The sequence below is a fragment of the Drosophila persimilis genome, unplaced genomic scaffold, assembly GCF_003286085.1.
Source record: "Drosophila persimilis strain 14011-0111.01,24,50 unplaced genomic scaffold, DperRS2 tig00000124-arrow-pilon, whole genome shotgun sequence".
Classification (NCBI taxonomy): Eukaryota; Metazoa; Arthropoda; class Insecta; order Diptera; family Drosophilidae; genus Drosophila; species Drosophila persimilis.
The window spans coordinates 8,673,851-8,952,480 of NW_020825294.1; the positions used below are offsets into that span (position 1 = coordinate 8,673,851).

The 278,630-nt window shown below is 47.0% G+C and overlaps 28 protein-coding genes and 1 long non-coding RNA gene across 55 annotated transcripts; 13 read left to right on the forward strand and 16 right to left on the reverse strand.

Annotated features, from left to right (window-relative positions):
* Positions 1-15,000: 15,000 nt before the first annotated feature.
* On the reverse strand, positions 15,001-17,302 carry LOC6596413 (protein escargot). Its single transcript, XM_002021562.2, has one exon. The coding sequence runs from the start codon at positions 17,187-17,189 to the stop codon at positions 15,690-15,692; it is 1,500 nt and encodes a 499-aa protein (XP_002021598.1). The 5' UTR covers positions 17,190-17,302; the 3' UTR covers positions 15,001-15,689.
* A 12,103-nt stretch (positions 17,303-29,405) lies between these two features.
* LOC6596414 lies at positions 29,406-31,283 on the forward strand. Its single transcript, XM_002021563.2, has 3 exons — positions 29,406-29,521; positions 30,405-30,455; positions 30,518-31,283. Exon 3 carries the CDS (start codon positions 30,528-30,530, stop codon positions 31,203-31,205), a length of 678 nt encoding a protein of 225 aa, XP_002021599.1. The 5' UTR covers positions 29,406-29,521; positions 30,405-30,455; positions 30,518-30,527; the 3' UTR covers positions 31,206-31,283.
* Positions 31,284-49,734: 18,451 nt separating this feature from the next.
* Positions 49,735-51,548, reverse strand: LOC6596415. The gene has a single exon (XM_002021564.2). The coding sequence runs from the start codon at positions 51,441-51,443 to the stop codon at positions 50,010-50,012; it is 1,434 nt and encodes a 477-aa protein (XP_002021600.1). The 5' UTR covers positions 51,444-51,548; the 3' UTR covers positions 49,735-50,009.
* Positions 51,549-55,271: 3,723 nt separating this feature from the next.
* Positions 55,272-56,159, reverse strand: LOC6596605. Its single transcript, XM_002021565.2, has 3 exons — positions 55,952-56,159; positions 55,766-55,904; positions 55,272-55,698 (listed from the first exon to the last, which is right to left on the reverse strand). Exons 1-3 carry the CDS (start codon positions 56,114-56,116, stop codon positions 55,640-55,642), a joined length of 363 nt encoding a protein of 120 aa, XP_002021601.2. The 5' UTR covers positions 56,117-56,159; the 3' UTR covers positions 55,272-55,639.
* A 5,731-nt stretch (positions 56,160-61,890) lies between these two features.
* LOC6596606 lies at positions 61,891-62,759 on the reverse strand. Its single transcript, XM_002021566.2, has one exon. It carries the CDS (start codon positions 62,757-62,759, stop codon positions 61,914-61,916), a length of 846 nt encoding a protein of 281 aa, XP_002021602.1. The 3' UTR covers positions 61,891-61,913.
* A 10,716-nt stretch (positions 62,760-73,475) lies between these two features.
* On the forward strand, positions 73,476-74,288 carry LOC6596609 (rutC family protein UK114). Its single transcript, XM_002021569.2, has 3 exons — positions 73,476-73,580; positions 73,638-73,867; positions 74,031-74,288. Exons 1-3 carry the CDS (start codon positions 73,516-73,518, stop codon positions 74,150-74,152), a joined length of 417 nt encoding a protein of 138 aa, XP_002021605.1. The 5' UTR covers positions 73,476-73,515; the 3' UTR covers positions 74,153-74,288.
* Positions 74,289-77,716: 3,428 nt separating this feature from the next.
* On the forward strand, positions 77,717-83,057 carry LOC6596610 (cullin-3-A). Of its 3 annotated transcripts, none has more exons than XM_026987330.1 (11): positions 77,717-77,792; positions 78,532-78,792; positions 79,960-80,343; positions 80,408-81,169; positions 81,232-81,402; positions 81,477-81,647; positions 81,703-81,817; positions 81,877-82,019; positions 82,089-82,312; positions 82,397-82,535; positions 82,603-83,057. In XM_026987330.1, exons 2-11 carry the CDS (start codon positions 78,733-78,735, stop codon positions 82,753-82,755), a joined length of 2,322 nt encoding a protein of 773 aa, XP_026843131.1. In that variant the 5' UTR covers positions 77,717-77,792; positions 78,532-78,732; the 3' UTR covers positions 82,756-83,057. The 3 variants fall into 3 exon arrangements, with proteins under 3 accessions (XP_026843131.1, XP_026843132.1, XP_026843130.1); XM_026987331.1 differs by lacking the exon at positions 77,717-77,792 and adding an exon at positions 78,007-78,077; XM_026987329.1 differs by lacking the exons at positions 77,717-77,792; positions 78,532-78,792 and adding an exon at positions 79,085-79,885.
* Positions 83,058-84,866: 1,809 nt separating this feature from the next.
* Positions 84,867-92,899, forward strand: LOC6596611 (golgin subfamily A member 6-like protein 22). Of its 6 annotated transcripts, XM_026987416.1 has the most exons (13): positions 84,870-85,300; positions 85,359-85,710; positions 85,776-86,111; positions 86,251-86,409; positions 86,772-87,032; positions 87,089-87,323; positions 87,391-87,479; positions 88,063-88,173; positions 91,399-91,555; positions 91,619-91,803; positions 91,867-92,135; positions 92,198-92,492; positions 92,582-92,899. In XM_026987416.1, the coding sequence occupies exons 2-13, from the start codon at positions 85,387-85,389 to the stop codon at positions 92,765-92,767; spliced, it is 2,607 nt and encodes an 868-aa protein (XP_026843217.1). In that variant the 5' UTR covers positions 84,870-85,300; positions 85,359-85,386; the 3' UTR covers positions 92,768-92,899. The 6 variants fall into 6 exon arrangements, with proteins under 6 accessions (XP_026843218.1, XP_026843219.1, XP_026843217.1 ...); XM_026987417.1 differs by lacking the exon at positions 86,772-87,032 and having other exon boundaries at positions 84,867-85,710; XM_026987418.1 differs by lacking the exon at positions 92,582-92,899 and having other exon boundaries at positions 84,868-85,710; positions 92,179-92,263.
* LOC6596612 (protein UXT) lies at positions 92,808-93,499 on the reverse strand. The gene is made up of 2 exons (XM_002021572.2): positions 93,440-93,499; positions 92,808-93,386 (listed from the first exon to the last, which is right to left on the reverse strand). Exons 1-2 carry the CDS (start codon positions 93,481-93,483, stop codon positions 92,936-92,938), a joined length of 495 nt encoding a protein of 164 aa, XP_002021608.2. The 5' UTR covers positions 93,484-93,499; the 3' UTR covers positions 92,808-92,935.
* A 944-nt stretch (positions 93,500-94,443) lies between these two features.
* LOC6596613 lies at positions 94,444-95,124 on the forward strand. The gene is made up of 2 exons (XM_002021573.2): positions 94,444-94,458; positions 94,521-95,124. The coding sequence occupies exon 2, from the start codon at positions 94,529-94,531 to the stop codon at positions 94,850-94,852; it is 324 nt and encodes a 107-aa protein (XP_002021609.1). The 5' UTR covers positions 94,444-94,458; positions 94,521-94,528; the 3' UTR covers positions 94,853-95,124.
* Positions 95,125-103,524: 8,400 nt separating this feature from the next.
* On the forward strand, positions 103,525-143,357 carry LOC6596614 (protein spire). 4 transcript variants are annotated; one of them, XM_026987941.1, is made up of 16 exons: positions 103,525-104,925; positions 115,432-115,523; positions 128,369-128,486; positions 128,894-129,003; positions 130,289-130,409; positions 130,484-130,563; positions 133,543-133,673; positions 133,742-133,853; positions 134,097-134,229; positions 138,739-138,812; positions 138,883-139,108; positions 140,327-140,449; positions 140,768-141,309; positions 141,376-141,579; positions 141,647-141,963; positions 142,024-143,357. In XM_026987941.1, the coding sequence occupies exons 1-16, from the start codon at positions 104,274-104,276 to the stop codon at positions 142,241-142,243; spliced, it is 3,255 nt and encodes a 1,084-aa protein (XP_026843742.1). In that variant the 5' UTR covers positions 103,525-104,273; the 3' UTR covers positions 142,244-143,357. The 4 variants fall into 4 exon arrangements, with proteins under 4 accessions (XP_026843742.1, XP_026843743.1, XP_026843745.1 ...); XM_026987942.1 differs by lacking the exon at positions 140,327-140,449; XM_026987944.1 differs by lacking the exons at positions 140,327-140,449; positions 140,768-141,309; positions 141,376-141,579; positions 141,647-141,963; positions 142,024-143,357 and adding an exon at positions 139,658-140,111 and having other exon boundaries at positions 103,526-104,925.
* Positions 143,358-143,609: 252 nt separating this feature from the next.
* Positions 143,610-145,190, reverse strand: LOC6596615 (la protein homolog). Its single transcript, XM_002021575.2, has 2 exons — positions 144,151-145,190; positions 143,610-144,090 (listed from the first exon to the last, which is right to left on the reverse strand). Exons 1-2 carry the CDS (start codon positions 145,132-145,134, stop codon positions 143,899-143,901), a joined length of 1,176 nt encoding a protein of 391 aa, XP_002021611.1. The 5' UTR covers positions 145,135-145,190; the 3' UTR covers positions 143,610-143,898.
* Positions 145,191-145,427: 237 nt separating this feature from the next.
* LOC6596616 (rho guanine nucleotide exchange factor 7) lies at positions 145,428-160,795 on the forward strand. 7 transcript variants are annotated; one of them, XM_026987981.1, is made up of 9 exons: positions 145,436-145,546; positions 150,587-150,988; positions 151,062-151,262; positions 151,330-151,750; positions 151,817-152,056; positions 155,315-155,735; positions 155,802-156,029; positions 157,253-158,095; positions 159,938-160,795. In XM_026987981.1, the coding sequence occupies exons 1-9, from the start codon at positions 145,443-145,445 to the stop codon at positions 160,129-160,131; spliced, it is 3,054 nt and encodes a 1,017-aa protein (XP_026843782.1). In that variant the 5' UTR covers positions 145,436-145,442; the 3' UTR covers positions 160,132-160,795. The 7 variants fall into 7 exon arrangements, with proteins under 7 accessions (XP_026843779.1, XP_026843777.1, XP_026843784.1 ...); XM_026987982.1 differs by lacking the exon at positions 157,253-158,095 and having other exon boundaries at positions 145,440-145,546; XM_026987978.1 differs by lacking the exons at positions 155,315-155,735; positions 155,802-156,029; positions 157,253-158,095; positions 159,938-160,795 and adding exons at positions 145,610-145,768; positions 152,175-155,283 and having other exon boundaries at positions 145,428-145,546.
* Positions 160,796-162,907: 2,112 nt separating this feature from the next.
* Positions 162,908-163,797, forward strand: LOC113565543. Of its 2 annotated transcripts, none has more exons than XR_003408660.1 (3): positions 162,908-163,432; positions 163,496-163,689; positions 163,752-163,797. It is a non-coding gene; the product is annotated as an uncharacterized LOC113565543 (long non-coding RNA). The 2 variants fall into 2 exon arrangements; XR_003408661.1 differs by having other exon boundaries at positions 163,749-163,784.
* Positions 163,798-169,698: 5,901 nt separating this feature from the next.
* On the reverse strand, positions 169,699-174,858 carry LOC6596617. Its single transcript, XM_002021577.2, has 6 exons — positions 174,229-174,858; positions 171,628-171,931; positions 171,358-171,569; positions 171,043-171,298; positions 170,440-170,975; positions 169,699-170,359 (listed from the first exon to the last, which is right to left on the reverse strand). The coding sequence occupies exons 1-6, from the start codon at positions 174,476-174,478 to the stop codon at positions 170,130-170,132; spliced, it is 1,788 nt and encodes a 595-aa protein (XP_002021613.1). The 5' UTR covers positions 174,479-174,858; the 3' UTR covers positions 169,699-170,129.
* A 5,893-nt stretch (positions 174,859-180,751) lies between these two features.
* LOC6596434 (lymphokine-activated killer T-cell-originated protein kinase) lies at positions 180,752-181,927 on the reverse strand. The gene is made up of 2 exons (XM_002021579.2): positions 181,924-181,927; positions 180,752-181,863 (listed from the first exon to the last, which is right to left on the reverse strand). Exon 2 carries the CDS (start codon positions 181,861-181,863, stop codon positions 180,871-180,873), a length of 993 nt encoding a protein of 330 aa, XP_002021615.1. The 5' UTR covers positions 181,924-181,927; the 3' UTR covers positions 180,752-180,870.
* Positions 181,928-182,350: 423 nt separating this feature from the next.
* Positions 182,351-209,415, reverse strand: LOC6596435 (calmodulin-lysine N-methyltransferase). 2 transcript variants are annotated; one of them, XM_026987674.1, is made up of 2 exons: positions 209,133-209,415; positions 182,351-184,856 (listed from the first exon to the last, which is right to left on the reverse strand). In XM_026987674.1, the coding sequence occupies exon 2, from the start codon at positions 184,791-184,793 to the stop codon at positions 183,489-183,491; it is 1,305 nt and encodes a 434-aa protein (XP_026843475.1). In that variant the 5' UTR covers positions 184,794-184,856; positions 209,133-209,415; the 3' UTR covers positions 182,351-183,488. The 2 variants fall into 2 exon arrangements, with proteins under 2 accessions (XP_026843475.1, XP_026843474.1); XM_026987673.1 differs by lacking the exon at positions 209,133-209,415 and adding an exon at positions 197,591-198,047.
* A 498-nt stretch (positions 209,416-209,913) lies between these two features.
* Positions 209,914-211,404, reverse strand: LOC6596436. The gene is made up of 2 exons (XM_002021581.2): positions 210,867-211,404; positions 209,914-210,802 (listed from the first exon to the last, which is right to left on the reverse strand). The coding sequence occupies exons 1-2, from the start codon at positions 211,402-211,404 to the stop codon at positions 209,994-209,996; spliced, it is 1,347 nt and encodes a 448-aa protein (XP_002021617.1). The 3' UTR covers positions 209,914-209,993.
* Positions 211,405-213,381: 1,977 nt separating this feature from the next.
* LOC6596437 (actin-related protein 2/3 complex subunit 2) lies at positions 213,382-219,258 on the forward strand. Its single transcript, XM_026987729.1, has 8 exons — positions 213,382-213,841; positions 215,911-216,004; positions 216,072-216,171; positions 216,239-216,425; positions 216,480-216,700; positions 218,276-218,367; positions 218,427-218,536; positions 218,598-219,258. Exons 1-8 carry the CDS (start codon positions 213,768-213,770, stop codon positions 218,623-218,625), a joined length of 906 nt encoding a protein of 301 aa, XP_026843530.1. The 5' UTR covers positions 213,382-213,767; the 3' UTR covers positions 218,626-219,258.
* A 119-nt stretch (positions 219,259-219,377) lies between these two features.
* LOC6596449 (transmembrane inner ear expressed protein) lies at positions 219,378-220,554 on the reverse strand. Of its 2 annotated transcripts, XR_003408650.1 has the most exons (4): positions 220,322-220,554; positions 220,105-220,257; positions 219,655-219,779; positions 219,485-219,549 (listed from the first exon to the last, which is right to left on the reverse strand). XR_003408650.1 is itself a non-coding variant. In XM_002021583.2 (3 exons), the coding sequence occupies exons 1-3, from the start codon at positions 220,440-220,442 to the stop codon at positions 219,461-219,463; spliced, it is 363 nt and encodes a 120-aa protein (XP_002021619.1). In that variant the 5' UTR covers positions 220,443-220,554; the 3' UTR covers positions 219,378-219,460. The 2 variants fall into 2 exon arrangements, 1 of the variants encoding a protein (XP_002021619.1); XM_002021583.2 differs by lacking the exon at positions 219,655-219,779 and having other exon boundaries at positions 219,378-219,549.
* Positions 220,555-222,277: 1,723 nt separating this feature from the next.
* On the forward strand, positions 222,278-236,975 carry LOC6596450 (ras-interacting protein RIP3). Its single transcript, XM_026987523.1, is given in 5 exon segments — positions 222,278-223,156; positions 226,761-227,500; positions 234,691-234,745; positions 234,818-234,899; positions 234,977-236,975. Coding segments are annotated over 4 exon segments (2,310 nt in total). The 5' UTR covers positions 222,278-223,156; positions 226,761-227,283; the 3' UTR covers positions 236,933-236,975.
* Positions 236,976-241,622: 4,647 nt separating this feature from the next.
* On the reverse strand, positions 241,623-243,536 carry LOC6596452 (group XV phospholipase A2). Its single transcript, XM_002021586.2, has 4 exons — positions 243,036-243,536; positions 242,604-242,975; positions 242,018-242,540; positions 241,623-241,960 (listed from the first exon to the last, which is right to left on the reverse strand). Exons 1-4 carry the CDS (start codon positions 243,196-243,198, stop codon positions 241,738-241,740), a joined length of 1,281 nt encoding a protein of 426 aa, XP_002021622.1. The 5' UTR covers positions 243,199-243,536; the 3' UTR covers positions 241,623-241,737.
* Positions 243,537-244,218: 682 nt separating this feature from the next.
* Positions 244,219-246,495, forward strand: LOC6596453 (cell division cycle protein 23 homolog). The gene is made up of 3 exons (XM_002021587.2): positions 244,219-245,212; positions 245,284-245,885; positions 245,942-246,495. Exons 1-3 carry the CDS (start codon positions 244,246-244,248, stop codon positions 246,416-246,418), a joined length of 2,046 nt encoding a protein of 681 aa, XP_002021623.1. The 5' UTR covers positions 244,219-244,245; the 3' UTR covers positions 246,419-246,495.
* Positions 246,439-250,068, reverse strand: LOC6596454 (ATP-binding cassette sub-family G member 4). 7 transcript variants are annotated; one of them, XM_026987513.1, is made up of 8 exons: positions 249,904-250,066; positions 248,725-248,866; positions 248,539-248,665; positions 248,283-248,472; positions 247,839-248,223; positions 247,658-247,777; positions 247,349-247,482; positions 246,439-247,278 (listed from the first exon to the last, which is right to left on the reverse strand). In XM_026987513.1, the coding sequence occupies exons 2-8, from the start codon at positions 248,831-248,833 to the stop codon at positions 246,505-246,507; spliced, it is 1,839 nt and encodes a 612-aa protein (XP_026843314.1). In that variant the 5' UTR covers positions 248,834-248,866; positions 249,904-250,066; the 3' UTR covers positions 246,439-246,504. The 7 variants fall into 7 exon arrangements, with proteins under 7 accessions (XP_026843314.1, XP_026843312.1, XP_026843315.1 ...); XM_026987511.1 differs by having other exon boundaries at positions 249,788-250,066; XM_026987514.1 differs by having other exon boundaries at positions 247,349-247,479; positions 249,769-250,066.
* Positions 250,069-250,905: 837 nt separating this feature from the next.
* LOC6596455 (ATP-binding cassette sub-family G member 1) lies at positions 250,906-260,063 on the reverse strand. Of its 2 annotated transcripts, none has more exons than XM_002021589.2 (8): positions 259,926-260,063; positions 257,716-258,418; positions 253,618-253,735; positions 253,210-253,545; positions 252,906-253,144; positions 252,698-252,844; positions 252,118-252,633; positions 250,906-252,049 (listed from the first exon to the last, which is right to left on the reverse strand). In XM_002021589.2, exons 2-8 carry the CDS (start codon positions 258,206-258,208, stop codon positions 251,448-251,450), a joined length of 2,451 nt encoding a protein of 816 aa, XP_002021625.1. In that variant the 5' UTR covers positions 258,209-258,418; positions 259,926-260,063; the 3' UTR covers positions 250,906-251,447. The 2 variants fall into 2 exon arrangements, with proteins under 2 accessions (XP_002021625.1, XP_026843349.1); XM_026987548.1 differs by lacking the exon at positions 259,926-260,063 and adding an exon at positions 259,519-259,841.
* A 1,009-nt stretch (positions 260,064-261,072) lies between these two features.
* On the forward strand, positions 261,073-261,822 carry LOC6596456 (peptidyl-tRNA hydrolase ICT1, mitochondrial). The gene is made up of 2 exons (XM_002021590.2): positions 261,073-261,260; positions 261,317-261,822. Exons 1-2 carry the CDS (start codon positions 261,099-261,101, stop codon positions 261,764-261,766), a joined length of 612 nt encoding a protein of 203 aa, XP_002021626.1. The 5' UTR covers positions 261,073-261,098; the 3' UTR covers positions 261,767-261,822.
* On the reverse strand, positions 261,754-264,068 carry LOC6596619. The gene is made up of 4 exons (XM_002021591.2): positions 263,293-264,068; positions 263,076-263,222; positions 262,022-263,015; positions 261,754-261,957 (listed from the first exon to the last, which is right to left on the reverse strand). Exons 1-4 carry the CDS (start codon positions 263,865-263,867, stop codon positions 261,832-261,834), a joined length of 1,842 nt encoding a protein of 613 aa, XP_002021627.1. The 5' UTR covers positions 263,868-264,068; the 3' UTR covers positions 261,754-261,831.
* A 1,348-nt stretch (positions 264,069-265,416) lies between these two features.
* On the reverse strand, positions 265,417-270,804 carry LOC6596620 (long-chain fatty acid transport protein 4). The gene is made up of 6 exons (XM_002021592.2): positions 270,663-270,804; positions 270,519-270,596; positions 270,188-270,444; positions 267,233-267,862; positions 266,970-267,171; positions 265,417-266,900 (listed from the first exon to the last, which is right to left on the reverse strand). Exons 1-6 carry the CDS (start codon positions 270,663-270,665, stop codon positions 265,959-265,961), a joined length of 2,112 nt encoding a protein of 703 aa, XP_002021628.2. The 5' UTR covers positions 270,666-270,804; the 3' UTR covers positions 265,417-265,958.
* Positions 270,805-271,029: 225 nt separating this feature from the next.
* Positions 271,030-272,594, forward strand: LOC6596621 (leucine-rich repeat protein 1). Its single transcript, XM_002021593.2, has 2 exons — positions 271,030-271,661; positions 271,721-272,594. The coding sequence occupies exons 1-2, from the start codon at positions 271,089-271,091 to the stop codon at positions 272,432-272,434; spliced, it is 1,287 nt and encodes a 428-aa protein (XP_002021629.1). The 5' UTR covers positions 271,030-271,088; the 3' UTR covers positions 272,435-272,594.
* Positions 272,595-278,630: the final 6,036 nt, after the last annotated feature.

Here is a 278,630-nt window from a genome sequence, read left to right on the forward strand (position 1 = left end):
GCCAGCGATGGGCCGAAGATCGTATGCCCTCAGCAAATGGGCCGCCAGTCCGGCAAGCCATGGGGCCACAGCCAGCCAAGTATTCGGCATACCCATCCAGATTCATATTCGTTTAAAGATGCGTTTTGGCTGGAACCCAGAAACGGGGGGAGGCCCTGCAGAAATACAAATAAAACCTGAGAAATACGAAGCAGAGGGCGGCCAGTACGGAGTACGGAGTACGGAGTACGACTGGGAGATGAGTTTAAGGACGCAGACACGATCCCGAAATGCAAACATTCTTTATGCGCAATGCGCAAACAACAATAAAAATATGAAGCTACCAATGCCAGATCGGCCCCAAAGTCGTGTAAAGTCAATGTTAATGTTAATGCCGATGCCGCTGCCGCTGCCGCTGCCTATGTTGGGGACTTGGTGTGGCACTGGGGACCGTGGCGGCTTGGAGCGTGGACTGGTTACTGGTTACTGGTTACTGCCAATGTGCCCATTGTTCCAGAGCTGCGGCGTCTCGTCTCGTCTCGCATTCATGGCCACTGCCAAAGGAGTCGCTGTGTCTGTGGTCGGAGCATCGGAGCATCGCAGTATCGGAGTATCAGAGTATCGGAGTAGAGCAGGCCAGCTAGAGATTCTGAAATTATTGGCTCTGCGTGCGGAGAAAGTGCACGTTTTGCTTGTTAAAAAGCACGAATTGTAATGAAAACAACCTGTTAATCTAAATATCTCACTCGATTGTAGTTGTGGCAGCAGCAGGCACTGGCACTAGCACTGGCAACAACAACTATTATTATATATAGTCTAGTCGTGGAACTCCGTACTACTTGCGCGGCCTAAACGGCCAATAACACACAAATGGCACTGCGTCCGATCTTATTAAAATATCATAAACAGGCCACGAACCCGGGTCGCGACTCGGGACTTTGCCTATCGATGCCCCGGACTGCAGCCCCCATTTGTACCTGTCAATTTGTTGCACAAACAGTTTCACTACTCCACTGTGCAGTCGCTGAACGACTGAAACTAATTGAAAAGATAATGTGCATGGAAGAGTGCCATAAATAAGCCCGAAAGATGATCGATTTCTGAAGAGTTCTGAAGAGCAGGAGTAGCACTCGATATGTGGCATCGATAGCTGCGATAGTTCTGCGAGAGCGAAGCACAATTAGGCTCCAAAAATAGTTCCTTATGGGACCTCTAGACATCTTCCTTATTGTAGGGGAGTAGGCTGCGTCTCTGAAAAGAGTGATGGTATAGGATCCAAGATGAGCTGGTTGCAGCACTAAAACTAGCAAACAAACAGTAATGATATATGGGAATCTAGTATATACCTGGGATATACATACATATATACATTTTGAAAGCATATGGCAAACAATTGAATACGATAATTACCCTTTAGCTGGACTAGACTGAGGGACAGATGTAGCCAATGTTTAGAGGGAGAGAGAACGATATTTTGAGATATTTCTGATGGTCAGAATATTACTTCAAATTACTATACAGCGGCTGTTCTGCTGCAACCACTTAAGGACTAGAGGGCCAAACCATATCCCGGAATAAAGGTACCTATTTATGAGACTCCCAGGCGAAAACGCAGCCCTCCTAGATCCCAACCGACCGAGTGGCGATGCCGCATGACGCGGTAATCGAACCGAACGCGAGCATACAGTAGAAGTATTAGTAATTGAGTAAGAGGAAGCGTCTAATGGTGGATTTAGTATGTGGTATTAGTTTAAGGAAGTGAAATGAAGAGTGTTGCGTGATTTATTTGACTCTAACGCAATTCTAAAGGCTTGTTTTTGCGCTGGTCCCACTAGTCTCCCTCCTTAGAACGCAATTTATTGATGAGACATGATTTTATGGTCTGCAATTCGCCATCCCTCCACTCCAGCCCCAATGTCCCAATGCGGACAAAGAAACAAGAGATTCCAGACTTGAGAAATTAGCACATTTGAACTGAAGCAAAGTGAAATGATGGCTGATACACAATGCAAATGAGTGATAACAAAGCTGCAGCTAATTGTTGAATCTGGATCAGACACATTCGGACTGAGGGAATGAGTCACACCTCGACTTGCTCCACATTCAGATTGGGTCGCTTGTGTGGGGCTGTTGATTCAAATGCTACCGTAAGTCGGCCAACAGCCAGCCACCAGCCAGAGCCGTCTTCTGGGAGCCCTGGGCCCGTGCATGGAGCACCTTCGAGGGTATCCATACACGGGTATTATTGCCGTGTCATAGTGGGAAAGTGAAGTGCCTCGGTTGTCCAATTATGCCGCTCTTTGCGGTGGCATTCAAACAATATCGAAATCTCTCTAATGAAGTTGAAGATCGCCCGGGCTACTGTCGGGCGTAATTTACGGTGGAGCTATGGGGTTGTGGGACTGTGTGGGGAGGGTGATCTTTCAATTTCATTATCCAACTTGTCGGGCCACAAAAAGCTCGTTATGCTCGCTTCGAATCAACCTGTTTTCGATGCTGAACAAATTAAAGTAAATCATAGATCGCAGATCTGCCAGAGAGTTGATCTTCTCCGTAAATGATCTACAAGGAATGCCAGAATTTAGAACAGCGGCAGTTTATCATCAAAAAGTCTCTCAAGGCGCAATAGGTAATTGCCAAAGTTTTATTTTACTTTCAAAAAATATGTCAAAAGGAAATCAAATTGCAACGAACTGAATGGCCAAATTTATGGCTTGATTATTTGCTTATGATTCGTTCGGAAAGGCCGAAAAACCTCCCATTTTTCTGGCAACTTTAATTGGACTTATCATGGAGATTGGAACTGAGTCTCAGACCCGGGCTGAGGCAGAGTTTTCCCTCCAATTTCCCTCGTTTTCCTGCCCAATTGCCTCGGACTTCGAAGCTTTCTTTTATGGCCGCTTGGAATAATGATTCGAGGCCCCGGCTGTTTGAATTTATCACCCACTCGAAAAGCATTTTTCCATACGTACAATACACCCCGTGTCTCCACTGCGTCTCCACTCCGTCTCCAACTCCAACTCAAAGTGGAATAGAGTGCAGTGCAGTGCAGTGGAGCTTGGAGTGCAGTTTGGAGTCCATGTACCTGCCATGGCCAAAGCAATAATTCAATAAATCTATTGCATTGCGTTATTGGCAATATGATGATGAGGCTTGCCAGGCCTGATCTTGACTTGACTTGCATTATGCAGAGGAGAGAAGACAAGAAGAAGAACCAGAAGAACGACGGATGTGGCTTCGTCTTCGACTTGGACTGGGACTTGAACTCCAACTTGACTTTGACTTAAAGTCCATCAATTGGAGGCTCCGCTGCTCGACTGGTCGACTGCTCGACTGTCTGTGGTTTGTTTTTATTATATTTAGCGGAGAGCATAATAATTCTTTCGACTCGTTGATAACGTTCGCCCATGATACGGCGGAGTGGGAGGAGCAGATGGAGGCGGAGGCGGCTGCTGGGCTGCTGGGCTGCTGGGGAATGCAAATTTGTGGCAACATATTGGCATTGGCATTGGCATTGGCGTCGCTGAGTTGCCTTCAAGTGCATCGGGCAAAACGATGCCCACTCGACGGCACTACCCTTTTGGGCCAGGCGTAGGCCAGACAGGATCTTCCTCTGCCGCTGCCTCTACCTCTGATGAAATATTATTCATGGCTCTGGCTGGCAACTTGTTCCTCTAGTACTGTTCTGTACGGCGCAAATCTGCATATGAAAAATTATTATTGTAATCCATTTGAGAGGGAAGGCTGGCCTGGCTCTGGATCGGAGCGGCACTGGCAACGGCCTGCCACAAAATTATGCAGCATTTTGTTTTTACTGCCAACAACTGCCCACCCTGACCCGCCCCCTAGCCGAAAGAAAGGCGTCAAGAGATTTATGCTTCAAGTTTTTGAAGATTTCCGTGCCCCTGCCACCGCCCCTGCCCCTGCCACCGCCGCTGTTCTGATTCCTTCTGGGGGTCTTAGAAAATTTGTAGAACATTGCGCTCGTTGCGGTGCTTCCCATAACTCAGCATTGTCCGGCGGCCGCTCGGTGTTGAAATCATTTGTAGTGCAAATTTCGTACCTTGATATATGTGGCAAGTGTGAAAATATATTTGATCAAATAGCTCACAGAGCCCGAAGAGGGGCGGGATTTATGCGACTGGAGATGGATGTTTGGATGCTTGAATGCTTGTGGGTGGGTGGACGTGCAGAAAGGAGTCTGTGGTTGGGTCTATTGGCCAACGATTGGCAAAATATAATTGAAATCTAAGAGATACCACTTTCAACACCGTTTCACCCACTTTCATCCGCAAAGCAAACACACTTAGCCCCGAAAATCAAGCTTTTTAACCCACTGTCATGGCTCAATAAATCACAGAGCCATCAGCAGGCTAACACCTACCCAACCCAAAAGCGGGTTATATAACCGCCGTCGATCGTCGATCGTCAGCAGATCTCAGGTGAAATTTTCGAACCCCAGACAAAATCGAGCCCGCATCCTCAAGCTAATCCGGCGCCACAAACCGCAACATACTCCGCTTCGTATTCGTATTCGTATTCGCTTGGAGAAAGAGCCAAAGACAGGGAAAGAGACAGAGAAAGAGGTGCCTAGGAGGGATACACTTGAGGGTCTTCATCAGAGACACAAAACGCTGCATAAAACGACTGTGACTCCGTCTCCGACTCTGAGTTTGTAGCTAATGATGCGACACATTTGCTAATTTCTATTGAAGCCCACTTGCTGGCTGTGGCTGTGGCTCTGGGCCAGGTCAGCCGCGAAAACAGGTCTCAAGTACAAAGAGAGATGGCTGAACAACTGGGAAGAGGAGATCATCGGGCAATAGGCAATTGGCAATAGGCAATAGGCACCGCCACCCGAAGCTTTCTATTGTGCAAAATGAAATTAAACCGTGTTGGCATTAGCTCTCTACGAATTGTTAATTATTTCTGGACTTCTCGACTGGGAAAGTGTGCAAAATTCAGCCTCAGTCAGTCAGTCCATCAGTCAATCAGTCAAATGCTCCGTCATTCCATCCCAATCAATTTGTGTAGCATTTCCATTGCTTGGAGTTGGAGCTGGAGCTGGGGATGGGGCTGGAGCTGGGTCCCACTTTCTGGTGTGTCTCCATCATGGCTGGATTTATGATTTGCATAAAAAATCGTTGGCCAATTCTTTCTTTCTTCTCGATACTTTTACCTTTATTTGTTTTCGTCATTTCCTTCTCGCTTCTCGCTCTTTTATTCGTTTGTCCGACCTTTGCACTTTTCACTTACAATTCTCCATTCGCCGCGCCGTTGGCGAATCTTTTAAGGAAATAGCGCTGCGAAAAAATACCAAAATGGACATTTTGCAGACATTTCCATTTCCTTAAATGCTCAAAAGAGTGAAAACCGAATCACGCGTGCCCTCGCCTCGATTTTCAGGGAAATCGTTTGGACCATTCGAGAGAGAATGGGTTGCCACCGCAACGAAACCCAAGAGAAACTATATACCAATTGGATAGATCGAGGAACTTGACCCAACTTTAGTTATTTCGATGTAAAAGCTATGATTTCCTCAAAGATCGGGATCGTTGCTTCCTCGGAAGCCAACTTTTCATGGGTTCCATGGGTTTTATTTATCATTATGATCTATTGGACTATCCCAGAAATGGGGTATTATGGAAGTAAATACCTTAAAATGTCTGTATTCTGTCTTTCCAGGTTGGAAGCTCTCTCTAAGGATGCTCTAAAAGATACTCTTCAGGAAATCTTCATAAATGTTCGATGATAAAAAGGGCCATGCAATGTCTAGGCTTCCTCCCAGGTAACCCGATATCAAAACCCCATTAGCGATGCCTCTTTCTGGGCTCCTCCGAGTAATCGGATAGGCGAAAGTCTCCCCAGTTTTCACCCTTTCCACTGCCTCTGCCTCTGCCCATTTCACTATTAGTTTGTTATTGTTATAATTTCTTTATTATCATTATTGTGGGGAAGCCAATACCAATACCAATACCAATACCGGGCCACATTTGTAATTACCTGCATACGTGTTGTACGTGTACGTGTACGTGTACGTGTTGATATGGCCAAAGCCAACCGCAAATCCACTTGGAGCCGGTCCACTTGGTGGCGGAGAAGAGGCCCCAAACCACTTGAAATTTATGCGGCTGTTAGCTACCAGATAACGCTTTTGATTATGACAACTGGCATGGAAATTATGGCCGCTGCCTCCCAAGCGGCCTCCTCTGGGCCTGCACTGCTCCTCGAGCTTTCGAAACCCGCAGCAGCAGCTGTCGGCCTAGCGGGGGTGCTGCTCTCCACCAAAGAGATAGCCAGGCCAAAGCCAAAGCCAAAGCCATCTCCCAGCCATCGAGCCATCACACTCGGCGGCTGGCGGCTGGCGGCTGCTGCATCTTTCGAAATCAGTTTCTGTTTTCGTTGTGGATGTGCCACTGTGCCCCACTCAGCGGAATATCTCTTGAATTTGGCTCGAGCTCACTTTTCATGCTGATGGAGTGGTAGTGGCTTTTGGCTTTGGCTTTGGCTACGGACTTCACAGTTCTTTCGCTGCCTCGTGGAGGGGGCGGAGGAGGGGACCTACGAAATGCATAAACAATCGAAAACAAATTTCGAGCACAGCTTTTGGAGAACTACGAGTATATACGAGTATGAATTGTTTGAAATCTCTTCCCCCGGGTTTTGTTTATTGTTCTGGACTCAAATAAAATCTGTCAATGTGGATAGATATGGGAGGGCACAGTGGGTTTAGGTCCCTCAAAGTTGGCTAGTGCCAGAGGAACAGAAAAATGTCTACAAATAGTAGGGGGGATTCCACTAGGTTCCTGTCTTGGACTCAAAAGTCTCACTCGTATTTCCCCATCACTGCCCATCGGCCCACTGTGCCCTGGCCTGTACATACCGCACATATTTTCATAGCATTTGAATAACTGTGGGGCAAAAGCAGCACAACCCCGGCCTGGCCTCAGATGGTAAATGAGTAAAAAATTGAAGAGAAGACAAAAAGCTGAGACAATTAAGCTTAAGGAGCATTTCATTTCATTTGATTTCGATTCGAAGAAAGTTCAACGAGCCGCCGCCAAAGAGAAACCCGGGTTGCCTCTAGCCCAGGGCTGATCTACAACGATTGGAAGACGACGGCGAGGCTTCAACTGGGCCTGGAGTTGGGGCTGTGCTCTGCTGTGCTGTGCTGTGAAGGTGGGTGGAGGAGGCCGTGGCTCTGGGTCTTGTGGTTTTTGAAGGCACTTAGACCAATGGACCTTGAAGACCACAAATGTACTGCCAGCTACCACAAGTGTGTGTCTGTGTGTGTGTGTGGAGTCATGAATCATAGGAAAGCATTTGAATTGCAAAAGCCACAAGACGTATATGTATATATGAGTATTCCAGCAAATCCCAGTCCCAGTCCCATACCCATTCGCTCTATCTCTTTGACATTTACGGATCATAACAATTTGAATTTAACATACGCAAAATGAGACCATTTTTGGTAGCGCAGCTCTGGAAGCCTCCGGCAATGCCCCAGGGCATCAATTTGGACATATTTTAAGTGGCCAGAAGTGGCCAGAAAAACGATCAGAATGTGTCAAGAGCTGGGAGGCTGTATGGTTCTGGGGAAATTCACACACAATTCTCTCCCCCTCGCTGCCACTGCCCCTGCTCGCGCCCCAGCCTCGGTCCAGGTGTGTTCTATTAATCAACACAAAAGATCCTGTTATATTTGTTGAAATGGAAATGAAAATGGAAATGAAAATTAACATAAATTATAAGCAAACATGACAGGGCAGAGATTTCATATCCTGCTGTCCCCGGCGAACGGTTTCCACATCCGATTCGACTCGAGCCCCGAATTTCCCATGACCCCAGGAGATGAGGGCTCGATTCTCCCGATGATGCCCGCTTGTCAGCATTCATTCCCAGCATTCCCACTCACATAATAATCTCGATCCCGAGTCCTCTCATCTTTATGCACGGGCACGGGCACGTCCAGAGCCTCGGAGGTTGGGGGAGCCAGAGGGAACAGGTTCTTTTTCCTGCTCCGATTCCGATTCTGATTCTTCTTCGTTTTCTATTCTTTTTTGTTGTGTTTTGTTTTTTTTTTTTGGTAATTTGATCCGATCTGGCGGCGAGCCGAGGAAGTAGAGCAATGGGATCTCGAACATATGAATGCCATTCCTCTCTGCGGATAATATGGGTTCAGTGCACCTTCAGGAGGACTGGGGATGAATGGGGATGGGATGGATGTAAGTGTGGGAGCAGGGAGTTTTTTACGTGATGAGACACTGACAGCGAGGGTCAATTGCCAGGAGATGGTGTGCGCCACCAGGTGGGGCATGTGGGGCAAAAGGAAATTGATCGAAGACTCGAAATTGAAGCTTCCCACAGGACCAAGAGGTGGATCGAAATACGGATACAAGAAAATTATTACATTTTTGGTGGGGAAGACAATTTTACAAAGAAAAACATAAAAAATTAACAGTAAACAACAACAAAATTTATCTCGTTTCTTTTCTCACTTACCCACAATCTTAATTCTGACGATTCTGATGAAGTAAGATGAAAAAACGCATAAAATGATTTCCTATAAGAGCAAAAATTGTTGGCATTAGAATTTATTAATTTAAGGTGAGGCACTAAACGGCGGAAGTTTAGAGTCTAATCAGCAGGTCAGCAAATGCCTCACCCTTTTAGGAACTTGCCTTGGAACGACAGCACTCATTCCTTTTTGATTCTCTTCTTCCGCTATGGAGTGGGAAAGGGACAAAACTCGACGAATTTTCGTCAAGTTTTCAAGCACGCATACACACACACACATTGCTGGAAGATACACATGTGATCTAACGGAAAAATGAGACGCAAAAAAACGCAACAATAACAAATTTTAAATTTATGCACATGAAAAAAAATTAATTTATGCAAAAATAATATATTTATCTACATATACATAAATGAAACACATATAAAAATATACCACATGGTCGCACTTTTCCTTCAACAAGCTGCATTTTTGTGGCCATTTTGCCCGCCCCTAATCAAACAGATTTTTTGCACTAAAACACATTTCACTACGCTAAACTTGGTTTTACACACCTTCGCGGCCTATTACTCTTTGGATTTTTCAACATTTTCCGGATTTTCAAGGGCTGAAACGCGGAGCTAACTTACGAAGGGACGCTTTGAGCGGGTGAAAAAAATTAGAGAGCGGTGCAAATTCGTTCATTCGATGCTCTCTTGATTCTCTTCATAATTGCTCTCCCACCCAAGCTCCTTCTTCTTATGCTTGTTTCTACGAGGTGGTCCGTTATCTTTCTCTTCGAGTCTTATTCTACGCTCAGAACAACTAAGAGCGCATTGACGCCATGTTTGATAAGAGAGAGAGAACAAAGTTTACAGTTGTACTGAGCAAAACAAGAACCGAAAGAAGAACACGTTGCGGAAGCGGATAACCTTGAATGATTTCATCTTGCTCCTTGTCTTCTTTCTCTGCTGATGCAAAGAGAGACCAAAAGAGTGATGGAGTGGGAGAGAGATGGGGAGACTGGTGAGAGAGCACGGTGTATGTGCAGGGCATGAGGAAATTATGTACATATCTAATTTAATGAAATTAATTGATTGCGCCCTCTGGCTGAGTATCGGGTGTAAATGTACAGTCGTGGCCGTCACGTGTACCCACGTTTTACGTTAGTATCTCCCTAAGGGGTGTTTATTCAAAAATGGGTCAAACGTGTTATAATAATTGTCTGCACATAGGAAATAGATCTTCTGCCACATCTCCCCGAAAGTAAGAAACAATTTGGTGTGCCTCGGTTTCGTTTTAATTGCCAGCTGCAAAAATTTAACGAAGATTCATTTATTCTAAGCCGGGAACAAAGCCCACTAGTAACTCCGGGCCCAATCTTTTCATGTCGATCGAGTAAACGCACTCGGTTTAGGCCAGCTTTAAGCGGGACGGGGGGGGCGGCAATGGAGGAGTGGGCCGACCCGGACCCGGAGCCACAATGGCAATGGCAATGGCAGCGGACAAAGTGCATTTCACACAAAACGTGCAAATAATAACACCATCTACGCTAATGATCAACGCCATGATGGTTGGTGGTGCCCACTGTACCCATAAAACAACTCACGCACACACAGGCACACAAATAGATAGCGAGAAAGAGAGAGAGAGAGATGGTTGGCCACTTGCAAACAGACAATAAAGCGCGTTAACTGCTGTTATGCCTGCTGCCACAATTGTAGCTGAGCTTTGTCTACGAGTAAGTACAGTACAGCACCTTCCGGCCCCCCCCCCCCCCCCCCCCCCCCCCCCCCCCCCCCCCCCCTCCTCTCGCAGGGAGCACGCTACGCAGCGACCGAGCCACTAACTAATTGGCCAAACAGCAGCAACAACAACTTTGAACCTTAGTCGGTGGCTAGTCCGTGGAGTAGAGTAGCGGGGCGGCAGCAGGTTGGTTGCCTCGCTCGCTCTCTCTCACTAGGCCTGAAGATGGTATCGTTGCCTTTCCACTCACGCACTCACAAACACACAGTCGCAGACACTCACACACACTGGCCACTGGCACACTCAATCGGCGTCGTTTCTCTCGCTCTGTCTCGCTCGGTCAACGAGAGTGAGGCGACGAAAAAAACAACAAGCAACAAGCAATGCGTGAAAGCTAACAGCATCTGCGTCGAAAACTGTACACCCTTGCCGTTCGACGATCAGTTACAGATGCACGTGGTTCCGAATATAAATGTAAGAAGTAAACCCAGAGTAGAATTTTCCTTCCAATCGTTTAGGAGTTGTATTCTGATGGGATACGAAAGACCTTAGTTGAAAATTTAAACCTCAGACTAGTTTAGAAACAAACGGACAGCCCTAATACCGTCCGCAAGTGTATGGTTTTTGTTGTAGTTGTAGTTGTAGTTGTAGCTGATTGCTGTTGTTCACTCACACAAATTAGCAGAAATGGTCAACGAAATGCAGGACACAGCACGAAAAGAGAGACAGACATAGAGAGAGAGAGAGCGAGAGAGCAAGTACGGTTGCCTCATTTTTTTGCATTTCGTGCCTTCTGTGTTATCTCTGGAACAATGAGATTCGCCGTATGACAGTATTTCTCAAGGTTTTTGGCTGGAAAATTTTGAAAATTATATGGGATAAAAGCTTTGGAGTACCAATGATTCAAAGAAAATGTACCATGCGTTTTTGGGATCATGTGTACATTTGTTTATATTCAAATTTTAAGAAGGAAAACTATAGAATCTAGAAAAATAATATGCGTTCTAAAGACTTGATTACATCTCAATATTTTGTTCGTTGTATTTGAATTTTCCCCAATAGGAGATATTGTAGGAATTTAAGGAATACTCCTTTTAATGATCGCTTATCCAAAGAATATTTTTAAATGTCTGAATTTAATCAACTGAATTAAAGCTACTTATATTATAATTTTGTATCGCCCATTCCCCCGTATTAAACGAGTTTTTTGTGTTCTACGACAGTTCCAACAGCAGCATATCCACCCAACCGTATAATGCTGGCTTCAGGGATCAATTGTGACTGTCATTGGTTATTTTTACACAATAACAAAATCTTTAAGACCTGGAAACGACCATTCGGACCAATAAGCCGGTTCGCTTATGGGAAATCTAAACAGCAAATCATCTGATATATAAAACACTGTTCGATATACATATGTATGCTTAAAAAACCGATAATGGACCTCGACTTATCAAGAGTTTACGTGCAGAAATTTTTCAGTGGTCGGACATGGTTCTTTTTTAATAGAATTTCAAAGTTTAATTTTGTCCCATACAAAATGTAAACATATTCAAAATATTCTGATCAATTGAAGTATTTTTTTAATTACTTCTGAGGTATGTAGATTTGATATTTTTGCTTTAGGGATACCAATGGAACCTCCCTGCCTTTGAATGGGACTCGTATTCCGAAGCCGAATCCGAATCCGAATCCAAGTCCGCGTCAGACGGTCGCGCAAAAAAGCACACTTCGTCGTGACAAACAAAATGCTCACGTTTATCGCGGACAAAAGATCTCCATTTTTACGCTAAATTTCATTTCAGTTTGCGCTTTCCGCTAGCACCTCTCTGCTCTACTCTCCTCTCCTCTCCACACCCGCAGCTCCCTGTGTGGCTCCCGTAGCCCCCTCTCTGTTCGCTTCTGCTCTGGATCAATCGGTTTTTCGGGGAGCCTGCCTTCTGTGCGGTGTGTGTGCGCTGTTTGCCTTTTGTTTGGAAAGTTTTTCATTTTGGCTCGTTAAAAAATTTGAAATTCAAAAAAAAACTTTTTCCTTTGTCAAAAGGGTGAGGGGTGACGGTGACGGAGAGGTGGGCGGGTGGGTAAGAGGGGTCTCCCAACTGCTTTTTATCTCTGCATATTCATAAAGCTTCGATCTGTTTACCATTTTGCGTTGTCGTTTGACTTTTAGCTGCTTTATTATGGTGCAGCGTTTCTGGACAAAATCGTCAGGTTTTATCAGTGGCAGCCAGGCCAGCGAAGGGGGGGCACTGGATGGGGGAGTGAACCTAGGGAACCTCGAGGTGGAAGACCAGACAGACAGCTGCAGTTGCGAAAAACGTCATGAAAGTGATATTTGTTGATTGTTAACGAATTGAAATGGAACTTGGAGCAGTTGGAGTTGGGGCTGGAGAGAGGTATACCAGCTATTGGAGGGAGTTCGGGACGATCTTTAGTCCTCATAAGACGTAAAAATACTTGAGTTTCAATTTACAATAAGGAACAAATCGATTCATAGCAGGAGTTCCTTGCTTCCCGATCGTTGATCCTCGAAGTAAAGTTCATTGACTCTCAAAGATGTGGTCCCTGTCCTACAAGATCATTTTCTTGACATACAGTAAGTAAGTCGCCACAAAGTTGAGACCCCAAAATCAGTCAAATTGTCTGTGGCCTTACCCAAAAGATCTTCATCGTAGCCATCTATGAGTAACCTCAGAGGTACTCAATCCTCGCCATAAAACGGTTACAAAAAATGCACCGATCAAGCGCGAAATTTGGCACAAATAAAATAAAATAATCAGAAATAAAAACTCAAACGGTTTTTATTCGTTTTTGGGTAGGGAGAGGGTCAAGCCAGGCAGTTACCCTCCCGTTTTTCTGTTGTCCATGTTTTCGGCTATTTTTTATTTCTTTTTTCCTATTTTTTATTCCCTCGATCTTTGTTATCGCTGGAGTTGGAGCTGGAGCTGGAGCCCGAGTCAGGCTAAGGCTAAGGCAAAGGCACACAAAAGACCCTAAATGCGAGTCTATTTTGTTACAATTTAAGACGCTTATTAGAAATCGTTTGCAAATTGTTTAGCAAGAAAGCAGGCACGAACGTTGATCGTTTTGGGGGCTGCGATCAACCAGCCAGCCGGGGCTCAGGTTTTGGGAGTCTCGAGACTGGGGGATCTGCAGCCAGGGCTGGTAACCCGAGACCGAAGGAGGAGACTGGTATGGAGATGGAGTTTGAGTTGGAGGCAGTCGAGCCACGAAATGCGTGCATATTAATTTTCGCTGGTTCGCTGGTTCGGGGCTTGGGCTGGTGGGGATCGCTCTACAGATCTCTGCACACGTGAAACTTGACTGAAACTTGTTGCTGCCGCTCCGTGGCTGGCTGGCTGGCTGGCTGACTGGCTGGCTGCCTGATGATCTAATTTGGCAACAATTGTCGTGGTCGTCGATCGCTGATCGCTGCTCGCTGCTCGGCCGGATCCCCACACACATGTTCGAGCGCTGGCTGGGACTCTGGGACTTTGGGAGTCTAGACCCCGCCTGGCGATCGATTGATCTCGATAATGAGTTTCGTTACGTTCGACTTCGGCTTGGGAGGACGCACCCATAATTTCATATGCTCTGTCACCCAAACGTTACCTTTCGATGATGGCGTCTCCTCCTCCGCCGCCCCCGCCTCCTCCTCTTTTCCGCATGGATGCATCGATCACACTTGGAGATCTCGCCTAGTCTCCGACTAGGCCTCTATTTCTTCTCTCCTTCATTAAAATCTGCCTCATGTCTAATAAGACTTCGGCGAGGCGCGGATCTACTCAGGCTTGAAGTTTCGATTTTGATTTAGTGACTGCCATTTTGTAAGCCCCCCCACCCCACCCTGCCGGACCCCTGCCCCACCCGATCACATTGTACGTGTGCGGAAATTTAAATATTATTTATGATCAGCACAGCATATAAAAGCTTTTTTCGAGTATGTTTGTTTTTCTGGGCAGGCCATAAATGTCGCGATTGGCTGGTCGGCTCTCCGGCGGTCCCCCAATTCTCGTTCGACTCGCTTCGATTTGTTTCGATTTGTTTATTCGCCCCGAAAAGAAGAGCATGACCCAAAAAAGGGAAGAGCTCCCAAGTGCTGTGCCGTCCGTCCACCCGTCCATTCACGACTATTTCAGATTTCGTTGAGCTTGCTTTCGGAAAACGGAACGGATTAGAGTTGGGAATAGTTCGAATAAGTCTTTCAAATTATGCTGCCCAATTGGAAGTACTTAATCTTGAAGAAATGTGATACATAATAATGGAATTCTGCTAAGAATGATCAACAATATCTCAAATATATTACATTCATAAATTTTGAAGATTCAGACCTTTGCATGGATATAATTTGGGTATTTCAATCCAACAATAATAGCAGGTATAATAAGAACCACAAATACTGGTAAAACTGGCTGGAAAATCAACTAAAATATTGGCATGCAAAACTATTAAAACCCTAATAATAAATTCTAATAAAAAATAAATTCTGAGTTCCTTAGACCTAAAAAATCTATATAAATTTATATTTAAACAGAGTAATATTTTGTGGTTCCTTCCCGTGAGTCCCTACGCTGACGATTACTCATCTGTCATCAAGAACTCTCTCGAACTCAATTCTAGATCTTTCTGCTGAAATGGAAAAATTGAAGTAGCCCTTTCCAACCAATAATAATAATAGTAATAGTTTTGTGTACTTGCGTACGTAAATAAAATGTATTTCATTCTTTCATAGATCGTCTGATGTAATAAATTACTTAAAAATATAAAACATTTCCGTATCAAAATATTCCATTAGCTTTTGTATCCTCACTTAAACTACGCGTAAAGTAGAACATTTTCAATGTATACGTAAAAGTTGTGGTCGGTCATATCAAAAATAGTTTACGATCTACAGCTAGGCTAAAAATACTCGTACTATGGTATTGTATATAGGGATAGAAGCATACATACATCAGTATAGGGTATGTCTTCGTTCAACTGGGATATCGTACATCTAAAGTTACATAAGATTGTCTGGGTCTTCAGCTTAGGATCTACAGTTAGACGCTGGGGCGTAATACACCTTACGTGGTACGTGTACATATACAGGATATCTGAAGAATACTTTACAAAGTTCGGCTTAGGAGTTTGTGTATGAAATAGTAATGAAATTCAATGCGGAGACGAAATTTAAAAGTAAAATCAAATGAACTTCCGTTTTAATTTTCTCTTGCAAAGAAAATGCTGACTAGAAAATAATCAAAAATAACCAAATCAAAATAAAAACGTATTGAATTCAGCGTGTCTACATAGTTTTTTGTGGCACTGTGCACTGGGAGTGTCTGGGTTAAGTAAGAGTTCGAGTTCGGTTGTTCATTTCATTTGGGAACTTGGAGCTGCCGGTCTCTTAAACGAGCTAGGAACTAATTTTTGGTGGAACATGGCTTGAATACAATGTGTGGATCAAAAGAAGATCCCGCGGGTGATCCTAGGGCTCGGCGTAGCCGGCGTAGGACAGCTCGCTGGTGGAGCCGGCATTGGAGCTGGGACTGCTGCCGCCCGGACAGCCGCCCTCGGAGTGCTTCGTCAGCAGGGACATGCGCGAGAAGGTCTTGGAGCAGCTGCTGCACGAGTACTTCTTGATGTCCGAGTGCGTCTGCAGGTGGGCCCGCAGGTTGGAGCGGTCGGCGAACGCGCGGTGGCAGTGCTGGCAGCTGAACGGCTTCTCCCCGGTGTGGGTGCGGATGTGGCCCTGCAGCAGCCAGGGGCGCGAGAAGGCCTTGCCGCACATGTTGCACTTGCAGGGCAGCGTGTGGGTGCGGATGTGCATCTTGAGGGCGCCCAGCGAGACGTACGTCTTGTCGCAGTCCTTGCAGCTGAAGGACTTCTTCACCTGGTTGCCCTCGGCCGCGGGACAGTGGAACTGCTGGTGCTTCGTGAGCCCGGAGAAGGTCGAGTAGGACTTCTGGCAGTCGGGGCACTGGTAGCGTGGTGGCGACTTGTCCTTCTTAGCGGGGCTCGGCGAGGCGGAGCTGCTGGCGGATCCACTCGTGGAGGGGCCTGCTCCCGCCTTGATGCTGCTGGCGGCCTCCTGACCGATCGGCTTGTGCTTGAGCGAGAGGTCCTCGGGCACCGAGGAGCAGCTGGACTCGGGCGTCATGGAGCGCATGGAGTAGTAGGAGCTCTCCGAGTAGGCCGGCGAAATGGGTGCGTGGTGGTGGTAGCCCAGCGCGGGGTACGGCGTCTGTTGGTGGTAGGCGGCGGCTGGCAGCGGCGGATATGGCAGGAACCGGTGCTGCTGGCGCACTCCGATGGGCCTGTGGATGATCTCGGAACGCATCGGGGGCGACACCGAGCTGGCCCGGCCGTGCAGGTAGTGGTGCGGCGGTGGCGACAGCGAGCCCAGAGAGTCCGAGGGGGAGCTGGGGGCCAGTAGGTCGCCTCGCAGAGGCGATATCTGCTGCTGGGCGGCGGAGGCTGCCACGGCGGCCAGGTGCGGCTGGTTGATGGTGCGGTAGAACTCGGCCGTGTACGGGGACATGTGGAAGTTCCATGGCTGTAGGCCATACTTGGGATACGTGGGTGTGGGCACGACCACGGCTGCAGCGGCAGCAGATGCGGCGGCCACGGCTGCGGCTGCGGCCAGGGCGGCGGCCTGTGTCTGGTTCGGATCAGTGTCCACGTCCACACAGTCCACGGTCACGTCGTCCTCCTCCTCCAAGTCCATGTGCTCGTCATCGGTGTGGTCCACGTCCACGCCCTCGTCGTCGCAGCAGTCGCTCACGTTGATCACCTCCTCCGAGGCGGAGACCGTCGCAGGGTCTGCCTCCACCTCCAGCTCGTCCGACTCTGTTTTCTTAAGGCAAAGATCCTGGGGCTCATTGACGGGGGTCTGGGCGGACGCCTCGAACTGGTAGTTCACGGGCCGCTTCTTCAAAGGACACTTGCTGTAGTTTTTTTCCACCAACATGTCTTCCACGGTATGCATTTTGTTGCTTTATATACTCTGGATTGCTTTTTCAAATTAAAAGTTCTCAAATTGTTTCTTTCGATTTTCGATTATTTCCACCACATTGCTCGCGCACAAAAACACAGAACGAACAGTTATTGTCAGAAACGAAACGAAGCGCGGTCGTTTTTTCTTGTTGCTATTGCTTGGGTGGATGCTTGCAGCGAAGCGGGCGTCAGCGGAGTCAGAGCGAGTCGGTCGCTGTGCGCGCTTTATATACGCGTGCCACCCGAAGCCAGCAGCGCAGGCGCAGCCCGAGAGAGCGAAGCGAAAGAGAGCCGCTCTCTCGGCGTGGTGCGTTTTCATTCAGGTAGTCGTGGTCGTTCACATGCATGGGCAATGTGTTGCGTGCGAGTGTATGTGTGGGTGCGTTCGGCCAATCGTAGCGTTCGGGTGGCAAACCTGTTTCGGCTTGCTTATGTACCTCGTGTCTACGTACACTTGCACCAATCGCCACCGACGCCGTCGCAACAACAACGATTCACAGCTAAATATAAATGCCGTTATAATTGCACTGGTGTTTGCCTGCACACGTATTCTACAGTGGTTTGGTGTTGGTGTTGGCGAGAGAGGCTGCTGGAGAGACTCGCTCTCGTTGTGGCGCTCTTTATCTCAACTCAATGCGCAATTAGGTGGAGAGGAGCGGATGAGATGATTCTGCGTCGATTAACAGTTGTTTGCTGCGGCTAGGCAAAATCGGGAATAACCCAAGAAAGGGGGGATTAACGACAAGGGCTACTTGCCTCATTATCAGGTGCATCTGGGTCATTAGTTGACCTGCAACATACGCGCACAAAAAAGAGATCAGGTAGGGAGTCGAACACGTGCGTGCGCGCGAGGGCCTCCTTTTGACTCGATCAAATGTCAAAGGTTCAACGGGAAGCCAGGTACCAATTTGCATTAATGAATGTTTTGTTGTTTTGTTTTTTGCCACCGTCAAAGGAGTGAGAGAAGTCCACTGCGTACAAGAAATAAATTCCAGCGTGGAGTGGAGAAACTTCGTTGAAAAGTAGCCTGCTGTAGTATTAGTTCTTGTATGCCTTTAAGCCTTCAATAGTTAATATTTCAAAGTAATTTTAATAAATGTTGTAAGTGAATAAGAGCCATCCCCACAATCTAATATTTGAATGAAGTTGTTGAGAAACAGCAAAAGTGACATCAAAGAAGAGTCGACAAATACATATACGAAGAAGCAGTACAAAAGTGGGAACGAAAAAAACGCGTCATGTCCTCATCTTTGCGCTCTTTGCTTCTCTCCTTTAGTCGAGTTCACTTTTTCAAAGCGACGAAAGCGTGCAGATGAAAAGAAATAATAAACAAGTCTTATTATTTGGAACATTAGTTTGCCTACTGCAATCATCTAATGGAAATAAACAAGATCAGTCTCTTCTATATCAAAGAGCTCACAACGCCCGCTCTCTTTGATACAGCTCTCTTAATCGTGTTCCATTTCCAAGTCGTTTCGCGGCGCTCTTAATCATCTTGCGCTCTTTCTCTCTTACGAGACCCGAATCAGAGCCGAAGCGTCACGAGACGGCAGATCGTCCGCTTAACTGTGAGTTAAAAGAGTATTAGCAGCATTTACAATTTTAAATTTTAATGCTGCTTGGTAATCAAATATCTGCGTTCTCTTATTGTTCCCTTCGGTGCTCATTGCTTACAAAATTGAAGAAAACTGTTTCTCAAGTGGCACCCGCACTAAGTGGCAGCTGTGTGTCGCAGCAAAACAAACAAACACGACGCGACGGGTGGAAAGGAAAGTGTTCCCTTGTCAGATAAGAGGTGTTGCCCCCGTCTCCGTTTTCATGTACGTATAAATCATAGAGATCCGGGAGAGTGGGGGGGAGAATCCGTGCCAATTTTCAGGAACGGCCCGCACAGAGCGAACATTTAACTTAATTAGTGTCTTATCGAATGTTTGTCCCTGTGGCAGGGCCCACTGCTGTGCATGCGGATTCAGATCCAGATTGCGATTGAGATTCCTAGGAATATGCCGGACGACCGGCCGGCCGGCCGGCGGCTATACGGGCGCACAAGTGCGATCTCCTCTCCAGGCGATTCACAAACGAGGAACCGAAAAACCGCCAGCATAAATTAATAGATAAACATGTGCAGACCAGACTCGGGACTCGGGACTCTGGCCAGGGCCACGTACTGCGATTTACATGCCCATGTCCAGGTACTTTTCCTCTCGGATCTCCGATCTCGTGTCTTCGCCTCACAGTTCCAGTTCCAGTTCCAGTTCCATTTCCAGCTCTCTCTCTCTCTCTCTCGCTGTCTCCCACTCTAGTTCCCTTATCTTATCGCACGTCGCTGGGCCAGCCGTGGCTCTGGGAGTCTGGTCTGGAGGAAGCGAATGGTGGTCTCCTCTAATGCCCCTCGACTGGGACGGGTACGGAGTCCGACGTTGCTGTCGTTGCTCGATTGGCTGTTAACAAAGATTTAATGATCTTGTTAACTAATTTTTTCTTGACTATGTTCTAGGAGAGGCCCAGCACCGGCACCGGCACTGGCACTGGCACTGGCACTGGCACCGAGACCGCGGACCACCCACTGCCCCAGCTCTCAGCCGCTTCGACCGCTGTGCAAGTTAATTAGTTTGGGGTTTGGACCTGGAGCTAGAGTTGGCCTTAAATCACACTCGAACAAGTTTATTGGGAGCAATCCTTCTGCCAGTTGACAAATCGCATCTCCTGGGGGCTCCAAGAGAGAATTTCTTCAAGGAATACTATTCAGGGATTTACTATGGATAAAAGATAGTATATATTTCCTTTGAAGATTCATTAGAACATCCATAAATTGTCTTAAAACCAATGAATAATTTTCTAGCATTTGTTCCGTCATTTCTTTTGAATAAATTCTCATATTTCTGGTCACTGTTTCAGGAAAAAATCAATCGTTAAACCTCCAATTAGGTGACCCAAATAACCAAACCACAAGACCAATCTCAGAAGCGAACCATCGATCGACCACCGTCGATCCGTCCATATCCCTGGATCCCATAACATTTTGAAAGCGTGTAAAATGATGATGTTTAAGCGATTTTTTGGATGTTGCAACATGGCCAGCACTAGCAACAACAACGAAACAACGCAAAAAGAGGCCAAGCTGCAACAGGCTAATCCTATTTTGGAGGCAATGAAACATAAATAATAAAACTCTTTTACGACGAGCTCTAAAAAACCGAAACAGAAATCCACCGCGAGAAGAGGTTCAGGGACTTTGGTAGGGTCCGATCTGGAGTCTGGAGTCTGGAGTCTGGACTGGCCTGGTATGGTCTGGCCTGGTCTGATGCTCTGGAGCGAGCAACAAATTATTAACGACATTTTAAATGCAACGCCTCTTGGCTGGCCATATGAAAAAGGGTCACAGCACCACAAGACGACTGACGGACGACTGACTGGCCACGATTTGTGGTGGACTGAGACTGGGACTGAGACTGGGACTGGGACTGGGACTCGGGCGCGGAATCTGGAGCTGCTCCTTGCGGGCGCAACACGAAGACGCGACGCGACGCGACGCCTTTTAATGAGATTTGTCTGGTGTGCCGTTGTCGGAGCTCTCGGAGCTTGCAACATGAAAAACTTTTGTAATTCCCTCATTTTCAGGACACGCAGCAAGAAGCGAGCGACAAAAGTCTGCAGAGCAGAGCAGAGCGGAGCAGAGACACAGACAGACACCGAATCACTTGCCCCGGCCAACGTGTGGCATCAACAAGTGTGTGTGCTGCCAGTTGTGCCTGATATTTTATGCTCTGGCTGTTAAAATTGAAAATTGCTTTTGGCCCAGTCCCAGTCTCTCTGATCTGAACCTCTCGGGATCTGGGAATCTGGGGATCTGGGGCCTACCGCATTTGAAAGCTGAGACAATAATTGCACTGTGAAAATTACAATCGAGCGTTTTTATTATTGCCACAGACTCTGTCCTGTCACGGATCTGTGGGGGAACACCAGTCGACAGTCCAGAGTCCACAGTCCGCCAGTCCCCCAGTCCATACCCGGACCCGATGAAAGTGCGTGTGGGTTGTTGTCCGTCCCCTCCTTCGCCTGCCCCTTGGGGCTTTTGTTTTTGTTTAAGGTCTCTGCAAACGAAAGTTTTCTCTCGACTCTGCAGGATATTATGTTTGATTAACGAAACGCAGGGAAGACTTTGCCCAATTCGAGGCCCAGACAGAGCCCAATAACTGTTGCAAGTACATTTTACAACCTTAAATGCCACCGGGACGACGCCACATAAAAACGAGAAGCAATTGAAATGTCTGAATTATGTTTTGTCCAATCATTGAATTATAGGTGGTCGGAGAGTCAGACAAATCGAACGATATATGGATGCGATATGTATATGACCCAAAAATTAATTACTGGCTGAAAGATATACAGGGTGGAGACGCATGGGAGCCTCTATCTTGGAGATAGGCTGGTTTTTCAATGGTCCCTCGGCTGGACATAGTAATAGTAGAGACTAGAGAGCAAAGTATTGAATTCTGGTATCATCGGATACCCACAATGAAATATATATCCTTTAGAAGAAAGGTTATATCGTGCCCACATCTAATTCGTATTCAGGGCTTAATGACATCACAGCTTCCATTCGATACCTACTCACGAGTATTATATATTTAAGGAACATTTGCATTCCAGAAGTCCCCAACAAGCCCCCCAACAACCGATGCTTCCTGCCATTTGAAGTGAAACAAGTAGCCACACATTATAGCCACATTAACATCCATAAAAAAAGCAGCGGCCAGAGCAGCTTGAAGAAGCATGCCACGAACATAATGATGCACTTCCCGAAAAATTGTGCTCGATGATGGAGACACGTTGACTGCGAAAATTATTACATTCAGAGGGAGCTAGGGAGGGAGGGAGGATGGGGAGGAAGGGGAGCTCATTCTGCATGAACATGACGCGCGATGCCACCATAAACCGGGCGATAACCCGCTCGATCCATGACCCAGTCGAGGCGGAGCATAAGGAGGCGGATACCACCACATCCAGCCGGCGAAATATCATATGCAAAATGGGGCGGGGGGTGGCTGGGCTGCTTAATGGCTGTTCTGTTGGCCTGGCGGCGTGCATGGCCCGTGGCCCCCCACACTGGGCGATGTGGCGATGGGGACAAGTCCGCTCCTCTCCGTCCATCCTGCTGGCATCAACCTGTAAAATGTATAACGACAGCATTAAGCTCGTGCCACCAGCCGAAAATGTTTCTTCTTGTATGCCACATGGCGATCGCGAATCGGGGAGTGGATGGAGTGGATGGAGCGGGCGAACGATGTTGCAACTTGCAGCGCTGTGGCACAACGGTACACGTCGCGCAGGTTCAGGCGGGTTCAGCAAACGGAAAACGGTCGATCTGATTTGTGTCATCGTACCGCCTCCTCCCTTCTCTCGAAAGGGAGGCACAGACACTTGCTACCCTGCAAATACACATGGGGATGGGTGGATGGGTTTGAGGACTACGGGATCTTCAAATGTGAGGCTCATGCCAGGTCCTCCATAACTCCCCAGGCACCTCCAGGGTAGATCCCATTCCCCCGCCGCATTCTTCACGTTTTACTCAATAATAAAATTTTAATATTGTAATTTTTGTCCGCCAGGGCAGGGGCATGCCTGCCCAGCTCCAGCTCGTGGTCTCTCTCCGTGGTGTTCTCCATATGACAACCTGTTCCACTTCTAAGTAGCCCGGTGGCTCGGTGGTGCTTTGTTTTTCCAAATCACGACCAGGTGCCGGGTTCAGTCAGAAAGGATCTCTGGTTGCATTCAAGCGAATGCCGCAGACAGGCGGCAGACAGGCAGATGCCGGGGCGCAATTCCAATTAGGGCTCAACACTCGGGATGCATTATCCTGCAGCACGTTGATTTATAGGCCACCAAGCGGCGCACGTTTCATTCTTTTCAATTACTCAGCGCTCCACGTTGAAGCCTCCACCTCCGCCTCCGCCTCCACCTCCAGCCCTGGATCCGGCACGGCTCTACTTCAGCTCCCGTTTCGCCTGTCATGTTTCCTTTTCTTTTCCTTTCCATTCTATTTATTTATTTATTCAAATGCAGCGTGCACCGAGTGGCTGCACTAATGAACAAATCCTGCAGCAGGGCATTCTAAAGGGATCCTGAATGGAAACATCTGCGTGTGCGATTGTACTCGTACTCGTCTGAGGATAAGTGTGCCGCGATGTCAGTGCGTTGGTCTTTGAAAGGGATCTCGGATCCTTGGCAATGTACGACAAGCGATGGGGACACACTTCTGCTATTGTCAGATGTCGCTGATGGAGAAACGGAATCATAGAAAATAGTACTGCAGCTACTCGTATATTTTCCCTCAAAGTAAGTGGGTTTTTTCCTGCCCCCCACAACTCTTCTTTTCCTTCACTTCGCCCAATCTCTGCAACCCAATTACGAGCCGCGATCTCTCTGGGGACCTCCCACGTGACTCTATAAAATAAAACTTAAAAACAGACTGCATTCCAGCCGCCAGGCAACAGCGACAACTCGCATTTTCACCTACAACCCATCAAATTGATGGACATGATTAGAGTCTTCGTCTGCGTCTCCGTCTCCGACTCCGTCAGGGAGAAAATGAAAGAGGAAAGTGCGACCTTTGGCGCCCCAGACTCTGACAGACCGATCCCCGAAATAGGCAGATGTACGCGGCACTCGTATGGGGCCAGGGCTTGAGGGATAATTGATGAGCTTTTAGCATTTAAGCAACGAAAACATAAGAGGCTTCTCTCTGAACTAACGCACTTCAATGGAGATGGAGTTGGAGGTGGATGGAGAGATGGAGAGATGGGGGTGAAGTGGGAGCGGGAGCAAAGGTGCTAAGGGCCAGACGAGTGGCCAGGCAAAATGATTAATCATTTGGCAGGTGCTTAGTACCGGTCCAAAGGGGCAACATAAAAGAGAACGGTACTCGACAAAAGGGTTCCACCAGAGCCGAAAATCAACGTCTGGCCTGCATGGCCGGGCCCTTTAACAAGAAACTATTTAACTTCATTTCAACGGTTGGCATTTTTCGGTTAAACTGTCAAGTGGTCGGAGGAGACTTGCACAAAGGATCCGATGGCCAGTAAAGGATTACCGGCTCTTGTTTGGCTTGCCTGTGCCACACCTACGCCTGGCTCCGCTCGAAAGGTGCGTTTAGGGCTGGCCCTAAGTGTGGTGTGTGTGGGCGTGGCCCATCCTTACCTGGCACCGGCCCTGGTCGAGTAGGCTGGCCGCTGTTGGCATCATTATATAATTTGACGAAAGCAGATCGGGGATCGGGGATCGGTCATGATCAGGGAAGAGTTTACGGCTCGAAATCAAAGCCACAGGCACAGTGGGAATCGCTGGTATCCATCTCTGGCCCGGAATAGATCTACCAGAATCCACTACAATGGAGTATACCCCATTTCCAGCACTCTCGACCCACTGTATCGCTGGCCTAATGACAGGTTAAATGTCTTGGAAACTTTGCAGCTTGAACCGAGTCGCGGACGCCGACCGACCTTATTATTATGATTCCTATTATTGATCCAAGATTTATGGCAATTAATAATAGGTATAAGCCAGTCGAAATGGATGCCACTTCCGCTCCCAATCAATTAAAAAGGTCTCCCGAGAGTCTCTCCACCAAAATTATGACAAACTATCTGTAATCCAGATTTATGCTGACATTTTCTAACCAAGGGGACCACCTAGAGGAGTCGATGATGTAATCAAGACCCGGTCGAGCAGAGCACCTTGCCAAAATCCTGATCCCCCCTCGGGCAGCTGGCCTGTGTTCCACCAAGGATCGGTGATAGGAGATCGGAGGTCGGAGATCGGAGGTCGGAGGTCGGAGATCTCCTCGGATTTGTCAGCTGTCTGTGAGCCCGCTTTTGTTTGGGTTTCTTTTCATCGCCCAAACAAGGCCCTCTTTTTTTTGCGAATAATAGATCGAACAGAGATGGGCATCCGTTATCCTAGGCACAGGACAGGTTCGTTTTCGCCTGACTTCTGCCGGGGATGCTGCTGCTGTTGTGAACAATGACTCGAAAAACAACAAGAAAGATGTTCCTCACCTGTCCTTGTGGATGTAGGGGCTGTAGGCCCAGAGCTGGGATTTAATTTTTTGCCAATGAAGAGATCATTCTTATCCCGATGTCTGTCCTCAGGTCTGGCCTCAGGTATTGGCATGTGCTGGCTTGGGATGGGAATGATCTGTAGTACTCTCTCCTTGGACTTCATGCCACATTTTAGTAGATCTGCTGGCCATGTGCAATCCACCTTCGTCTGGGATGGCATTAGTGAAAGGATAACCCAAAATTATCAACCGCAAACTGTCTTATCTGGCCCAATTTCCCCGTCAGACAGACCAGACACTTGTGAAGCAGTTGCCACAAATAGACTCCGGCAAACACTTGCGGACTGAACAAATATTAGCTCCAGTCCGACCGCAGGGAAAACCAAGCGTTAGATAAATTAAGTGTCGTTTGGACACGCACGCTGGCCGCTTGGCACCTGAATTCCCATCGTGTTTGCGGAGATACACAGCGATCGTACCAACAGTTTCTGAGGTGATCGTGATTTTCGATGACATGAGCACATTTACCACAAAATGGGTATGAGAATGGGTTATTTGCTCGCTCAAACTCGTACATATTTGATTGGGCAAGATGTTGATGTTGGGCAGGTGCTAAACGATAAGATGTGGCCAGATATAGATAGATACGGTCGGTCGTGTCTGAGCTGTGGGTAGCAGACAGCAGACGGCAGACAGCAGGCAGGCATGTCTAATGGGTAGCCTCTGGCTTGACAACATCGTTAGAAAGCCATTCAATTTGGTTTAGCATTGTTTCGGGCCCTCGTCCTTTGTCCTTTGAGCATCCAGTGCGAGTGCCTTCCTCCCGTGGATTCTGCGCAGTTTCTGCTTTCTAATGGAACCCCTCCTTTGTCCTCCTTTGTATGCCGGTAGCAGTAGGTGGCGCATTAGCGTCCGCCCGAGTCCGCCTCCTGAGGCACGCTAGGATCAGGTGTGCTGGCACAGCTGCTCTCTGGAATGATGTACGTACAAGTGAGTATTCGCAGATTGTTTTGAGCTGCAAACGGACATTGTCTTGTCTGGCAACATCTTCATTAAAGAAGAGCATTCCCTCGATAATCATGGGTGCATTCGCTGCTCTATTGTACGCAAATCTGCACCAAATTTATGCAAATTGAAATTCCATAGCAACACCTGGAGCACAGATACACACACACACCGATGGGCACACGGATGAGCAATTGTTTCAATGATGAATGTGCTGTGGGATTGTGCCACAAACGGAACCAGGCCCGGTCTGCCCAGACATCTTGGCGCGGACAAAACTGTAGCAATACTCAGACACCACACACATGGTCCATGTCCATGCCCATGCTTATGCCCATGCCCCTTCCACGCCGTAGAGACCGAAGAGACCGAACAGACCAAGTGGCAAGGTGTCAGTTCTGGGAAATCTGCTCAGCGGGCAAACAATGCTCGCGCAGCGGGAGCCCCGGCCAGCCCCTGGCTTTGGCTCTGGCTTTGGCCAGAAGGCAGGAAAATTGTTATGGCCATGGCTGCTCCTTGGTGACAATGACAATGGCCAATGCCATGGCCATGACCAGCCAGGCAGCCAACAAAGAAGCGCAGACAACATTATTGTCATCGCTCGATGTAGTTGAAAGTAGTCCAGTGGGCTGTGGGAGAATCCTCCGGCAGCGCTCCAATTTGGCTCTCGGCTCTCGGCTCCACTCACTTATTCTTCTTCCCACAAGCAATTTGCATATGCAGGCTGCTGGCTTCTGGCTGCACTTTGCATCGACTCTGCCTTTATTTATTTAGTAAATGTTGATGATTTTGCATATTCTCCGATGTGCCTTCCAGTGTTGGGCAACGACTGAACCTGTTTTCCACACTTGTTATTCTTCGAGCGCTAGACGAGACAGGGTTCAATCCTGTGACCCTTGGAACAATGCCAATCTGCGGTAGTTCTGGGAACGGAAACGGAATGCTGTACAAATAAATTAGGAGTGAGAACAACAATCAGGCTTGTAGGTGTAGGTGAGGTGTAGGTGTCTCATTTGAAAGAGTGTCAACCTACTTCCGCCTGTCTGTGGATTGTTTCTGGCGCAAAAGGAGACCATGCAGGTGTTCCTCCTCATGCCTTTGACTCTTCGTATTAATTGCTGTCTAAAATACTAATAATTGAAACATTTCGCTGGCTGTTAGCCATTTCCATAGGCCAAACAGATCGCTTCCTGCGGATCGGCATCGGGCTAACATTTTCAAATGCCCACGCCCACTTAAGTGCGGCTTCGGAGAAAACCAGTAGCAACTGGCAAATGGCTGCGAGGCTGCTGCAATCAGAGCCATCACCGGTCCACGTCGTCGTCGTCGCCGTCATCATCATCATCGTAAAACGTTGCCATGGCCAAGATTGATCATCGGGCCGGGTCGGGCCCGGCCCGGCTCAGACGGAGACTCTTCTCATCCATTTTTTTCGCTTGGCTCTGCCCCGGCTTGCCCAATCAGCCACACCCACAAGATGTGCAACGCTCATATTAAAATGGCTTAAAAAGGCAGGCCAGCGCTGAAAGTGGCAACACACAATAACAACCAGAGCCTCGCAGATCTCTAAGATGCCTCGCTTCCGTTCCAGCTGCAAGGTGTGTGGTGTGGCAGCAACAACAAAACGAAAAGCCAAACAGTAGCCTGCCACTGGCACTGGAACTGGCACCGCCACCGAAGCGCAACAATTGGCAATTTCATTTGCTGCTCCCCGAAAACGCAGCTCCAACAGGTACGCAGAGCAAACGACAGCTTGTTGGCCAGCATACGATACAGTAGTGACTGCCTTCGACGAACACACCGCCTGAGATGTGAGAAGGGGCTGTGCGGCTCTCCTTGGGCTGTGTTTCCACGGTGCCACAACTTTCTACGACTGCTACGACACGCTGTGATCTCTATGAATGGCTGGTTGGGAGGAGAGCTGGTGCCGTGCCGGTGCTGGTGGTGCTACATCATCGTCAAACCCGTCGAGTTGCGACTTCGATTTCCTGTGCGCTGCATTTGACGTCTCGCAGGTCACTTGCCACAAAACGCTGGGCTGCGCCTGGCTGTGGCAGCATTCGTAATTGCTCCGAAAGGAAATTTCCATATGATAATATTTATTCGCTGGAATATGCCTCCATCTCACCGACTCACCGCATCCGTCCTGTCCCGCCCCGTCCCGTCCCGTCCGTTGGATGTCCCTTACACGCCTGCGCTCCACGCAGCCACTCCGTTTGCCTGTTGGTCCGCTGTTGGTTTTCTTGTCTATTTGACACTGCGCAGGCGGCGAGGATGCTCTGGCTCTGGCCCTGTCTCTGTCTCTGGCCCAGATGTGTGGGTGGTCGTTTGAATGGCCTGCCTGCCTGCCAGCCTGTGCCGACTGTGGCTCTTGCCCCTGCGCTCCGGCTGTCGGCCCGGCCGGCAGTCAGTTTCGTGTTCGCAGTTTTATTTCCATTTTCCATCTTTCCACAAACTGCGCACTCAGTCGATCACAAAGGCCAATGCTTCCACTTCTTCATCGATTTGAGTTTTATTATCTGGTTGGCATTTTAGTTGAATTGTTAGCTTAGTTTATGCGGCCGACTCTGGCCGACTCCGGCTGGCTCTGCTCCTTGCAAATGGAAATGGAAATGGCAGGCGGAGTGGGGAGCCCGATGGAGCTGGGCCGCTGCCTTCGCCTCCATGTGTGGATTATGCAAGTGCGGCTGGAATGGGTGAAATCTGCATTTTTAACTGTTGGGTGGCATATTACACGATGCGAGTGCCACCAGGGAAGCGCATCTGCACATTCATGGCGGAGCATCACACAGTTGTGGGAGTACAATTCCTTCTAAGACCCCCAGATCCCATTTCCCAGCTGAAAGAACGCACAATAATAGTGTAGATTACCTGCCAGTGTTGCAAAGCGATCACAGTTCGCTGTTCTTGAATGAAAAACATTATAGAAAACATCTATCCTTTTAGGGCATATATGGACATATTTTTAAAGCTTGAAGTAATTTTTATAAGCATCTATGGGCACGTTTTTCAAAGCTTGAACTATAATTTATTCGATATTAAAGTGCACATGCCCCGTAGCCGATATATCAGTGTTTTATATCGATTGACAAAGTGACACCACAATTGATGTGCCGTCTGAAGTTTCACTATTAGAACAGAGTTCGAATTTTTGTGGCCTGGCAGCTTGCACCTTGCATCTGTGGCAAACTAAGTGCCCGAGGGACACACACCCGCAGCAGCAGCAGCAGGCGGCACCCCTATGGGCAGGCAGGCGTAGGGTAAGTTGAGGAATTAACAAACTAAAAAATAAACAGGTAATTAGGTCAACGCCTCCGTCGACTGTCGACTGTCGCCGGCACGCGTAATGAACCTGTTCGGGAGCAAGGGTTCCGTTCCTCAGACACGACATAGTCGGAGACAAAGACAAAGACAAAGCCAAAGCCGTCGCCGAGCACCTTGACTAGAATTTCTAATAAATTTCTAGCCAGGTTACAAACACGTCAAAACAACACGCGCCTGCCTGCTTCGGCTGCGGCTGCGGCTTCTGCTCCTGGCCTGCGCGTGGTGTATTTAGTATGCGCCCAAGCACCCTCATCCTCATGGGCCCAGGGCCGAGGCTGTCTTGGCCACGATATGCTAGGCTGGGCATGATCTGTCGGGCCAGAAGTCGGAGTTCAGTGGTGCACGGAAATGTGCGGGACAGACAGGCGTTGGGCGACGGGCGACGGGCGACAGTCGCGCGCCGCTGTTTAATATCCGCTCACCCCCGGTCGGTGTCTGGGTGGTTATCCTAGGGCTGGGCATTCCATCAGACAGCCTTTCTTTCCATTTGAATAATTAGTTGCTCGTGCCAGAGACTGGCCGGTGGCCAGGCTCACTTGCATTCCTGTGCACTTTGCATAACGTGTCCTTCTCCTGTTGCCCGTCTGCCGGGTGTGGCAGGTTCGGCTGGGTGGCCACTGGAGAGGAACAAGTGCTAGGTCAGGGCAGTGGGCCGTATGAAGATGTGCGGTCGGTCAGGGGGTGGACGCACTCGACCGGTAAGGATCATGCTGGCATATGTCTCCTCTTCCGGCGCTGGTGCAGCAGGCTCGTGCCAAGAACTAGCACCTGGACGGATGGATAGTTCTGAAGAACTTAAAGACACCTTTCTCTTTGCAGATTCGAAGCTTGAAGATTCTTGTTATTGGTTCCTGAAAGCGTTTTTGATAAGTAAAACAAAGCAAATGAGAAAACTTTGAGATGTTCCGCACACTAAACAAATTTATTTCTAGATTCTGGAGCATGTCGGCGGGACCCGACAAAGTTCCTCCAGGCAAACCGGGACCTCTGAAGGGGAACCCCAAACTTAAGGCGTACTTCCGACGAAACTGCATTCTGACCAAACTGATGAAACACATGGCCCTGCGGGGAGAGCCGGGACAGAGATTCAGCTTCGAGGACAGCAAGGGTCTACTGGACACCTTTCTGAAGGCCTTGAAGATATACATGAAGACCGCCTTGAAGGAGATCATAGAGCGGTGCGAGCACCGCTCTGCCTATCATCTCCACGAGGATACTCGCTACGAGTTGGTTTACGATATGAAGGCCAAGATGGAACGCCTCGACGAGAGGGATCGGCAGGAGCATTGCCTGTCGGATGACGACGACCAGATCAAACGTGTGGTACCCTCCACGAACTTCGGACTGGGCCTAGCCAGGCGCCTGACGACGACCAACAACACGGCCCTGGATGCCATCGGACTGCGGATGCGCCAGGGCCCACCCCAGGCACACTCGACACTCGCTAGTGTGGCAGTGAAACCGCGATCCCTGCCTCAGCCCCTGGCCCAGCCCCTGCGGCCAGCAGCTAAGCGTTGGAAGTACATCTGCGTGGCCGATGTGATTCGGTTCCTGAAAGACGACAAGCGCTATGCCCAGACGAGGTTGCTCATCGTCGCCAATTCCAGTTACGAGTACTAGGGCGGATTCTGAACCCCAACTCAATTGCAGCCATTTTGGGTTCAATGAACTTCCTCTTTCAATAAATCTCAACCAAAGCCCAAGGAAACAGGTGGTGTGCTGAGTCCTTTGTCCGCCAGCACTTGGCATTTCAATGGATCCCATCCCCGATCGAGGGAAACCCATGCACCACATGCACTTTGAACTTGTGTGTGCTGCTCTGACGCTCTGTCGCGACGACAAAGCGGAGTACTCAAAGGAATTTCCGGCGAGACAGGAAGCATATGCGCATTGGGCATTGCGCATGCGCCGCAGTGCGAGCGCGGTCTTTGGTTTCGGATAGGAAACGTGATGCTATCGGCTCGACTCATTATGCTAAGTACTGGCAATAAAATCAAAGCGCACGAGGGCGACACATCTCATCGAACTTCAATTGAAGCCGTGCGCCAGCTCTGCCCGCTCACGTACCAGGCCGAGACATGCCGGAGGATCGTGCTAGGAACTCTTTGTCGTAGCATTCATTACCATGTAATTGTGGGCACTGGCCTTTCGAATGGGTTGGAGTTGGAGTTTGAGCTGGAGCTGGAGTGATTAAAAATGCATTGGGGCTTGGAATATTTGAATATTCTATGTATGGATTGCCCAGAACACCTATTTTCGGGTTCACATTTGATCTTATACGTGTACGATATGGATCCTAATCTAATCTTGTAGAATAAGGCTTGAGTTTAGTGTAGGAGCCCCCTATATCTTCGATATCCACAAAACTGTACCTCTTCAAAGACAAAAAACCTGTTAGATAAGTGCCTAATGCTTAAACAAATTTCAAGTGGGTTCCATCGGCAGGGGCACCACCTGTCGGAGGCCGCAAAGCTGTCCAACCACCCCTATCCCGATCCCTAGTCTAGCACCCTCCCTACAGGTTACATGTTGCAACATTAACTCAGGCATATATCCCTTTTTCAAGGACTCGACGAACAGCTGCCGGCTGCAGGAAAATATCGAGCGAGTGCGCTGTCAGGCGTAAACTTGACAGGTACTCTGGTGGCAGGAAAAGTTCTCCCCCATCGCTCCCGACACACAGTCCAGGAAAAAACCACCCCAAAGTTGCCGCTGCCACTTGAGTGTAGATCGGTTTTCCAGCAGGAAGGAGGCAGAAGGCGACTTGCCACGTATGCAAGGTGTATTTGAACAGAGGGCAGAGGAACCTGGCAGCCCAGGCGGCCCTGGCAGGAAGGCGAATTCCAGCACATACAACGCCACCCGACACACTCGACAGCTATCCGTTAGGGTTCCTATATTATAATATTATCATATTTGTATAGCAGGAACACACAAAGAGTTGCTTTTGTGCGTCTGAGGCTCTCGAGGAAGATTGTGTTGCACCTTTTTTGCATAACGTTCCGTTCTGTTCGGTTGGGATCGGTTCTGCCATGCTATTCTCTATACGGATATGTGTCCCGTCATCATTGTATTAAAAAAGACGAGCCAGGGCTCTTCTTCATTGAGGTAGCAGCTGTGCCAATACACCGCCCGGCCACCAATTGAGCCCCGACCAGCCCGGACGTTGTTTACCAGCCCGGTGAATCGGGGACCCGGGGACCCGGGAAATCGGAATTGATTGGAGCTGCGCGTGTTTGCCTGCCGATAAGGAACCCATCAGATGATGGAGCCCATAGTGCCGTCTTGAATCGCTCTTACGGGCGTGTATTTGCATACTCGTATGTACATGTTATTTTATTTGTCTAACCATTTGAGTAACCTCAATTGTCGAAGGCCAGGCTCCTGGGGAGCTTCAGTTTACACGTGTCCCGTCCATGTGATAGTGGCCTACAATTCTGATTCCCTAATATTTCGAGACTGTGTAAACAATACGAGGGATACGAAAATTCAGGAAAAATTGTATAGTCTTCAGATGTGTAATAATTTAGACTTCTTTCCCGGTGTTCCGGACTATTGTAACCTTGCAGAAGATAATACATACCTTGGTGTCTGGGTTTGAGTTCTGAAAGATGTATTTAAAGGCTTTACTTCAATGAGAATTTTTCGGAGCATTCAATGCAAATGAGAGTGCAAAAAATAGTAGGGTTAGGTTTCCCGGTCTGTTCAATATTTGTACACAAGTAAGCATCTCCTCCGTAGATGGGTGATTTCTCAGAACAGATAGATCATAAGCTGATGAATTGTAAATTGTCGGGTATATAAAATCAATTTAGTTCCTCTTGCCCCATAGCTGGCAGCACAGCTCCGTTTCTAATCCGCAACAGATGCTGCCACCTCTCGTCCGCCGCTCGGAGCCGACACCAGTGGGCACTCACAAAAGAAGCAATAAAAACACATGGACACGTAACGATTGGTGCCGCTACAGACGCTACAGACGCTACAGGCTTTGGGCTGCGGCTCCTCCAACTGCTGCGTGGCGCATTAGAGCTGGAAGCGGCCCAGGGTAACACAATTTATGACTTTATTAACTCCAAAACGCAACCAGGCGGACAACAAAGTGTTAAGCCAGGCCTGGGCCTCGGCCTGCGTCTGCGCCTGCGAAGACCGCGTCGAGGCGATGAAGTTGTGTAAATGAAATTAATCTTCAATAGACACAGGGCAATAAACGAAGCTCGGCGGCATCCGCGGTATCCGCAGCAGCCTCTGCCGTCTCTGCCATTAGTCATTAAACAATTTTCCACTGAAGCAACCGCTTCCATCTCCATCTCCAGGCTGTAACTCCATATGCAACTCCAGCTCCTTCCTCTTCCCCTTCCCCTTCTCCTGCTGCTGCTGCTGCTGCTGCTGTTGGTGCCGCAGTTGCTGCTGCGTATTTTGTCAGGTGTCATAAAAACCGAATTTATTGCGCATGCGCGGCGGCCGGTGAGCTCCGAATCCGATGCAAGGCTTCAGCATTTTGTTACAGTTTTTCATTTTTATTATTTAATTTTCTCGCTGCCAGCGCATAAATCAAGATGCGTGCGGGACTGAGGTGACAGCACTTTAGGGCACATAAACACACATCACCATCAGGGGCAGCATCAGCGGCAGCATCAGCATCAGCGGCGACAATAGCAGCGGGTCGGCTTTGGGGCCGGCACTGGAGAGCAGGTTGCTGGAATTTTAATTAAATGGAACGTGATCGGAGCTGCGGCGAGGCTTCAGAACTGAAGGAAGGCTGCTGGACTCTCTTCTACAAATCACACATTGCGACAAAGTGAAGAATTCGGCAAGCACTTTGCATGTGATCGAAATTAGGTTGGCGGCCTAGTGGTGTAGATGCCAAATACCTTTTTTTGTTTCATAATTTTTAATCGACATCTACAGTGGTTATATGTAAGAAATTGATGGGTTCAAAATATAAATATGTGTCCATACAATGGCTATACCTGGAGATCTGTCAAGACAAAGTTGTTCCTTGAACTACGGAATTTTTTTTTAACTTTATTTCTTTAATTTCCACTAATTAGGAAAATTTTCTAATGAATGACATTTTGGAATTAAATAAATACTCACATTTTAGTAATATTATATACAATAAAATATATATATGGATGTATAGTATTTATATATGTATGTACATATCTCTCTCTGTTTTAAAAAAATGTTTTTGATGATCGGGTTGTTGATTAAGGAAGGGAGACGGGGGTTGGTAGGGGCCTTGCCACGTAGTGTGTGATATGTATACATACATACATATGTATATTTGGTAATATTTATGTGGAATTTTTAATATTTTCGTTTATTTTAGAACTAATTCAAGCACTGAGCATCCATGACGAACAATTCATAGAAAACTGTTGTCCTCAGAACTATTCCTGCTTATAATGAAACCGTTTTAGGCCCTACGTCCTACATCCTCTCGTAAATTGTGAACATTTAGGTCTTTCCCACCAACAGACTCCGCATACACTGAATACTGAATACAGAATTTGCAAAAAAGGCAAGAATCGTTCCCAAAAACTTGAATTTCACACGCTCCCGCCTGCGGGTGTTCTTTCTTTGCCGAAAAAACGAGCACGTAATGTGGTCGATGCTGCCTCTGCTGCTGCCGTTGCTGATGCTGCTGCTGCACTTGTTCCCACAAATTCCGAGGCATAGGCCATTTCCATGAATGCCAAACAAGCAGAAATTTCACACTCGCAAGTGGAACACAAAAACTACATGTCCATGGACATGTACGGACCTGAATGGACGATTGAACCTGCCAGCGAGGGCCCTGAGAACGGGACAGAGACAGCGACAGCGACAGAGCAACGCTCGATCTCAATTCCGATTCCATGCGATCGCAGGGAAGGGCAAAGCAGACACGAACCGAACCGAACAGAACCGACCCGACCCGACCAGGCATCAGCATAATCAACAAGATCACGCATCAAACGAGACGACAGCCGCATAAGAATGCAAACATTAAGAGATTTTATGCGAGTCTGTTCACATGCCAAAAAATTGGTGGAAAAAAGCGAAACAAAGGGGAACCTGAACAAAACCGAACAGGTACACAGGACGATTATCCTGTCATTCACTTGTTGCTCGCACAGCAAGCAGCCCAGAACTGGAAGCAAGAGGCTGGCTTCTCAGGGAGTACGAAACAGGTAGAAAGGAGCTGTGGCTGTGGCTGGGGCTCTAGAGCTGAAATTTCAGCTACGCTTCCTGCAGATGAGGTGGTCCTGCCCGTACTCCCTTTGAGGCTGGTCGGCGTGAGAACCTGTTTCATGCCAACTCCCAACTTCCCCCTCCCCCCGGCCCAGCTCCCCTCCTCCGCCGCAAAGGCCAATTTCGTTTTTCGGCTCTCGATGCTAATCTCTGGGGCAAATTTTTGAAAATTGTTTGTGTTTTTAATAGACCACAACTGGGTCGGTGGAGCGGGCATTTCGTGTTTCTCGATAATTTATTACCGTTGCCCGAATCGGCAAAACGGTCCGCTCCAGCCACTAAGCACTTTTTTATTGTCATATTTATATTTGTGCGATTAGTTTTTTCCTCTCCGCTGGTTTACGATTCCTCTATCCGTCGATCCGTCTATCCGTCGATCCGTCTTTCCGTTTCAGGGGTTTTGCTATAGCTACGATTTTTAAGCGGCACGCAAAAAATATATTCCCACGCATTTTCAGTTCGTGATATTTTTGGGGGCTTTTATTTCTTCATTTCTTCGAGAGCACAAATCAAGCGAAAAATGCAAAAAGCGACGTTTTATTGTTCTGTTTTTGTTTCGGAAATGGAAAGGGCAGGGGGTGCTACCCGAAAATACTAGGAGCCAAGACCTCCGATAGCCCCCTCTCCATTTCTGACAGAATTCCCTCAAATCTTCTTTCACTTTCTCTAGGCACAAACTCTGTTTTTTTTTTTTTTTCTGGCCAATCACTTCCTATACAACTCGAAGCTCAGTGGCCAAGTGACAGATACAACAATTGTCCATGCCACCATGATCTCTCCCCATTCCAGCCATCCAGCCTTCCAGCCATCACAGCCATCACAGCCCCCTTACCGCTTAAATGACATGCAAAACAGTTGACATTACATTTAAGCAGCCAGAGCCAGAGCCAGAGCCAGAGCAAGGAGAAATATAAAATAAAATGAAATTGCTTAAATTGTTGGCCATAAATCAACGGCAGACACCGAGGAGGAGATCAAGATCCAACGAGACCCAAAAAATACACAAAACAGAAAAAGAAACCAAACCAAAAACCAAAAATCTTGCTTTGCTCGATTTCACTGCCAAAACAACAGGCAAACAGACAAACACAAAGCAAACTTCACCTGTTCGACGTACAGACAATGCTCCAACCAGGTGACAGGCATGTCCAGCACCACCACCACCACCACCATCGGGCATGTATCCAGGAGGGGGCACTGGCACAGGCACTGTTGACAAGTACCGAGAGGCAAGCGACTCAATTGCGGCACTTGTCGCACGACACTTCAGCTTCAGCTTCGGCTTCGGCAGCAATAAGAGACGGGTATAGAGGAAGCAGCAGAGACACGGCCACGGAGAAAGGAGAGATGGGAGATGGGAGATGAGAAAACACTGAAAATAATCAAAAATCCGGACCGAGTGAGTATGTCACTTTCGGGGGAGTCGCAAGACCATTCGGGGCATGACAAGACACAAAAAAAAACAACAACAACACACAATTTTGATTTCTTCACGTTGCATTTACATTATGGGTACGAGTATATGGCTTTTGGGTTCTCTGTTTCCTCGGGTTTCACTTACAGGGTAGGTCTGTCGTCCGGCCGACACGTCCGAGAGTCGCGGACACGATAAGCACTAAATGACATGGAGCAGGGCCAGACCGTGTCTGGGCCAGGCTCTCTCGTTCGCATTATGAGTTAGCAGTTTAACAACGAGATCATCTCCTTCTGGCTGTCTGGGCAGGCGATCTGGACTCTGGATTTAATCGCCGGCGACTCGCGGCAAAGCATCTCCTTAATTGTGCGGCATCCATATTTTCACTAATTAAACGCGGCCGCAGAAAGGGCCAGAAAGCCTTTGCTAAAAATGAAATTTCATCTCAGTTTGTTTAACAAATTCGCTGACATGAGCCGCCGACAGCAGAACAAAAAGATACTCGTGCAAACAGCAATCATGAAAATAATAATCATGAAAGGCAAGACTTAAGCAACGAACTTGCCGCACACTTGACCCCCATATGGGCGGGAACAATGGCTCTGGAATCGGATTTTAGCCGCTTTCCCGCCGAAAGAAATTAAGCCGAAATTTCAATTCGCACTTGGGCCACACACAGACCCACACAATAGCAATAGGCTTTCTCTGATTCTCCGCTTCTCCGCTTCTCTGCGTCTCTGCTCAAATGGCAAATCAATAGAAGTATAGTACGGATCAGCTATACTTTTCCTTTTCCACAGTACCTGTTCGGGCCTGAATGCCGCCGATCCGTTGCACGGGTAATTATTTGTTTGCCAAAACAAAGCCGAGCGAGAGATTGTGGAATTTTTGTCGCTCCCAGAAGTGCGTGTGAACTGGCTCCATCTCACCGTGACTCTCCCTCCCTGCAAGTGTCTGTCGCAGATTCATTTGGAAATTGTTCGGCCAACGCCCACACAACAAGTGCATGAGTTTCGGCCAACAGGTAGCTACCGGAATTCGGGGAACACCTTTCAATGACAGAGGCGATACCTCATACCTCTCACAGACTCAGAGGCTGTTTGCGGTGCTGTTGAGCTAACTGTTGAATGGATTCTGGTGTGGATTGCACGGAATGGAAGGGGGATGGGAATGGGAAAGGGGAGAACATTTCAATGAGAAATTACAGGTTGGTTTCCTGTACTTCACATAGAGAATAAATTCGAAATAAAAACTATAACATTTCCAAGAACTTTTCGTACATTTTTGGAGGCCTTGGATCTCCCCTTGAAGGACATTGAATTAGTTAGCTACAACCCCTAGTTCGACATATTCAATCCCTCGTTTTATTCCCAAGAAATCTTGAAGTGATTTCCATTTGATAAATACAATTTGTAATCTCCTAAGAAGAAGATTCCCCCTCGCATTTGGCGCCAGTCCACGAAGATTCCGCTCTCATCCTCGTTTGTACTCTTCCCAGTAAGCCATTCAAGATTCCACCGCAATCTCCATGCAGGGAGCAGAGAGTGGAGCTATCTCCACCATCTTTTCCATCAAAAAACTGAAAACAAAACCCAGGCCTCTGCTCCTGTACGCCCGTTTGCGTGCTCTCCTGTTCTCGTCACGTATCTCGGGTATCGGGACTGGCATCTGGGGCAATTAATTTAAACGAACGCTATAATATCTCATTTTTTCGGCCCAAGAAACCGAAAGAGAAAGAGGCAAAACGAGAATTCATAGAAGCAGAGCAGAGCCATAAACCAGCATTTGAAAAGTCATCAGAAAAGTTCAAAAAGTGCTGGAGAGCTGCCTCCTCCAGTAGCTTCTGCGAGTATCTCTGAACCGCCCTGAACGGGGGTATCCACTTGTTACTGCATTTACAAGTTACTGGGAAATATGATTGAGATCGCTCTGGGCTGCCCGAGTCGTAAAAAGCGAGTTTATTTTGAAATTTAGTTGTAAAAACGTAGCGGACACTAGTGGCCTGCCATATGGCCCCAAGTGTGGCAGGGCAAGTGCCACAGACGCGGCAAGGCCCGGCTCCAAGCTCCTAAAACCTGGCACATAAATCTCGCCGGCAAACAATTTAATTTCCAAAACTTGGCCACTAAAAAATTAGACTAAAAACCGTTGACAAGTGTCGTTTCAGCTTCGGTTGGCCAATGGCCAATGGCCAAGATTTCCACTGCAGCGGAAGTCGTCGGTGCCAAGAAGTGGCCAAGAAGTGTCGCCGTGTGTCGCAGCCCTGACTCTGACTCTGACTGGGAGCCCCACTCCAATCCCGTTCCCGTTCCCGATCCCGCCCCTGATTGTCAGCTTTTTTTTCTGGCGGTTCGTGCGTCGCCAATGCCGCGCCGCCGCTTCTGTGTCTTTTGTGGCTTTGGCGCGAGTTTGACTAATTAAAGCGCAGACTTTGGGCATTTTTAATTTGTACGCTTGTAAAATGAAATTTACTTTTTTCGAAGACTTCGTGCAGCGTGTTTCCTTTTGAACTTTGAAATGGTGCGTGTCGCTCTTTTGGGTGGCAGTGGGAGTGGGGTACTTTGAATATTTGAAGGGGAAGTGCTTGGTAGTTCTTGGTTTATATATCAATAGCTGGAAAAGTGGTATATGGTAAATCCCAAGGATTTAATTCCAGTCCTTCCTTAGGGCACTTCTCCATCCCCAGATGCAGCTTTGGGCCAAGAGCAGAGCTCAAGAAAGGGTATTTAATCGTTCGGCTCGTGTAGCACCTCCAAAGCGAACCTTGTAGCTTGTGTCTGTGGCAGGTCGTTTGGTGCTTTACGGCCGGGCAACTCGAACTGTTCTCGGTGCTCCGTACAATGTTGTAGCCCACTCTTCCGAGAACCCAACGAATGACCGACGACCAGTTGACCTCGATAGCTCCTCATCTGTGTGTTTGTGTCCGTGTCCATCTTCTGTAACCAATTGAGGAGCCACAAAATGTAATGTTGAACATTTCACTTTCAGCCAAAGCCAAAGCCAAAGCCGATGCCCCAACGACATCTTCATCTTTGTTTTTGTGGCTGCAACCAAAAATGGCTGCCATTGTAAATTTTCGGCGGGAGCCTGCGCCTGCGCCTCCGCCTGGGTATGGAAGGTGCAGGTTGCAGGTGCAGCTAAACACATGTTAACTAGAAATGGCAAAGGGGAGGGGGAGGAGGAGGGGAACAGAGCTCCATGTTGGCGCAAATGTCAAGCTATAAATACCGAATGGGAATTGGAATCGGAGAATTGGCCACAAATGCGTTGTACCCGCTACATATAACGCATATATGGACATGAGTGGTTGTTGCCAGAGCTTTTTGGTGGCTTGTTGTATCCACAATTGTACAAATTTCGCAATTGAAATAAAGTTGCACCAAAACGCACTGGGAACGGGCGGGCGGGGGGAGGCGCTCCACAATGGAACTTTTTGGCGGAAGTCTCCGTGGCCATTTGGAGGCATTCAAATGAGGCAGACCCGGGACCTTGGACTGGCAGCCTATTTGCGTCTGCGATGATGTAATTTGGCAATTGTTTTGCCCGGCAAATTAACACATTTTCCCCCTGGAACCGGAGCTGGAGCCTAGTCAATGAGTTAATAATGGCACTGGCTCGAAGGCACTGCCAGAAACCCACAGCCCAATCGGTGATACATTATCTAATGCAGCAGAAGTCACTTCTCGCAGTGTATATAGCCGCTGCTGTGGGTACGGGGGTACTTTCACCCACAATGCCAGACAATAGAAACAAAAGTCGTACCTTTTGGTATCATATTTTTGGTTTCTTTGTAAACAATGACCGTATGAGACCCCCGGCATACCGACTCACCTGCAACAGTTGTTGATGTAACAAGCAGGGCCCCAGCTCGGAGAGAAATCTTGCTGTGAAATGCTAATGAAACTGGTTTGATCTGTCCAGAATGGGAAAAGAATACGTCTCTTCGGGATAATGGAAGAGTGCCACACGCACGACATAAGTCATTTCGAAACCGTTCGGCGCATCAAATCGATTAGGTATTACATCCAGAGATCTACAGAATATGCATTTCCAGAACTCGAATTTGGTTTTGATTTATAGGCAACCTGCGAGGGCGTCTGGAGGATATTCAATCACTTACAGGAATGTCCGATATTGCATTTCGATACGCTTTCTTGAACTCGATCTCTCTGTCTCTTGGAAACTTGTTCCACTTCCATCGGAACCCTCGTGTATCAGTGCCTGGCCCCCAGGGTGCCATCAAAACACGTGTAACTCCATAAATAATGTCATTACATGGCAGAAGCCGAGAGGTAACCTAAACCCTATCGCCGCTACCGAAGGCACCACCCTCTCCAGGGCTAACCCCAAAATTAATATGCAATCGGAATAATTTATGCACAAAACGCTCAAATTTATTAACACCGCAGTAGCCGAACACGGCGGAATACACGATGGAGCAGAAATTAAAACAGACATTGCCGGAGCTCCATGGAGCTCCAATGGAGTCGTAGGGGCACCGATCATAACTCATGTGTCGGAGGGGGAAGAGATTTAGCCTCAACACGTGAGCATTGTATTATTTATAAATAATAATTATGGCAGCCACATGCGGTGGCTGGCGTCGCGACGGTGCAGGGGAAAGCGCAACATCCACTCGACGAAGTCGCAGCATCCGCGGTAGCTAGAAAGTGATTAGAGATGCACGAACGGTCCAAGGCAAGGCGCGAGGGGGAGGTGGCTTTCAAATTTGCTTCTCAGGACTGTCACCTTTCGCCCGAATCCGACTTTCCCCTATTGAGTTTTCGGGGATGTGCTTCTTATTTATGAAATATCCAATCAATTGGCATTCGTTTTCAACACACTGACGGCCCTGGGAAAGTCCTAATCACCACGGATCGTGTGTCTGCGCTATAGGTGGATGCACAAGATGAACGATGGTTCCGTTTCCAATTGGGAATATTCTAATTGGTATTGTTTACTGGACTAGTAGGAAAGAGTACTCGCTGGTTCAGGGATACTCCCTGTAAAGTCGGCTAAATGCACGTAACAGCCAGAAGGAAGCATTCCTCAGCCATTAAGTATATATGTATATGTAGCAAGGTAATAATTAGTGAGGCATTCAACTAGTATTTAAAATAGCATACAGCGCGCATTGGTATTTACCGCACCATCGATACACTCGGCGGGAAATACCAATAGTGAGATATCGGATAAGAAACATCGATAATAGAGTAAGGGCACTTTGTAAATGGCGATTGTGAGGGACAGACGCGCAGCTAATAAAAAAGAGTTATATCAAATCGCCGGGCTTGTGTTTTTATACATAGACAGTTCACCCACGCACCGATATTGGTCACTATAATTCCCGGGTTAGACGGCCTACATATATTCTTGATCAGCATCAAAAGAACTGTCCACACAGCTAAGTCTATCTGTTCTTCGACTCGAAGAGCCCTAAGATCAGGCAGATTGGCAGATCAGAGACTATAAGAGCCAGATCGGGTAGGTTTTTTGGGCAGACTTTCATAAAGAAAGATCGTATACACCCCAGGTTATTGAATCCTGTTCTGATCAGAATTGTTCAAGAAAAGGCATATTTTTTCCGTGTGGCATATTTTACGGGAAAAACGTACCCCGAAGCCTAGCCAAGCTTCCTTTTCTGCCATCTCTTCTTGGATTAGCTTGAATCTGTATTAATTAATACAATTACATATGTATATGTAAATACTATAGGTATAATCGTACTCCTCTGTGCAATTTTCAATTCAATTTCAATATATATTTTCCTCTAACGATTGACTATCTTGGTTTACTCCAGACAACTCAATTTCCTGTCAACTTGCCTCTCATTCGGCACTCTCTGACATGCTCGACATTCATCAAATTCGAAAGGCCAAAAATAAATTGCGTTAAATAGGCATAGCTAGGAGTTGCCGTTGCAGTGGCGGTGGCAGTTGCAATTACAACTTGGGGCAAGTTATTGGGCAAATTTGGCAATTGCAAGGTGCCATTCATCAGCCGAAAAACGGAAAATGAAAACATCAATTCGCGAGTATTTATGCGGCATGAAAAAGTGCGTGTCGTGTCTGGAAAATCAAATACAACCAAAAGCTGGCTGTGGCACTTGGCGAGCATTTGGCGTGACATTTCAATTAAAATGCTAATTTCGCAACGGACAGAGAGACAATATCTTGTTAAAGGCTGCCCCCAAATCCAGGCCCAGACCCGTACTCCTGGCCGCTCCTCGGGAGGGTTTAAAATTGGCTGCCGGCTGCCGGTTGCCGGCAACTATTTAGTGAGGTAAATTACTTTATTAGAGTCGGCCGTGGGCTGTCAAGGCGTGCCCCGGAGCTCCACGGAGAGTCGGAGCCTGGCCTGTGCAAGTGCATTAATCAAGTCCCCACACACACACTCACACACACATACACGGGGACACGCATAGCCCACTCTTCGAGGAGCGAGTACTCGCACTCGCACTCACACTCACACTCACACTCACGCCCTGGCACTCGTGACTTTTCTAAGCTAATTTATCATTTTTCAAGAAGAGAAACCCGAAATTAATGCACTTTCTCCCAGCGCCAAACCATTCGGTTCTGTAAATCAGTTTTCCTACGCTCAACGGAAGTTCGAATGCGGCCAGGATCGTCAGAGAGAGACTGCCTACAGGCAGTCGGATCAGGCAGCCCTTCACCTTCCACTTCCCAGGCACTTTCCCGCACTTTCCCGCACTTTAATTGTGACACGTAATGGGAAATGGGGAAATGCCTAAACAGTTGCACAAAGCTGAAAAACACTCATGCGAGTGTCTATACTCGAACACATTGAAAGCTGACAATTAATCTCAGCCGATCCACAGCTCGATGCGGAGTCTCCACCGCACTTTCAATTGGCTGATGGCTGATGGCTGAACAGAGGCTGGGTTCGGGCTTCGCGGTTCGGATTGGATTGGAGAAAACTATTTTCAATCTCCAGTTGCTCATTCATGTGGGTGTGGGTGTGGGTGGCAGAACATGCGAGGCAATTAAGGTCGTCGCTGGGTTCGCTCTTTCTCCGCCTGGGATGCATGTGTGAGTGCCATGCATTATGCATGGATCCCAGGGATAGGGGATTGGCTTTTCCTTAGGCACCTTTCATAGCCTCAGTGCAGGTATTTTGGATCCACTTTCAGACATTATTAGGTATTAGGAATATCGTATGTAAATTCTTATACCCATCATTATCCGTATGATATATCTCTGCTATTGGGAACTGATGGCAGGTGGCATCATCAAGTGTCCCAGCAGCCCACCTGCCGCCCAACCAACCGAGGGGCGCTGCCGCATTACGCGTATGTGCAGAAAAGATAGATGTTAGACTTATAATCGAGTAAATCTAGCTAAAAGAACTACAATGCCACCAGCCAATGCCACCCAATCGCCTCGTAATCCATTTGTGGGAAACCTGCTACCATCAATGGCCTCATCAGAAATCCTCATTACATTCCAGCGTGCCAGCTTGGGGGAGAACTATAGTAAGTTACTCTGATATATGTATTTAGTATCTGTGTTTCCGATCGCCCGAATGTTTGAGTGCTTGCACCCCCCCATTGCCCCCTTCACCCCTTGGGGGTTATGGCTATGCGTGATCCCAATCTGGGCGATTCATCAGACAATGTTGGGGGAAAACAAACCTGTTACCGGTAACGGCCTCATCAGAAATCCTCATTAGAATCCAATGCCAACTCGGGGGACACAGCAGAGGCGCATATAAAAATTAATCAGGCAAGCGGCGGGGGCAGGCGGGCAGAAAGACCCCACCACGGAGCGACAAATTAACCAAACGAGCCCGAAAACGGAGGCAGAACAAGCAATAAAATCAAACCCAGACACAGCTCCAAAGCTGCCACAACAATGCCAAAAGTTGCAAATGCAAGCAGCGGGACAGCCAGACGGCCAGACGGCAAGACGGGACAGACGGAGACGAAACAAATCTCCCCAGCGACAAAGCAAATGAGACCCACTGCGCTCCGAAGCCGAGGCCCAAGGAGTAGGAGGCCAATGGGACAGTTAACCAAACCGGCCACGCCGCTGCTCAAGTTAACCACCGGCCACCGCTGGAGCTGGGACTGGAGTCGGAGTCGGAGCTGAAGTTGGAGTCGCAGGCGAAGTTGAAGTTGAAGCGAGTGCTGTGCTGTGCTGTGCTGCGCTCTTGCAACATGTCAAAATAAATCAATTGATTGATCTTGTTTTATTTATGTCCAATTCAATTTCGATCAATGAGCAGCGCACACGAATGCAGCATGTTAAGCGGGGCGAACGAGATGCGAGATGCCCTCATCCGGAGGGAAGAAGACGTGGACGTGGACGTGGCCCCAACTGGCGCTTAGAGCCAAGGCCCCGGGACGCGTGCGTGTAATTATGTGGCAAAAAAAATAAGTAATTCGATGTGGTTCGGCCTTCGTAAGATACTGCGAATATCGATAAGGAAGATATCGAGAAGATGTTCCAAGTTGGGACAGATAGAATCAGATATTCAGAGAGAGGCAGCCCAATATTCGATTCATATTTATTCTATTTTTTAAACGAATCTTTCTAAGGACCCTTAACTCATTACCAAATCAGATCAAAGATCAAAATTTAACCATCATTACATATTTTCTAAGGCCTAATTTATTCTTAATTTAGCATAAAATGCAGTTGGAATACCAATTGGGGGATTCCTTGCTCGAATCTAGGAAGCCAGCTCGTGTGTCCAGTGCGCTTTGACCTCATTCGAAGTAGAAAATACTGTGTAATCCACAGTTACAGCTGGCCACTCGTATAACCATGCAAATTTCACCTGCGTCGCGGTCTTGGAAGATTTTCGGCCATCCGAGGCTATCTGCATATTTTGTCATATCCTACTGCACAAAAGCTATTAAATATGTGCATGACATGGCTATGGAAATGCAAACAATAGATGGATGGATGTGTGCAAGAGTTGTGCAGAGAGCTATGGACCTGGGCACTACCCATCAGACCATCAAGTGATCAAAGATCATATGATGGATACATTTGTGAGAACAGGAATACATTCTTACCATGCCGGGACTTAATTGTGATTAAAATCGATAGCTACTAGAATTCGAATCTCCAAATGGGCCGCCTCTTGAGGCAGGGTAGGGCCGGGTCGGGTAGGGTAGGCTTTTGGTCTCTAGAGCCTAGACCATTGAGTGCAGTCTTTGATGGTCGGGCTTAGTTCCATTCAGCATTCATAACAGCAGAAAACCAGACAGAAACAGAAACAGAAACAAAAAACAAAAACGGCAAAAGTGCAATTGAATTTTTTTGCATTTCATTCGAAAAAGATCAATAAAAATCAAATAATACCAGAAAACTTGGTCCGACCGTGGGGGGATCAATCACATTTATGCTAATTAAACTTACATAATATGGTGGGGGGTGGCAGGCACAATACCGGTGCCGCGGGAGTATGCCTTGACAAATTCAAATCGAATTTTGTTTTGACAAATTTCGTGTCTGCAGAAAATCGGAAAATGCTTAGATAAGACCCCGTCAGATGCAAGATATACCCGCACCAGATATATACGTATGTGTGTGTACTTGGGTGCAGATATAGACAACAGAATGAAATGTGGAAATTTTCTTATGCAGCTCAAATGTTGGGGCGGTGCGGGGGTCCGCTGCCGCTGCCGCTGACGTTGCCGATGCCGCTGCCGATTCCGATCCGACTCCATTGTAGCACAATGAACGGCTGTTTCGTGGTTCTTGCACTTTCACTATATTAAAATGCATACCACCTACATTTGTGTTGCTCGCTTTTCTCGCCAAAGCGAGGAGCAGTTCAGTGCCCACCCCACCGGTCGGCCAGATGTCCGATCTGTCCGATTTGTCCGATCTGTTGGATCTGTCGGGGCAGGAATCCGTTAATGCCGTGCATACTGCATAAAGCAGAAGGGAAATTGTTACGGGAAGACGATCAGCTCGGCGCTGCCCGCCACCGATGCCACCGTTGCCACCGATGCCGCCGTTGCCACCGATGCGGATGCTTGAGCCATTGTTCTACTGCTGAATTGCAAATCGAGCCCATAGTTCTCGTTCCCTCGCCCTCGCCCTCTGCCTCTGCCTCTGCCTGTGCCGCTCCCTCTGCCTTGGAAGCTGCAATTTGCCGTTTGTTGGGGCAGGCAGCAACAGCAACAGAAACAGCAACAGGCACAGCAACTGTTCTTATTGTGATATTTCTCTGGTTTCCAGTTCAATCAACTCGAATGGTCAACGACTCTCCGGCTGGACACACGTGGGTGTGGAGCGTGGAGACACTCGTTGGCGTGGCCTTGTCGCTCCTCTCCTCCAGGTTGAATGTACCGTTGTGTCTTTGAACTCGCTCGTCTTCTGCCAGGCCATCTTCTGCCTCTCCAGGGCTATGGCATAATGCCCATCGTCGTCCCCAGACACTCAGACGACGCCGATGAATGAGGCAACGAACCGCTGCTCTGGGCTCTGGGCTCTGGGCTCTGGCTCTCCCAACGAACGCCAGAACGCCAGAACGCAAGAACAAAAAAAAGAAGGAATAAAATAATAAATAAATACCAGTCGAACCCGAAATATACCTGACGCGATCTTCGCATGCAAATCTCTAAAGTTCTCTCGACTCGACTCGACTCTACTCGACTCGACTCCACTCGAGAGCAATTAACATTACAAATTTGTCCAGCATTGGGCAAAAGGAAGAGCTTCTTCTGGCCTGGCTCCCGCAATTAGCATCGCATCGCATCGGCCAGCTCTTTGGGGGGCTGATGCTGATATATGCATAAAGACGGAGACGTGACTTGAATGGGAGCGATCTGATGACAAAATCCTTGATCACAACGTTCATTGATCTCCCTGCTCCGATCATGCAGTTCTCGCGGTTTCCGAGATGCTGTTGCCAGGTCGGAAGAGAAGAGAGTACTACCACCAAAATGGATACTGGATGCAATGGAATAATGAATTTATGCATAACTTTTACTAATTCTACGGCATCCCTAGATCTGCACACACTTGCAGCTTAGGAAGTTTTTCTTACTTCTGAACTTTGGCTCTTGATAGCATCTTTCCCACCACAGTTGATCGGATGTGGCCAAGTGCCGGCTGATAAATAAATTCTGGCCTTAACTTGCCATATATTTTCATTATGTGCGACACAGAAAGTCGTGTTTTATTTCAACACAAGTGGATTTTAATAATAAAATGTGTCTAATTTGGTACCCACTCGAGCGAGCAGAAAGGAAAACCTGATTGCAGCACCTTTTTACTTTTATTCGCCTGCCCACCACTGCAGCACCGCACCACTGGCATCTGGGATGTGGATGTGGCTGTGGATGTGGCTGTGGTTCGAGTGGACTTTCCATGGAGCAGCCTTCTTCTCGGTGTCGGGATTGTACGTGGTACGTGCGAGGCGTCAATGCTTCATTTCCACTGTCATCTTAAGTTGATTGCAAGTTACGATCGTGTTGACACCCTACCCTACCTGTCTCTCCCTCTCTCTCCGACTCTCTTGGGCATTCTGCATTTTGCATTGGTAACGGTAATTGCCGTTGCGCATGCGTGTGCGCCGGGGTTGTGCCTCAGTTCGGGTCGGGGTTAATTCCCTGCTCCAGCCATGTGCGGGCGGCTTATTAATCAGAGCTCTCGGACGTTGCACAACTTCGCGAGCATGATTCATGCTTAATTGGCTAACAGACACAGCTCCAGCGATAGACCAGGCCACAGGCCACATCCAGCTGTACGCCGTGCAAATCTCACCCAAGTTGTCAATTTCACAGACATCACATTTCAATCAAACTTCGCCGTGCCATAAATAAACCGCCAAGTGGACAGATCCCAAAACCTGGTTCCACTCCAATCTTTTAAGTCTTTCGCTTAAATTACACATTGTATTTGTATTTGTATTTGTATTTGTGTCTGTGGATCGTGGCTTGTGGATTGGGGCTTGTGGTAGTTGCTGCGCACGCCCAACGTTCACATTTTTCCACATGAAATTATGAAGTTACCATGGCAATTAATACGCATGAGCCGGGCTCCAGCCGCACTTAACCAAACGGCGGCGGCGGGTGCTGTCGTCCGTCTCCGACTTGGTCTCCGACTCGGTCTCCGTCTCGCATGTCAATTTGATGGCAATTAAGTTTGCTCTAGCTCTGGCTTTGTTTTAATAATAAATTTAATGAGCTGCCAAAAATGGTTGCAAATTTACGTGGCAATTAGCGGGCTAAACGACGACAGCATTGATGGCGACACTTGGCCAAGAGATCGTGTGCTCCGCTGTGCCTGCCCAGGCGGACACCGGACAGTGTATTATTTTGCTAATGAGCGTTCCGATTTTTCCCCGAGGCTTGTCCGAGGCTGGTGGCTGGTGGCTGGAGGCTGGAGGCTGGTGCAGTGTGGCCGCGACACGTCGAGGGTGTGCCGGCCAGATTTTGGAGCGACGGAGTAAGGTTTGGTACTACCCATGCGAGTTTTAGGTAAAATGCGAGATCTATATTTATTTAAGCCTGCATTTTGGCGGGCAAATATCGCAGATACATTACATATATTTCAGTTCGATTCAAAGACTATTAAAACATTAAAAACAAAGTGTTTGGGACAGTTCGATGCTGGGGCCTTCCACTGAAGTGCTGCATGCCACGTCGTTCGGCATCTGCCTGCCTGCTGGTTGATAGTCTGGTGTGCTACCCTGCTACCCTGTGTTTCAGAAGTCTGTAGATGGCTTGTGTGGGGTTGGCGGAGTGTAAGTGTAAGTGTCGGCTTTGGGAAGCTATTTGGCTGGCTGCTCTACATTTGTGGATGGTAGCCGTACATTGCGCACAGCTCTTCCTTGGTGATCGTCCGCTCCATCAGATCGGGGTCCAGGTTAAAGTAGCGCGGCAGGATCTTCCAGTGGAACTGGTTGAAGTAGTTGTACTCGCCGGACTCCTGGAAGCCGACGTAGGCGTAGTTGGGATTGTCGGCCTGTCGCCGGATCCAGAGGCACTCCTTTATGTGGAAGCGCCAGTTGCGGTCGGCCAGCTCGGCGGCGGCCAGCATCTGCATCATGTCGCCGGGGCAGTTGTAGAAGAAGTAAAACAGCAGCTCGGCCTCCATCTGGTGCATTTTGGGCTGCGGCATGCCCAGTCGGTTGGCCATCCCCTGGTCGATGGACACATTGTTGTTGTAGTCAAGGGGGCCCCAGCGAAGGCCCTGGAATGGTCCGGCAAAGGATGGAAGAAGGTTTCGGGAGCTGGCGGCCATCTGCGTGCTGATAAGATTGTTTTCCGCATGGACTATCTGCATAAGATCGGGAGTCTCCTGGTCTACTCCCAGCCTGTGCGCCAGTCCTAGCAGGCCGAATTCTCCTTCATCAACGGGTCCAGGATTAGGATTAGGATTAGGATTTTGCCTGGTAGGCTCGCATCCAAAGAGTACGCAGCTCACGGGCATTCCCGTGAAATGTGTCATGACGGAGGCACCGATGCTGGCTCCGTCGGATCCAGGGCGGTGCGTGTTTGAACGTGGGACGTTTGGGGGACTGGGAACTGGAACGGGCTTCCTAGAGGAGGCCCTCATTGAGCGCTGTCGCACACCCTCTTGGATGAACTGCTTTGAGAATATGAGGCTGACTTCGCAGAGCAGTTCCGCGGCTGTGTGTTCCTGACGACAGCAGGCGGCCTCGGGGATGTACTCGGCATTCTGGCCGTTGACATCGAACGAGGAAATGGAGGTGGAGTCGTTCTCCGTGAAGCCAGACTGGGTTGACGGCTCGTCGTAGTCGTACACATTCTCATCATCGGGATAGCTGTACAAGGACGATTCCTCTGGTGCAGAGAGGCTGTACTGGGAAATCGGCTCATCGGCCACCAAATCGTCCTCGGTGGTGGCTGGGGGGGACGAAGAAATGACCTCGTCGTCGTCGTCGTCGTCGTCATCGTCGTCGTCGTCACTGATCATGCTCGTCCAGTCGTCGGGCACCGAGGCCACCGAAGGGGACCTGGTCCCGCCCGGTAGGGCCGGGAAATCCTCTCGGAATATGCTGAACTCGAGTGGCGCCACTGGGGGTGGTGGCACCGCTTTTGCAGGCTTCTCCTTGGCCATGTTCTTCACCACATCCACGTAGAGGATAGGACCCTTCGGAATCATTTGGGGGGGCACCGACAGCAGGCTCGTCGTCTTCCTTCCCACATTGGCGGCGGCCGCTGCTGCAGCTATGGCCTTGGCATTGTGACGCTTCATCCTTGGCGGTGCGTTGCGTTGCGTTGCGGTGTGTTGCGGTGCTTTGCGGAGCGGTGAACAGAATTATTTCCGATTTCCAAATAACTGAGAAATTTCGATTCCGAACAACAAAAATCAGATGTTTTGTCGGAAAGAAGAAGCAAAAGTCCCAACTGACAGCACTAGCAAGAGCCACTTTCCAACACTGACACGAAAAAAGTAGCTTGTTTTCTGATTTGCCATCCCTAGGCAGTGGCAAATGCAAAATTGCTGAAATTGCTTTGGAATTGTTGATAATAAATGAAAATGTGTGCTGTTGCTGTTGCTTTTGGAGTTGGAGACCTGTCTGTCGCTGTGTGGGTGCTGAGGAAATTGCCATAAACCAATTTAAAAGCCAGGGCCATAAATTTGCCAGACGCAATCCCAATAGCATACCCCAACCGAATCCACCTGCAGCTGGAGTGCAGTGCCATCTGCAAGTGTAAAAACAGGTCAGCGAGTCAGCGAGTCGGGGAGTATAAGCCATTAACTTAAAATGACACCAGAGTAACATAAATCTCCTCTTTTGCTAGTTGCCTGCTGCACTTAGAGGCAAATGTCTGGAAATTGACAAAAGAAACGCCGCAGCGCAGTGGCCAGAGGTGGCCAGAGGTGTCGTGGCGTCGTGGAGTGGCATCAGAGAGCTGGAGCTGGGCTGGGCTCTTCTGCGGAGGTGTCGGGAGGGCGTTGGCTTTGTGCGCTAATAGCCCAAGAGCCTGGACCAGGGCCAGCCCACCACGTCCCGAGGTTGAGTCATTTGCCTGCGCTGGCGAAATTTATGCGAGCGTCAAATTAACGAACTTGTCCGGGATGGGAGCCTGCCCCGAGCCGAGCACCGCTCTATGACAGTCACAACACTCGGAAAATCAGGTGCATGCCCCCTACCTCTGGGGAAGCAAATTAAGCACAAACAATATGAAAATACAATAATGTAAAATCCCAGCCGCTGGCCAAGAAAAATGATACACATAAAGAAGCAGAGTCCAAGTCCGCGACTGTGCGGCTAACGAACGGACAACGGCCAAACGGGAATCCAAGTCATCACGAACTGAAGGCAGAAGCTGCTGCAGCTTCGGCATCGGCATCGACTTCGGCCACATAGCCCACAATAAATCATACTCATGTTGCCACAGACGGAGACGGAGACAGAGACAGAGCCAACTGCAGTCCCTGGGACCCGCGATCGGGCAATTGCTGAGCCGTTAAATTTCCATTGCCATTGCCAGTCCAAGGTCTAGGCCAAGAAGCATGAGACCAATAGGTGTTAACCAGAGCTGCTTACGCGGGGATCTTTAATTGGATGTCAGATATTTCTGTATTATGGAACACATCTTCGGAGGACATCGTTGGAGGCTCCCGCGTGCACTGGCCGTGTCACGAGGCCATCTCCAGCGCCCAACTTCCGTCCCCACTCTTTGGGTGTTTGCAGAGGAATCGCATCGGGACCTGTTCGTCTCCGTCAAGGCGTACATTATGGAAATTAGTATCGGCTTAAGTGACGCCCCGTCCGCCAGAGGACTCGGGTCGACTGCGCTCCATTGGGTGCGTGTTGCCATCTCTCCTAATGACCGTCGGGAGCGGCACTTGTCCCACCGTCTAAGACGGCACTGGCAGTCCCACAGTCGGATGAGTTTACGATCTCATTGGAACTGGTGGCTGCTGGCTGCTTGCTGGTGTTGCCAAGCGGGCCATTAGCCGAAGCGTTCGGCGTAATGGCCACATGTTTATGGGGTTCTTTGTAGCTTTAAAAATTATGCACAATAAGGCGTAGATCACTCTTGGGATTTTGCCAGCTTTGTGGGCGTTCGCCGAGTCAAGGTTACATCGGTATGCGTTTTTTTTCCTCTTTTCTTTTACGAGCCTCCACTTACAAAGCCAAGTTTGTAAGCCCTCCAAGTAAATTACTTATACAAAGGCGTACAGTGGACATCTCTCAAGTTGAATGGACACAAAGAAAGTTCTTTGGTGGAGTGGCAGAATGCAGATCCATGCAGATTAGGCACTGCTCCAGGTATGTCCTGCAATGGCCTCAAATGCGTTCCACGGGCATCTTCCTGGTGGCCAAAATCGGGCCTTGGAGAGCATCTGCAAGTCTCAGATAAGCATAGTATTAGTTGTTGGTCTTATTTATTGACTAATTAGCCAGAATATAAGAGTATCTGTCTGTTTTCTAAGAGCTATGAGATAGCACATACCATATATACCTGATCGATCGGGATTTCTCCCCCACATTACAACAATTGGCATTTGCAATCAGAGCAGCAGCGGCAGCCCCAGAGAGTCACGCACTGCCGGCAAGTGAATGGCAGCCGCGACAGGTAGCCCCCCTTTGGGCCAACTGTGAGCCAACGTAGGTGGCACTCTGGACACATTTGAAACCTGTGGCCGGTGGCACATGGCACATGGCACACGGCGCTGCGGCAGGGGAGGGAGAGAGCTGCAGCCACTAACTGGCCAAGTGTCAAACTTGCCAAATTGAAAACGAAGTTACGATGCAATCGCCGATTGGTTTATGCTGCCGTTTTGACCGCACTGCAATTATATTTATTTTGTATTTCTTTACTTTTATTTTGCCGTTGCTTACTTTTGTATTTTGTATTTTTGTTGTTGTTTGTGGAGCGCCTTTTGGTGGCTTAAATTTAATGAAATATTACGCGCACGTGTCAACGGAGCGATAAAATTTATTTACGCAGCATTGCGGGTCAAGTGAAAGCACATTTTTCTGTGCACAGACCTTCAAATTGAATTTACTCTGGGATTGCGATCGGTACTCCTCCCGTACGGACCTCGAATCGAAACCGAAATCGAAACTTAAACCTGACTTTCGGGGGCCAGCATAAAAATGGGCGTAGGGCAGCCGCATTGACATGCGGCCATATTTTAAATGTCAACAGGAACGAAACGGACCGGAGATCCCATCGAAGCCCAACGTCCCGCCATTCCGCCATCCCGCCAGGCCACAAGCCAAGGATGGAGCCCCGGACAAATCCGCCTTGTCCAAGCCCATCAGAAATTCAATAAAATACCATTAAATTACAAAATGAAGACAATTCATTTTTCTTGTTTTCATTCGCTGCGTTTTGTATTGTTTTCTGTGTCCGATGCGATTGCATTTTGTTTCTTACAGCAGGAGCATTTAATGTCGCTTTGCGGGCATAAGCCATAAAATATCAAAAATTATTATTGATTATAAATGTTGAAAGCGACATTTATCGTAATATTTTATGGAATCGGTGAACGCGTAGACCCCGAGAGGGGCCCAACTTGATGCCTTGATGTACTAGCCAGGCTCGAAACGTAGACAAGGTCAACGGTTATGGAGAGGCCTGTAAGAGTGAGATATTTAGAACAATATCCAAATCCAAGACTCTGTTAAATTCTGCAACAGCCCTTCATGATTATAGTTTTCTCATCCTCAGTTTACAGCGCATTCCAAGACCCATACCCATACCCTTCGAGCGGGTCATAACTTCTGCCATAATCGAGTCTCGGGCAGAGGCACAGGATGCGAAAGGAACGGAGATCGAGATGGAGAGTAATGGCCAAGGGTTGGCCCAGGGCAACGCCCATAATATACTACCGAATCGAATACGACACAATTTTTTCCCAATTCGCCTTCAACTTTGCACTGCCAAAAATACGAACGTGCACGAGGTACGGGAAATAAAACCAAAATAAATCCAACCGCAGACCAGAGCGCACTTTCAATTAATCAACGAAATTAATTAAGGCCTGCGATGGCGATGGCGATGGCGACGGCGACGCCGATGGAGCACTGGTTCAGTGACCAGCCAGCGGACACCACTCTCCTCAGTCATTGCAACATAATTTTCATTTGGGCCCAGCATGCGTTTTCATCGTGGCGGTTATCATCTGGACACTTGGACACTGAATATCCCAGTGCATATTGAGACTGGGACTGCGGTGCAGTCAATTAGCACGCATGTAACTCGCCGGGCTATGCCGGACTATGCCATGCCTATACTGGGGCGATAATGAAACGGCAGTCAGTGGTCGAATCTGGTGACAATTGCACACGATTTATGCCGGGCCACGTGGAGGAGATTGCGCAACAGTTTTGGCCCATAAATCTGCGTTTAATCGCACCACAAAATGCTACACGCTGCGATTAGGCCTGGCCGGCGCTGTTGCTGTTTAATGGGTAACCAGGACATGCTCTAGTCCTGATCCACTTGCTGGTAGTAGCTCAACACAATCAGTACGTCAAAGAAGGTGGCTGTGGGCGAGAGGAGATAGAGTGACAGTGACAGTGACAGTGACAGTGAGAAGCATCAATGACTTACTTCCAATGGAGAAAAAGGATCTGGCCATCGTAAGGGGGTGGGACATCTCTACGGATGCCAGGATCAGGTGGCAAATCATTTCCACAATCAGAGCAATAAGCTTCGCCACGATGTGCAGAGGCAGAATGCTGCTATTATCCTATAAAAATCATTTAGTAACGATACCACTCAGTGGGCCTCTCTTACCCGGTAAATACCGCAGAGAAGCAACACACATGAGGACAAATTGATGAAGTCCGCACAGATACCGAGTGTCAGGATGTCGTTGCAGATGTGTGCATTGAAATGTGCTACCCATAACAGATTGAATAGGGGTTGTACCAGCATCGTATATCCCATGGCCAGGCACATGCCTCGCAGGGGCACGCAAGAGCATAAGTTCTCTAAAAATGTCATCTTGAATGGAGTTGTATTTTTGATTGTTAAATATTTGACATCTATTCAAACGGCAATGCCTGTGAGGGCAGAGAGAATTATCAAGCGTATCGAAGTTCGTGTTGGATTTTCATCAATCTGTTTTCTCTCTAAAGACAACCTGGCATCGGCCTCTGAGAGATACAACATTTTTCAATATATATTTACTATAAGCCTTTGCCTTTGTTCCAGTTGAACAATTTGTAGCTCCGATGTGTTCCAAGGGACAGAAATTTGGTTCAAATCAACGGCTCATACCGCTGACAGCGGAACTGATCCAAGATATGCTGGATCACGAGGACATGGAATATCAAACACCACCAGGCGGGAGACACGGCTCAATCGGGGAAAACCTAGGCATTCCTGCAGGAGGGATAGAGACGGTGGTTAATTTAGATCAGCTATCGTTTGTGAAGTTCCGGACAGTTTCCGGTGGAGAGTCTTTGGACCCAGTGATGGCTGGCGATTATCCGTAGCCGTCTTCCAGTCCTGTCTAGAGTGGGAAAGCCACTCTGCAGGACCAGAACAACAATACAAATCCAACCAAGGTCAATAGCTACATACATATATACACATGTGCGCCACGATTCCCTGGAGGGTTTCCATAGAGCAGAATGCGGACTCAGTTCTCTCTTCGATAATGGGCGTGCGTCAGTGAAAGTTGAAAATGTCTTGGCATTTGATGTACAAACTTGTGGGTTAAATAAAAACCAAAACCCCTGCATGAGGAACTGCTTGTCATGTCTGGCTTCTAGCTTGAAAATATTGTCGGGGGGCTGGCTGCTAAAACAAAAGCCGTGTTTCCATCATCGGACTTTTCCCGAAGCTATTAATCGAGGCCGGCTTGTCTGGGCCGTTGTCATGTGTGAGCTTTCTTTTTTGGCATCTTTTGGTAAGATAAGGGCCAACTGGTTTCGGGGAAGGCGATTGCAGCTCACTGGACATCCATCCATCCATCTGTCTAGTCTCGGTTCTCTGTGGCTTGTTCTACAATACCATGACAGCCTTTAAGCATGCAATATGTGCCTGACTCTGGGCATACTACCGACTGCTTCCATTATATCACTCAGAAAATAAATCTCTCATTAGAATATATACCCAATTGTCTGTCGGAAGAGTCCAATAGGCCGCATTTTACCAGGAGAGAGAGCTCCATCTTCTGTGAGTACCCTGCATCATATTTATTCTCTACATTTTGAAACAGCCGACATATCGAATCTTAAACGAATCGTATGGCGGAAAATTTTGTTTGTTTCGAAAGAAAGAAGCTTTTCGTTGAAGTTTCTGCCATCGAAATGGGACAGTTGGGATGGTTTTTCCATATGTTTGGGTAGACCTTAAGGTATTAGTGGTATTCCCAAGACTACTCCAATCCCCAGGTACAATCATGACAACTTTTACCGACGAGTATTTGACGAAAATTTCACTGACATTGCATGTCGATCGGAGAGACCCTGCTCCTGCTTCCCCTTCTCCCCCACTGCACTTGCCAATTTGGGCTCAAAGGAAAATGATTTTTATTGCGGCTAGGCCCCGGCATGGAAAGCCCCTCATCCGACTCGGTCTGGACCCGCCAGGCAGTCACTTCGTCATGTCGTGGCCCGCCAGTAACCGCTGGCAGTATGCATTTTGGCCAAATATTAGCACACAATTTCGATTTTGCATGCCATCGCGGAATCGCTGGATTGCTGCTGGGGGGAAGTGCTCGCTTTTTACGAGTGCAAGTGGCGACTTTTCCACGACACTCGGTCCGCCCCGGTCTCCCCCGCCAGTGGACCTGCCAGCTGCACGCTTTCACCTGTTGGCCTGAGTTATGTAAAAACCTACTGTCAAATTAATGGTGATTTATATATGGGGTTTAATGGGCACTTCGCATGGGATGCGGGCTGGTCATCGCAGGGGAATGGAATGGATCATGGTCTATGGTCCATGGCAGATCCGCAGAGTGTTGGGAGAATGTATGGGCTGGATATTTCAACTAGATTAGCCTTAAAATACTTCAAGTTTATTACGATTGGGAGCGGGTGAGGGAATTCTTTAGATATCGAGAAAGCCAGGCGTTAAAAGATGATTTAGGGTTCATAGACGTTGGAGTTGGAGTGAGTGATCTCCGTCTGATCGGTTCACATGTACTGGCCGATCTTGGACATGATTATGCAAGGTCGAAACAGAATCCAACAAGTTGTCCAGCCCCATCGGACGACCGTTTAGTGGGACATCTGCGGAATGTTAAGCCCATGCACTTAAAGATAATCCAAGTCAAACAAAATGCCTACAAGTGGTTGGAGACTGGAGCTTTGGAGGCGAAACTTGTCAAAGACAATTACCTGGACGTCCAGGAGTGACGGCGGATGATGGGTCGCAGAGACGTCGAAGGCGTCGCGACAAAATGCCACCGCGCAGCGCAATCCACAGTCGCGTCTCCCAAGTGGTGACAATAAAAGTGCAGAGCAATTTGCGAATGCGTCTCTAATTGAGCCTACTGGCTCCGACCTGCAGTGGGGGCGGGGGGGAACGGGACGTGGCATACACCGCGAGAAATGGGAAGTTGCACGCTAATTTGTGCGGGTATTAGCCGCGGCTTTGGGGGCTTGGAGGCCTGGAGGCCTGGAGAAAGGTGTTTGTGTCAAGGCTGTGATTTAGTCAAAGTTCCTCGGCCCTGCCCCGCCCTGCCCTCCCGCCTGACAATCCGCTCTGCTGCGAAATTATTTCTTTAATTTTGTGCACACATGACACATGTGGCAGCGGCAGGAAGGAGAGCTCTCCAGTGCGATTGGAATTTCATTTCATTTAGAAAGTTGCACTTGGTGGAAGTCGATTTGCATTCGCCAGCTCTGAACGACATTCGGCTGGGCTGGGTTGGGGGGAGGGGAAGGGGGCTGGCTCTGGGTCTGTGCACAGCCACGTTTATCTGTGGAGCTCCAGATGGAGCCCAGACGGGCGACATTCTTCGAGAAGAGCTCGACATTGGATCGGGGCTGCCTTCACTTTTCTTGGGCCAAACAAAAAGCCGTTTAGGCACAACTAGGTCATTTAATAAAAATCAAATCGTAATCATAATGGAAGAGACACGGGCTGGGGGCACCTCACGATTTCATATTCTAATTCTGTCAATCATCTCCAGCCAAGCTCCAACTGCAACCGTTTGGGTTGCCCTCCCCCTCCCTGGTGCTCTCTGGTGCTCCATTTGATCTTGATTTCTACTTTGATTTTGATTTTGATCTTTAACTTGTCTTGACGCACATTTGATTTTTGCCACGGCACACCCTCTGCCGCCCTTGCCTTTCTTTCCAGTGAAATGCTTTCTACTCCGCCTCGACTGTCTTTGTCTGGGAAGAAACGTTTGGCTTTAATGGCTTTTGATTGATTATCGCGTGCCATGGCTGCTCGGTGATCTGTGGGTGCTCTTCAGGGCTGAAGCTCTGAGCTCCAGGTGGTGTCGCTGGGCCCACGATCGGGCCCCCCCTCTCTCTGGCTGGGGCTGGCTTTCGTTCGAAGTCTGCTTAATTAGCTCGATACTCGTACACATGTGTGTCTGCTCCGCCCGCCTTGTTGACTCTGTGCACGTGCTGTGCTCCGAGGTGCTCCGAGGTGCTCTGATGGGCTGCCAGTTCCTGGTACAAGCACCCGAGGAGGTATGAGTGGGCATATCAAATCGATTGTGAAGTTCAGAGTTGAAATTTGTTGTACAAGATGGAGCAGAGGGTAGCCTACGTGACTGCTCGCCAGATGACGATTAGATTGGAGGAAGTTGTTGTTGCTGTTGTTGTTGCTGTTGCTGTGCATCATGTTCATAAAAGTTACCAATTCCATTTCCCCAGTGGATCTCCAGTAGATTTCGTATCTGCCAAGGAGCTGCTGCTCCTGCTTGTTGCAGTCGGAGTCCATGTCTAACCTGAATTAATTTTCCATTAGGATCATAGATAATCTCCCTCCTATAAACTTTCCACTCATTATGAATGTATGTTGACAATTTTGGCCCGGAGTTCATCGGTGGATCGGTGGATGCAGCCATCCTGGGCTTCCCATCTCCCATCACAATAATGGCCCTAAGTGAAATCAAATGCCGTAAAAGTAGGCGCATATGCTGTCAAAATCTTATTCAACAAAGTGCCAGTGGGGGCCCGAACCGCCAACTGGCTACATATGTCAACACCATGAACTTGAAACCCATGTACTTGACTGGAGCTGGAGCTCAGGCTGGAGCTTAGGCTGGCGGAGGCGACTCCTAAAAGCATTTTGTATTCTAATTAGATTGTCAGCGGCACGACAACAACCAACCTCATTTTGCCTCACAAAATGCCTTTCCACATTTGCATTAGCGCCAACGTGAAGAGAGAAGACAAAAATCTGCATAAACTTTGGCCAGTTGGCAGTTTGGCAGTTGGCCAGGAGTGCACTGAGAGGAACAGGGCAGAACTTCCAGAGCCAAGAGAAGAAGAGCTAGCAAGGGCTCGCAGTTCTTCATTCTGTCTCTGGCTTTGATGAATTCCGAGTGGCTGCAGCACCTGGTATATGCATAGAGAATTCTCTCAGTGCATTGGAGTAGGAGTGTGCAGTTTGAAGTTCATTAACATGCACAGGTTAATTACCGTTGTTGTTGCCAGCTCAAGGAAATGAGCCATTAGAGGAGAGGAGCCCAGGCCATGCCAGGCCAGAGCAGGCCAGGCCAGAGCGGCAGGCCAGGACCGGAGACTCAGGAGCGCCGCAGTAGCCGAAAGCCGGCGATAAACCTGGCTAAAAGCATACATAAAAAGACACATGTTAAGTGTGCACGGATGATCGCAGCGTGTGTGTGTGTGTGTGTGTGTGTGTTTGTGGGAGGAGGGAGGACTGTGACAAATGCCCCAACCAGAGGCTGTCGCTGCTCCTGCCTGGCCAACATGCAAAATGTTGCACTGATAAGGGACACAAAGCCAAAGCCAAAGAGTCATCCCGTTTGCCCACAGTTTGCGGTACAGCGGTAAATGAGCATCCCGGGCACGATCATTAAAACAAAAGCGGCAGCCGAGGAGCCATCACTGACAAGCCATGACCAAGAGCAATGGCCAACAAAAAAAACAAAAAACTTACCGCAGTGGCAGTGGCAGTGGAGCCAACAGCCAACAGCTACCAGCTACCAGGTTGCTGCTGCCTCCTGGTGTTGGATTGCCTTAAACGATCCGCGTGAATAACTAATTTCAATGGAGTCTGCCTCTGGCTCTGCCACAGCCACTGCCTTAGAGGCGCACACTCGCGACTCAACATTTATCACCCACCATCGGCGAAGGAGCTCCGGCCAAAGCCAAGGGGGAGCTGAGCCTCTGCAGGAGCCCTAATCCCCGAAGACAATGGGACAGTTCATTTATTTTTTGTTGCTCTCCGTTTCCATGTTTTTGCCGTCCAGACAATAAAAACTTGCTTCAGGACTGCGACTGCGTAGGACAAGCCGAACGGAACGCATCGAACGGAGCACTAGAAACACTTAATGAGCGGCCTGGCAGCCCGGCAGCCGGCAGCCTAGAAAAAGAAGCCCCAGAAGGCGGTCAAGATGGGTTTCCTGAAAACTGTGATTGCCAGAGATTTAGGTGAGGAGCAAGTGAGCATCTGTGCATTCTGCTCTGCCACAAACGTAAGGGTAGAGTCACCCGTTCAGGGTGTTTGCTGATCACTGATCAGTGATCACTCCTCCAGTTCTAAGCTATTATTCAGTTAAATATCTCAATGCTTTTATCAAATTCGTACATATCTTATCTTATCTGATCGTTGGCCGGGTGAAGTAGATCGTGCTCTGTTTGTCCGCTGTCAGGGCCACCAGTATGTTCTCCACTTCGCACTGGGAACTGTAGAGATAGGCCTCGCTGAACGACGTTGCGGCCTGTCCTCTGGCGGTGTACTGCCTGGGAGCCTGGTTGACTGTGACCAGCTCGAAGGCTCTCTGGCAGGACTCCTTGTCCCGGTAGTTCTCGTTGTAGTAGGCAAAGGGTATCAGATTCGACTGCTTCCCAGGCCAAGTGATGTTGCCGATCAGCTGGCGCGGCACTTGAGGGTTTGTCGCCCCGCCAAGGTCTTCCTGGGGCTCGGAGATGTAGCCTCGAATGCTAGGGCCATCGATTTCCACGTCCAGATAGTATATGGCGTTGCTGATGAGATCGAAGTCGTAGTCGAAGCACTTGTAACCTATGCCCTCTCCCCCGAAGGTGGAACAGTCGAAGTTCTGCCCCGGCTCGGCGCCAGTGGCATCCCAGACGGAGAAGAGTACCGTGTACTTGGAGCTCCTGTCGTAGTTCTGCAGTCCGATGTAGCCGCCGGCCTGGTCGGAGAAGAATTGCAGGAAGTTGTAGATGCCGTCGTTGCGTTTGTCCTCGCCAGCCATCCACTGGAAGATGCCCCGGATGCCGCTGAACCCATAGTCCTGGTAGTTGATCAGGGCCTTCGAGTTGCCTAGCACGTCGTTGAATCGACTGGAGGGACGAAGGACCCTCATGAACCGGGCCATATCCTCCTGGGCCTCCTCAGGACTGGGATGAGCTCCCAGGGCTCTGGTCAGGCTCACGGCCAGGACAAGCAGGCAAAACAGGTGAAGTTTCGGTGGATTCATGGCAAACTCTGAATGATTTGTGGCAGTCACTCGGCCCCCCAGGCGGAATACGAGTGGGCCTCAAGTGTTTGCCAGATAACTAGACTGCTCCACAGCTGATAGCACAACATACTGGCAGATTCTGATATGCCTTAGCCTTATGTAATTCCTACGGTTGTGGCCTGGAAACAGCCTTCGAATATTGACCTAAAAACACTAGCTGTAGTCATGGTTCAGAGTCGGGCAGCAACTGAGCGGCCGAGGCCTCTGATCATCTGCTCAAGAGCAAAGTAGCAGAGTTCAAGTCATAACTCAGCGCCTCTCCTGGCCTCCTGGCCTCCTGGAGTCCGCCTCCCCCCTCCCTATGGCCGTCAGCATCATCCGCATGAGGCAGTCAGAAAACGTAGCATTAAATCAAGCCCACATGGAGTTTAGTCGGAGACCAGCATCAGTTTTTCAGTTGCAGTTCCCTCGCTTTTTGACAGTTTTGCGCACAGTAGCAGCAAGTTGAAGCCGAAGCCCTAGACCAGGCCAGCAGTAGCAGCAACCATAGTCGTTCTCCTGCTCATCATCATCATCGTTGTCGTCATCGTTGGGGCAAGATAAACGTACAAGCTGGCCGCTGGGGGGACGGGACAAGGCGCAGGGCGAACATGTGTTGGCTGTCGAAGATTTGGAAATCGAGAAAAAGCCTGGTCTGCGGCAGTGGGTCCGCAGGAACTGGCACAACCTTCTGGTGGCTCACATAAATTTCAAATATCCCAGAGAGAGAGAGATATGCTTTCCATATTTGGCAATCCAGGGGGGACTGCCCCCCCATTCGGGTAATGCAGTTTTTACTCATTTTTATTGACCCGCTGTGGGAGAAGGAGGAGGTCTTTAGTTTGATCGGTGCATCGGGGCGTATGAGTAATGCCCGGGCAAAGGCAATCTACACTCCACGGAAGGATTAATTCGTTAACAACATTTTGCCGTTGTAATATCCAAGACAATGCCAATAAATCTATTAATTAAGCCGACATTTGTTTTGCATCTGTTGCGATTTCCTTTTCTCCGCACATTTTGATTAATTCGCACAGCTTAACGGAGCCCCAGAGTATCCAGTATCCAGAGTCCCGGCTCCGGCCTCTGGGTGGATTTGTTGAAATTTAAGACAGTGGGTGGTCCGAAACCGAAAACTGAATGAATCAACAGTGAATGAGTACAGTGAAACAGGGCAGTGAGCGATCGGGGAAAAGACTAGCATTCGAACTGAAAGTGGAGTCATCTGGTGGTCTGTTCCTCGTGGCTCCACTGTACTGGCCATAGAAAACCAATTGCCGGACAAGAAACAACAAACAACAAACAGCAAACAGCAATCTGGCAAAACTTCTGTGGCCGCTCGGTGTCTCGGTGTGTATAAATTTGGCAAATTAAAAAGCGAGAGCCATTGCAGCGGACCCTAAGAGCCCAAGAGCGGGTCGAAGTAGAACGAGTTGGGGGAGTTTTGAGACGCGAAAGCCACCCACCGCAGCCCCAGATGACGCAACAGGGTGCCTGTGCCTGCGCCTGTCGCAGTTGCCTCGTCTATAAATAAACCCACCGCCAGAGTAAATCAAAACCTGGCACGAAAGCCGGCCCAAACATGTGGCGCTTGAAGTGGAGCTGGCTGGCGCTGGAGTCCCAGCCAGGATCAAGTGGACCGCCACTCGGGTGTGGTCGCGCATGTAATATGTGACCAGAATCGTATCGGATTTTGTGGATTTGTCATCCCAATCTGGGGCCATAAATTCGTTACGCATTTTCCAGCTACTGACCGAGCCGAGCCGGGCCGAGCCGGGCCGAGCCGATCCGATCCGATACACAATGCAGCCATAATATTTCTGATCCCTCATTCGGGCCCCATTCAGGCAGCCCCATTCTGGCTTTTGATCTGGCGCGCTCACTGGATGCCTGGCTCCTCCATGGTTCCCTGGACATTGTCAACATCTTATTCCAGCACTGACATGATTGATTTTTCATGTTCCATCTGAAAGGGCAGTCCAGTGGTCCAAGTCGCAGTGTTCCGCGGTTTTTCTGGGGTCAATTGTGACTTTCTAAAAAATATTTTGCTCGACGAAGAGGAGGATAGCCCCGGCCTGCGCTCATCGCAAATGCATTGTGCGAAAAATTCCGAAATATTTTGGTTAAAAGTGTACGAAATGGAGGCAGAGGCAGAGGCAGAGCCAGCGGCAGCGGCAGAGACAGAGGCTTAGATGGCCACAGTTTTAGTCGATTCTTAGAGCAGTTAAAGTGCCTTAAAGTAAAGTAATTGAAATTTATTGTGGTGAAAATGTTGCACAAATGATTTCGTTTGATATGGCCTGGCAACGGGGCAAACATCCAAGAGTGGTGCCGCTGGAGCACCGACGCGTCGGCCTAGTGGAGCAATCAATCGACTATATATGGCCAGAGACTGGGGAAAACACTTAGCGCTTGGCCAAGACAATTTCATTTGGCTTTATAGTTGACCAAAATTAGAAATGTGAGAAAACTGAGGCAGTAGCAGTGGCAGCGGAGGTGCCACCACCAGCAGACGAGAAAGAATTGGGCTGGGAAAAAGTTATTAATATGGGTCGATTCCCCCCCCGGGTTCCCCCCCACCCCAAGTTCCTTCTGCTTCCCCTTCTAGGCTCTCTAATCGCGAGGGTACGCTGCGAGTGAGCTTCGGAGCTGGCTTCCAATTTTGGTAGCTTGATTTGTCACGATGCTCTTTTTCCTCGCTTTTTCTCTGGGCCCAGCATTTCGGTTTTCTTTTTTGTTGGTGCTGGTTTTTTTTTTTTTGCTGCAACTGCAACTGCAACTGGGGAAGACAAACAAATTGGTCTGTAGTTGAAAATTGACAAGAATTTCGTGACTTTGTCACCTCTTTTTTCCCTTTTTTTTTTTTTGGTTTGTGTGCTGTAGTCGAGAGATCTTGCAACGCCCTCGAAGGCAGCCGCCGCTGCAGGACCAGCAGCAGGAGCTGCAGCAGGGGCAACGGCAAAGGCAACAGCAGTGGCAGTGGCAGCGCTTTCTTTCCTCCGCCGGCTCGTTAAGTGGCAGGCAGCGCGTGCGCATTGGAGTCGCTTCACCGGCTTCAAGCCGTGGTCCCCGCCCTGGCCCCTTAAAATCACTTCATCATCGGACATCGGACATCGGGGCATTCTAAAGTCAAAGCGACTGCGACTGCGACTGCAAAACTCTTGTCAGATTTATTTGCGGCTGTTTGAGTCGGTTTCTGCTGCTTTGGCCCATACCCTTTGACGGAGGGACACCGCACTGGTTGATCCCAGGTGCTTCACCCTTTTGATCATCTGGTAACCTGCAGTACGAATATTTGTCGATATAGCATCACATTAAGGTTAATATAATATATAATTAATAATTATAATTTACAAAATGTTTAAATATAAATATTAGATATTCCACTCCATTCATTCATAAGCTAATGTTTTATATGATTTATGGGCTTTTATATGATTTATTTATTTTAAGTATTATTAGTATTGTAGGGGCTTTTATATTATAAATTATATTTAAATACTTAAAATACTTAGAGGCTCAGCCTTGGCCCATCCTTTTCCTTCTCCAATCAGGCTATAGTTCGACAAAAGTCCCTTTTCCATGGTCCTTTCATTTATCATTCTATTTGGTAAGAGCATAGACCCGTCATTGAATGGGTATCTAGGTTTTCCAGTTTATTTCATTTCGGTTCGGTTTGGTTTGTTTCGTTTCGTTGGTTTGTTTGTCCCTTTTTTTGTTCATTTTTCGGTTTGTTGGTTTTTTTGTTTTTTGTGGTGCCTACTCTACCTGTAACCTTTTGCACTTGGTACCCTTTTTTCAATTTAATGAATTTTTTCCGTCGTTTTCTCTTCCTGCACTCACTGACAGCTACAAGAAGCCGGAGACAAAAACAGAAACAGAAACAGCGACAGAGCGAGAGAGAGAGAGAGAGAGAGAGAGGTGCTTGTGGGTGCTTGTCGCCTTTGGAGTTTCAGAGTTTTCCTGCTATCAGTGGAGCATCAGGTGGGTCCAGGTGGGCCCTGGTGGGACCTGGTGGGGCCTGGTGGGGGTGAGGACAGACAGACACATCAAGCACTCTGGCAACGCCCTAAATATCCGCATTCATCGGGAATATGCATTTGTTCTGTCCCTCAGCCGAGACCCATTCAATTGTTATGTTTATGGTCAAGTTTGCAGAATTTTGGCCAGGCACCAAATCGAGCAGAGAAGAGAACCAAATTCACAGTTCGTGTCTGGGTCTGGGCCGGGGTCGGGGTCTGTGCCTGTGCCTGGGTATGGGTATGGGTATGGGTCTGGTGGTTAGCCAGTGACACCACCTCCAACAGGCCGTTGTTGCCGCTTCTTCCTATGTAGGCCAGCATGCCTCTGTCCCTGCCCCTGCCCCTGCCCCGGCCCTGTAGCATTATATGTTGACATTAGAGGGAGCATGGCCATGAGGCGCGACTACGTTTGGGCTTGGGTTTGGGTACCCATCGCCATCGACATCGACGCCCTGGACTGACCTCGTTGTACTTTGTATTCAGGCTCTGGCTGTCTGGCCGGCCATTGTTGCTGGCCAATTTGCTGCATTGCCAATTTCATTGCGCCGAGTGTGCCATTTACCCGCAGAGATCATGTCGAGGCCAAAGGCAAAACGGCAAAACAGCAAAATGGGTGAAAATCCAGAAAATACTTGTAAAAGCCGACAAAAAGTCTATGTTTGTCCAAAAATATGATCGAATTGGGTCGCATGATGCAATCTGAATGGTGGCCACTGTTGCACAGTTGCACAGTTGCAAATGTGGCACACTAGAAGATACAATAGCGTACTACTCGAACAGGTAGGAGCTGCCAAGCTTAAAGAACGATACAACAGACATTTAAGGAACATATTAGAGCCCTGCATGAGTGCACAGTATTGTGGTTCCGATCGCAAAAGGAAGAGCCAGACAGAAAGTCAGATGAGACTTGGCTCTTTGGACTCAGATCTTCAACATTTTCCAGAATATGGACACTTTAAGGGGCCGTGGATGCTTTCTACCATCCTACGAGTAGCTGAGGGTAAGATTTAATGGGTTCTTAATTCCACTATCAGTTAAGAAACATCTCTTTCCATATGCCTACAGTCTGAGCCCCATTTCCAAGCCCAGTGCTGAAAGCTAAGAGCTAACCAATTAATAATTGCAGTCAACCGTTGACCTCTCAGAAGTATGCCCAAAATCCTCCTTCAAAGCTTGAATTGTGCCACCAATATACCATCTTTTAAAGATTTAATATCTCGCACGCGTCTCCACCGCGGGCTACCCCTTGTTGGCTCTCTCTCCGGCTGGCTCCCCGCCCCTGAGCAAACAACGATCAATAAGGCCTCTGTCTCGGCCCCGCCCAATCATATACGTACGTACCTTTATGAATATGTGCCTGCCGCAAATTTGCCCCTGCCAATAATTCAATTAGAGAGTGCGGACCGAGGGTGGCCCGATCCGAGGCAAAACATTTATTTCACAATTGGCGCACATTAATCAACGGGGCAGGGTCGGGGTGGAGGCAGCGCCAAGTGCCACAACAAGTACCTAAGCAGAAGCCACCAGCAGGCGCGGTCCCGAGGCCAGGGGCATCGGCAACCCAAGTGGGATGCAATTAAAAGTGGATTAATAATGCGCCTCCTCCAGATCAGGTGTAGACAGCGTTGTCCAGCATTGGTTGTCATCCGCACTTGGCTAGGACTGGGCCGGGGACTGGGACGGGGCCTGGGATGGGGCATGCAACAGGCTGGTGACTGGCTAATGTGGGGGACGGGGCTAGCCCACTTTAATTGCACATTTCATACTTGTTAATTTTTCAATTTTCCTGCCCGCCGACTGCGACGCTGAGCGGTTGGCCACTTGCCAAATGTCGAACGTTGAACATTGAACGTTGCACGTTGCACGTTCCATGTTGAATGCTGGATACTGGATGCTGGATGCTGAATGTTCGTTTGTCATCGGAAGGCAGAGAGAGAGACTCGACTCGGGATCCAGTGGACCACACAGATGCCGCTCCAATGGGGTCCGGGTGGCTGTGACTGTGGCAGCCGCTGCTCCCAGTCGATACAGGTGGACATGCGACTGACCCACCTCGATGCACAGCGGGTGGTGCGGCTGCGGCGCAGCAGCTGCAACTGTGGGGGCGCCAGGCCCAGACCCAGACCCATACCCATACCCAGCCCGTGGAACGCTTTTCACTGCATTTGGACCAAATTAATTGCCAGCGATTAGGTTTCAAATTTTCCATGCAAGCCCAGAGCTGCTCCGAATCCCATTCGCTTCCGTGCGGCAACTTTTGCGTGAGCCACTCTCCCATCCCCCATCCCCCAGCCCCTGCCATAGCGTTATAAAGTGAAAATCATTAGTTTTCATTTGTGGCGTTTAGGGCGTGTGCCTGCGACGGCGACTGCGACTGCGCCCGGTCCGGGATCTGGATCGGGATCGTGCAACTATTTTGCATTGCAAATTAACGAAGAAACAGCAAAAAGTGCAATTTTCACTTGCCCGAATGGAAATGGAAAATGGAAAATGGAAAATGTGCCTGTGCATCGTTTTGGCAGTTGCATGTCAACTCGGCGGCTCTACCTGCGGCTCAACTCGATCCTACCCCGCCCCCAGTGTCCTGTCCGGAGACGGAGATGGAGCGGCGGCAATTAAAGCCATTCGAGGCAGATCGGAGCCGAGTGTGGGCGTTGTGCATATGAGTGCCACGAGAAAAAAGAAAGGAAAAGTACAGTCCAAAATTAAACAATTACCCAGGCATGAACGGAATGAATCCTTCAAAATTATCCCTGATTGTGACTGTGACTAGGGCAATCACTGGTTCCCCTTGAAAGTGGGTTACTTTTCATGACAGACCACTCCCGCAAAGCTCTGTCTTGCGAGTACTTTGTGTGCTGCAAGTTGCAACATCTATAACCTAAGCATGTAAATGGCATGGCATCATCAATTTCCGAAATAGGAACTTGAGAATTATTGCAACGAGTCGTCCTTGGGATTCGGAGCGGTCCTCCCCCTTTGGCTTTGGCTTTGGCTTTAGATAAATGACTTCCATTCTATTTGCGTCGAGGGGCCCGACATCGCGTCGGGATTAGTCGCGTCAATAGCGCCATAAACATAAATCTGGCGGCTAATGGGCTGGAGGTGGGCCTAGACAACGTGGCTACCAGGCTGCGCTCCTGGCCAGCTTCTGGCTCTTTTCATGGTGGCAGCCTAGCAATTACGCAGCAAATTAAAATCAAATAATTTAGCATGGAAATCGAGCGAGTCATAAAAATCACATGCAAATTATAGAGTATCCAATAACCAGACCCCAGCAAGTGCCGGTAGCTGGTAGCCCCTGCCAGGGTCTGCCAGGGTCTGACTCTGGCTCTGACTCTGGCTCTGCCTCTGTCTGAGAAATTGTTGTAATTTGCGCCATGGAGAGACCTGTCCCCGGTCAGAGGCTCAGCTCGATCGTCAGCGTCCGCTCTGGAGCCGGCGGCGCTCCAATAAAGCTTTAAACAAATGAAGTTATTTGAGCCAATAAAAAATGGCAGCCACTAAATGATGGGGAGCCATCCCCAGGAGTATGTCAAGCCGAAAGGGAAAGTTTATTTATCATCTAGAAGCGGATGTAATCAGGTGTGGCATGAGATTTTTCAGCAGGGTATAGATGAAACCATGAACCCATAGAATGTGCCCAAGATCTTCGATTTTAGATGCTATATTTGTCTGTTCGGCCTGCCCTCCAGGGCCCGAATCCGCACCTGTCGTAAATCATATGGGTACGGACATGAAGCCGGAGCTGTGGGCTGGTGCTACTCCTTCAACAAGTGCCATAAATATCGAACAGCCAGCAACTTGCTATGGGATCCTTGAGGGTTCTGGCCCGGCCCTTTCTTAATGCACACCTTGCCATTTGCTGGAACTGAGAGGCAATGGCAATTTGTTATTTGCGGGTAATTATATGGCATCTTCTCGTTGCTGGTTGCTGGTTGGCTTATTTAGAGCTTTATTTATTAAAGCATTTAATGTAAAAATTTTTTGTAAAGGCCAGGGGCCGTCATTAAATAAGGCAGATTACATATATGCACATATAAATCAATATGCGTCGTCTCCGGCTAATTAATATCAATGTTGATTTTGTCGGAGTCGATGTCGATGTCGATGCCCCTGCAACACCCACGAAGCTTTGCCGCTCCGAGATCTCAGTCCCAGGTCGCCTGTGAAATTGCTTTTTCCGATCCGGGGACGGAGCGTGCATATTTTATGCTCATAAAGTGGATCATATAAAGTAATTAATGCACTCAAATGCGACATCAAAAAGCTCCAGGCAGAGGCAGCGAATTTCTTTCAGCATTTCGGGGCATCTTCGTGGGTTGGCCGCACCACCGGCACCGCCAGCACCACCAGCTTCACCAACAACAAAGCGTCTGCAATCAATCTTTCGGCGGCGTTTCCAGGGCGTGTTCTCTTTACTCTGCGTTGCACCTACGCCGGCCCAGACTGCCACACTGCCGCACTGCTGCACTGCTGCACTGCCACACGAGGCTGCACCCAATCCAGGTTCCAGGTTCCAGTCCGAGGTTTCAGCTTGCTGGGATTAAGACCCTTAGCAGAATTTTGAGATCCTCTTCCACCTCGTACTCGTACATAATATATAATTACAGCGTATGTATTTTTGGTGCCTTTGTCTGGGCTTTCGGTATTTTTTTGGGATGCGTAAATATTCTGAAACGAAACGGGAACTCGCGCAGGGCTTTCTTTTTGCCATCGCCCTCTGCCTCTGCCGCTGCCCCTGCCCCTACCGCTGCCTCTGCCCCTACCGCTGCCTCTGCCTCTGACAGCGACTGACAGACAGCAATTTCCAAATAATAAATAATTAGTCGGGGCGGTGTATGGGGGCGTGGCACAGTGACATGGCATGCATTTTTCATGGCGTTAAATCAAATATTGGCTGCACTTCTGCTAGAGAAAGCGATGGCGACCCAAATTTCCTGATCGCGAATTAATAATCTCAAGGAAAAATGTTAATTAAGTTATTAAACCATACGCACCGCACAAGTACGTAAGTACGAGGCAATGGAAGGACATCCTGGTGTGGATCGGCAATACATATGATATGGACTTGCACTTATCGATAGTACATCTTGAGCCGCGATGAGGAGCCTTTCTTGCACTCGAACCATGAATTGACTGAAGGACAGCATTTTTTCGGACAGATCTGTCCTTTTTAAACTGCTTCTCAGCCCTAAAAAGTATCAAGTATCAAATTATCCAGAAATCTCACCTGTTGTCGGTTCGATTTGGCCTGATCTAGATTTTTTTTCCTTGAATATGTGTCAATTTGGCGCAATTTATATATGATGATTTAGGTAGTGTTACCGATAACTCCTATGGCATCACATCGTCCATTTTGTACCCCTAGTAACATATGATAAAGTGGTTAGTGGAAAAAATCATGCCCCAGGAGGTGTAGCCAACTAGATTTTAAGAACTGGATATGCCGCAATGAGAATAATAGAATTAAAGCGTATAGATTGAGTACATACAGAATTAATGGAACTTGATCAGGGATCAGTGATGGATTTATTATGATAGAGCTGGTGAACGCACATAATTAGTTATTATGTTGCATAAATTTATGCATCAGAATTTCAGAAATTATTTCAAAAAATAAATAAACATAGCCAATATAATAAAAAAGTGTTCCAGACCCACCTGAGGGATCAGGCGAAGCAGGGATCCGTCACTGGGAATAGAAGGAAGAGAAGAGGAATTAGGCGTTTAGCAGCTTTAAATAGGAGTAAAGAAATCAGACCAAAGATTTCCTGGCGTGCATCCCGCCAAAAGCACATCTATACACAGATTGTTACCGGAACATACTTACATACGTACATATGTATGCATTGATATCCAATTGTGGCTGACTGGCACTTCCAGCTCAATGCACGTACTTTGAACACTTAGTTCGCATTTAGTCTTGTTTCCCGTCTTACCCTTTACTTTTTTTTGTATTCATTCATAATTTAAGTAACTTAATCGAGATCATTGACCGACACTGAAAACACTAACACATATCCCGACAGAAAACCGCCAACAGCTGATCGGCTGCATATGCTTAACCCTTAGTGGGTGTCACGGGGAGCGCGCGAGCTTTTCGATTTTATGATATGTTTGTGGAAGAGTTAGCTAACATAATTCAATATTTGGTAATGCAGCCCCTTTAAAAAGAGGTCTTGGTAGTGACCCTCATGAAATTAACACCTTATATGTATATATGTATACATATACCGTACATACATACCGCCCACTAGTGTTTTCCAGTCCAATTCGCCATATTCTACATGTAGAACAAGAGAGATGTAGTTAGCAACAGCGACAACAATTTTGACTACTTTGGCCGTTTTTTCCATGGCTGCGCCCCTGTGCAAAACTACCTTGTTCGAAATTTTACATTGCTTTTATTATTTATAGATCAATTTTAAATAAATTGTAATTTTTGTTTGGATCAAACGATTTGGAATTTGATGCAAATCCCGGAACGGTATTCTATAGGGTTCGTGGAGCCTGAAAATGGCATCTCTACACTAGTTTTACATGCATTCTGCTGCTCGACACCTGTTCGAAAGTTTGAGCTAAATTCTCTCCCCGAGCGCAAGTGCCGAGTGCTGATAACAGCTGGGAAAAACAAACGCAATAGCGCGCGGCTCCATCATTCCACAATCCAGCGTCAGGTTCTGCACTCTGGTTTTTAATCACTAACTAAAATGTCGACTATTGTGAGGAAGCTGATCAGCACCGTTAACGCCGCCAAGCCGGTCGCACCCTACAAGTGAGTAGGCCCACTGCCCTGTGCCCCGAGCAATTGCTAATTTTCCTTCTTTCTTAGTCAAGCTGTGGTGGCCGATCGCACTGTCTATGTATCCGGCTGCCTGGGCCTGGACAAGGACTCGATGAAGCTGGTCCCTGGCGGACCCACGGAGCAGGCAGAGAAGGCGCTGGAGAATCTGCAGGCCATACTGCAGGCAGCCGACTCCGGCGTGGATAAGGTGATCAAGAACACAGTTTTCCTGAAAGATCTGAACGACTTTGGTGCTGTCAATGAGGTGTACAAGCGGGGTGAGTGTAGTGTATTGCGGGGTCTGGCTTTGGGTCGATGCCGCTTGATAAGGCAATCGGACCGGAGCGCCTTATCGGCGTCTATATGTGTGTTTATTCTCTGCTGTAAACCTTTACGACTACTCGTATTATTCTCATTATGCTTGCTTATCTATCTCCGTAGTGTTCAATAAGGACTTTCCGGCCCGCAGCTGTTTCCAGGTGGCCAAGCTGCCGATGGACGCTCTGGTGGAGATCGAATGCATTGCACTGACCGGCCCTGTGCGCACGGAGACGGCTAAATAGCAATCAATGCCCAGTAAGCTGTGACTATGATGCTGTAAATATTCAGATACCCGGGATATTCCCGGAGGGACGGTGCTCGAAAGAGTGCCTTACTTTACTGATCGACTTAATAATAATACAATCCCTGAATACTGAATACTGCTCTGAGAGGCTTTTAAATGAGCAGTAAAGGTGGTTCTGCTGGGAAGGCAGTGCAGGATAACGATTTGTGGCGCACGTTATGTAAACATACAGCGTGCAACACACTTTGCATTTAAACCTTATATAGTTTACAATTTAGCGTGCGGCAATTTATCTTTGTTGTTGCTGCTGTTTGTGCTGTTGCTGCTGTGCGCCTTTTGTATTATATTTCATCAAATATTGCTGCATAAATCATTGGCAACGCAACCGCAACAACTGCGGCAGCGGCAGCGGCAGCGGCAAGAGGGTGATCCCAAACAGCACGTTGCTAACGGTAGCCCGCTTAGACAAAGCGTTTATTTCACATTCAAATTTAAAAGTTATTCATAATGCCGACATCGAGGAGCAGTGGCTGTGGCTGTGGCTGTGGCAGTGCCTGTTGCTGTTGCTGTTGCTGTTGCAGAGTGGCTGTGCTCCATATTGATGCGGCTGCATTTCAGGCAATGAATGCCTTTTACGGCCCCGACTCCCGGACTCGTGTTTTGTGTGCATTTGTTTTGATTTTTATTCAAATTTCAGGGAATTTGTCTGCACTCGATGCTTGTTAGATGATTTATTGTCCTTGTTGCCGCGAGTGCGCCTGGTGTGAATATGAGTGGTAGCGATGGTGCACGATTATCGCTGGAGACCGACAGACCGACCGACCGACCGACCACTATTGGAGACACAGCCACTCACATACTCACACACTCGCCGCTGCTTAGGAGTAGTTTCTGTTGCACCCGCGGTGCGGCAACATTCATGTTGAAGTGCCTGCCTGAAGTGTAATAAATGCGAGGCTCATCACAATCGTGTACGATGTACATATGTGTATACATAATATAATAATAACTATTGTACGAAACGCATAAATTGATGGGGCCACTCCCCCCTGCGGGGGGTAGGGCAGACGAACACCTACGCAGAATGCAGAGGCAGAGGCGAACATGAAGTGCGACTAATTAATTTCGACGCACAACGAACGGCAAATGCGACAAATGAAGCAAAAAGGCACAGAATGCCACGGGCCACAGGCCACAGCGACAGCCAGGCTGACAGCAACAGGCTGCCACACTGCCACATTGCGGCGCGGTGAAAGTGCGCATAATTTACACGCACGGGCCAAAGGCGGGCTTGGAGCTTGGAGCCTGGAGCCTGGAGCCTCCAGGAGTCTGGAGTCTGGAGTCTGGCACGGGCCTTGGCCTGGTGCTTGGTCGGAGAATTTATTTACAAATTAAACTCACAATTTTGTTGTAAATTTTTGGCAATTTGCTTATCAGCAAAGCCCTGCCAGCCAGTGCGCCGTATCGCTGGCCAATTAAGAAAGCCACATGCGGCAGCCAGACCTGGATATCCATTTACAACAGTTGCTTGCCCCAGCAGCTTCAAGTTGTCATAATTAAAATATTATTCTGCCGGGAGACCTTGCCGAAGGGTAATTAGTTGTTAAGCGGAGCTTTCACTTGCTCTGGCCTGGCTTGCCAAAACGTTGTAACACTTTTCAGTTTCAGTTTAGTTTCAAGATTAAATCTTCCATAATCTAGATCTTTAAGATAAATAATTCATTAATCTTTGATTGACTTAAGGTCGATAAATTTAGAAAACAATAAAATATATATATATATATAATACATACATATTTCGCTTCGAAAAAAAATGATTATGATGTTGGAGAATAAATAAATAATTTAGATTTTAAATTACGCGCATTATTTACATTTTCGTATTATGTATTCTACATCTACTTGACATGAGTGACATAATACATATCCCCGGCCACTTCTTGAACTAATTTGATTGCATGCATTAAAAAGATCGCTGCTGTGGATAAAGGTCCTTAGAAAAAGTAGTACATACTTACAATGTCAAGTGTTTGTTATTGTTTTATTTTTTTCTAATAAAATAACCGTGTTGAGAATAAGAAATAAATTTCGGTCGAAAGGTAAGTTTTGCTGCTGTGCTGCCATATGATATACAACACTGCAATCTAGTCAAGAGCTGTTTAGTCACGTCCGTGAAATGTTCAGTTATGTGATTGTGACCCGAATTTAATAGCTTTAACATGAACTAAGAGAATAAGGACCCTGAAGCGTTTTTGGCTGAATTTTGAAACTTTATTTTTCGCAATGCGCATTGCCGTGACCCGTTTGAAATACTTGTGACCAGTAACAGGTACGCAAATATCGTCCATCTCTATTAGAAAACAAATGCAATTGCAATGCAAAGTGCATCAGGATGACCATTTATAGTATATTAAATCATTTTCAGTATATTTTTACGTCAAAATTGAGTTGAAGCACTAATCATACAGTATAGGTATACTGTATGGTTAGTGATCATTGTCAATCAATTACATTCAAATAAAGGCGCGGAGCTCTACATCCAATCAATAGTATCGAATGCCGGTTGTGGGGATTTCCTCTTACGTTTTCTCAAGTTATATACCAATGGATACTTTCAGTTTCTTGTATTAGCTAGCAGGATGTTATAGAATTCAAGATATGTTTGTCATCACTCCAATTTTGTAAGGCTTTCTCAACGAAGTATTGCAGTTAATAGTTAATACTTACAAAGAGCTAGCCGGGATCACGATATATGTATACAGAACGCAAATCAAATGCATGAATATGTAAAAACATGTCAATCCATGTAAAAGACCTTAATTACGTTTCAAATTAACGAAATAGGGTATACAAATATCCATATACTGGTTGAAAAGCAACAAGTCATCAAACACCAGTAACATGTAAGAAATTACGTGACATCCATATTCACTACGTTACATTTCATACTCCATTTACGTTTTATGTTTTGACCTCTTTTGTCCAAACTTTATTTTAGGCACAATCAAATTAAATGGAGCAAATTAAAATTAGCCAATTTTGTAGAAAATTAAGTCATCAATAGGATACAATTATGAGCTTAGGGCTGATGGTCCTATCTTGCTAGTAATCCTAAACCAAATATCAAAATGACCGAGTATGATTTCTTATCATGGACTGTAACGATTAGCCCCTTTTCCCCCAGTGGTTACTAAAATACTCTTCCCAAAAATAAAGAATCTCGAAAAATGTTAGCGCAGTTGAGATGATCTTGATTGTGATCTGTTTTATTATGCAAATATAAAGGATAGCATAGACAAACAAGAAAAATTACTATCATTAGTATTAGTAATATTTTTCGCGGTTTAACTCAAGTTGTTATGCTGTTTAAATATATGGGGTCTAAGTGGGCTAAGTTCGTTCTTACATCGGTATATTTACGGTATATTTTGAAAAAGAGACGGTATATTTCGGTATAATTCCGAGGGTCAGACGGTATATTTGACAAAATATCAATAATATCAACTGTGGACGCAATAAACAACGTTAAATAGGCAAATCAACTAAAAAAATTCAAATTTATTGTGAGCAAGTGAAAAAAGTTAAAAAAAAGTTATATTCGAGGGAACAACAAAGGGAACGCCGCTTAGAAAGCAGAGGTACAACAACACCTACACACACGTACGAACACGGTCGGAGAGAGAAACAGCACTCTCACGCACTGACACACACTTGGCCAGTATTTTCCATGACAAAGTAAAATAGAAAATAAAAACTATAGAAGGCACAGCAGGAAAGTTAGTGAAAATTCCGAAGGACTTTCGTTTGCATATAGTGTTTCGTTTAAGGTTGTGTTTTATGCTTGCACCGCGAGTGCCATTGCTGGGACTCCATTTTCAGCTGCCTGCATTGCACGCACATACATAACAATTATTTGTCGCCGTGTGAGTTTTTCTGTGTCTTCTTCGTTTCGCTTCGTTTCTGCCGCTGTTCGGGGAGCGATCCATAAGACACAAGACAAGGGATATATGGGGGATAGTGTATACATCGATATACTGCAACAAAGGAAGTGCAGCCGCTGATTGCGATCCGCTGTCCGCTGGGGAGCGGACCGTCGGACTTGGATTGTATTGCGGGACGCGAGAATCCGGGAGGGAAATGTATTGCAAATCCGCCGCCGCCGCATTCGAGCAGTGACACCCTAACATTTTGGGCGGAATGTTGAAGTGAACTCACGGTAGATACACTTCGTACCCTCCGGTCGTTAGTAGCTCTTGTGGGCTTCCTAATATGCACCTTGCATCGCTAAATACATATATGTTTAACCCTTAGAAATATTTTAAGCATTTTTGTGTCTGAGCCCGCAGGTATTAACTTGTGATTACGTTTCGCCCATAGAAATTCAAAAGATTGTCCAACGATTTACGAGATCGACGTCTGAATAGAAGCCGCCTATATCGACGCATCTGTCAACGCCCGCCCACCCCCGCGTCCGTTGATTGGGGGAGCGCCGAGCGTACAGAGCTACTGCAGTCGCTCACCTGCTCCGGAGACCGGACTACAGAAAAAGTGGAGGAGCAGTGTCGCCGCCTACAAATCATGAATCTAAGGGGAAATCCTCCAAAGAAGGAGGGAAAAATGCGCATACGCGCCTTTCCGGTAAGTCAAAACCGAAACAGAACCAAAACCTTATTTTCTGGGAGTATATTCGCGGACCTCCTTGCTTGAGATCGACCCAAACAGCTGATCAGTTTGGCATGAACAGGCAACAATTGCTCGATAAGATAGTACGTTCCCCAAAATCGCAGAACCTCAGCAGTCCGTCCGTTGCTGCCTGGACTATATCAGACTCCCAGTCACCATAACACCAACACCTCACACCCTACACCTGCTAACAATTCCGTTCGAAATTCTGTCAGGCAAACATTAGAACAAAAAACACATTTTAGTTGTGCCTAGTGTTCCATTGTCGTTTATAGGAAAAGCTTTAGTTCCGAACAGACGCACAGCCAGATTGTGCATGAGGAGAACAGGGCGACCAGGCTAGCAAAGAACTCTGCGCGGCTCGTTAGACCATTTGGTGAATGTTGAAGAAGCCGTCATCATTAGGTCGACAAATAGAAGCCGCTCCCGCACGGTGCCAGCGGGCCAACAAACCCGTCGGACGCTGGCGCTGGGTGAGGAGCAACGAGGCGTCCAGCCACAGCCGCAGCGGCCAGAGCCGCACCAGCAGGACTTGGAACGGGAAAACATTGCTAGTGAGCACCACGGGTCCCGTTGGCGCTACAGCTCGCGCCTGCCACAAATGCACATACGCGATCCCCGACTGCAGCCGCCGGAGCCTCTGAACAATCTTAACATTCACGGCCAATACCGCAGCCGCATTGCTGCTGGATCCAATAACTTTCCTCAATTGAATATCGGAGAAGGTGGAGGTGGAGGTGGAATCGGCCGCAATGCAGAAAGTGGGGCAGCTTCCCGAACTCATCGCTCCATTGTAGGGCACCGTCACGCTCGTGTCCATAACAGCAACCATAGTCAAAGCGTTCCTGGAATTGTAGCTGCCACGCAGCCTCAGTCAGTGCGTTTTCCGCAGCCAAGCCATCAAAACAGAGGCAGCTCCAACCGATCTCCGACTCAGGCGCAGGCAGCACTTGTTTCGCCCTCCGAGAGTACAGGAGAGTCGCGTTTGAAGGAAATCGGACACAAGTATCCGCTCTGGCTGCCCGAGTACAAGCGAAAAGCCTTCAATGTTAGCCCATATCTCAGTAGCCGCGATAGGACTCATGGGAAAGACATATCTAATCGACTTTATCTACATTTCAGGCCTCCATGGACGAAAAATATGTCGAGACCATTTGGGCCAGCCTAAAGAACGCCATACAGGAGATACAGAAGAAGAACAACTCGGGCCTGTCCTTCGAGCAGCTGTATCGAAATGCCTACAACATGGTGCTCCACAAGCACGGCAATCGATTGTACTACGGCCTCAGAGAAGTCGTCTCCGAGCACCTCGAACTCAAGGTGCGGCAAGAGGTGCTGGAGAACCTGCACAGTAACTTCCTACCCAAGCTGAACCAAGCCTGGACAGACCATCAGACGTCAATGGTGATGATACGCGACATACTCATGTACATGGACAGGGTTTACGTGCAGCAGCGGGAAGTGGACAATGTATATAATCTGGGGTTGATTCTATTCAGAGATCAAGTGAGCAACTACATCAACTCGAAAAAGTTTCTTGTCACCGTCTCCTAAATGTGTTCGTTTTTAGGTGGTTCGCCATTCGGAAATACAGAAGGCCCTGCGCGAAAAGCTGCTGGGCATGGTGATGGAAGAGCGGCATGGCGAGGCCATCAACCACTTGGCCATTAAGAATGCCTGCACCATGCTCATCACGCTGGGAATCAACTCGCGCACTGTCTACGAGGAGGACTTTGAGAAGCCCTTCCTGGCCCAGTCGGCGGCCTTCTACAAATTTGAATCGCAAAACTTTCTTGCCGAGAACAACGCTGGCGTTTATATCAAGAAAGTAGAGGCACGCATCACCGAAGAGTCGTCGCGGGCTGCTCTTTATCTGGACAAGGATACGGAGCCACGCATTGTGAGAGTGGTGGAGGAGGAATTGATCAAGAAGCACATGAGGCCGATCGTTGAAATGGAGAACTCTGGCGTGGTGTACATGATCAAGAACTCAAAGACCGAGGACCTGGCTTGCACATATAAACTGTTTTCGCGCTTGAAGGAGGAGGGTCTCAAGGTGATAGCCGACACGATGTCGGCATATCTGCGCGAACAGGGACGCATGCTGGTTAAGGAGGAGGAAAATGGCAACACAAATCCCATAACTTTTGTGCAAAACCTCCTGGATCTCAAAGATCGTTTCGATCAGTTTCTGGTGCACTCATTTAGCAACGATCGCATTTTCAAGAACGTGATCTCGTCTGATTTCGAGCATTTCCTTAACTTGAACAACAAATCTCCCGAGTATTTGTCGCTCTTCATCGACGATAAACTGAAAAAAGGCGGAAAGGGAGTGAGTATATATAGCAGTCTAGTTTCTCTGTTCAGCCTAATGGCCCCATTTACCTTCCACAGATGAGCGAACAGGAGATCGAATCGATCTTGGACAAGACAATGGTGCTGTTCCGGTTCCTCCTGGAGAAGGATGTCTTCGAGCGCTATTACAAGACACATCTGGCCAAGCGATTGCTGCTCAATAAATCAGTCTCAGATGATTTCGAAAAGAACATGATATCCAAACTAAAGGTTGCTACCTCTAACCTCTAATCGATTCATTTTTGTACATTCATGAATGCATACATGCTTTTCCCATTTTGCAGACTGAATGCGGCTGTCAATTTACCTCAAAGCTCGAGGGTATGTTCAAGGATATGTCCGTCTCCAACACGATAATGGATGAATTCAAGAACTATGTAGTTAACAACAACCTGTCCTTGGTGGGTGTGGAGCTAACGGTACGCATACTAACCACTGGATTCTGGCCCACTCAAGTAAGTGTCTCATGTCTCATGTATCACGACTCGCCTCTCATACGATCTCCAACAGACAGCGACGCCAAACTGCAACATACCTGTAGCGCCCCGTGAGGCCTTTGAGATATTCAAGAGCTTTTATCTAAACAAGCACTCTGGACGCCAGCTGACGTTACAGCCGCAAATGGGTAAGCCACGACTCGATGGTCATTCAACTCGATGGTGCGTAACGCTATCTTTAACCCAGGAACCTCCTACATCAATGCCGTGTTCTATGGCCGCAAAGCTGCCGACAGCGACAAGGACAAAGATGCACCCAGCTCTAGTTCAAACGGTTGTACTGTGCCCACGACAACGCGCAAGCATATTCTGCAAGTGTCCACCTACCAGGTGAGATTCAATAAACAAATAAATCCTGGCGTATATGCCATTATGATCCCTCTCTGTTTGTTCGTGCAGATGTGTGTTTTGTTGCTGTTCAACAATCGCGATGTCCTCACCTACGATGATATCCAACAAGAGACGGACATACCCGGACGGGAGCTGGTCAGAGCCCTCCAATCCCTTTCAATGGGCAAGCCAGCGCAGCGTTTGCTTGTGCGGAATTCCAAAACGAAAACGAAGGAAATTGAGCCCACAGATGAGTTCTACGTGAACGATGCCTTTGTATCAAAGTTCCACAGGTAAGCTGGAGGCCAGAAGCCAGCCGAACAGTCCAGGATTCAGGGTACGGGGACTAACGTCTGTCATTCCAAACTACTCCTCAGAGTGAAGATACAAACAGTGGCCGCCAAGGGCGAATCAGAGCCAGAGCGCAAGGAGACGCGCGGCAAGGTGGACGAGGACCGGAAGCACGAAATCGAAGCAGCCATTGTACGCATAATGAAGGCGCGCAAGCGAATGGCTGTGAGTACATATAACCTATTGCTATTTTAAATATATATGCTAGCGCGAGCTTCTTGAATTATTTTAGCACAATTTGCTCGTTTCGGATGTGACGACGCAGCTGAAGTCGCGGTTCTTGCCCTCGCCCGTGTTCATCAAGAAGCGGATTGAAGGCCTCATCGAGCGCGAGTACCTACAGCGATCACCAGAGGACCGAAAGGTCTACATTTACTTGGCTTAGGCCGATACAGGCAGGTTCCAGATCATACTCATCATTAGATTGCAACCACTTCGGCAAACAGGCAGGCAGGCACCCAAATTACAGCTGTAATAATATTTTTGACCAAGATTACATGACTTCCCTCTATACCCGCGCCCCACAAGAGGCTTTGAAATAATCGGCCCAAATCGTTAAATTTTCTCTTTGAAACATTTTGTATGCCAGTGACATTCAAAATTGATAAGTTTACCATTGCTATTGAGGTTGAAAAGCCTCTCAGAAACCTTACGATAAACCCCAATATATTTCCGGATATTCGATAAGCATTCTTTTTTGGTCATTTCCTTTTCGCGAACAACACACGATGTATAGCAATAAGCCCGAAACTGCACACACTGCACCAGCACCCTCACACACTCCTACATAGACGCATCAACCCACAAGATCGTATCGTACGCAAAGCAACATAAGGAAGTAATGCATAATGCATAATGCAAGGCCTAGTTTTAAGCAGAAAAATGAAGAAAAGGATATGCCAGAGGAGCACTCTAAGGAAAGAAAAAGAATATTAATAATTATAAATATAGCTAAAGTAATAAATTTATAAATGAATTATTAATTATAGTGAGCGTTTGATGTACATTTCTATGTCTGCCCCAAGCAAGTAAGCAAACAAACAAAATCCCCTTCCTTGCAAATATATTCAAACAACGTTTTGAGATTCATGTGAGCAGAATGAAAAGATTTTAAAAGATTATACCTATGATACCTTTAACCATCTTTATGTTTCGAATGACTAACGAATGCCCAAAGCAAATGTATTGTACGAAGAGAAGTGATTATGATAATCTATATGAAAGTTGTTTTATCTATTAGTTGATACATACATATATATGGTTATATGTGCTATATTCCAAGTGCATATGCAGAACTTGTGTAATTCAGAAGATTTGAATTAAGTAGGACACGAAGGATGATACATTTTGAATGGGACAAAAACAAAACGAAAAACAATTGAACACCGAACAAACAAACGCGATCTTAAATCTGTACATACATTTTTGTTCTTCTTACGCATGAAAAATATATATATAAATAAAACGTGTATGAGCGTTAACATTTAACATTTGTTGTCTATCTTTGACTAGGCCCAGATTGGTCTTCATTTATTATTAAAGAATTCTATAAACTTGTACAGAAGTGTTCGATGCAGACGGTGCAGTACTAGTGGCTAGTACAAGGATAGCCAGCAGGATCGGATCGGTACGTGAGAAACCAGACATTATTAAAGAAGCAGCCAGATTCCCCGGAACAGAGGGATCTACTTAACTTGATCAGAACCAATGCATACCTCAGCCGCGTTTGTTTTTTCAGCGGTTGTGTAACAAATTCAAGTCCATATTCAAATAACATATACGAATGTATCTACAGTTGCCCCACTACCACCACGCAAATAGGCTTATTCAAAGGCAAATAGTCGGAAAAAAGACTTGGCAAATAAATTGGTTATCGTATAGTGCAAAGGGGGAATATAGAAGAAGTAGCCATAGAAAAGTAACACCAGCACAAAAACCCTAGACCACCGAGCAGAAGCCGCAATTTTGGTAAATATCAATGATTTGCATGTTCCGCCGATACACTGGAGCCAGAAACAGAAAGTTTGTTTTGCTAAGTTTTTCGGTAAACACCGAGTGGGGCTGTTCGGGCGATGATCCGAATCGATTCGATCCGACGCACTGATAAGCTGGCCGAGGAGCTACAGAGAGCGGCCAAATGAGAGCGGGGAGAGCGGAGTCGCTCACACATGGTATATCTGTGCAAGGTGCTGCGCTCCCACTCCCAATCCCGCATTGCTTTTAACTGGCGTTTGCCACTCTCTACCTCTATATGTTCTTTGCTGTTTTTTGTTGCTTTACAAAGGGTTGTAATTTCAAGAGAATGACATGTTCATACATTCATAGGTGTTTAATAGAAACATCAACCGTATTTACGAGGAGGCAAGTCTCGGTGGAGACCTTCATGGCAATGGATCACCCTGCGCAGATACACCTTGCCCCGCACTGAGACGCGCTCAATGTGCGAACTCAATCAGTCTACCTGAAATATACCTGTGTGGCGAACGCGTGTGCGGGGCATGAAATACTGGTCGCACAGAACGGCACAGCACAGCGCAGCACAGCACAGCACAGCGGCAGCAAAAGGAAAACCAGAACCAGAAAAATATACTCGCGAATAAACAAAACTACTTGCTACGTCAGAAGACTGCAAACAAAAGATATGAACGCAACGCAGCCGCGTTGCCGCTGACGTCGCTGCCAAGGTTCGTCTGGGCAGCGCTCTGGCGAATCGGATACTATAGTAGTATTATTTTCAGAGCAGAGCTTTTTCTTAGCGTTTCGTTTCGTTTCGCGATTCTCTGTGCTGATTTGCGTGCGTGTGGAGTCGTGTGCTCGTAGAGCTGACCTTAGGAGCGGAAAACTGCACCTGAATCTCGCCCATCAGCAGTGCCTTGAGATTCCACTTTCCAAGTGAACGTTCGATCTCGAAACTGGAAAACCTGGCACATGTACACTTCTCCAGTTTGCGTTGAGGCCAGAACATAAAATTTTTAATTTTACTTAAAGCGGACTCAAAAATTGAGAAAAAAAAGCGATGTCAAATTCGGAGACGCCCACGACCTCCGGGCAGCTTGCTCAGCAAACCGAAGAGGCTCCAGAGATGATCACAGAAAGTGTCGGAATTCTGTCCGACGCTTTTGCGCATTACAAAAATTTCCTCCTCGAAGAGGAAGGCAAGGATCATGCCAATTGTAAGGCCTCCACCGAACCCATAGCCACGGACCACTATCGCCGGCTACTGGAGGAATCGCCTGAGGACCCCGGCGTGGCCCCCCAAATAAACCTCAAAATAAACAAAATATACCTCAATCGGCTAGAGGAGATCGACCGCCTTAACCCTAAGAGCGGATCTTCCACGGTGAGAGGCTACAAAATCCACTCCACAGACTTCCGCCCAACGCCTATCACCAATTTTTCTTGCAGTGCCTCCCACTCCAGCTCCGTCTGATCACTTTTCAAGAGTGGGTGGACTACCTACTTCAGGTAAACGGAGTGATGTTCACCAACTTGTCGTCACTTGAAGAGGAGACACTCGGAAAGGTGATTCCCTGGGTAGAGTCGATCGATGGGGAGAGGCAGCAGGCGCTTTGCGAGAACCGAAAGCTGCGCAAGGACCTTTGCGCAGTTATAAAGTTCGTCCAGAATGCGTTCCACCGGAATATCTGGGATACGGAACGCCTTTCATTGGAGACCCTGACTGTCCACCAGGTGCTGGGCGTATCCCGCGATCAGAGTTATCCGGAGAGCGAGAGCGTAAAGGTAAGATATAGAGTAGGTCAATTGATTCACTCACTCGGTGGGTACCTCCCCCATAGAGCGAATGTGGCAGGTTCTACCTTCGTGGCTCCTCCAGTCCCCCATTGCTTTCATAAATTTAGGATTTCTATTGTTCTTCCAGATGGCGGAGTGCATGAAATCGCTGGTCAACGAAATGGCCGCCAAGCACGATGAGGTTTGCCATCTGAAGTCCCAGCTCAGTGGCCTCGATGAGGTGGTCCAGACGGCCAGGCAGAAGATCATCATGAAGGACCAATGCATTGCCCAGCTCAATGAGAGGGTAAGTGGAAGGGAAGGTGATCCCACGACGGGGACAGGGACTGGGACTGGGGCTGAGTTTAGGAAACCTATACATGTATCCGCACACCTACTTATTTTAATCATAGACTCGAACATTTTCTTATCAACCAATCGCCTTAATCGACAACTATGATCAGCCTGCATTTCGGTTTTAACTCAGTTCGTTTTGTTTGTTTGATACGTAGAAAAATTCATGTCACTCCTGAAACAATACATTACAACTCAATAAAGGAAACAGTACAACAATAGACTACAACTCAAAACAAATTAACACAAGAACAGAAATAAATAGAAAACCAAATGAAATCAATTAATAGCTTGTTGCCATTGGCTTGTAATCAGCTGCAGGATATCACGGATCGACTTGCCTATGTGCTGAGGCCTAAGCCGTTGTCCATGACGGCGGATGAAGAAATGGCGAGGGTCGGAGATCTGGTGGCTTCTTGCTTCCTGAATACGCTCGCTGTGAAAGATGAGCAGGAGTGCCAAATTCTGAAGGTACTTGATGCGGAACTCAACGCTCTGCTGGAGATGAATAGTAGGCAAGAGATCCAGTCCACGGAGGCCTGCCGGAATCGTCTTTACAAATTGTTCAAGAACTTTGTAAGGAATCTCCCACTATTTGTAACTCCAATTGCTCCTTTACTCTTTTTTTTCAGAGCCAAGAACTCGTTGACGAAACTACCAAGCTGGAAAATGCTCGAAGCCACATGAACGCTCTCCGAAACAAATCGAACAACCACGGCTCTCAACCCAACAGCACTCCGATCAATGCAGTTTGCTCGGAACCGGACGGAAAGGCCGTTGAGGCTTTGCGATCTCAGCTGCAGGCTCTCACCAATACCCACAAGGAAGTGCAAAGCAACTACCTTCGTCAGCTAAACGAAAACAGCGGTGGGTATCTTTGATCTCTGATCAATGGCTCTCTATCCCTGAAGATTGCCTTGTTTCCACATTTCAGATTTACATTCAAGGCTTGCGTCGGAAAGTATGGTAAACACTAGGAATGCAGAAGTTCTCAAGGGTATAGCTGATAAACTTATCGAGATGGTGAGTCGATACTAACATCTGTTAGTAAACCTATAAGTATATGGGCATTTCCATGATGCTGTACTAGGCTTAACCTAGATAGCCCTCTAATTGGTGCTCTGGTTGATTTTGCGCAATTTTTCGTTTTCAAGATAATTGCAAAAGACCAAGATTTTCGCAGGGCACAAAACGAGAAGTGGTTTTCACCGCCCAAAATGCAAAACTACTAGATTAAACCAAAATTTTTTTTAATTTTTGATGAAATAACCGAACTCAAAAATCATCATTCTTATAGGAGATAATAATAAAGGAATCTGTTACTAAAAGTAATCAAAAAATCCCAGAAAAATTAATAATAGCTGATTTTAAATAGGATATCACATCAAATATTAATCAAATGATATATGTATTGGTTTAATTAGTTAACTTTCAATAGAAAAGTTCGTTTTTATTGAGGTTTTATTAAAAGATTTTGTAGATTTCAAGTGTGGTCCGAGCTTTAAAAATTCCACAAAGACCGGGAGATTTTTGGGACAATAAATATATAGTATTGATTCCTGTGCTGAATAAAACTGTTCTGAATAAATTCCTTCCTTCTGTTCAGGGCTTTGAAGGCTTTACGTACGAGGAAATATATAAAACAGACTCAACGGGAAACCCGTTCTGCGCTGTCATTAATAAATTATACGTAGACAATCGGGAAAACGTCATTTCGGTGAGTATTAGAAAATAGTCATTTATTGTTATTAACATGTCACATAAAATTCAGCAAAGCGACACAAAAACTCCACCCCATACAACAGGGTCCGCCAAAGACAAACCTGCAGCTATAACAAAATCGAAACAATCATCGAGACCCACATCGAAAGCTTCGATGAAGCCACCAACAAAGTCCAGAAGCTCCAAGTAACTGGGTCCCGTCCTCCTCGTTGACCCATCGAAACAGTTAGCTTAAGCCTAGATAAATGAGTAGAGGTTAAATTGCGATAACAGTTTTCGTTACTCGCGTAGTTCAAGTACAAGTTTTAAGTGTATTCATCGAGGAAACGAAACGGTTCTTCCCGCCAAAAGGCAAAAGGGATTGACTTGTAAAATATACCCATAAGTAAGGTCTTGTTTATCTGATGTATGTACTGTACGTGTACACAATTGTGTCGTCCTATTGGGGGAGTAAGCCCAAAAGTAACTTTTCGAATTGGCCGAAAAAGAGAAGCAGGGAGGGCTTATCACTGCAATCGGAGGCCAAAATACATATATATACGATTACTATGTGGTAAATGACATTCCCGTTCGAGTTCGAGTTTCAGCCACAGCCAGAGACCCTGTGTGCACCTAGCACTCCACTCCTCCCTAGCACTCGTGTTCGAGCCTGTATCCAGTGTACATACAATACTTGCCATTCGAGTCGTCTGATTTATTTTCCCATATATTTTGTACGAGCCAAAAGTAAAAGATTTCATTTCACGGCCCCCCGCGTTGCTGTCTACATGCGACAAATACAAATCGCTCGCGAATGTGTTTATTGAGGAAACTCCACTATATGTAAGTTCATCTGGAATTGCCCTCGCCCCCTTCCCCCTTCCTGTTCCTTTTCCTTCGTCTTTTCCGTCCCCAACTGGGGAATCGGAAATAGGTTTCGTGTTATTTATTTACCCACAATCGACACGCGAGGCAGGCGAACAGTGATATGCATATCGATGAGTGGAGGGAAGACTAAGGCCTAGAGGTGCTCGTGAAGCCCGTGAGCACGAGCCTCACGACACCACACTAAATCCGTCCGAAACATTTGTTCCATTTTAGAGATAAGACCTGAAAGATGTCTAAGCAATGACTAAAACACGAAAGTCTATCCTCCGCATCCCCACTATGGATCATCCATTAAGGGATGAACTTCCGAACTTCCGATGACTCCTTCCTGTAAGTCCCTCTTCACGTGATCATCTCTATCATAGTTAGCCAGGGCAAAATAAACACTGCTCCGGAAACAGTCGAGGAGTTGTCGGCACTTGGAAGCGCAGTCCACATCAGAGTCCCGTCATCCGTCGTCGGTTGCTGTTTATTCGGATTCGGGTGAAACAATGCCACGGAAAGCACAGGACTCTGGTCCAATACGAAGCCTGTGAACATCATACACACGCGCCGCTAGACTAACACGTAAAACAGACAATTTACGAGCCTTAATTAGTCACTCTCGCCCTCGCCCTCACCCTCGCTGTGCCCCATCCACCCACAAAAAGTTGTATTGAAGTTTCCCGGTGGCAATACGCGCGAAAATGAAAGACGCGAAGTGTTTCGGCCTGGTCTGGTGGCGGGGAGAGCGTGCAATTAGCCAAAGAGTTTGACAGCCGCGCGGTGATACGTCGGAAAAAGTTGGCCCAAACTGTAAATTGTTTTTGAGTGGCGGCAAGCACGGACAGGGGGTGGCAAAAACTGTAAATGTGCAAGCTAAGGCAGCAAAAGGTGCTGGCAAAATAGTTTCAAAACTACTTGCATATTTAGCGGATTTCCCTTCACTTGTAGGACAACTTTTGATGGGTACAGATACAGAGGGAACTGCAACCCTCTGACATGAAGTCTCCAACAAATCATAACAATTCATTGCCCCCAAGCCAAGCAAAGCCAAGCCAAGCCAAGACAATCCTAGCCGGGCCAAGTCATTCGTCTTAATCGATTTTCACATACCTATAGCCTATCATATTCAGCAGGATCGCTCGCAACGGTTCCTGGTTACTGGCTGCTCCCTCGCCTCCTACTCCAATATAATATGCCTTTAAAAGTGTTTTAAGTACGCGTAGCCACGCTTCCCCTGCGCCAATCCAATCCAAGCAGACGGACTGACTGACTGACGTCTCAGTTCACTCGTACCCGAGTATGTAAATCCGTGGCAGCCCTGGCTGCCCTGACACCCGTGGCAGCTTTATTTTCAAATCGTGTCAAACAGTAGGGCCAGGCCAGGCCAGGCCAGGCGAGGACAGGGGAATAAGTATAATAATGTCTAAAAAACTACAGACAACCTTCGAGGGGGACTCCCGACTCCCCACTTCTGACTCCGACTGCCGAAGTGCCAAAGAAACAGAACTTTGAAACCCGATACCTTGCCACCTACGGCGCTACGGCACTACGGAGCTCTAGAGTGTGAGTGGGCCGAGGGAGGAGGGCAGAGTCAATCAATTCGATTTGGTTTTATTTTCGTGACAAAGTTTTAATAGCAATATTATTGAAATGAAATGAAATGAAATGAAACGGTAATGAAGCCGAAATTCGTCTCGGAGACGAGTATGAACGAGTATTTTTGGGTCTGTGCAATATGAAACTGACACGACACGAAAGGTGCACCACTCACACGACGCCAGAAACAATTTAAAGTCAACAGCAACAAGAAACCCTGCCAGAGCTTTGAGCCCTCTAGCAACCCGTAGACAACGTTGTCTGAGAGCTCGGACAGTATATGTTCCGTATTCCGTCTCCGGGCATAGGATAATTAGTTACAGATTTGTGAGAGTATTTTGAGCATTGCCATGGTAAGCCCTAGCACGTTGGCTCCTGTCCCAGTTTCCATTTCCACCTGTTATGTACTCCAGACCGACGAGGCGGCGGACTGTCCTCATCGACAGGAGCTTGAGCACACCCTACTCCACTGCCAAACCCAATCGGAGATCTTGCAGGCCACGCGGGACAACTACCTGAGCATTATCGATGAGTTCAAGCGGGACCTTGAGGAGCTGACCGAGCAAGTGGAGCAGCAGCAGCACCCGGAATTAGAGCAGTGCTCGGAATCGGACTTGGAGCTCGAGGAACCACCCCGGATCAACCTCAACAGCGCACTAGAGATACAAGTTGGCCTCAAACACACACAGACACAATAGCCCCAGACTCATTGACTGCATGGTTAACCCCCTTCACTTTCTTTAATCTCTGCCCCTATCCCGTTCCATCACAGAACCAGCATTTGATCGAAGTGATAAGTGGGCTGCAAGAAACGCTAAGACATCGCGATGGAGAAGTGTCCCAGCTGCAGAAAATGATCCAAAGCTACTCCGATTTCAGCAGGAACCAGAGACTCAACGATGAGATCGACCGCCTCAAGGAGGCCCTAAGTTAGTTTCGATGAAGTGGAAATGAGTAGTAGGAGTAGAGAGAATTAATACCTTTCACCCCAGGTGCACAGAATCAAAAGATTCGTGAGATGGCGTCCTTGCTGAAGAACAATGAAGATCAGTGCGAAAATCTCAAGACGACCTACGACGATCAGTGCAAGGAGCTGAAGAAGTCCAAAAAGCGCCAGCAGAGCCTAGAGGAATCTGCCTGTAAGGTGGAAACCGAGCTAAAATCGGTGATAATAGAGGTAGGAGACCGATTCTTAAAATCCATCGGAAATATCCCCACTAATAATCCCTACCTTTCCCAGCGCGATCTGTTGCGGGAAGAGGTCCAGGCTCTAAGAGAGAAGGATGCCAAAGCCACCGGACGCGAGCGGGCGTTCTGCGACCAGCTGAAGATCAGCGAAAAGGAGCTGAACAATTCGCGGCGGGTTATCCAAAGCCTGCAGGATCAAGAGAAACAATGGAAGCAACAACACCGAGAGACCGTCAAGCAGTTGGATGCAGCGAATGCCACCATGGAGCAGAAGCTTCGGGAATGCGAGTGCGAACAGAAGAAGATACGGGGCAAGCTAAAGTAGGTATGCCGTATGAATGGATGTACATCAATCTAAGAGCAGATTCCGTGTGGAATGACAGGCAGCAGGAGGAAGTAAACGAGCAGCAGGAGGGGATAATCAGTTCGTTTAGGCAGTGGAAGGATGCACAGATTAGGGTGGACGAGGCAAAGCGGCAGTGCGAACAGCGGGCAGAGGAGCAGATCAGAATGCTCATGGAGGAGTACCGGACGCTGGTCCTTGATTACAGGTCCCTGCACCGGGACCATTCCCTACTTGAAGCCGAGATACTACGCGTCAAGAAAGCCGTCCACCGAACCACATCCCCTTCGACGCAGCCGGACTGTGCCCGGGTCCCCCCGCATATCGGCGACGATGTGAGTGATGAGTGTTGGCTCAATTTAGGCCGAATACCCTGACTTGACCTACCTGTCACTAATTAATTTCTTCACATTGAACAATACAGCAAATGACCAACCGTATGCGCATCCTGGCCAATACATCACAGCGCCTTTCTATCCACTCTCAAATGCTCAATGACCATTCAGTGCCCCAAGAACAGGCTCGTTCGCGAAAAGCTAGCCAGAAGGAACAGGAGCGGGCGGCAGCGCTGTCGAGTCAAGAAAATGCATCCCCGTCAAGGAACTCATAGTCCTCGGATAGCCCATTGTTCGAAGAGCAGTCCATTTAAATTTCATTTAACTAAAACCCATTTACCATTCGGCCAACACATTTACAATAAATTTAAGTGTAATCGAAATTAAATAAACTGAGTGCTGGTGTAGAACTATTTTCCCTACCCGCTACCTATAAAGGCTGCTTACTGATGCGCCTCCTCCTGCATCAGCTTTTCCCGCTCGCCTATCGCCAACAGAGACATCTTTATCTGGGTCCGCTTCTTGATGCTCTCATCGCGCAGGACATCCGCCTCCTTGGTGAGTATCTTGATCCGCACATCGCTGAAGCGCTCCGCCTCCGCCATGCTCATTTCCAGGAACACGTCCTTGCCCACGTTAACCAGGATCTTGTCCATTTGCGACACGCGCGCTTGCATGAACACGTTGCTGCCGATGTTCACTTGGGTCTTGTAACCTTCCGGCAGGTGGGCGTCGAATGTCTGCAGGGTGTTCTTCAGCTGGACATACTCCATGATCTCTTGGTTGTATTGCCCGATCCAGTTCTCCAGTTCCCTGAGGTCGCGTTTTAGGACTTCGTTGATGAACTCTTCGATCTGCGTAATGCGCGCTTGATGTGTGTCGGGCTGGGGGCCACTGCAAACGTGATATTTGTATTCTCCTCCTGTGGCGTGTGCTGACATGCTTACCGTTGGATGCGCTCGTAGGCGACACCTGTGGATTTTTCATACATTTTCGCAGATTTTTGTTTGTTTTTGTTTAAAATAGTGATGTAAAAAATATCGATGCATCGAGCATCGATGTTTTTTTGCCGATGTTTACCGATGTTTTAATGTACCGATGTAATAAAAGCTGACCGCAGTGTGACCCTCAGAAATATACCAAAATATACCGTCTCATTTTCAAAATATACTGATTATTATATATATTTTTCGTTGTTGATTTTAAGTGCAAATGCAGAATCATCACCATATCTTGATCCAAGTAAAGTGATTAAATACCGATTCATAAACTATTCAAAGAGAGCGAAAAAAAGAGAAACCCGATTTTAAGAGAGCAAAAAGAGCCAGCTACCGTTTTGAAGAAATCAGTTCGGCCATCGATACTATCGATTGGACGCGAGTGGTGCGAGCCAAACAGAAATTGTTTGAAAATGAATGAGCGAAAAGGATTTAAAATATACCATTTTATACCGTCTCAATTGTGTCCTATATTTCTGCGCTTATTAATTTCGTTGTAAATAATAACATACAATTTCCTAGTAAGAAGGAAGCTCTTCCGGTACTATCGGTATTTCTGTCTAAAATTTGTAAAACCATGCATTGAGCCAACAGCTGATCGCCCTTCGCTTTCCAGCACCGCTACTTTTTGGCGGGGAGCCAAATTCAAGTTTGCACGTTTTAAAAAAATTCAATTGGGGGCTCTGATTAATTCCAGCCCGAGCAGCCTGTGCACGCAATGATAAACAAAAGATTTCCCATCATTTTTCGAGTGCTTTGTCTGCGACGCAGGCAAAAATCAAAACTGAATCGAAATTGAAAGCGAGTGCAGACACCACTTTCATTAGCATTTTTAATGCTGTGTTGTTAACCTTTGCATTTGAACCCTGTCGAAATGTTTCCTGGTCTGGTTGTGTCATCTGTCAGTTCAGCTGTCAGGTCGACTTATAGGCCATTTTAATTTATTTTAGCCAGGCGTCAACAACTGTGTAAGTTTTTTCCCTAATTTTCCATATTTTTCCTGTGGATGCTTCACGGCTCTCCCCCACAGCGTTCGCCATGAGTTTATCTTTGATGCGGAAACTTCTGCCACCGAAAAAGATGTGGACCGTGGCCGGGACTACAATGCAAGTGCGTCACCATGCCCCCATTGCTGGTCCACCGCGATTTCCAATGTCGCCCGGACAGAAGCTGATCATGGGCGGGGGTTCAATACTGGTCATGATGATCATCCCCTTCTGGGCCCTCTTCCAAGTTCCCCGTTGGTCTAAACTGCACAACGGCATCGAGGAAGAGGTCGAGGAGAAGGAGCAGGAGGAGGCCGCTCCGCCCGAGAAGGAGCCGCCCCCACCAAAGGACGAAAAGAACGAACAGAAGCACTAACTACTCAAAGATGAAGACACTTCGGACACGGTGCAATGTCCATCCACACGTTGTATACTTTTAAACGGTGACTTCTTATGGACTCTTTTACTGGGGCCAACGCACACTTCCACCCACTACCATTCCACATTCCACTGGAATCTTGTAACACCCACACTGTGCACCCAAAACTACATAAATAATTACAAATTTACAATGTACAGATACAAAATAATGCCAACGCTTAGCAACAGCGTGTGAATTAAAGCGATGTTATTGCAGCCCTAAAGAAACTACACCGATCTTCACTTTTTGATGACCCAATGGGATCGTTACAGATGTACGCAAAGGATCGGAATTTATTCTTCTACCAGTACTCCACTATGACAAGAACACCCCACAAAGCGAAAGGTTCTATAAGAAACTATGTATATAATTGGCGCGGAAAGAGACAATAGGTGTACCAAGTTGATCTGCAAAACGACGTTTATTCAGACTTCAGTACTTCAGAAGGATGGTGTTTTCCTTGAAGCATGCATGTGCATATTTATATGTATTAAGAATTAGGATTATGAAAATAGCCGAGGAGCTTTCCGTTCTTCTGACTGGCTTTCACTTTCTCAGAAGCAGATGCGATGCTACTTAATTTTCCAAAATTGGACCGCCTGGACAAGGAGATATGTAGACTTATCCTATAACGAGAGGCTATCTACCAAAAATACGTCATAAATTATAAGCTTTATGGGGAGTATTTATCGAATTATCAAAAACTGCTATTGATTTACTTTGAAATCTTCAGAGATCCGCGCTGGGGCCTCCAACCAATTAAGGATCTTCCCCATCGACGACAATAAACCAACCAGTAATCCATTGTCCGCATCCAATTAGCCTCTGCAAACACCTCAGCCAAGCTCCAGGCTCCTTGGAAAATGCTCTGTTCGGCCCCTGCCTGCCACGAGTCTATTTTCCACGGCTGCCTGCCACAAATCAAAAACTTACAAAAAAAACCGAAAAACCAACAAAACTAAACGAAACAAAACGAAATCCCCCCCCCCCCCCCCAAAGCAAGCCAGAAAACCCAAAAAGCAAAGTGCCAACTTTCATTAAAAGTATTTCTGCGCTCATTGCCAATGCAAGACATTGCATTCAATTGTGGATTTTGCTTTGTTGGGTTTGTTAGTCCCAGCCACAGCCACAACCACAGCTCAGACTTAGCCTTAGCCTTAGCCTGGGACTTTGACCAAGCCACCATCCAGCATCCACCATCCCCAGCATCCACCATTCAGTATCCAGCGGCCAGCAGCCTCCCGTGGTCTGGGCCTTGTCGGATCCGATCCTCATGATCTACAACATAGCGTGACCTTCTTCGCCTTCCAGGCCCATGGAGGATAGGATGGGGAGACTTGCGGCAAGGCAAGGAAAAAAGGAAAACAACGAAAGACAAAAAAAGAGTCGCACACAGAGTTTGAAAAAGTAAAAATCGTCGAAGGAAAGTGAATTTCTTTTTAAGCAAATCAACTGGCCACGCCCCCCCGTGTCTCCCGTGTCCCCGACTCCCATGCGCCTCCTCCTCGAGCTAGACTTGGAGATTCACAGATTTTTTGGTGAAATTTCATGTGCCATTAAACTGGTTCTGTCAGGCAGTGGACTGTCGATCGGGTTTGGGTTTGGGTTTGGGTTCGGCGACTCCGACTCCAGCACTCCTTGCAGCCAGTCGGATCGGATCCCATCGGGAGTGGGTCGACGACTACGTGGCGCCCTTTAACTGAATTTTGGAATTTATTGACCACAGATGAAAGTCTTAATAATATTTTCCCATCGAATGGAATCCATCATTCAAAGAAAGGGCACTATTTATTTGTTCAATGGGAGGCGGGTGTTCCTGCTTGAAAGGGCCCAACATACCCGGATGACAATGGAACCTCGCACTCTAAATCGTGTGAATGAGGCATGCTCCCAGCTGGCACTGGCACCGGCACCCTGGCCCCCCCCGTCCCCCCAATCACCTATAAAGATGCTTCATTTTCATTTTTATGGCCCGCCATTGAAGTCTCATTTCTTTGTGGAAAGGAAGCTGCCTTCCTGCGGTGTCTTCGGCTCGTGGGCGTTGCACTGCTCTGATCTGCACTTGTTGCACTTGCCACACGTTGCGTTGCGTCAGTTTAGTGTGTCAGAAGCCGCAAGAAGAAAGTTGCCCGGGCCTCCATTGATCCGGTTTACAGTCGGTTGGTCGACAGGTTCGTTGTTCCTGCGGAGGGGCGCGGATCAGCTCGGGGCCACATTTTACTTTCTGCTGCCACGAAAAATCGTTGTCCACTTTCGGTCGCAATTAATTATGCGGCGGGAGCTGAAAATGAAAGTGCGCTCAGGTTTCAGTCAGCTCGGAGTCGATCCAAGCAGAGCACAGCAGGATCGATCTGGTTCTGACTCTCTCTCTCTGTCTTTCTATCTTTCTCTGGCTGATGATGTGCCTCGATTTGTGTGGTCCATCGCTTTCCCAGTGGCTGCAAAACGGCTGGTTCCCATCATTAGACGCCAAGCGACTCTATTCCTGGCCCGGAAAGTGAGAACAAGATCTTCATTATCGCAGTCGGCAGTCGACGGGGATGTCGATGTCGTAGTCGCAGTCGTCGGCAATCGACTCATAAAGAGTTTGCTTTATGGTAGCCGACTGCCCCGCCTCTCTCCGCCCCGCGTCCTGGTGGTCGCCTAGTTTATGACTGTATAACCGCAGATCGTGGCCCGATCCTCGCTGATTTGTCGCCTCCATTCAAAGACCGCCCCAGACCGCAGTCTTAAAGTGTTCTCTGAATATTGCCGCTAAATAATGAAAAAGTGTCGCCGACCTGTTGTCGGCACCTGTGTGGTGCTTGGCTGGCGGTTGGGTCCTGCGGCTGGCTCTTTGTCCATGCTAATGGCCACTGTGGAGCCTTCAATGTTCAAGTGTGATACTAGAAATAAGGAGGATCAGTATGATCAGGGGGGAATATAGTATAGAATATAGTATAAAATAGAAAGAGTTTTCGAAAAGATCTCAATTGAACAACAATTATATTATAGCCCCAATTAAATCCGCCTTCGGTGACTTGTGTGGCCCGCTGACCATTTGTGGCAACTTCAATTTTCCACTTCCAGAAGGAAATCCCCTGCCCCCCATCGTCTAACTCGAATTTATCGGGCTGTCAACACGCCAAGCCAGCCCCGGGCGCTATTGTGCCATTTGTTCCCATGAAAAACTCATTTCGGTTGCGCGCTAATAAAAATTAAGCGCCATCCAATAAAAAGCGTAGACAATTCTGTAAATAAATAAGAGGAAAGCCCACACACCACACCACCTAGACATACGAAGACCAAGACCGGCACCGGGACCGGGAAAACAGCCATCGATCGCCGCCGACGACACGACACGATCAGCGGTTCCATTTGATCTATATGGGAGGGAGGTGCTTTGGGGGACTGTGACCCCGTGAGCGGAACAACAATGCGATATGGAAAACTGTGGCATGTTTTCACAACATCAGTCGCCTCCAACTCCAACTCCAGCTCCAGCTCGGAGCTCATAATCGTTTAGGACGGGGCTCGGATCGGAACTCGCAGACTCCAAGTCTGAGGAGAAATAACTCCAGACACAAATTATATTAATGGTCTCCACTGCCACTGCCGAAGAGGAGGAGAGTATGGCATTTTGTCTCTGCACGAATCACGTTTTAGAAATTGCATTGCACATAGGAGGCAGGAACGAACTACAAAGTACGACTACTACGAGTACGAGTACTCGTAGTAGTGCCCCATTCGGAGGCATTGGAGGCATTGGAGGCATCGGAGGCATTGAGAGACAATCCAATCTCTTTGTCTGTCAGGGCTTTTTGCGCAAGTTCTGAAAAATAAAAAGCTTTTGGGCAGGCTTAAGTGGCACTTAGTTTTAATACGCTGCCCTACCGTTTAAATGGGTCTTGCGCGTTTCCCGTTTCGCGTCTCGGAGTTACCTGAAATAATTACGTGAACACAAATTGGAGCGCTGCTAGGAATCGTTCTGCGATCTGTGCGATTACCATTCCTCTGGTACTGACATTAGTAAGGGTACTACTATTTCTTCGTAGCTGCTTTCACTGGGCAGGCCAAATCGCTCCGCGGATTCTCTTCGGGCCTGCCTTTGTCTCTTGTCACGTCTACTTGAGCACGGCCTTTTCTCGGCGTCTCCGTCTCCGTTCCCTTTGGCCGAATGGGCCGATACACTTAAGCCGCTGAAAAATGTTTTATACCCAACGAAAATAATGCGTATTGTTGTAATTGAAGTGCCATAAAGATTCTGCCATTTGCCATTCCCCAATGGAAATAGAAAATATTCGTATCGCTTGCTGCTGGGGGTTTCTGGGTTAGCTGGTCTGGTATTCGGCACTTGGGTCAATGTGCCACATGTGGCACGGTACACGAACGGTGCGATGATGAGTAATGGGTGTCAAGATGACACCAGCAGCAGAACTGGGTCTCAATTACAGATGGTTATGGTATTATAGTAATAGAGGAAGGGCCCACCATGGGAATGAGGGAAAGTTTACGAATTGGATTGCTATGAAAGCCATCTTATAGCGGATTCAGGGTTACTTGGATTATAATCCCTTCCTTTTATATTCATAGTTTTCCCGGCATTCCTCCATTAGCTCATCCATTCTAAACCCTCTCATGTCTCATTCCAAAGATCGTTTGAGTAGGTCCCCGGAACCCATTAAATCATGCACAAAATTCTCACACTCGAAAATGAAAATAAAAATAATGAAGACATGAAAAAATTGATTACCCTCTCCCCGATGGGGAGAACTAGAAGAACACGTACGATAATCATAACTCTGGGCTCCCTTTTCACACTTTTTTCCCCCCTCTTTGTCCGATCTTGAACCCACATGCCGACTGCCCGACTGCATCTGGGGGCCTCCATCTCCGCCTCCTCGGAGGCCTAATTGCATCACGTTTTTAGAGCAGCCCCAACTGAGGGCTGGGGTGGGGGGATGCACACAAATGCCGACAGAATATTACACAATTGTGGCCTGAACGGAGGGGGGGCCGGCAAAGGGGGCAAATGAATGCAGGGACACAGAAATAACAACGCTAATAGCAAACAGAGGAAAGAAATATAATGCACATTAGCTGCCATGATTTCCACACGTGAGTTAAGATCAGCCCTGAGCAGGCAGGTAGGTAGACTCCATCTCCGTCCCGGCTCCGACTCCGTCACCGACTCTGACGGATCGAGGGAACGTCTGACTGCCTGACTGGCTGACTGGCAGGTTTTGATCATTTTCTTTAATGAACGTTACGCGGTGGCTGTGACAACAATAACCATTTCGGAGGAAGAATGCAACTGGGAGCTGGAAGACATTTAATTACTCTCACATCTCGCATGGGTTGCTCCTGGGCTAATGCTCCGATAACCAGCCAGGATTCTATTCGGATATATGGCTTATTCTGACGACAGCTGATAGTGATCAAAGGTACTCATATTGCTCGTACTTTGAGCGATATTTAATCTGAATTTTGAAAGACGCTTATGGCACAGTGAAGCAACCCGCAAAAAGGGCAGCAGATATCCATTATTATCCATTTTCTATTTTGCCATCTGATGACTTCCTCGAAAACGTACTTTATGCAATTTTTGAGCAAAGTGTCAGGCGCAGCGAAGCGTTGCATCCTCTGCAGCAACAGCTACAACAAAAACTACACACCGTTGCAGCAGCATGTGGCAATCGTACGCAATCTGCAGCCACCAAATTTGGATAGACCTCGGCTGAAGCGGCTTACTTGCGTTTGGCACAGATTCCGAAACTTTAGTTTCGTGCGCGTTTTACGAGAATCTGGCTAGAAGCCTGCATTTAGCGGGGGGAGCCGTAGCCGAAACGGATGCACGTTTCCGGCTCGCGCGGAGGGAGACGCCACGCCGTTGCATGACACACAATGCACGGACCCACGCCCACACCCGACCCGCCAGCGGACTTGGAGCTCGGCCAAGTGCCACCCGCGCGACATGTCAACTCGAATCTAATTGACCAAAAATGCCACGCTTGGCTGAGTCGCCCCGATCCATAGAACGGCCAACAGTCAACAGTCAGACAGGGAAGGTGCTAGAGTGTGCGTGCACCCGACGATCCAATTGAAGTTTTTCGAAAAGTGAGCAATTTTATAGCAGTTATGGTAGTTATAGTAATATTTGTGTATGATATATGAATCTCCAGTCTGGAAGAGCAAAGGTCCTTGGAAATGTGAATTGAGACCCAAGGGAAATCCTTTTTTTTGGAATGCAAATAGGGTTACAGGGAGAATTCTCTTGAGATATCTAGAAATTAATTCGAAAATTATAGTCTTTTTAAGTCCCATTCACATCTCGTATAATTTGTATCATTTTGTATCTATTTATAGTATATCTTTACAATCCATTGTATCGTATTTATACCGAATGACACCGACTTGAGCTTAAAATTCCAATGTAGATAGGTACATCTCGATTGGGATTCATTTGGATTGAAATTTGATATCCTCGTATACTTCTAGAACTGATAAAATTAAGATTAATATCAGAATCGATGCAACATTTAAAGATTGAATGGATTGGCCACAAATTACACACATAAGTCTCTGGCAGATTTTAAAAATGTGGCACGGAAAATCGAACAAAATAAAAACTAGAAGAGAAATCATTCCTGTGCTTATTTGATCCATACTTGAAAACGGTATTTGAATGGATCATTGAAATTGAAAGGTCAATCTCAAAAAGTCGTTGCTCTTACCAAAGAAACCATAATAAAATGTATAGAAAATATTAAAAAAAAAACTTGCAAAAACGATCGTTAGTTTTATATAATAGAATAAAGGAATAAAGCATGAACTAGACCCTGGGACTCATTAGTTCTACCAAACGAGTACTAGCGAGCACACTCCGAGTGTATTGCACTAAAATAAATCTATGTAGCATAGACGTACAGATCTGTTTTTAAAGATCTTTGGAACGAGCTTCAGTTTGCGGGGCATCATAGCTTCGAGTCCGTCTATTCTGCTGGTGTTTGGAGCCTTGTCTTTGGCTGCATGCATTTCATGTGGCTCTGGACTGTTCGAATTATGAATGATTCATGGAAGTCAAGTTCTCGTATTGTTCAAGAACAAAGACAGCCAGCCATGGGCGATGGCGATGGCGGTCGGTGGTTGTGGGTTGAAGTTCGCCGCGGCGGCGGCTGTTGAACTCCGCTCTTACCAATTATTTTTTTATAGAAACTAAAGCCAACGCATTGGTGGCTAATTAATTCATTAGCGATTGGCACATAAAACGAGACAATTGCCGTATCTTTGGATGGTGATTGTCGCTGGTGTGGTGCCCCAACTGGTGGCATCTGCTGGTGAGGCTGCTGCTGCTGATGGTGTCGTCATCGGCCAGCTGCGTGGTGCGTGGTGCGCGGTGCGGTGCTACCTAGTAGAGGACACACTTTTTATGGCTATTCGATGATTACGTACGTGGGCCCTGGACGAAGAGTCCGCTTCGGCTGCAGTTGCTGCCAATTAATAAAATGCACGTACCGAGAGAAATGTATTTTGTTTGTGTTTTATTTTTTATTAACGCGCAAAAACAAGTCGTTAAAGTTTACCGCAGATGCCCCATGCCCGATTCCCGATGTCCGATGCCCGATGCCCGATACCCGGTGCCTGATGGCGATGCTGTAATAATACTGTATGCAAATCTTTCCCCCAACAAACAAGTCGGCATTGATATAAAGTTTCAATTTACGGCTCATATATCATAACTTGGTCCTCGGTGTGAGCCGTACTTATGGGGCTTATTAAGTCGTAAAAATGCGATGGAGATCCCTTACAAACGATGCTGGATGCCGGTGGAGGATGTTGCGCGGTTTTCCAATGTCCCCGAGGACCTTGAAAGGGAGCCCAACGAGGCCCAACTTATTTCCATTCTTCAAGAAGTAGCCATTGGCTGAATAATAATATATATAAAGATATAGTGATTGGATAATGATCAACAATGAACACGATCATCGCTTGAGCACCTGCAACCCTTTGATAGGGCCACCATGTAGGACGGATATATGTATTTGATCAAATTAAGTCAACAGCTCAATGTCTTTCTTGAAAAAAACTCCTAAAAATAGCCCCAAATGTAATCAGCTACGAGCACTAACTCGGATCTAATTAGCCGCACTCTTTATAGCCCGGCCATTTCCGCCAGCCTCAAAGAGTTTTTACGGTGACTGGGGGCCCGGAGAGCAGCGCCGCAGCTCCACTGAGCGGACTCTCCGCCTGACCTTAACACGAATCGCTCTCGGAATCGGCGAATCGAAATATTAAACGCAGAAAAGCCAAAAGCAAAGACAGCCAAAAGCTCTTATCAGCCGAACGAAGCGCAAACACAACGAAAACCGGAATCAAAATAGAAATGCAAAGTGAGAGAGGCAGAGAGAGAGAGAGAGAGAGCGAACAGCTGAGCGGACAATTGTTGAATTGAAAACATGTTTGCCAAGCGGCTTTTTGCCTGCCTCTCCCTGTCTTTGTGGTCTCTCATGCTCTCTCGTTCTCTCTCTGTCGCTCTCAACCGAACGAACGCGTAGCAGTCTTTGCTTTTCGAGTCTGTTTCTACTTTTGCCGCTGCTGGCGCGCTTGTTCAAAACTTTTCTCTCAACCGAGCGGACACGACACGGCAGGCGGATAGACGACAAATTACAATTTTCAAAATACACTTGACATCAAATTCACAGTGTCTTACAGTTTCAAACAAAGTAAACATATTAAAAATTAGTGCGCGTTCAGCTGGTGGAAATAAAATATAAAAGCAAAAGAATAATACTCGGCTCAGTGTTGGGCAGTTCGGAACAGGAGCAGCAGAAGCGACTCCAAATAAGCCAGAGCCAAGAAAAGCAACGCAAAGCAACGCAACGCAAAGCGAAGCGAAGTAAAAGAAAAGTGCCGCAAAGAGCATCGCAAATAGGCGAACATAACGGCAACAGTGCATAAAAACGTGACGACAGCATACATAGTTCTGCCCGTGCATTGCGCTCTGTGTGATTTTCGTTTTCGTCCAGTATTTTATTTCCTTTTTGTGTTACTCGTAATCTAAAATTCTAAGTGTTCAGTGTCTGATTTGACAAACATACATATACAGAGACGTACACATACTACTCGTACCCGTAACCGTTCCCGTACCCGTCATATTTCTGTGTGTAACGTCACTTGTGTGGTGGAGAAAATCAATTTCTGTGCTCCCATATATCTGTTCAGTTTTGCCCCGAACAATTGTTCGTGATAATCGTGAGTGACCCACCTGCCATTCTGCAGCCGCAGAAAATCCGGGCTAAACCAGACCAAAGCCGAATCGAATCTCCTTATATGTGGAGCGGTGCAGGAGACAAGGGGACCGTTGCAGCCGAGCCAGAACCCGAGTCTGGATAGAGCCATGACGGAGCATCACATGGACGTGCAGGCCGACGCGACGCAGAGTGCATCCGAGTCCAAGGCCATGGCTGCGCCCAAGGGCAAGTTCTCGGAGGCCGAGGAGGGCTTTCTCTCGACCTCGCCGGACAGTGCCAACGGGGACGCCCAGCAGGCCCATACCCACACACACATCATCTCACACACGCACTCCAAAGGAGCTGCCAAGACCCAGACCCAGAATGGAAACGGTACCCTGGGCATGGGGCTGGGGGCCCCGATGCTCCCGGGCGGCAGTCGCCAGCTCCTTCGCCAAGCATTCTACCAGTGCTCGTGTCCGGAGCAGTGCGTCACCCTGAACAACATACTGGACTCGTTCAAGGCCCCCCTCTCCGAGGACCAGGCCTGGGCCCTCATCTACCAGTTCGGCTCCCTCTACTACAAGGTGGCCGCCCAGGCCCACAAGTCCGGCGGGGACTACGAGGCCGACCTTCCCAGCCGCTTCGAGCTGCACTTCCACCGCGACGGCAATGTGCACTTCTCTGGCGCCGAGCGGCTGCCAGAGCTCGTGGAGTCGCAGGAGCAGGAGGCCTCCCAGCAGGAGCAGCAGCAGAAGCAGCCACAAATGGATGACAGTGCCACCAGCAGCGTGGACAGCAATGCAGCCCTCGACAGAGGTAAGTGAATGTGCCGTGCCACACGACAGGCAGGAAATTCGAGGTCTTTGGGGGGGTCCTTTTTTTTGGGGCAAACAGGGTGCCACAGGGAACTCGGAACTCGCGCTTGGAAATTTTGGAATATTTCAGAGAATATTTGTATTTTCTTTTCATGCATAATCTGTTCGCTCTGACGATTATTCCTATAAACATGATATTTCTTATCTGATCTGCCTTTATATTTGTGTTTGCATATGTATTTGTGTATGTACTCGTATCAGCTGATCCGTATTGGGTTTACATATTGCAGTGCAGTCGAACTTCTCTATTACGAACTTCCAGAACACTGCAATGCTATATTCTGAAAAATTAATTCTATATCACGAATTCCTCTTGAGATTCGGAGGTGTTCGACTGCATATAATTTTCATGGCTATAATTCTTATAGTGGAATCTTAAAGGCACGAATTTATTTATTTGTTTATTTAAACATTTTTAAAAATTAAAGGGGAACTGTTCTAATTTGAGGAATGAGAATATTTGTTTTTTCCTAGCTTTTCTTTTGTCAACTACTCCACCAGAGGTTAGGGGTTACACCGTGACAGTGATGGAAACTAGCGTGTGGGTTTAGTTTTGGCCTGGCAACCGGTTAGGGTGATCTGGGGGTCTCGTTGTCTCCGTCTCCGTCTCCAGCAAACGCTTTCATTTTCACTTAATAAGCTACAGTTAGCTTCTTTCATTTTCTGGGGCTTTTATTGTCGGACAGTTGCCCTGATGTGCGTTTCCGTGTGCCATCCATCGGGGCATCGCTGGTGACCGCTTTCCAAACAAACAACCCACACAACGGAGCCGATGATGACCTCTGCATTTAAGTTATGCAGCCCGCCGAGGTTTGATTGAGGTTTTTCTCCAGTCCGCTTCTCCGTCTGATTGCGTGTTGTCTTGGGAAAGTGTAAACGGCGACTCCCATGAAGAAGGTCTCATCCCATCCCCCATCTCCATCCCCCTTCTGCGAGTATAGATGTCTGCTTTTTTCACTTTCTTTTGTGGCTGGTGTTGGTGCTTTGCCTTCTCATCACAGCTTGGTATTTGTTTCTCTATTTCTTTCCTTCATTTTTCTGTAATTGATGAGGGATCTTCCGATCTGTCCCCAGATCTCCAGATCTTTCTTTGGGAGAACGTGTCTGGGCCGAGTCTGAGTCTGTGTCTCCCAGCTAATTGTTTAATCATTCGATGCTGTCAAAATACAGCCTGCTAAGGTATCGACTTTTAGATAAGCCACGTTAATTGGTAAATGTATCTGTGGCTGTCTTTGTGTGGGGGTTCGAATGGAATCTTCTCTCACGTGTGGCCCGCCCCACAGATCACACAAGACTCGGGGCTTTTCGGGTCCCGAAATGGCTATTGCATTCTACTACATTTCCAACCTTCGGTGCGATGCTCTTAAGGCCTCTCTCGCTCTGTCTTTTTATGGCCATGGACCAAGTCTGTTTATAGCCATATGTCCGCAACGACAAGGCCAATTTAGTGGGGCTTCTTATAAGTAGAAGAGTGTAAGCAATTAGCCAGAGACGGGTATTTATTCTTAAGGGCATACCCGCACTCAGCTGCAGATACAGATACAGATACAGATACAGAAGCAGGAAGTTGGCTGGAAATATTAATTAAATTGTTCGTCTGCGAGTTGAAAGAACCATCAAGGCAGTTGCTAACGCTGTTGGCCAGTGTACACTGTCCATATTATGTGTAGATGGAATTCCCATCAGAGGACATTTACGATGAGATAATGTCGAATCTTAAAACTTTCTTCGGGGCAAATAGAACACCTTGCAACACCTTGATTACCACCAATTTAGAAGCTTAAATCAAACCCATTAGATACCCGCTCGTCAACGTGAGCGTCAGAGATATCAAAGGGGTTACCTCTAGCCGAAAGACCCCGCAGACCCCGCAGACCCGGCAGCGGCAATTAGTCTGCTCAAACAAGTTATTACAGAGGCCACAGAGCTACAGAGAGATACACCGAGATGCGATGGCACCTTCTAATGGGTTTTTGGTCTTCTGTTTCGGTGCTTCGGTGTTATCCGAGCAAGTTCAAAGCGATTAAAACGTGTGAAAAGCGGCGTTGAAAACGCGAGGGAATCGTTCTGCAGGTCACATTCTAAAGCTTTCAACTTGCCGCCCATTTTCGCCTTCGATTTTGGGTTGGGTTTGGGCTTGGGTTGGGCTCGTCTTTGAGTTCGGAAACGCGGTCTATCAGCTTCTGACAACCGCATCGCTCGGCGCAACGAATCATTGATTGTGCTCTGCCCCAGCCCCGCCGTGGAGCCCATGGAGACCATGGCGACCACGACCACGACTATTAAATGGCGTGGGAGATGGTGCCGTGGTGACGGGAGCGTCGGCGGCGCCGTCAGGTCGCCGCGCCCTATGGCGCCTCGATTAGGCGCGCAGCCGTTGCAGCAAGAGGTCGTCCATCGAGAGGGGAGAGTGGGGGTCGGAGGTCGCCTTGCACCGATGGCTCCATAAATTCTTGGCCAAATTGGCGCTTGAATCTGTCAACACACAAACTCGCCATTACGATTTCCACCAGGCTGGCAGGAAAATGCGGAAAATGCGGAAAATGCTCGCAGTGAAAGTCGGTGGTCTACCCCAAGGTCAGGTGTCATGCGCAGTTCAACGGAATCGGGGAAAATGTTGTGGTAGGTTCTCTCATTCTCCATATTCCTTGCTTGCACTTGTCTCTCTCTCTTTCTCTATCTCTCTGTCTCTCTTCATCAGCTGTTGATTATTGTTTCGTTGAGTTTATTCCCCCACCCACCATTCTGTTCTGCCGCTGTGAAGAAGTTTCTCCCTGGGATCCCCCACCGAAGAAAGCGGCTAAAGATTCCACCAGAAAGCCAAAAGCAATCCCTCCGCCGCATTACCCATAGACGTAGCCGTACTTTCGGGTTCGGGCTGACTGGGTGATGATGATATTTCATTTCATTTCATCGCTCGGTCTATGACTTTCTTGTTTTCTCTGCTGTGGAAATGAGTGGTGAAAAAACATCGCAGTGGCAGTGGCAGTCGCTCGGACTGGTTTAATGTATAAATAATTACACCCGAATATTGCCCCAACGAGGGCCACAGCCAAAAAACTAGAAACTAGAAAACCCAAACAAAATCATAACGAAACTAATTGTCCAACAAATTCCGAATCAACCCCAGTAGTGGCTCTGGGCTAAGCGGAGGGGTTACCTCCGAAGGGCGGGGACAAATAAAACAATGACATTTCAACATTTAATTATTATTTTAAATAAAAAATCCCAGAGTTTGCTCTTAATTTCGTCTTAAAAATGTCTCTAAACTGGGTCCAAACAATGCGGGTATGCGGATCCACTGCCGCTTTGTTGGAATCGTTTCTTGGAATATTCCTGGCCCAGATTGAAGACTCTTGTATTAGCCAATTGTAGTATCATATTTCGTATTCCACTGAACACATGCTGATGACCATCTCCAGGTGCCAGTCGATGCGATTTTGCAACATTTTGTGGCTCGATTTATTTGGAATTTGTGGTGTTGTGTTCGCCTCAGATTAGATGCATTTCCTATGATTTAGGAGCCCCAAGCGACATGGCATGTGGTGTGGTGGACGCAGACCCCAATATAATTGCTGCCTATTGTTGGCTGTGCTCCAGTTTTGGGGTCAAATTAATATAATAATATTTCCATAATGACAGCAAATGACATAAGCACGAACCTGAACCCAATCGCGGTTCCCCAGTCCCCCAGACCCAAAAGTAGCTTGCTTTTTTATGGTTTTTTTTTGGGCCTCTCCTATAAACTTGTCCACCTGTGCAGTTTGCATCTGTCCGTCCGTCCGTCCGTCTGTCTGTTACGAAATTCTGCGACTGTGGGACTGCATTTTGAAATGGAATGAAAATCGTTTGTCCGCGGGTGCGACCCTGTCGGAGATTGCTTTTGAAAGTGCCTCCGCCGGTCCAATAAATCAAACGATAATCCAAATTGTGGCTCTGCGTTTCATCTCTTGTTCCGATGACACTTGTGGCAGTGTGTGGGGTCCCGTCTCTGACAAGTGGACCCACGGATCGGAGTGGCCCTGAACACCATACCATACCTCCTCCACCTCCAGTTCCAGTTCCACCTCCAGCCCCAGCAACAGCTGTTAGATGCCCGGCCAAGGTCCCGTGCTTTCCATATTTATTCGTACTCTTTAAATTATAAATAAATTTTGATGCAATTAAACGCAAAAGCCAAAAGCCATAAACCAGAAATGCGCCATCGAAAGAGCTGTTTTTCGTACTCCTATCTTATCGGTTATACCCATATATATATGCCTATAGGTACTGTATATATATAGGCATAGACCTGGTCATAGACTCGCATCGAATGTGTGTCGAGTGGCAGCCACATAAACAACACCTCCACTTCGATCCGGCAAGTGCTCAGCAATCCCTCGAGGAACAGATTCAGCTGAATTCAGAACCAGAAAGTACGGATATTCTTTATCAGGGGTGATCCTAAAAGGCTTGAAGCCAGACACCGAGTAATCTTTACTAAATGGCAATACAATACGATATCTTTGAAACTGAATGAAGTTCCCTTCGAAATCGGTCAGCTATATAATGGAGGCATTCATAGAGCCACCATGGGATCTCTATGGTTGCAGCGATCTAATTTCTTTTGACACATTTACCTGGGGTGGGCGTGGGCGGGGCTGGCTTCGGTTGGGGTAATTCACCTTGATGGAGATTTTAGCATGGAGCCGCGATGACTGCGCAGGCGCGACTAAACTGTAATCGAGACTCTCGCTTTCTCGCTGGAGCTGGGGCTGGGGCCGAGATTGGGATTGGAGCTGTGCCTGACTCGACTTGATGACTGTGAAATTAGACAGCAGTCGGCAGTCGGCAGACGGCAGCGGGTGCTGTCTCTCCCCGTATCGCTGTTATCATAGCCGACTAACCGACCGACTGATTGACTGACTCCGGCTCTGGTGCTGGTGCTGGTGCTGGCGCTGTCGCTGGCTCCGACTCCGGGGAGGCTGCTTCTGGCTCTTTCACTTTGCATACGGCTGCCATACGACGCTGAAATTACAATATAAATGTATATATGCGGCATACATACAGAAAGAAACAATCTTTAATCAGCATTTACGCTTTCATCTTTCACATTTCTCAAAGCCGGCGCGCCGCTGGCTGCCGAGTGAAAAACAACACCAGCAATATCGCCATAAACAACAATTCAACCTGTTGACGAGCAGTATGCTGTGTGCGCATGCGCACAGCCAGAGATAGAGATGCAGAGATACAGATACTCCTCAGATACTCGGGGAGGAGGCCGGCCTTAGTATCTTTTGGCTTTGGTTCAGTTTGAAACTATTTTAATTTGCTGGCAAATTTGCATAGTCTGCATATTTTACAAATTTGTTCGTCTATTTGTCTGCTTTAATTCCGAATCGGAGGCCATAAACATTTATAATTTCTTTCTCTTTCACTCCGTCGGGAGCGGGACAAAAGATGAAAGCAAGAGTGACATTTAAAGCGGTCCAGCCCAGGCCTTTATAAGGGGGAACCTTTTGTCTGAGTCCAGCCCACATTTTGGGGGGCCTTACGCAACATCCGAGTGTACGATAATTGAAGAATGGGGATCGATCGGCTTTGTGGTTTCGGTCTTTCGGTCTTTCGGAATGCCATTCAGAGGATTGTTTCCAGACTCCAGACTGTGGTCACAATCGAACCGAACTGTCTTTATGATGTTAAATCACAAGAAGCCTGGGAACTCGATGGATACTACGATCATGGTCTCTCAGATTATGATGGATCTACCATGGCGCGATGTGGATTCTTTTGTAAATATGAATGGGCATTGTCTGTGTGAATATTTACTGCATCAAACATATTTTTGGTATTTGCCGAGTGATAAAAGATTTCAACAGCGATACTTCAATCCGAATCCAATAGATCGTGAGCACAACCGACTGCCGAGACGGCTGAGACTCCTCAAGAATTGCAAGAACAACATGAATGGCGTGTAGGGTACTCGCTGCTCCTGTCGCAGTTCCTCTCGCTAATCCTCTCGCTGCTCCTCTCGCTTCTCCTCTCACAGCTCCTCTCGCTGCTCCTCTCACAGCTCCTTTCGATACTCCTCTCGCTACTCCTCTCGCTGCTCCTCTCGCTGCTCCTTAATAAGGGTTGTTTTTGCCATAGATGATTGATATCAAAGTCAAAGCAAAGACCACTCAACAGTTCAGGGTTGCATAGGACTCCACGTACGATTATGGTAGATGGGTGGAGTGGTAATCCCCCCTCAATTAACGTTCATTCGTTCCGTTCTAAGCCTACATTAAATTGTGTAAAATTACACAACTCTGTTCCGCTCGATCATCTGGAAATTGGTTTAGTAATCGCTCGCAGAGCCAAAACGCCTGTAATTAAGTTAATTGCGGACTATCTATCACTTCCCGATTCATTATTCATTCACGAATATTAATTGTTTTATAATTTGAAGGGGAATGAAGGCGGCTTGCAGCTAATTGTGAGCAAACAGAAAACAGAAAACATCAAATCAGGCGTGGAGTGGAGGCACTCATCCACAGCCCAGGGCCCGCATTTGATGGTTAAATATCTTAAAGATGTTGTAATGCAAATTACAGTCCCCAGACGCAAAACATTCCATTCCAGTCCACTCTGCTCCACTCCACTTCGCGCTCCCAAAAATGTGGGAAACGCCAGCGAAGATTGCGATTTGTTGACGCCTCTTTGGGTCCCTCTCTCTGGGGCTCTGGCTTTATTTAATTAATTAATCAATAAGTTAATCTGCGACAAAAGCCAAAGAAATCTGGCTATGAATTTTCGCTAAATCATCAATAAAAAGTGCAAATATTAAATGAAACACGAGGGAGAGTATCTGAGAAAAGCTTCGACTCGTCTCGTCTCGTCTTGGCCTCATGTTGTTGCTGTTGCTGTTGACATGCACATGACTTTTCTCCTGACATTAGAAAGTAAATTGCCATGAGGCCACTTGGTCAACCGTCAGAGGCATGCACTCCAGCAGCACCACAGCAGCGCCACAGCCGCCACCTCAGCCACCTCAGCCACCAGCCATCACATTTATAAAACTTTATTACGAAAAAAAGGGGAGAAAAACATTTCTATTGAACCTGATCAAATGCAGGCGGTGGAGGAGGAACAGGAGGAGGGGAGGGCTGAGCAAACAATTGAAAGTCAGTTAGCCCAAGTGCCTCGGCTTTATTATTATTAATTGGATTTGACTAAAGGAAAGTCCGAGACCATTGTCTGACCCTGAGACAGCGTTTCCCATTTCCATTTCCATTTCGATTATTCGCAATAATTTCAGTCGGAAATGCAATTCTCTCCCGTCCCGTGGAAAGACTCGGGCCGAGAAGCGAATGTTTCGAGGGCTCTTCGAGCAATCTAATCTTATCAGAACGGGTTAACCAATTTCTTTCTATTTTTTTTGCTCACCGAACAAAGTACAAAAACACAGATACACAGATATACAGATACACAGATACAGCTCGTGTGTATGTGGGTGTCCCTCTCTCGCTCTCTGTTGGAGGCCCTGTTGGGTCGAGTATTGGATCCCCAATTAATCGACTGCAAATTGACGCACTGGTCGTCCGGTGATTCATCGCCAGATAACGAAATTTGATTTGATTCTTTCATTTTTTTTATGGCCATTGCATGCGTGGCCCACAATTTTAGTAATTTCATTCAATCTTAACTCCGCAATCACTGCTTAAAGAAGTTATGTACGGTGTGTGCTTATTTCTGCTCAATTTATTTCGATATTAATCGATATTTCGTTTCCTTCCTCTAGTGATCGGTCATCTAATGGCCTGCCATTAGAAGAGCACCTGAACGTCCGCCGGCATCGCTTAGAACTCGAGCCCTTAGCTCTGTTTGTTCCGGCTTATAAAGATTGCTAGTGCTTTAACTAGTACCTTATATAGTATTAATAATAATGGTACAAACAGTTCTACACTAAAGTAGGGGCATGGCAATCCCTTTTCAGTTTAATTGAATTTTTAAATGACAAATCATTTATCCGGTAGATTAATCGAGTTTCTATATGGCATTCTTTTATGGCATTCTATTTGTAATTCGTCATTAATCTCGTCGTTATATGTAATTCGTGGGATCTGTCTAATATTTACTTGCAAAGTGCCTTCAAAAATGAGAGGTGCGGAGAAAGAAATCACAGAATCTCAGAGGAAACCCATTGTACATAGAATTTCCTAAGTAAGCTGAAATTGTCGAAATTACAGAAAGGTTAGGAGTACTTTGGGAGGTTCAAAGAACAGAAGCCACCTTTTTTTAGAGGGGTTCCTTCGTAAATACATCTGTATGTGCATGAATCATCAACGATCTGAAGATAGATATGTAGAATATGTGCGTTTAAAGACAGGATGCATCCTAAGATCAGTTAAACCCTTAGATGTATCTACTATAAGTATCTGAAATGTCTCTGGGTAAATCTCCTCACAAGTCGGGTAGAAATAGGCAATGATCTCAGGATTGTTTCCTGCATAATCTCCTGCCATCTCCCCTGAATCCCTCAGCTCCTATCCGGTAGATTAATCGACATAGATTATACGAGAGATCTGGGCTGATCCATCTCGTGGGGATCTCGAGCATGCCGCCATACCAATGCGAAGTCTTTAGCTTTTGACAACACAAGTCGCCGCTTGGCTCTAAGCCGAGTCGCTAGCACTTGGGCTTTGCTGAAGATTTCAAATTTTAACGCTCGAAAGTCAATCAGAAGCACATGTTCGCAGGCACCCGCAAAAAGCCGCGAGGCCGTACCATAAATCAAGCATTAATAAAACCCAAATTGTGCGAATTTCGACAGCCTGCCATACATTTGAAATTCTTTGCTAAATGTCAATTAATTATTAACTGGAACCGCCTTCTGCCCATCTGCCTGCCTGCCTTTCTGCCTGGCGAGCATTCAAATTTGTTATTTAATTATAAGTCGCGGCATGTTCCATGGGCATCTGACAGAGGTCTCCTCCATGATGGAATGTTTGGCCCCGTCCCGGGGTCCCGCCCCCTCCCGTCCCTGGAGTTGGCTCTTCCGAAGCCTGTGCTTGCCTCATTTCCTGCGAAAGTGACGGACAGGCCAGCCGGAGACAATAAAGCACCACAATGATATCATGCTGTGCCTTTGAGTTCATCTCTTGCTCTGCGCCATGTTTTTGTTGGTTCCGAAAACTGTGTTCTGGTTGTGTGACCCCCGCCGACCAGGCCTCCACCTGCGGTTGGGGTTCAAAAGTTGAATGCGGAACCAACACAATGGCCCAAAGGGGCCCAAGATCATGTCGGTAATTCGCTGCTGAATGAATGAATCATAGCGGATCCAATCCTCCAGGAAGAATGGCAAGTGTGGGACATACTCCATTTTATGCCACTATCTCTAGGCAAATCAGGTTGAGGTTGTTCCAATAACAGGCAATATTTTATTGTGGGTTTCCGATTGTTTTTTTTTGGCGTACCTGCTGCTGGAACCGTTGTCCACGGAGTCACGCTTAATAAACCACAAAATGGAATTGCTGGGCCGTGTTGCCACGAATCGACCAGGGGGAGGGCAGGGCGGGGCGGGGGACTGCGGACTGCGGACTGCGGACTGGGGTCTGTTTGTAATCAAAAGCCGGCCGGTCAGCAAATCAAACCGAAACCCAGCCTGAAAGCACCTTGGCCCGGGGCTGAGTCAACTATTTTTAAAACTGTTTGTTGTTTGCTTTAGTTGTTGTTGTTGTTGTTGTTGTTGTTGCTGTTAAATTGCATTTAATTGTTTAACAAAATGCCAAAGCGCCTTATGGATATGTATCTGTGTATCTGTGTATCTATATCTGTATCGGAGTGTGCAGAGATAGAGATATAACTTATAATACAATTGCTCATGTCGGGCTGGGGGTTGGGGTTTGTCTGGGGTTTCGGTGGGTTGTTCATTGACAATTTTCCGTTGAAATGCTGTTGGTCACCTGCCAGCGGTCCCCCCTCCCCCCCCGTTCCGCTCCGAACCGATCTGTCCGTCTGCACAACAAGTTTATGATTGCTGAACCCGTTCCAGGTTTTATTACGATGTCTGTTGTTGTTGTGTTGGCTGGGGCTTGGCTTCGTCTGGCCCGGCCCGACCGTACACTGCGGAAGTTTCAGGCCAGGAAAAAAATAGATCACGGGGAACGGTGCCGGGGGGGAGAGGGGCGGGAATTTTTGCATATTTTAAAATGCAATTGGAAAGGTGAACATTTTGTGCTCTGCTCTGCTCTGCTCTGCTTAATTGCGATTGACTCGTTTATGGTTTCGTAAATGATTTCCCGCCAACTGTCCAAACTGTGACTGTAACCGAATCCCCACCGCCCTCCCCCTCCCCCTCCCCCTCTCCCTCCCCAGATTATGGCCATATTTATGCCGTATTATTATTATTATTATTATTATTCACAATTTTTACAATTGCCATAATCGTAATCCCCACTTCATTTCTGTTTCGTCTACTCCACAGCCTTTGACAACAACAATCACGAGCATCATCACCACCATCACCATCAGCACCATCATCCGCACCACACGCCGCTCGTCGTCTCGCATCGAAAGGTGAGTGATACCCCCATGGAGGCTGGGGCTGCTCTTTCTTCTTCCTATTCCCTGGACATGTACTCGTATTTATTTCTGTCTCTCACGTGTCTGTGGTGGGGGGGGACTGGGGGGGAACTCTTTTTAGTGCCCCACAGATTAAAGATTGGAGATTACAGATTAGAATTATGGCTCGTAAAGCTCGCTCAAATGAGTTCATTCCGTATGGATTGTCCGCGTGTCTATGGTCATGTCTTGTCTTGCTGCGGTTCCGGTTCGAGTTTTAATTAAGTTCTAATGATTTATGATAATAGAAGGGGCACTTTGAGGCCCGGGAAATGTGGTTTCGCAGGGCAGATCAAAGCGGACCAGTCCGTCATTGGGCATTCCCATCAGGTGGATCTTCTGGTGCTTAAAAGTCTCTGAATTGCACTTAAAATTGGACTCAACTAATTAAAGACCAATCATCCAGTTTTAATGGTGTGTTTTTATGTGTTTTACGTCGCGGCGTTGGCTCGTTATAACAATTTCCAATAAGTGAACGGCCCTTCCTTTCGAATAACACGGTTTCAAGTAATGCGAATGTTTGTTTGGGTTTTAGATGAATAGGAAGAGCCAGGAATATCGAGTATAGTTTCAATATAGAACCAGTATTGAAAGAAAACTGAGTGAAAAATACTAAAATCTACGCGTGTGGCTCCGATCATTGGATGCCCAGAGGGTACGCAATCTTCTTCAGAACGAAGGTAGATATTGGGTTGAGAAAGGTCTAAAGATTCAGGAAGTAGTTCATTAAATGATCTTCCAATCCATTGAATAGAAGGATGCTGCCAATGTAGGGTTCCCCTTGTTAGTACTTTCTTTTATATCTTTGTCTCCCATTGAGAGATTTTCCGTTTTGCGCACAAAAGAAAGTGGCAGTCGGTCGCTCGATGGTCAGAATATCAGACATAACGTTATTTTTATTTATTCGAATGTGTTTTCGGGGAGCCCAGAGAGCTCCCCATGATTGGTTTTCTTTATTCGTGCGCCAAGAAGTGGAGGTACCCCAATGGTGTTTTCAATCAACCTAAGGAATCTACTCTCCGCTCTTCGGCTCGCATCAAATTTAACAGGCCATAAAGCAAAATGAGGTACAACCAGCACAACATCTAAGACTGCGACGGCGACTATGAAGGGGAGAGCGAGAGCGAGAGCCCTGGGATAATGTGTGAAAGTGTTGGCGGCACACAGCGGCTTTATGGCGATTTTAGCAGATGTTCAACATGCCCAGAAAACTCCTCAGTGCCCGGTGCCCACCCCCTCCTCCTCCATCGAGTGCGAGTGCCAGTGCCAGTGCGAAAGTGTTTTCTGAAAAGCCCACGAAGAATGCACTCGAGGGTTTTCTGGTCGGTTCCCAAGCTCAGGCCGAAGCCAAAGAGCGGAGGAAATGCACAGGCGCTCCACTCCGGTCCCCCCTCGGAGGAGAGTTCACATGATGATCGTTAGTAGCTGTTGTTGCCGGGTTTCGGGGGGCAGGCTTGAATCGCTGGTAAGGTAATTAAAACAACGAGCATCTGGTGCTGCAGCGGCGTCGTCGGCAGCGGCTCTACCAACTGCATTTAGGCCCAGAAGATCGTAACATGGAAGCGCGAAGTTTCTCTACGCCTGAACATTTTTAATGTATCTTTTAGTTGGACGGGATGCGGATGGGATGCCCCACAAGAGAGCTGCCTCTGCAGCCTCTGCAGCCTCTGTTCCCCCTCCCCAGATGCCGTTTTCAATTAAGTGTTGCCGCGATTGTTTCCATGTAATGGGTGTGTGTGAGAAATATGCATGTTTCGCTGCCACTCAATGGAGGTCGTTCGTTCCTTATGTTCTGTCCCTGCCACCCCTCCTCCCCCCCCCCTGTCTGCTCCTCTTGCGAGTATGAGGCACTGCCATTGTCTTCGTTCCATGTGAAATTTCCTAGGCCTTCTGAATGTCGATGTCGAGATGGGGTTAGCCTTAAGATTCTTATAATTTACGCTCCTACAAGACCCCTGCTTATGAAAAGCGGGGAAACGGTGAAAATATGGGTGGATTTTCTTGGGAAAAGCATAGCCATTGAATATGTACAGTCAAAGGCACGTATTCACATTTCAAATATTAGTTTTTACGAGCAAATTTTAACCATTCTTCTAGGAACCATTGTGGATTCTGATAACCCCACTCTAATGTTGTTCCTTGATTGTTTTACAACTGTTTAAACCGAATAATTGGGACCAAGAAAGACATACAATCACTATTACTGCTGATCCCGCATGGGTTATGGTATAAATGGGTTGGATATTAAAAGAAAACATATCCAAAATTCAACAAAAATAAACTAGTACAATCTCCAGTGGGACCACAATTTTAAAATTATTTTCCTCGATTTATTACAAAAGAGAAAACGAGAAGAATGGAAGCCACTTCTCGGATGTTTGACAAGCTCCTTGTTCTACACTTTCTGTCCCTTTCTGTCATTGGAAGATAAGCACTTATGTATATCCCTTAGATACTTATGTATCGTATCTATTGCAAAGCAGACCGATTATCGTAGCATTTCCTTCTAGTGTTCGGAAGTATTTTCAGCATTTACAATGCCATTATTCCATTCGGTTGTGGGTGGCCTTTTCTGCACGTGTAGCAGATCCCATCCCCAAGCGATGGCATCGTGCCCTATCAGACAGTGATTTCCCCAAAACATGGCCATTACAGAGGGTCCCCAATTAATACAGTCCCCATCCACAGCCCATCACCAGCCCCCATGATGAATCCAGCGATCCATCAGCACTCGCTCATCGACTGAAACAAGCTCAAATTGGACATTATTATACAACAATTGCAAATTACCAGGAGGATGGCGGTGGTGGGGGGGGGCAGATTTTTCGGTCGTAAGGTCAGTCCTCCCCCTCGACAAAATATGGGCGTTAAAAGTGCGACTGCAATGCGCAAAAATATTCATTTGTTTAAGGGGTTGGGGGACGGTGAGGGGGAGGGGGAGGGGGAGGGAGTGTGAGAGGGGTGGGGGCGAACAACAATTGAAATTGAGTGGAAAAAACAATTGCCAGTGGAAGAGGTACGTGGCAGGGGCACAGACCCAGACACAGACAAAGTTGCGGCCGAAGGCAGAGAGACGCCTTTGCTTGAGAGTTAAGAGTGACAGCGCGTGCAGTGACATTTTCCGCTCGAACTGCACTTTAAACATGTTTGACCTTTGTTTTGAGTCGTCGCAGCTTTGGCCACAGATACTTGTATATATTCCCAAGCCAGAGCCCCAGAGACAGAGAGCCACAGAGAGAGGGAGGGGTGCCGAGTAGTTTGGTGGAGATGAGGCCTCAAGTAACTAACTATCGGGTTATGCAATTGCCCAAAGGACCGACCAAAGCGATGCGGAACTTATGGCACCTATCATATGACAAAGCGTGATGCAGACAGCAGACAGCAGATCGTTGGATTATGCATAAATACAAAAATTGATGATCATACGTGTACGGGAAATTGGGATTGGATAGAGTTGGAGATAGAGATGGAGATATGTTTATGGATACAAATTACTGGTGGCAGCCCACTAACCGCAGAAGACTTCATCAAGACCGTCAGCAGTGGCACTCGGCGGCACTGCCTCCTGGTTTTCCGGGCTCGTGGCTCGTGATCTGACTAACGGACTGACTAACTGACTGAATGACAGCCAAATGGGGCTGTGGGCTGGCGGCTGGGGGGCGGCTCGGGGGCAGCTGGGGACTAGGAAGTCTGTGGCGAATTTCTGCGGTTAAATCAACCTACTAAGGTCGCCAGAAATTTGTAATCTATATCGCGGATTGCCAGCTGAATGCTGATGCGCTTCGCCACACTCGACTGCGTATAGGGAAACACACATACACTGAGAGAAAAACCTTCAAAAGTCCCAACCCCCGTCCCGCCCCACCAGGGGCTTGGATAAGGGCTTGGCCCTCCATTTGTTGCGCTTGCATTGCCATAAATACCCGCAGTACTCGTGTGGAGTCGAGTTTACAATGCAGGAAAAACCAATAAAGCGTTTGACAGTTCGCAGGGGGGGCATTTCTGTAATTGGTTTACGGTTTTCCAATATATATTCGGGTGCGGCTCCACAGATCCCTGCCCCGCAGAGCCGACACATCCGACAGATGTTGAGGCAAGTCTGAGGTCCGCCAAATAGGATTACCTCTCCTCCCACACCGACACACCGAGACACCGAGACACGGCTTTTGGTCGCTTTTGGGGGGCTTTAATTTCCTTTAATTGGGTTAAAGGGGCGACTGGCGAAAGAGTTGATCGGAAACGGGAAACAGGGCAGGGCATTCCGCATGAGTTCCAGTTGGGTTTGGCCCAAACTTCCCCTTGAGATTCCCACTAATCAAGGTCCAAAGAAATGTTACAAAATTCTATGAATAATAGAGCAACCCTTGAGGTGTAGGCAGCAATCTTCTTCGCTCATTGTTTAAACAAAACAAATATGAATTACATTAAGAAGCCACAAACCCCATTTTGGCTGTCAGGGTTACGAGTCTCGGGTCTCGTGTAAAGAGCTTCCATATCTCCGCAATAGATAAGTACGGACTGCAGAAGCCGTGGCCTAAATTGTCATAGATATCGGATGGCACTCGCACACGGCCCCAACTTTGTGCAGGACAGTGTACTCTTTGCGAGGTGATTGGGTAATGATTGAGCGGAGAATGAAGCAACACCTGGTCATGCCCCCCCTCGGTGGAGATACAGTACTCGGGGGGCACTCAGGCAATGCAAACCTCGGCGCAGATCAAGGTTCTAAAGGCACTAAAGCCAGTCCCGAAAGTGTGCACAATTATTTACTGCAAATATTTCCCCCTGAAATGAAACACTTTGGGCCCTGACTCAAGTTCGGGTGTGCTCCCAGCGGAGTGACTAAGACCTTAGCGGCCCAAAGCGAGCAAGAGCCGAAATAAGTCATAGCCGTTTTTGTTTTCAGAGCGTGAACAGCTGGCTGGCCTACCTGTTCCATTTAACTGGCCCGCCTGTACTTTTATGGGTTCGGTTCGTCCGGGTGGGGGTACCTTATGCTCCAGTAGCACCAGCAGCAGTCCCAGCAGCAGCCCAAGCAGCAGCAGCAGCAACATCTAAAAAAACGTTGCAAGTGGCAACAACTGCCGCTGCTTTTGCTGCCGCTGCTGTCTGATAAAAGTAGCTCCAAAAACAATGGCAGCCACATGGCTCTGGCTCTGGCTTTGGCTCTGCCACTGGCTCCACTCTGGAAGGCGACTTGGTTGAGTGCCTCGCCGTTTGTTTTATGCTTCGTCTGGTTCCCGGGCTGCGGCTCTGGTTCTCTGGCTCTGGCTCTGGCTCTGAATCTGACTCTAGCTCTGGCTCTGACTCTGGCTCTGGCCACGCTCTGTGCTATTTCTACGCATTTATAATAAGCGGAACCTGGCACAGTGGGACAAGAGTAGGCGATCGTGGAGTAAACGAGTATCCAAGAGCGATAAGAGCCCAAGCTCTGGGTTATCATATATTCAAATATATCATATCATATCATATACCCCTATAATAGTACCCTGTGGGATAATATCATTAAGAACCAACAGTCGCTATCTAGGTGCTTTTTCTACTTCGATTATTACTATCCGTGGAATATTTGGCCTCGAAAATTACATAGCTTTTAGTGACGGGAAAATTCTTTCATTAAAACAGTTAAAGTGACAAAAAATGATCATACAACTCTCTTAAAACTAGGAGATGGTTTTATGATCTACAATCAAGCGTCTTTTGGATCCAAGTGCAATACCTTTTCCTGTTATAGATTACAAATCATTTGAATAGTTTTTTTTATATTAATTTATTAATACGATGTGGAATATGACAAAGTCGATTTCAACAATAAAATTTTATGCTCAATACTATGCCGTGAGTTTCGGATAAGTGTTCGGATAAGTATGTACCTAATAATGCATCAAATCAGATACATCAGATACATTTTTGAAGATTAAAGCTTTAATTTTGAAGATTTCTAAAGTACATCGAAAAGTAATGATTGCTTGCCCTGGAACTCACCAGAGATCCCAGATAGCTACTTCCTTCCATCAAACATGTCCACTTTCGAGCATCTCTGGCCCCACTGTGCCACTCGATGATGGCTCGCGAAGGCGCAGGCGCACCGCTCTTCCATTTCCCATTGTTCTATAGAATCAATCAATTGCTTGGCAGGCACAGCACCAGAACTGCCACGACGCCGACGACGAAGAGGATGGAGGATGACGATGACAACGCGCACGACGTCAACATAAAAGTGTCGATCAACTAAACGTTGTCGGGTCTGGGGTCTGGGGTCTGGGGAGGAGGATGATGGAATGGGAGTGGGATATGGGATATGGGAGATGGGACATGGGGAAGCGCTTGAGGCCTGCCCAGCCAAGAGGCAAACTTCATGGCTCGCTGGAGCGGCTGGACTGGAATTGTCTTTGGAGTCGCAGACGGAGCCGGAGCCGGGGTCGGGGCCGCCACTTGGTGCTGATTCTTCGGAGCAATTGTATTTATGGACGTCTGTAATTGCATGCAGTGCTGTGCCCCAGCCCCACGCCATCGCCATAAGCACCTCCAGCTCCAGCTCCAGCTCGCTGTGTGCGGCGATGACCGAGGCACGTTTGGGGGAAAACTTTTGGGCACCTAAACAAACATCGGGGAAATATTTTGAATTGAATGCCTGTCAATATTTGACGCCTGCCGCCGCCCCCTTGGGGGGACCGTTAGGCAAACAAGAGAATCTGTGGAAACGCTCAAGTGGTGGCACCCTCGAAATTAGAATAAATGCAAACGAATCTATGGGAATCGGTCGTTCGCCGTTCTCCGAGGCCCACAATGAAGCCATAATTCTTACCCTACCATCCCATTTCAACCCGAGCCCAGCCATGCCACATGGACATGATAAAGGACTCATTAAAACATCACTTCAATGGGCTGGCCTAGCAGCCTCCAAGCCTCCCGAGCTCCAACTGAGTTCTAAGACAGCTGAAGCTGGCAGAGAGTGAAGGAGAGAGAGGCAGAGATACTCGTACCCACTTGTTCAATTGCTTTGCCACTTTAAGGCCCCAACAGCACTCCAAAAGCGAACCAGTCTTTTCTATTCCCGATACCCTGTGGATTGGACGGGTGGAGCGTGAAGGATGGATGCAGTTTGTGGAAGGTTCCGTGAAATAAGTACTCAAAACCATTGGATAGTAGTATTCCACGTTTATTTACGATGAGTTCTTTGAGATCTGCCTGTTATTCGGATATAAGATGGTCTCAAGTACTTAAATTCCTTGTTTTCTGCGCAGGGATTTCTTATATCTTGGATATATATATGGATCCATCTAATCCCCCCAATGAAGGGGTATCCAGTCTTCGAGAGCCCTCCTTCGATGAGGCATCGTGGCCTAAAGCGTACAATATTTTGAGCAAAATGGAAAGAAGACGCCAAACAAGTTGCTGGCTCGCTTGGGAGAGTAACAGTTACTTTTCCTATATATACACCGAACGTACGAGTGCGAGTGCGAGCGCGAGTATATATCTAATTTTTCGGGACCTGCCTGTACTGTTTGTTCCTGCTGTTCCTGCCTCGTCTGACGTCCAGTTTGGCCCGTCATGGGAAACTGCTGCCTGCTGCCTGCTGCATGCAGCAACTGGTTGTCGCCAGTCACGAGTCGTTCCCGAGCTGGAGACCATTCTATTCTGTGCGGCTCGGTTCTGCCATGGCAGTGATGGAGGTTGGAGGATGGCGGCTGGAGGCTAGAGGCTGGAGCAGACACGGACTTGGCCAATTCATAAGCCCGGCTCACACACTCGCACATTATTGTAGCATTTGTGGCATTATTGTAGAGTTGTGGCTGGGGCTCAGTGGCTGTTGGGGTTCTTCGATTGTGGTTCCGCAGTCATGTGCGAGTCCGCGAGTCTTTCAATTTCTGTTTTGGCTGTTCTGCTGGTGGTAATACGTACGGTACTTGAGCCAATTACCCAATTAAACGCCAGCGTTTTGTGCTATCTCACCGTCCCCATCATCAGTCCCCACGCCCCCCTTGTGATCACCCCGCCCCCTCCGTAGATGCCCAAATATTGATAAATATATATTGTACGTACACTCGCAGCATTTTGTAGGCTAAGACCCCTCGGCCATGCTATTTCTTTGATTTGAGTCATGTTCTGGAGGCGTGTACAATTAGCGTTTTGTTTCGGGTTCCGTTATAATGCTGCTAGGGATTTTGATCCACCTCTCAACTCTCTGGCTCTCTCCTTCTTTCGCTCCGAAACTTGTCCATCGATTATTATCGATGCGTCTGTCGGGTCTGTTTTGACGCTTGGGGAACTTTGATGGCGATCTTGCCTGATCTTGCCTGTTGCTGTAGGGCTTCGATCGCAATCTCAATCTCAATCGATCTCTCCATCTCCATCTCCATCTCTAAGCCTCCATCTCTTTGTGTGCTTTGTGTGCGAGCGCTAAGTGCTCTTCGCGTCCATGTGCGAGAGTGCTTGAGTGCCCGCGAGAGGCTTTTCCAGGTGGCCTGATCCGATCTCGGACTTACCGGAACTGCACTAGGAGTTCTGATAGCAGGCAGGCAGGGGGGCAAAAGAGAGGCTGGTTCCCATGGAGAGCCATGAGAATGGCCCCATGAATGGAGGATGGTGTGCTCTCAGTAAACGCCAGCTTCGATCTCTATACACCAGCTTGGAGCAACATTGCTAGAAAATAATGTGAAAAATATTGCTGTTCACAGTTTGGGCTTTTGCTGCTTTGGCAAGCGCGTTGCGAATCGCGGATCGCGAATCGTGTGAAGCACTCCCCAAGACATCGTAAAGTACAATCGTAGCTATAGCGTAGATCGTATTTATGTATATGTATAGGTATATATATAGAAAATTAACCCAGTTCGCACGTCTGTGCCGAAACAAACGCAAGAGTTTCCGAGGCAAACGAGTAGTCGGTCGGTCGTCGGGTGCGCGACAATTGCGAGGGCCCCCCCTCTACTGTAAGGGGGGAAGGGAGGGGTAGCTCCGGCTGATAATCATGTCGGGGCTAATTGCAGGCGCTCCCGTCCCGGCAAAATGTGCAAATATTATTTCAAGACAGCCGCCACAAATAGCCAACCACCAAGCACTATCCACCTAGCGTCCTACGTATCTATGCTGGTACTCGTACTCGTATTCACATTCACTTTCCCCGCCAGGCAGAAGTGGGAGGCGGGCAGGGGCTTGGGGCTTGCCTGATGATAAGAGGAGAACATAATTGTGGGATGACATATTGCACTGCACTGCATGCACTGAAAAAAAGCATACTATACTATCCTATCCTATACTTCCATCTTTAAGAGGTGCGAGAGTCGAAAGGGGTAACCCTCAATCTATATATTATATAGAGCATCCCTTTGCGCGGGCGATCGTTGTACCCCAGATGGACATTCCACAATCTTCCTCTATATTTCTCGCTGTGCACGCCTAAGCACTATCTTTCATATTCATACGAGTATTTCCCGTACTTCCCTGCCCCTCGCTTGTGGGGCTCTCGGCCTGAATTTGGGTCAAACATGCATACTCATTGGCCTCTCCTACCATCTCCTTTATCGCACTCCCCCCCTCCCCCCTTCCCCCTGGCAGCCGAGGCCCGTTGACTGTGAAGCTGTGAAGTGAAGAGAAAAAGAAACTGGAAAATCTAAAATTGTATAACCTGCTCTCCAGCGGCAGCATCGGCGGCATCGGCAGCTGCCGGTTGTTTCCTTCAACCCACTGGCCTGGCCCAGGCCCAGGTCTGGTCTGGCCAGAGCCTGCTCTTGGCCAGAGCCTCAGAGAGTATCTCTGTACGAGTACTCGTATCTGCGGTCATAAATTTCAGCCACTTTGATCTTGCCACATTCAATGTAAAGTGCTTAATGGGGGCCCAGCAGTTGACCAAAACAGCTACAGCAACAGCCACAGAAATGGAGAAAAACTTGAGGAAAAATAAAAGGAAAAATAAGAAAACAAGAAGCAAAAACTAAACCTTTTGTGTGGCATAAAATTGCATTGTAATTTACAAAAATATTTCCAGTTCTCATTGTGCCCACCCCCCGCCTGTACCCCCCTGTAACCCCCCTGTACGGCCGTTTGTTCAGGTCTCCCCAGAGATTTTAATCGTTGTCGCCAGCGTCGCCTTGTCAACGTTGTTGGTCCCTCCCCCCCACCGCCCCAGTCTCCTAGACCCCATCTGAACGATCCCAGCGAGCGTTTTATGCTGCTTTACATTGGCGTCGCATTTTTTGCGGCTACTGCTGCCAACATTGATCACGACTGGCCAGATAGTCCAGAGCTGGAAGGAGAAGCCATAGTCAGAGCCAGAGCCAGAGCCAGGTCTAGCCGCTCGCTGCACCGACCGACTCGAGAGCTACAAGTGTAGGCTATATATACATATATATATATATATAGTAGTGGAGTGGTGGAGTGTATTTATACACGGCATTCTTTCTATGGAAACAATTGCATAAAATGTGAATCCTGATAGCGACAGAAACACAGCCAGCCAGCCACAGACTGCCGTCTTCTGCCGTCTTCTGCCGTCTTCGGCCGTCTTCTTCGACTGGGAAATGGTCAAGTCAAGTGGGCAAACAGTAGGAGACCTGTCCGAGGTCCCAGGCACGAACGAGTACAGGACAGAGGCCCAGTCGGACAGTCGGACAGAGAGTTTATGATTCCTGCAGATGCCCATGAGACAATGGACCATCATAATGGATGACTGTGGCTCTGGAGGAAGGAAATTCGATTGGATTGGAGTGCCCTTTCTCCCAGTCCCCAGTCACCAGTCACTTTTCGGCTTGTACCGAACGAAAGAAAAGCCAGACACACCCCTGAACAGACCGAAAGAGCAAAAGTGCACTCAAATATTTACACCTCAGCGGACAGCGGACAGCGGACAGTGGACAGCGGACAGCGGGCCTCCTGGCTCGTCTCGCCACTTGCCACGAATGGTCCTGCAAGCAGAGAGGGACAGACAGAGAATGAGAATAGCCAGTGAGGGGAGCTCCTCAGGCATGGAGGTCAGGCGAAAGGTTAAACTGACAAGATTGACAAGCGGCACACCAAACGGCGACGACAGCCCTGGGCCCATGGAGGGGCGGTCTAGAGCTGCGACCGGGACTGGGGGACCCTTTGTTTCCGTGGCTGTGGGCCCAACCGAAATGGAACTTTGGAAACTATCTTATAATTGCCGCATTGCATGTTGCCAGGTTTCAACTTTGATATTAGCCACAGTCTCAGTCCCCGTCCCCGTCCCAGAGACTAGTTTGGTGAGAATGGTGGCGGCTTGGCGCACCCTCTACATTTCTGTTTAAATGTAAGACCCCATAAACCTATACTTTTTTCGTTTTTGCACTGGATACGAGTACGAGTGTATGCAAAGTGGGAACGACTGCGGCTCCCCTTTGGCATATTGCGAGCAGCCCCAGCCCTCGGCCTCCCCTTGGAGCTATCATCAACAATGCACATTCCGTACTCCGAATCCCTGGCGGTTCTGTTCTGTGCTGTTCTGTTCTGTTCCCTCTGCTAATTGCATGGGAAACTTCTCAAGAGTCGATGCTGATGATGGATGGTTCCTGCTTAGAAGTCGCTTGGAATTATCCACTCCAGTGGGGTACTCTGATTAGAGGGTGCCCAGAATGAGGTAGAGGCGAACACGGAAGGAAACCCCCATTGAGTAGTTCTTAAAGAACGAAAGAGTATGTGGCCATTCAACGTGCCACTTTTGGCTTGCACCTTTTCCATAATTTTCCCATTAATTACGAGTATGTCTGCCCCCCCCCCTTCACTCCCCTCCACTCAGCGCTTGCAACTGTCACTGCCACTGTCACTGCCACTGCCACTGCCACTGCAGCTGCAATTCTTCTGCAAATGATGTAAGGGCCGACGGAGAAATGACATTTGTTGTCAGCCTCTTCAGTGGCTAGAGGCTGCAGTCCCTTCCCGGGTCTCAGTCTCAGTCTGTGGCTGTAGAAATCCCAGCCAGCCTAAGGCCGGGCCCCAAGTGAATCGAATGCACAGCTGTCACAATGTTTTATCATTTAATTTTCATAATAAAAACAAAAACCATGTGAACAGCCAGCTCAAAGGGGGCAAGGAAAGACAGAAGGAGGGATGCGGATTGAACGGATGAGATCGGAAGCTATGCCATAATGCCCCGCGCCGGGAGGGCCAGGTGTGTGGGCGTCGTCTCGACCCACGTCGAGATGGAGATTGAGCTGGTGGCTGGTGGCTGGCGCTGGTGTCTGCCGGCAGGCAGCTGCGAATTATTATTTAACGACTTCTTCAGTTTATGTCTTAACACTCGGTGTACGGCGCTTTTTTCGGCAAGTGTTTTCGCCAACGCCAAAGTGAAAGTGAATCGACAGGGGCTGGGGCAGTGGCAGGGGCAGGGGCTGTGGCTGGGGCAGGGGCAGCATTTACAGCTGACACTGCACTTGGGTTTCGGTTTGGTTTGGGTGTTTGGAGCTGCCTCGTTTCGGTTGTCGCTCTGTTGTTGCACCTGAACTCTAGCTTCAGATCGGGCTAAAACTTCCCAGCTCTCGGCTAACAACAACAATTAGTGTTTATTTGTTGCTGTTGCTGTTGCCGTGTGTCGCTTTTCTACGAAGCTTCGTCAACTTCAACTCCAATTAGAGTGTCAGTTTAATGAACTGCCTGTTTGTCAAGGCGCCTACCCCGAGGCCCTCTACCCCTCTCGGACAGACCCCATCGCGGGGGACCCTAGCTGCACTACACGATGCAGATTATGATGGCTCGTTGAGCTTAAACGGCGGCCTTAACCTCTGCTTCAATAGTGTCTGCTTTCGTTGGGAAATTATCATTAATGATCGTCTGGTTTTACTCTGCAGATCATCAGCGAAATGGCGGAAATCGTGTACACCGCACTGGACTACAATCTGCCCGAGGACGAGGAGTGCCAGATGTCGCAGGAGCTCGAGAATCTGTTCAACTTTATGACAGCAGATGGTGAGTACAGTCTATAGAGTATATAGTGTAGAGGGATAAGCATCTAGATCGGGAAAGAACTGTTCCGATTGAGTGTTTCTTTGTTCGTTTATTACTTATCGCAGTGATGCAATGTTTCATAGTTATTCACACAATATTCTGTGCGATTGAGTCACTTTCCGAAGGGGCCTATCCCTCGAAGAGCAGCCTTCGAGCGGAAACCCCATTCTATCAAACCGCACAGCTGCACAGCTGAAAACAAGATGAAGGTCTCTCTTCCAGATCTCCCCGGGCACATGAATCACGTAGAACTTTGATAAATGAAACTAAATGAAACAGAAATGTGTACTCGTATCGCCCGGGGAGGGGATATTGACCTTAGTTTTGCCTTCGAAGGGGCTAACTATCTTAACTATTTTTCGTTGCAGAGACTGACGAGGATTGCATCGACGAGGGCATCGACGAGGGCGACAAGCGCTGGGACGACGAGGCGGAGGAGGAGCGCAACGATACCAAAGAACTAGAGCACATAATCGAGGTAAGTTTCGGTTTCCTAAACGGTTTCTGGCACTTGAGATGCCGAAATCCATGACTCAGAGAGGGGGGTGCGCCACACCGTGGCGTGACCTTTTGACCGGGCTCAATCTGCTCCATTTGGCCAGCAGCACATTTGACATATAAATATGCTACGAGAGGTATCGATGTATCGATGGATCTGTGGGAAAACTAGTTTGGCGCGCGTTACAGTTAGACAGATAGAGAGAGAGGTGGAGAGGGGGAGAGCGGGTTGCGCTGTATCTGTATCTTTGTATCTGTATCGCGGCTAACCGCAGCCAACAAGCATAGCCTGGCCCGGGTTCTACTTGGATTACGAGTACCTGACTGGAAAAAAACAATTTGCAATCGCTTCTCGATTGCACTCTTAGCCGCAATGTTAAATAACCAAAATAACCATCAAGACAAGCGCTTTCGTAATCACGCGGAAATCGAGAGAATCGAGAATCGAGAATCCAGAATCCGAAACCTCTCCGCTGCACTTGATTTCACAGACAAATGGATTTCTGGAATTCTCCCCAGCCTTCTGGGGAGCCAGCTGACGATCGCTATCACCGCCCAGGCCCCATGGCATTGGGGCGTGTGATAAACCTCACACCGTTGCTGATTGAGTCCAAGTCCGATCCGTTCTGTCCGAGCGCCCCGGGGGAGGTCCGCGAGAGGCCGCTCCACCTCTAATGAGCCACTTTATGGAATTGACACATTGCTGTCAGGCAACAGTGAGCAAACTTCTGCCAGAACCCATGCCCCATGCCTCCCACAGACTTTTCTAACACCCAAACGAAAAGTGGAAAAGTGCCAGAGTATCCGCAGCTGATGTGCGTAAATTTGCACTGTATTTGGCCAATGGGCAATGGGGGAGACTGCATTTCGACTCTCTATTGAAAGGGGGATAGGGTCTTCCCACCAAGAGGGCTCTTAAGCCCATACTGCACTCTCTTTCTCTCTCTATTGAGGGCTCGAGGAAACTCTGGGAACAGGAAACCCACTTTCCTGGCCTATATTTAGTATTATCTTAATGAAAAGTGGTTGGAAATTGGCCGGAAACCGATACAAAGTTATCTATTCTCCGAATGGCTGCCGTATTTTGAGAGATTCCCATGCCTGATACGCCAAGAATAGTAAGAGCCACTAAAACGGATTGTCCTACAACAGTAGCAATAAATTCATCATATTAATCGTAGAGTACTGCTATAGACTCTCCTCTTAAAAGTATTCAAATTCCAATACCCCGTTTAATCACACTCCCAATCACCCTCTCGTTTCAGACCTGCAGAAACCACCTGCAGAAGCCCGCCTTGGCGGACAATCACTACAAAGCCGTGTGCCGGGCCCTGGCAACGGAGACAATAGAGCTGCGCGTGTTCCTCCAGCAAGTCCTGAACAATGGTGAGTGCTTGGCCTTAGATCAATCATTCGGCAATCGGGGGACTAATGCGCCAATGGATCATTCTCTGCCACAGGTGCCGAGAAGCTGATCAAGGCCGCAGAATCGTCTCCGACCACACAGAAAGAACTGGCGAAGCTGGGCTTCAACGACTGGGTAAGATCTATCTGTCTATCTATCCCCCCACCGCGAGACACCCGCTAGACACCCGAGTTATGCAATCCGTAGAGCTCCACTAATGGCCTCTGAAGTGGGCTGCCGACTCACGATCACTGCTCGTTGGCACACCTCTTCGAACAGAGTTTGGCCATAAGCCATAGCCATAGACATAGCCATCATCATCATAATCATTATCGCAGAGATAGACTGAGAGATCACGCACGATGTCCGCACATGGGGGGGTTTTCCTCTGCGGTAAGGCGGAAAAAGTGAACTATTTCATGCTTAGGTATTGCCAAATGAAATTCACTTTTAATTTCAATAATGGGCCCGCGGCGACCGACTGATTCCACTTCCACAACCACTCGACCATCATCCTAATGAGTTCACCGCCATCCATTCCATCTATTTTCTGCGAGACTATAGGCCACACATTAGTCTATAAATTTGTGTGTTTCGGGTGACCTTTGCCGAATGTGTCGAGGCCGTCACAGGAATTTGCCATCACCGTTGGACCTCCGGAACCCATTGAGACCCACACGCAAATTGGCCAGACACGCAAAGACTCGGAGTGGCGCGAAAACATATACTAGAGTGGAGCAGGGTGGAGTGGAGGGGCTTTACTTTACCGTTCGAGGTGTGTTCGGTTCGTATTGGAACCTCTCCAGTCTCCAAAGTTCTCCAGAGAATAGCTCGAAAAGCTCTTTCAAATACTGTCAAATAATGTAATCCCAGTGCTAATTGGTTGGAATATGCTCGAAGAGATTCTTAGAAGCGTTCGATTTATATGAACTGCTAATCAAATTAAACCCAATTAATTCCTTCATTTCGGGTTTGCATTCAAGCACGTAATCAATGCTAAAAGCTTGACTTGGACTCCGCTCTCTGAGGGAGAGTTTCTTGGAGAATCATTTCTTTAAACGAGAGAGAAGGGAAGTCCCTTGTCGTCTAACCACTAATGATCCCTGGGCTCGGACTTTCCTTAAATTTGCAATCACAACGACCTGCCCCCGTACCCGGGCACCTATCCTCGCGTTTCTCTCGTAATTTCTCCGCCTTGGGCCCCCAGGCCCGCTCCGGGATCACGTCACTCGTTTGCCAATGTTTGCATGTTTGATAGAAAAACACAGAAAAACCGCAAAGCCAAACCAAACAAATGGAAAACTTTGCGTGCGAGCCAAACGACAAATCATGCGAGCATGTAATACCAGTACACCGAATACATATGTACCATATATGTACATATCTGAGAGTATCTTCACGCCACATTCGTAATTAAATAAATAGACCATAAATATTTTTGTTTGGCCTTTTCGTGCCAGCTCGCTGTGCATTTGCATGTGTTGAAAGCCGGCGATTAAAGAAGGCGCAGTCGTCTCTGCCAATTGCCAATTGCCAATTAATTGGCCAGACAGGTGGGCCATCATCGCCATCACCATCACCATCATCGGGCTCGAAGCACTCGAGTGTGCGTTGTCTTGTGGCTTGTTGTCACACGAATACTGATACCCGAATCTCAGTGCGAAACGTAGTTTCAGGCCATTGTTGGCTTGATTAAAAGCGCTCTTATCACTTCCTAGCTGTTCGATAAGAGCCCGCTTCTTGTGCCTCTTGGCCCGCCTGGCCATTCGATTGGCCTCTCTCCACTCTGCACTCTCCACTGTCTACTGTCTATTGTTTTTGTGCTCCAGCTACTGCTTTTTGCGGTAGTCCGACGCCCAAGACCCAAGAAGTGTGTCTCTAGTCAGCGTTTTATCAGTTTTTCCCAGAAACCAACAGCCTTCAGAATGTCACAAACCGAGACAAAGATTGCAGAAAGAGCTCTGTTTTTTTTTTTTGGGGAAATTTACATATATTTTGTTTGCGATTCTGCTTGGAGGTTGCTGCGAGTATGATGGAATGGCGGGTACTCTCTTTCCGTAAACGGAAGGTGATTCCCCGTTCGATGCCGAATGCTTCTCTCATCAACCATATCGCAGCGGGCAGACATCGGGTCTGTTGTCTGTGTTTCGGTTTGCTGCCTGCCGTCATGAGGAGGATGACGATGATGACGATATGGGCCAGCTCCTATGCTAATGTGCCGATCCAGACGATGCAAATGTTGTACGCACATGGTACCATGGTACATGGTACATGGCCCCAACAAAGCAGCAAAGCAACAAAGCCGGAAGCTGGCCCCACGTAAAGGGGGTCGGGTCTTGCATTAATTGAAGCGTGGCGTGGCATCTTCAGCGTTTCCAGATCTCTTTTTGCGGGTGCAACGTTTGTGTCAAAACATGTGCTGCCATGCCCTCGGCTGTGGTTGAAATGCGATCCCGAGCCGGGCCGATCCGAGCCGATCCGATCCCGTTTTGCATAGTTAATGAGCTGTCTCGAAAATGCACTGCCACCGATTGGGCGCGAGTGGTGTGGCAGGAACAGGAAAAGCGCATGCTGCAGTGGAAAGTGAAAACGCGAATTGCTGTTACATATAGCCGGCCCCCAGCCTCCCAGCCTCTCCTCTCCATTGTGTGCTAAATAGTCGAAGTCTTCCTGCACATCGCGCGGCATTCAACACACATTACTCATACGCACAGTTAGCAGTTGGCTTGTCATGTGGCAAGTGGCAAGTGGCATGTGGCATGTCTGGCATTAATCAGCCATTGCATCGGCCTGCCGCAACGGGAGCCACAATTATATTGGCTAATTAAATGGAAATATTCGTAGCGGGGTTGGGGCATAAAAGTGAAATGTGCTCAAAGCGCCTCTGGGATGGGGCAAGTGGCAAGTGGCTGACAGTTGACTTGTCCTCTGATTTGTGGTTTCCTTTCTTCCTCCCTTCAAACCCGAACCGAAGCACGAACTGGAGGTGTGGCGAGCCCTGCAAGTAGGTGGCAATAGTCGCGGTGTAGCATGTCCCTAGTTGCATTGCATTGCATGTCTTGTTCTATCCGTTCTATGTACCATCTCTGAGCAACACACTTTCCCCATTTGCAGGCACGCTTCTGGGTGCAGGTGATCGACGAGCTGCGCCGCGGCGTCCGCCTGAAGAAGAGCAACTTCGAGCGCACACCCATCGAATACGAGCTGACGCCCTACGAGATACTCATGGGGGATATCCGAGCCAAGTAAGAGTTCCCACACAAAGCCCAAGGCACCAGACACATCCAATCAACAACGCAATTTCTCTTTACAGAAAGTATCAGTTGCGCAAGGTGATGGTCAATGGAGATATACCGCCGCGCGTCAAGAAAGATGCTCATGCCATGATCTTGGAGTTCATTAGGTCACGGCCGCCATTGAAGAAGGTGTGTAGTGCCCCCAATCCAACCACAACCACAACCATTTCCAGTCCCAAGTGAACCCCCCTCTGGGCTTTCTGGCGGGTTTACATTTTCACTTCACTTTCTTTATGGAGGAAGCATCGCTGCATATATTTTGTGGCTTCCAATAAAATTTAACAGTTCCATTTTCGAAGCAAAACTAATTTTCGTTGCCATATTTTTTCTTTTCTTGTTCTATTTCCCTTCCCCACCTTCATCGTCCACCAGGCCTCCGAACGGCAACTGGGCCCGCCCCGGATGTGCACGCCCACGCCCAGGGAACAGCTCATGGAGTCCATACGGCAGGGCAAGGAGCTGAAGCAGATCACCCCGCCAGAGGCACCCCCTCTGAGGCAGAGAAGTAAGTCCAACGAAATAGAATTAGTTCAGTAAAACAAGGGTATATCCTCCTGCATGTAATGTATAGAACTTTAGGGGAAGTTCTCCTTGGCAGACAGCAGAGGATGGAGTGGTAGTGAGAGTACCATAATTAGATGGGTCATGGAACAAAGAAAACCCTTTAGCTATTCACTTTTCTAACCCAAATACTATTCGAGTGTGGCAGAAGACACCTTGGGGGCTTGGTTGCATCCCACATCCTATATAAAGTGACTTTCATGGTGGTTTCCTCCCGTATATATCCCCTGTGATCTCCACATACACTTCCATATTGTATGTACAAGTCCTGACGTCAACGATAGTCATAAACTGACGACAAAGGGCATCAGCAAATCGCCTGTCAATAGATTTCCCGGCACCAGCGGACTCGGTGTCGAAAGAAATACCTGGGCCTTTCCACAGTGACTGCCAAAAATAGATGCCGCCTCTAATCTTTGGTGGGTGTCTGTCTCCATCTGCCGCATCCATCCTCTCGGTGTGTTGTCATCGGCGATTTCCAATTTTAAACGCCAGCCGCCCATAAATTGTTGTCATACTCCGCGTACGCGTGTGCTTACACAGGCAGATGTCGCCTCACGAAGACACCGAGTGGGAAAGAGACAGAGAGAGAGAGCCACAAACTTGTTAGTCGCACAACTTTTCACTGCACTTGTCGTCCGGGGAGCCCCATTGTCCGTCGGTCCCTCTGTCCTCCCAATCTGTCTTTTTCTTTCTGTTTCTCCATGAGAGTCTGCCGGTCGCAGTGCAGTGCAGCGCGCATGCCAACATAGATCAAAAACGGCCACTTTTTCCAATCCCCAGTCCCCAAACCCAATCCCCAATCCCAATCCAAAATCCACAATCCGCTCTGCTGAAGGAAGCGTGCAAAAATGTGACACACAAAGATAGCGACAACAACGACAACGACCAAGCCAGGCACGACAACGACAACGACAACCTCACCTTAGACAGTGTATGTTTGTCCGTTGGTCTGTCTGTTTGCCGCTGTTTGTTGCTTTTCTTTTGCGGCTGGGAATCTTGTTTGCCTCCGATATGCAGCTGCTGACCGAAAAATATGTTTTGCCTGTCGAAAAACATACTCCATTGGTCAGCATATACGTATAGTTTGCCCACTACTGAATGAACTAGATAAGTTCGAGATTTGTACGAGTTGAATCAAGTTCATAAAGATGAAAATCCGAAATTTGGTTAGGAGTAGGTCATCCTTTTAGGAACAATTTTATACACTTTCGGGCATTACCCATCGATTTAGCAATTTTCTATTACAGACTTATCCGATTATCATAGGGGCAATCTTATTGGGAAACCATAAATCCATCACTTAAGATATTCGGCTAAATGATCTTCGAGCTTATTCAACAGTCGTTCTCAAGGGTTGTGTAGAATATAGCATGGCAGTGTTCTGGAAATAATTTCGTTATATAGAAAGCTTCGTTGTGTGGAGGATCGTAATAGAGAAGTTCGACTGTAGTAGGTTCCGTTCTATCCCCTATATACATATTTCCAATTGCACGTTTTCATTCATACCATCGTGCAGATTGTAAATAAGTAAATATTTTCGCTTAAACGTGGAAAAGACCACGAACTTTTCGGGAAAACTGTACCAGATCACGTAGATAGGACACTGACATACATATGTATGTAGTATGTAGTTTATGAATGCTTCATTTCGACATGTCGAATGTAATTTTACACGATTTCATCGTGATCTATGCGATCCCTTTACTCAAACACAGCCAGAAGGAAGCGGTTCCGACCCAATCGAGTACATACATATATTCTTCATCAGCATCAACAGCTGAGTGATGTTTCTCAGCTCACCGCGACTGTTGCCTTCTTGTTTAAATAATAACAATATACTACATGATTTGTACATGCTTGCTACATATACAACTACGGGATAATGACATCGACAAGAGAGCTACAAAATGTGCACGACTTTTAGGCTGACTAGTGTTTACAGATCGTCCAGATCAAGTTGGGCCGTAGCTATTTTTTGGGAAATATCAACAGCTTTTTGGGCGAGTATCTGTAGGTTTCTGTAGCGAGGGTACCTCGAACCTTCCTATTAGTGCTAATGAATACCTGCCTAACATGTTGAATACGAATACTAGTCATTTCAAAGGACAGATGCCAAATGTCATCATGCCGCTTCCATTTTTAGGCGACCCTGAACTCCCATCTTTATTGACGATTGGGAACTTTTTCAAATTTGGCTGCAACTTTGATTTCAATACCCCAGAGACCGACCCCCCTTGCTTATTCATAAGCTGCGCTGTCCTTGCCATCGCGTTCTGCCTCTACGTCATCACCCGAACCTCCTACCCAAGGAGTGACGTAAAAGTCCCCCCACCAAACAAAACAACACAATGAGTGGCCAAAACAAAAGTGCGCTCTCCTCTCACTCTCTGTCTCAAGCTCTCATTAAACCGACTCTCCGCCGCGCTCAGAGAAGTCTCTGCGCAGGCGCGCTGCGAATAACTAGTTCCCTACCTTATATGGTTATACCATGCGTTCGGTAGAATATCTATAAGTTAACACTCAACATTTATTGGATATATTCATAATTTTGTATTGGAAGAGGAGTCCAGAGTTCATATGGGTGCTATCGGTGTATTATTCCTAGCAAACACTCGACATCCAGTGTACAGCGAGTGCAAACCATTTAGGCCACCGAAGAGCGACACAGGCGCACCTTTTATGGATATACCACTCTCTCGCTGGCTTGTAACGGGTTTGGGGTTCGGGGGTTCCGTGTTTTGAGTCTTGGCGGTTGCGCCCCATTCGTTCGGTGTTGTTTCTGCTGGTTGGAGGAGTGGACGTGGACTCCATTGATTATGTTGAGAGCGGTGGGAGCGTGGCGCGGATGGGCAAAAGAAACAAAAAAACTGGATGATTAATAGAACCAAAAGCGGCCTAGTGGAAAGTTATAGTGGAAAACCGGCCGTCAGTCAATCCGTCAGTCTGTCAGTCAGGCAGCCAGCCTGGCAGTGGGGGGAGGGACACAGCCGGACACAACCCTCGGAGCAGCAGAGCAGGCAGCCCTGTGGGGTTGGTTCCGTTACCATTTGTTGTACTCCCCGGATCGATAGCCCGAATGCAACCGTGTGGCACACAAAGAGCGAAAAGTGAAAAGGCAACAAGAGTGAGCCGAAGTGCGATTCCAGAAGTGCCGCGGAAGTGGAGCACCAGGCACCAAGCACTTAGCACTTAGCACCATCCAGGACTCGGCCAGTCGGACATGTGGAGGCTGTAATCCGTGACCGATTCGAGAAGCGCTCAAATGGACTCCAAGCCCGGGATGCCCAGTGCCAAGCGCTCCACTGCCGCGTCGGTGTTCAAGAGCCACCACGTGGTGCGCAACGTGGATGTGGTGGACGTGGGCAGCGATGCTTCCCTCTACTGCGGCTCCGACGGGGACAGCAATCTCTGCCAGTCGGAGTCCCAGCCGCAGCCCCAGCCCCAGCCAACGCCTCGCGCCGCGCCGCGTGCAACAGCCTCGTCAGCAGGAGTCCCCAATCCTCCGACACCCAAGCCACGGCAGGCCGTCAAGTCATCAAAAGGTAACCCGAAAACGGCTCCATGCCCCAATATTGCTTTGGGCCACGAAATTGCTCTGCTCTGCTCTGCTTTGACCTGGTTTCAATTTCAGCCTCGTCTATACTCTTGTGTGTGTGTGTGTGTGTGTGGGGGACGGCGGTTCAGAGGTGGGGTGGCATGCCCCAAGGCATTGTATGTGTTTAAGGAGTAAATCCGAACCGCCTGCAGTGGCTCTGGTAATTGCAGTCATGATACGACTTCGTCTTTGACTCCGACTCCCAGCTCCCGTCATTAAAGCCATTAAGCAATCCGCAGAGCAAACTGCATTCGGTGTGGAGAAGTGTGGATACCCTTCATCATTGGGCACTGCAAAAGAGTATCTCCAGTCTGAAACCTGGTTCTGGGCCACGGGTCAAAGGCCCCGGCGTCCAGTCCAGTCGCTGGTGGGCTCTCAGCCCCCTGCTCAGTCACGTACCGGCTGTTATGGGGCCTACGGGTCGTAAAGTATCTTCGACAAGTTGAAAAGTGAAGCGACCCCTTCCGCTCCAGAAGTTCCCAGGCATTGCACAAGCCTCAAGCCAGCCGCTCTGCGGAGTGATTTCATAAGTAGAACCATTAAGTGCGCTGGCTCTTAACGGTTTTCGTGTGTGGAATGGCCGGTAAAAAGTGCGAGGCGGCGTCGTGTTGACAACTTCCAACTTCAGTGGAAGGCCTCCTCTAATTGCGCAATGAGTGGACAGAAAGGGCACAGAGCGGAGCCGGTTTCCGAGTGAGCGGCGGGGAATCTGCTACCCGGAGTAGAGATGCCATCACTCCATGATATTCATTAGATAATCCCATCGCATGCAGACCCATTTTCCCATGGCTGTGGCCACATTCACTTTCGCTTGCGACCAGAGGACTCATTGTTTCTACGATCTTTCATTTGCAGTGCTTCCAAGTGCGAACTCCACTCTGTCACGTTCCAGGCAGCGGCTCATTAAAGTGGATTTCTCACAGCTTCAGGTGAGTGTCTCCCCAGCTGATCCTTTGGTAATCTTTGTGTTAATCGAGCTCTACCTCATTCGGTCGATAGGACGACGAGCTCTTCTTCGATGACTCCAGCATGAGCAGCTCCCACTCCACAGCGGCCACACACCAGCACCACCAGCAGCACCAGCCTCACCATGCCCATCTAGCCGAGCTGCACCGCTGCTCGCAGCCCAAGATGCCACCGTATCCGTTTGGGGGCTACATGGTGCCCAGCCAAGCGCGGCAAGAGTGCCAGGCGACGGCGACGCAGCTGCGGCCCAGACGCACAAGTGAGTATCCAGTTCTGTTGGTTGTGCAATCGACCTGTAATCTACTATAATCTGTACAATATATTATATATACGGGCACTTGGGACACCTAACACTACTGGCGCACAAAGTACAGAGGCAACTCGCATTGAAATTCGATTAGTTTTGGGCCAGACTTGAAAGTAGAACAGATTTCTGATTGTCCGATTGACACCGCAACGACTGAACCTACACGACTGAAAGATTCACTTCTAAGATATGATATGACATCCAAAAACTATGGAAGGACTGCCTTTAATGAAATCAAAGCTTTTTTACTTTACTTTACTGTCTTCCGCTTTTATTTTGAATGTTTAAAGGGTTATATTTTTTCCTCCTTACTTCTGTGCCTTACCCCAAAAGCCATGGCGTAGCCATTGCCAAAGTCTGTATCTGGTGTATATTATCTGGTATTACTAGTTTTAGCTATAAAATGGTTTAAGTTTTTATAATTTTAATTTATTTTATTTTTATTTCTTACATTCTTCCTTTCCCTCCACTCCACTCCACAACAAACCTAACTTTGCAAAGGTATTTGATCGTTTTACTGTCAACACAACAACAAACAACACACACACACAACGCTAACTACTTTCGATTAATTATTATTTGTATGGTTTTGTGCGAAGCAACAGGGCCCTTGCCCCTGCCCCGCCCCGGCCCGGCCCGGCAAAGCAAGTGTGTTGTACGAGTATTATAATTAATAACCCCCTGCCCCCAAACCCCTAAATGCACTAAGAACAAATCCAGAAAGTAGCAAGCAAGGATGAAGGAAATACCCTTTGAAATGGCGGGTATTTGGTGTGGGCTGATTCGATTCGAGGGCTAACACAATGGAGTTGGTTCGGCTTAAGGAGGAGCACTCCGGCACACACACAAATCACGAAAGCACAAATATACTAAGGAAAATCTCGAAATATTTTGTTAAATTTATTAAAGTCAAGACAGACCAGAAACTATATAAATAAAAGTGAATCTACTGCAAGCTGCTCTCCAGTATTATTATTATTATTATTATTTCCTGCACTCGAGTAGATCTTTCTCTTGCAATAATCGTTGTTTTTGGTTGCTGGTCCCTCGTGATACGAGTATTTGTATGGGAAATAATGTAATTTCAATTCTGAATTCAAAACGCCTCACACACACGCTTTAAAAACTTGAACAAAATTAACGCTGCCGCAATAACTCCTGGCGCTGCAGTGGACGCAAGTGCACCCAGGCAGACCCTGCCCCAGCCACAGGCACAGGCACGGCCACCCCCGCCTGCTGAGCCATCCTTTACGGAGGACGAGTACCACAGGTTCTTCGACAATGCCCTGGAATGTAAATATTTAAAGAACCTACTAAGATCTCACACGCTTGCTTTCCATTCGATGCTTCACGGAGCCAATCATATCGCTCATTCAGCTTCGCCTCTTATATCACATACTTGTACATACATACATACATGCATGCACCCAATGCCACGCCACTCACAGCCAGCATAGTCCCAACCACAACCACAACCCCCGCCTTTGCCTCTGCCTCTGCAGCTGACACATTTAACATTTCAAAAGCTTTCTTCTGCCTCCCCCACACTTCTGTACTGCATTCACAGTGTTGACCCCCGGCTAACGATTACGCACTTTCTGTACTCCCCAGCCTACGACCTGGCCACTCAATGCGAGTCGAGACGCGCCTCTCTGCGCCGCCACACTATCGTGGGCTGCCAGAGCAACCTGGAGGAGACGCACTCGATGCCACCCACGCGCCCCGAGTCGCGTCAATCGGATGACGCAGGCAGCCAGTCGCAGTCAGGAGCCAGCAGCGAGGCCCCAGGCATCAGGAAGAGCCCCCTGACGGAGGGTGACCACTCGCAGACGACGGACGGGCCGCCCAGGCTGGACGAGGCTCATTCAACATCCTCGCTTGGCCCATGGAACAAGTCCTTCATGGACAAACAGACCTGGATGGAACGGGGGGACGATCGCCTGTCCGTAACGCTGGCGGAGATCGTTCACATACGTTCTGTCATGACCAAAGCCGAGCTGGAGGGCCTGCCCATGGATGTGCGCGTCAAGGAGGATGTTGAAAAGCGTCGCGTCTGCTTCCTGTGCCTGCGCACACGCTTCTCCTTCTTCGGGCCATGGGGTATCCAGTGCAAGCTCTGCCAGCGCACTGTCTGCGCCAAGTGCTATACCAAGGTGGGTGGAATCTATAGGACTGACTTGACTGATTGTCTAATCACTTTCTTATTGTTACTTTCGCAGATGCGCATTCCCTCGGAGCACTTCAGGAACGTTCCCCTTGTGCTGATCTCACCATCGCTGCTGTCCAGTCCGGCCAGCTCGAGCACCCCCTCACCCTCTCACCACGCCCACCAGGCGCACTCCTCGTCGACAGGGAACATAATGGATGACCAGTTCCCCAAGTCACTGATTGAGCGTCTCCTGCGCTCCGAGTCAGATAGAAAGGTACGCGTGCTCACGCGAGCTAGCTTTTCGTCGCCATATTACTGACTTTCTCGCTTTCCCTTTGCAGACACGCAGCACTGTGGGCAGTGCACCATCCTCACCCAAGCACCAAAGATCAAACATGAGCACTCCTGGCATCAGCGTGGGGCCAGGAGCCGGCGCGTCCACCTCCGCCGCCCCTGGCCATGCCGTGGAGGCGCTGCACGACCAGGCTGCCATGTCCGCCTCCTACTCGTCAGCCATGCGACCCTCGGGAGTGATGCAGCACCACCAGAAGCACCACTACAACAACGCCATGTCGCGGAGCATGGAGGGACCCCGGAGTCTGCCCGTGCACAGCCCAGCATATCGACCGCTGTCCAACAGCAGCACCCTCGAGAGAAAGTAAGTGGTGCAGCAGCCCCGCCAGAAACTGTAACCAATTCTGCAATCTTCCTTTTCTAGATCGCGATTCTCGCGGGGCTTCGCCTTGTTCTCCTCGGGCAGCCATTTGGCCCAGACCCAGGATCAAAAGGAGAACCTGCGCGGCGAGCAGGTGCCCGTCTGCAACGACTGCCAAGGCCTCGTCAACGAGATCACCAGCTCTGTGAAGCAGAAGCGCAGCTCTGCGAGGAACCGCACCATTCAGAATCTCACTCTAGATCTAACGCCTGTCTGGAAATAGGCACCGAACGGGCCCAGACAGATTAAACCCTACAGTGCCACTATGGGACACTGTTCGAAATGGAATCCCTCAGTTCGACAACTGAGATATCAATCTTCGAGAATATCCCCGACTTGATAACTTACCCTAGAATCTATTGATCAATTTATTCGATGACAGACCCCGGACTTTATTTGATAGCTGACTCTATACCAGAATTGTCTGAAATCGATGTATTTTCAATATACTCGGCATTAACTGAGCAACTGTTTAGGTGTTTTATGGGACTACTGGAACGCACTAAACATACGGAAGATACATAATCGTACATACGTGCGTATTTACGGATTGTATTATGGATTAGATGGACTGTTGTAAACGATAAAAGATAGAGCCTCCAGGAGACTCCCTCCCCTTGTAAATCGTGTTAGTTTAGTGAATAAGCAAAGGAGAGAACAAAAGAACATTCCTGGCTGAAGCTTTGTACATTTTCTGCCGGCTACAGAGAGATGATCCGCTTGAGCGCACCCCACCACATACGATACGATATGATACAATACGAGTATATACACATAACAATAGCTGACTATACATACAGTACCACATAAATACAATAAACCCTATATATTATCGCAGTACAATGCCGTTGTTTGTAAATGTTTAATTTATACGTAAATGTTGATTAAGTATATACTCATAGCTCTTATAAGTATCCAAGTACGATCCATATGTAATCCGTATCTCCAGCTTGTGCTCTCGACTTATCAAGAGATGATTCAGACAAATGATCCCATCCCCAGTTCGAAAACATTATTTTGGATATTGTTAAGAAATGAATGTTGTGAAATGTTTGTGCTTGCGCAGATCGAATTCTCGTTTCCTTGCGAAATTCTCGTTGTGTTCCCCCGTCTGATCACCTACAACGTCAATGTATACCGCGAGATAGCGCTTAATTGATAGCCTAATTTAATTTTAGTCTTTGTTGCAATGCAACCCATACTATTTAGTTAATTGATCGCATAGTTTTAGTTTCCGCCTATCATCTAAGCGACGCGACCGTTCAAATTGTACAAGCTGCGATGCAAAGCAACCCCAAACGAAATCATGAATTATACTACCTATCGTAAACCTTTAATTTTGAAGTTCTTGTGAACATTTTTTTGGTTTTTTTTTTTGTTTCATCTTGCCCTCATTTATAAACGCATTTAAACTGTATTTGTAATTTACGAGAGTTAATCCTGCACTTTTAATGCTTTTAAGTTGGAATTCTTGGGCTTTGATTTATAACAAAACACCACAAAGAGAACGAAAATACACTAAAACGCAATGAAACAATTAAATAAAAACTTATTAATGCAATTCGTGATTAACTGGGAGACTTGTTTGGTCGGGACTCACTTTCTTTCTTTATTTCTTTCTTTTGAGGAAAATGATTAAATCGTAGTTGTTTTAAGTAACATAAAATAAATTAGAGTTCATCTCGTAATAATGATATCAAACCAAACATACGTATACTCTTCAGAGATACTTTCTGTGTACTATCCTACGACTATTTTCGCAAACTACAGGAAAACGTACTGCGTACAATACGTACACTTAAGAGCTTACATCTAAGTCAACTAGATCTACGGAGTAACACGTATGCAAAGTCTAGCATGGGCTGGGGACAGGAGGTCCTACTCTGCGCGCGACTTCTTGCCCTGCCGGTTGTCGTTGCCGCCGTGGCGCTTGCGGCCGAAGCGCTTGTTCTTATTCCGGCTGAAGTCGCGGCGCTTCTTCATGAACTCCACAGCCTTGTCCAGGAACGTCTTTTCCTCGTCCTCGGTGGCCTTGCGGAGGGTCAGTGTGACTTCCTCGTTAAACTTGAGCTGAAAGAGAAGCTGGCGTTAGCGAGACACTTTCAATAGGAATACAAGACTTTTTCCTACCTTGCCCTCCTCCACCTTGGAAATGTATTTCTCGGCCGCGTCGGCTTCGGTGAGTCGCACCGAGCCCTTGGTGTCGCCCTTGTTGAACTCAATGTAGGCGATGTCAAAGTCCTTCACCTTTTCAAAGGCCTCGCGGATCTCCTCACGGGACACCGTCTCCGGAGCCCCCTCGAAGACCACAATCGCGTTCTTGGGCAGTTCGATGGCGGGCTCGGCCTTGGCCTCCTTCTTTTTCTGTTTCTTCTCGCTCTTCAGTTGATATTCCTCCTGCTTCTCCTTGAGGTAGTCGATCTGCCACTTGCGGAGAAGCTCGCGCTCCTTGTATACCACTTTATTGTCCTTCTCCAGGAATGCCGTGGCCTGATCCTTGGTCTCGAAGGTGAGGAAAATGCTGCCCTTGAACTTGTACGACTTGGTGGGCTTGTCGTAGTGTTTGCGCATGGTGATGTTAACCACCTTCTCGTACGAGGAAAAGAAGTCGAGCAGCTCGCTCATCAGCGAATCCAGGGGGAAGCCCTTGGCGTAGGCAGTGCGCTCCTGGATCTCCTTGCGACGCTCTTCGTTGTGCTCTGGGATGGGTCGCTCGGGGTGGCGACGCAGCGACTGCTTGTCCTCGCTGATCTGGACCAGGCCCTCGTCGGACTTGTTCAGGGCGGCAATGATCTCATCGAAGTCGGTGGACAGCGTGGCCAGCCGTTTGAATGTGATCAGCACTGAGAGGGGCACCCACCCATCCTCGTTCTTGGCAATCTGCTCGCGCAAGAACTTGTCCCGATTCAGATTCGCGTCCCCAAAGTAATACTCTACTTGCCGAATAATGGCGCGTTCTTGTTTGGAGAAGTCTCCGTCGGCCGCCGAAGCCGGCTCTTCCTTGGAATCGCCGTTCTTGGCTTCGGGCTCCTCGGCTGCGACTTCCTCTGCTTTGGTCACCTCCTCCACAGGCTCCTTAACCTCGGGAACGGTAGTTTCAGCAACGTCGGCCATTATATATGTGAATATTTGTCGGACAAATAAAATCAAACGTTCGTGCGGAAAACACGTGTGTGGAGGGTGAGGAATCTTGCGTTAGCCAGCACTGGACGTCGAAAAGCATTCGATTACATCGATTATCATTGCTCATTTTTGCGTTTTTGTTATTTTGGTATATTTCTGAGGGTCGGACGGTATATTTTATCCGCGGTCACACTGAACTGCCCTAATAAATATGACGAAAGATTGTAAATTTTGCCTAAAAAAAGTGAATAATAAGTTTAAAGTGATAATGTAGACGTTAACAAATCGACTCCAAATGTATGCACGTTATCAGCGCGTATCATACACACGAACATCGAACTGTTGTGTTTGTAGTGTTTTCTTCGAACGGAAATATAAAATCGGGCAGTTCCTGTCTTAATAGGTGAATGCAGTGCGAAGAGTGTGCTTTATTTAGTATATAACTAATTGTGTATATAATTAAAAGTGTGCTGGGGCCAGTGAAAAGTGACAAAAGTGGTGGAAAGGTGGGAGAATCCGAAGGCCCCCATTACTCATTCTCTATTTTTGATCCGAATCGACGAACACAACGAAATCAGCAACAAACAACGCAACAAATGATTGTTACAAATAAGCAAAGTTGAAGGTGAGTCGATGCAGAGGGCCAGACAGGTTGGCCTGAAGCGCGCCCTGAAGATGACTCAGGTTTTCCTACGACTATTCCGCAGCCAGGGTTCAGTGGCATCAACATAGCCACAGCCCATTGCAAGCCCCATCTCCCCTGCCCGCGGTCGATGCGTCAGCGGGGCTGCATGCAACTAAAGCAACAATCTCGAGGCTCTTCGGGGCAGAAGTAACTTCCCCGAACCACTCTGCACCTCCTCATGCAAGTGTAATTTACTGCCGGCTCAGGGAAGGCCCAGTGCGCCGTCTCGTGGAGGTTGCAGGTCACAGAGGTTGAAGTGTCCCGCCATTTATGCTGCATAATCCATTGGGTCAATAGCAGGGGCTGCAGCTCTGTAGCATCCGTGCCTCCTCGGCCATGTTTCCCGCCTTAAGTGGGTGCTCCCCTGCCTGGTATCCCTGTCTATATGTACATATGTACCTTCCTCCGCTGTCGCTTGTTTGCACGGCAAGACGACGATGAGACGAAGACGAAGGAGGAGAAGGGGGCAACGCAACCGTTGAGCACGTTTCAAAGCCCCGAACCAGAGAGAACCATTGCCAGCAGTCGCCCCGAACGAAAGTTGAACGGTTGCCAAAATAAAATTCTGTCAAAGGCAAATATCAAACAAATGCACATTCGCTCCTCTACCGTATATCATGCACTTGAGAGGTTTCAGAACAGGTTCAAAGAAAATAGCAGCTTAAATATATTTCAGAAAAAAGTTTCAGTTTGGTTGTCGTTGCCAGACTCCAAAGATGATTGACTATTGCGAATACAGGGTACAAAACAGTCGAGTTCTCATTCGACCGCATTATTGTTATTGCTATTGTTGCGCTCTATTGATAGCGTTTCGTGAATTATATGAGTATTTATATTTGAAGAAAGTCATGCGCTTGATTTTCATCCGGGAATGCCAAGAGAACAGAGCATAACAGCGCTGCTTCATGGCTCCGGTTGCTGTTGACCTCATTTTCCCCGTGGCATTGGCAATACGATGCTCAAATTCAGAAACTCTGAAAGAGAGAACTTCAAAGTCCAATCAAATCAAATCAAATTATGAACTCCCTCGCCCACGTACCTCTTTCGAGAACCGAATCCTCCCACTGGCAACGGCAACTCGAACTGAAGATATCTATAAATACGGCGGAGCAATCAAATTATATTATGTCTATATATTGTACTCTCGTATGCACCCCAATGCGGATGGGGGGGTGGGGGAAATGCATCTCAAGTGGTACCTCAGGCCTGTTGTAAATCTCGGTATTGACACATTGAAGGGGATTCGAGAGGCGGATACGCCGAGTGGATAGATGGATGGTTGCATGTGGCGGGGAGGGGCAGGGGAACCAGCCCTGACGAGATCTCGCCGGCTGCAGAACTGCATTAATTTGGTTTGTCTTTGGCTGCCTTTGTTTTCCTTTCTTTGACTTTGCGCGAGAGCAAACAAAGAAAAAGAAAAAGAATAACAAATCTACTTTCGGCGTTGTTTACGCTCTCTGTGGCACCCCAGAAATACACATCGTGGGATCTCATAGGTATTCCCCTACGCTCGCACTGATTCCCCGTCAAATTGCGCATTTCCGGAAGCCGTAGCTTGTGCATTTGATTTCTGACATCGGTGACAGATCGTTAATATCCGAAAGAGTCCATCATATCGTAGAATTATATTTAGAGAGCGTGGGCTTGGTACACATACATAAATATGTACATATGTTTCTGTGATTTGGATGACATTGCTGCGTCGGCGCCATGTGCAGGTTTAATGAATTAATTAAAATTTTGTGCAGTTGCAGCTTGTGGCGGCTGTGGTACTTGCCTCCCTCGTGCTCCCTCATGCACAGACAGCCACAGAGAGAGAGAGAGAGAGAGAGAGATAGAGGCGGCATCGCATCTGTTCTTCGCTTGCATCATTAGGGGACGAGATGCTGCAGAGCCACGGCTGCCACCTACGGAAATTTGATTATTGTTGGCCACGGACTTAAGCGGTTTCAGGGTTGCCATCAGGGGAAGTCGCATAGCTAATTCTATGTTTGGTTTATCTGTGTATAGAGATAGAGATTTTACTCCTACATGGATTCCATACCAGATCGTAGAAACATCAACAACGTCCCACTTCATCCAACAGCCATACATCTTCCGAACTGAACGGAACAGGTGAATCCTTCCCTTCCGTATATCATCAATATACGTATGCACACGCTCTCAAACCATAAACATAGAAATATCACGTCCAGCAAATATGCTATGATTCCTACGCGAAATATTTTAATGGGCTTTTGAAAAACAAACGACGAAAGCACGACGGGGAACGACGGTCTACATTTCTCAATGAAACAAAATTAAGATATATAGTATGTACTCGCAGAGTGATCCCCATTTTGGAATTTCGAATTGGGAGGCTGTGGCGGTGGCTGTAGCGGTGGCCAAGATCCCATATTGTCATATCTGTGTTGATTTTTCAAGAAAATATGCGCTGTATCCGCCCGAGAACAGACACATATATTGTATCGCATGAATGTAGGTTTCTCTCGCGATCGATCCCACACTGCTACAGAGAGACCTAGAGAAAAAGCAGGAGAGAGTGAGAGTGATGTCTCGGAGGGAAAACCGTGAAAATTCGGCTGCTTTTTGTCGCCTGTTTTCTGTGTTTCGTCGGCCGCAGCAGTTTCGCTGAAGCAATGAACGCGTGCGGTGCAACGTCTGAGAGCAACAGCAACAGCAACGGCGGAAAACGGAAAACGACGAATTTTCGTACAACAATTCATCGTTGAACAAGTATACAATATATTCCTTATAATTCTGTATAATCGAAAGAGTGCGAGTCGAATGCTCTGTAGCCACAATCTGAAGGCATTTCACGCGTGTGTGCAACCAAAACGTGACCTTGCCTCAGTGAAAAAATCTCAGACAGAATTCCGAGGAAAATCGTCTGATTAATCTTGACAACTTTCGCCAAAAGGAAGGCCCTCGGCTTTCCCGGGAACTGTAATGGAACTTGTCTTTTGGCCAACAGTTTGAGAGTCTCGGAAAGCGTATTGTATGTACATATATCTCGCGATATCTCGTTATAGCCGGATTCCCATTCCCATATGCCATATGGGAGGGAGTCGAGTCGTCAAGATTTATATATAATTTCGTCGGTTTTTTATTTTTAGTAGGCAAGTCAAGAAAACAAAAAAAAAAATAGCATTTTGGGCAAAATAGAAACATGTTTTTCATATTTTTGCGTTTGCTCATTGCAGCAATAGCAACAAGAATGTGATTAATCTATTTATATAAGTATATTTACACATTATACACATACTATGTGCAGTATGTAAAGGTATAGGATATAGAAAGTGTACAAAAAGTAATACAACTATGTATAATTTGTATCTATCCCTTGATCAGGGACACATCCCCATTTGCCAGATACATTATTTGACAATTTATTGAACTGATTCCAAAGGCGATGAATCATTCGTGGGAAAAGTTTTCCACGAACTATACCCGCAATATTTTATAAATTATTTATCAGCCTAGATAGGACTTTACGATCATGGCTTGGTGTTAATAAAAACTTGCTGATTGTTAATAAGTCGGGTATTATGTGCCGTATGGCGAAGGTTTCGAGGTGCATGATACACAGGTGCAAATGTAGTGAGAGACGCGGTGCAAGGACAGACGAGCCCATGCGAACGAAGCTTGCAATGAGCGCGAGAGATCGAGAGAGCGCGGGAGAGCGCGAGAGCAGCTTAGATGCTGCTGCTGGCAGAGCCAAAGCGAACGGAAAAGGGCGAGATAAGCAACGAAAGAACGGTACAGCTCTTGCTTTTGCTGCTGCCGTGTGTAAGCATGTAAAAATGTTTCGGTACAGTGGGCAGTGCAATGAACGAACAATAATAGCGAATTACTCTATACGCCGCTATTGGCTATGAATTCTTGATTTATTCGTACATATGTTATAAATATATCTAGGAAATATTTCAATAATTTGAAGATATATGTGTGTACATATTGAATGTAGAAACTGAACTAATAAACCAACAAATCTGCACTATTTGTTTCTCATGCGAAACCACTTCCTCTCGGGGAGAATCGTCTGCCATTTAAGTTTAACGATATACATAAAAAATCTTCGATTCACAATGTATTCTGCTTGTCCGAAATCGCTTGCAGATCTTTTAAAGTAATGTTCGAACAACCCATAAAGAATCGGCTCGTAAACATTTTCGTACACGACACGGTCGTTGTTTATGATTTATATGTTCTCTGCTCTCTGCTCCTCTCTCTCCGTTCTTGAGATTGTTTTTATTGGCCTACCAAATGTTCTGATTTCGTAATCTCTGAGTGGTTTCCTCTTCTCTTACACTTTCCCAATGGCTGCTGGCTGCGGCTCTGACCTTGGCCGTCGTGTACCGCGCACGAGTTTTCCAGACACTTGCAGCATGTTAGGCCAAGGCGGGGAGGGAGGCGCTAGAAAATGTCAAGAGACTTGCGCACGCCTTTTCCGACAAGAGCAACAGATGTTTCACAATTTGTTTTCTTTTGGGGCCATTCCAATGTTTAGATAGCGCTGAAGCCAATGGAATCTTTAACGATCCGCGATGATGAGAGCAAATTGCAATGCTGCGTAGGTGCCGGCAGAATGTTGGTGGATTGGACAGACCGACAGACATACATGTGGACATTTATAGAGCTATGTGTGTGCTCACAGATGGTCAATGGATGGGTATTTCATTGAAAAACTCGCTTGATTTTGATGATTTTTCAAGTTCAGCAACTGAAGATGTTCCTCCTGCTTTCCCCTCGTTTCAGCTTAAGCAATCCAGTGCAGACCCAGAGCAACCCTGACGAGAGCGGGAGAGCCAGAGAGCCGAAGATGGAGCATCCACTGGTAGTGCAGGCCGAGTACTCCTTCATGGGCAGCAACAACGACGAGCTGTGCTTCAAGAAGGGCGACATCATCACAGTCACCCAGCGCGAGGACGGCGGCTGGTGGGAGGGCACGCTGAACGACAAGACTGGCTGGTTTCCCAGCAACTACGTGAACGAATGCAAGGCCCAGCTGCCGCTGGCCGAGACCATACGTCCGCCGGAGGAGATACAGGAGTATCGCTCGGTGGTGCTCAAGGACCTCCTCGACTCGGAGCGGGCCCATGTGGCGGAACTGCAGGGCCTGCTCGAGAACTTCCTGGAGCCCATGCAACAGACCCAAATGTAGGTCCAGGTCCTTCCCTTTCCCCTCAAAGTGATTCTCTTCAAGTGATTTGTTCTTTGCTCCTCCTTACAGTCTCAACCAGGACGAGTACGCCCAGCTGATGTGCAACTTTGTGGAGATTGTGCGGACACACGAGGAGCTGCTCCTGCAGATCGAGGAGTGCAACGACCGCGTGGGCAAGCTGTTCCTCACCAGCGCCCCACTCATGAAGAAGGTCCACCAGGCCTACTGTGCAGCCCATCCCAAAGCCATAGTCATATTGGATAAGTACAAGTGAGTGGATCCTTGCTGGATCAACAGTACAATACTCATATATGTACTAATATACTCGTTTATCCAGGGATGACCTGGAGAAGTACATGGAACGCCAGGGAGCGGCCACTCCAGGGCTGTTGGTCCTCACCACGGGCCTCTCGAAGCCCTTCCGGCGGCTGGACAAGTACTCGGCCATGCTGCAGGAGCTGGAGCGGCACATGGAGAGCAGCCACCCCGACCGAGGCGATACTCAGCGCAGTGTGGCCGTTTACAAGGACATTGCGGCCACCTGCTCGGCCACGCGGCGTCAGAAAGAGCTGGAGCTGCAGGTTCTGACAGGGCCAGTGCGCGGCTGGCAGGGCCAGGAGCTGAGTACTCTGGGCGACATCATACACATGGGCAGCGTGGCCGTGGGCGCTGACCATCGGGACCGCTACTTCGTGCTGTTCCCCCAGACGCTGCTCATCCTGAGTGTCAGTCAGCGCATGAGCGCCTTCATCTACGAGGTGGGGACCGCTGTTTTTTGTTTCCTATTTCCGTAATCTATATTTCTCGATGGGTGTTAACTGCAGGGCAAACTGCCGCTCACTGGCATCATCGTTCACCGCCTGGAGGACACGGACGCCATCAAGAACGCCTTCGAGATCAGCAGCCCCCTGATCGACCGCATAGTGGCGGTCTGCCAGGGACCCAGCGAGGCCAACAAGTGGGTGGAGCTGCTGAACGCCAACAACCCCAGTCTGCCGATGGGCATCAAGCGGCAGCTGAGCAACCTGAGCAACTCCTCTCTGGGGCACCTGAATGCGGCGCACGTAAGTGACGAGTTTTTACCGAACAATGCTCTTGATTACCTCGTATTTATTTTGTACCACTCTGAACACTGAACCCTGTAATCTGAACTCTGAAATCTGAATCTTGGCCACTGAGCAGCTCAGCCAGCACCTGGATTCGCGTGGCTACTGCACGCGGTTCTCGCTCTGCGCGTACTACTCCAGCCCGTACAGTGGAGACAATGCCCGACCGGTGCGCACGACGCTCCCGCCCAGCAACTATCCGCCTACGGCGCCCTATGCGAACCTCAGTGCGCACTTTGCCAGGCTGGTTAGGGCCGGAGGACTGAGGAGTGCGATTGTCAAGATGCTGCTGTACCCACAGGCTCGCCAGAGCATCGATCTCATGCGCATTGCCCTGCGCAAGAAGCGCTGCCACAAGGCGGCTGCCAAGCTCAAGGATCTCAATGGAAACGGGGAAACGGGGGAGTCTGGGCAGTCGGGACAGTCGGAGCTGGAGCGGCAGGACGCCATTGAATTGCCCACAGACTCGGAGAGCTTTGAGGACGAGTTCGATGACGAGTACCTTCATTCCTGCGACTCGGATCCGTTCGAATACGTTCAGTTTTACCAGAACAAGAGGAACGATTCAGATTCCCTTTGGAACTCCACTGGCACTTTCGTGGACCATGGAGGAGTGTCCAGGAGACACTGTTCCTCCATCAATCTCATCAAGCTGGATTCCCTTGATGCCGACGAGGTTCTGGCCCAGAACGAGCTGAAAAAGGAGTCGCTCGTCATTGGATCCAGGGCTCTGCGGGCACTGGCTCGCAAATCGTTGAATCGGAATTCCAGCGTTCACACTTCCACGGCCACCCTGGAGCTGGGCGCCGGCGGCAGCATCACGAGATGTGTCGAGGAGGAGCCAATGCTCCTACCGAAGTTCTCCCTTCAGCAGCAGAGCTCCGACGCCAGTTCCATGTATGCGGGCCGCCTGGGCGGGGCCTTTACGGCGTGCGAGAACCTGGCCAGCATGCCCGATGATCTCAGCCTCAGCCAGGGGCAGGGCGCACAGGAGGCACCCGTTCCTCTTCCTGCCTCTCCGACGGAGCGGCACAGCATGCCAAGCATTTTCGTGGGCAACCGGTTCAATCTGTCGAAGAACACCGAGGTCTATGTGCCCACGTGGAAGGATCGGCAGGAGATGCAGAACCAGAGCGTAGATGGGCAGCCAGAGGACGGTGTGCACTCCAGCTCCCTGGATCTTCCCGCTGCGTGTCTCACCGCTCCCGACAAGATGCAGGCGGAGCTGCTCTATAACTTCGACGATGACCTGGCGTCCCTGGAGGGTCCACTGCAGTTGCAGCTGCAGCGCGAAACCCTGCCCTTCCAGAGCCATAATCTCAACTCGGATAAGAGAGTCTCCCACAAGAGCGACAGTCCCTCGTCTGGCAACCCTCAAAGAGATTCCAATCAGGCGGCGCGGAGCATCTCAACGACCGAGCTGTGCATCGAGACCGCTTCAAAGAAGCGCGAACCCGACCCAGAGCGCAGCAGCGACTCCATTAGACGCTGCATAAGCTATCAGTTTCTGCAGATGTCCAACCGACCTCCACCACCAAACCCGCCTCGTCGGGATCCAGATCTCCATTTGCACTCGAAGTGCCGCTGCTGCGAGAGCTCCCAGTGCCCCAGTCCGCGCTCCAGTGACAGCGGCATGGCTGGAAGCTGCACCATAGCCTCGCCAGACCCCCCCAATCCCGAGTCCTATTTTCCAATGGCTGCCACTGGCCAGGATGTCCCTGACAACGCAGAGTCCGAGCGCTTCGATGTGTGCGGCATGTTCCGGGAGAAGTTTCTGACACCAGAGGCCACGCAGGAAGAGGCAGAGGCGGAGACAGTCGACGAGCTGCCAGAAGAGCCGACCACACCCACGAACCGAAAGGAATCCGGGGAAAATGCATCTGTCGTCAGCTCAACGCAGATTCAAGTGAATACCAGGAGTATTTTCCTGCCCTGCAGCTCCAGCATGGACGAGACCACGAGAACCACTCCGGCAAACGGATCCGATCCCCTGATCAGCTCCAGCTCAGTGGGGCAGCTGGACACGGAACCACGCGCCACGTTCCGCTCTGGGATGTACGCGCACTGGTGGAAGAAGGAGCGGCTGCCCCCGGAGGTGGTGCGGGGCATAGCCCACGCCTACAACAAGAGTCTGCCGTCGGTGCATGACAGCAAGGACTCCAAAGACTCGGGATCCGTGTGCTCCAGCTGCTTCTGCTCCTTCGAAGCCAGCGGATACAGTGAGGGAGCCCTCTACTGCTCCGTGTGCCAGAACTGCGTGGACTACTACAACGGGAGCACCACCAGCACCACCAACACCACCACCACGACGGCATCCGCCTCCTCTGGCTGTCCCCTGTGCAGCGAGGATGAGGCGCCGACCAACAGCTGCCCGTCGACCCGCCTGTCCGCCGCTCGCGGGGCGTACGCCAGCGAGCCGGCCTACTCCTCCTCGCTCGACTGTCCCATTTGTGCGGCGCGCGTGGCTTTCGCGGGCGAAGAAGGCAAGCAAACCGAAATGTGTTGCCTTCCAGGTCGCCCGGCGACTCGTCTCAGTCCGAGACTGAGATACGTGGGGGGGCCTGGTCGGCGGGCGTTTGTGCACGTGTTCCGTTTGATTGTTTTGTAAATTCGTTTTGCTCTCTCATGTCCTCCACATTCAAACTCAAATCCTAATGCTCGAACCGGCAAACAAAACATTTGGCAAAAAGCAGAACGTCCAAAAGTTACGATCGCATCCACACAACGCTTCCTCATCATCACATCCTTGACTAACCCGTGTATGGCCCGAAACTAGTTTCTTGTTCGCATAACATACTGTGGGATATTCTGCATATCTGGATAGCTATGAATGCTGGCCGTAGTACTCGGAGAAGTGAACCAGAACCTCGTCTGGGGCCATCCTATTCGCCCACTAATCATTCCTATTCAGAAGTTCCCTGCAGAAATTATGTTACTTTTTGGCGATGTTTTTGCATTGAGGTTCCATCTTTGTAGCCAAACGAATTACAAAACATTTATCTAACGCTCAGCACCACAAAGATCCACAAATTCTAAAAGAGAAAACGCATTCGATTCGATTTGCTTGCTGCGCTTTGCTCGCTGCAGCCACAGGACTGCTTGCCGCCTGTACGTTGTTCTTGTTATTGCAGCCGTTCCGCCAAGACTGATCCTCTGATCTAAAGACTGATTACTGTTTGTTGTTGAGTATTCATGAGGTGTATCTTTCCTTTGCAGATGTCTCCGCCATCGAGCCACAGCCTGCTGCTGCCTCCGCAGCCAGGAAGCCGTCAGCAGGCGCCGTCCGGTCCGCCAGGCATCGGGAGCGCGAACAGCAGCGCGGGCAACAGCCTGCAGGGCTCCCCAGCCACCAACTCGATGTCACAACACAAACGGAGCCAGTCCTTCAACCACCACCTGAGCTACAACCAGTACACGCACACTCAGCCTCCACCACATCTTCTGCATCCACCACAACCACCAAGTCTGCCAAGTCATCTGGGGGCGGCCGGCCACAGATCAAGTTCAGCCCAGACACCAAGCAGCAAGACAGCCCCGGGCCCAGCACCAGCCACGGACGGCAGCCCGGCGGCCCAGCAGGCAGCAGCAGCAGCGGCAACAACGGGGGGGCCAAGCGCAAGGAAAGGAAGCACAAAGGGTGAGCCCGTCGCAGCAGATTCCAAGTAATCCGTTCCACTAATGTGTGTCGTCTCCGAATCCTCAGCTAACTGGACCATCAGCTGTTTGCGTCCTACGCCGCCGCTGCGCCCCAGTTTGTTAAACACCTCCAGCGGCGGAGGCGGTGGCAGTGGCAGTTCCTCCAACGCCCTGGCCAGCTACTGCAGCGGACGAAAGAACCAGCCCACCTTCGAGGAGGATGCCCTGGTGCTGCGCGTCTTCGAGGCCTACTGCGCCGCCTATCAGAACAGCGCCAGGAACACCATACACTCGGGTAAGTGGCGCAGGCCGCCGAACATGTGCCTCATCTAGCGAAAAGCTGTAGCCATCTTTGCCAGCTTTGTAAACCTTTCCGTGTTGTGCCATGAACTCCCAAACAAATTACCATCACTTGCTGAAGAAGCAAGAAGCTAAATTGAAAAATAGTTTGAATATTGCTTAATTATTTTACTTATCACACTCACACACACCAAACACGGCTGTACAATCCTCACAAACACACACACACACTCACTTAAATGGCTTAATATATCGTTATCACTTTGCTGTTTTAGTTGTTTAATTTAATTCCTTTTTAACCACCAAGAACCATCAATTTATCCACTAAACCACGAAGAAGAGTTTTCCAAATTGAAGCGACAATTGTACTCGTACTAGGCTTAGGCGAAAATTTACTTTTAAGCTCAAAAATTGTTAACCAAACATAACACTTAAGAGAGACTATTGATTTGTAATGTTTTAGTTGAAGAATTGGCAATTGGCGATTAATGTTTCGTTTTAAGCTACTCGTGCACTCGCATATGGAGGGAGATGCTCTGCGCGAGAGAGGAACCAACGTTTTTGTTAAATCTCTGATATTCTTTTGTACAGTTTTGAACTTGGATTGTTTTGTTTTGTTCCCACATTGAATAAATACTGTTTCTGTTATCCCATTACTTATGTAAACCCTAGTTTAATTTATTTATATCGCTGTTCACTCCACCACACACTATCCACCAATCCATCCAAGCCCCTAGTCGCACATTACTCGTATAAGTACTTGTTTAGCCAGGGTTTTCGGTTTAATATTCTTTGGAGCGACTGATTACCGCACACTAACTGTCATTAATGGTCTTAAAGTACTTCCCAATGTTCTGTTCTGTTCTCATCCCCAACCTGGTAGCTGGTATCTGGTTCTGGTATCTGTCCACTCTCCTGGCTCGGTCTCCACCTCCATCCATACACAATCCCCACATCTTACATCCCACTTATGCTTATCCTCCTCACACTCTACGTATGTCTGTATGTTTGCTGTTGTCTCCTTTGGCGTTGTAAGCTGATTGTGCTCCCCTTTCTGGGTTCCTTTCATTTGTGTTTAGTTTTTGGGTTTTGGTTCTGCGTCCTTCCTGTTGTCGCTGTTGGTATTTCGTTTTTCCGTTTCTTCAAATATCTTCATTTTTCTCTCTCTCTTTCCAACAACTCCTGAACCGAACCAAACCGAACCGAACGCCTCTGTAGTCTTGCAACCCTGGACTCCGTGCCTACCCATACGCGGCGGCAAGCTGAAAACGAGCAAGACCTTCTCGACCTCCAATCCTCAGCTGCCTTTCATAGCCAATGCCACCTACCTCAACCAGGCACAGCACCAGCAGCAGCAGCAGCAGCAACACCAGCACCATCAACAGCAGCAGCAACAGAGTCGACAGCACTCGGCAGGAAGCCTGAACTCCTCGTTCATTTGGAGGGAGGCCAGCCCGAACAACTTCAACCTGTATTCCAGCTCGGTGTCCTCCTCGCTGAACGCGGCCCCTGGTCAGCGCTACTCCATCACAGGGGCGGGCGGAGGCTCGCCCTCGATCAAGGACTACCAGCGGGCTCTGTCCGAGGAGCGGGCCACCAGGAAGTCCCTGAACCGACTCAAGAGCGGCTTCGGCTCTGGCTACGACAACGTATGCACTTCGCCCTTGTTGCCCAGGAAAAACAAGCCCGCCCCCAAGCTAGTAGCCCAGCAATCGTATCAGAGATCGGGCGGCACCACCACCATTGTGAAGCCGAATCCTGATGGAACCGCTGCCCATCCCGGACTCTACGACCGGCGGCTGAACCGATCCTTTGAGACCTCCACCTCCCACCGCTATGCCGGCTACGGGGCTGGCTACCTGATGAACTGCGGCGGGGCCCTGCGCACCAGCACCCTTCAGCGGAGCACGCCGCAGCTGGCCGGAGCCGAGCGGTCGGACGACAGCGATGTGGAGCGCGGCGACCACGGATGTGCCTCACTGCTGCGCAACGGAGCGGGTCCGGCCTCCCTGGAGCTGAACTCTGACGGTACCAAGCGGCAGTCGGGCAGCTGGTGTTGCGGTAATTTTGTGATGAAGCAGTGGCGCAAGATCAACCACGTCTGAGTCTGGCCTGAGTCTGTGTGGTCGGGGCATGCCTCATCAATCATCTGCATCCGAATCCGAATCAGCATAAGCATCAGCATCAGCATTCGCATCCCGCATTGCCGCCTGCTTCGGCTCCAGCTTCAGCTCAAGCTGCTGCCCCAGCTTTGCTTTGAATGCGCTCTGTGTGCGATAATTGAAGAATATTTAATTATTTTTAGTTGATTACTGGCTGCTCAACGCTTTCAATGCCAAAAGCCTTAGCCTTAGCCTTAGATAGTAATGTTTCAATGAGCAACCGGACAACTAATTTGTACAAGACCAGAGAAAATTCGTTAGAAACCCGAGGCTGCTCCTCGTCACTTGACCAAATGTTTGTACAAATTACTTGCCAGTCCTAGCCTAGCCATAAGCGCCGCCTTGATGTGTCTATATTTAATTACGAGTAATGTTTGTGTGTGTTTACCATAGCTGACTTTGTAATACGAGTGTGTGCCCCTTGTAGTTGGGCGCCTCCGCGACAAGACTAAGCGAAATAGAGACTAGCTCTTGGATGCTATCCCATCCATTTGTGTGGATGACACTTGAAGTGCAACAGCAATTGCAGCTGCATCTGGTTCCTGGATTCTGGCTTCTGGCTTCTGCCACCACAACTATATAACAAATGGTTTAGGCTGAACAGAAAGGCTTTATATTTCCGTCCTCGGCTTTAGATCCTATATTTTGTATTTGTGTACGGCCATGCGAGAGTGGAACACGTTTTGCTATAGCTCTATATTTGTATACTTGGGTAGATTATCCTTTGCCATAGCGTAAACTATATTTATACTACTATAAACACTTGCATCTACTCGTAATCGTAATCGTAATCGTATTTATGTTTGTGCGTACTAAACCAAAATGGGAAGACTGCTGCCCAGTTAGATACATATTTATTACCTGTACTCGTGTGTAGTCGCGTTACCTGCCTAGCATACTCGTAGAGTATGATTCGAATCAAAGAACGTGCAATGTGTAATCAAAGGCGTTGAGGGGCCTCCAAGTAGAGGCGAGCCCTGTGCCGAGTCAAGTCTCTTAGCCATAGCTAAAACCAGCAACTAAATCAAAGTAACCTACTGTTGTGCATTATTAAACGAGGGAAACGAAACGGATTCCCCAACGTATTTGTAAGTGTTTTGTGAAAACGTTGTCTAACCAAATGAACTACCTTATAATCTACTATTAATCAGTTTATACGTTTGTATTGTACTCGAATTGAATTGATATTAGTCGAGAGGCGAGTGAGATGATTCAAACGAAACAAAACGAAACGAAACGAATTATGAATAAATTCATTTACAAGCCAAATCTCCCATTGTTTGTCTGTGTGGCTGTTGTGTGTTGTTCATTAATATTTATACTTATCTCCATATACTCACTCCATACACTTTTGAAATATACCTAGTATAATTTGATGTATTGTAGTTAGACTAGATCTAGATCCAAATGTTGCAATTCGGGAGCCAAGCTTTGAGTTGTGGATCCAGAACTACATAGTGTACGATATAAGATACGCTACCAGCAGCAATTCTTCCTAGCACTTTCTTAATTTCCGTTTTGATAGCTTACAATTATGATTTACGCATACTCGTATACATTATACATAGACATAGCCATAGACATCTATTTGTATCACTTTTCACCCCCTTCTACATACATACATTTATCATTATTCGATCCGATCCGATCCGATCCTCAACCAATCACACAACACTAACATATTTTGTTCTTTATTCTTTTATCCACCTGAAATACAAATCCAAATCCCACAACCGAGCAGGCCTTGAGAACGAGGACATGACACCGACGTTGCGCCAGCTCTGGACCGCCATCCGCCAGATGCAGCAGGACATGTCCCAGATCAAGCTGCAGATCAACGAGGAGCGGGCCCTGCGCGCCGACCTCCAGCAGCTGCTCATGCAGCACCTGGAGACGAGCAGCGTGAGCAGCGGGGCCAACACCCCCAAGTGTTGACTATGCAAGTAGCATCCATCGACGGACGGCCCCAGCCACGGCCTCTCGCCCACTCCGATGAAACAAATCCCGCCGCCGCTTCTACCTAGCTTTAAATTTTGAAACCTATAAGAATGTTTTACTTTGCATCCCCCTGGGCAGTCGGAGAGTGTGTACCAAAAATAGTATCTACCAATGGACTTTGTGAATCGTATATATCGTACATCGCATACCTATATCTATATTCAATGTATATTTATTCGTGAACGGACAATACGCAAACTGTATGTGAACAAATGTTATGCTAGGCAGCAGCTACTGTCGTGTGCATACCCACCTACTCCTAAAATATCTAACGACTTGGGTGTGTGCTCGTACTAAGATTGTATACCCATTTATAGACTAGAGCTAATCAGCACTTAACACTGTAAGATGCCAACTCTGCACATCGCAGCGATCCATGTTGCTCGTATAAGCTATGATAGATAGTCCCAGTTTGATCTGCACTTTTCGTTTGCATGCCAGCTTTTCTATATATGGAAATTCAATATGAAAATTCTGAAAATGTGCCAATAGTTTAGTATTCGAATTAAGCGAGTTCTGAAACAACGCTCAACAGAAGTTGTATTTACACATTAAACGTAGAACATTTACTGAATAATATACACGACGATAAACATTGAAACAGTGGCTTTAAGTGCGTCCTAATAAACCTATATGTACTGTACTGCGAGGGATTTCCACATCGAGCCAGTCTTCTAACGAGGCGCGTCGCGGATCCAGATGGTAATCGGAGCCCACATAAACAGCAAAAAAACGGAAACTAAACTAAACCAAATCTGAAGAATGACAATGATTTAACAAGTGTAAAACAATGTATACACGCCACGGCTTCTTTGACAATTTTACTGCATAATTTGGAATGCCTTTCAGGCAGGTTTTTCTGCTCTGCTTCCTCCATCTCCATCTCCGACTAGTGTCTTCTGTCTGCCGTCTGTGTGGAGGTCCATGTCGGACTACTGACGAACATAATGAGATTGCAATCACTCAGCGGCAAATGCAACGGTTGAGGCAGCTGGCGACAAATGAACAGCAAGCGTTAGACAAGACCAAGACCAACACCAAGACAATGCTGGCGAAACAAATTCAGTATGTCAGTAAGGATTTGAGAACAATGCAAGCGCTAGTCGGTCTGTCTGGTTGTCTGGCTGGCTGGCTGGCTGGCTGATCGGCTTGGAATGTGTCACTTCCACTTCCTGGGGCCGTGGAACTTGGGTGTGAAGAAACGTTGGACTTGCCTTGCCTCGCCTTGCCCTCTGTGTTGTGGCCGCGTCGTGAGGCAGCGGATGTGAAGACTTGCGGAAGTTTTCGCATGCAATCTGCACCGTCCACCCTTCCCTTCCCTTTCCAGTGGCATTTGTCGAGCCTCCACCTTCTCCAGCCCTCGGCCTGTTAGCAAGACTTATTGCAGCTGCTTAGCCAAATGGTTGAAGATGACGTTGGCGATGGTGGGCCCCTGGGCCGACTTAATGACGATCATTAGCGCTGCTGTTCGGCTTCATATTTTCCAACTATTAAATTATTAGTAATTAGCAATTACTACTTACCAGGCGATTACCTAGGCCTACACGCAGAGAGAGGAGGGGATGCCCCATGCTCGCATGATGGTTTGCTTTTACCAAATCAGAAATCCTAAAGTTTACGGCCAATTTAAAAGACATAAAAGCCGTGTTGCTTTTCTTCTGAAAATTATTCAAAAATTGAATTTTTTGTATAGCATGTTTTTCTCTGCGTGCAGCAGCCCAATGCCGGGTCCTCCGTTGTCTGCATTAGATCCCCCGCGAGGCAAGAAAAATAAAACCGAAATTATCGCACTGGGTCCCAGCCTTTCGGTTATGGCTTAAAGTCTTAAGAGGCCCACCGCCGCTCTGAATAATCCACTTGGTTCGCTGGTTGGCCGATTTTCAACGCTGCCATGGGATGTCAGCCAAGTCAGCCCCGTCCGCGAACGCCATCCCAGTGCCATCTGAGACTTGGTCGGGGCTGGGTAACTTTTCCCGACCCGACCCTGGCTCGAAATTGAAATTATAATTTGCAACCGCAATCAACCGCACTGAATATTCATGTACACTCATATACATATGTACATACACCAGATGTGTGTTATGGCTTGTTTAATTTGGCCTAACTATTGTTACTACTTGGTGGGGCCACGTAGCCACACAGAGACAGAGAGCACTGCCTACTGCCTGCCATTCCCCCCTAAACTCTCCCGGTGCCAATTAATTGTGGCTCTCAATTTGCTTCTGTTTGTTGTGTGAAATTTGCATATGAATATTCGAATATTCAATTTCATTTAAATCCGAATTTGATCCCCTTGTGGCTTTTACTTGGGTTATATTGGGATTGGGACTGGGTTGGTGGGTTGGTGGGAAACGGAAGCCGCCCGCAGGGAGAAAGGGCTTTGCTAAATAACTTTCCAATTAGTTATCAACACTTTTCTTTTTGTAGTAATAATCAGGGCATATTTTCTACGATTTTATACGCACTACAAGAGTTGCATATTATTATTATTTATAATTTTACCTCAACTAATCTATTCTTTGCCTTGTCCGGCATAATCATCATCTCTCGGCAACCCCCTGATCAAGGCGAGGGAATCAAAGTATGTTTTGATTATAGTTTTTACTTAGCAAGCATTTAATTATACAGAGCTGCCTGCCTCGACGATCGCAGGCCTCTGGCAGTCGATGAGCCATTACGGAGTGGCTTGAGCCATTTTGTCAGATCGATTCTCGCTCCGAAAGCTGGTGGCAGCTGATCAGATCGATGCTGCCTCATTCCTCGGGGAGACTCGTACACAAACTCCAGTCAATGCCTACGAGTATGTCTCAATTTTAGAGCTATACACGTATGACACGCTGCCAGAAGTGGCAAATCAACGCTCCAGTGGCGACCCACATTGGCCATCGCATCGCATCGCACCGACAGCTCGTCATCTCGATGATGTTCGGGGATCGTGAAGAAGCAAAGCGAAATGAAGACAGAGAGACCCATCATCGATACCCTCCTTAGCATTAGCACGGTTTCAGCACATTCGCAGCAGCCCCATCTCCGCGTCCATCTCCATCTCGATCTGGCAACTGGCATTTGGCATCGATAACTTAATTCCATCGATGGCTGTGCAACGCGATGCTTCTAACCCAATTCACGGGCCATGCAAAGTTTTTCTGGCATCTGATTGAACCGACCGAGTGCTGGAACTGGATGTGGATCTGGATCTGGATCTACTCTCCCCTGGCTGCTGCAACATACATTCGAGGTATGTCGACGTATTTACATACATATGTACATATATATTTATAGGGCATGACTATTAAAAAAGGTTTAGCCCGTTCACGAGGCTGCTTCTCTGCTCTGACATTTGTCAGCTGCCAGTTGACGGAACTTTTGGCCCGGAGTCAAACCACCCATATGGTAGCCGAGTGCTGCTCCATCTCTTTCGGCTCTCAGGTGACCCTAATTACCTCCAAAGCATGCATGCATTAGAGACGAGACAAAGCGCCGGGTATTATACTCGTACGTATGGACCGGAGTTATTAATGTCCAACCAAAGCCCAGTTGACACCAACTTTCAGCAGGCCCAATATTAACAGTGTGCAGCAAATTGAAGGACTGAATCTAAGGAGATCGAAGGTTAGAGAGTCCCTGCAGATTAACATCTTTAGATGGACAGATAGATGGAAGTGGCATTTATAGTACTCCCTTTTGTCATCCTCCCATTAGAAGAGATTGCGCTGAATATTCAATATGTCAATACCAAACTGTAATTTGTACTTGTTTAGGTTGGACAGTGTTAATAACAAGACTGTGCATGTATGTGGATCTTTCGAGCCGCTAGATGAGTGATCGCGGAGCAATTTGCCCGCGTTTAATTGCACTTCTCTGCGCTACACATCTCTGCGATCGCACGTCGAAAATTAAAAGCAAACAATGGAAACTCCCTGGGGTGCCATAGCCGTAGCCATATCTTCACCATAACGGGCCTCCGCACGAGTATTGCGGGATGTAGAAGAAAATTCGAAGAGTGCAACGGCAAATTGCAATCCGCATGCTCGGCGATCATCGCTTTGCCTTCCCCGTCTCGGCTCTTCACTCTGGGCCCACCCAGCCCCACTCTATCGACAGCACTTTCATTTTCATGCTCACCCAACTCACTCGTACACTCACTCGAACACTCACAATGGGGCTTATTAATCATATAATTATGTTGCACCTACATGCATACACATGTGCGCGTGTGTTGGTGTGTTGGGGTCTTGATTGATGCGAGATGTAGAATTAAGTTAGTAAAACGTTCCATTGTCTGCCGTCTCTGTTGTGGATGTCTCTGTTGCCGTTGCCGTTGCCTTTGCCGTTGCCCCTGCCTACGAGTATATCATTTATTTTTATGGAAGTGGCTAGAGGGGCTGGGGGCCGGGGGGGGCTCTCTAAAATCGGACACAGCTGGATACGGCTTAGAGGTTTGATAGTGAAATGAGATCTTCTGTGGGGCACTGAACTGCAGGCGAAGGCAGGCGAAGGGACTCCCCTCTTGGGAATCCAAAGTGAAAATTCTTCGAAACGAGAAGCTTGGGAAAGTCAAAAATAGTTTGGTTAAATATTCAACTGAATTGTGTGAACATAATTGGCTTGTTTAGGAGAATGCTTACTTTTAAGGAAAGCCATAAAGACGAGGCATTGCATTCAATATACGAGTACCCAGAGTCTTTCCTATGAATCTATAAATGAATCTGGTTTGATCTGCTCGACATAAGCATGGTTAATTGTTAATTGAGCAGCTTTCGGCGATTATCTTTCTTTGAATAGCTCTCACGGAGCACCCATTAAACTGTATACCCCCGCTTTATATCGTTAGAAATCGTTAGAGTCCGAAAAACTACAAAAGTCCCAAATGAGATTCATCAGCCAAACAATTTAATGGCCCAGACCCATTTAAGGCGGCATACTCGTACTACACTTTCGCCCTGAGCCCAATTCCGTTTTGTTTTCTTTACTTTTGCCAGCAATTATGCTGCGGGGTCGAAAGAGCTGGCGAAAGAGCTGGAAATTGCAAGCAAATAAAAATTAGTGAGACCCAACCAAATAAATAAATCAGGGAGAAGCGAAGTACAAGCTAGAAGTCGGAGTAGGAGTCGGAGTCGGAGTCTGAGGCGGAGGCGGAGTAAGCAGAGCAATTGTGTGGGAATCTGGAGCAACCTCAATGGGAAAATGACTTAATGTGGCCGCTGGCCCGTCGCCGGATAGCTACGGATAGGAAATGGCACAGTGGGCTCCCACAATTTGCACGACCCCAGAGCCAGAGCCAGAGCCAGCCATAACCAAGGCGGAGCGACGGCAATAATATGCTGAAACTAACGGGTGTCGCATAAAAATCTGAATTAACTAAAGTACGAGTACCTCGGCAGAACTTTTCTCCTTTTGGCCATTCCAGTGCTGGTGCCTGTTGCCTGGTGCTGGTTCTAGTGCCATTCCCTGTTCTAGCCACTTTCTGCTCAAAGAAACTACAAATTTCCACGAGTATTCTGTTCTTTTCCTTCCTTTTTTTGGCAACGGTAAATTGAAATACGCAGTTGATTAGCAGGGGCGGAGGAGGCGTGGCTAGTTGGTCTCGCTCGCTGCTGCTGCTGCTGTTGTAGCTGTTGTCACTCAGCCCGGCCCGAAACGCACATCGGCACTGGCGTTGGCCAGGCCAACTAATTTCAAAGGTAAGCGCGTCAAGAACAGTTATGAGCTCCGAGCAGAAATGGAATGGCTATGGGATGGATGGACTTGGCCGGAATGGAATGGACTGGGAAGGGAAGGGGTCGGTTGGCCGATCGGTCGGTCGGCGTGCCTTGGGATGCGAAAAGCCACACGCAGAAACAGAAAAACAGTCGAGAACAAGAAAAAGACTTTAAAATGTGCCCAACAATGTGCGACAGCCAAAACTGAAACCTAGAGAAGAACAAGCACGGAGACAACGAAGGCTGATCGACTGTGAGATGTCCTTGAGCCATTCTCTTCATATGCAAGTATTTATATTTATATTAAATTTTAATTATATATATATCCATGAGATCACATTTGCTCAAAGCCCAAAGATCTCCCGATTGGGTCATATCAATCCACATATCTCATACCACATACCCTGTAATACGAGTAGCTTTTGGATATGGCCATAACAGAGAGAGGCGGTAGCTTTGGCTAAGATACTCACGCGCGACGCATTGCGACACACCGAGAACAAGAGAGACGCGTTTTGGGAATGGGACTGCGACTGGGACTGGGACTGGGCTGGGGTTGGGCTGGGGCTGGTTACGGTTACAGTAGTCGTTACTAAAGTTGTGCCAGTGGCAGCTAGTTCTGGGGTTGAGGCAGTGGCTGTTGCTCGTAGTACTTGTTGTACTTGTTGTGGCAAGCAAGCGTTGCGCTTCAACTACGGCCATGCATCAAGTCGCCAGAGAGAAGCGAATTCTGCCCGGCGTCAGATACAAATACTAAACTTGATAGAGACATAACTTGCATGCAGCGATGCAGGAAATCACCAGAAAGGCACAGCAATGCAATCCGAGGAAGACCATTACACCACTACCACCATTCCGACCAATACCCATACCAATACCAAGAGCAAGAGCAGGTGCAGGCGCATACATTAGAGCAGAGCAGAGCAGAGCAGAGCAGAGCCGAGCCATAGCCATAGCCAGGCACAAGCCGAAGAACTTGTGGTTTCAGCCAGGGCCAGGCCCCAGCACTTCCACTTGTTGTTCTCCGATTCTCCCTGGGAGCGCGCGAGGGGAATTGCTGGGAAGTGGAAAATAAAATTAACCGAATGGCAGGTTTTTATTTACGCTAAATTATTTTCCCAGCTCCTCCAAGCCCAGGCCCAGGTCCAGGTCCAGGTCCATAAACGGGTAGTAGTTCTGTTTCTGTAGTTACACTTTATATAGTCAGTGCGTAATGGTTATTGTCATGCTAGGCCGTCAAACGCTGGTACAAATGTCTTTCCTTTTCAAATTAGAAGGGTATTTGGCCGGTGATGTCATCAGACATCAGTCATCAGCCACTTAGATGCCAGTTGCGGTAGAACTGTTTTTGCATACTCCAGAGACCATTCCAAGGCGTCTCCACTGAACTTAGTTGGGGTTCAACAGACAAAAGACATTAACTATTTGCATAACAGCATTGTTTGTTCCCCAAAGGGATTTCTTGTGTGTTGCAATACGAGTATATACTTATCCAATTATTCCCATCGAACCCTAACGAAAACGAGTCATCATTTAGAGCTCCATTGAATGCCATTTCTGAACTTTAAACCTGACTTGAAGCCATATCCGAAACCAGGCTAGAGTATTCCCAAATTTGACACCAATCTTCTAGGTCCCCCCTCCCCCACAAGACCACAACATTCATAATAATAATCATTATAATCATTAAAAGTGCGACCGCCATTAGCCCAGAATCGGAACTAAAAGCCAAAACAAAACGTCCGCTGATGATGGTTTGATACAATGAAACAATGAGCGCGCGGTTGTTCCATTTTCGTGGTTCTGCCAGATCACGATTGCCCAAAAGATAAACCAGTTGCCTGGTTGCCTGGAGTGGGCCATCCGTGGGCCAGAGGGGCGGAAGCCATTTGGCATTTGGGTGCAATTTGCCACAAGAACTTTCCTCACCCAGATGCACCCCAGATCTGGCAGATCTGACACAAATCCCCATCCGAGGTTCAAATCAGATAAATAATTAGATGTAAAACTGGGATGGGGATGGGGATGGGTATGGGTATGGGACGGAGGGTTTCGCCGAGTAATTACCCCTAGAAAACGCTTTCCAGCTGTGTTCTCCGGCACTGATCGTTTGATCATTTTCAATTGTGCGGCTGATGAACGTTAATTATCCCGGCCAGAAGAAGAAAAATGATCTTGATGTGCACGGCTATGAGTATGGTTTTTGGCAAGCCAGAAAGAAGGAGAGAAATGGAAACTTTCACAAAGCATTTTACTTTCGTCTTCGTCAGTTGCTCGCATTCTAATACAAGACAGAGCTCGCGGCCAGAGCTGCTTGCTGCTTGTTGCTTGTTGGTTGGTGGCTCATTAAGCTGTTTGGCTGGCTTCTTGGCCAAGATCGTTGGCCTCATTATGCACGGGTCCAAGTCAAAGTCTCCCAGCTGGCAGCATACTCGTAATAAGTGCAGCGCGTTATGCTCGCCTAAACAATCTCCCGCCTGGCATCTGGAGTGCGTCAGGCGTCGGGCGTCGGCCGTCGGGCGTCAGAAAAGGGAAACGGAAGCCCGACCCAATCCACGAGATTTATGTATGCCACATGCTAATCAACGTCAAAACGCAACTGTGGGTGAAATTTGATCCACTGGCGGTGGTAAGGCTGCCGCTGCTGCTGCTGCAGTGAGTGAAGGTGAAGGCTTGGTTGGGCCTGGACTTGGACTTGGACTTGGCCTTTGTCTCGGTCTTGGTCTTGGTCTTGGTCTTGGTTTAAGTCTGGCTTGCAGATGAGAAAGTTTATTTATTTGTTGGTTTCTGTTTTCGCGATCTTAACGCTTACTTGGTTTTTGTGTTCTAATAATACTCCAACAACGAACAAACAAAAGCCTAGACAAACCTTTTGTATCTGATGACGACGACGCCGACGACGACGATGATGATGATGAAGAAATCCGGCCTAATGGCTTTTCTATGCAAAAATCCATTGAGTTGAGCACTTCCCCTTTTCCAAGCAAAGCTAAGCTTCCAGCTCCAAACTCTCGGGGGCTCGGGCTCCCAGTCCAGGAAGGCACTTCAATCAGAAAGTTTTCAGAACGCCTTTCGCTGGGGTCTCACCGCAGGCACGTCCCAATGTAGTCGGACTCCAGCTCGGACTTGGACTCGGAGTCGGAGTCGGACTCTGGCTCTAGCTCTCCATATTGGGCAACCGACAACAATAACGAGACCCCCGAACTGCAGTTGAAGCTAAGTTTTATGTCTTCTGTCGGTTATTCTGTTTTATCTGCCGGCTTCCGTTCGAGAACTCCCCTCCCCATGGCGGGGTTTTCGGCCGCCAAGAGGTGGAAGTCGCGTTGACAACTCTTTGTGCCACTTTCATGCAAATCGCTGTCCGCCGAGTCAACGTCTTAACACAATTTCGTAATTCTACTGTAAGCCAAGACAGAACGTTCGGCACTCGGGCACCCGCAGTGCGGCCGATACTCTCGATGGAATCATTAAAAACCTATTTCTGAAATAATGGTCTGTCAGTTATGATTCGATCTGCTGGTGCTTCTTTGGCTGCTGCTTTTGATGATGATGATGATGGTGATGGTGATGATGAAGGAAGGAAGCAAGAGTTTGAGGGCTTCCATTTGGGGGCTGACCTATTGGTTGACTTTCCTTTTGGGTCACGATCCAGTTAGCTGTCGGAAGCATCAGGTTTTGAAACAGCTTTGCATTTAGTTCTACATTTCTAAAACCTGCGCTCGGGCTATCGTTAAAAGTAGCACTACGCTTCGGTGGGACACCCTTTCAAATAACAAAAGATATACCATTTATAGTAAGTAGTTACAGATACAAATACTCGCGTTTATTTGCTCGACATCATAAATAATTTATACAAAATACGTACAGCTAGAGTTTACAAACTAATCTCGCTCTATAAGAAAGTCAGTGGCAATTCGCGACCTCCCAGTAATCATTCGGAATTGCACAGTTCAAGTTAAAGCCTGGGCAGGGGCAGGGACAAAGACGGGCTTACAATTATGTAAATATTGGGATGCACTGCTGATCCCGCTGGTACCGTTGCATTTTGAGATGTAGCTGGAGCTGGAGCTGGAGCCTCTGTGATTGTTGGAGGTGGAGGTGGCCCGGGCTATGCGCAGTCATCTTCAGCTAAATGAGGCTTGGTGCATTCAGCAGGACAAGTGGGCATAGCCTGCTGGAAGAGAGTCGGTGTGGGGTGTGGAGTGTGGAGTTTGGGGATGGGTGGAGGGGCACCTACAAGGTGCACTGATACTGCTGCTGCTGCAAGGCGCGGGGCAGCGTCTTGTGCGGCAGGTGGGGGGCCATCGACGATGTGGACAAGCGGTGGCCTGCCGGAGTCTTGGGACGCAGCCGCTGGCGCTGCACCAGAACGAGGCAAATGCTGATGATTATCACAGATATGGAAACAGTTACCAGCACGCTGCTCAGATTCGAGCTTATGTAACGCAGTGTGGGGGCAAACACTGCAGGAAGAGAGAAGCGGAGGGAGGCTCCCGCGGTAATGGCCATCACGAATCACGATTGTCGCTGACAAGCTACTCACCCTCGTCGTCATAGTCATCTCCATCGCCATCGTCTGGGCCAGCCTCGCGTTGGGCGGGTCGCGATCTGGCCGAGCTCCAGGAGTTCTGTGCCAGTCCCGGCGTCTGGTCGACAACCAGTTTGGCATACTTGGTGCCCACCTGCTCCAGAGTCTGACCCCGAGCCGGCTCCTCTGCCAGGCTGTTCACCTCCTTGAGGCTGGCCAGGCTCAGGGCGCGCCCCTGCTGACGACTGTTGCTGCTGTTGTGGGCCTGGACTGCTGGCAGGGTAGTCTCCTCCGTCGCTGGCGGTTGTGCCGCCTCTACAAGAGCAGCCTGCTCCACGGACTCGGCCTCGGAGTCGGACTCCCTGAGCACCAGCTCGCTCTTGTTGACGTAGCGCATCTGGCGCAGCTCCCTGCCCAGACGCTGGTCGTCGTCGTCGGGCTCGAAGGGATCGTTGGGCTCGTAGGCGGCGGCCACTCCATTCTTGCCGGGCACAGTGAAGCTGGCCCGCACTGTCTGCATGCCCGACTGGTAGCTGCAGACCACCACAAAGCTGGAGGGCGAGGGGATTTTGTTCAAGGTTAGGTTTCTGGCTAGGAGTGCGGGGGGGGTCAAGTTACCGCCTCGTGCTATGCGTGAAGATGCCCAGGTTCTCCTGCACTGTGATGAAGGTCTCCACCGTGTTGGTCTCCGGCTTGACCATGCTGCCGCACTTCTTGTGGTCGATCCGCATGGTGTACTTGTCGGCGGCATCGCTGGCGTCTCCTTTCACGCCGCAGTTGCCGCCATCCACGACGATGCGTCCGCCGAAGTAGGGGCCCGTCTCCACCTCGATCTCCGAGGCATGCGGCAGGCATTGCGTGGCGTGGGCAGAGACTAGACAAAGGTAGTGGCTTGAATGGGCGGAAGGTGGGAGAGAGTTCCAGTCTACTTACAACCCTTCGTGGGAATGATGATGCTCTGGCCGGGCAGGTGCCCAGAGGCGGCACTTTCGATCTCGTTCTCGTCATGGACCTCGGCGCGTGCATTCGACCTGCGAGCACCACCCACCTGGAGGCGTCTCTGGGTGGCAGGGCGAACGTGGAAGCTGTACCTAGTGGCCATCCTCAGGTTATCCACGGCAGCGCTAAAGTGCTGGACTTGGAACCTATAGAGGGCAATGGAAACTCAGGTCGGGCTCTTCTCCAGATGGCGAAACCACTTACCCTATGGGGTCTTCGGCATCGGCAGCCACCTCAGCGGTGGTGCCGTTCACCAGCTTCACGCGGCACCGCTGCGGACCGTAGTTCTGCATCTCGCAGTAGAAGATCTGGAATGCCTTGGGCGGTTCCACTTCGTTGCTCATATTTGTCACATTCACTGGGGACCCAGTGGCACCGACTCCGACTCCGTCTTTGTCTCCAACTCCGTCTCCATTCGTATCTGTGTCAGCGGCCGACGGCACGAACTCCACTTCCCAGGTCAGATTCACCGATTTGTAATGTGGTTCACCGGCAACTCCGCGTATCTCTGTTGAAGGTTACCAAAGTGAGAACGGGCATAGGCATAGGCATAGGCATAGGCATAGGCATCGGCATGGGCATAGGGAAATGGGGTTAGAGCCACAGCAGCAGATTCGTGGCAGTTGTAGTTGCAGTTCAAGTCGCCTCTTGCATGCAAATCAACTGCCAGATCAGAGTAGGGGCAAAGAACTCGTTTCCAGACACGCTTTTGGATTAGTTTTATTTCATTTGCCGCTCTTGGGCACCCAATGTGCCACTAAGTGGCTGTTCCCAGCCAGAGAAGATCTGAGCACGCTGCAGTGACGTTGGGGCCCGCGGGGCTCTCAGGCTCTGCACTTTTTTCTCCTCCAAGTGATGGAGGATCAGACTGGAAGTGTGACGTGAATTAGCCGGAGGGGGCCAGCAGTTATGGCGAAGTAAAAACTAAATTGAAGATGGGGCTGGGCAGGCAATGGGACTGCGATGGATGAAGGCAATTGCGGCAGGAACGTGCTATTAAAGTGAGACAAATGGAGACTCGTTGCGATCTCCAGATCTGGAGCCGAAGAGACGGACTTATTAGTCAGAGATGGAGCAGCATTTGAACGACTTGAATTAATGACACCCGATTAATATGGATTCTAATTTAAGACCATGAGGTGCTCAAAACTTCTCCAGAACAGTCCCAGATGTGCACTACGACCACGTAGATCAAATAATAGCTAGTTAGTGAAACAATATAAATAATAATATAGAAGGATAAGGACAAGGCATGCCAAACATGGACAATTTAAAATTTTTCTTGCCCACTTAGCCCCGATTTCCAAACAATTTCGCAAGCCAGCAATGTCCCAGAGGCTGGCTGTGGCGCCTCTCCTCCCAAGCAGAACCTTGCATAATCCGCAATTAGAAACGCCATTTGCCGCAGCCAGGCATCTCAAGATGTGGCTGCTGCAAGTGGTTGCAAGTGGCTGCTTGTTGCAGGCTGCTTGTTGCAGGCTGCGTTTCCCATGTTGGAACCATTGACACCGATTTGTGTGGATTGCTGCAGGAGCGTTTTTAGGCGAATTTCACACAGAGAACAGGGAAAAGTGAAAATTCTGTCATGGCACAAATTCTGACATCGGGGCTAGAGAGATGCCATTGCCGCAGATCTGTGCTGCGCTCTGCTGGCTTGGCCGAGGCCGAGGCCGAACACTGATCACAAAATGCCACGGAGGATGACAAGGGGTTTCGACTCCAATTGCAGCATCAGTACATAAATCGTTTTGATTAATGGACGTTTCTCCGCCAGACGAAGTCTTGGGAAGTTTATCCATGACACTGCACTCGATTCGGAGATCTGTTCTGTTCTGTTCTGTTCGTAGCCGTCATTGCCTGTTATGCAAGCGATTGGAGGGAAATAAAGGAAAAGTCACACCAAGACTAAGCCCCATGCATTTCCAAGATGCCGCCGCTGGAAGTTCCATTACGATCCATTGACACGACAAATTGCCGCAATCTGCCCAGATCCATCTTGATCTGTCATTGCCCGTGATGTAATTGGGGGTCTGGCACCGCTTTGGCTAATTTGATCAGCATGATATGACCATATGTGTGGTGTGTGTTCCGCAGCGATTACTAGCATTTTGCTTGGCCTAATGGCACTTTTGCTCTCTCGAAAATCCTGATTTCCCGATGCAATTTCCGCTTTGCGGTTCTGAGCCGATTCTGGGGCGGGGCTGGAGCCGCGAGCGCGGCTCTGTCTTAGACTCGGTCTTCGTCCCCCCTTCAGCAGTGGCCGGGAGGAAATGTTTGCACATTTCCCGCTTGTCCACTTGGCCGCTTGATTGGCACTGAATGGGGGGACAGGGCCAGGGCCAGGGACAGCAGCAGAAATTAGCTGCCGGACAAGTTCGTTGTCTAAGTCTTTCGATGCCGGAGCGTGAAACGATTTCACTGCCAAGGGCAGGCCCTCGACGACTAGGGAAAATACTTTCAGGAACATACATAAATGGGTACAGCAGCAGCAGCAGCAGCAGCAAAGAACTGCATACGTCGGGGCAGCACAGATCGTGACCAAATGCAATTAGGCAGTCTCCTACTCCAACGACTCCAGCATCGACTCCGACTGCGACTTTGACAGAGGCAGAAAGGAAACCAAAAGAACGAACGCTCCGACTCGAATGCTTTAAGTAGCTTCCAGTGCAACTGCAACTGCAACTACAACTGGGCCCTGGCTGGGTCTGGGTCTGGTTCTGTCTTTGGTCTGTCGTTATGCATGTACAGGCATATATGTCTGTATATACTACCAAGCATTTATACTCCTCTGCTTATAGGACTCACCATACTTGCTACCAGCTTTGGCATTGTTGCCACGGCTCCCGCTTCCGCCGCCTTCGGATGTTTTCCCTGCTGTGGAGGCTGCCTTTGACGTGGCCTCGACCATCGATGCATTGTTGTCGCTGGGACTCTTCGCTATTCGGGCACGCTGCTTGGGGCCTGGGGATGCTGCCAGCAGCGTCGGCAGCAGCAGCAACAGCAACAGCAGCGACAGCCTGCTGCAGCTGCCGCCTTGTATTGATTTCGTTGACATTATTTTGGTTGATTTATTTCAGTTTGCTGTTTGTTCTCATCAAATGTGTGTCAGTCGGGAGCTGCTGGGCGATTATACGTGGGGAAAATGCAAGTGTTGCTGGTGGGTCCACCGGTGGCACTGCACAGTTTGTCTTGTGGTCGATGGTTATTTGATATTTTGATTTATGGAGATTTATCTATCAGGTGAACGTAGCTTGGCCCCCCAAATGCTAGTTTCGGCTGTGTTCTGCTCTATTCTCATCGGTTTAGTCTCCGCGAATTGCTTCGGGTACACTTTCCGGTTCTTCTTCTGGGAAAGAACCGTTTCTGCTGGCTTTATTTCACTATAGCTTCCCAGTAAATCCCATTTGTCACGGCACGAAATAAGTAGAATCTTCCGCTGCGATGGGAGTTACTCTTCCGCTTTGTCTGTGGCATGAACCGCGCGCTGCCAACTCTTTTCTTCGTCTGCGAGTGGGGCGACGGTTACTCCAGCGGGAGCCGAGCCCCGAACCTGGCCAAGTCCGATCAGCTGTTCCTACCCGAACGAACCCACACGATGCCAAGGCCGAACGACCAAGCGCCCGAGCTTTCGCAGCAACAGCAAAAGCTCGCTCACCGCCCGCTCTGCTCTCAGCGGCCACTCCACTTTGTGCTGGGCTTTAGGGCTTAATGAAATGTCCGAGGGGGGCCTTATCAGCGGCAGCCTATCATTTGATGGACGGACAATTTTTAAAATGTGTGTTTCACTGCTGTTTTTGTTTTTGTTTCTGTTTGTGTTGTTTTTTTTTTCGTTTTTCCAAGGGCTGAATTAGGAATCCATATTGGGCAAAGCTCTTTCGTAATTAAGGCCTATCCCAAGCCCCCGATACGATGGACTCCAATAAATTTGGCATTGTTGGAACCGTTATTTTGGGCTGTTTCTTAAATCAGGTATCGCCCGAAGCTAGAAAGAGAGAACCACTTTCCCTTTTCTCCGACTGCCTAATGCCCATTGCCCGTTTTCCATTGCCTTTTGTTTTTATTTTCTTTCTCTGCCGTTTCCCTCACTCCCTCCTGCCACCTCTGGCTCTGCTTTTGATTAATGCTTAATCAACAATATTATTGTTATTAGTTTTCTATAGTTTCCAATAGTTTTCTAAAGCGGGGCGGCGGCATACATAAATACATAGCTCGCTCATCGCTGACTCCGAGCGCGACCGCGCTCCGAATCGAACGAAATCAATTATAAAGCCCCACAAAAAGTTTCTCCATCGCAAAATAAAGGCGAACGAAGAGATGCCGGGCATATTGACAATCTATCAATAACTACGAGCATTTGCACTCATTGCATAATCAAAGCGCGTTGTTCAATTCCATAGCAGAAAATATTGATTACATTCAGAGATACATTCGTAACTTCGGGTCCGACGTGCGACCTTTGGGTCCGGCCACTGCCGTGACCCTCGTCCTTGCGTCCCACGCATTTTTCTCCGCCCTTCCAGTCAGCTCGACATCGGTACCTCCCCCGCGGGGTATTCCGCCGTAGCTCCTCGTCCTCTCAGGAGGTCCAAGGGATGTGCTCCTGGCTGGACTGTGGCAGCCATTAGCTGTCCCGCTGCGGGCCATAGCCATGATGCCGCTGCTGTGCCGCTGAGTCGACAATGTGGCGTCCCGTCCACTGCAACAGGGACCAGTGATCGACAGTGGAATTGTTGGTTCACTCCCACGGAAACTAATGTCAGCCACCCCCCATTCGTACGCCGCCGAATCAAACACTGTGCTTCAGCTTCGAGATGCGTAAGTGAATCAGTATCTAATTGTGGATTTTATTTTAAAATATATCTTCCTTCACAGAGCACTTATGTACTCTAGGCCTTGCCAAAAATTGAGTCGTATCCGATTTCCCCCCGCCAGACGGAGTCCTATCCAAGTATCCCAGCCAGAAATACTCGTATCCCAGCAGGAGAGGAGCGGAGGGACAGGGGACAGGTGACAGCAGAAAACCCATTGCAAGATCCACGCATGACAGGTCATCGTCATCCTTCGACCGGGTCATCGACAACAAGGACTTTCACTATGGTAACCAAGGAAGGGGCTTCGCGTGCACGATACTCTAGAATATAGAGTAAAGATATGTAGATCTCGTTGTTGTTAGGTTTAAGAATTTACGCATCCATATATTTAGATAGTAGATAAGTTATAATAAATAAAATTATTGAAAAATATACGTTATATAATTATATAATTATTATTCTTGATTTTTATTGAATAATTATTATTTTTGGATCAAATAGCCGAGAAAACTAAATATAAAAGTGTCATTGGAGTCCTAATCAAAGGATCAAGGACGTTTATCTGATAACGTGGGTCCATGGCACGTCCCGATAGGGCCACAAATAGGAGAAAACAAGATATATACATATGTCTGGATAAAATATCCTTGATTCTTGGTCCTTGATAAGGACTCCGTCAGAACAGGGACATTTTTCCGATCACAGAAAGCCGTTGCACGCTTAGATCGGTCCATAAATAGCGGACAAAATTTATATTTTTGATCCTTGATATCCTTGGTCCTTGAAAAGGACTTCATAAAATCAGGGACATTTTTCCGATCACAAGAAGCCGTCGCATGTCCCGATCGGGGCTCAAAAAACGGAGAAAAAAAATCCTCTTGTCAAATGGCCAAAATCTGGATGGATACCAGGCGAACAGAACCAGCAGCAAGCAATTGTAGAAAATGAAAAAAAAATGTGGCATACTTTTGGGGGACAACAAATTAAAAAAAATTCAGTTACCTTCTGCTAATTTCTGTTCGCCTGGTATCCCATCCAGATTTTTGCCATTTGACGCGAGGTTTTTCTGTTGTACGGTGTCGCCCCTATCGGTGATTTCTTGAACTACATTTTCAAAAATAACAAATTACAAACCCGTTATGTTTTCTCCGTTAGTTGAGCCCCGATCGGGACATGCGACGGCTTCTTGTGATCGGAAACATGTCCCTGAATTTTTGAAGTCCTTTTCAAGGACAACGGATATCAAGGATCAAAAATATTGATGTTCTCCGTTATTTGAGGCTCGATCGGGCAGTGCGGCGGCTTCCTGTATTCGGAAAGATGTCCCTGATCTCCCTAAAGTCCTTATAAAGGACCAAGGATCAAGGATATTTTCATCAGACATGTTTATCTTTCTTACTCCGTTATTTGAGGACCGATCGGTACGGCCCCCCGTGATCTGAATAATATCCTTGATCCTTTGGTAAGGACTCCAGAAAACCAAACCATAATTATCTGGTTTTCTCGGCTATTTGTGGCCCGATCAGGACATGCGACAGCTTCCTGTGTTCGGAATAACATCCTTGATCTAATGTAGTTCCTATCAAGGACCAAGGATCAAGAATATTTTCTAAAGACATATATATCTTGCTTTCTTCCTTATTTAGTGCCCGATCGGGGCGTGCCATGGTCCCCCGTGATCAGAAAAATGTCCTTGATCCTTCGGTAAGGACTCCAAAAGCGGATATTTAGTTTTCTCGGCTTTTTGTGGCCTGATCGGGACGTGCGACGGCTTCCTGTGATCGAAAAATTGTCCCTGATTTTATGGAATCCTTATCAAGGATCAAGGACATTTTCCCAAATCACAAATGTTTAGTTTTCTCCGGTATTTGGTCACCGATCTGGATGTGCAACGCCTTTTTGTAGTCGTGAGAGTTTCCCGATAAAGGATGATTTTTCAATCATTTTATTTACTATAACTTAGCTTCGTGTAATTAATAAACAAGTGGGAAACATTTGTATCTACTATCTAAATGAATGCATGCGTATATCCTTAAACCTAACAAGAGCAAGATATATCTAGAGTCTAGTAGCCCGCGTAGGTCCTCCTTTGGTTTCGTAGTCAAAGCCCTTCAGATAGTTTTCGATGGCCAGGTCGAAAGATGACGACGGATTCTTAGGCTCGGGCTCTTGCGAGGGATGCGCTTCTGTCCTGCTGGGAGGCGATTCTGTGGCAAAGCGTAGGGTACATAAGTGCTCTGTGAAGGAATATATGTATAACTTAAAATAAATCCACAATTATATACTGATTCACTTACGCATCTCGAAACTGAAGCCAAGCGTTTGATCCGGCGGGAGTGACCCATCAATTCCGCCGTCGATCACCGCAACTGAAACCCGCCTAGGAGTGGTATTTATTTAGTTTCAAAATTGACAAAAATCTAGTGAATCTCTTGCGGATTTGCTGTTACCCCAAAACAGGTGCACCATTTCAGCACATGCTGTAAAAGTAAAGGGTATCGGAGAGGCCAATCCTTTCGCCCAGTGGTTGAAAAGAGTATCGTTACAATAATAGCTTCATACTGCTTTATATAAGTATTTTCTAAGCTAGGTAGTAGATCATATTTGGGACACTATGAAGGTTAATTTAGCAAGGAAAGGCAACGAGTTTTATATGTACAAATGTATATTCAGCTATAAACAAGTTCCTAATTTATGAGAATACGAAGCAGTAGCCACTATTGGCCGCAGTAACTGTAGTTCATAGTTTGGTTTTCATAAGGGATTGTTTGGGAATAGTTTAGGGACAATTTGTTGCCAGCCAAAGGGCTTGCTAATCGGACACTTGCCCTTTGATCAAGCAAACCATTGTATATCGCCTAATTTCCATCTAATTCCGCTTCCGCTGCGAAAAAGGCATTAACCCAGCGACACGCATGGCCACTTCCAGCAGTACTCGTATAATGTTCCTTTTCCCTGGCCACCTATTCATACTGTATGTTAATTAGACATTTGTGACGTGAGCTACGTTTATTTTGGGGATGTCAAGGCCAGCGTTAGTTAAATATTTCGTCTTGGTGCTGTGGTACATATGGATATAAGGACACCTGTAACGTTATGCCATGCCTCCAGTACACTTGCCGGACATCAATAATGAAGTGAGTCGTACTAGAACTGGTACCAGTAAGAGCAGTCGCCTTACACATTCGAATTCCACCAGGCAGGGGCGCCCAGTCCCCAGTCCCAGATCCATAAAGAGTCCCTCGACATTCGTGCGCGCACTCCGCTCGGCAACACAGTCCACTAATTTAGCTAATTAAAAATTTAATGAAGCTCTCCAAACTAAAAATAAAAAAATACCGCCGACACGAAGGTGCCCAAACTTGGGCAATTGGAACACCTGTTGGCCCCGTAAAACTCTGCGGATTGTTTCCCAGAGCTATAATACCCCGAAAACGAAACGACCCAAAAAAGGACTGCAATTGAATTGTGTCCGAATTTCCGGAAAATCAGTTAGCCACACCCCGCACGCAGCACCGGGCCGCGGCGCTAGAAGTGGCGCCCGAAATCGAAAGCGCTCAGTGGAGCTCGGTGGCTTTTTAGTGGGTGCCTGAAAGTAGGCAGCGAAAGCGAAAACGAAAACGAAAGCCGTTCTCTGCGCTGCGCATAATTGAGTGGCGGCGGCCATCAGTGCGTCGGCAAAGTATCCTGATTTGCATACCACTGGCAGTCCATGCTGGCGCTAAGGCTGCTTTCCGCTGGGGCTCATGTCATTAGCAGTGTAACGGGGGGCAGGAACGGGACGAGGCGAGACGGGACAGTGCCGGGTGGAGACCGAATTTACATGCCAGCGCGTGACACACGAGGCGTATGGGCAACGTTCCTTGTCGCCAGCTCGTAGTCTCCGCCTCCGCCTCTGCCTCCTTCCTCCTGGCGCGCTGCTACGCTTCCACGCTGTAGTTGTTTGACTTGCCCCTCCGCTCGCCCCTCCCTCCGCCTGGATTACATGTCTAGAGCACATCAAACAAGCTTACTTACCAATGACCTCGTTAATGACGCACATACACAAAGGCACACAGTCACACACGCAAAGGACACACTCACACCCGTGCAGCCAAAAGGGCAACTCTGTGTGCGTTTGCCGTGCTGTTGGGTTTACTTTGTAATTTTCGCTTATCAGATTTATTTTTATTTTTATTTTCCTTTTCATTTTTGATTTTTTGTCAGCTCGCACTCGCAGTGCAGACGGGGCGGGAAAGCGCGGTTTTTGTGGGAAATCGACCTGGGCAATGCCCTGGCAAAAAACAATGCGCAAAAGAAATGGAAACATAATACAAATTAAAGAAGAATTATAGTTCCCATTCAAGTGTAAATAATTTAAATTAAAAGTGTGCTGCAGAAATATAATATGGCATCCCTTAAATGCTCGCAAATGTAAATTTAAATCCACTGTAAAAACGGATAAAGTTCATTTTTAAAATTATTCAAAGTACTTTTTTATTTGTAAGAGGAACAGGAAAATTATTTCGCTTTCCCATGTTATTGTCGCACTGTTTAAGGTAAAAGATCGGGAAACTATGGAGCATATACATATGTACCTTGTGTCGGGTATTCAATGAATATCAGTAGAAGGAAACTTGATTCTAGTCGTGGACCCTTAGGGACCTTTTTCAAAGCTCTGCAGAATGGTCCGTGCAGCGGGACGGTCCTCCAACGAGGCATTCGTGCACAGGAAGAACAGAGCGACGATGCTGTCGTGTTCCTCGCTCACCTGGAATCCCACTGGCAGAGCGGGCCGCATCCCGTAAGGGGGCAGGAGGCTGCTCTCCGTGAGATCGGAGAGATCCTCGATTAAATCATTATCTGGCAGGTTCTCCTTGTTTTCACCGCAAAACATATCCATGTTCAGGGTGTGCGGCGGCACCAGGGCCAGCGTCTCGTAAATGACAAGGCCAAAGCTGAAGATGTCAGCCTTGTTGTCCAAGATCTCCGACTGCGTAATCACCTCCGGAGCCGCCCACAAGCCCGTGCCCTCGTAGAATAGACTGCCACTCCTGCGGAGCTGCACCTGGCCATGCTCGTCCAGCGGCAGAGCCACACCAAAGTCGCACAGCTTGCAGTTCTCGAACTCGCCGTTGATGAGCACATTGAAGGACTTGAGGTCGCCGTGGAGCACCCGGGCATCGGTGTGCAGAAAGTCCAGGGCCCGGGCCACGTCCGTGATCACTTTGGTGGTGTATTTGGCGGGCAGCGGCCCTAGTTTGCCCTCGTGCCGCTCGTCCAGAATGGAGCCCAACGAGTTGCCGCATATCTCCAGGACCAGGCTGTTCAGGCCTTCGAGCGACGTGACCAGGCCACAGAAGCCGACAATGTTTGGGTGCTTCAGTTTCCCCAAGATCTGCGCCTCGTGCAATATTCGCTCGTTGAAAACCATTTCCCTCTTCTCCACGGCATCTTGCGTCATTCTCTTGACGGCCAAAGGTGTACGGATCTGGCCGCGTCGTGGCGAGCGGTCCAGGCGGTAGACCTTCACGCCGCTTCCAAAGCCCAGGGTCTTCATCGATGACGATGCCGGGATGCGAATCGGGGAGCTGATGTCCTGCCCGTTCTCCGGAGATAAGTCGCGCAACCTACGGGGCGGCGTCTCCATCTTCAAGAGGCTTCGGTCATAGTTAGCTTTGTTTTTCTCGCAAATATCGTTGTTACTTACTCTTATTCGAAGATTACTGTTCAGAAATGCTACACGGAAGTGCTACAGTGACATAAAAGTCAAGGCAAAGCAGTTCCCTTAACCGAGCAATCCTTTGACTGCTGGGTATCGGTATCGGGAATCATTCCGTCTTTTGTGGAACCCTGCTGACGTAGTCCCGGCTCGCTCCGGTCACAATTAAAGTAATTGCCCATCCAGTAGCCATAAAAAATCACCCGATTGTCTCTGGCTTCCATCGTTCCTTTCCGCCCCTTTTTAATGAGAGCCTCGCTAATAACTTTGACAATATGTTTGCTTAATTACCATTGACATCATAGCAATGGCACTACCACTTCCACTTCCACTTCCATTCCTTTATCCATCTATGGACCCATATTCATTCCCATTCGGACTCGCTTCTCTGTGTGGCACAATGAAACACTGCACATACGTGGCATTTTGATACTGTATTTGTCTCATCATCTCATCGTATAACCATTAACACATGCTCTATTTAATTACAATACACTAGTTTTAGTTTAGTTAACTATTAGTTAATTGGTCGAGCGCTGGACACGTTTCGTATTTGGTTTCGTGGATTGGATGCACATTCCTTCTCGTTTGCTTTGATCTTTTCCAGGTCTCCGAAAGTACCCCATACCTACATATATTCAGCGTATACATTATATTCAAATAATACTTGTGTGCGTGTGCGTGTGCATGTGTGTGTGTGTGTGGTTATAACATAGATACATAATTACATACGTGTATGCATAACGAGTATTTTGTAAAAGACAAAACGAAAAATAACAGTCGCAAAACTGGTGGAATCAAAGCAAATTAAATTTATGTTTATATCAAAGGAATCTTTTGGAACTTAACAGAGAACTACATTACGTGCTAGGGGGGACCATTAGGCTGGTCCTCAGAGAGGACTCAAACAGGAGGCTCACAGAATTTAACACTAAACATAATTCAAATAATTATCGACTTCTGCTGGGATCCAACAAAATAATTACAACAGCTCTGATGAGTTTCGACTTACATAATATTCTGGGGTTCCTAAAACGGATTTCGATCTATTGTACCTTGGGCTTCTTGGGTCTTGAATCGACATCGAACCTAATCTCGCACAGAAAATAGAAATGGGATAACAATACTGCATGGCATTTACATAGCAGGACGCACTAGGAGTTCTGTCATTTGAAATATGTGTAGGTGTTATGGGTAGAAATCAGTAGAAGTGGCGTTTTCCTTTCTAGAGCGACCTCCTCGACGAATGGAATACTTGCTAAGAAAATCGAATCTAAAGGTGAACAATTGTCTGATTGAAGAAAACTATAAGATTATAAGATGTTGAGCTCTTTCTTGGCGATTTCAGGGACCAGCCTAATGCATTGGATTTGCTATATTTTTGGTTTTTCGTTTTTGTTTCAGTGTGGGAGGAATTTCTATCCGTTCAGCCCCGTTTTTTTGTTTGTTTAAGGTGTAAACTGGAATTTGCTTGCTATCAACTAAAACATTGACTAAATTTAATTGCACCTACTCCCCGTCCAACCCGTCTCTGGATCTGGCTTCTGGACCCTCTAGCTGTGCGTCTTGCACAGGCGGAGCAGCAGCGGATAGTGCAGATCCTCGTCGTACAGGGCGGAGTCGGCCTTGAGCTGGAGGTGTCGCTGCCAGATGGTCTCGTTGTAGCGCGTGGCCAGCTCCACCGCAAAGCCCCGGGCCATGCACTCGTCCTGGAACATGCTGAGGGTGCGACCGCGCCTCGGGGCCATGATCAGAGCCACGCCCCGGGGCGCCAGGTAATACCAGATGGTGTCGACCAGCGCCGACCGGGCCTCGTCGAAGAACAGGCAGTCGGCGCACAGGATGAAGTCGAACTTTTCCTGCTCCGCCTGCGCCCGGGCCGAGCGCTCCTGCCACTTGAGGACCGAGCACTTGGTGTAGCAGCTCAGCTCGTTCAGGCAGGCCGTCTTGCGGACGTTGTCCACCGAGACCTCGTTGCCGTCGGTCAGGTGCACGGCGTAGGGCTTGGCGTACTTGGCCAGCATGAGGCCGGCCAGGGAGGTGAAGCCGCCGCCCAGCTCCAGGATCCACTTGCCGCGATACGCGGCCACTTCGGAGAGCACCAGGGCCGTGAGAGCCTCCTCCGAGGGCCACACGCAGATGTTGCCCGTGTTGTTGAAGCCCATGAGATCGCTGGCGGTCAGCTGGCGCTCCATGTGGTGGATGTTCACCGAATACTCGACGTCGTTGTCCAGCTGCATGCGGTACTTGTACCAGTTCTCCGTCTTGCCCAGGCACTTGAGGCTCACGTGGTCCTCGAAGCTGTCCTGCTGCAGCAGGTCGAAGCTCTTGAAGCGCCGCACCGACGCCGTCTGCTCCTCGCTGAACTCGTCGCTGGAGGAGGACACTGTCTCCTCGGAGTCCTTGCGCAGCACCTTGGCCAGAATCTTCCAGCGCTTCTGGGCCGTGTTCTGCAGATTGGGTGTGGCCGGAGGTGTGGGCGGCATGAACCCCTGACCGGCCCCCGCTGGGGGGCACCCCTTGGCCAATCCCTCCAGCTCTAGCTCGGCCATTGGGCCGACCGCAGCCCCAGCCGCAGTCCTATTCAGGTTAACGTCCGTGTCTTGGTTATTGTTAACTGCCAGAGCTCCTGGTCCTCCCGTTCCCATTCCCATTCCCCTTCCGTCCATCGTCATTCTTCGGTGCTCCTTGAACGCATTCAGCGTATTGTCTATATCGTATTGCAGCAGCAGCGATATGGTTGCCAGATGTCCCACTTCCACCTCAGGTGACTGCTCCGTTTTCCGGCTTGGTTGCTGCTGGGTCTGGGAATTGATTTGAGTTTCTGCTGATAATTTTTGTACTAGAATGGCTGACATTTTACTTCAGGCCTGGGCTGCTTGTCTTTCGGTTTCAGTTCAGTTTCCGGATTGGTTTCGCATCTGGAAAGGGAATGGGGGCAGAGGAGAACAGAGTTAGCCAGAGTTTTGCCAAAGTTTTCAAAGTTTTTCTCGTCTGGCCGAAACCAATCTCGAATTTTCTACTTCGCTTCGCCTTCTTTCGGGCCCATCATCTTCCAATTATGAATTTTTAATGGCATTCAAAACGCAAATTATCCGACCATAAAATAAAACATATTATACCGAGCGGCAAAAATCCTACAAAAAATTAACCAAAGTCTTTGGCTACATTTTTATAGACCAGACGTCTGTGAGTACACATTTACTGTATGCATTGGGAGACCTGTATCGACTGTGCTATACCCTGTTCGATTTTCGTAGAATCTTTAAGGAATTAAGGAATGATGTAGATTGTTAGATGATCCTATGATACCAATCATTATATAGCTATACAATGGTTATTTAATGTACTTTTCCAGTAAGCACATTATACTCTAATGAATCTCCGGATCCGCACAGACTCATTTCCATTCTTGGGTTACAGCTCGTCTTTATAAAGAGAGAGAGAGAGAGAGAGACCGAGCTAGTTAAAGCAAATCCTGGGTAAATTTGTCTGGAGTATGTTTTTGAAACACTTAACGAATCGTGGGCTTTCATCTAAAAACCAACTAAAAACAACTACAAAATGTATAGATATCTACAGATATGTATATGTAAATAAATCAAGAGAATATTCCCTCGTGCGTGTACCGTAGATTCTAGCGTGGCCTTTATTGTTTTGATTGTTGCACATTTTCACTCTGTATATTTTGATTTTTGCTGCTTGCCGTATAAATTCATCAAAATTAAGAAATTTTACAGCTCATAAAAATGTTAATTGTGCTGACGTGAAAGCAGGCACACACACTATCAGACAGACACATGTTCAATCTGGGATGGGGATGGGCGGTTCTCCAGCAAAACCGGCCAGCGCATTTGCAACCCACCCATTTCCCAGCAATCACCGACAACACGAGCATATGGTGATAAGAGGGCATTCAGTTCTGATTAAAGGCCCCTGGGAATGCCGTGGGTGGACAATGGACCACCGACACCTGGTCTGGCCAGCCCATAGCCCTGTGCGTGGTGCGGCTGAGTAATTAAAGTTCATCGGAATCCAGGTCTCTTTCTTGGTAGCACTCGAATCTGTTTGTCCGGAGAGAGCAACGAATCTGTACACAGACGGCCGGGCATTGTATACTCCCAGTGTGGGCTAATAAACAGAATTCAAGTTCAAGGTCATTCGACCAGATGGATTGGGGAACCTCGAATGGGGTTGGCTCGCATCGAACTCCATTCAGGTAATCCCTAGATTACCTAGACCTAGATTAGGTTCAGAGGGATGGAGGGGAATGTGCAAGTGTTCAAATGTTGTACTATTCGAATACATATTCGCACTCGTAGTAAACCAGTTGCCCCCAATGTTATCCGGGCATTGACAGGTGACACCTGTGCCGATAAGCTGTTGGGACAAGGAAAGCTGTGCTGTTTAATAATGTATCAAAACTGAACTATTGCGTATTCCACACGGTGAATAATAAACAGGCATTCGGAGGAGATTAGTGTCTCCATTTAAATCTCGATTGGATTGGTTGGGCCTCAACCAAAGTCTGGCTTTGTCCAGAGATGAAGTCGAGAAATACCCACCAACAGATGCCCAAGTCTAACATTTATGGATAGTTTCAGAGCTATTTCATTTGCCCCTTAAATAAACATCAAACGCAGAAAAAGATCAAAGCGGCGCCAACGAGCCAGAAAATAACCCAATCATCCTGTTTGCTATTCCAGAGGGCTATTTAATTTCATGCAACATATCAAATCAGCGAAGTGCTTTATGGTGCCGCCCCAAGCCAGTCAGAGCTCAAAGGGAGGCCGTAATGAATGTCCTAATCAAACAAGACCCTCAGCGAAATCACACCTTTAGCATCGCCATTATGGTCGGTTCGACGTTGCCCAGCAATTCCTTATCAAACATTAACAACTTTGGGGAACTTCGGCAGCTTCTTCTCGAACTACTTTTAATGACTGCCCTGCCCCGCCCAGACCCCCATTGGGCGGAGGCGGGGAAACCTCTTTGAAACCCATGCCTAATGCCCGGCTGAAGAATGCGGATTTTGCATCCGCCGAAATGGGGAAACATGAATATTGAGTGGGCTCTGGAAAACGTGCCCCGAACCAGAAACCCGCAGCTCTGCCTCCAGCAAAAGTTTACGCCGGAAACTTTGGTCCAACTTTAAAGCCCGCCCTGCAGCTGCGACAATAAAAGCCGACAATGTTTGCAAAGTGCCCTGGAAGAGACCCCCTCCACCCGCACACGCTCTGACAACATTCTGAGCAAGTGTTCCTCGCCTCAGACCGGTCTGAGAAACACTCGTCAAGCGATTAGCTGGGAGAAGACCCCACCTGGACAGGGCCAGCCTCCGACCAAAGTTCATTTGCAAGTGAGATACCGACAAAAGGCGGAGGCGGGGACAATTGGCGGTTGCCTCAATCAATGGAAATTTAAACTTCTTTCCCTGGCAAGTTCATCCAATTCGATTCGATTCAATCACTCGAGAAACTTTTCTTGCATTGTGGCAACTGGGAACTGTTGTCGACGGTGCCGTGCAGAAAAGTTGCAAGAACAAAGTGAAAAGGTTTTCCGCCAGCCACACAGCCCCACCACCCCCTGCCGAAAACACTGGGAAAAGAAAGTGAAAAAAAACCGACGTGCGTGTTCTTCTCTCTGCACCCTGCACCCTGCACCGTTCACCCCTTCTGGGTTCACCCGTGAACATTGGGGCAGCACGCGACGCTATATATACGAGGACACACGAGTGTGTATATCCCGCCACATCTGATGAATGCTCGACGCTCTTCGCGCTCATTGCTCGCATTAACTCCCATAATTTATTATTTATTGCAATCTACTGTCACAGCAATTTGCTTGGCTTTTCTTTTTATGCTTCTCTGCGGGTTCTTTATGATTATTTTTTCGACTCTGACCTTGGGGCCCGGAGTGTCAACAGACACATGACTTCTGGGCACACATCAAGACAGACAGACGGAGGGGACTCATACCCGGGCTCGCACGATAAAGAGCCAACTGTGAAAAAGAGTTATTCCAGCGGCACTGTCGCTGTCACTGGGGAGATAATGAAGTCAAATTTAATTATGAACGACGGCGGCGAGGGGCAAACTTTTTCCATCAGCGATAATCTAATACACTGCCAAGATCCAGGAGGAGCACAAGGAGGGGGCACACCAACACACTTTCCCTTAATAAATTCAATTTAGAGATAGAGTGTGACACGAAAAAGGAATCAAATAAGTGCACTTTAGAACCTCTTCTAGCAATAGCCACAAGGTAGCATCGAGTGATTAGCTCTTGTTTCAGAGAGTGATAAAACTCATCATTATTGACAAGATATCGATAAATCACAGCAATGACAGCACTGATTGATTGATCTTTGGCATAGCATACATTTGATAGGGTAGAGGAATGCGGGGTATGGTGATTGATACTCCTGTACCACTCACAGCTTATTTAAGATATAGGCATTTACTAGCCCGTCATATCCTTAGAATACATATTTTGATCATTTAAATGAGTAAATTATAATCTCCGCTCTACTCTGCATACGCGGCGTATGCGTAATCGTCAAAAACTTTCGAACGCTTCCTCGTTCATCCGCCATGTATGTACATAGTCGTATATTTTTCTCCTAGAGTCTTAAAATTTTATTAGCACACATAATCCCCATCGATTTACGACCAACTAACTGTCTGAACTGTCTATATATCGTCATGTGTGTGTGCGTTCTTCCATCTTCTCCCTTCCCTGAGATGTACACGAATGCCCGGACCCGTGCATATCGTGTGCGTGTGTGTTTTTGTGTGATTTGTTTACTGTTTACAGGCGTAAGTTGATTCCGACTCAACGTTTTTTTCATGTTTTTCCTGATTTTTGACTGCAAGCCAACGGTTAGCGCATCTGCCTATCCACAAACGAGTTCCATAAACACATATATACTCGTGCATACATACATACATACATATATGTATGTACAGAGATTACACATGCACGACTGCTCAGATTTAATTTACGCTCGCATCTGCTTTTATTGGGCATTTCTTTTCGATTCAATGCCCATTCCCGTACTCATTCCCGCATCCATTCCCATTCCCATTCAGAACCGCTGCCCTGCCCCTGCCCCAGCCGCCGTCCCCTCCGCAGACGGGTTCAAGTAAGTGCAAAAATGTAAATAAAAATCCAATTTTCTTCCGCTTCTGACGAGTGCACGAGGGGCGGTCGACTGTGGACGCAGTGGTCGGGATTCAGTGGGAAATAAAATATTAATTAAATTATTTGCATAGCACATGGCTTCAGCACTGTGCCCGGTGCCCGGTGCCCTGGGCCCCTCCAAGTCCCACTCCCACTGCCAGTCCTTCTCCGCCCCAGGAACATTTCCGGTCTGGCCTGGCCGGAAGTGGTCGGGCCAAGTGTCGCCTCCAATTTTTATTGCCTGTCACTCACTTAACAGCTCCCCTCGTGGCCTCATATCCGTAGTTCCTTAGCCGCATTTCGGCTGTGACGCTGACGCTGGGGAGGGACGCTGGGGGGTGGTGTGTCGGGAATCGGGGCTAGTGATCCAACAGCTCATGACATTCACAAAAGTTCAAGGGGAATTCCCCGATCCGCTGCACTGCGCTGCAGCAAACGTGATTACGCCGTACCGAACAATGACGGAGAATGGTAAAGAGAATGAGTTGACAAAAAGCAAGCGACGCGTCTCGTCTAGGGAATGGAACTTTTTCTTGGTGACTTGGAAGAAACTGTAGGTAATGGTTTATTGATTTCATTCCGTATGTCTCTGGATATGCGGAAAAGCACTCCTGACAGGGCTATCTAGATGGTGGATAGGGAATAGACTGAAAGAACCCACTCTGTTTTTCATATAAACGGTTGAGGAAGGAAAACGTTCCACATTTCACTGTGTCAGCTGTTTTCATAAATTGATTTTACCAATTAGCGTAGTCGGAGCCACTAAATGAGGGAAGCAAGGGGTTGTTCAGAACTAGGAAGCAGGCAGCCTGCAGCCTGAAGTTCGTCTATCTTAAAAATTGTATATATCACAAAAACGTAGCTCCTCTCCCAGCCACACTTTCAGAGAATAGAGAAGCCTTTGCAGCAATATATTAAACATATACTATTAATATTCTTATCAGGAAATATGTCTATCATTTATTTCCAGATATACCTAGATGAAAAGACATCAAAAGATGTGTCTGTAATCTCTAATAAACTTTACAAGAATTGATATTCCCAGCTGGTCTATTTCCCTATGGAAATGATTCCCTTGAGAATCACGTGGGGAAATCCCCATCGCCATGAAGTGCCGGCTTATATTGACACATCTACGAGTGTGTGGCAGTGGTACGATAATCCCAGCATAGGGAATTCCTTTCGTAAGCCCAAGCAGCATTTGTGATCCTTTTGGTTTCTGGCATCTCCGAGTTATTCGGAAATTGTGATAACAATTTAAGCCACGTACCACAGGAGAATTTACATATTATGCCAAGTCCCCCCTCCCCGCCCCCATCCCCCCTCTACAGCCACCACAACCATATGACACAATTTTCGTGCATATTGTACAGAGGAGGAGGGTCTGGGAGGAGGATGCAGAAAGCGCAAATATGTAAAACATGCTGGGGAAATAGCTGGAAGTCGCCAACTTGTCAGTACGGGGGGGGGGGGGGGGGGGGGGGGGGGGGGGCAGGGGGTTCTCCTTCTGGTCCTAGAGGAGTGTATTCTGCCCAAGAAATTGACCTCCCTCGAAGGAGGGGACTACTTGGGGGTCATTTGGGGATCGTCCCTGAATCCGGGCATCGCAGAGACGAAATACTTTCTTTCCTAGAGTCATTGCAGGGCTCTTAATCATCGGAGGAACGACAAACATATTTGGCAGGCGCCGTAATTTAAAAATAACAGGACAACGCCTGGACGAACAGGACAGCCGACAGCCGACAGTCGGCAGCCGACAGTCGGCAGCCGACAGCAGGGGACATCGTTAGCAGCTGAATTTAACATAACAAATCCGAAAAAGAGAACAAAAAATAACAAGAAATAAAAGCAAATAAAAGGAAAGCAAATGAAAGGAAAGGAAAAAGAAAGAAACGAAGGTCCAGTCTAATCCACTTTGCAGGCCCTAAGCCTAAGAGAGGAGCACACAAAGGGCCAAGCCAATTAGGGGGCCTCTGCCCCTGCTCCTGCCCCAGCTCCTGCCCCTGCTCCTGCCCCTGATGCCACTATTAAATATTACGATTATTAGGCAACAACTAAAAAACTGGAAAATCAGATTTTTCCGCATTCCGCCAGCCTCCATTCTCCATTCTCCATCCTCCGGCTTTCTCCTTTCCACTTTCCCCTTTCCCGCACAAAACAGCAACAATAACAAATAGACGCATCAATAAATAAACAGGAAAATAGTTTGCGCCATAAACATTCGTGTAGTTTTCATACAAGTGTATGTTTATGTGCCTGTGTTTGTGGTACAGTACAGAACAGTACTGAATGTACACGATACAACTGTGTGTGTGTGTGTGTGTGTGTGAGTGGCATGGAGACAATTCTCTCGCTTCAACTAGCAACTCAGTCAAATGTGTGGGCCAGAGGCACGGACAGGATGGACGAAGGAAGAAGGGACATGGAGCATGGGACATGGGACAAGGGACAAGGGACAGGGGACATGGGACATGGGGCATGGGTGTACGTGGCAACATGGTACACACGGACACTCTGCCAAGTCTATAAATAGTCAGCCACCAGTCATGTCTATTTCCCAGTGAGTGTGTGGGAGCAGGGGCAGGGGCCAGCGGCTATGTAGCCTGCCTCAGGTGCACAAACCCAGCCGCAAGGCAAAATTCTGACGTGAGTCAATGCTCCACCGACGACTCTGGGATTCTGGTTAAATTTCAGCATGCTTTCCCCCTCCACGAGGCTGTACAGGACTTGAAATGGTTATGGCAAAGGCCCAACGAGAGATAAACCAATTTGTAAAGTCCAGGAGAGGGCTTGAGCTCTTGAGCGAAGTTTTCGCAGAATCCGAATAGCATCAGGCATAAGCTGGTACGCAATGGAAATGGCCGATGGGAGCTCCATGAGCTCCTACGAGGTATCAGCCAGTTGCCACTCCACAGCAACAGTAACAGACACAGTCTCTGGCTGTCTGTCTCTGGCTAAGTACTCCTGAGGTGAGGGGCCCATAGGATGCCAATGTCGATGCCGGAGCTTCCTCTGCGTGCCGCATAAGTGGTCCTTTGCCGAGTAAACTGGGGGCCAGGGAGAGAGTGGCAGCAGAGGTACATGGAGGAGTCTGCCTAAATGCTTTCATCACTCAGCTGGAAAGGCGCACGCACGCCCCAGTGACTGCACGCACAGCCACGGCTACAACGCAATCTGTGGCAGGGGCAGTGACGGTTCAACACTGAGTCGGAGGTTAAAACCGCTTCAGATAGAGACCCCAATAGACCGCCGCGACGGAGCAGCATAAACTGCTAATTTCACTAAAAATATGCTTTCAAATCAATCTCCTCCAGCCACCACTGACCGACTATGAAGCTAATCTTGATCATGAGTACGGCCCCCAATCTAGACACTTTTCGACTCTAACTCTGACAATGTAATACCTTTTCTGACGGCGATAATATATGAGGTAATTTAAGGCTATTTTTGGAAAGTCGCGTCATCTATCAGCGATAATATGACGGTAATCGAACTTGATAATTCCAATTGAAATATTATGGGTTCGGATTTTGATTTGTGGGGGGATAATTTGAATGAAGTTGTCGCCGACTTGGCTGCCCCTTAAAATGAGGTGCACTGAACAAAACGTATGGATAGATACCCTTATTTCTGCTGGATGGGTTGTAATATATTTTCCATTGACGTTGGTCAGGGATAGACGCACCCAAACGCAAGCAATAACTGCCAATTCAATGTCAATCCCCACGGCAAGATGCCACACGAATCTTGCTCTCTAGTGCAATCCATCATAGCTGGAGGCAGGAAAGCAATAACCTATCGCATGGGTAACATCGGTAATAGTTCAAACGGCCATGCCACCCGAGCATTGGACAAACAACCAGCATTGGCATTGGCATTGGCCATAAATCTCTCAATTGCAAAATATATGTAATATAAAGTTGATCTGAACAGCAAAAACAAAGAAGAACGAGCCGGTGCTTTCCATAAATCAAATCACAATACAATACTCGGGTACTCGTACAGTAGTAATCTTTTCCCATTGAGACAGGGCCGACCTCTGATCCCTTTGAGTGCAGAATTGCATTTTATGTGGCAGGAAATTCAATTTACAATTTACAATTTACCATTTCCTCGTATTTTTTGTCTTGTTTTATTTTCAATCTCAAATATCACAGGGGCTCTGAGGGCTCTGAGGGCGAAGAGAAACGAAATACGAGTGTATTTGAATCTATACATACTCGTCCTGCACAGATACAATTCCTAATGAACTTTGACACATGGCAGGGATACTGTCCGTGGGTGGCCTGCCCGCTGAGCCCGTTGAGCCCGCTCGCGTGTCCGTGTCACAAGTCAAGGGGGAAAGCAGCGACAACAGCAAAAACAGAATGCCCCAAGCTGCAAGCTTGACGCATGCAACTTTTTGGCGAACGGCACTCAGGGGGGCCACTGAGCCAAAGGACGGGGCAGCTACAATGTACCGAAACTGACTGATAGATGAACTGACTGACGGACAGACTGACTGACTCACCGACTGAATGAAGCTCTCCTAAGGAGGTCCTCTAGGAAATATTTTTGGCGATTTTTATGGGAAAAATGTGCTATTTTTGAGGGTGAATAATACAATACCTCTTATGGAATCGAATTATTCTGCTGTTTTACTGAAATTTACAAAAGGATAATTATTTATCGATCACCTAGGCCACTCCCGCTCCCCAGTCCCCACACAAAAGTCGCCAAGCGCACATGTCATGCCCCTGCATGACCGCGGCAAGGAAAACCGCAGGGGCGTGCCCAGGCTTATCGCAAAATCAGGACTTTAACTGCAGCAGAAATGGAAATGGAAATAGAAATAGAAACAGTTAGTTGGTTCGTTAGTTGATTATTACGTGTCCTGTCCTTTCCACTGGCACTGGCACTGTCACTGCACTTTTTTGCGGTACAGTCCTGCTGCCGCAGCTTATCGCCGCTTAATGGGTGACTGCATTTCGGGGTTTACTTTTTGGGCTGACGCTGCGTATGCGCAATTCTCGCTGATTACGTATACCTCGCCGCATCATCGGACCGACCACCGACGAGCAACAATAGCGGGCGAGGCGATGCCTTGCCCCAAGTGCTCTTCCCGTTCCGAGACGGCTTACATTATGCAAACTTGGCAATAAAAATTCAATTAAGTTACAAGGACGCGCTGTCAAGTGCCCTCCCCCCGCTTGGGGGCAGAGGCCATGGATGATAGCTGAATTTGCCGATAAATTGAGAACGTTTCGTAAGCGGCAGCAACAACAGGCGTGGCAGGGGCAGGTCCAGGGGCAACAACAAATTGTGACATGCTGTGCGGCCGCTCACGACTGTGATGCACGTTTTAATTATAATTTTGACGCCAACTGTTTAAACACAGCTACGCTGCCGCCACACACATTCGAGACACATGCGCCATGTGCGAGCAGGGCCATGGAGCGATAACAAAGCCGGGGCCTATGTGAGAGTGCGTCTCGCTTGCACTAATTGCTTGGACCCAAGCAAGTGGCGGCACACCCGAAGCACACCCCCCGCGGGGCACACAAAGAGCACACATGGTCAAAACAAGTCACGAAACCATCAGCCGCCAGGCCCAAAGGCAGAAGAATGCATCGGGAGAAATTCTCGTAAAATTGAATTGAAACCAAAGCCATACGAGCACGATGGATGAAAGGACCGCTTTCTCATGCCGCTGTCAAAGTTTGCATCCACTTCGACTGGCACCTCAGATTCGTTCCGGTTTCTGGCTGTCAAAGCTATCCTGCAACTCCCTCACATGGCCACTACTGAAAAGTCAAGGATGTTGCTCGGAACCAGCTCTTTTTTATGGCATTTCACTTGCAGGTGCTTGTAGCTGCCGTAAACTACAAGCCAGATCAAAAGGAGGAAACCCAGAAAAGGAAAACACACATCAAATGTTACCCTCCATCTCTCTCTGGGCTCTGGGCTATCTTCAGCCTGTATTTGCAGCTGCCCTTTTAACACTCCTCTCACACCACGTAAGCTACATAGTAGATTCCAAATAGGACACAACCAAAGGAGAGCCAGGAGTCTTTAATAGCCAATAGTCTGAAGTGCGATTTTGCCTTCCACTTTGTTATGGGAGCCGTAGCCGTCTCCGGACACGTCTCCCGGCTATCAGTCGAAGAACAAAATTATGTTTGAACCAAACAGAACAGAACCCGACACAGACTTCAGCGAAGAGGGGATACAATAACTTATCGAAGTCAGTCACCAGAATAGCCCAGATTATGAGGGATTTATCGAAGGCAGTGCTTTAGAGTCCTCGGCGATTAATACCTCGACGTAAGTACAGGATGTATCTGTCTTAGTAGCGATAGGACTTGCTACTTGCTTACCTCCACTCAGGCAGACAACAGAGTAGATCAATGGGGTCTCCAGCCGCATAGGTCTCACCCCAAAAATGTGGAGAAATCGGATGGAGCCTCTAATCTGTCCCCTCACTTTTCACAGTGCATTCAAAAGACGGCAGGCATGTGACCGTGTGCCGTAGCCGTAGCCGTATGCCACATGCCACATGCCGCATGACGCTAGCCGCTTGCCACACGCCGTCTCTGTGGCTGTGTCCACTTTTGAGTGTGAGTGCGGTGCGGGGTGGAAGAGGCCTAGCCATGTGTTTCTGTGGGGGTGTAGGAGTGCCGGTTAGATTTATAGCCCCCAAAGCTGTAGATCCGTGGGGTGGCTCTGGGTATGGCTGTGGACTGTGCCTGTCTCTGGGGCTGTGTCCGTGTGCAGTCTGTACTCAATTAATACTCATCAGCGTGACATTAGTGCCATTCGCAGATGAGAATCGGAAGAGGAAAGCAGGAAAAAGCACAGATACACAGACAAGACAGTTGAACACGTGCGGCGCTCCAGCGGCCAATTATTCGGCATCCTGAGAGGACATAATACCTCCGCCCACCTAATGCGTCCTCTCACTCAATCAAAGTTCGTCTCGTTCGAGACGTCTTCTTCAGTCCATCAACGAATCGGTGCCATAAATCTCTTTCAAGTGTGCTACTCATCATCAACAACAGACATTTTTATGCGAAGCATGAACTTTAAACCAAATAAATAGAAAATGGTGGCTCTTCTGCCGTTCTGCTCTCTCCGCTTTTTATGGCACAGCAAAATTTAATGCGACATTTGGCTTTAATTAGTCCATAAAACGGGGACGGGACGGGACGGCAGCAAGAAAACTTTAAACAGTGGGCAAAACTTGAGCTCAGGAGAAGGCCAACAAACAGGGAAAAGCACATAAAAGGGAAAACCGCAGGAAAGCCACAACATGGGGGGCCAGGGCAGGGGCAGGGCCAGTGTCCTTAGTTGACCAAATGGGAAATGCCTGGAAATCATTGAGCGTAAATTAAATGTAATTGAAAGCGATTGACAAATGGAATCGAGATCTGCCAGACCAAAGGCGAATGGGAATCTGGGGGGATTTGCGGCGATTTGTGGGGTGGGTCCGAGCTCAATTAAACTCTGAATGCCCTCGATTCGGATAGAGAATAATCTTAATAATTGTTTATGTGTGGCATTGTAAGAGTCTCCAATTGTGTGAAGTTTTCGTAAGAAATGCAAGACAATAGAAGCGTCTTTGCATTGTTAATTGCATGTTACGTATACGTAACGTATGCGACTAGTAGGCATTAATCAATTGTTAATAGAGGTGCCTACAGACTCTACAAAGTCTAGATGGAAGCCCATCCACGGCCCACAAAGTACCCATAAAAACTTGTAGTTGATCAAAGGAACTGTCTGTTAGATCCCCTCCAATCGAAACTTCAATCTCTCAAAGTTTCCATTCAACCCAATCGATGGACTTTTGCTTTATTTGTTTTGTTTATCTTTAACTCATAAGAGCGATAAATTTATGATGAAATAAATACGACAGTATGCAATTGAACTTTCAAGAACTTTCCTTCACATAGTAACTTTATTTTAGTAGGAGAGAGTACTCGAAGCACGGCTCTGCCTCTTGGTGCTCTCTCAGTTTCACTCGACCAAGAGAGTTCTCCGAGAGGCAACCTTTCGAGTCAGGAATGAGCAGTCAGGAGAGTGCGGGAGTGATATTTCCGAACACCTTTGGACTTTTGCTAGCAACTGAAAAGTGCTGCCAAAGATAATATTTATTTTAGCTGCGAACTAACGCCCAAACGGTGACCTTACGTTCCACGGCTTTACTAAAAGTCACCGGGAGTTAGATAAGTTAAATTATGCTCTACTGTTATTGATAACGAAGCGGCCTTAAACGGCCTTTGGGGGACACTAGATAAGAGGAAACTTATCACGGGAAATATGTAGATATTCTAAAATTCAATTTCCAGCAACACATTTTTCGGGTACCCAGCGAAACGATTGGTCCACAAACAAATAAAAAACAGACATTAAATACCCCAAAAGTTGATGAACTGCAGAATATTGTTTTGCGGAATGTACAGATCTAAACACACAAAGGATTCGAAATGCTTACGTTGGAATATTGTACACTCATCCGCATTGTCGGCCGGGCCATTAAATCGCTTGAGGGCGGACGCAGACTAAACTCCGAAATGTTTGGGATCTCTTCATTGACGATATGTTTGGTTCTGGGTTCTAGTGTTTGTTGAATATATTCAATACTCAACAAAAATCAAATAAATTTAATCACTTTTTCAAGATATTAGCTGAAGCTTTATTTACAAAATATTTGAATTTGTTTCCACTTTTTGTTTGAATCCACGCACAGTATTTTCCGAGCACACGCGCCTCGAAGCAACAACAAATGACGGAAGCCGCCAACGAAAAGCGGGAAAAGCGCCGTGTTTTCCACCTTCGACTCGTTTTCTGGCCAACGGCCACAAATAGTGCTTCGAATCTCAATCCTGAATTTCCGCCGCTTCGAAAAAGAACGTTAATTCAAACGTATTCGAAGGGAGAGAGAGACACTCTCACGAACGCGCTCCGGTATGAGCTGCAACCACGCGGCGTATGAGCAACGACTGAAATTGTATTTGAGCGAAAAGAGCTTCTCTGCCGAAAAATACACCCGGTCGAGCAGGTTCGTTCGCAACATCGAACCTCGAACCACGAACCTCAACCTCGAGCTGGCTAGAAGTACTGTGTATGGCAGTAGTTCTATATGGTTAGATGGTGTACCATTAAGAGAATGGGAAGAGTAAAACAATGTATTTGAGGTGTGGATAGATCTCGAGGAGAAGAATCCAGGCTGGCTGGCTCATGATGACGCGGCGGTGGCTGAACGCCAGAGCCGAAGACCTGTGTTAGACCTATCGTTAGCCGTTGGGTGGAATTATCTCTTCTTTTTTGGATCATTTATTCAGGATTAGAGTGGGAGTACCCTAAATGATGATGACGCTACTGAGTTGAGTGTATACACTCACCCACACACTATTTATGGGAAAGCCAACTACAACAAACTTCGCTCACTCATCCTGATAATGACACCTAATGGATGTACATCAAATGCGTTGACAGGCTTCCTTCAAGGACCTCTGTATTGTTTGCGGCGTGGCCCGTGACCTATGTTAATGTCTATGAACCAGCGATCTTTCCTTTTATATTACATTCATAATATATCAATCATAAACAGTCTGCAACTTAAATACAGAAGTACCACTGTACCTCTTTAAGAGAACCGCAACACACTCTGGATAGAATCAGCGGAATGTTGATTCACAGAAGATGCAAGGATTGACAGTTCCCCTACCACCCACTGATCCCGTCCCTTTTGTTAGTTGGCATCTCAAATGCCGTCCCCCAAAAATTTGATGGTTTCCGGTTTGATTGAAACCAAGAATACGCCAATATTTGTAGTGTCGCACGACTTTGGAAACTGTTGGCAGAGCTGATGTAATGTATCTCCTGTTACCAATTCCAAGTAAACTTGGGCCCTCTCTGGCCCTGCTTTACGAAACCCAAAAGAAAGGACACCACTGGAGGGGATGAGAGGATGGGGGTGTCAGCTCGTGGCGGCGTTTTGACGTGTTAATGCTTCTTTTGGCCAACGATTTGCGTTGGCCGAGCTCTCGTATAGCAGCATACGGCTCACCCATCGCCCCGCTCTCCGCCTCACACTTTATTTTGTTGCTTTTAAATGATTTTCCATTTACAAATTTCACGCGTCTAAATGTTTGTCTTCTGCTTGTTGGACTGTTGTTGCTTATCTATTTCCTTTTGATTTTTATTTTTGATTTTCCTTTTGCCTTTTTTCCCTGAATGCCGCTGGCGAAATTCCCGTTCATTCATAAAAAAAGAAGGTGCACGGACGGGTGCGGGAGGTGGGGGGTTTGTGCGACTCGCGGACGTGGAAAACAGAAAACAGCAAACAATAAAAGGCCAGAGCAGCAACGCCGGCAGAGAGCCAGAGAAACGGCAGAGCAACGCCAGAGACTGGCCAGACAAACAGGCGGGAAAAGTGAATGGGGTGGGAAGGGAGAGGGTGGGGGAAAACCATTCTGGAGATGGTATAGCCATGAGGGCGAAGGAGGGCGAAGGAGGGCGAAGTGGACGAAGTTTTGTTTTTGGTAACGTCGCTGTTGGCTCTTTTACTTTTGGCTTTATTTATATTAATACATATGTATTTGTATCTGTGTGCTCCTATGGCTGTGTGTGTGTGTGTGTCTTATTTTTATTTATTTTCTTTTTATTCAACGCGTCTGAAAACAAAACACAAAACGCAAAAAAATGTTGTCAGATTTTTGTTACTTTTTACGAGGAACAAAAGAACAGGGAAAAAAAAAAACAAAAATCAAAACAAAAATGTTCAAAAAGAAGAACCTAAAAAAAGCGAAAGCTGTAGCCTAACGACTGATAAAATTGAATCGACACTGAGAGAAAATATGGGAAGCAATGGGAGTAGACATCGATGGATGATATTTGATTGAAAACTTCAACTCTTTTGTGTAAACGAGATTCACCAAGGAAACCACTCGGATCCGAGCAAACAGCGATAAATATTAAGGGTAATCAAGGTGACTGTTTTCCTAGAGATCCGCGGAATTAAATTATTCGATTAAAACACCCCACAACATTCCGCAACCCAGTTTTCTCTGAGTGTATAAGGAGCCGCCTCCGCCTCGACCTTAGCCCTTGTTCCCTTGTTCTGCATTTTCTGTGGTTTTTCCTTCGGGTCCACCAGCAGGAGAAACGGAAAGAACAAAACAAAAATATGCCAGCTGAAAATGTCAACCGAAGGGAAGCAAGGACAAACTGTTAGTCGATAAGGTCGTCCGAATCAGAGCACACACAGAATCGGGTTAGAGCTGTCAGACATTCTGTCAGGTCGGAGGAGGAGTTGGAGGTGGAGGTGGGCACGGGATGGGGATGGGAGTGGGCCAGTAGTGATACCCCAAGCAGCGATTACCCTAATTCTCTGGCAGGATTCGGAGTGGGTTTCGGCGGGGGGTTCGCTGGGTTTAAAGCTGAGAGAATCCTGCCACCGTTCCACGAAATTGGAAATTGGTTTTCCATGATTTATCTCTGCCATTGGCGGTTCAACAGAACGAAGCGGATACGATTCTGATGAGGATGATGCATACATACATATGTGCGAGTAAACGGATTGAATAACAGGATTGTTGGTAGGGATTAACGCCATGGAGAGGTTGCTCAAACGAAACCAAAGGAAACCACCTTCGTCACTCCTTTTGCGAGGGCTTTCCCATCCCAGGCACTTGTAACCTTTCCAAGGTCCACCTTCCACCACTTACATAACCGTTCAAGGGCTGCACTGCTGACGCCTGATCTTTCGGCACATAGTTCGAGCCAAAACGTGGGTTTATTTTTAAACGGAACGAAGAACCCGAAATTACAATTATTTATGTGAGAGGCGAATAATTCATGGCTCATTTGCCGCTGCACCTGAAGGCTTATTAAAATAGAGCGAACGAACCCGAGAACCCAAGCAGAATAAATAGAAGCAGGCCACAGTCGAGTGTTCCGACTATAGGATACCCTGCCCGCCGCGAAGATTCATTCATAAATAGCCTGTCCGATTGTGTTGTTAATATTTGATTTAATAATTATTAATTTATCCGTAAAGTTGTACCCAACAGGGGAGGAGAAACGAGGAGGCGATCGATACACGTAGTGCCTAGGGGATGGGAAACCCCTTTATTTCGGACTTATGATTAATATTTGTACTACTCTAAGACTCGTATTCTCGTGTACCGAACACCGAATACCCAGAGCCAAAAGTCATACCAAGGGGACACGGGAGACGGGAGACAAGGGTGTGCGAGTGCGAGTGCGCTCCCCGCATGCGGCTTCTGACATTGTTGCTGTCGTTCCTGTTGTCTCTGTGGCCGTTGACAGGCAAACAGCAAAACCAGATAAAAGACAGCAGCAATGGCAACGGCAACGGCAACGGCAACGGAAAACTGAAATAATGATACCGCAAATCGGGGAGGAGCAACAAACCGAGCGAACAGTTGGCATTTTCGATTTGCGTCAACGTCGTTGGTCGTTGGTCGCTGGTCGCTGCACGTTGGTCGTTGGCAGTGTCCGGAGATGGACGGACCTGAAGACCGAGCAGCCCAGCGCTGGGCGGAGGGAGGAGGGAGGCGGCAGGAGGGCGGAGGGCGGACAGCCGGACTGCCGGTCATGTAAAATTGATGTACAAACGATTCTGTCTCTCGGTCCCGTCTGGTCCGCATGTGAAATAATTATTAATAAAAATAATGTGCCATGAAATGTTTTCGTTGTCGTCCTCGCAGATGCACTTCCGCCTGCTGCGCTGTGGCTGGGTTCCTTGTATGTTTGGGAAGGGGGTGGGGGCTAAGGAGGGCAGATATACGGGCATCTCTACGGGTAATTAACAAACAGCGGGACGGGCTATAGTCAAGTTTTGCCAGCTCTCAGCTGGTGCCAGGGGAGTCGTACTCTTGCATCGCAAAACATTTTAGTTTTAATGACAACAGCAGAAGGGAATTCCTGTAGGAGGGATGTGCATGTACATAAGAGTTTAAGATAATTCGAAACCTTGAAGTATTCTCGTTCACTCGAGATTTAATGCGTTTTTGTACACACTCCAGGCACTTGAATGCACAATTTTGAATTCAAGCAAATCGGTTTTTGTTATTCTATGAGTACTTCCTACAAATCATCGAATATCCAATACGAGTAATAATGGGAGTATTCCTTTTATACTCGAAAGAGTCAACAACGTCTTTGGGTCATCTGCTGCTTCTGTAAAACCACTGAAGCCTCGAGAAATCTTTGAGATTGTTGGAACACTTGGTTCGTTGTCCTATCCTCCTGCTTCCTGTATAAAGGAGTATGACCTGCCTCAAATCGATCCACATCGAAATACATTATCAGAAACCCCTCCACCACCTACCCCTTCGAGCAATTACTGCCAAATGCTTGAGAGAACATCCGACAGTAAGTAGCTAATTATCCCAACTCGGTCCGGACGGACACCTTCCTTCAACGCCATGCCACGCCCACAGATGCCCGGCTGCCCCTTGCGTCCGCCGCTTTTCAATTAGCTTTGAATGTGATTTTGAATTAAATTAAATCGGTTATTTTTATACGGCCAGTATAATTACATTTTATTCGGCATTAATTGCTGCCGCCTTCCTCTGTGCGGCCGAGCAGGTCGTTCTCCCCCAGCCCCTCTGCCCCACAGGCCTCTAAAAGCCTGTTGTATGTATCTTTCATTTATATTTGAAAACTTGGCACAAACCGTGCCCACAATGGGCAGTGCATGACGCAAGTGACACGACCACGACCACGACATCGAAAGCCCAAGACATACCCTCGTGCGGGGTCCCACCTCCGATTTTTTTGGCCAACTGAACGAACATGGGTTTCGGTTTGGGTTCGGTTTAGGGTTTGGATTGCAGTATTTTGAAGGCATTTTAATTACTTGCAAATTAATGGCGCATATTGCATGCCCGCGAAATCGTTGAAGATGAAACGAATACAAGCCATAATTATGCGAATGTGGATCATAAATACTTCGGACTGCAGACTGCCTGGGCGGGGGGCGTGTGCTTGGAAAAGCGAAAAATTTCACGAGGGATCTTAGCCGTGAGCAGACGCTAAACATAGATGCCCGAATAAACAAAGTCAAAGGCGATCGCCGAGTGTACTGCATTTAAAAGCATCTTCCCCTTCCTTCCTCTCCATAGGTAAACAATATTGGGAATTATCCAAAGCGGAAAGCGAACAGAAGCACCCTAGTCGATGATGGATGATGGGCAATAATTGCACAGATAATGGAATGTGTCCCATGAATAGCTTAGCTCTTAAATGCTGTGCTGTTCCACAAATCAGAAATGCTCCAAAATTCTCTGTCCATGCAGCACACAATGCAAATCCAGAAAATATATACGAGTATACATACATATATGTATGTACGAGTAAAAAAGCGGCAACTGCATCGGCAAAGGCATTAAATTAGTGAGCCAGGGGCACTTGTGCCCAACGTGGCCATCATTTCGATGCCCAAAAAGTTGGCAACAAATTCGCGCGCCGTTTTTCAAGTACCGTTTTGGCCGCAGTCCCTGTGTCTGCGTTTCCCCTCCACCTGTCCCTGCCCCCTTGCCTTTGCCTCCTCTTGGTGAAGTGCTCGGATGCGGCGCTGGGCGCCCCATTGAAACTGTTTGTGCCACCAGCCAGTGCAGCTTGGCCATTCAGACACACACACGAGTATCTGTATATCACCACAGCTGTGTGATGGAGTCACAGCTTGAGTTTGTGTGTGCTTGCATGTGTTGATGGGTTGGCCCATTTCCCCATAAAATATTCAATAATAATCTTCGCCTTGACCACGTCGCATATGCCGAGTGCCAAAAGGACTTTTGTTGGCTTCCGTATCCATTCAAACACTTTCTAAGGACTCGAGAGGGGAAGGAGCAAAACAAATGCCTGGAAAAATGTATAAAAATGAAATGAAATCATTGCAAAATATTTGGAAATACTTTTTGGACCTTTTTCGTTTACTTTTTTCTCTCATAGTGCCACATCTAAGCGAATAGAAATATTAGAAACTTCCCACACTTTTCCTTAAATATTTACATACTGGTAAGCAAAGGCCGAAGCGATGATTTTTTGGAATTTTAATCAAAAAGAAAAACATAGTTCATGTCAGTTTTCTGTTGAACTTTCGAAAGTATTTAATCTAATACATATGTAGGTGTATGTACGATTATGGCCTCTAAAAACGTGTTCTGGAAACCACAAACTTTCTTGATATATTAACAATGAATCGATCTATGCTAAAAATATTACTTCATATAATTTGGTAGGTAGCGGTTTGACTTTTGAAAATTGTTGAACCTATTCAGTTGAGCGGCACTGTATGTGGAAAAGAATTTTTATTTACAAACAAAAAAGTGTTCTGTGTTCAGTTCAGAGGGCAAAGTAATATGCTCATTGTATGGCTCATAAATGAATATAACATTAGTTTATAAATAGCGGAAAATTAACGTTGAAAGTAACAAAATTATCATTATATGACGCTTCTGCATACTCTCTTGGTCTCAGTAGTAATGAAAATAGTGTAATAAAACTTAAAAATGCATAACCCATTACCATCCAGAGGCTGTTTTAGTCAGCCTTTTGGTGCAGCACTGGCTTAGAAGATAAATTCTGTAATTTTGGTTTTATTGGGGAATATTTTAAGAGTTTAAAGTGCAACAATCTCTGCGGATCTCTCCACTGAGACTTCAACAGAAAACCACTAAAATGTAAGTTGAAGCATCTCCAGTCTCCGGGAAAGTTTCGCCATAAACATTGTGTACACAATTGTTGTTGTTTTATGTTTTTTTGTTGTCTGCATGAATTTGATTAATTTATATTTTCATGCATATATTTCCCTTGTTATCCATTTGCTTTTAGCGCCTTTGTCAGAGCACTTGAAATGCTTTGTTTGTACGTACGTATATTTTATATCAGCCAGACAGCATCTAGATATAGATTTATGTATTCTCTATGTATTTTGTGTGCCGTGCTGTGCTGTGTGTTCTGCGTGGCAAATGGACAGTTGGCCATTAAATGGCCTCCGTGCCCCCCCAGATGTGGCCACAAGTGCTCATCGTAATCGTATTTCATTTTTCTCAGTTTACATTCAATTTGCTCCCGACAATCAGCATTCAGCATTCGACATTCGACCGAAAAGTCGCTTGAGCAAAAACATTTGGTTTCACTTTGCGCATAATTAACTTTTTCATTTGCCGCCCTACAAACACATTTCCACATTTTCCGTATTTGTGTATATTTTCCGATGATTTTACCGCCATGCCTGAATCGCTGCTAAATTCAATTGAATATTTCGGGATATTGCGGGGATTATTTTGAAAAGCTGCGATAATTATGCATAAATCTCTTTTATGATGTGGGGGCTATGTGAGTTATGTAATTTATGTATTTCAAAAATCTATATTTCGGCTTTTGGTTGTGTGAATTGAACGAGGATTGCCGGCTGAATCACAATGCTTCATGGCGTAATGGTAATTGCGTATGATATGGTGCTATGAGGAATAAACAATTATGCTGGATAGGAGCTTAGGTGTTTGTTTATCTAGAAAGATGTCCAAAAGAGATATGTAAAGATGTTTAGATTGGATCCGTCCGCGTCTTTTGGAAGAAAGTTTGCCTATTACTTTGCAACAGGGAAAATCGATTAACTTGAATAAATATAATAAGTAATTGAGTTCAATTTAGCCATAATTTCTATTTAAAGTTTATTTTTGGCTCCCCTACCGCGTTGCTGGCCTTTCTGACGTTGCTGGCGTACACGCTGCGTATGAGTAATGAGCAGAGGCGTTCGATTTCTTGCTCTTGAAACGATGCCAAGCGTGCTCAGACAATGGGCCATAGACTGGCAGCAGACGCGGACTTTTCATTGAAAATGTGTGGCACGAAGTGCGAGAATGGGAGAGTGGGGCAGTGGCGGCCCAGTCAGACACAGACGCAGCGACGGCGAATAAGAAAATCCATTTCCAAAATAGCAAAGTAATTGCAAATCGTAAAACTCATGCAACCAGATCGAAAAAAACTACATTATATGGAGACCTCCTCCCTGAGACACATACATGCATATACGTAGTGTTTGTGTATGTTTGTGTGATGCTGCCTATGTGTATAAATACATGTTTTGGTGTTGTTTCGCACTCTCATTTTCTCGTAGTTGTTTTGCTGCCAGCGGACGACTGAAGGGGCCGATGATTATGTTCGTCAGTTTGATTACGCATACGCATTGTTGCCGCTGCTAGATCCAATTAGAGTGGACCCTGCCCCGCCCCCTGCTGCATGCCTGTGTGTGCGTGTGTGTGCGGCTAATTGTCAGCCAAGTGCACTCCTTTTAGTTACTTAAATGTAATTGCGCACAAGTGCAATTAAGCAGCTTGACACACGCGGCGCAAATTTCCACGCCAGCCAGGGCTCTGGGCCAGGACAGAGAAACACCCAAGCAGCTGTCGGGCCAACAGAGCTGTCGGCTTGGCTTTTACTACACCGCCAAAGGCGGTGGCTTACGGCTGTTTTACCGTCAAAGACAGTCTCCACTCCAGCTATTTCTATGGCGCGTGAGGCACATCCCATGCTATTCTATAATTTTTCCAATAACCAGTATCTTATCCATTATTACAGCTCCAATCTGATGTGGTACTGCTGATCTCCAAGACTCTCGCACAAAAATCAATTCGAATCCATATTTCTTTCGATTCAAGTCCTAGGCATCACTGGTGCCTGCCACTCCTCAGACATCGGCCCCTGACTCCTCGGCCGCTCCTGCACTTTGTCTTCATTCATTTCGAGGCAGATTCGCCATCAAGTCGTAAATTTTAAATGCCTTTGTAGGTCATTGCTGCCAAAAGGGGCAGGAGCATCGAGAAAGCGAAAAGAAAATAAACGAAACGAGAAGAAAAGAAAAGAGGAAGAACACGAAAAAGAGAAAGAACTCTTGTAAGACGAAAGTTTGAGCTGAAATTTTGCCAAGCGAGTCTTTTGAACTGCAGTCTCCCGTGGCTCCTCCGCTCCTTCAAGGCGAAATTTATGCGCCTGGCTGCGTCGGTCAGCGAAATGGCGCCAAAGTTCAAAGCTCCAGTCAAAGGTTGAGCGGCCCGGTGCCCCACACGTGCTCTGAGCGAGGGGCAGAGAGCCACTTAGTGGCCTTCTCCCACTCTCCGGGCCTGCATGATTGACTTTTGGCCATGGCTGTGGCTGCCATGGCTTTTGTCTGTGTGTCCTGTTCTGCATTCAATTTTATTGCAAATTGTTTGCAACAGTGTTTGAGGCGTTGTTGTTTGGCCATGCAGAACATGTCGCAATGTTCGAGGCCCAGGGCACAGGGCACAAGAACTGCACTGGCCATAAAAAATGCTGCTGCAGTGCAGCCTGGCACCAGAGCCTACCGAGAAGGATATGGACACGCACACAAGGAGGCAATCGAGAGAGGGGAGGCAAGAGCAGTGTAAAGGCGGAAAAGTGAAAAAGTGTTTGCCCATCACGTTGTACGAGTATTCGAAATGTGAAATGTGAACGTAACAGCAGCGAGGGCTGCAAATAAAGTTCTTCTTCTGATCTGATGCAAGCAAACCTGCTGCAAGAAGCACTTCCTCCAAGATAGTTCCTCCAAGCTACTCTCAGACACTCAGCAGCCATAAAGTTCTTAAGCCTCTTAAACTTGACTTTACTTGAACTTTCATTCAACTTTCATTGAATTGTACTGATACAGGATCGTTCTCTCTGTCTAATAGCGGAAACCCTTTCAAGACTAATTTAATGGAGTTCATTAGATCCTTTTTGGTTTACCATTTATCATAATCAAAAACAACAAACACAAGGCGCATTGTTCCCCCATTCAGCGTGAGTATCTTTATTCATTTCATGAATGGTTCAACCCAAATTCCCTAATCTGATGAGAGGCTCTCATTCAAAATTCAAATGACTTTTCAGCCCTCGATGCACACAGCCGCACTTTCAATGGCACAGGCACAGATATAGATATTTTGCGCTCATTGAAACACACGACGGCATGCATGCATACATAAGCCAAAAACAATGCAGACACACTAACACTCTCACAGAGGCACTCGCAGAGCCATGGCAAATTTACAGACAACCCGAAGCGCTCCTCCAAAGGCAGAGCGAGTGCCAGCGGCGAACAGAATGTTGTTTGGATTTATTGTTATGCGAAACTTGCCTCTAAATATATTTCTATACAAATATGCAAATATTTATGGTACATATGTTGCATTTGCATTTGTATTTGCATGTGTGTGAGACCCCTCGAGCATGCATCCGACCGCGTGTGTGTGTGTGCGTTGGCACGGCTGCGGCAATGCTTTACAATTAATTTGGCACACACGGCGTATGCTGAATATTATTTGGTGCATCGTCGCTCGCGTCTCCGCAATCGAGTAAATCCGTGGCAATTGGCAATTATACAAATTTTCTTCATACACAATTGCCAGCGCAAGTGGAAAATAGACCAAGGAGTGCTGAGCCCCACCATTCTGTGGGATGGATGGGCAGCAGGAGGGGCATCCTGGCGCACGTTTCCGCTGTTGCCACGGCCACGGTGATTGATGGTTTGACCTCCTCCAATGATGCGACAAAGTGGCAGCTCTGTAAATGATTCAGCCAGAGAAGGGAAGGAGTTGAGTGGCGTGGAGATGGAAATGGAAATGGATCTGGTGTCAGGTCAAAGGTCTACTGAACTTTAAATGTTTCAGCGACATTTACTTTTGTGCTTTAAGACATTTCATCAACCCATCAAAATACCAAAATAATACCAATAACTATTATATTATCTATGATATTTATCATAAATACGTACATTGTTTGTGTATTCGAAGCTAAATACAATGTAGGTCCTAAAATACTTGAAATTACCCACAATTTCAAATCTACCTACACATGTGGTATAGTTCCACGAATATACATAGGTGCACATTGTAATTGAACTATTTTCTTCGATTTTCTCTATCTATAGCTAGTTAGCTGAGAATATGTTCTTTCTAAACTGATTCTATAATTGATTGATTTTCGGCCAGTGTACTTACCAAATTGTCATTTAGAAAGAGATATCAGCAACGGGAAGAAACTATCAGGAACCGCTTTCTTCCTCGCCTCCGACGATTGAGCTAATGGCAGCAGCGACAGACACAAGCATGTGGAAACACGAACAAACATGCGTAGTCCTGATGCATAGTGGGGGGGAAGGGGGGATGGGAAGTAGGGCCGGCAGGTGTCACAACAATGGCGCACGCTTTTCATGTACATATCAACCGATTCATCGCATTCCATTAGCACCATCCAAGTCTCCGTCGTACTCTACGAATCCCAAATATTATAACTTCAAACGATTCTCGGTTCGTTTATTTATACAAAATTAGTTTACGCCCGACAACCAAGAACCACAACGGGCGAGGAGGGGCGGCGAGCAACAAATATCATTTGCAGACACTTAAAAAGCGCTTTTGTGCGGCTGGCGTGGTCCGTTTATTATTTCAATAATTCTAAATGTTTTGGCGGCTCTTTGACGCACAAGAGGAGAGCGGACCAGCCAACAACTGCAGCGTGCGAATCGAGCGTGGAAACTAAGCGAATTAAAATCATTCGCGTTTAACTGCATGCCCAGCGATTTGTTTAAGCGTTTTTTGAGTGTTTGCTGTGTGTGTGTGTGCGTTATTAATTGCAATTAATGTTCGGGCGTGGGTGCTATTGTTTTCTTTCAGTTTCCGACTGCGCGTAACGTTTCTTTTGAAAATTTGAGCGCCCTCTGGCGGATATCGAAGCAACAGCTGGTATTCGATAACAAAATTCAAACAATATATCGAGATATCACATCTCCATTAAACTTTATATTGGCAAATGTAAGCATTGTCTCTTAAATCTAAAGCTCAGAAACTTCCGAACTCACCCTAACAATTAAATACTTGGTAAGGAGTCAGATCCTCGATCTCCTCCCCCGCCAGTGCCTTGATCTGGCACTGATGCACGAACAGCCCTATTTGTCGCACTGCAGTCGACCGATCTTTCGGGCTGAGGCCGTCCAGCAGCATTTGAGCCTTGGCCAACAGGCTCTTAATCGCGGGGGGACGTTGCTGCTCCTGTTGGAGCTGCGCCTGTAGCTCCCGTGACTGCTGAAGGACAGTCTCCATGTTGGATATGACATGGTCGAGCAGATTGCCAGATGTGGCGGCGGGCGTGTCATCCTCTGTGGCAATGCCCACGTCCTCAACAGTACTACTCTCCCTAGCCAGGTCGAAGCTCTCGTTGTAGGGTAAGAGCTCAACGCTCACATCCGGCGCCAAATGCTGAGAGGGGGCAGTCTCCGGGAGAATGAAATCGTAGGCAGTCGTTTGCTCCGGTTCTGGTGCAAACTCAATCTCGTCCGGATCATCGTAGGACAGCTCGAGATCGTTATCCTGCTCATCATTATCTGTGCTGTAGGGATAGTCGGCGCCCCAGATCTGCTCCCCATTCACAAAGCCGACGCTAGTCGTTTGCTTGTCGGGAACGCCAGTCTGATTGCTCGCCTTTGGTGGGCGTCCTCGCTTCTTCATATTCTCTATGACCAGGGGAACTCCCTTACGAAAATGCTTGTCCAAGAAGAGCAGATCATTGAAATGCTTCCAGGTAATGGGCGTCGATTGATCAATCTGCTGGTTGCGATACTCTCGCGCGAATCGTTCGCGCAACTTCTTCCAATGTTTGAAGCAGATCTCCTCTAAACGGAAAGATTATAAACTATATTAGTACCCATTCATATGCACACGCGTCCAGCCACACACCCGACACATTCAACCTCTCCGAGATTTCCCGCCAAGCCTCATTCTTGGCAGACAGGTTCTTGGAAATGCGTATCTGGTCCTTGTCATACAGAACGGGATGCATTTTGACCAGCTCAATCAGCTCGCTTAGTATATCATCTTTGCAGTCTTCCTCTTCGGCCTTAGGATTTTTCTCATGTTCCTCATACAATCTGTAGTTGCGTTTCCTCCTCACTTTGGGCTGAAATTTAATCCCCTCCAGACTCTCGTGCCTGACCAGGCCGTGCTTGTAGTGGTCTTTGAGGAACAGCAGGTGCGGAAACATGTCCCAGTAAGTAGGCACTTCAGGGTTTTCCTGGAATCGACGAAACTCCTTTCCAAAGCGGTCCCTAATGCTCTTCCAACGTGTGATGCAGGCTCGCTCTGAGGCGCCAATCTTCTGGGATATGGTCTTCCATGCTGCGTCTTTCAGCGCTGCATTTTTCACGCTGCGTGCACTGTCCTTGTCGTACAGGATAGGGCAGTTCTTTATTAACTTAATTAGCTCGCTTTCATCCATTTGTTGTTTTAATTTTTAATCTTAGCAGTGTGACCGCGAACTTATCGATAAAATATACCGTCCGACCCTCAGAAATATACCGAAACAGACCGCCTCATTTTCAAAATATACCGTAAATATACTGACGAATTCAAGTTCTATATTACATATTCCTCGCTTTTGATATTCCGACGAATATTACTAGCTATATAAAACATTTAGCCATGCCATCATAGTTTTATACGATTGATGAATCAATTTTCTATTTAACTGTTGTATTCTTAATACTTGCTTTTATGGCATTTTGGATAAAAAAAGGTTCTAGCGAAATAAGTCAAACAAAAAACAAGTAGCGAAATAGGTCAATCAAAACAAACGAAAAAGGAAATTGCTCAATTTTGATATTGCATTGAATAATGCTGACTAACGAAATCTTTCAGCAATGACCACATTCACCCGATTCAAGTTCGGTTATCGATACTATCGACTGGTTACGAGTGGTGCGCGCCAAATCTAACTTTTTTGAATGTGAGCGACAAGGATTTAAGTGTTGTCAACCGGGCCATTACCGATTCAACAAATACGACGATTCCCTCAACTTTGATCTTCCGTCGAATATCAGCTTTATGGAAGATTTAGCCAGGCAAACATAATTTTATACGATTGGTGAATCTATTTCCTACATGATTGGCCTATTCGAAATAAATGTTTCATTCATTTCATTTAATAATCTTAAGTCTTAATAAGACTTATTAATAATAATAAATATACTAATCACTAATATCACTATCGTCACTAACGATGTCGCTGGGATTTTTTAACAGCTTTTCAATCTTCGGTTCAGAGCAATGGACAGGACTTTTGTGTGTTTTTAATAAATTAAAAAGAACCTCATAATTTTTTAAGAGGACAAATTCATTATCGATTCCCTGCGGATCTTTAATAAGTTGAGGAAATCTTTTATACAGGTCATGCATGATAATTGGCCTTTGACTATGTCTTCAGGGTTTAGGAAGGAGAGAAGTTTAAAAACCTTCTCGTTAAAAGGCAACCTTTTCATTAATTGTATACTCAACTCGATCAAAAATGACTGTGCTCTTTTGAAAAATGCATATTTTTCATTTCTTTCTAATTTTGACATTTCTAGGCTTACATTAATGCCCAAATTCATTTTGTGGAATTCTACGAAATTAACATTGCTGCTTGGATCTAGTAAATTTAAGCACTAACCATACAGTATATATACTGTATATACTGTATTTCTTATATATCAGCTTAATATTAACTTATAAATTTCAGACATATTTTCATATATTATGTGTGTCACAGCTTTGCTAGATTGAAAAATTATATTAAATCTATTTATTATAGGCAAAATATAGTATAGAAAGTAGAAATATAATTTGACTGAAACTCTTTTTAAATTTGAGAGAGTGTATTCTGCAGATAAATTTTTACCATCTTAAATACACCGAAAAATTGCCTAATATACCGAAAAATAAATATTTTTTGAGGTCGAAATTGAACCGATGGTATATTTACTGTAAATCGGTATATAATGGTACATTTTGTCAATTTCATCAATCTATTAAATTTCATTTTCAACGGTATATAGAAATCCAATAAAAGCAAGTGTTTAAAATGAACCAGTCAATTAGAAAATAAGTTCATTAATCGGATAAAATTATGTGGGCATGGCTAAATATTCTATCTAGCTAGTAATATTTTACGGAATATCAGAATCGGAATATGTAAAATTGAATAAAATCGGAATAAAATCAGTATATTTACCGTATATTTTGAAAATGAGACTGCATATTTCGGTATGTTTCTCACGGTCAGGCCGTATATTTTAATGATAAGGGTCACACTAAATATCACCTACAAGACAAGACTTTATACCCACGTTTTGTCTTAAATTAAAGGTATTAACGCTCAAAACCCATTCCATAAAGCAAGAAAATCGTGTTGAACTGAACTCTTTTTTTATCGGGTGAAACAGAAAAAGAGCACACATTTTTTGCAAGTGTCAGAGCTTTGCGGCTTTGTGTGTGTTGGAATTTTGTAGTGTGCGTGTGTGTGTGTGTGTGTGTGAGACGACCAAAAAAGCCGACATCAGCGCCCATTTTTTGTTGTTGATTCATTAAATACGCTGCGCACACACACACACTGCTCACACGCGGAATGTGCCTGTGTTGGTGAGTTGGAGCAGCGCCCCACACACAGCGCGCCTCTGGCAGAGAAAGAAACAGTTACCGCACGAAGAACCACCGCATTCGCAGCTCCGTGAGCGGCGAAAGAAGTCGACGTCATAAAATTTGTCATCGCCTTGCATTAGAGCAACCTAATTCTGCAAAAATATCATCTATAGGCCGCCGCTCATCATGATCTTGCTGGAAATCAATAATCGGATTATAGAGGAGACACTCCTTGTCAAATACCGCAACGCCCAGGCCGGGTAAGTGTTCCACATAACTGTAAGGCAGTAATGTGACCTTATTGCTCCACCATTTTGGTTTATCTATGTATGTACTTCCTCTCCTCCTGCACTCCCTACCGCGTGTTATCAGCTTCGATTTCTTTATCAGTCCGTACGTATACTCTAGCTCTAGCTCGGAGTAAAAGTTCGGGTGTAGTTCCATCGCTGGTACACTCATCCACTCGTCAAGCGAGCGCTCTCCCTATATGTACAATCCAACATACTTACTTGCCACTGATACAGCCCCTGCCCGATCCCCTCTTCCTATCCATGCAACCCATTTGTTAATTCATTACAGCTTGTTTATCGAATCATTTGTGCATCATCTGCGTCCATGCGTCGACCCAGCTGGACATGACTCATCGCCAGTCGGAAAAAATATAACGAATCTCGTTGAAACCACGCTTGAAACCCCAATAAAATCATGTTCCAAAAAGTGGGGAAGGGCGTCAAATTTTGTAAAGCTCATTAGGGCTTCTTAGATCCGTGTATCTATTTGCATATTTGGGTTCGAGCCCGACTGCAGTGCAAAAATCCTATTCAAGGAAGAGCTTTTGAAGACCAACGACGTGCCGCACGCTGATTTGAGCAGTAACCAAGCATCACCCGCCAGCTAGTAGTACACATAGTCCTAGATCTTAAATAACCCCTCATAATATAGCAGACGACTTGTGTTCGTGTACAATAGCCGTTAGAATGTTTACAGTATCGTATTCCTGGAGCTAAAGTGGCATATTTCTGAACAAACCTTCAGATTTGTGTCTCAAATACTCCGATAGTAACCAGATAGACGAACGGCATCCTGAATAATCCCTCATATTATAACAGATGACTTGTGTTCGTGTACAATAGCCCTTAAGCTGTTATGCAGTATTGTTTTCCTGGAGCCAAAGTGGCATATTTCTGAACAAACCTTCAGATTTATGTCTCAAATACTCCAATAATAACATGATAGACGAACGGCATCCTGAATAATCCCTCATATTATAACAGACGACTTGTGTTCGTGTACAATAGGCCTTAAACTGTTTACAGTATTGTTTTCCTGGGGCCAAAGTGGCATATTTCTGAACCAAACTTCAGATTTGTGTCTCAAATACTCCAATAAAAACTAGATAGACGAACGGCATCCTGAATAATCCCTCATATTATAACAGACGACTTGTGTTCGTGTACAATAGACCTTTAACTGTTATACAGTATTGTTTTCCTGGAGCTAAAGTGGCATATTTCTGAACAAACCTTCAGATTTGTGTCTCAAATACTCCAATAAAAACTAGATAGACGAACGGCATCCTGAATAATCCCTCATATTATAACAGACGACTTGTGTTCGTGTACAATAGACCTTTGACTGTTATACAGTATCGTATTCCTGGAGCTAAAGTGGCATATTTCTGAACAAACCTTCAGATTTGTGTCTCAAATACTCCAATAAAAACTAGATAGACGAACGGCATCCTGAATAATCCCTCGTATTATAACAGACGACTTGTGTTCGTGTACAATAGGCCTTTAACTGTTATACAGTATTGTCTTCCTGGAGCCAAAGTGGCATATTTCTGAACCAACCTTCAGATTTGTGTCTCAAATACTCCGATAATAACACGATAGACGAACGGCATCCTGAATAATCCCTCATATTATAACAGACGACTTGTGTTCGTGTACAATAACCTTTAGGATCGTTTTCCTGGAAAGTGGCATATGAATTTCGGAAAATACCTTGGTGTCCTTCATACTCTAAATAGTAGTATTTTATTAAAGATTTTCGTATAAAAAAAAAACCAATTGAGTTTAGTCGGAGCTATAATGTGACATACTTTAGATGTTCCTAACTTGTGAATTCTCCGCAAATAGATGTGAATTGCATACATTCTGTATAATTAGTTTTCAAACAAAAACAGATTAATGGAAATCTATTTATATACATCTGTATGTACAAATGTGTGTACTATTTTGCCGATAAGGTACTGCGGTGTGTGGTAGTAATGACTAATACTTATAAGTAGTCGAACTGAATGTTATCTTTGAAATTCTTCTTGCAGACTGAAGCCAGAATCGATAGACATACGAATAGCTGACTTCGATGGCGTACTCTATCACATTTCAAATGTGAATAACGATAAAACAAAAGTGAGGGTAAGTATTCCTGCGAATTCGGTTCAGAGCGAACTCTCTTGATCGTTGGTTTCCTCCGCTAAAATAGATCAGCATATCGCTAAAGTTCTACAAACAGCTGCAAGAGCATGGGGCTGACGAGCTGCTGAAGCGTGAATATGGCAGTCTGCTAACTGACACAGAAGAAGGTTTGTGCACGCAACCGAGCTGTAGTTCTTTGTTTCTACTGTTAATTAATTGCTTTGCGTTTGGTAGGCTACAACGTTTCTGTACTTATAAATCTGGAAGAAATCCCCGAGGACTGGGAGCAAATTGCAAAGAGAATTGGACTGCTGAAGCGCAACTGTTTTGCCTCCGTCTTTGAAAAGTATTTCGACTACCAGGAGCAAGGAGAAGAAGGACAAAAGCGTGCCGTAATTAACTACCGCAACGATGAGACTTTGTAAGACCAATTAGAAACCCGAAGAACCTGTTGACCAACTACTTTCATCCATAGGTACGTGGAAGCCAAGCCAGATCGTGTCACCGTTGTTTTCAGCACTATCTTCCGTGATGAGGACGACGTCGTAATTGGCAAAGTATTTATGCAGGAATTGAGAGAAGGGCGACGTGCTTCTCACACAGCCCCACAAGTGCTCTTTACGCACCGAGAACCGCCCCTGGAATTGGCCAACACGGATGCCAGAGTAGGCGACAACATTGGCTATGTCACATTTGGTAGGTTAAGCCCTTGCGTCCAATCATTTGTTGCGGTTTTATCTTGTAGCCTTGTCGGTGATCACAGCATTTTGCAGAATCAATATTCTTATAACAGCTTATATTTTTCGAATCAACTTTTGGAGCCAAAGTGGCATATTTCTGAACAAACCTTCAGATTTATGTCTCAAATACTCCAATAATAACATGATAGACGAACGGCATCCTGAATAATCCCTCATATTATAACAGACGACTTGTGTTCGTGTACAATAGGCCTTAAACTGTTTACAGTATTGTTTTCCTGGAGCCAAAGTGGCATATTTCTGAACAAACCTTCAGATTTGTGTCTCAAATACTCCAATAAAAACTAGATAGACGAACGGCATCCTGAATAATCCCTCGTATTATAACAGACGACTTGTGTTCGTGTACAATAGACCTTTAAGTGTTATACAATATTGTTTTCCTGGAGCCAAAGTGGCATATTTCTGAACAAACCTTCAGATTTGTGTCTCAAATACTCCAATAATAACACGATAGACGAACGGCATCCTGAATAATCCCTCGTATTATAACAGACGACTTGTGTTCGTGTACAATAGACCTTTAACTGTTATATAATATTGTTTTCCTGGAGCTAAAGTGGCATATTTCTGAACAAACCTTTAGATTTGTGTCTCAAATACTCCAATAATAACTAGATAGACGAACGGCATCCTGAATAATCCCTCGTATTATAACAGACGACTTGTGTTCGTGTACAATAGACCTTTAACTGTTATATAATATTGTTTTCCTGGAGCTAAAGTGGCATATTTCTGAACAAACCTTCAGATTTGTGTCTCAAATACTCCAATAAAAACTAGATAGACGAACGGCATCCTGAATATTCCCTCGTATTATAACAGACGACTTGTGTTCGTGTACAATAGACCTTTAACTGTTATATAATATTGTTTTCCTGGAGCTAAAGTGGCATATTTCTGAACAAACCTTCAGATTCGTGTCTCAAACACTCCGATAGTAACCAGATAGACGAACGGCATCCTGAATAATCCCTCATATTATAACAGACGACTTGTGTTCGTGTACAATAGCCCTTAAGCTGTTATGCAGTATTGTTTCCCTGGAGCCAAAGTGGCATATTTCTGAACAAACCTTCAGATTTGTGTCTCAAATACTCCAATAAAAACTAGATAGACGAACGGCATCCTGAATAATCCCTCGTATTATAACAGACGACTTGTGTTCGTGTACAATAGACCTTTAACTGTTATATAATATTGTTTTCCTGGAGCTAAAGTGGCATATTTCTGAACAAACCTTCAGATTTGTGTCTCAAATACTCCGATAGTAACCAGATAGACGAACGGCATCCTGAATAATCCCTCGTATTATAACAGACGACTTGTGTTCGTGTACAATAGCCCTTAGACTGTGAAACAGTCAAAGTGGCATATTAAGAGTGCTATATTTTGAGAAATTCAATTGATCTGCCTGTCAAATGCTGATGAAACTGTTTTTAAGGACGAATGCAATTCCGAAAAATCCACTTATCCGTTACTCTTGTTTTTTTTACTTTTTACATAACAGTGCTCTTCCCTCGGCATACCAACAAAGAAACGAGGGACAATACCATCAATCTAATCCACATGTTCCGAGATTATTTGCATTACCACATCAAGGTGCGTATGATCTGAATTGGCGAGAACTTACCTAGTATTAACCGTGTTATTTATAACAGTGTTCAAAGGCATACATTCATTCCCGCATGCGCGCAAAAACCTCGGACTTCCTCAAGGTGCTAAATCGTGCCAGGCCTGAGCCCAAGAATACGGAGAAGAAAACCATAACGTGAGTGTTGACAGGGCCAAGGTCTTCTGCGGCTGTACTAATTTTATTCTTTCCTTTGCAGGGGGAGAACATTTAAACGCATGGAATGATGCGTGCAGTATGTTTAGTTGTTTTTAAATACATAAATATAAAGAAATGAACTGTCTATTGAAATGCAAAAAGAGAACATACGCTTTGCTTCGGCAAAGCAATGGAAACCCCAGCAGAGCAGGAAAGACAAATAGTAGAAAAAAGAAAGTATTTGAAACGGAAAGTTAAGGCTAAATGTAAGCTCAGCAACATAATGAACAAAGAGTTAATAGTTATGCGTAAATAATTGATAATTGGTAAACTTGTGAGTGTTTTGTGTAGAGTCAACGTCAGTGTCAGTGTCAGCCTCAGCAAATTTGTTACAGTCATTAGCCGAGTCGGCGCCACAGCAGAGAAGCAACATTTTAAACTAATAAATCAACTAAACTTAAGTGCAAAAAGCATTGAAAAATGTCATGTCATAACAGACCAAACGAGTCGAGTGCGATGCGGTATGCCAACAACTTGTTATATAGTCGCAATTGTGGAAAACGCTGTCCCCACTAGCCTATATGTACGTATGTGTAGAAAACGCATTTAAAAACATAATCCTGCAAACAAAACATTATTAACGAACCTTTGATACCACAAAAAAGCAGAAAGCAAAAAGCAAACTGAATTAATAAAACGAGAAACCCAATTTGCAATATAAAGAACTTTTGTTTTACTGCATCCCCGAGCTTTATTGTTTGCTTGATCGTTTAATCGTCGTTAGGATTTCACGTTACCCGTACGTTTAATGTTCTTCAATATGAAAATTCACTGCTTGTCTAGTTTATAAGTATTTATGTTGTTAGGAGTAAAGTATAGGTTTCATCATCCGCTGCACAATATAACAGTATAACAGTTTCGTATCTAGATCTTAAACTTAACATTTTGCTTCTCGTTCATGCTCTCCACGCTCGCCTGGAGATTCAGGAAATCGCTTTGGATGCGAGCACAAACTGCAATGGAATCGAAAAGAAAAGAGCAGAACAGAACCGATGAAGAGAAATATTGCTGATGGCATTAGTTAGTCGAGTAATGGCTGGGTTGGCTGTGCTACTTACATTGGCAGTGTTCTTTGGGATACAGAGGTTAGTTCTTGGGTACTTCCAATTGTTTGTACAGTGTGCTAGTGAATTTACAAGCCCTTAGGGATCATCGTACTGTTCCAGTTTGATGTAAGCAAGTGCTGTGATAGAGAAGTGGCAGCGAGATAGAGAGACATGACAGAGTGAGTAACATTCTCGTAACTAGCGTGCAAGCAGGTCCAGCTCGAGGAATCGTTTATCATTTTCATTTTGTATATACAAATGCGTGAGTTCGTGTGGGAGGAGGAGGAAAATGAGGCGGCGGAGACCAGACAGGAAAAGGGCTTGGCCGCATAAGGGTGACAACAAAACTGGGACAGTTGGTACACAAAACTTCTACGCTATGTATATATTTCTATATATGTATACTCGTATACGAGTGGAGTGTGTATTTAGAGCAGATTTAGAGTAGCGGCGGCTCCTCACCCTTCTGTAGGTCCATGTCGTCCATTTCCGAGTTCTTAATTTGCTGGAGCTTCTCGCGGAACTTCTTAGTGATTTGCTTGCGCTGATAGTCCGCCTCGATCTCCTGCTTGGTGCGCGGTATTCGAAATCGGATGCAACAGCAGACCATAATCACTGAGAGATAAAGATAGATAATATGCTCAACATACAGTAGCACTGGAGTCTCGTGTCCACTCACTGATTCCCATTAGTATTCCCAGGACAGCGGCTATTATGTGCCAAACGCGAAACCCCCCAATGGTCACCTTCTCCAGCCAAACCTCGTTCGGGTCTACATCACGGAAGTCTGTATCATCCATTTTTTGGCTGATTTATGAACTGCGATACGAACGAATCCTACTCCCGAGTACGTCTGGCTGCTTTGCCTATCCAGTGCAGACTGCTGTCCACGGACCCACGCTAGACGAGCTGGGTCCCGGTGCCTGGAACCCACGCAAGGTATTCTAATAAGTGGGACGAGAGTGGGATAGGGAAAATGGCAAACTTGTAAAATAACAAACAAAGAAACAGAATAGCTCCCCTTCACACCGCCCAAATGAAAGCTGGAACGTAAAAATGTAATGCTAGATATTTAACTAGCAGGTCCTCCCTTGGTGGATGTGGACGTGGCTGTGGCTCTGCCTGTGGATATGGATATGAAAGCGAAAATGACAACAAACTCGACTCGAGACCTAGAAAATGGGTGCGGCATCACGCCGCGTGCCTCAACAGCACGACACAGTGAAGTAATTTTTGCTCTGCATACAAGCTGGAGCACGGCGAAGACAACATGCATATATGGTTAGTTAGGCGGTTAGACGGTTATGCGGCCACCTGCTGGTCACACCCAATTTGATGGGATCCTTGGGCGCTGGGATGGTAGCTGCAGGGGTCTGGGCGGTATCCGGAGACGCCAGAATTTAGTCTAATGACTGTGACATTTAGCGGTTGGCGTGCTTCGGGAGGGCGTTTGGAATTATGTGTGTGATTGCAATTACTCGAATTGCGTTAGGGGAGAGTGACCATTCAAATGACTGTATTTAATTTAAACTAAAAGCGAAAATTGATAAAAGGGCAGTAAATATAAAATCGGAAAAGTCAACATTTACAACCTAAGGCTAAAATTGTAATGTAACAAGCCCTTTTTTCGAGTACATGGGTATAGAAACATATTTAAATCTAAATTTACGTTAATAATGTTATCGGAACAACGATAGGTGCAGGACCCCTAGTGGAACATCATTGCATATGGCAACGCAATTGCCATTCACAATAGTCTGGGAAAAGACTCGCCGGTTTGTGCGCAGGGGCAGGAACATTACCGTTAGAGGAACGAGTGAGCCCGGTATTTCGGGATATAATGGTATATTTTCAAAGATTTCAAAGAACAAAGGGTATAGATACTTCCATAAGCAGGTTTCTTGAATTTTCGCTCACAAATCGTACTTACGTGTATTATTTATTCCAAGCGCTTAAGTTTGGTGGGTCTTTTTTCCTCGCCACAATATCCCTTTTAAGCTCAACAATGTCCCTACATTCCATAATCACTTACGGCGCATTCCTTACGTTGACACTGTTTGTTTGTTGACCTTCTTCATTTAAACCTTGTTTTAGTCAAAATGCAGGAAATGGGAGTACTTATAAGTAATTAATCACTTAGAAAATTTATGCATCAATGGGATGAAACTGTGTGGGCAGAGCTAATGGTTTTATTTAGTCAGCATTATTCAACGGAATATCAAAATTGGAATTGGAACGATTTTTCTATTAAGTTTTATTTTTTTTGACCTTGTTTGTTAAAACCTTTTTTTAGCCAAAATCCAATTAAAGCAAGTATTTAAATTAAGCTAGTTAAGAAGAAAATAGGTTCATTAATTGGATAAAATTACGTGGGCATGTTCTAAATGTTCTATCTAGCTAATAATATTGGAGGGAATATCAAAACTGAAGGAATATGTATAATAGAACTTGAGTTCGTCAGTATATTTAGGGTATATTTTTAAAATTGGACGGTATATTATGGTATATTCCTGATGGTCGAACGGTACATTTTAACGATAAGTTCGCGGTCACACTGCTCGTCGCAGAAAAGGCAGAGAAAAGCCAAAAAATAGTAGCTGAGTATAGCAGAAAACATAACGAATAAAAAAAAAATTGAAAAAGCAAAGAGAGAAATTTTCAACACACACACAGTTCAGTTCTGTTGGTGAGAAGAGGCAGTAAAACTGTGTACCGTTATATCCTCGCATCGGGTTCGTGTGTATGTGTGAGTGTGCACGGAGTACATATGTAATAGGGCCATGAAGTTTTATTGAAAACCAGAGCAGAGACAAGGAAGGGTAAAGGCAGGAATATCGGGAATCCATTCCGCCCCTTCCGAATGCACCCATATTGGTATTGAAAACGGGCAGAAGGCAGTGAAAAATGTTTCATGCGAAAACTGTGCCCATGTGGGCCATGTTGATGGGAGACACCCATTTGGTAACGTGCAGCTGCTGCGGATGAATGCAGCAGGAAAATCCCCCGCAAGCATCCGTCAAGTCAAGCAGGAATCAAGAAAATAGGATATGGAGCTAACCTACATTACCAAAAAAAAAATCTCTATGGTGTACCACTAAAAACAAAAACAACGGGCAACGCTCCCGAATTGCTGCCGTGAAGGTGGAGTGGTGTGAAGAGAAGAGGAGTGGAGCGGAGAGGAGAGGAGACGAGAGGAGAGGTGTTCGCAAAAGCGAAAAAGCAAAGAGAAAAACGGGCCAGTGTGTGCGAGCGTGAGCGTAAAGCCCGTGGGTGTGTGTAAAAGGTGTAAAAAATGTACATTTTGTGAATTGGCCACATAAAAAACGAGTAACGAGTGTAGCGCCAAAGCCAAACGTTATATTTAGCCGCCGAACGCAGCATTATTCGACCTACTAACGCAGCACCATAGCTCGGTAGTTGTTGTTGCATTCGCATTGCCACTCCAAAATGCACAAAGATCCCGATCTCGGCATCGACAGTAGCTTCAGCCACAAACTAATAATCACCAGCAAAAGTAAGCACCGCTTTTTGGTTCGTTTCGTTTAAACACATGCTAAATCTGTGCGCATTTCGAATGTAAATAATATGCACAATAGCGCTTTTACTTGCACGCCTATCGCCGCCAAGGTATCGATATCCAAGTGAAGGAAAGCTACAAATTGCATTAGATCAGATTTAGTTTTGCAAGAATTTTATTTCGTATTTACGATATTCTCAAGATTTTATATCAAAATCTGTTGGATGCTTTTGTTTTTCTTTTGATTTAAGCAATTTCTATCGATTGACCCGATAGTAAAGGTGCAGTGATTTTTTTTAAATTTGTGTGAAATACTTAAAGTAAAGTAAAACATTTCCGTGGAGTTTCTCAAGATAAATTGAGAAAATTTAACGGTAATGCTTGGACTAATCTAGATCTGATGTCACCCCCACAAAATATGAAATTCTTATTTATATGACAATTTTGTTCGCCAATTGAAAACGATTTGAGCTCTCATAGCTTTCTTCAGTTAAATAGTTTTCTGGAGTGTCGCCATTCATAAATAGAAACGTGATTTGTGATCCGTGACTCGCTACTTTAAAATACATGACCCGGCTATCGCTCATCTCTAGCGTCACGGCTAGTAGCAGCGGCACTCTTGCCATAAAATTAATACAAAAGCAAAACACGAATTAGATGTAATTAAGTGCATTTAGATTTTATGCCTACGTGTTTTACGTGTGCTGACGATTGCCAGTGCTGAAGGTGTACGTGAGTCCAGTCCCCGAAAAAGTCCCTTTCGTTCAAAGAATCGCCAGGAAGCGAAGCAAAGCGCCAACGGTGGAAAATTATAAGCTCTAGTTTCGGTGTGTTTGTGTTATCCTATCCTCTTTATTTAAGCAATTTCGCGTGTGCTACTGCTGCTGTCAACGCTGCCGTTGCCGTTGCCGTCATCCGCGCCCCACAGAGGGTGGAAGGGTGGAGTGAGTGCGCGGAAAAGAGCGACGGAGACTTGCCATTTGTTATGTCAATAATTAACAGTAAAAAAATAAAGCCGAAACACTGCAAAAACTGCGTACGCCCGAAGGTGTTCCCCAAAGCGCGTCTAATGTGAAAATATGCTTTGTGCCTAATGCTTTTTGTTGGATCTTCTGCTTTGCATGTTCTCTTCTCTGCCTTGATTCTTTTGCAATTGCATTTGGCAATCACACGGAAAATTGATTTTTTGCCAAATGCGCGAACAATTCTGTGTGTTGCCTGAATGGTAGTCCAGTCCCCTTGCTACGGCTCTGGCTCTGGCTCCATCTCCTGGTGTCGGGAAGTCCAATTGGACTCCGACAGGGCAAGCCTTGTCCAATTGCTGCTGCTGCTGCGGCTGCCACGATGCTTGTCTCCTCTTTTTGAATTACATTAAATATTTAAAGCATATGCAAATTTGAACAGTGGCCCCGTAAAAAGTATAAAGTACCTGGCTGCGGCCTTAACGCGCTTCTCATTGTAGTTGTTGCCCGCCCATGACGACACAACTCTGAGCGGGCGGGAGGGGGCACTCTTCCTGGGCTTCCTCTTTGGGTTTACGATCCCAAGTCCCAAGAACATTTCGTGATTATACAAGAGCAAACTGAAAGGAATGGAGCCTTTCTCCATGAATTCTGGATAAATGTTTGCTGATCCAGATATGTACTCGTGCCGCCTTAGTTTTCCATCAGCTCATCTCCATCTTCCACCACTTTGGTCCCCCCGTTCCCACCGTTCCCACATTCCACTTGTCGAGTTTTTGGCGTGTGGCCGCCTTTAGTGTCGTGTAAACCGTTTGTGTGGCAAGTGTTGCCATTTTTTGGAGGTCTGTTCGTGTGTGTGAACTTTTTTCTTTTTGCTGCTGCTACTACTACTACTACTACTACTACTACAGGCGTACGAGCCCATAGCGGTTTTCCATGTGCTGCGGCTGCGGCTTCAATCTCCCTTCAATCCAAATGCATTTCGATTGCTTTTCGGCTGTATTTGTGAGAGCACTCAACTCGTAAGCCACGAGTGTGTACGGAGTGTAGAGAGTACATAGGAAATAAGGGGGATTTTTAAACACCATTTTCCTTGATTCCGCTCCATATTTCTTTTTCTTTCCCCCTTTTTTTGCTTCTGTTTCCCACTCGCACGAGCGCGCTCCTAGGCCAACAATCCTAGGCCTGTCTGCCCTCTGACCCCCTCTGGCCCACTTGGCGACACGTGCTCATTATTCCGTTTCGAATGGCACTACACATTTTTACTGCTCCCTGGCTCGGACCTACTCTCTTCGTCACACAAACCGAAACATTCCCTTTGAGAAATTTTTTCCTGAGGTTTTTTAGAGACGGTCAGGCTATCAGCAAAAAAACAAAATTATATTTGGACTCTCAAACCTGATAGCGACCATAAAGACCACTTCAGCACTATTCAAATAAAATACGCTTTTTACTAAAGTTAAGATATGACTGAAAATTGAGCTTAAATCATGCACTGAACATAAAAAAGCAGCACAGCTAAATTCATACAAGTGTATGTACACATTTGGAGAAATTGTAGCTTTTAAATGATAAATATAATACACATTATAATTATTATAATAGTTTTTATTTATTTTTCGCTACCACGAAATCGTACGTTTTATAGCCAGTGTTTGGCTGATACGGGTGCGAATGTACATAGGCAAAGGTACATATGTCCAGATGCATGTATATGGATCTGTGTATGTGTATGTGTGTTTGTAGATTTCGAGAAGGTCACCCCTGGCGTTCTGACAACTACAACAGTCGTTGGGTTGGCTGGTCGTGTTTGGCTGTTTACGTTTGGCAATTAATAACTTGTTGATTGTGGGCGCTGCTCGCTCGCTGCATGTACTAATTGAGATGTAGCAAGAACGCCTAAGCAATAATATGAGTATTTGATTTATGCCATTGGTCGACTGGCCCAAGGGAGTGTAGTCAACGATAGATAGTACTGCCTTGTAAGGTGACTCTGGTGGATAACCTACACGGAGTTGGCCGGACAAAAGCAGCAACCAAAATAAATTGTGGCTTAAACTGTAACAGAAGCTCAATGATGTCATTTCTTTCTAAGAAAAGCCTGTATGACACTCACCTCAAAAAAAGGAGCCTACTGTGTGAGCCAAATAGTATTAGTACTCTTACTACTACTATTAGTAGTATTCTGGTTTAATATACGGGCATTTCCATTGAACGATCCAGCGAGAACAAAAAAGTAAAAGTCAATAAAAGCACCTTTCCATATAGTATGAATAAGTGTCCCGATTTTAACAAATTTAACTTTAATTTTAGTTTTGTTTGCGAAGTCCCTGGCAATTATCTGAACTAATGAAGAGTTACTTAAAATATAACATCTGTTTTGTTTGGAATTTGTTACATTTTTAATGGAAATGGCCATATTTAAAGAGCAGTCAAATTAGAAAACTGCTGTACCATTAGTATTTCCATTAGTCCATGTCCATCAGTGACTGACATGTCATACACGCATAGCCGTCTTGGAACACTTTGTCCCATCTGGTCCCACTGGAACACACACTGTTTACATTTCCGTTATTCCTGCTGCGAACGAACGTGTCTACTAACTGCCTCTTTTCTCTCTCTCTCTTGTGTTCTTGCAGGTGCTGATAACGGTGAAAAGTGGCAATAATATCGAATAAATTAATACAAAGAAGGGCTTGGCCAGGCGGAAAAAGGAAAAGTGAATAGCCGGAAAAGTGAAATAAGTGCAGAGCCAGCCAAGTGCAAAGCTTGCGGCACATCGAGTCCTGCCACTGCGAAAGCGATTACCAGTGCCAGTGCCAGTGCAAGTGTGTTAGTGCGCGAGTGTCCCGAGAAGCCACAACGTCGTCCTCCAAACCAACGACGTCGTCTGCTGCCGCTGCCGCCGCCGCCGCCGCTGCACGCCAGAGCCCACCCACAGGAGCAGGAGCGGGAGCTGCTGCAGGGAGCAATCAAAGGAGCGGCGGACGCAGCGGCCAGCGACGTCGCAGTAGCAGCAGTAATCCCCACGGCGGCACAACGAAAGCGACTAGCGGCAGCGGTGGAGCTGGCAGCGCCGGCGGAGGCGGTGGCGGCGGGGGCGGCGTCAAGCAGAGCGTCAGTCGCAACAGCAACATACGGAGCAGCAGCTCCAACAGCACCATGGCCTCGGCCAATCATCGGAGCGGGCGCGGCGGCGGGGCCGTGGCCGGCGCTGGCGACGGCAACGCCATCGTGGGCCTCCAAATCGGCTCAGCGTGGTTTCAGCGCAAAATCAATCTAAGGCCGCAGCACCGCGGCGTCCATCTGGTGACCGAGGAGATCCTCAGACAGATGCCGGAGCTGGCGCACTTCTCCGTGGGACTTTGTCATATGCAGAGTGAGTAGAGTGGACCTACACGTCCCCCCAGGAGGTTATTGATGGCCTACCGAATGCAGATTAAGGCCGAAAGCATTGGCTCAAATGTCAGTTAATTGTGGACCATCTGGCGGGGGGTTGGGGTGGAATACATCATGTCATCCCGGCGCTCCTTCCTCCCTTCCATAACGATTTATACTCTCCAGTCTGTCGAGAAGCTTGCTCATCAAATAACAACTTTTTAAGGCTATTCGCTCGAAGCTCGGCAATCGGAAAGTTTTTCCTGCTCTGTTCGTTGGGTCCCACTGTCACTCGTTTTGGCATCACATTTCCTTTGTCCACACTCCCCGCCCCGCCCCCCCAACAACTCTGGGATTGGATTTCTCTCGGGGAATCTCGGCACGGCCAAGGCGTCCACATTTAGTGCAAAGTTCACTTGGACAAAAAGTAGAAGCAGAAGCAGAAGCAGAATGTGGAGCTTGCATAGCAAATGGCATATAGTACTGTACACCAAAAAGAGTATAGGACAGGGCAGAATGGGAGCACGGAAGGGGTCCCAGCTCATTTATATTACTAAGTAACTGGGTTAAACTACACTGGGGCATCTATTGCACTCCTTCTTCTGGTCACTCTCCTGGGATGGATGCCGAAAATCACGATTGACATTCGACTGGAATGGCGAAAAGTGTCTTTTGTGTGCGAATCCTCTGACTATGTCTAAACATGGCTAAACTGTGTGGATGGCTGTGTCGCTGACCCACATGGCGAGGAGACAGAGTTCTCCGAAATTAAATGGGAGATGTCGTGTTGGGGTTTATTGCGACAAGAGGAGGATCCATTGAACGGAACCCCAAAAAAGGAGGCGCCATAATAAGGATTGAAGTTTTTGTTTGCCTTGGCTTTGATCACTCGTAGCTCAGGGGGTTTTCAATCCATCTATTCATATAGCATCCTATCATCTAGCAAAAGCGGGTTCCTTGGCTGTTTGATCTTTGTATTCCGCACTCGGGATGCATTCGCAATAACCTCTGAATTGCAGTTATCCCAAGTATCTCCACACTTTCACACTACACACTAATTCTGGTGCGCTTTGGAGAGAGAGAGAGAGTGCACACGAAACACGAAGCTGGGGCTGAGGAAAAAGCACAGGATGAAGGGGCACAGGGGGGAGAGGAACCTCCAGTGCTGCTTGCCTCTGCCTTCGAGGCAGCTTCTTGTTGACAGTTCGTATTACAATGCCAGGACGCGCGTTCAGTGCTGCGGCTTCTCTGCCTTTGCCTTTGCCTCTCCCTCTCCCTCTTGGTCTTGCTCCGTGGGCAAATAAATAAAATCGTATCATAAAACGCCCGTTGACGCGCGAGGCCAGGGGCGCTGTAGGGGCAGGGCTCGCTGCAAGGCTGAAAGGGAGTTGGGGCTAAAGTTGACTAAAGTGAAAAGCAATCGTCGTCGTCTTCATGTCATGGTCTGTGGCTATGGCGTGTGAATGCTCGGGGCGAACCCCTGCCCAGCTCAGCCCTGCCCTGCCCCTCCCCCTACATACCCCTTTGCCACGTCTCTGGGCCACAAATCGTCTTAGCCAGCACATTGCAGGCAGGCAGGAAGGCAGGTCTTTATTATTACGAACATTCTGTGCGCTCTCTCTCTCTCTCTCTCTCTCTGTTTCGTCTGCTCTTCTCGTTCTTTCTTTCGCTTCGTCTTTTGGCCAAATCAAAAGCACGTGTGTCCCTCAATAGCACCACTCTCCTTCTCCTGCCCCTCTGTCCTTTTCCTTCCTTCTGTAAGATCTCTTGTGCGTGTTTGTTGTCTGGGGTGCTCACTGTAGTACGTGTATTGTTTTGTGAACTGTAAGCGGAATCTAATTGAGGTCAAGACATGTTTATTGATTTTCTTAAAAGGACTTCCTAATTAGACACACTTTACTGGGAGGATACTACACTACATACTGGGGGGCAAAGGAGGTAAGGTTACTGCCATGCAAAAAAAAAAAAGAAAACCAAATGCAATCATTCGGTCTTTCCCTTTCTCTTTCCGTTTTCAATCTCTGTCCCTTGGCGAGGCGGAAAAAAAGTTAATTTCGAAAAAAAAAAATAGGAAAAATAATTTCAAAGCAACCTTGCCATATGTTGTTGTCTTTTACTATTGACCTGAATACACTACCCTACCCTCCCCTCGTACCGCCCATGTCCTCCATTGTTTCTATGGGGAAATGCACAAACAATGGAGGGAGCGGATAGCGGATGGGGATGGGGATGGGGATGGGGCAGAGGTGCCAGAGGACACACAAATCACAAATACACAAAATATAAGCCAAATGTAACGGTAACTTGTTAAACACAAAAAAAACCCGAAGCAAAACGAGAAGCAGAAGCACGAAACACAAACAAACAAACAAGAAATATGTAAGTATAATGGAATGCGGGGAAATACTAAAAAAATGATATATCCACCAGAGCCTGAATCGGGGGGAGAAACAGCGGAATACATACAATAGTTTCCCGCAGTGACTTGCCTCCTTGCTGGCCCTTTTCCTTCGTATTATTAATATTCATACAGACTTCCTTCGGTGTGCAGAAAGGTCGGGGCCCACATCGGAACACATATGTACATACCTATAGACAGTCTCACACTTGTCTGGCCACACAATGACCATTCATCCGGGGGGAAGGGGGCGCTGCAACCTGCATACGTACAGCAGGGACCTCGCCTCTCCATTTCCAGGCACAATAATCGTGCATTCTCGCGTATAGAAAAACTAATTGGTGGGGGGAGGCACTCCATGATTTGTTTGGGCTTTCGTTCAATTCCTTATTCAAATGTTAGATTCAGAGAAGGTAAAAGGGACTTGGGGCCGACCAGCAATAATAAGACTGGTTAAGGTGGACCTAATGAATGTTTCGATTGGTTTTTTTAACCTCTTGGTTTCCTACCTTCAAAGGCAAGATCTAATCTTTAAGTTACAGTCACTGGAACACTAAAAGTTCGAATAGGATTTATGAAACTTCGAAGTGTTTATCATACTACTCTGTAAAATTGAGAGGAGTCTGACAACAACAATAAAAACTAACAACTCCCTGCGAATCTCGAGTCGAGAATCAACGTGACGGGTCTTGCAATTCCCGAACATTCTCTTTTGCAGCATTCGCTTGTGCGTCTCGAGTCGAGCATCAAATGTGCCGTATTGTGTGGGAGCAATGGGAGTGGTATGCTAAGGATTGACAGGAATTGTTAAATAACGAAAAAAGGAACCATAGCAGACTCGAAACTTTAACTTGTATTGCCCTGAATCAGAGCTAAAGATACATTTCTACGTTCACATGTTCCGTTAAAGCTTAAAGTCATCGTTGTTGAGTCGTCGTTTCAAGTGAAGTTTCTGATGACATTTAAGGATATACTCTCCGAATATAGACTGACGCCCTCGACAGCAATTTGCTTCATAATCGCAAGATCGTATATGTACATAAATGGCTCAACTTCAATTTACAAAGGACCCGAGTATATTTCTCAAACAAAAATGGAACAGAGGGACGGTGGAACAGGGGAAAGCTGCAAAAGAACAACAGGGAAATGACTCCCTCCGCCAGCGAATGTCATTTTGGGGGGTGTGCGTGGGGCGAAAGAGGAGCCACACACCAAATAAATCAACAGAAACCGAAAGCGAAACCAATTTGAGGAGGCGAACGGGAGAGCGGCGGAGAAGGAGTGCCGAATGAAGTAGGGAGTTTCGGTGGAGCCTTCAGCATTAGGAATATATTTGTGTGGGCGTCCTCCGCCATTTCTCTTTCTTTTTTTGGATACAATTTCGTGACGACAACGCCGAACGAGAATGCGAAAGGGAAAGAGCAAACGAGAAGAAAGCACTGCAAAAGGAGGCAGCTAAAAAACGTGCCATGTGTGCTGTGTGTCATACTTTCGGCTTCCGTTGTGTGCGTTTGTTCTGTTCGTTTTGTTTCGTTCCGTTCCGTTTCGTTCCTGCCTGCTTGTGCCCGCCTGGCTTCTTCTGGCCTGCTGGTGTTGCTGTTCGTGTTGGGGTCTTGCTTAGCATTAAAATCGCTCGCTTATGAACCGCAAATGCTGCGCTGCCAATAAATCAATATTATTTATGCAAAAAGGTCTGTAACTGATTTCGCTGGGGTGCAGCAGCACCTGCCGCTGGGATTTTTCCGATTTCTGCACGGCTCGGGTACATCAGCACTTGAATAGAGTGCTCTGTTCCGTGTCTTTGATTCCCGTGATATGAATGGAACTGGAACTGGTTCCGTTTGGGTGCAGCAGCACCTGCCGCTGCCACTGCCGCTGCGGGGTGTTCCCTGATTCCTGCCTGTAATACGGCTGTAATAAGATGGTTGTTGCATCTAAGCGCTTCCTTATCCACAGCATTATGTAATGCACAATACACTCACGTGACTTCTGGCTGTCTGTGTGTGGGTGGGTGCGTGTTTGTACGAATACTTGTGTGTGTATGTGTGTCTGTATACTCGTATTGTACGCGTTTGTACGGGCTTAAATGAATGAATGAGTCGAGATCCGAGTCAAGTTGAGTTGTGCAGAGCCCATTGTTGAGCATGAGGGGTATCCTTATATATACTGTATGTATGTAAATACATATTTACACACACACACACATGTACAAGTATGAGATTATTGCGGTTGTGTGTGTGTGTGTGTGTGCTTTATGCCTGTGTTTGGGCTTGGGCCGTCAGAATGTTTGACTTTGTATAATAAAAAGGCCTCTTTAAAAACATTAGCAACTTTTGTAGTGCCTAACCGCCTGCTACATGTGCCCGGAACACAGACAAACCCCCAAAGCCCCGCCCGACACAGCAGAACAGCCGAACAGCCGGCAAAAACGATGCCACCTGCTACTTAACGATGCCTCCTACACTGAGGCAAAATATCTGCAACAGATTTGGATTTGGAGCAGGAAGGATAGGGATACACCGCAGGAAGGACCACTGTTCACCCCTGATCACTAGGCATTACATATCCTAGTTTATATAGGAGCCCATAATGATTTATACCCCCACTCAGTTAATGCCTATCAACTGCCTCGACTATTTCGTTCAGCGCATAAGCGTTTATTAGCTCGCGAGGCTTCGCTGTGGCTGGCTGCCATAGGCAAACAGGGCCCTTGTTCCGCAGGACCCCTGACGCAGGCCACACTACTCCGAATCCGGATCCGACCCCGACCCACCGCTAACTCCAGGGCTAAATCATATTAGAGGCATCCCTCGAGCCGCGGTCCGACCACCGCTTAGCACTCTTCCGCTTTCCTGCCGTGTGCCGTGTGCCGTGTGGCGGGCCCTGCATTGCATTCCGTTTATGGTTTGGTGCAATGGGAAAAAAGTGTCAGTCGAGGACTATTCCAGGCGGATGCGCCAGTTAAGCGAACAGTGGCGTGGAGCCTCCTCCTGCGCCTGCTCCTGCTCCAATGCCACTCAAAGGCATCGCAGACACACACAATTATGCTTAGGCCATTAACATATTTAAAACGGTGCGGTGGGCTGATGTGCTGCGATGCGATGGGGACATGTGTGTGTACATAATATGTCTGTGTGTTTAGACAGTGTTTGAGGCCCGACTTAGTGTTGGGGGCTTGTTCCCCTTTTCTCATCCCTTTCCAGGCGCCCCGCTGCAATCAATTTGTAAATTGTTCCCCTCCCTTTGTAGCCCTTCGACTGTCACTTTGAGTTTCGTTTGCATTGTCCGAGTGTCCTCAGGCCCCGCCAGCTGTACGCCGTACTCGTATACGTAATCTTCGAATTCCCGATGCCATTGACACGTGCACGTGTTCAACATGACATAATCTAATCGTTTCTCAAATTATTTTGGATTTTTCGGGTTCTATGCCCACAAACACCGGCTCTAGGCCGGAAAATTACATCTCGGGGATTTGACTAAACTAATTTTCCCTCCTCTCCATCATCCAACCCAGTCCCTCTTTGTGTCTCTGTCTTTTATTCATGAATACGCAATTAGTGTGCAAATTTAAGTGTTTTTGTGGGGCTCTTCCACTCATATTTATTATTAACACTAAACACAGTTTAAACTATTCAGTTTGGGGGCTCTGCCTGCCATTTGGGCGCTGGCAGTTGGCCAATTCCGGCCCGGAGTGTAGGCAATTGTTGTTCGATTCCGATTCCGATGCCGATGTCCACACATGCCCATGTCGGGCCCTACCTGGGCAATGCCACATGCCATACGATAAATGTGTCAAAGAAAGTGATTCCGAATAAGACATGGGCATTGTTGCACAGAAAACAGGGCCGCCATGTGAAAGTCTAAGCTATGAGATGATTGTATTTTGTTTGAGAGCTTACCCTGGTACTCGAGGAGCTATATTGTAGTTATGTACACATTTATTAGTATCATAGTAAATCAGAAAGCAACATAGACACTTTGGAACTGCCCACAGATCGAACTCAAATCTCTAGTTGGAATTATCAGCCTTTAAAGCGTTCCTTCTTAACCCATTAGAGGGTTAAATCCAAGGGTTTTCCCAACCTCGACTACAGTGCCTTCTAAAAACCCTTAGCTAATTATATTTTGCAACTCTTTTGTAATAACCGACTGAAGTCACTGATCTTAAAAATATGAAAGGGGATGTCTCAAAATACATCGAATATCTTTGGATATGCCATTTCTTTCATTTCAAACGAACTTAATCGAGTATCCCTGAGTACCGAATGCTGTGAATGCCTGGCAGTCACTCAATTCGAATCAAATGCATTATATTGGACTTTGGATGGTGTGAGTGAAGCCACGCAGATCTCTAGTTTATGGGGATAAAACATACAGGAGACTGTTGAAAGTAAAATCCCCGCACACGTGGAAAATGCATCTTGTGTTCATTCAGTGGCTCATAAAATGGGGTAAACACCCATTGACGCTTACACTCGAGTGCATTCCAAATGCTCACGGCATACATGATCTTGCCTTGTCATATAATCCATGAAAAGTATCCATTAACATTCCATGCCTGACTTTCATTAGTTGGCCTCCCACTGCTGGGTCCGCTGAGTGCAAGTGTGGGGACTAATTGGCGTTGCAACTCAATTGCAAATGCATTGGTGGCTGAGCCGAGCCAAGCCAACGCCTCGTGCTGGTCTAATAACCAGGAGACCGACCAATCACTCCACAGATTATGATTATGATTGCGATTAGTCGCACAGCGCCTGCCCGCACACTAATTGACTTTGTTTCTCTGCTTGCAGTTCTTCACACCTCGGCGAGTTTGGCGTTAAACGAAAGCTGGGATCCAGACGTCAGGTGAGCGAATTGGATCCTAAAATCTATACATATGTATCACTTGAGCTAATCCGGAGACTATCCGCTTTGCAGAGACGATATGGAGATGATGTTGAACAAAATAGTTCCCGAAGGCTTGCCCTACAGACACTCGTGCGAGGGACCCGACGACATGGTGAGTCCACAGCGACAGGCCATTCTCTGGATTGTGGCAGATTTACCTAATGAACCTTGTATTTGTGTGACTTGCAGCCCGCACACGTGAAGGCCTGCTTCCTGGGCAGCTCACTGACAATCCCCATTACGGACGGCAAGCTCTCGCTGGGCACGTGGCAGGGCGTCTGGCTGTGCGAGCACCGCGACCAGGCCGGCTCCCGCAAGCTGGTGATCACGCTGACAGGCTGCCCGCGCGAGCAGGCCCGCAGCCCGCTGTCACCCGTCTCGCCCATCGCCAGCACGTCCAGTTAGGGGCGGCCTCGCTCCACCCGCGACAGCCGGTAATCGCGGGGGAGCGACAATAATGACATCATTTCGTCGAGGAGGTTGATACTACAAAAGAATTTAGCTAAGGCAACGGCACAGCAGAGGGCGGCGGCCGTCATAGCCGCCGGCCGCGGATTGGGGGGAGGCGCGGGCGCACCACCGAACGTGCCTGGCTTTGAGACGAAGACGAGCCGCCTGCTGCTCCGGCAGCAGCTCCACCTCAATCTCAATTTGAATGTGCAGGAGACGTTGCAGGATGGCGTTGATATTGATGATGTTGATGAGGACGTCTGCGATGACGATGAGGCTGAGGCTGAGTTCCGCGTGGAAGAGGAGGATGAAGAGGAGGAGGAGGAGTCTCAGTCCGTCAGCTCAGTAGTCGTCGCGGATAACGCTCAGGGCAGTGGGCGTTGCCATCGTGCTGGTGATAATCTACGAACCGTCACAACAGTGCCTCAACTTAACGAACAACCTACAACTAAGATCACCGCAACCAGAACACCATCGGCAGCATCCAGTTCATCGGCAGCCGCAGCATCAAGTGCATTAGCTAAATTCAACCGCATCATCGACTCAACCCTGGAGAGGGCCCCAGCGGCAGCGGCGGCAGTGACAACGCTGCCCCAGCTGAGCAGTGCCACACTGCAGCAGCGCTTCAATTTGGCCTATCCAGAGTTGATTCCCCAACAGCAGCAGCAGCAGCAGCAGCCGCAACAACAGCAGCAGCAGCAACATCAGCAGCAGCAGCAACATGATGCGATCAGGAAGATCAACACCCTCAAGGGGACACCAAGATTAGATCGTGGCTCAGGCGCCGTTGCCAGCACTCCATTAACATTTGCAGCACACAGATCGATAGCAACGGCGCAGGAGGAAGAACAAGAAGCTGGAGAGGTAGCAGAACTAGAACCAGAATCAGGAGAGGAAGAGGAAGAGGAGGATAACGAAGCAGTCGCCCTTAACGATGATCATCCCCACCACGACGAGGATAATCAAATGAAACGAAATGATGTGCATTATTTGTTGAAACAGTTAAATAGTTTTAGTGATATAGAAGAAATAGAAATTGTTGATATGAAGCAAAGACAACAGCGTCCGCCTCCGCGTCCACGTCCACCCATGGCGTCGAGCTCGCTGATAATGATGCCGCCATCGCCGCCATCACCATCCACGCAGTCGCACAAGCAGAGCCAGCGCTTTGCCTCTGGCGGGCACAACTCCAGTGCCGCCAGCTCGGTGCGGCTGCAGCAGTTCGACGACTATCTGTTCGAGTCCTGCCACTACCTGGAGACAAACTACTTTGCCGCTACCTATCGCACTGCCATGGTCGAGAGCAGCTCGCACGAGTTCCGGCCCTCGACCAACAGCAGCTCAAACAGCTTTGAGCTGCACGAGATGGAGCCGCCCAGTGTCATCTGCAAGGCGGGTGCCCCCCTGGCCGCGACTCCGCCGCCCCTGTACCAGTACCAGTACCAGGCGGAGACGCGGCTGACCACCAGTGGCGTGCAGACGGAGCTGACCGTGGAGTCGCTGGCCAAGCTAAGCAACAGCGCCAGCGCCAGCAGCAGCTCGTCCAGCGCGCGGGCGCCCCCCTTCTTCAGGTGCTGCTACACGCCCATCGACCGTTGGCGGGAGCGTCGACTGGTGGCGCGCCAGCAGAAGACCTCCGCCCCCTCGAAGAACGGGCAGGCGAGTCAGAGTCAGAGTCAGAGCCACCCCGTCTGACACTGGGCCAGGCTCTAGTTCAGAGATTGAGATTCAACATGTGCCTGGCTAATTTATTTGGTCGCTGTTCTCATTTGCGATATCAACAAGAGATTCCATTTCGAACGACAGTCGTTACACCCGATCGTAGCACCCAATCCCAATACCAATACCATTCCAAATCCAATCATTCGATGGAACGGAACGAAACGTCATTCTGTACAATTTGTCTACGCTAAACGTGAACGCAAACAAATATTAGTAACAATTTTTTATACGCCAGCAGACACGAGCCACACAGATAGACATTTGCACATTTTTGCAATACACGGAACGGAAGGAAAGGCATAAAACTCCAAATAAGTTGTTCACACGAATGAAATGTTTAACAGAAAATTTAAATGAAGAAAATTGTAACTCAATTACATGTAAAATTGTTCAAACGCTTCCCCAACTTCAGCAGATGCTTCAAGGATTTGTAAATTCTCTGTCAGAGATTTCTTTTAGGTGAACGCAGCTTGGGTCGAAAGTTGTACGAGTGTTCGGGAATCATTCAGTACAGTAGGCAGAATATTGTTAACGAATTACGCAAATCGTAGACGACAGAGAGAGAGAGAGAGAGAGAGAGCTTGTATAGTAAGATGATAACTAAAGAAATTGTGAATAATGTTAATTAAAGCTAAAGCGTCGTCAAATGGAAGGAGGGACGCGCACGCCGTGCATTTTTGTGTGTTCAATCCCCGGCATTTCAACCTGTCCTGTCCGTTTGTCTGTTTATTACACATTTTACATGCAAATAGAAATACTCGTAGAGTTTTGCGACCGGTGGCGTGCGCGTTGGATTGATTGTTGATACATAAACCAAACAAAAGCAATTGTTACATCAATTAGACACAATTTTGTTGATTTACACTCTAAGCAACCGAATCGTTCTGTTTCTGTTTGAACTAGACCTTCGTTTGGACTCGTAAGCTAATAAGGAATTGTATTGTTGTTACAGCACAAGAGAAGTAAACCCCGAAGGGACTACTAGACACAAAGGATCGCTTAACTCTTAACTCGTTTAACCAAGAGCAATATTAGTTTATAAACCAGTTTGGAAATGTCAATTTTGTTTGGAGCATATGCGAGAGTACACGAACACACGATTATATCGAACTATATCACTGCGCGAACTTAATGCGCCTCAGATCACGCTTTAGTTTACCAAATAAATACGATAGATACGATTTAGCTGATTGGAACTCAACCAAACAACCAAAACATCATTTATTTCGCTCCCCGATCGACTGAGGTGCGCGTTCTGGGTTTTCTGAGGAGTTGAGTTCTGTTCTTCCAACGGAGAAGCAAGCGCCTAGCAGGCAGGACCCTTGTCTACCCTTGTGGATGCATAAATACTTATGTACATATGTGCGAGCATGTAACCAAACGAATGTTTAAAATACAAATAACTTTAAAGGAGAAATCAGAGGAACCGAACAAATGCCTTTTACATGCCCACACGTACACTAGCGAAAAGTCTCCCGAGAACGGAAAATGATCAAATGAAAATCGAAGTGAAAATGAAAATGAAAATGTAAAGCTGAGCAAACCAATGTTAGTCGATAATAAGGAAGGAGCGTTACGGTTTGCACGATATGATGTATTCGTAATGTCTGCGAAACCACAAGCGAAGCTAATAATTTGTTTAGAATATATATCAACCTGTTGATTATGTTAATCATTAACGAAAGACATAACAAGATAAGATGTTAAGGTCGAGAACCATAACCGCCGGTAGAACGGACGGTCTATTGTTGTATGTTTTATTCGAAGCGCACGAAATGAACTAAACGTAAAACATAAACAATATAAAGCAAGGTGGAGAATGGAGAACGGAGAATGGAGAAACTGTAGCTAAAGTGAAATTTTTGTAAACTTTTTGATATGTGATGATGATTTGGATAAATTAGAGCCACAGAGGAAAGAATTATTACCTTAACCTAGCCCTAGATATCTAAACCAATTACAAATGTGTAGCGCAAACGCAAAGTAAGCAAAGCAAAGCAAAGCAGAGGAGAGGAGAGGAGAGGAGAACAGAGCCAGCCGAGGAGAGCTAGTTACACTCTAAGATGGATAATATTGTTATGCAATAAGTAGTCTCGGCCAGCCGAAGCACCAATCAGGGTTCCTTTCGGGATGGGATGGGATGGGTTGGGATGGAATGGAATGGGATGAGATGGTATGAGGATGGTAGTCTGGATGGCAGGTCTATTGATCTGGCCCCCAAAGGTCCTTGAAAGGAACTATATTAGCAATATATTCATGGCAATTCAATTGTATTAACGACATTGATAAATCTGATGTGTAAGCAAATAGTGAATGCAAATAGTGAGCCTAGTTAATGGTTAAAGCAGCCCCCGTAACCGAGGGACGGGGATGAGGGATGAGAACAACTCAATTCGATCAAATTGAAATGAATACTAAACGTAGATAAGCGAGTAAGTAGTAAATTATCCAATTGTAAATAGGATTTCATTTACACTTTCATTGATTTGATTTGGTTTGGTTTCGGTTTGGTTTTGTTTTTGGATTCGGATTCGGATGAAGTTCAGTTTTCTCATTACAGATATATACACTTTATTAGAATCAAGATTAAAAACACACACAGACACATACACACGAAAAAGCTTTAATTAATTTAATTACAAGATGAAAAACCAAAAGAAAAGGAATGTAATACAAAGTGTATTTAAGAATAATCAATTTCGATATCATTGATCCCATTGATAGCGAATTCCATTGTAGATACCTATTGGGCAGCGGTAATTAATTATTTCATTAATTAATTAACTAGCCAGCTATGTCGTCAATGTCAATGTCGCCTATTGTGAGTTCTAAATATTGCATCTGATAAAACAATAACGAAGCATAACTAGCTATAAATCCAAACCAAATGCAAATAAACAAAATACGATTATACAAAAGAACAGAGCAGAACAGATCAGGACAGAACAGAACAGGCCTAGGAACACCGCATACATACATATATACAGAAACACATGCATACACAATCCACAACACACACACACACTCTCACACAGAACTCGAACACAAAGCTTTTATAAAAAACTATTTAACAACAAATATATTATATATATATGTACTATGGAAAATAATAATCCTGCCAAGTAACATTCGAATACCTGCTTGAAGAAGATACACCCGCTTTTGCTAAGAAAACGAAAAAGAACAGAGATTTAATAACGAAAAAAACAGAAATAAAAAGAAAAAAAAACAAAAACAAAAACCGAAAACAAAACTAAAATATGAGAGAAACGTAAAGAGAAAGAAGAGAGAGTATGTACGGCTAAATACGATTTTTATACTTTCGATATAATGATTTTTTATACTAAACGTAAAACTCTTTGAACGAGAGCGCAGAACTTTGAACTCGAAGCTGAGGATTTTTTGGGCTATTGATTTTGAGATCGCATTGATTTGAGTCGGACGAGAGCACGTCGTCATACTTATAGCTACATATACATATATGGTATATACAAACGTATGTAAACCCTAACTGCAACTATGGAACGAGAGCACAAATTTTGTTGAACAAAGACAAACACACCCGAAATCAAATACTAAAACAGACAAAAAACAAAACAAAACAAAAGAAAACATTTTTTAAATGCAACTCTCAACAGACTCACAACACACACACACACACACACACACACACATTACACTCACACGCAGGAACATAAAATCAAATATATACTAAATATATAAACGGTGTATGTATATATTTAGCAAACAAGAAACGTAAAGTAAACACCCGCACAAATTGATCACCTAACTGAAGAAGAAATATAAAATACGAGTAATATGCTTTGGAGAGAGCGAGAGCCCAGCCCGCAGGACGCAGGCCGCAGGCAGCCACAATTTCTAGGAAAATGTCCACACTTAGCCTAGAGAGCGGTTTTTGTATGAGGAGACAATTTGTAAATATACATGCATATATATATATTTCTTGATTTTATCTAAAGCCACGTACGTGTAGGACACGCAAATCATTCAAAAACTTTAGTTTTCTCCTAAAATGCAAGCGAAACTCCTAAGCTCCTAAAGAGAAGTTAAAGATCCCCCTTCGAGGACACTTTTCTCAATATCTCGATATCTATACGGATATCGAAGTACCCGACCCCGACCCTGAACCGTACTTAAGTGCATAAGCAAGAGCATACCGCATTCCGCATACCCTAAACGGAAATATACCAAGAGTAAAGAACAATGTCAACTACAATAAATTAGCAAGGTGGAGGGGAAAGTGAGAAGAGAGGAGAGAACAGAAGAGAATTAAATACTAGTGCAATAAAACAGATTATTCGGTATGATTAAAAGGAAATACATCTAAGTAAACGCTTTGTAAAATACATATAAACAAACGATTTATTAAAAGGAACATGAAAATGAAAACCAATAAAAACTAAACCCGAATGAAATGAAAATGAAAACGAAACCAATGAAACACTAATGAGAAATAAAGAGCGTTATACATTGACATTAACATTAACACGTGATTCGATATCTCATCTTATAAGCATAAATCAATAAGATAACAATAAAGAATAAATTAAAGAAAATGCAATTTCCACGAGTTGCTTGCGGGCGGGAAGGGGAGCGTAGAGGACGGACAGGCAGTAGTCTGCACTAGAAAACACGTTTCGACTTGTGCTACTTAAACAATCACATTTATTTAACATTAAAATTGGCATTATTTGATCGTAAGGATTTACACTGATCATCAATTTGGATATTTCGTACCAGAATCCACTACTGTCTGACTACGGCTGCTGCATGACAGTGCGAATATATTGGAGAACATCTTCATGCGATAGGATCTTCATGTGGTCCACTCCCTGCAGGGCCAGCGTCGATATGGGGGAGCTCGTGTAGCCCGACCAGTACTTGCAGGCCCGTAGGGATCGCTGGTTCACAGTGCCATCGCCCGGACCCATGATCAGCTTGGGCGTTTCTCCAGCAATATCGTTCTTTTTGTACTGTAATCTGTTGGATATGGAATGGTTTTATGAATGTGCACATCTCTTGCCACAAATAGGGTACCTTTCCACTGTGTCTATCCCGTCGCCGTATAGGCAGTGCAGCTCCACATCGGGGGGACTGAAGTTTTGGGTATAGCGCAACGTGTCCTTGCGCATTTCCCAGCCCGTCATGTAGTCAATGTCGTTGAAGAACTCTTTGAGCTGTGCCATAGTATAGTTACGAGAGGGGGTCGTGGCCAGAACATCGCATGGCTTCCAGAACAACGGTGATGGCAGTAGCCAGGCCGACGAAGGATGCGTAATCTGCTCAGCCCTCAGGATCTTGGCACTCAGAGCAAACGAGTCCAGATCATCGCCCATAGCAAAGACTTTCACTGCCTTTACGCTGCCAGCCCACGCGCCGGCGAGACTTATCTGCCGCCGCACATACTTGTTCTTCCACTCGAGGGTCTGTTGCTGCAGGAAAACTAGTGTCATGGGACTGCCCATGCTGTGCGATATGAAGGTGACGGCTGACTGGTTGTTCACCTCGTAGGTCTCCTCGACAAGCTGCTTGAGGTCGATGAAGAACTGTTTGTTCTCATCTGCAGAGATTTTTCAGACAGTTACCAACACGTACTTGCATTGAAATACTCAAATTATCTCACTTGGTGCTCTGCGGAAGTCGAAGGGTGCTCCGCGTATGTTCAGTTTCCGCTCATAGCCCATGCCCACGAGCACGTTAGCGATGTCCTTGAAATACGCTCCAGCACTGTTCCGCGTCGGATCTATCCACTCAACCACCTCGGGATTGCCCCAACCAGGTATGCGTGTCTCCACTCCCGGGGTATTGTGCGTTGTACGAGTGGCCTTGTCGTAGTACAACTTGACATTGTCTATCCAGCAGTACACCATTGGAATCACCAGCTGCTCCAGGTCGAGCCAGAGATTGAACCAGTCATGGGTCTTCTCGCACACGAAGTAGGGAGCACTCGACTTGTTCAAGCGGGCATCGAGCTGGGAGCCACCATCACCTGGCACTAAAATCCGAAAAGAAGGTCATCCTCGGTCGTCCTTGGGCAGAAAATCAATAAACTCACCAAATATTACTGGGGACATTTTGGGCTCTGGCTGGGGCGTGGGTGGCGGCGGAGGCACATTCTGCTTGTGCTTCCTGGAAAATGGCCAGGGCCACGAGCAGTCCGCTACTTCCAAAAAGATGGTCAGTAGCACCACCAGAAGGATACCAGAGCGGAGTCTCATGGTGCAATGCGTCTTGTGCGTTGCGGCGAATGATAATCGTCCAATCGAAAAATAGCGCCACTGACTCGTTCACAGATAAAGGTCTTAACAAGTAAACACCGTCAGTCGGAAATAAATGAATCAGCCAATAACGACAAGCTGTTATAAATTATTTAAATATTGTTGTTTGTTTGCGCAGTTTTAAGTCAGTAATGAGGAGGAAGAGAGAAGGCATACGGGGAACGGAACAAAGAAGTGATGACCCTTGACACTGAAAGCGAAGTATTTGTAGGGGAGCGGAGCTTGAAGTGTTGAATTCCCTCCCTCGATGGGAATACGCGCTTGTCTGACAATATTTAAACAAAGAGGCAGTTTTTAATAATATTTGTTGTTGCTCCTTATCGTTTTTGCATACTTTGTTATGATCCGCAATTCTATTTTTCTTTTTCCACTGGAATTACTGAACACTGGCCAAACGAAAGCAGTGCAGGGCGGCGCATTCCATACTCACTTACGTTACCACTGTTTTTTGTTGACCTTTTTTGTTTAAACCTTGTTTTCTACACTATACAATAAAAGAGAGTACTTAAAAGAGTCAATCAGGTAAAAAATGTATTCATCAATGGCCTTAAATTACATGGACAAAGCTAAAGTTTTTAGTTAGGCAGCATTATTCAACGGAATAAAGATATTGAACAATTGGAACGATTTTTCTCTTACGTTTTATACGTTTAATTTGTTTGACCTTTTTCGCTAAAACCTTTTTTTACGCAAAATGCAATAAAAGCAAGTCAATTGGAAAATGTGTTCGTTAATTGGATAAAATGATTTGGGCAGGGTCTAGATAGCTAGTAATATTCGACGGAATATCAAAATCGAGGAATCGTATAAGAGAACTTGAATTCGTCAGTATATTTACGGTATATTTTTAAAATAAAACGGTATATTTCGGTATTTTTCTGAGGGTCGGACCGTATATTTTGACGATTAATCCGCGGTCACACTGATCCCTAGACCGGCAAATGAATTGAAATTGTGAAATGAAAATATTGTTTTTTGCAAAATAAAATGCAGGAGTTCTTCAGCGTGCTGTTACCGGAGGTAAAAAAGGAGCTGCGGCGCGGGATTATCGAGTGCTCCAAGCGGGGGCTCCTGCACAGCACCAAGTGGCTGGCGGAGATGCACCATGGGCTCAGTGATGTACAAATTGATAACGAAGCACCCGACGACGACCACACATTCAGCCAGTGCCAGCTGGAGGGCATAGCTCCCGCGGAGTACAGTGATTACTTCCTGGCCAAAAGCTACTACGATGTGCGCGAGTACGACAGGGCAGCGCATGCCGTGAGAAACTGCGAGTCGAGTGTGCCGCGATTTCTCCACTTCTACTCAACCTATCTGGCACGTGAAAAGCGACGCCTGGACTCCACAACAGACCAGGCCAATCTCAACGAGCCAAACCAGATGCGTGACTTGGCCGATCTCCTCTCGACATTGAGAGCGGAGTACGGTAAGAGCCGCCTGGATGGATACGGAATCTACCTCTATGGCGTGGTTCTGAAGGCCCTCGATCTGAACCAAGCAGCCGAACAAATGCTGGTCCACGCCATTCGTCTAGTTCCCATGCTGTGGAGTGCCTACCTGGAGCTTTCCCCCTTGATTATGGAGAAAAAAAAGCTGCTCGGCCTGCAACTTGGCGGGCACTGGATGCGACACTTTTTCATGGCTCACACCTACCTCGAATTGTACCTCAACGATGATGGCTTGAAGATCTACGAGGATCTGCAGACGTCGGGCTTCAGTAAAAGCATTTATTTGATCGCTCAAATGGCCCTAGTCTATCACAATAAGAGGGATGTAGACAAGGCCATCGAACTGTATCAGGCTCTGCTGGAGAGCGATCCCTACCGACTGGACAACGTCGATACCTACTCCAATTTGCTGTTTGTCAAAGAAATGAAAACGGAAATGGCACAGCTGGCACACAAGGCCGTCAGCATCAACAAATACCGACCTGAGACGTGTTGTGTGATAGGTAAGAGCATCTCGGCGCATCACATCGAAAGAATCATTTCATTAAGTACAACATTCTCTGCAATTACCCAGGAAACTACTACAGCATACGCTGCGACCATCAGGTGGCCATTTCCTACTTTCAGCGCGCGTTGAAGCTAAATCCCAAATACCTCGCTGCCTGGACTCTGATGGGCCACGAGTTTATGGAACTGAAAAACACAAACGCTGCTATACAGAGCTACCGCAAAGCGGTGGAGGTTAACAAGCGCGACTATCGGGCGTGGTATGGCCTAGGTCAGGCCTATGAGATCATTAAAATGCACTATTACAGCTTGTATTACTTCAAAATCGCCCACCAACTACGCCCGTACGACTCCCGCATGCTGGTAGCCTTGGGAGAGACCTACGAGAAGCTGGACAAGTGTGAGAACGCTGTGAAATGCTACTGGAAGGCCATTGACGTGGGCGACATCGAGGGCATAGCCATGTACAAGCTGGCCAGTCTCCACGAGAAGCTGGGCGACCACGAGACGGCGGTCCATTGCTACATCATGTACTGCGAGGATGAGCGGGCAGCCACAGACAAGCAGAGCCTGTACCAAGGCTTCATCACTCTAGCGAACTACTACGAGAAGAAAGGGGACTACGAAAGGGCAGCCTACTATGCGTACAAATGCTTGGACTCTGATGAAGTGGGTACTGCTCCAGAAGTGGGAACAATTATAATAAATTCGTCTTTGAATTTTAGCGCAAAGCGGAAGCCAAGGCGCTGCTTAAGACAATTGACTGGAAGCGCAGTGCCGAGTGGCAGAAGAAGTCCAAGACTCCCTCTGCTGTGGCCACTGCCGAGACGAGCTCCGAGGAGGGGGAGGAGGAGGACATGGAATGGGAGCAGCCAGATATGCGGATACGCGTACCCTTCACCTCCATAGCGACAAAGACTACCTCCACGACGACTGCGACTGCGGCTGCGACCGCTGGCTCCAGTGGAGCATCAAGCACCTTACGCGCGGGCCAATCTCTGTCGGAAGGGATGCGTCGATCGCAATCCAGTCGTGCAAGCCCTACACCAGCAGCGAGCAGTACCACCACAACGACAGCCACCGTAACCACACCGGTGGTTGATGAGACGCCTGGGACGTCGAACCGGGCAGCGAATCCCACCGACCGGCCACCCTCGGATGAGGCCAGCTCCATGGACATATCCAGCGTGTCTATTGACTAGGTTCCAGCTTGGCGATGCTCTCCACTTGTAAAAATACTTTATTTTCAAGAATTACATTGGGAAACTAAGAAATTGTACTTTGCGGGTCATCTTAGCGCTCGTCTAACACAAAAGTTTACTGTCACGTAAAAGAAAAACAATAGCAGCGCAACGAAAATCCCCAGCACAGCCATGTCCCAGCCAAACTCGTCGCCCGCCATGCCGAAATCCCTGAGAAACTGATCTGCTGTTCTGTAGTAGCAAAAGTTCGCATGGCAGTCGAGGTCGCCTCGGCCATAGCCATAGATGGCTCGCAGGAGACCTTCGAATATGTAGCGGAAGAAAGAAAAATCGCAGATGGGGCGCAGGAACCAGGAGAGCTCGTTCAGCCGAATGAAGAAGCCAGAGAAGAGGAGAAACGGAATCGTTCCGCTGGGCACTAGGAAGATGGACATCTGCATGCTAAACAGTGTGCCGGAAATCACGCCTACGAAGTGGCCAATAAAGCCGGTCATCACGCAGACAGCCCAGCACATGGCAAAGCGCTCGAACTCCGGCGGCTGGCCCGTCATGAAGTAGCTAATGCTGATGAACATGGTGGGGCAGGTCAGCTGGAGGGGCAGGTCCGCCAGCACCTTGGATATGTAGTAGGCTCGCAAGGAGTACCAGCCGTTGTAGTATTCTCTGATGAAGACCGCAGAGTCCTGCTGGCATAGCAGGATCGAGGGCATGGCGTTGCCAATGAACACAAACAGAATGATGAAGAGCAGACAAGAGACGTTGGACACTATTTTGGCGGCATCGCTGCCTATTTGCCAGTACACCACGCCCAGGAGCAGAGCGACCACAACATGCATAATAAGTCGCAGCTGGACGGCAATCTGCGTGGAGAAAGAAGGGTAAAAAAGTATACAGTTAATCCGCAGCGATCGGTGTCCATGATTCACCCACCATATCCCTGGACATGGAGCGCAAGTGGCGCCGAAGCAGCACTCGCAGCTGGAAATAGAACCCCACCTGCTCCTTGACTCGCACCTGGGCCAGGTCTGGCCAGGCAGCTTGTTGGGGCATCTCGATGAGCGCTGCTGAAATGGAAGATAAGCAGGCAAGGACGGGCGACAGATAGAGCAGAGGAAACAGTAGCAGAGTAAGGGACACAGAAGGACAGAAAGTATGCAATGTGGATGTAAGATGCAAGATGGGTCTGTTTAAGATTAGCCACACTCAGATTTAATGTCAGGCATAGCCTGTGCGACTTACCCTCCTCACCCACATTGAGCTTCTGGATGTTGGTCCCGCTGGGGCAATGTGTTAGCTTATTCTGGGAGATTAGCGACTCACAACGCTGTGTGGTGGAGGATTCGCTGCACACATCCAGCACTGCGGGCAGAAGCAATGGCGTTAGGATTCTCAACGAGTACTATCTGCAAATTTATTATACCAAAATCTGCTGGATTATAGTACTGGGGACATGTGAAGCCAGACCCTTCGAAGGTGGCCAGCATTGTTCGCTGCTCTCCGGCGTACAAGACCTCGCCATGAGCCAGGACCAGAACATCGTCGAACAGCTGCATGAGTCGGGAGCCCGGCTGGTGCACCACGCACACCACAATCCTTCCATCATGGCACAGGCGCTGCAGGTGGCAGATCACCTGGTAGCTGGACACACAGTCCAAGCCACTGGTGGGCTCATCGAAGAACATGATGGGGGGATTCGTAGCGAGCTCAATGCCAATGGACAGACGCTTTTGCTCGCCTCCGGAGATTTTCCCCACTAGAGTCTGTCGACAGGACTGGAGCTGCAGTATGTCTATGATGTCATCTATCTAGGGAGTATTCGTCTGTGATTAGCAGTTTACCTGCCCAGTGATCTTCTTCTACTTACAATCTTTTGCTTCTCCTGCGCGCTTTTAGCGCTGGGCGTCTTCAGGTCTACGGAGACCCACAAGGTCTCCTCGACAGTCAGCAGATTCAGCATTACAAAGTCCTGGGCAATGTAGGCCGACATTTTTCTGAAGGCCATCAGATCTCTGGGTCGACCATTCAAAAGGAACCGCCCCGAAACTCCTGTGATTCTGTTTGCATAGACAGGCTTGTGTTTAGTCGAATGATCCGGAGGATCGGTGAATTGGCTTACTCACTTGAAACCAGCCAGAGCATTGAGCAACGTGGTTTTACCAGCCCCTGATGGGCCCAGAATGGCCGTCAGTCGGCCCGATTTGAAGGTTCCGCAAGCTTCGTTCAGTATCTGAGTGAAACCCTTTGTGGCTGACGAGAGAGTAGCAAATTGTGAGGCATATGACGAATGCGCTTGATAAAGCACTTACCAGTCTTCAAGTGGTAGTTGACTTGGCTGAAATGCAGCTCCAACGACTGCTCTCTGTTGTGGGCCAAACCATTTGTTTGCCTTTCTCCAACATTGTCGTTATCGGGCATTGTACGTCTGCTGCTCTTTATTTATGATCGATTCTGTACAGAATGTAAAGTTTGATTATGCGAGAGATATCACCCTCATCCAGGCGGTCAACAAACCACCGAAACGAAACTGAACCGCCTGCTTTCGTGAACTCTTATTGAATGCAAAGTTAATTTTAAATACTAATTCGATGCGATTGCCCCTGCCTGGGAGCCGGCACCCGACACCCAACGGCCGAGTCGGAGCTTTCGGTTATCTGCCGAATGGCTGAGACGCTCAGGGGGAATCATGGATAATCTTATCGCCCGAGACTTGATGGATCTGATCAGAGTCGTCCAACCCGACTATACTTGTTGCCTAGGTACCAGGCTGTTTTTCAGGTTAAACTTTGTGGATCTTGTCCGAGGTTCGCTAATTATCAGACTATCTGATGGCTTATAGACTACTGCAATCTAGTAAAAGCGTATTCGGAAAATGCCTGCCCACTGGCGGCATTGATCTACAAATGTACAGCAATTTATTTGACAGACTTGCACTATCAGCGAATAAATATTTACCCTTCGGGAGGCGACATGTACACTGTTGGAGTCTGTAACATGTGTCATACCCCTTCTCCCAAAAATCCATCAGCCAGCCAACACGCGAGAAACCCGGGTCAATTTATTAATTGGGTAATTGATACAATTTTTGCAACAAGAAACAAAGACCGCTGACACTCCAAGCCGCACATTTGAATGAACATTTTTATCAACACTGTGTATATACATACATTATATGTATGTCTAGATCAAACTGCGTATTATACAAAATGTGTAACTGAAATTGCACTTGGGAACGGATTTTGCCTTGCATCGGCAGCAGCAGCAGCTGCTTATCAGTAAATTCTTGTGTAGAGCCGTATACCCGGCAATTTTGCATTTACAAAAGGCAATGAGCATTGCTCAATGGAACTAACCGATTAATATTATATTTACGTATTTTTGCACAAGTTATTCGCAGCGTTCCAGTTGGTCATAAAACTGGTTTTCCTCATGGGCTCGAAAGTTTTTCCCAATGAACGCAAATTTATATATGTACTTATTGCTCCAACCATTTAAACACCTCCAGGTTTGCCTCTTTATTGTTTATGGCTATGGCATAGTAAATAAACAAGTCAACTTCGAGTCACGATTCGCTGCCCCCTCCCGTGGGCATCAGCTTTAGTCAATTAAGATTCGCGAGTAACGCGACGCACTCCCGATCACCAGCGGGCGAACTTTCCATTGATATTCAAAACGCAGCACAACTCGCAACGTTTTTTCAATTACTTTCAGTGGACATTTTGACCATTTTCGTCGCTAGGTGCCCCGCGTCAAACTCATCTCTGTGTAGTTCCCATGTAGCAGAACTAATACCAATTTCGATTTTATACTCGAGCAAGATCGATTTTTCGCTGGCGAAATCAGTGATGATATTTTCTACAGTCTTGTAGAAAAGTTTATTAATATCGGAAACCATGTTTTGGTTTCTTTTTTAGATGCAGCTGCCATCAGTCTTTTCAATGTGCTATTGCAATAAATGGCAATAAATTTGGACACTTCAAATTTGAGTTTCATATGATTACCGATAGATTTATAGGAATATCGATAGATATATTTTTCATCTCTATCAGGTATATTTTGACGTAAAAATTGAGCGAAATATAACGGTATATTTAAGAAGCTAACACTTCCCACTCATTTTAGAGACGCTCAAAGAAAATCAATGAAACAAAATAAGTAAGTCATGAGTGGGAGTCAGAGCACATCGTAACGTAACGGACAATGGACCACCATATGATATAGAGGTCCGATCTGATCTGATCAATTACGCCAAATGATCTGTCTTATCGTCATGACGCGGATATTGAAGAATATACTATGTATATATGTATGCTCCATAAACAAACAAATTGTACAAAGCTGCATTCTGATGTTTCCGGTTCTAAGTCTAGTTCAGACTCTATATAATTATACTCATCTGAAATTCTTTCTTATAATTTTTACTGTCTTCGAAATGTGAATATCACAAAAAAAATTGCTTTTTATTTTTAGATGAACAAAGATTTAAGTCATTACAATAATTCCTTTGTTTATTGTCATTCACAATTTTGAAAAATAAAACTTTATTATGAAGCTATTCACTTTCTTCCGCTAGATAAGCCATTTCGTCAAAAAAAACTATTTTGTTTTTTTCCAGAAACAGAAATTATAAAATAATTATTCTTTACGTTTTTAAGAAAGTATTTTAATAAGGTCTGAAAATCAGACTCGCATTAAAACTAGTCAATAAATCGTTCATTTCATTAATACAATACAAAAATACAATTGTGTGTACACTATGTATGTTATAAAAACGTTATATGCAGGCATATACAGTATTGACCTCTGTGGTGTATCGTTTTATGTGTGTATGGGAGGGGAGGGGAAGTTTTCAGTTATGTATCACGATTTCCTTATGCTCTACTCTAGACTTCTTCAATCTTTGGCACAAAAGTTCCTTTCAAATAAATGCTTAAAAAGAAACCATAAATTTAAATCCAGCTTCAATCTGTCATCGGAATGTGGCAGGAGGGTTCCTTCCTCTTCTGCAAGCTTCTCAGCGCCAACCTCCTCATCATCTGAACAGTCTGAGTCGAAACGACATGATGTAGAAGGCAATGATGCGTAGGAAGACAAACAGGCAGAAGAGAAAAATGATGGCAAACTCATAGTTGGCATCGGCCATGTCCAAATTCTTGAGTATATATTTGGGACGCGTCATGTGGCAGTAAATCTCCTGGCAGTCGAGGCGCTCTCGATCGTACCCGAAAATGGCCATCATAGCTCCATCCAGACTGTATTTAAGAAACGATATATCGAACATCCAGCGCATGTAGACGGGAGCATCCTTCTCCATCAAGAAGAACCCGCTGAACTGAAGAAAGGGGCAAATGAAGAAGGGTCCCAAAATGGAGCCCATTTTCAGACTCAACGCTGCTCCCACCGCCAGTCCAATGCTCTGGGCCACCAGAGCTGTGAGGAACACGATCAGGAAGAACAGACCGAACCTCCACAACTCCATTGGCTGGTGGGTCATCAGATACGTGGGCACTATGAACAGTGCACTGCATATGATCTGTATGGGGAGTTCGGCCAAAGTAATGGCCACGTAGTAGGCTCGCAGGGAGTACCAACGGTTGAAGTGTTCCCGCGACACAATCGGGAACTCCAAGGGAACTACAAATTAGAATTGGAATTAGAATTAGACGAAGGCATCACACAATCAACTGCATGGGGTGGCCTACATTTAACGAGTATCCCGGAGAAGGCACAGTACATGATAAACATGATCGTGTAGAAAACGTAGCGAAAGATGTTGAGTGTGTGTGCGGCATCATTGCCGATTCCGAAATACAAAGCTCCTATCAGCAGGCCGGTGATCAGGTGTATGGCAAATCGCATCGTCGTTAGCGAACTGTCCCGCCAAATGAGTAGGAAGGTTCTTAGCAGCAGAATGCTGAGCTGTCGATAGAATGGCGTGGCATAGATATTATCACGATTGCATAGATGGCTTGGATCTAGCTCTATTGCTGGCTTCGGCTTTTTATTTTTCTTTGGCTTGCAGCAACTGTCGCCGGACTTGCTTCCGACATCGCCGCTCCCAATGCCCGGCGTTTGACTGTCCCAGACACGGGAGGAGAGCTCATTTATCGGCGTCAGGGGCTTAAAGCTGCTCGACTGGTGGTAGTGCGCGGGAAGGCCAGAGGTCGACATTACAGGAGCTGTGACTGGTGTGATCAGTCCTGCTGCCATTAGCTGGTCTGGAACATACAGAGCAGAGAGTGAGTGAAGAGTGCCAGTATAGATTTGATTGGATATTCTTACCAACTTTCTTCATGGCCGCCAATTGAGCGACCCGTGCGGTTCTGTTCTGCCTGTAATCCTCATTTCGGCCATTGTCAATTAGGGCCACAAGCTTGTCCACCTGGTTCTCATCTTCCGTATCATAGTCATGCGTTGCTATCTCCATTACTACGAGAGAATGCACTTATTATTCGATGGGATAGGGATAGGAGTGTGCTATCAAAATTACAGTAGTCCGCTGGATTGTAATACTCCGGGCAATGCAGATTGAGGGCTCCCAGGAAGGGTAGGAGGTTCTGTGAACCGCCCGCGTAGATGCACCTTCCCTCGGCTATGGCATACAGATAGTCGAACATGGCAAACGTCAGGGCCGTCGGCTGGTGAATGGTACAGATGACAGTGCGTCCTTCGATGGCTAGTTTCTTCAGCAGGTTAATCAGCTGATTGGAGGTAAAGCTGTCCAAGCCGCTGAATATGAGAAATCAAGTGAGTTCCGTTCCGCTATACCGAACTATGGAGTCTGCACAACTTACGTGGTCGGCTCGTCTAGTATTAGCACGGGGGGATTGTTCACTAGCTCTAGAGCAATGGCCAGACGCTTCTTTTGCCCTCCGCTCAGCTGTCCTGTCATCGTATGGCGGTTCTGGTACATCCCCAGGGCTTCCAGGATGCTCTTCACCCGCTCTCGCTTCTCGGAAATCGTCATATGTGTGCCAATCTTCAGGTTAGCCGCAAAGTTCATGGCCTCCTTGACAGTAAGGAAGGCCTGCAGACTCGTGTCCTGCCTGATGAAGGCCACATTTGGCTTGAACGCCTTCAGGTCCCGTCGATTGCCATTGACCCGAAAGTCTCCCGTGTAACCATATGTTCTAGGTAGTGGAAGAACAACTTTAACTGGTAAGCAAGGATGGAAATCCGGATAAGGTTCAGGGTTACATTACGTGTATCCTGAGAGGATGTTAAGCAGTGTGCTCTTGCCAGCACCAGAGGGTCCTACGATGGCACTCAGCTCGCCAGACTTAAAGTAGCCCGTCGGACCCTGGAGGACGTATTTGGTTTCTGTAAGCAATTCATGGCATCAATATAAGTTACAGCTCATTATTACAGAAGTTCTTAATAGGTGGATTTGTGAAATATTATTAGATCCTGACTCGATCCGAGGACTCACTTTTGCTGGCTTTTTGGGACAACAAGAAATCTTATAAGGGAAACGCGAACCTCATCACGCACACTCCATGTATGTTGTTTTCACATTCGCATTGCTTTTTGGAGCAATTGGAGTGAAGGGAGTAGTTGGCAGCAAGGACTTGCCCACCACTACACTGTAGCTTACATTGAACAGGACTTTTCTGTTCACATCTATCTACATATGTACTTAGGTACAAGCTATGTACCCTACCAACCCCGAGTCAAATTTAATCAATAGGGGGCAAGAACAACCAAGACATTAGGATTGAGATTACTGCACATGTTGCAGCTGTGATGCAGGCTGTCCCACATTCCTACATATGAATATTCCAATACTCATTTGCACATATGTATTTATTGTACATCCCCAGAATCTCTCTCGTCTCTGTCCGCCACTGATAAGCGAACCGAACCTCAACTTCCCTCCGCTCGGAGTCGCTCAATGCTGGCTAATCGCCTTGTGCATGCTTTTCATTGTGTTCCATTTGGCGTATGATAATGCCATAAAGGAATTTAAGTTCAATTTTCGAGGAGCGGAATTGGTATTGGAAGCAGGCTGTTTCGTAGGGCAGAATACATTGTAGTCGGGCACGCTGAATGTCGAGTTAATCTGCCGATTAGCCATCGCTACTGGCCAATCTAGATTCCAGGGGTCTGGTGGGGAGACTTATCAATCAATTTCGATTCGCGTCAAATCTTATCGCAACAGTTCCACGAGTATGACTAAAAGTCGTATACCTAAGTGCCTCAATGCTTTTTCTTTGGCGTTACGGGCGGATGGCCAGATGGTGAGCCAAAGGAACCCATGGAGCAGGTGTCTGCCAGCCACTTTTATTGCATTCACATTGTTTGGCTCGAACTGACTTCCTTATCACTGTCATGTGGATGGCCTTGTACCTGGTATTGCATTTTCAAATTTGGATTACGGGCCAGAACAAATGTACACACAGTGCGTTCCAGAGCTAAAGGGCAGCTCAAGGTTTAAGGTTTATTTCCGTAGCAAAAACGGTCTGCCACGATGACTGGGCTCTAAATACTCGGATTTATTGTAACAAAATAGCATCAGTATATCTAATAGAATATGCATATCTAACTGATATTCACGTAATATCTTAGTAGAACCTTCATTACCTATCGTTAATAGCTCGGACAGAAGTTGTCCGAATAAAGTAAGTAGGCGTAGTATGAAGCAGTAGTAGTACAGATTGTTTGCAGGATTGTTTTAGGCTGTTTCAGACTCAACTCTACAGAGCTTGAGGCACATTCGATTCAATTCAAACTACGAGTATATCCCATACTTTTCCTAGGAACAATAGCTTTTTCGAGTACAAGAGAGATCTGTAATGTGAAAGAAGAACCTTTGACCATAAGATATCATAAGTACATTGCTTGGCAGTAATCAAAAATATGTTATGTGGGTTGTTTGTTTGACTAATTTGATCCATCTTCTTGTATATTTCGAGAACTACTTTACTATTTATGTGGAATTATCGCTCTATGATGCGAGGTCTCATGCTTTTGAGGGTCTCTTTCTTGATGAGCGACAAGAGACTCAAACAGAATTAAAGCAAGCCAGAGTAATTGTCACGCTCTTGTAATCATTTATGTTTCAAATTTAAAATTTAGTCGGCCCGGATATCTTTCCCAGCAATCGTAAACTTCTAGAGCACGCAATCTTTAAACTGTGAAGCGGAAGCCCCTGCCGTCCACGTCACCTGACTCATCTCAAAGTTTCCAAGTCCAAGTCTATTCTGTATTTATACATACATATAATGTGGTTTGTTTATATAATTGCCAATGTTAGGCCATGTGGAACAAAATCATAGAAAGGGAAAGCAGGGAAACGACGATAACGGTGACACGCCACTGAGAGCCAGAATCAAATCCATTTAATGGATCTTAAGTGATATCAATTAAAACGTTTGCGCCTTTTTCATGTAGCTAAGAATGCTGTTTTATCGGGAGGTCAACAGATCCCCCCGCCCCCAAGCTAATGCCTAGTGTTTCCATCAAAATACGTGTACGTGCAAATCATTAATTCGTATATCCGTTGTCGTCTTTACTAAACAATATACATATATAACATAAAACACTTGTCCGCTATGTTTCGTAATACTAGTAGTTCAAATCGTAATCGCTTGGAGTCCGAATTTATACGATAGAGCTAATCGATTTTCTTTCGTAGGATTTTCCTATTAATTAATCGGAATAAAATTAATAGTGAAGAATTCATGTATGTCATAGCTACATATACCATATATATATTTCGAAGCATTCATTATCGGTTCCCACTGCTGTTGGCAAGGTGATAAAGCTAGTTTATAGATATGGAACAACACGAGTAACATTGTACCGCATGTGTTTCAGTATTATGTTTCAGAAGTTGTCGGCTAGGTTTCAGGGGAATACTACCGCTTTGAGTGGCCTTGATCAAAGTTTTCTGCTTGATACGGATACGAGTGGAGAAGTCAAGGAACAAGTAGAGTCCATATCTATGATTTGTTGGGCGTATGGCTTGGGTGCACGTCCACCTGAACTTCGCGTAAAGTGGGGCATCTCAATGACTGATTATAATTTAATCTAGCATCGGATCTAAAGCCTAGAGCGTCGTCCTTTCTTTCTCACATGATAAGTATGCCCCCAGTAGTATTCAAATTATTTATTGCTTACATTTTCAAGGCTCGCGCACTCTTCAACGAAATGTCATGTGTGTAATCAGAGTCTGGCACGTGCCATAATTCATACCAGGACTCCAATTAAATGAGTCAACGCATGAGTCACAAGCAAGACCTACCTGTTCACTTAAATGTCCATTAAAGAATTCCTATCTATCGAAAATGCACACTGATGATTCATTCACACGATTTTCTGTCGGTACTCGCATTCAAATCGCTCCCCGCAAAGTTGTTTGAAGCCCAAAAAAGATAACCACAAACATTTATGGTATCCAGTACATAACAGTATGTTGTAAGTTTCAACTCTTATCGGCACTGTATATCTGTGGGACTGTCACACCCAGAGAAATTATGCAAATCGGTGTAAGCTTTGGGGAGGTGCCCTGTACATGCGATTACAAATAGTATCTGTACATGCGATTACATATAGTATGTACACATGTATGTATTTCCCACTTATTACAGTGACCTCCCTATTTGGCCCTGACCATGTAAGTAATTCAAGACAATACTTCTTTGATTCCTGTATGCAATTTGTTTAATTTAGTTTAAAAAGCCCTTTGAACCCAAGTGATTCGCTCAATCAGTAGCTTGTCAATATATAACGACAGCTGCATAACACATTGTGTTGTCCGAGTATTATATGTGTTGTACCAGTCTTGAGGCAATACTTGAAGGCGAAGCAAGAAGCATTGATGAATTTATTACGTACTGGACGAAGAACCAAGAAACTGAAAGCTGATCATAGCGGCAAATCGGAAATATTCAAAGCTCCCTCCGCAATAAGAGAGGATTAGGACACAGTTTTAAAATTGATGAACCGAGACTATAGCCAATCGCACTTTATTCCCAGCTGATGATATTTAAGATAATTATGGCTTAATTCGGTGTTTTATGGTATACAAATAAGCACGCTTTTGACAGTGCAGAGAAGAGTAAAGCTACTGAGGCTTATCCTACACACTATATACCGCCCAAATTGTTGGCGGAAAATTATAACTCCTAGCAATGCGTGACTGCCACTCGACAATTAAATATGTATACGATTACGTGCATACTATGTGTATGCAACCCTGGGGATGTTCCTATAGATGGTATCTTAGGCGTAACTAGACTGGCATATTTAATATGAAATTACATACTACTCTATGTAGTAGATGGTATCTTTTGACTTACCCCTCTGGAAGACACCAAACTTTCCGCTGTAGCAAATGTTGTCGAAGCCGATATTGATCTTCTTGATGGTTTTGTACTGTTCGTGGGGGAATATGGACCCGCTCGTGCTGCTGCTGCTGCGATGGCAGCCGCTGTTGGTGCTGGTGCTGGTACTGGTGTTGTTGCTGGCGGGAGAGGCGGCAGCCGATATTGAGGCAGGCGTCGCGCCCAGAGGCGTGCCGTAGATGGATGGGCCGCTGTCCGACAGAGCACTGTTCTCGGTCTCGGCCAGCGGTGCATCGTGCGATTGGGGCGAGACGGCAGCTGTGGGTCTGATCTGCAGCGTCAGATGTGGCGGGCGCTTGGAGGACAACTTCTTGGCGGGCACAGGGGTCGTTGGACGGGGTGGCGCTATCAAGTTTGAGTCGGAGCGAGAGTTGAGACTGCTTAGCCGGATGACGTCAGAACCTGTTACGTTCGGGGAGACGGCACTGGCCAAGCTCCAGCTGGACATGGTTTCGACGATGTGTGTGTGTGTGTGTGTGGGTGAGGAGTATGTATTATCACTTTTGATCTTTAGGCCTTGCCAACCTTCACTTTATCACTTCAGGGTTCACTTTTATCTCTCCAATTTAAAATTAACTTGCCGCCAGACTCGCGCTTTTAAACATTTTATGTTTTCATTTAATTTCCTTTTTCGTTTTTCGTCTCGTCTTGCTTAGGCCTGTATTCGAGAGCGGCGTCAACAATTAGAATAACTTATATTTTGTTGTCGCGAATGTGTTCGAGTGTGTGCGTGTGTTTGTGTGTGTGCCGAGTTCTCATTTTAATATAAATTTCGCTCTTTAAAAGCCGCTTTGTGACTGTGTGTGTGTGAGTTCATTCGCTTTTTGAAATCGGGGAGTGGGAACAAAGTGGGGAAGCAGACTGCCATATAATAAAAAGTCGAACGAGAAGAGAATCATACATACAACATACATATGTACGTACATATGTATGTCGGGGGCGGAGGTAGCGGAGCGGTTGGCGTTGCCAATCAGACCATGCCCCTAACAAACCAGAATTACCGACGCCCGTGAAAAAACCACTGGGAGGGTAGATGGGAGCGCAGAGAGGCCCATGAGAGAGCATAGGCAATGTTTGGCGGCTGCTGCAGCTACATAAACACATACATGCATATGCATACATATGTGTTTTATCTTCTTATATTTCTTCTGTTTATATCTCACTGTCTCTCTCTTTGCTACACGTGTTGCGTTGCTGGTCCCCGACAGCTGTCCCCGCATGGAGAGCGAAAGAGGGCGATGCATAGACAAATCTACTGGCTCTCTTGTGGGGTAACGCTAATGGTGACAGTCGAATGCCCTACAAGTGCACTGCTCTAACGAAACTTTTGCGTTTTTATTGGTTATTGGTTGTATTATTCACATTCTAGTTCTTTTCGTTAAATTCGTTAGCCCACCTTGGTGGGCGTGGCATCTGTGAATGGCAATATATTTCTCGTTTCACAAACTGTTTCGCAAAACAAATATGCCCGCACTTTTCGTTTTGTTTTGTAGCGTACGCCGAATGCACTTAAAGCCTCATTTTAATGCAAATTCATATTTACATTCATACACACATTCATACGAATGTATACTTTAGCGCGTCGTACTCTCGCGCCTTTGTTTAGACTCAGCTCATCTACTCTTGGGGCGCGGGTACAATTACAGCGCGATTGAAACACACTTTTTAATTACACATAGTTTTTGTTAGAAATGCAGCTTCTACGCACACATTTGTTAATAGTTTAAAAATATCCGAAAGCGAAACGATCGGGCCTACCTACGCCAGCTGATATTTCTTTCGGTGTATGAGTGTTGGCCTATCCATCGTCTTATTTTCCCCTTTGCCAGCTCCACCGTTCTCGATTGTAGGTTCCTCCTACTAAGTATTTAGTATGTAGTTCTCAAGTATCAGGTTCTAGTTCTCCCCTCGTCGTTGCCTGCGGCTTATCGCCGCATGTGATAGAAGCAGGTGGGACCCTGGAAAGGGGTTGTTTGAGGGGACAAAGTCAAAACCCTCAACTCAGCTCAACTGATGCAATGTAAACCACAAAATATTTTTTTCGATTGGCGAAAGGTCTACTGATTTGCTCTATATGTAATAGCTGCGCCTGATAAGAGCGCATAGAGCTGCATACACAAACACACACCCGCACTGCGCATCGAAAAATTAACGGTTGAGCATACCGCGCGTAATTATATGTATGTCTCTTCACAACACAGAAAATACAACGAAAATAGAAGAAAACGCGCGCGTTGGAGCGACCGAAGGCACGATCTTTAACGGTGCATGGGCACGAAATGAATTCCACTTGTGGGGAGCGGCACCGATGAATACAATTGTGGAGCTGAAAAATATGAACGCTTGACTAGCTGATAAATGCTCACATAGGCGAGCAATAGAGAGAAGAGCGAGAGAGCGCCAGCAAAGACATAATGTAATCAGCTGTCTGCCATTTCTCTCCCTTTGGGCAATCCTACAATCCGTTTGGCAATGGTTCTTGCTACTGCTCTCAGCTCTCAGTGGGCTGTGTATGTTGGGCTGAATGCATTGCGTTGTTCTTTCTCTGCTGCTGCTTCCACCCCCAAAGGCCAGCCCTGTAACGACTCCTTTGTGTCCCAGCCACTTATGTTACAACCGTATTTCCTTTGTCACAGTCCCGCCAGCAAACAAAGCACGCAGAAACAAGTCAAACCAGTTCCCCTGATGACTTACATATGCGCTGTTCTGGGCCATGTAAAGCCATCACAACATAACGCTTCCAATTGGTGGTATATATATTCCCATAAAATCGCCAAAGAAGGTTTGATTGAGACTTTTACGGTTTTAAACAATGTTTTGATGTTATTTAAATAAAATCGCCTAAATGTCTCAACCATCTGGTAACGTTGTATCTCGTATCGATAGTGATCGTAGAGGAACTTGTTAAAAAATGAAGGGTGCTCACGCCAATAAATTTGGTGCGTTCGCCAGAAAGAACTAAACTGGCGGGCGAATATATTGCTGATAATACAAAGTTATGTCGATAAGGGTAAAGAACAAAATTGTATGGGAATTGTTAAAGTTCCACCCAGCGAACCAGTTCCAAATATTTATTTATTAGCTTGATAGCCATTGCAAGGTGAGCTGTTGAAAGGTATGGACATCAGGCAAAAACAATTTTCGTCTTCAAGGTATATTAAAAAAATGGGGTGGATTTTACCTAGCAGGCGTTACTTTTTTGTGGGCCGTTTTGCCTGCTGTCCTTACCCCTTATTTCTTCCCATTGTGTAGCCAATGTGTAGTTACCGTGTAGCTGCTGCGATAAATCAGCTGGTCGATCTCGTAACAAATTAAAAAATTGTTAAAATTGGCTTAAAATGAATAAAATTACGCGTGCTTTTATAAGCGTGCTGCGGCAACGCAATTCCACTCGCACCAGCGCCACACTCCTGGGTCGCCAGTTGTCCTATAAAAGCGACTTGTCGCTGGACAAAATTTACCCAAATGCACGTTTGCAGCTGTATACGCCGCCCCCGCCGGTGAGTGCACGATTAAATTCCTTCTGCGACTGGTTGCTCATGGCACAGTATTACAGCCCCCAAGCAGTGCCAACAAGTTCAGCGGCTACATACCCATGGACAAGCTCGAGATTACCTACAGTCGCAGCTCTGGACCTGGGGGCCAGCACGTAAACACCGTGAACACCAAGGTGGACGTGCGTTTCAAGCTGGCTGAGGCGCAGTGGATACCAGAAGAGACGCGCCAGAAGCTGCTCAAGGTGTTGGCCAACAAGATCACCAAGGAGGGATACTACTACATCAAGAGCGACGTCAGCCGCTCCCAGCAGCTCAACCTGGCCGATGCCTTGGAGAAGCTGCGCACGGTCATCCGGGCCCAGGAAGTTGAGGTAGCAGCGCCTAGCGAGGAGACCCTAGAAAGAGTGCGCCGGCGACAAGAGCGGGCGGCCCGTGAGCGCCTCCAGCTCAAACGGAGTCGCGCTCAGGTCAAGGCGGATCGACAAGGACCCGGAGGTGTGGACTTTTAGTTGTTATTGAAAATTGTTGCACAAAGATTCATTACACGTAGACATTTAACAAATAATATGGATTCTTAGTGTTCCTCTCGAGCAGGCGTGACTGTAAAGCGAGCTGCTTTGGAGCTGGCTACCTGGATGATGGTCTCTTCTGGGGGCTCGTTCTTCCTCACGCTCGAGGGCATACTGGCAAAGCGAGGACGCTGGGATTGGACCAAGTGGACAATTATTTAACTCACAAAAGGGAAAAATTTGTGGATGGCTTACGGGCTGTGGGGGGCTCAGCTGGTGGCTGTTTTCGTTGCTCCTCTGCGATGGTCGACTAGTCACGCTGTGGCGCTTGCGACGCTCTCCGGGAGGATTCCCTATTCGATTTGTGTATAGCTGCTCCAGCCGATGGATGGTGGAGAAGCCAGAGGGCTGAATGGAGTTGTGTCGATTGCTGAGCGGCGACCACGTGTGCTGGTACCCCGTTTCATCAAGGTGTCGTAGGATGTCTCTATTGAGGCCCATCGCTTGCTTATCCTCCGTAGCCAGGTTGGCCAGCAGCTCGTCGATGATTTCTGCATCCGACTCCACCTTGCACTGACGGGCCAGCTTGATATCGTGCTTCCAAAACTGCCTGTTCTTTCGTCCTATGACCGGAGCTATCTCCTTTACCTTCAGAACCAAAATACCCACCGAGTAAACGCACAGGACGTTGGAGAGGGTCAGGCACATGCTGATGCTTCCTAGCACTGCCAGCTCCTTGGCTTGGTTCTCCGAGTACTTCCTCGACTTGATCACGTCCACGTAGAGGGAGTCGTCGCTCTCAAAGAATTTGTAGATGCAGGCCAGGGCCCACAGTAGTCCCGAGTTTACAGCCGGAGGCAGCAGCGAGGCAGATATGGCGACGCCTACTAGGGATCCAATATTCCCTCCGAGTATGGCAATGGCTGCCGCGGCTCCAGACGGAATCGCTGTAAACACTCCGACGATCAGTGAATGCAGGTCGCAGCGCGACAGCATCTCCTCGGTGAGACCTTCCCCGATGCCGTACTTCTTGTCCGTTGTGCAGACGACCAGGCCGAAGAGGAAGCCCACCAGTGTGGCAATCAAGATCCCAATCAGCTCGTTCAGCATGCCCAGGCGACGCAGTGACCGGTCCTCGATTACCGTCCCAAAGATGGCGGCAATAATGGGTCCCATGAGCGGGGAGATCAGCATGCTGGAAGCCAGAAAGATGGTGCTGTTCTCTACCAACCCGAAGCTGGCCAGAACTCTGAAACAATTGAAAAGGTCACCGAACTGTCGTATCAACGATCGATCATTTGTTTCTCACGCTGCCGAAACGAGAAGCACGCAAAAGTCGAAGGTTATCGCCGCATCCTGACGAACGTCTCTCAGAATCTGGGCCACGTTCAGGCGGGAGCGCACAGAGTTCATGAATCGGTTCCAAGCGCCATGCTTCTGGGCGTTGATGTTGTTCCTAAGACGAAGATGGATACGAAGCTGTTGTATTACTGTGAAAAATCCATTGTCTATTCGGGCGCTATTACTCGCTGCTCGTGGAAGAACCCGCCTGCTCGTCAAGCTGCTCGCGCTGGACGTAAGATCTGTTGGCGAGACAGGTGACCACAGACACCGTGGAGCCCTCGCGATCGCCTATTCCCCACTCCTGCAGCGCCTCGTAGAGGCTCTCGAACTGTTCATCGAAATCCATGGAAAAGCTGACGTGATACCTGGAGCCTTCGGAGCTGCTCAGCCACACGGCATTGCTGATGTGAAAGCTACGTAGAATCTGCTGCAGCACCTGCTCCTGGGCGGTGTCCAGGGGTATGTCCAGCAGTTGGTCGGCGGACCCGGCATTTGCCGTCTCGATTCGAATGGTGGGCAAGACATCGCTTCGTCTCTTGTAAAAGCTTTCGAGATGTGGTGTCTCGGGTGACTCATTCCGCGAGTCGCTGATTGGAATGGTGGACAAGGTCTCCACAGTTGAGGAGGACGAAGTGGTCGCTTTTCCGTCCAGGCTCGCTACGTTAGCCGGCCCTGGGGAATTGGCACCTCTGAGACGGTCCTCTTCCGCCTTTGTGGGAATCGTGATCGAGAAGAGTACTGCGGCAGCTCCAGTCATCGTCGCAGTCGTTACTAATTTTGCTATTGCAGCTGGCTTTGTGCCTGCCTCGAATCGAAATAATTATGCACACGGCAGTACGTCAGATGCATAATCTCTTGACCAGACACACGGCACACACACACGTGTACAAATATACGTATAGGGACGGACCGGGTACGGCAACTGCAGCTGGAAGTGCAGACAAGTGCGTTTCAGAGCCTTGCTTGTTTCGCTTGTGGTTTGTTGTTGTTGGTCTGCTTGAACTGATAACGGTTCTTGGCACGCTGGGCACCAGTGTGACCGACCCTCAGAAATATTCAGAAACACACACTTGGAAGTGCTATCCGCTTGGCAATAATTAGGGTATTGGAGTAAGAAAAGCTTTTGAAATTCGCGCCTCATTCAAATTTATAGCTTCTAGCTCAACAATGATTTTCTTTGCGTATTTCGTTTTTATTTTTTGAATAATTCGATTTGCTTTGCTGATATTTACTACTGTTAAGCTCCATTGGCGTTTAGCTTGCTTGAGCGGTCTTAACGCGCATTACAGCCTACTCTAAAACTATTGCAACATATGAAGTTTATAGAAGTTATTCTATTATAACAAATCACTATTGAATTTGTACCACCTTGACTCTCTTAGAAAAAGAGATCTTCATATATCTTTGACATACATCTTTACCATTCCAAGATTCTATAATTTATTTAAACATTTGAAAAAATTGTAATTCATTAATTTTACTGGGTTATACAAAGCGTGTCCGCTCATTCACCTACATATATTTAAATATATATTGTTCGAGATAAAGTCTAAAAGTCGTTATAAGCCTAAATACATTGGTAATGTGTACTTTCGATTCAAAAAGTGCCAAATAGATGCTTAAGAGGCAACGATTATATGTTAATAAAGCTGCCTACTTATTAAGATAAAAATCTGATTGACCAGCCCCATTAAGGGGGCGTGACAGATAAGTGCATATCTCGTTTGGATCATGCTACTTTATTAAAAATAATTACCACTTAATTGCCGGCTACTTCATAGCTGTTTTCGCTATGCTCGTTTAGCGATTACGCTAGAATACATTGAGAACTAGCTCTAAGATATTATCGTATACTATTCAATCAAATTATCGTATCGGACTAGAACTTTGCTCTAGATAGATACGTCATGAAGCCAGATTGAATCTTATTAAAGGCTATAACTAAAACTATGAGTGTCTGATGAATCACAGGTGCGGATTATATAATCGTCTCATTAGTCGATTCTAGGGTAAGGGATGCCTTGGATCTGAATGTCAGCAGAGTTCAAGTTTATTTTCCTCCCCCCCACAAGCCCATCCCGCAAATGAATACGTGAACATGCACGTACATATTTATGGCATGTATGTGCAGCGGAGTGTCAACGTATTAGTCTCTGGCGTTGTTGGTGTCGTGATCTGGCGCTGCCAATTGAGCAGCGCATTTGTATGCAGGTGGGGAAGGGTCGTCGTTCCACCGAGTTCCCCCGGCAGTACGCACGCGCATAAGCTGAGCTGAGGCTGAGCTGATAATTTAAATACAATCATTGTATTGTTGAAGAAAACAAACTTTATTTGATACTCAAGCATCAGCGGAGAGGCGCTCGGATCGCCATTGACAAAGCCTCTCTCTCGTATCGTATGTAGAGAGGCAAAGGCGACGAGCAGCGCAAATGGAAGTGTAATGCCACTAAAACTGACTAATAATAAGAGACGCACGAAATTGCACTTAACAAGGTTCTTTAGCAGGCTAAAAACATTCAAAATGCGTATACCAGACTCAGACTATTCGCTACATCGGCCACAAAAATGCACACACGACTACGATCACTAGATACAATATAAAAGATTGCCTACGATACAACAAAGTGCAATGTTGCCATGGAAGCGTGAGTACCTGGGCATGAGGGGGGCATAGGAGAGGATATGTCCATCCCCCGAAAAACTACAATACAATATACTCGCCTAGTGGCCCATCTCCAGTGCAGGGTTTGGTTTGACTAAGACTAAGTCGAAACGCGGGAAGCTTACAAATTAATTAACAGCATATCGGCAAAAGGCGAAACAGATACACACAACCCCCCTGGGGCAACTAGAAGCGGATTTCGTTGCTCTGCACCTGCTCGTACACGCGGGGCGTGAGCAGCTCGTAGCGTCCCTTGGACGTCTGGTAGTACAGGTCGTCCTTGACCACGCTGGGATCGTAGCCCTCTTTCTGGAGATCCACCTTGCGCAGCTTGAAGGTGCCGGTCAGATCCACTTTGGTGAGCAATCGGATAATTTGGGGCCGCGCATAGGCGGGCAGAGTCTTGGCAAGATTGGCGGCAAAGACGTCCAGGTCGAGCTCCCTCTGCGGGTCGTAGATGGCGGCCATGCCAGCCCTGCCTTCGGTGTGGGGAATGGTCACGCCGTAGACAACCGTATCCTTGTAGCCAGCCACGTTGCTGACCTGGGCCTCCACCTCGCTGGTGGAGACGTTTTCGCCCTTCCAGCGGAACGTGTCACCGGTGCGGTCCTTAAAGTACAGATAGCCCTTTTCGTCGGCCACCAGCAGGTCCCCGGAGAGGAAGGCCATGTCGCCGTGCTTGAAGACATCCTTGACAATCTTCTTGGCCGAGGCCTTAGCGTCCACGTAGCCCAGGAACTCGCGCGACGGATTGCCCTTGACAATCTTCCCAATGAAGACGCCCGGCTCGTTGGGGGCGCACAGCTGGCAGAGCCCGTCCTTGCTCCTGATGGGCTCGCCAGTGTCGGGATCGGCGCGAATGATTGAGATCGGGTAGATTTTCGGCAGAATCCGCGAGACGAATCCAATGGCGCCCACAGTGTTGTCGTGGTTCATGATGTTCGCATTTCCCTCGGTGGCTCCGTAGAACTCTCCCACCTTGGCGATGTTGAAGCGCTCCACAAACTGCGGCCAGATCTGCGGCCGCAGTCCATTGCCAAAGACGAGGCGCACCCGATGCTTCTGATCGTACTCCGACGGCTTAGTGGCCAGTATATAGCGGGCCATCTCCCCAATGTACTGCCCAATCTAGAGATAACAGAGTAAAGCATTATAGCAATAAGACTGTGCTACAGTGGGGGCTGCTCCAGTACTTACTGTGGCGTTGAACTTGGCGCAATCAGCAAAGTAGTTGGAGGCCGAGAACTTCTTGCGGATGGAAACGGTGGAGCCAAAGAGCACCGACTGGCCCATGCACATGATGCCTCCAGCGGTGTGGTACAGCGGCAGGGGAGTGTAGAAGATGTCGTCGTCCTGGAAACCCATGGTGTAGTGGATACCGGCGGCGATGAAGAGATACCTACATAGACAGATAGATAGATGAAAATATAATTGAAAAGACAGAAAGCTGGGCTACCCACCGCGAATGGGAGATGACAGCCGCCTTGGGCAGTCCTGTGGTGCCGGATGTATAGATATAGACCAATTTGTCGTGATGGTTGACCTGCGTCTTGTTCGGCTTCTCCTTGCTGGCCGTGCCCAACAGAACATTGAGATTCCTGGACTGCTTGATGTCCGTCTGGGTCTGACTGTTGTTGTTCTCGTTGTTGTATTGGAACAGGGTCAGATCGGAGGGCAGATCCTTGGCGACATCGGCCACCGCCTCCACGAAGTCCTCGCCGTAGATCAGGGCAGAGCAGTGAGCCACTGTGATGCTGTGGAGGAGCGAGGGACCGCGAAGGTTCGTGTTGATCAGCGGGGTGATCACGCCGATCTTCGACAGGCCCAGCCAGGTGGCCACATACTCGGCGCGGTTCTCCAGGAGCAGGGCCACCACATCGCCCTTCTTGTACCCTTGGGCCTGCAGTACATTGGCCACCTTGTTGGCGTGCTCGTTCACCTGCCGGAAGGTCCATCTCTGGGTCTCGCTCACGACAGCCACCTTCTCGGGATGCGCTCTCACATTCCTTTCGAATACGTCGGCTACCGTGTAGTTGAGGCGCTCATGCCGCTTCGTGTACCTCAGCAGCTTGATGTAGGCCCACAAAGCACTGAAGTGGGGTTTTAGAGGGGAAAAAAAGCCGATTAGCGACTAGGTACTCGCAATATCTCCTCCCATCGATCGCGTTGTTTTATGGTCAACGGTTGAAAGTACTAAAAATAGCGCAACATCGAAATCGCAGCTCGACAAGCGCACTATATGTACGTACACGATTTGAGATAAATCGCCGCGATAAACCCAATACTTAGCCCGGACTATCTGCAATGGAATGCGGTTTCGCAGTGCGACTGTGGGAGGCCACTGGATGGCTTATGGCTTCACTGAAACGATAGCCAGCCAATGCAAAGTTCAAAACGAGGTCAAAGGGCTATAAAGATTGGCATTGAGTAGGAAGTGCCCTGTCTGTGTGAGTGATATCCGAATTGTAATTAGGCTGTAATTATTAATCCATTTAAAATGACCCTAAATCTTCGTTATTTTCAATTCAAAGGCCAGATTGTGATAAGATTAAGCTATATAAGCTGTACATATGGAGGTTTATGAATAAGCAGGTTATAGAAGAAATGCACGACTAAGGCTTTCCAGCGAATCACTGCGGCAGGGGGGCTCCAACGCTCCGCTCCAGCGCTTGCCCTAGGAAATATCGTTGTACTTTGATACCTAAAGGGATCCAAACCTAACCCAAGACAACCAGACTGGCTGATCGACCCGGTTGATATTTAATGAATTCTATTATATTTTTCAAACTGACAATGAGACAGCTGCAGATATACTCGTTCACTATTCCAGAATTTCCAGAGTACGCCACGAAAGCAATTCGATATGCTCTATAGGCAAACAGTGCAGGTATTTCTAATTTACGGCGCCCATTGGGATTCAGCTTAGGCCCGCGAAGAACATCAACCCCTTGAACGTAAGTAGGTAGATGGGGGGCTGTATATTATAAGGGGGAACACTACTATGCTCCGCACTCGACTTGGGACTCGAACGCTTAGGCGATCTGAATTTGAATTTCCGGGGCTGTGCACTCTGGAGGGACGGGACGTACTTTGCACTGCTGGAGAGCCAGCAGTGGCGACCAGCATATCGATAAGATTGTCAGCCAACGATGGGGATTACTTGCGTTCCTTAGCCATGTTTCGAGAAGCCTTTAATCAGGCCTTATGACCCCCCTCGAGTGGCTAGCTTGTATTTTTGGAACAGTCGAACATGTTTGTTCGGTGATAAGTTCGGCAGCAATCGCGACCAGTCGCTTCGACCGCTCGAAAACTTGCCCAAGGTTGTCCGGCCAGACTTGGTGTTGGTGCTGATGCTGAAGTCGATCTTAAGAATCTGCTGTGTGTTAGAGTATGAGTGTGAGTCGGTTTCAGCGTGCTGGCCTTGGCACGGAACCCGATCTGTACGAGTGCTGTGCTGTACGACGAGAAGCGTTGAAGCGAAATACGCTGAGCTAAACTGAATATGCGCAAAAGACTAGCAACAAGTCTAAAGAGATTTTCACGGCTGAGTCCGAAATTTCCACCGATCGCAGCTGGAACTCGACCTGCTAGCCCTGCTGGCCGTTCAAAACAAACAAAAAAACAAACGCCGAAAAGCTAAGCTCGAGGCGAGTGACACTTCCGCCATTTTAATTGACTTTGTACGAGTATTAGCTGGCTCCGCTATGGTCTGGCCTGGCCTGGCCTGGGTGTACGTTTTCAAGAACAGCCGCTAATGTATCGAATGTCGACGGTAACTGTGCCAGTGAGGCTTCCGCCTGACGCACCCGACAAATTAGTATGCGGCAGGGCCTCTCGATGACGATCACTCCGATCCGATGGTAAATAAAAGTGAATTTTGTATCTTGTGGCTTATGTCGGGCCTATGTCGACCTTGAACCTGAAGAAGTCAATGGACTGACGTACATACAAATGCCGTATATTATTAGCGATTTTATGACAAAAAAATCACAATTAAACAAACAGAAGATGAAAACGTCAGCCTGCCTAATGGAGTTTTCTCTTTACAGTTTTCTTTGAAAACTCGATCTGGCTGCTGGAGACGGAGACGGCGATGGCGACCTAAATAAACGGGAAACGAGTTTTCTATGTGGCCATACTGCAGTTAGCCAACAGGCGGGGTACAATGAGCAAAGTACTCGCACTCGGCTGATTTCTCATGCGGTCGGTCTTGCGGTCGGACGCGCCTCAATGGATTCACAAAGGAAACACACAAATCTGAATCTGAATCTGAATTGTCTTGAAATGCACACCAGTTGGGGGGTATTGTAAACCTATCATCGCCATCAGCATACCCAGTACCGTCTGTACGGGGAGGGGAGGGGGGGAGCAGATAACACAACACACCCACTACAACTATGTCCATTTAGACTCACATTAAATCTCGTTGCGCTGTGGCACCCGCTATGTAGAACCAGCGCCAGCCTGGCCGCGTCAGCAGCAGGGCGACAAGCGCTATGACCACCGCAAAAATCCAGCCCATTGTTTGTAGCGCGAAGATGACGCAGGCTAAAGCCAGACCAAAAACGACCGTCGCGCGAAAAAACCGAAAGATGAATAAAAACCGTTCGCGTCGTTGTTGCTGGCGCTGGTGCTGCAGCGATCTATAGATTAGCGGGCGATCAGCTGTGCTCTGCGGGGTTGCCAGATCAGTGGAAAAAGAAGAACGTCAGCGATCAGTTTTTCGAATGGAATATTTCCACTTACATTGGTGCTATACGGCGCGCAGTTATCTATATTTATTATCACGTTGCTGTTCACATAGCTGTCCAGTGCGCTGTGGTGCTAATGCATGAAAATGAAAGCAGAGTTAAAGGCTGGTTGGACGTTGTTGCAATATTTACCGCTTACCATGAGCTCTCGCCTCTGATTGTCATTATTGCTGTTGTAATTGTTATAACGCAAGCGTTGATAACGGTGTTCGTTGCGTTGTCACAAGAACCCGTTGAACATGTAGAACGGCAGAAAGTGTCGGCGAACCTTGCGGAATAGCATTTTCTTGCGCTTTAAATGTAATTACGTCTCTCTTTAGCAACAATTTCAACAAACACTGTTTAGTATGCAATATTTTGTTTTGGTTTTGTAACTTCTGCGATATGTAGGCTGGCGGCTGGCTGTGAGCACGCGCACGCGCCAAAACACAGGTCAGCAGTGGCAGCGCCATTCAGACGCAGCTGACGTACAACCAGTCTGGCAGCTCCATCAACCCAACAAGCGAATTAGAAACTACAATGTTGTTTACACTCAGATTTTAGTTGTTTTATTTACATACTCGCCATGAAAATCTTATGCGAGGTGCAGGTGGTGAACCGCACAACCCAAGCGAATCGGACTCCCAGGCCCGTAAAGTCCACACTTGCCATTGGCTACAAACAAGGCGCGTCGGACTCAAATGGCAACACAAAAAAAGAGCTGGAAATGCTGCTGTTCAGCGGCACCACCAAGACCGGCACCCGGTACAAGGTGCGGGACAATGTACAAGCCGTGCACACGAAGTTTATCCTGGATGGAAAGGCCACAATTGGCTTCCATCAGCCTGCGGAAAACCTGCTCATCAAATGTGATCCCATACAGCTGAAGGGATTTCTGCAGACCCTGAAGCTGGGCATGGAAGGCAAGGATGCCATTAACCTAAGACTGAACATAGCGGCCGCCACGGCCATTCCCCAAAAGTCGCAGCCGCAGCAGAGGATGGTGGTCAGCAAGCGCAGTGAATACCCCATCAAGGGCTTCCCTCGGACCCTCAAGTCTCTGACCATAAACAACAGCCAGCTGGTTAAACTCAGCTTTGAGATCTGCACGCTGCGCAACCTCACCACGCTGGACGTCGGAGGCAACAAGTTGACGAAGGTGGGTGAGCGGACCTTGCATTGCGTGTACATTTTGAATTATTCTTCCTTTACTGCCAGATTCCACCCGAGCTTGGCCGCCTGCCCCTGACCACGCTGCAATTGAGCGGCAACTGTCTGGGTGAGTTGAATGACTGGTGTTGGATGCGTGGCACGAAGCTAAGTCAGTCTCTCCGCGAGCTGGACTTGTCGAGCAATGGATTGACCTACTTCCCACCTGCTCTGGTTAAGTTTGAGCGCTTGGTGTCTCTGAAACTGAATCACAACCAGCTGACCCGCCTGCCCTTCGCCATTAGACGGCTACAGGGTCTACGCTCGTTGCACGTGTGCAGCAACAAACTGGAATCCCTGCCCGCAGCAATTGAGGACCTCCGCATAGACCTGCTGGACGTGTGGGGCAACTGCTTCAGAGGCTTCAATGCCGAGGCTGCTCAGCTACAGTCGCAGCGATTGTCGGCCAGCAATACTCCACAGCCGCTCTGGCTGCAGGCAGCTCGCGCCGTCGCCAACTACAAACTGCCTCTGTCCGCAGACTCTGTGCCTGCCATACTGATCGAACTCATCTCGGAGGCGCCCAAGTGCTTATGCGGAAAGCTCTGCTATGCCCTGCGACAGGAAGACCTCCTCCAGCGCGTCATCCAGCCGAAGTTCACCAACATCAAGAACCTCACCTACAGCCGTGAGCACCAGATCTACGCGGATGTGGTCATATGTGGGCCCAACTGCAGTGCCTCCCAGCAGCTGAAGGCCCTCTTTGCCCTCATGTTTCCCTGACTGGAGTATACTCGTATCTAATTTGTCAACTTTCAATTAGGTTTTTAGTTAGGGTTAAACTATTTTGTGGTTTTCATTATTTATGTACTATATTATATACACTTTTTATATTTTCCAATTCAATCATAAAAGGAGCATGGAGCTCTAATTTAAGTTTTAATATTGTTTCCTGCTCATATCTTTCATTCCTTCACTCGATCAGGAACTCGATTTAGCTAAGTCTCAATAAAAACGCATTTAAGTGGAAATTAACACATTTTTGGTAGCTACCAATATACAAAACGATAGCTTGTAGCTCCATGTTTGTACTTAAGTAAGGATGACATTTTAGGCGCTTTTTAGCCTTTGAGAATTCATTAAAGCGTGACTGCGACTTTCCGAATTTGTTGATTTATTTCGAATGCATTGATTAAAACTTTAGAGATCTTACCTCTTAGTAGTTATCTTTTCTGCCAGAAATTATAGTACTTCTCTTCGTAATTCTCTTTTCTACCAGGCCGGGACTGGCCAATAGCTAATCAATAGCTCATTTAGGGAAAAATTGTAAAAATTTAAATATATAACACTAAAGACATACAAATCAATAGAATTTTTGTCCACAATTTTACGAACTGGAGCCTTTTCTGGTATGTATCTTTGCTGGACGACCCTAATATTATAAATTTCACCATTACAAATGAATTCCTTCAAGTGCAGCTTCGAAAATAATATTTCTTTGGTCCTTTGTTGGGCAGTTTCTTTGAAGAAGCGAAGTTTCTCTCGTCTTTCGTGTCCTTTTTCTTCAAATTGAAGTACTAAAAAAGAGTATTTTAAGACGCAAGTAATAGGCTCTTGTGGACATTCAAAAATGTAAATTATTAAACAAAAACAACAACTTCTAGCTATTCATATTGTACCGAAAGCGAATGCAATGATAAAATTATCTTATGGGCTAAAATGTTTGGGGGTTCCCGATAAGAAACCCTTCGTGGCACACTTTGTGGCTGCACTGGATACCGGGTCCTGGCTGCCGGGCCCTTTCACTTTCATAGAGACATTGGCACGCACATTCACGTCCCCGGGTTTGTTTTCATATTACAGAAGCTCGTTGTTTTTATTATTAAAAGCTCGCTGCGTATGTGACTTGCATAAACGATTCTTTTTTATCAGCCTTCTCACCCCACCGTGCTTGTTTCTCCCACTCTCTCGCACACACCCACACATCCTTTGGCCTCTTCCTTTTCTAAGCTTTCCCTAGGATTTTTTTCCTCTGCTTTTCTTTCGCTTTATCAAATCAAAACTTGGAAGCGCTGCCACTTTTTTAAATAAGCATAAACAGTGATACCGACGCTCCGCCTCTCGCTCTCTCTCTCTCTTCTGTTGAGCTTTAATGTGCAGCTTGGGAATAAGGCGGCAAAAGAAAAGGCGGAAGGAGAGGAGAGGAGCGGCGAGATGGAGAGATAGAGACAGAAAGGGATGAGCCATGACTTGTGGCAATGTTGGGCCTAACTATAAAAATGTTTATCAGCATTTGGGAGTGCACGAGCGGGGAGGGGTTCAGAGTGCTCCTCTAAGCTGCCTCAAATCCAATTTTGAGCAGCATTTAAGTGTTCCTCTCCGCTCTCCGCTCTCCGCTCTCCACTCTTCTCTTGTGCTTTCGTTTTTGTTTGCTATGCAGATGTACATATGAGGGAGAGAGAGAGAGGACGAGTCTATACGGACATGTGTGTGCGTGTTTGCTCAAACGTTGTCCTTTTGCCGGGCCTGACTTTGTCGCTCTCCCTGTGTGAAAATGTGTGTCTACTCGCAAATGTGTGGGCAAATATTTGGCTTGACTTTGCTTTTACTTGCCGATATGCAGTCTCCTCTCCTATGCCCCCAATGGCACTGCTTTAATGGAGGGACATCGATATAATTGGTAGAGATACACACAATTTATCGAAGGGGATAATTAACAAAAGCTTTGTTGGGTGTTTCGGAATTTCACAAAAAAAAAATATATATGTACATATGGGCATTTCCATGGAAAGGTCCACGAGACAAAAAAATTAAAAGCTAATATAAACACATTTCTTTTGCCTCGGTTTTATTTTCTAAATTAATTGAAACTTGGCCAATTTAACCATATAATTTCATTAACTTTGCACTGAAAACTAATTAACATAAGGTAAAGTGAACTTTTTAGTTTTTTTTTTATTTTTTTAGTCGGTTAACGGTAAATTTTTGTACTTTTATGAACCCAAGACGTTTTTGTCCCGTGCGACATCGGTTTTAATTAAATTGAAAAAAAAACAACAAATCAAATTTGCATTTAATTATAACCATTTTAAAAATACATCCATGCACAGCATTTATCAGAAATACGCATAAATATAAGGCCTCAACATTCGGTGAAATTTGAGTTTGAAATGATAGCCGCGAAAACCACTTCTATTTTTATCCCGTGCGACTGCCTTGGTTTTTTTGAAGAAATTTCGAAAACGAATAGTGGACGAAAATCGAACTTCGCACCAATTATAGGGCTTATCGAAGGCTACTTTATAATGGAAGAATAATTCTGAAAATCCGTCCTATTCTGACTTTGTTACCTCTTGCAATCATTGGCAACACTGAAATATAAACACCGAATAAAAAATAGCCTTTAACATTTAAGTAATGGATAAACCAACTGTAGGGGAATCCCCAGACAGAAGATATTTTGACGGTTCAAATTAAAAGTTTATAAAGAATTTCCATTCCTCTTGTGATAACAAAATGTGCACAATTTCCATGAAATCTTCATAAATTCAAAGAGCCATTTCCGTTTCCCCTTTAAGCCACGAGCTCTGAAAAGTGTGCTACAAATTTGTATATTTTATATGGTCATAAATGAAAAATGCGTCTCAAAAAGCGTTATAGACCATCCAGACCATATAAAAACGCTTCGAAATTTTGTCTGTCTGCCCGCCGGCCCGGCCCCATCATGTCTCATAAAATAAACCAACCCCCAATCATTGGCACTGGGCCCAGGCCTAAAACAAAAAGAAAACAAAAATGTGCCAAGTCAGGCAGGGGAATGGAAATTTAACAAGCCCCCCCAGCCTCCCATAAAGTCCACGCTCAGAGACAGAGACAGTAAAAACTCCATTAACCGTCATCAAAAATGCATTTCGCATGCATCAAACCAAAATGGCCAAGGCACCATCAAATAGAATGGGATGAAACGGCTCGAATCAAAGCACATTGGAATAAATCAAAGAGGTCAGAGAGCAGCGGAGGGAGCAGCAAAAAATTCTGCGAAAACATTTTTATGGCTAATCAACGAAGAAGACCAGAGTCAGAGCCTGATCCGAACAGTCCCGTCAGACCCCAATGGATGACTCCCCTGGCAACATTTTTATGCACAAATTAACTTTGCAATTGCTGGGAAGACTAGGGAAGGGGGAGGAGGGGGGACGGGGCAGGGGGTTGGATGGGGCGGATCACTGGGTGTTTGTTGCTGTGTCACTCCCCCTGCATTACGAAGACGACTCGGGGAGTGAATTTATCCCCAATTTGCGTGCAGCGGGTAAACATTTTATGTGCCCCGTCTGGCTCTGCTCCACTTTGGCTTATCAAATTTTATTAGCAGGCCGGCAAATTGTGCAACAACAACAGCACAACAGCAACAACAGCCACCACATTAGCAGGACAAACAAGGTTCGGGACTCTTGGAGCTGTCACAGAGCCACCCTCAAAGTGCAGCCCCAGCCCCATCCCCAGCTCCAGCCCAAGCACCGAATCTGACTCCGTCTCAAGGTATGATTTGTCGTCCGCTATCAATTTCTGTGGCGCAAGACCAACATCCCCCAAATGGCAGCCTAGAAGTCGCTTCAAAGCTAGAAAAACGACCGGAAAAGTGCAAACACACGCGAAACTGTCGTCGACCGTGTGGAGGAATCCCAAAAGGAACTCCCTGCCAGTCCTGTGGGGGCTTGTCGCCCAGACGCGTGCAGGGGTCCAATAAAAACGTTTTGATAGGCTTATGACCGGCTTCCCTGGCGCAAGGCTTCTGCTCCTGTTTTATATTTGTCTTAATATTATTTCAAATTCACCCGCTAACTGGTACAGCAAATTAAGATAAGGAATAAAGAAAATCAATATACCCTCCTCAAGACTTTGGCCAGAAGGGTAAGAAGAAAACAAGTTAAAGGTGTGTTCAAAGGAAAGTAAATAAAAAGGGAACAATGGCTGAGCTCCATAGGAAAATCCTTGGGCATGTAACCAAGGATACTTTAAGCGATGATAACTAATAATTTATAATCTCCTGTTGGAGGAATTCTGTGGAGAGCACAACTAAAGAGTATGTATTGTGTACGTACTTGTATCTTTTGTATAAGCCAAAGGTCGGTATATATCGATTCTTTTTAGGCTGAGAGTTTGTACGGAATGCGGTTTTTCAGGGTAGTTTCTTTAATTCTCAAATTCTTGTGACAGATTCTAGGGAGATTCGCTCAATCGTGTCCCTCGTACTCGAAGATACTCGTATCTTTTTCCATTGTTTGTCTGTGTTGTGCTCAATATTTATAGCATAACCGATATATTACCAAATTTCTGCATTTCATTTACCCTATTTATACGGCCCTGCCGCCTGGACGCCCAAATGTATGCCACATACCATATGAATGTAAGGCAGACGCACTGTGGGGATCATCCCACTTCCGCTTCCTTTCACAAGGCTTATCATAAAAACGCTTCGGGGGAGGATTTTCCAATCTGCCCGCTGGCCAGAAGCGAAATCAATCGAAAAAAAAACTGACCAGCCAGCGATTCGAGCAGCGCAACGCAAAGCAAAGCAAATCAAATTCTAGTCAAACAACAAAGAATTGCGAATACATTTGGAAAAATCAATTTTCAATTTAAAATTTAGATGCTTTCCCTCGACTCCACTCCACTCCAATCCAATCCATGCCCCTCATGCCACTCGCCTGCCACGAGAGATAAAGATAAAAATGCGTTCAAGCGCAAAATGTAAATAGAACTCAAGTTTAACCGAAACCCAGAGAGGCGGATGAATGCTACAGGTTGTACGTGTATTTGTATTTGTCTTTGTGCCCTCCCTTTTGGGCTGGAGGCTGGCTGGAAATGGGGGGGCCCCAACCGATTTCAAAGCAAAATATTGCCGCATAAATCTGAAACAAAAAGTTTGTTTTGCGGTCAGCGGAGGCGAGTCTCCGTGTAATAATGGGTACTCAGGCAGTGAAAGGATAGCATGGACCCACTGCCAAGTATGACCGCCGGCATTTGGGGGGTTTTTCAGTCTCTCAACATGAATCTCTTTCCATAGTTGTAGCTAAATATATGTTTAGGATTTCTTCAATACATTTGTTCCTTGGGTAGAAGTATACCTCCTACCAGAAAGGCTATACTGGATAATAGGGTAGCAAGCAGTCGACTCAAAAAGCCACTCAATCTTACCACATTGTATTGAATTTCTGCTGGTTGATTCTTGCCTTTGATTTTTATCGTGTGGTGAGTTTTTTACGAGCTCCTTGCCGGCGTTCTGTCTGTTTCAATGGCCCCCTTATTGTTGATGATCCAGAGTTGATTATTTGCCTAGCCCTGCCGGGGCATCCAGGGCCCTGTGGCCCACTCGGGGCAGAGCGTGCATTTCATTAGCCGAATGTATCTCTGGGATACATCTGGGCGCTGTGGCATTCGGCACTCGGTACTCGGCATTTGGCAAACGATTTCATGCCGCATCGCTTGGGCAAACAAAATCAAATCTGTGACTAGGAAATTGCTTTTGCCTGCTTCCGACTGTGCCTGTGACTTTGGCTCCCTCTACGGCCACGACTACGGAGCCCACACCCCGTGCCGCTCCCCATTCACGCGTAGCTGCCTCTCAAAGGGAGCCGTCCGCCCTTCGAAATATTTGTTAAATGCAACTATTTAGGGAATGTATTCAATTTGAAAGGCTCCCCTGTGTAAACAGGCAGCAAAACGATTAAAATTTAACTACATCAAATATTTGGAGTTGGCTTTGATGGGCTGGCAGAATGTTTAATAATAATATTAAATGCATAATTCATTTTGCAGCTCCAACGTAATAAGAGTTCATTAAATTTAATGCACTTGCCCGACTGTCTTTGGGCCAATATTACACCAGGAGCCGTTCCAGAAGGACGACAGGCAGGGGGAGCAGAGACCTGGGCTGGGAGCTGGGAGGGGGGTAGAAGTCACTTTATTGCAAAGTTCT

Bases quoted from the DNA above. Each gene is read 5' to 3' on its own strand.
- LOC6596413 (XM_002021562.2), bottom strand. From the start codon at position 17,189: ATGCATACCGTGGAAGACATGTTGGTGGAAAAAAACTACAGCAAGTGT.
- LOC6596414 (XM_002021563.2), top strand. From the start codon at position 30,528: ATGTCGGCGGGACCCGACAAAGTTCCTCCAGGCAAACCGGGACCTCTG.
- LOC6596415 (XM_002021564.2), bottom strand. From the start codon at position 51,443: ATGAAGCGTCACAATGCCAAGGCCATAGCTGCAGCAGCGGCCGCCGCC.
- LOC6596605 (XM_002021565.2), bottom strand. From the start codon at position 56,116: ATGTGCCTGGCCATGGGATATACGATGCTGGTACAACCCCTATTCAAT. The intron at 55,905-55,951 runs GTAAGAGAGGCC...TGATTTTTATAG, and splicing joins TTCTCTGCGGTATTTACCGG to GATAATAGCAGCATTCTGCC. The intron at 55,699-55,765 runs GTAAGTCATTGA...TCTCGCCCACAG, and splicing joins ATCCTTTTTCTCCATTGGAA to CCACCTTCTTTGACGTACTG.
- LOC6596606 (XM_002021566.2), bottom strand. From the start codon at position 62,759: ATGAATCCACCGAAACTTCACCTGTTTTGCCTGCTTGTCCTGGCCGTG.
- LOC6596609 (XM_002021569.2), top strand. From the start codon at position 73,516: ATGTCGACTATTGTGAGGAAGCTGATCAGCACCGTTAACGCCGCCAAG. The intron at 73,581-73,637 runs GTGAGTAGGCCC...CTTCTTTCTTAG, and splicing joins AAGCCGGTCGCACCCTACAA to TCAAGCTGTGGTGGCCGATC. The intron at 73,868-74,030 runs GTGAGTGTAGTG...CTATCTCCGTAG, and splicing joins CAATGAGGTGTACAAGCGGG to TGTTCAATAAGGACTTTCCG.
- LOC6596610 (XM_026987329.1), top strand. From the start codon at position 79,439: ATGCACATACGCGATCCCCGACTGCAGCCGCCGGAGCCTCTGAACAAT. The intron at 79,886-79,959 runs GTTAGCCCATAT...TCTACATTTCAG, and splicing joins ACAAGCGAAAAGCCTTCAAT to GCCTCCATGGACGAAAAATA. The intron at 81,403-81,476 runs GTTGCTACCTCT...CCCATTTTGCAG, and splicing joins ACATGATATCCAAACTAAAG to ACTGAATGCGGCTGTCAATT.
- LOC6596611 (XM_026987416.1), top strand. From the start codon at position 85,387: ATGTCAAATTCGGAGACGCCCACGACCTCCGGGCAGCTTGCTCAGCAA. The intron at 87,324-87,390 runs GTGGGTATCTTT...TCCACATTTCAG, and splicing joins TCAGCTAAACGAAAACAGCG to ATTTACATTCAAGGCTTGCG. The intron at 88,174-91,398 runs GTGAGTATTAGA...GTTCCATCACAG, and splicing joins ATCGGGAAAACGTCATTTCG to AACCAGCATTTGATCGAAGT.
- LOC6596612 (XM_002021572.2), bottom strand. From the start codon at position 93,483: ATGTATGAAAAATCCACAGGTGTCGCCTACGAGCGCATCCAACG. The intron at 93,387-93,439 runs GTAAGCATGTCA...TCACGTTTGCAG, and splicing joins GCCTACGAGCGCATCCAACG to TGGCCCCCAGCCCGACACAC.
- LOC6596613 (XM_002021573.2), top strand. From the start codon at position 94,529: ATGAGTTTATCTTTGATGCGGAAACTTCTGCCACCGAAAAAGATGTGG.
- LOC6596614 (XM_026987941.1), top strand. From the start codon at position 104,274: ATGACGGAGCATCACATGGACGTGCAGGCCGACGCGACGCAGAGTGCA. The intron at 130,564-133,542 runs GTAAGATCTATC...CCCCATTTGCAG, and splicing joins AGCTGGGCTTCAACGACTGG to GCACGCTTCTGGGTGCAGGT. The intron at 139,109-140,326 runs GTGAGTATCCAG...CTGGCGCTGCAG, and splicing joins GCTGCGGCCCAGACGCACAA to TGGACGCAAGTGCACCCAGG.
- LOC6596615 (XM_002021575.2), bottom strand. From the start codon at position 145,134: ATGGCCGACGTTGCTGAAACTACCGTTCCCGAGGTTAAGGAGCCTGTG. The intron at 144,091-144,150 runs GTAGGAAAAAGT...CTTCTCTTTCAG, and splicing joins CCAAGGTGGAGGAGGGCAAG to CTCAAGTTTAACGAGGAAGT.
- LOC6596616 (XM_026987983.1), top strand. From the start codon at position 145,443: ATGCACGTTATCAGCGCGTATCATACACACGAACATCGAACTGTTGTG. The intron at 151,751-151,816 runs GTGGGGACCGCT...TGTTAACTGCAG, and splicing joins TGAGCGCCTTCATCTACGAG to GGCAAACTGCCGCTCACTGG. The intron at 152,057-152,174 runs GTAAGTGACGAG...GCCACTGAGCAG, and splicing joins GGCACCTGAATGCGGCGCAC to CTCAGCCAGCACCTGGATTC.
- LOC6596617 (XM_002021577.2), bottom strand. From the start codon at position 174,478: ATGTCAACGAAATCAATACAAGGCGGCAGCTGCAGCAGGCTGTCGCTG. The intron at 171,932-174,228 runs GTGAGTCCTATA...AACCTTCAACAG, and splicing joins CAAAGCTGGTAGCAAGTATG to AGATACGCGGAGTTGCCGGT. The intron at 170,360-170,439 runs GTGAGTAGCTTG...CTCTTCCTGCAG, and splicing joins AGATGACTATGACGACGAGG to TGTTTGCCCCCACACTGCGT.
- LOC6596434 (XM_002021579.2), bottom strand. From the start codon at position 181,863: ATGGAGACGCCGCCCCGTAGGTTGCGCGACTTATCTCCGGAGAACGGG.
- LOC6596435 (XM_026987674.1), bottom strand. From the start codon at position 184,793: ATGTCAGCCATTCTAGTACAAAAATTATCAGCAGAAACTCAAATCAAT.
- LOC6596436 (XM_002021581.2), bottom strand. From the start codon at position 211,404: ATGGATGAAAGCGAGCTAATTAAGTTAATAAAGAACTGCCCTATCCTG. The intron at 210,803-210,866 runs GTGTGTGGCTGG...CTTTCCGTTTAG, and splicing joins GGAGAGGTTGAATGTGTCGG to AGGAGATCTGCTTCAAACAT.
- LOC6596437 (XM_026987729.1), top strand. From the start codon at position 213,768: ATGATCTTGCTGGAAATCAATAATCGGATTATAGAGGAGACACTCCTT. The intron at 213,842-215,910 runs GTAAGTGTTCCA...TTCTTCTTGCAG, and splicing joins TACCGCAACGCCCAGGCCGG to ACTGAAGCCAGAATCGATAG. The intron at 216,172-216,238 runs GTTTGTGCACGC...TGCGTTTGGTAG, and splicing joins GCTAACTGACACAGAAGAAG to GCTACAACGTTTCTGTACTT.
- LOC6596449 (XM_002021583.2), bottom strand. From the start codon at position 220,442: ATGGATGATACAGACTTCCGTGATGTAGACCCGAACGAGGTTTGGCTG. The intron at 220,258-220,321 runs GTGAGTGGACAC...TTTATCTCTCAG, and splicing joins GGGAATACTAATGGGAATCA to TGATTATGGTCTGCTGTTGC. The intron at 219,550-220,104 runs GTGAGGAGCCGC...ATTCCATTGCAG, and splicing joins CGACATGGACCTACAGAAGG to TTTGTGCTCGCATCCAAAGC.
- LOC6596452 (XM_002021586.2), bottom strand. From the start codon at position 243,198: ATGAGACTCCGCTCTGGTATCCTTCTGGTGGTGCTACTGACCATCTTT. The intron at 242,976-243,035 runs GTGAGTTTATTG...TTCGGATTTTAG, and splicing joins AATGTCCCCAGTAATATTTG to TGCCAGGTGATGGTGGCTCC. The intron at 241,961-242,017 runs GTACCCTATTTG...CATATCCAACAG, and splicing joins GGGATAGACACAGTGGAAAG to ATTACAGTACAAAAAGAACG.
- LOC6596453 (XM_002021587.2), top strand. From the start codon at position 244,246: ATGCAGGAGTTCTTCAGCGTGCTGTTACCGGAGGTAAAAAAGGAGCTG. The intron at 245,213-245,283 runs GTAAGAGCATCT...GCAATTACCCAG, and splicing joins TGAGACGTGTTGTGTGATAG to GAAACTACTACAGCATACGC. The intron at 245,886-245,941 runs GTGGGTACTGCT...TTTGAATTTTAG, and splicing joins AATGCTTGGACTCTGATGAA to CGCAAAGCGGAAGCCAAGGC.
- LOC6596454 (XM_026987513.1), bottom strand. From the start codon at position 248,833: ATGCCCGATAACGACAATGTTGGAGAAAGGCAAACAAATGGTTTGGCC. The intron at 247,778-247,838 runs GTATAATAAATT...TTCTGCCCGCAG, and splicing joins CTATAATCCAGCAGATTTTG to TGCTGGATGTGTGCAGCGAA. The intron at 247,483-247,657 runs GTAAGTCGCACA...CTTCCATTTCAG, and splicing joins GCTCAATGTGGGTGAGGAGG to CAGCGCTCATCGAGATGCCC.
- LOC6596455 (XM_002021589.2), bottom strand. From the start codon at position 258,208: ATGTCCAGCTGGAGCTTGGCCAGTGCCGTCTCCCCGAACGTAACAGGT. The intron at 252,845-252,905 runs GTAATTTTGATA...ATTCTCTCGTAG, and splicing joins TTACAATCCAGCGGACTACT to TAATGGAGATAGCAACGCAT. The intron at 252,050-252,117 runs GTAGGCCACCCC...TCTAATTTGTAG, and splicing joins CTCCGGGATACTCGTTAAAT to TTCCCTTGGAGTTCCCGATT.
- LOC6596456 (XM_002021590.2), top strand. From the start codon at position 261,099: ATGAATAAAATTACGCGTGCTTTTATAAGCGTGCTGCGGCAACGCAAT. The intron at 261,261-261,316 runs GTGAGTGCACGA...ACAGTATTACAG, and splicing joins TGTATACGCCGCCCCCGCCG to CCCCCAAGCAGTGCCAACAA.
- LOC6596619 (XM_002021591.2), bottom strand. From the start codon at position 263,867: ATGACTGGAGCTGCCGCAGTACTCTTCTCGATCACGATTCCCACAAAG. The intron at 263,016-263,075 runs GTGAGAAACAAA...CAATTGTTTCAG, and splicing joins GTGCTTCTCGTTTCGGCAGC to AGTTCTGGCCAGCTTCGGGT. The intron at 261,958-262,021 runs GTAAGCCATCCA...GTCCAATCCCAG, and splicing joins AGCTGAGCCCCCCACAGCCC to CGTCCTCGCTTTGCCAGTAT.
- LOC6596620 (XM_002021592.2), bottom strand. The intron at 267,863-270,187 runs GTGAGTCTAAAT...ACCCCACTTCAG, and splicing joins ACAGCGCAACGAGATTTAAT to TGCTTTGTGGGCCTACATCA. The intron at 267,172-267,232 runs GTGGGTAGCCCA...CTGTCTATGTAG, and splicing joins GCTGTCATCTCCCATTCGCG to GTATCTCTTCATCGCCGCCG.
- LOC6596621 (XM_002021593.2), top strand. From the start codon at position 271,089: ATGAAAATCTTATGCGAGGTGCAGGTGGTGAACCGCACAACCCAAGCG. The intron at 271,662-271,720 runs GTGGGTGAGCGG...CTTTACTGCCAG, and splicing joins GAGGCAACAAGTTGACGAAG to ATTCCACCCGAGCTTGGCCG.